Source organism: Takifugu flavidus, chromosome 9, assembly GCF_003711565.1.
Source record: "Takifugu flavidus isolate HTHZ2018 chromosome 9, ASM371156v2, whole genome shotgun sequence".
Classification (NCBI taxonomy): domain Eukaryota; kingdom Metazoa; phylum Chordata; class Actinopteri; order Tetraodontiformes; family Tetraodontidae; genus Takifugu; species Takifugu flavidus.
The window spans coordinates 5,113,349-5,398,460 of record NC_079528.1 but is presented as its reverse complement, the minus strand read 5'-3'; the positions used below and the strand labels follow the sequence as shown (position 1 = coordinate 5,398,460).

The following is a 285,112-nucleotide window of genomic DNA, read 5'->3' as shown; positions in this document are numbered from 1 at the left end:
AGACCTCGTAAATTAAAAACTGATGTTACAGAGGTCTCTCTAGTCCCATCTCTATGTAGATTAATGCCAGACATCATGTATAGTTTAGATTGATGTTATCACTTATACATATGCAAATTAGCTTAAATGTCGTGCCAATACACAAAGGTTTAAATACCATTAAACAACACAGGTATATGAACCATGTTTGTGTCTCTGTTAAATTCACAGTCTGACAAGAATGAAGAAAACATTAACAGCTCAGTGATTAATACTGTAGCCAGTGTTTCACTGTCAGCCCAAGAGACGTGAAATAATAGCGTCCTCCCATCCAGTTGTCTTCTCCTGGGTGAGTGACGAACAGCCACTTCCTATAAAACGCTCCAATTTGGGCAAATTATTCACTCAACCTACCGCTGCTGGAATACGCGTAAACGATTTGCAGCCGGGCATGTTAAATGAGAGGGTTTGCTGCTTGATGGGACAGGAGCCGCCGTGGGGGTGAGGGTGTGGAGAGAAGGGAGAAAGCGAGGTGATGGATCGTCCAACTTGCTGCAGAAGAAAGGTTTGATTAATGGCGGTCCACTCGGCAAAACACACCAGCTGTGAGGGGAGATAAGTACCAATACAAAGAGAAAATGACTGTCTCTACTGTAATAATTAACCTTAGAGACACAGGAAGTGCCCTTTGCTTTGTCACAGCCTCACTTCCTGCTCATCACAACAACAAAACAACGCCCCCGCTTTCATGCGGAATCCATGTTTTACCGCCTGGATCTTGTCTAAGTCACGGTGAGCCGTTTCCAAATAGCAAATTACTGTGTGGAGTTGTTAAAAAAGAGAGACTCGACGGCGGAAGTGCTGCCGACACGCTTCTGCCAGGCTCGTCCTCTCAGAGGGATGCAGAGCGGAATAATTGCCTGTCGCTCAGTGGGCAGCGAGCGGTACAATTAAAGTAAGTTTTCAGGGTTTGGAGCCGATGACGGCGTTAGGCGTCGGTAAGGGTTTTGAGGGAGACGTGTCGGGGAGCGGCCATGCTCAAATCAAACTCTTCATCAGCTTGCAGAGAACACAGGCAGGAAAGCAGAAGGCATTCCATTTGCCGGAGCCACTCACTAGAATGTGCATAATTACTCTTCTAGTCTGGAGCTCCCAGCGGTTTTAAACCCATAAGCCCCCCGAGGCCCGCCACTATAAATAAGGGTGCACTTTGATAACAGCTAATGACTCGGAATTCTTCAACCGTAATATTGTTTCTATCCGGGATGATGAGGAACATGTGCCTGAGTGTTTGAACATCAGAACACTTCAGTGGTCTCTGAATGACCCCGGCCTGCACGTGCGCCTGCGCCTCCTGACAGCGCGCTGGTGGACTCCCTGCTGAGAGCCGTCCTGCTTCCTACAATGAGCCACGATACATAAAATAACTTCATTCTTACTCCACAAAGACTGCGTGATCACGGATTAGCAAATAATGCTAAAGCCGCTGCTCTCCACCAGCAATATTTTAGTAAACTACACAAATTCAGCCCTGCGAAACACATCGGAGGGAATTCACGCTCACTGTGTCGACTGGGAACGCAACAGCTGCAGAACAATGATAAAACGCCGCGGAGCCAAACACACTCTGTTCCTTCCACTGCTGGACCTTTATGTAAAACAACAACCTGAATTTGCATGTTTCGCTTCTGTTTGAGATCAACTGTCAGTAAAAACTTGCTTTTTATCTTCAGTTCAACTTCTGGATCGACCCAGAACCCCTTCCCAGGTCCTAGAAGATCGCGTTCCACCTTGACACATCAGCCATTTGTAATATTTCAATCACATTCAGAGATAACCGGATGGGAAGGGCTGATAACCCAAATTTGGTTTAATACGATAAAGAAGTCTTCAAGTGGGAACAGCGATGGTTGAATCTATTTTTCAGGCGAAATAAATGACTGAAGCGGCACCGACGTGACAGTAGCACATGCATGCTCGCTGCACAAGCTGAAATAATAATTGCTGCCTTTGTATCCGAGGCTATCTGGCACTAACAGATGCCAGATGGGCATAAAAGAGGCCCCCGCGTGTGGCAGATGTTTGAAGTGTTGAAGACCTCTAACACTTATGCTTAAAGGCTGACCTTTCAATCGGCACACCGACCACCCCGCGCACGCTCGGCGTTCCGGAGATAATCACAGCACACGCGCGTCTGGCTGGATCACACATTTGACAAATAATCAGCCTCATTTCACTTTATTAGACCACCGAAGCCTGGAGGATATGGGGAATATTTTCCCATATTCTCTTGTTTACTGTTGCTTCCTTCACCTCGGACCAGGGTGGGAGGGAGGGAGGAGGGATCCGTGCTCCCCATGTTGCTTCTCCCACAGTCTGCCATTATTAATGAGAGCCTCCGAACTTTTGCCTTAGCAGGAGGCGAATCGAGTTCAGCAATGCCCCAGCAACTCTCCACAGCGCTCTATTAAAGAGGAGACACGGGGCAAATGGAGACAGACGAAAGGCATTAATGCTAAAAATAGGCCTTCGCTCCCGCACGGAGCGAGGTGACGATGCAAAAATAATGACAAATACAGGAAAAGATCAGAGCCGAGCAATTAAGCTGCAGGCCCGCGCTGACGTGAGGAGTTATTTTGGAGAGGCTGGCAGAAGTCAGAGTCTGTAACGGCAGCGTGCAGAGATGTCCCTTTGTTTGTTTAAAGGGCAGCAGAATCGATAGCCCCGTTTTTTGAGGCATGGCTCTGACCTCTCGCGGTGGCACCCGTATCAATCACAGGCCGGCTTCCTTCTCCGCTCCAGCGCTCGCCACATTTGTCTCTTCTGCTCGCCGAGCATGGATGGAGGCTGTCTATCCATACTCTCCAATGTCAGTCTGCAGCTCATGCCAGCTGTCAGCCCGCTCTGACTAATACATAAACAGCTGTAAAACGGGATGAAAAGAACTCTCTGGGAGAAATTTATCGAAGGGCAGAATTGATTTTAGGGAAAGATTTAAGTGTTTTGCTTTTTTCAGGGGGCTCACAGGTCATTTGTGGAAAAATGACAAGAAAACTGAGGTTGTTTAACAAACAGCTGACAGGCGAACGGCTCTTTCTGCTGCACTTTAAAGCACCTTTGAAGGTAAAACGACCTCCAACCAACACACAGCCGTTTCAGTGGTTTCTCTTGGACAACCAGTTTTGCCTTAATTGCAGGATTGATTTTGTCCACCTCCTTCTTTCCTGAAAACAAGGTCCAAATGCTGCATTATAATCCTGAGTCCCCACAAAATGAAACCTACATCGTGTTCCTAATGGGCTTCTGTACCTGAAGATATGACTAATAACTTGAAGAAAGTTCAAGAGCTCAAAACAATTAATAATCACACGTTGCTAATGTGGTGTAATCAAACTAATGAATGTATCCCATATTTAGATTTATACTTCATTATGAGAGAACTTTGGCAGCTGATGCTGGGGAAAAAGGTGCTAAAGGAAAAGACTTTTAAATGTATAACAAGAAAAAGTCAAGGTTACACGTGGACGTAGAACAAGGCGTTCTTTGATGATTTGGGCCACAGTTAATCTGTATGTATGGTCAGTCCTTACGGGGCCACGTTGTAATCACCCAGGCAGTTCTCAGTGATCCAGGACTGCTGTCCTGAGCTGAGAGAGAGGAATGATTCCCATTATGGAGTAATTAGTCTTGTTGTCACCACCAGACCTTGACAGCAAATCCACTTTCTGCAGCTCTGCAGGGATTTGGGTGTTAGCTACTGCTGAATCATAATCAGCGCCGCCGCGGACCCTCTCAGATTTTACTTAACACGAACACATGTCGAGACTGTAATTTATGCGCATTCATTTGTGCCGTTGGAATTTGGATTTTTTTTACTTTTTTAAACTTTTGCTTCTTTTCTCGATAGCAATGTCAGCGGAGAATCTAAATGAAATAATATTAGCCATATTATTTAATACAGAATATTCAACAGCCTACATCAATTGGGACCTCCTCCTTAAGGCAAGGTAAAACTGTACCAGACATGAACCTGGTACAGTAAAGTGGGCGTTTGTGCTGGAGCTGCTTGTTCTGTGGAAGGAACATGGCTTTGAGGTGACAAAAGGGGCCAAAGGACTTTTCCAGGTTTTGATCATTTGCTTGATGCCCAGCAGAAAGAGAGCTGCACTGGAAAAGCACAGATGCTTCATGACTCTATATATCTACTGTAAACATCCATGCTTGAAAGGAAACCATACAAAAGATGTGCTGGATCCCATCAATCTATACGGTTTGTTAGAGAGTTGAAAACAGTGAGTGTTCATTGATTTCCCCCGTAGATGCAGCAGTTTCAGTACCGACCAGCCCACGATTTGCTGTAATTATATCTACAGATGCGACTTAAAAAAAAAAAACCATCCGTCCTCAGACTGGTTCAAAAATGTCCACATAAAAACACAAAGGTGCCCTTCCCAGGGCCAGCCCCATTAAAACATCAAGCGGCCTGTTAGTCCGCCAGCAGAGTGTGACATCTCCTTCCACGCTGACCAGATTAGCATGACGGGGCTGACAGAGACCGACGGCGGGGCCACTCGTCAAATGTATCCATGCTGCCTGTCAGCTCCGGCAGACTGAGCCAGGTCTGCTGAGGAGGCGTCACAGAGAGCTGCTGAGTCTTTTCTCCAACTTTTAGACGGAGATCAAAGGGACGTTTCCCCCCTGTGGGAACAAGACTTTTGATCGGGAATGGGTATCGTTGCTGCCTCTTCTGGACCTTTAAAAGCACTCTACCGTGGGTTTGTAAAATGATTCTGTAAATAAACTGTACATGAATCCCATCTGGGAATATTTAGGGCGATCCCATCATCACATAAATCCAATTATAGAAATCCAGGAAATACCGTCATGTGTTTAGGAAAAGGAAACCAGTGACGCTGACTGGCCTGCTGAGATACACGTTAATGCACATTTATTTTTAACCATCTATGTGATGCATTTGTGTTGCTCTGCAGGAGGAGGACTCTTCTGCTTAGTTGAACTTAGTCTCGTCAGGTGTGTGATCCTTGTGTGTGTTTTTCCTCAGTGTTCTCAGTTCATGCACCTCAAAGCCAAACCGACTGGTTGAGATGATCTATTAAACAGTGATTACAGCAGAACACAAATGATTAAATACATCACAGCATGTCTCTTATGGGTTGTGAAGCAGGGGTGGAGACAGAATATCGACTGGTTTGGTAAACAGGCTTGACAGTGGGGGCAGCGGCGGGACTCTGAGCCGAGAGGAGAGAGATCGCAGCTCTCTGACGGGGCGTTAAATGAAAATGGATGGGCTGTGTGAAGGGCCTCGCTAAAGCCGAAAAACGATCGGTTAAAAATGTCTCCATCGGCCGCGATTCAAATCCCCTCAAAGGTTCCCTCCCAGTAAGAGTTAAATGTAATGTTAGGAAAAAAACATCTGCGCAGAAAGAGCAGAACCCAGGTCCGAACGTGGCTCCAGACTTGACCTTTTACGTTGTTCATGCAGGCTTGTGATTAGCAGTCTGCAGCCTCACAGCCGCCATTTTGCTTAGTCATTAGTAGACAAGAACACAAACACACCAATAGAGAAAGACTTGTTGCTGAACACGTTCTCTATATGAATTAATTGATTACATTAAATATGAATTGATCAGTTGTCTTCTCAGCTGCTGTTTTTGGCATCTAAATAAGCACAAACAATGCTTATTTGAATTACTGATGGCTCCTCTGCATTGGAATCTGTGTCCATTAGACCTCAGTTTAGGGCAGTTGAATACACACAAGTATTATTTATTCGATATGAAAATGAAAGCAGGGAGCAGACGGCGGCGGTGCCGCGCGGGGACACAAAAGCAGGATCTCTATATCCTATATAAAGATGAATGTGTATTCAGTTCTTTTAGCTGCTCCAGATGACATTCAGCACTTCCAACAGGTAAACTAAGAAGACGGGGATGATATTAAACTATTTTAAAGCCAATCTGAAGGATTTTGACTGTTCTCTTTGTTGCCTGTGAAATCAAAGATGATTCAACCTTCAGCTGTGGAAACTTTTGCTCCACATCTGGAAACGACGGGTTTGTTTGTTTTTCTGAAACTAAAGTTGTTGGATGAACACGTCTTTGGCAGAACACTACAGGAAAGGGAATAATGGAGGGAAATGCAAAAAAATAAGTGGAAAAATCCAGTACCCACTGGCCAGAGCAGAAGTGAACGTTCGTCTCAGCACCACTAACCAGACTGGTTCATCATGCAAAGGTGAGCAGTTTAATGGCCTTCAGGTGGGGATAAACAAAACAAAACAAGTGGAATTGGATTGTTGTGCACTGAATTTGACAATAGCAGACTTTAATTAGACTCATGTCAGACTTCATTTGCAATTTTGAAGATATTCCAGACAAAATTGATTAAAAACAACCAAGGACCAATGTTTTTATTTTTTTATTTTTTATCATCACACAGTTCCCACCTGTGTCGGGGACTGTTTACGCCCCCGAAGATCTCATTAATTAGGAAACTGGCCGTCAGCTACAACAATCAGAATGAGAGAAAATGTTATTCAAGAATTATAACTTTGTCCCTGTGAGGACCTGTACAGGGCCCTTCGCGGAGGGGGTCCTCTGGTGCTCCACTGGGTCTTCTGAGGTGGATGTTGCAACCAGTGTTCTGTCGATTGTTCCGTCACATCCCCTGAATGGTTGATTGTACTGGGATCTGGGGAGTTTGGAGGCCAGGTCAATGCCTCGGGGGCCCTTGTCAACTTCCTCCAACCATTTCTGAATTCTATCATTGGGCCACATTATCCTGCAGGTGGGGGGTGTCCGTTGGGAGTGGTTTCCACTAAAAGTGTAGGTGAGTGGTGCAAATGAAATGAGAGACCAAAACATGACCCGTTTAAAAAATTAAGGTTATTCATCCCTATTATTGGATGCATGAATTATAATATGACCCTTTTCAAGAGTACAATAGGAATATTGTGCTCAACGTACCACTCTGTTGCACCACTGCAGCATAAATAACATCGTACTGAAATGATATCAGCCATCACACCCACCCTCATTATTAACTGCCTAAAGTGCACAAAAGACAAGGCCGCCGCACTTTCAGATGGATGTGTGAGGTTAGACGCCTCGCTGAGGTCAAGGTGGATGCTTTGTGCACCATGCGCTCCTCCATTTGGCTTCCTCCCTGGAGACCTGCAGAAAACACATTTACCCAACATCTCAGACGGAAAGCTCTTGTGTAGGCTTTTATTCAGGTATTTACTCTTTGATGCAATTTCTGAAAGGTCTGAAGAAAGCCTTCCAAGGGTGGGTTTTCCCTCCTCGCGGTGATCGAGCCACACGGGCGGCAACAGCAGAGGTCAGAACAGAGGTGAACGTTTCAGCTAAAGTGTCCTGGTGCGCATTTTTGTGCTTAACTTTGTGTTTGCCTCAGTTCAAGTTACCGTACACGCAGTTATATCAGATAAAGTGGTCCATCTGATAGTGTCTCACTGGCCATAGATGGGACGCAGAGGTCACCAGGAAAGACTTTAAATATTTAATAAACCTGGCGTTCATTCTCTTCGGGGGATTTGCACTGTTTTGAAAAGCTCGGACTTTAAATCCTCCCAGAGTTTCCCTTTTCATCTCATCTCTTTGGCCCGTGAAAATTGTGAATGGATTGTTTCTCTGATGTTCTGGTTCCAGCGCGCGGCTCTGCAGAGTGATATGAATGGCTCGGATCGTGCATGATTTATTGCCGCTGTCTGTTCAGCGACCACAAACTGGAACATGAGGCTACGGAGTACAACAAGGTTCCCAGTGTGTTTCCTTCAGCTAGAAACCCTTACAGGCTGATAAACCAGTTTTAGCTCATAAATTTATATGAACATGAATATGATTGGATGTTTTGGCTTAATTTGGTGGTTAGCTGTGTGTTCTACTGCTGGCTTATCTGTTATCTATCTCAAGGTTGCCTTTACTGTCAGTGCAGATAACTTTTCAGATCCTTCTTAGTTGAACCAGCCGCCAAGCAAACAGCCTCCTCCGACAGCATCAGTGAACACTGAAATTACAGACAGACAGACCATCTGTACAGGCGCAGCTCACGTTCAACTTTCCACACGAGAGGTGGAAGATTTTCAGAAAAATACAGGTTTAGACCCTCAAAGAAATGTTTTCTTTCCAAGCCTAATCAGGTCACCTTTTCCAGACCTGTTCTGTTAGAAGAAAACATATTTTACTGTACAGTACATTTCACCTATTTTTTTATCTTCCATATTGTTACCATGGTGACACTGTGGTCAAGTGGGGCACAAGAAGTCACTCAGTTGTTCAAGAGAAAGTGTCATTTACAGATTGAGAAGAGAAAGAGCAGAGAGTTACTGAGGTTAAAGCATAATATCTATCTATCTATCTATCTATCTATCTATCTATCTATCTATCTATCTATCTATCTGTCTATCTATCTATCTATCTATCTATCTATATGAATGAGGTATTACATTATATATATATGATATAAAATGGGAGCTGTTATATAACAGAATCAGAGTCATCCATGCTGGAATCATTTTACCCAGACATCTTTTATGCTTTCTCTTTTCTACACAATACCTGGCTCCTGCAGGTGGGGGTGGGGGTGCCGGTATTATTTAAGCCACTGCCAACACAGTGCGTGGAAGCAACAATAAAGCTGTAACTCACCATCTTTTCTCCTGCTCACCTCCTCCACTCTCCAAATTGACGGACAGTCATTGTCCACGTCTGGCTCTAATAACAAAACGAGGCATTTCATTATCTCACGTTAAACGATCGCAGTATCTAAAGAGCGTTTTCTAATTGTACTGCTGACTTTTTAATTTTCCTAAATGTCATTTACCAAAGATCCAAATGCTATTTTCCTGTAGGTTATTTTAGCTCTTCATTGTCCTGCAGCATATTGAATGTCTCCCTAAAAAAGGGAGATTCATCCATTTTGGGGGTGTAGACGCGACGCTCCGAGGCTATGGTGTGTATTTATCTGCACGACACAAAAGTTCACCTTCACACACAAGAGAATGAAAAAAAGAAAACGTCTTCTAAAGTGCCGTTGACACCCCCCCCCCCCCCCCCACCCCCCTCACCCCCCATCCCGCACGCTTCTTTTAAAGGTTAGATTTGGGTTGACATGACAAGATGAGATGGAAATCAAGCTAAGATTTTAAGCAAATTGAGGATTTTTAATTGTTTTTGTGTTAACAATTAATAAATTAGCCAAAAACTATGACACCTATGATTAAAGTATCAACCTTTAAGGGTCCAGCAGGTAAAATATTTAGTCATAATTTACAGACTTGACATTAATAGGGTGTGATAAGGGGTTTTTATGAATTAGGAGTATATATTTATGGATAAGTAACAACAACTGATCCCTTTTTAGTCTCAGTTTTGCAAACAAGTTCTGGTAATAATTTCAGAACAGCGCCGAGAATGAAGCACTAAATGCATTTGTGAAAAAACCCCTCTTACCTCCTCTCACTGTTGAAAAGGTTGAGGTCAGGGATTTAAATGGACGTCTCTTGGATGATTTACCTGAGCCAGACACGTAGCAGCTTCAAAATAACCCGACATAAGTGCTCTTTCTTTTTAAAGGCCATTGTGTTTGGGGGGGGTGGGGGGGTGGTGGTGGTGGGGTGAGCTGCAGAGCTGAGAGTGGAAAAGAAGGTTGTTGTGGCTGCACAATGCTGTAACCAATCTCTGTATACTTCTAATAGTATAAAGTTAATTGGATAACTTAAGGAGGAAGATCAGTAAAGTTAGCCATAACTATTATCCATGAAGGTGAGCGATAGAGGCACTTTGTTCCCATAAAACTGGAGAAAAAGAGGGAGACGACCATCCTGTCAGCCAAATATCAGAACAGAAAGAGGAAAGGGACTGTTACAGGGAACTTCTTACACTACATTAAATGACATTCCTCTCATCACATCTTTGTGCTGTAGAGGTACAAATGGTTACGTCTGACCTTGTCTTATACTGTGTGACAAGTCTGAAAAGCTTGAATAAAAAGGTTGGTGTGTGAATAGAGCAAAAGAGATGGAAAGATGACCATTGGACCCCTGATAAACAGGAAAAAAACATTTTTATGTTGTGTCTTCTGGTGCACACACGCGCACCAACAATAAAAAGGAAACATTAATTGAGAATGCTAAAGTAAAACTAAAGTGCCATCATTAAGATTGTGCTGCGTTGTTGGTCCATTTAACTCCAACAGTAAAGGCAAAAACCATTTAAGAAACACACTCAACACACTAAATTTCCAACTAAAGTTCATTTTGAAACTTTTTACAGCTTTTAAAGACAGACTGGTACTTTGAGCACTACAAGCTAAGTGCCATTTAATTCCATTAGTCTGGAGCTGCTCATAGGCAAACAATTGAAATGAGCGAGCTGCCTTATAGGAAACAGAGTAATTGATTGATTTTTGGATGAACTAAGCTATAAAATGTCATGTATATCAGTGTTAGAGTATATGGAGAGAGGGAGGGAGAAGGACAAGAAGGCCTTTTGTAAACTAATTAGTACCTTTATGTATTTATAGCCAAACACTCCAATTAGAAATGAAGACATGGTAATAATGATAATATCAAAAGATGATGTGTGTCACAAAGAACGTGCTAGGCCCGACACATTTAATGAGATTTATCATTTATTTATAATGAGGAATGACAGCTGCAAAGTGACGGCGTCCACTGCTGTTAAATGACTTCAGCCTCAACAACTCACGCACGCCTCCTCCATTCCGCCGCTCTCATCTCAGATGGGAGGAGCTTAAACTTACAAGGACAAAGACTCAATTTACAGCTGTTGTTCAACTTATCCTTGTCAGCTTCATAGGACTTAAACAGATGATTAAACAAGACGTCCCTTCCAAAGTGCCAAAAGGAGTGGGGCTTTATTGGAGGGTCACCAGGAGACTGGAGGTCACATTTACTTTGTGTCATCAGACATGTTTCAGGACCCAGAGCAACTACCAATAAAGACAGAAGAGTCTCCATTCACAACCAGGGGTCCATCAAAGTGAACCAGCTACAAAGGTTCTGTTATGTCCTCTAGGTGATGCTTGTAGAACATTTGAAGGGAAGAGCTTAAGGAGGAAAGGTCCATATAACCCGTGACTCTATTAACCACAGTGACCTTGACCTTTAGGTCATCCTTGAGTCAGAGTGGACAGAAGGATGACCTTGAAGTAAAATGTGTTCATTTTGACACATTTTTGTGACTCATAATTTTGATGTCGAACATGTTTGCATCAAACCGCATTAATTTATCCACTTTATTCCTAATTAATATGGGTGTCTCACGTTGCCACTTTTGATTATTCAAGTTGTGAATGTAACCTAACAATATAAACCCCATATGTATCAATGAACTGTGTATACTCTCTTTACCTTCAGGGAAGAAGTAAATAAATGAAGAACAACAAAAAGAAAATGAATATGCAAACAGGGAGCAGATGTCGGGAATCATCAATTTCAACAGCAGCTCAACAACAGTGCCGTTTGAGAATGCAGGACATGTCTGGAGGTTTAAAGCAGTAAATGGCACAATTTTTGGCTTCTGCACTTGATTCCCATAAGAACCATCCACAAACAGTCCCTAACAGTGGAAGCACTGCTGCAGTATCAATCCTGATTTGCACAAAATGCGTCCTCTGCCTTGGAAATTGTGGTGCAAAAGCACCAATTTGATCAGCTGCATATTGTGTTAGCAGGAGTGAGGCAGCTTCTCCTCTTTAGACGCTGTGAAGCGCAAATGTTTCAGCAATTCAGCGTGTCGCAACAGCAATAAAGGGTTTTTTGCTGATTAAAAAATGTTGATCAGATTATTTACATTGAAAAATGTATCAATTTATGTTGAATACAGAAGAATAAAGTGTAGCAGCTTCGTTTTAAGAAGCCATGCGTCCACTGATCCTGGATCTGAGGAGACATTATAACATACAGATCAGGAGAGTCTGAGAATGAAAGGCAGCCTCTGAAAATTGCTTTGTGATGATTAACAGTCCTCCTGATTCAAGGCGATGCCTTCACTGCTGTGCTAAACTCCAGGTTGCCACGTCCTATTATCCCTGCCTCGCTAATGGAAGGAGGAGACAAATAATTCATCTGCCCTGATGGAGACATGGGACATGAGAGGTCTCTGCAGGGGAGGCTGGACCGCTTGTCAGTCAGGGCTAAAGAAATAAAGACTCAAAGTGACAGCTTAAGGTCAAACTTGTCCCTGATTAAAATTGGCATATTTCAGTTTCCAAGCACCAAAAACTCGCTATTATCTCAGTCCCCTGTGATTTAAAAATACAGCATTGCAGATATGTTTGACCCTTAAATCTGATCTCCATCCAGATATTAAGAATTACATTGACATGAAGTCACAGTGACCTGTGCTTTCAACCTCCAGAATCTAATCAGTTCAGGTTCAAGGCCATGTTGATTTAAGATTATAATAATTCCTCAAGAAAAATAAAATGTAAAGGCGACTCAAATCACTTTGGCCTTCAAACAGGTGTTTCTTTAAAATGATTCTAAATGCATTCCTTAAATCTGGCAATAAGCTACAGCAACCATGACCTTTTACTCTTGTAAGTCTTTTGGTTTCATCCTTTCCTCAAGGTAGGTGATGACAAAAAATCAACTCAAGATGTTCCTGATTTCCAACAATCCAGAATTATATTAACACTAAGCCGCAGGATCAGGACCGTTGGTCTCCACACTCTAATTAGCTCATCCTTCAGAAACACATTCTCAGACATGTTTCAGATGGAGCTTTCAGGAGAGTAGAAAGGAACAAAAAGGCCACAGAGTCCTTGATCCGTGTACCTAATTTGCTTATGATTCAAGACATTTCTGAGATGCAGTTCTCAGCATTGTTTCAGCAAGAGTCTTACACTGACTTTGACCTTTGTTTTGATACATCGTATCAGTTCATCCTTTAGTCAGAGTGGATGATTTAAATATGCATTTAGGTCCACCAAAGCTAAAGATCAAGCAGAGGCTTTTCTCTCCTGCTGGTATCTTTTTAAAGAAAAGGTACCTGTTTCTAAATGAGCAGTACCTCTAACTAGGACACAGCAGGAGGCCTTTTAAATCTTACAAGTGAATGATCAGGGGAGTCTGGCAGACATAGCTGCTCTACATTAAAAAATGAAATTGTGGAGCATTAACCTACTTATTTGGATTTGGGACAGATGTTTGGAGGGAAAAAAACGAGGTGTTTAAAACCTAAGAGACAAAGAGACAAGGTTTCTTTCCTGCCCTTCCCGTGGTGAACCAGCATGCTAATTAAATTATGTGTTATTCTCATGCTAATAACAGGTAAATTTACACCTGGTTTATCTCCCCCTGGGTGCAAAAAAGATCCTGAGCTGATATTATTGACTGATGAAGTCTCTCCTCATGATGACGCAGGAGGAGATAAGAATAGATGTAAAGTGTGACAGAGTTTTGGTTCATTTTACTCACATTTATGCAAACCGGTTAAAAAAGGAGTAGTAAATGAGATGGAGTGATAACAAAGACATCTGTGACCTGCTCTGCACTGCAAAACTCATTTCAAAGAGGTAATTTATGGATTCACTTGGAATTAATTAATTGAATTGCAACTCAAAGCAGCAATAGCGACAATAAACCTCAGATATGTTGAAAGGTTGTCGCGATTACTGTTTTCTGTCCCTAAAAAAGTTCTTTCTAGCCGTGACTTTCAAAAACAAATCAGTGCAAATTAAGCCCCACATGCTGCCTCTGTGCGGTGAATGCGTGTGTTTTGAACTGTACAATTATCACTCTGCACATCTGTGAGTTAAACTCCGGAAAAAAGAAAACACACACTGGGGAATGTGATTTGTTACACATGGCAGGGCTGGTTTAGCCTGTATGATCTGTATCAGAGATTTGTGCTCACACTCTTGGGGGGGTTTGTGTGGAAACGGTGACCACAGCTTTGTGTTTGTAGTGGTTCTGGTGGGGGCTGAAACATTTCCTGGAAGTGTGGGTTTTTATGAATAAGGAACCCGATTTGGGTCAAAGTTCCTGTGTGATTTCGACTTTATGATTGTTTAGCACTTGTAAATATAAACCAACAGAGGGATATTTTAGTGTTTCACACTGAAATTGTGGGACTTCAATGGAAGATGCACGAGGAAATGCTTCAAAGGACATCAGCGCATTGTATGAAAGATGCAGCAATGATTGTGGTGTGCTAGTTATTCATTTTTAGGTTAGTTATTTAAATAGTGTATAAAGTGGGCATCAAGGGGGCGTTAAGGGGAATATGATTCATATAGAGTAGATTTATATTTCCATTCGTGCTCTAAATAACATGTTGACATCATGATGAGGTCCATTTACTTAAGATAAAGAAACTATTTTAGATTCACATTTGTAAGATTTGGTAAAATGCATATGTAAGAACTACCTGTCACATCTGGGTGTCAAAGGTGTTAGAGAGCCTACGGTGGCTTTAAAATAGAAAACAAGAATTTACCTTTTTGCTTCCTGCTGAAGTGAAGGAATACTGCTGATGAATGGTAATACAGAAAATGAGTCAACACAGAAAGGAGATCGATTGGAAGGGGGGCTGAAAATAAAGCTAAAAAAAATATTGATTTATATTGAAATCTAACATTAAAATTGACTCATATTTCACTTTTACCAGCAGCTTGGCTCCCACCTCCTTCTTAATCCTAATGTATGAAGAGCCAGGACTGTAAAATTGCTGGAAATACCAGTCAGTTACTGATTGTCCGAGGAATACTGCATGCCTGAGGTGGGTAATTGGATGATGGGCTTCCATGTCTGCAGGGACAGGCGGAATCCAGAGGAGAAATGGTTCCATTGTAGCCGTAATGAGTAACAGCAGGATACTTCACAAGTCCGATAACACGGAGCTCTGCACTGGGCAGACCTGTCGGCACTGATGGGGGATTTAAAGAGTCTGGGTGGAGGAAATAAAGTAAGACATGGCTTTATTTCTCTATATGCAGTCAGACTTCAAATATGGGTCAGTCCCTCCTGGCAGAGAGATCAGATCTGATTTGTGATCAGTTGAGTATTTTTGTAGCTCGAGGCTGGCAGCCGACTCCAGACCTAACTACATTTGACATCTTCTCAAAGGCTGTCAAACAGCTGTCACATAAATACGCAGCGAGTGTTTCAGAGTTAACTCACGGCAGCTTTGTTAGTTTATTGATGTCCAGCTCAAAATCAGAGATGGCAGAGTGTCTGCAGCGGAGACGTTCCTGCACACCTAATAGAGAGGGCAGGTATTTTAACAGCACACCAGCACGGCTCCAGTTGACTTACTTGGTTTCACGATTGTCTGGAACTAAAGTCCAAACTTCAGTGTGACAGAATCAGAAGTCACGTGTCTCGAATACAGTGACTCATGGACATGCGTCTGATTTGCTGTCGACATTATCGCCGTTGAACAAACTGCAACACATCAAATTCAGAAACATGATTTTCACTTAATATATATGCACAACCTGGCAACACAGCAGCCAGTGTAAGATGGTGTAATGGGCTGTTCGCAAGAAGACAGGGCGACTGGATGACGTATCTTTGCAGTGTTAGTGGACGACCTGTCTCTCGGGAGTGGCCGCAGTAGGCAAAATTTGTGCATAGATCAACATTCCCACCATAACTTTCTTTTCTTTCAAGCATTCTACTTAGAAGGATAAAAGGCACCAGAGCAAAGTGCCACCTCGGCATCGTCTCTGTAGATACGAGATGTCCTGTGGCCCCAGTCGCGTGAAAGTGCTGAGGCGGGTTAATGAGGTATCCTCCTGGAGGCCGAGAGTGGCTTGTCCATTTCCAAGGACTTGCCTCATTGCTTCAAAGGTTGGTGTTTATTAGGACCTTGAGCTTTTACTTTGGCAACAGCATCATTACTCACTGAGATAACTCAATTTGAATCAGATTAAAGCTATTTGCAATTTAAACTCACATCTAATCACACATCACACATTAAAGCTACATCCCATCCTCCATACCCTTTTTCATCCTTTAGCCTCCCTGGAGAAGCTTGTTTTGATGCTTTTCCAACATTTATTGACCCAGATACCCTCCTGTGACTTACAAAATTCAGAATTTATTATCCAAGCCCTGCAGCACGACCAGGCTCTGGCATGAGCACAATTGGGACACCAATTTTTCGTACTTTTTCACCTCAGTGATGGCCCAATGTTACGGCTTTCCAATGATAGATTTTCCCGCTAAAACCCCAAATCTCGAGTTACAAAAGCCATCTCAAACTGTTGTTTGTGCTCCAGAGTATCGGTGTTCCATTGACCTCAGCGGTACACGTGCTGCGATGTCTCCGAGTGAGACAGATGGACTCTGTGATTCGGGGGTTGCTGGAGTAAACCAACCTGTGATCTGGGATTTGATGGTTGAAAGGATTGCTGGCTTGAATCAGTCAGGAGAGAAGTTAACAGAGGCATGAAGTGCAGGAGTAATAGAGTGGAAAGACGCGAGCAGCTGAGTATGCCGTGCCCAACAGAAAGGGCCAGAATTACACCCCGACAGTTTTTAGCTTCCAAAGCTGAAAAGTGAAAATGCTGCTGGCTCTTTACAACAAAATAAGTAAAAAAAAAAAATAATAGTGCTCTTGTTTGTTACTTTAATCTGTATACAGTTTGTGACAGATTATGTATTCCCCGGCTTTAAAAGGAATTTCATACTAATCTGATTTAAAAGCATTTCTCCATAAATTTGGCGTTTTTTTTCTGCGCACGTCTCAGAGGAATTATAAGACAGCAGGACTTTATCGGTGTGCATTACCTATCAATCCAGACATTCAACCTCTTTTCATTTCCTGCAAATGTAATGTAAAAAAGAAATGGAGCCAAGGATGGGGCCTTCGCTTTACCTCTCAGGTTTAAGACTTTATAACGAGTTCTTTTATTTTTTTTAACCATTATTATCTTTCTTGTCTTTCCTTCTTTGGCCTTGTGGGATTAAAGGATTTTTCAGTACTATATTAGCTGATTTTTTTTTTCTTTTTTACATCCGATACGGACACTATTATTGAAACTAAATAATGTAAAATATGTGCCAACAGGTTATCGGGACAAAAGTGCGCCGTGTTCTGCGGTAATCTGATGTAACAACAGATAATCTGCTGCAGAATGCAGCCAAGACCAAACAGGGCATGAGGAAATGTAGCAACGAGATGGCAGCAAGAGATGGAGGGTGACTGGCGAGGTCTCTCCACACTGGAGAGCACTGAAAGAGCTGCACATTAGGATGGTGCACACTCACTTTGATTTCTTTCTGTGGAATGACATGTGGCCAAATGGCATCATCTAAAGTCTGGGTGTAATGGCATGACACTCATGGTAACATCCAGGGACTGCTCCTATATAGCAAACATGTAACCATTAACCTGAGGTGAAATTCAAACAAATGGAAGAAGTAAATGTGTCCTGCGCAATATGCAATATCTGAAAATGTTAGTGTGTTGATATCCCAGGTAAAAGCAAATGAAATAGAGTAACAGCCACATCAAGATGGGCTCGATGGCAGTTCCAGACAGGAATGCGGGCAACATAACGTAATGCAAATAGGTATAGACTTACAAATTAGGCCCTGGGATCATACACAATGCTTATGAAACATACATACTTGGAGATGAACAGCGTGGGCTTTTACCTTCCGGCAGATTCTCACAGGGCCCAAGCTGTTTTCACCTGGAGTGATTTGAGGTATTAAATGATGACTGGAGTCAGCAGAGGAAAGTCTCTGATGAAGGAGCGCCAAATAAACACCCTCATCAGGCAGGTATCTGCTCTCCCGATGTCCTTCATCCCCAACAGCTGATTGGTGGATATTTTCTGATGAGTCCAAAGAACTGTAATGTCATTCACCAAACAGTATCTTAATTTTTTACAAGGACACCTTTTTATGTTATATCATTTTATGGATAAAGGCACCGCTGTTTAAGATTCCAAAATCTTCAGTTCCAACTAAAGGAGAAGGTAATCAGAACAAAATTCATTTTATGCTCTATTTTGAAAACAGAATAGACGCTGTGTAGCTTAGGCTGCTTACTTTATAGCCCCAAAACAGCCCAAAGTTACATTTGTTACCGACAGCTGCGGCTTTAGGAAGTGATCCATTGACAATCTTCGTGGGAAGGAAATGAGAAAGAAAACTCAGGAAGATGCAGATCGACGTGCATACAGTCGCAGTAACCATCCAATTTCACTAATATTATCAATAAAGACACAAGATCTCCTAAAGGACCCAAACACAGCTCTGACATCTGTGCTAACAGTCTTATCACCTCCTGCAGATTGAACCGTCTGTCCTGACAGCGGTTAGAAACCCTGGGGGCAGAAATGCTCTTGTGACTGACTTAAAGCACCTCCTTCACTAGACATTATTCCTCCGGTTTATGCTCTGCCAGAACATCCTCAGTCCTTCCAACCATTCATTCTCGCCATCGTGACCAAACCCTGCTCTGTGTGAAGGAGATGAGGGATGAACTCCTCCCCACAGGACGCTCTTTGCATGAGTTCATGCTTCCTCATTTTTCTGAACTGCCATCTGCTCAATTGTTCCACCACAGCTTTGGCCAGAGCACAGATCACGACCTTCATTGCAGAATCCCACCTGAATCCGGAGTGCACCTGTAAACTATCCATACAGCACAGCTGAGCACTACGGCCGGCTGTGGATGGAGGGAATGAAAAGTGGTGAACGTTTCACCTCATTACTGACCCGCTGTATAAATAGTGTATTTTTGTATGAGTTTCTGTGCTCTGTGCCCCTCTCCTCTCCTCTCCTCTCCTCTCCTCTCCTCTCCTCTCCTCTCTCTCCTCTCCTCTCCTCTCCTCTCCTCTCCCTGTCCTCCCCCTTCTCCTCTCTCTACCCAGCCGGCCATCAGCAGGAGGGTCCCCCTACATGAGCCTGGTCCTGCTCAAGGTTTCTTCCTGTTAAAGGGGAGTTTTTCCTTGCCACTGTTGCTTGTCTGGGGTTAGGCCCTGGGATTCTGGAAAGCGCCTTGAAACAATTTTGATTGTAAAAGATGCTACATAAATAAAGATTGATTTGATTTGATTACATGCATCTCTTTAACAATCCAACTGGCTGAGCGTTTAATTTGACATGTTCTTGTCAATGAAAATTTGTAACAGATCTAAAAGGATTTACTGTGCATGTGTCAGCAGCAAACATGTCTCTTTTTTTTTTTTTTAATTTAATTTGGACCTGGGGGTTTTAAATACTTGTTTGTGAGAAAAATTGCACCTTTAAAATGACCCAGGTTCAGCTATGTGAGGTAAACAGCGTCTCATTGGCGATAATCAGAATGTTTTTTCATTAGCAGCATTTGCATGTTTCAGACTTTTAGACATTCAAATTAAAATGAACAACAACCCACTGGTTTTTTTCCCCAAAGTAGCTTATAATGAAGCAGCACACATCTTAAGTGGATAAAAAGCTCTCCTTCATCTAATCAATGCTGTGTATTATACCTGCATACCATATGACAGCAGCAGCTTTGAGGAGATTATAGCCATTTTGAAAACTGACAATAGTGAATAGATGACTTTCAAGTGGGAAGGGAATGATATGAAGTAACAATTAATTAGACCTTTTCACTGCAGGCTTTGTACCTGGATGCTCATTACAGCGCACATCTTGAACATTAATTAGACTTCATGTTTGGGCTTTTGTTTGAGCCTTGTTTACGCTCAACTTCGTCCTGTTAAACAGTTTTCCTCAAGTTTGTTTTGATGGTGTGGTCCAACTTTCATGTCACAATGCCACACAAGTAATTTCATATCTTGCACACTCGGGCCTTTATGATTGATGGGCACAGTTTAATGGAAAATGTGTTTTGTCCAATAACGTTGATGCTTTGACATTTTGTTTTTGCTGGTTATGTAGAGATATAAACAGTAATTGTGCAGCCTTCTGGTGTAATTCAGTTATTGTGGGAATTTCCTGTATAGGCTGTTCGATAGTTAGAGGGATATTCCATATTATTGATCTTCGTTCCTACCCTCACCTGTGGTCATGAGCTTTGGGTAATGACTGAAAGAACAAGATCATGGGTACAAGCGGCCGAAATGAGCTTCCTCCGTAGGGTGGCTGGGCTCTGCCTTAGAGATAGGGTGAGAAGCTCTGCCATCCGGGAGGAGCTAGGAGTAGAGCCGCTGCTCCTCCGCGTTGAGAGGAGCCAGATGAGGTGGCTTGGGCATCTAGTCAGGATGCCCCCTGGGTGCCTCCCTGGTGAGGTGTTCAGGGCATGTCCCTCCGGTAGGAGACCCCCGGGAAGACCCAGGACACGTTGGAGAGATTATGTCTCTCAACTGGCCTGGGAACGCCTGGGGATCCCTCCGGATGAGGTGGAAGAAGTAGCTGGGGAGAGGGAAGTCTGGGCTTCTCTTCTTAGGCTGCTGCCCCCGCGACCCGACCCCGGATGAGCGGTAGAGGATGGATATTCCAATGCTGACTACTTTTTTCTGCTAATTCTTTAATTCTATCCCTGATGGCAGGGACAGAGGAAAGTGTTGCTGCTCTCAGTGCACTGAAGAGAATGAGTTGGATTTGAGTGGTCTTGGTGACAAGTGATTTAAGGAAAATGTGAGAGATGTGAATAAGTTAAAATTGCTTGATAAATGTCTGCTGAGTGCTAAAAATTATGAACTTGATCTGTCAGTTGCACAATTCTTAGTTCCGACAGGGCACTTAACATTTGAGCAGCAAAAATAATTACTTTTTTTACAGCTCTCTTATGAAAGAGAGACGAATGGAAAGTCAAAGGACTGAAATGGAGAAACATAATAGAATAGGAGAAACACAAATTGGAAATGGATAGGCTGGTAGAAATTGAATGGTTGAGATGTGAGGCTGAGAAACTGTTGCAGAGGACTGGGTTTGGTAAGGGACAGCAATTTGCCTGGTTATGATAAGACTGAAAATGCCAGGATATTAAATAGACCTGATGATATCAGTCATTTGTATCTCCTGCCTAAATCCAATGAAAAAAGCCCAGATGTGTTTATCAATGCTAACCAGAATTGCATAAACTAGAAATTGATCTGATGGTTAACAAAGCTCAATGTGTAATGTGTATTTTCAGGTAGAGAACAGGAGGCCTTTGTATCTTTAGGTGATGGATATAGGACATAAGATATTAGGTAAAATCCACTATTATAAAGGAATATGAATTAGTTCCTAAAGCATCTTCTCATCTCGCTGGTGTAAAGCTTCTGCTGTTGAGGATTTTGATTTATGTATCTTGCGGTCTCAATACAGTTTAAAAATTCTTTGCCCAAGTGCGTAGCAACTTATCTTGCTAATCGTAGAAATAAAACGGTCTCTGAAGCCACAGAAGTTGCCCATGGATTTGAACCAAAACCCCTTTGGTGACTGCAAGAGCCCAGTCTAAGAATGGGGGTAGCTTCAGAGTTTGACTAGTAATCTAGTGATCAAAGTAATTCTTGGCACAGAGCTTTAAAGCACCATTTGACTAGTTCGCCCAGACTCACAGCGAATCTAGCAAAGTGTGAGTTTGCACATGCAACTGTGACTTACTTTGGTCATGTGGTTAGACCCCAGTGTGTGGTTCCTGTGTATGGCAGAGTGATGGCAGTTAGGCAGCCTCCACAGGCTACTGCCAAGAAAGAAATTATGAGGTTTCTTAGAATGCTGGGGTATTGTCGTTGTTTCTGCCAAAACTTTTCCACTCTTGTAGCACCAATTTAACCAAGTTAAGTTTGTGTGATCTAGTAAGCATCAAGAAACTGCTGAAAATGTCAGGTCTTTGTTGTGTTCAGCACCCGTTTTGACTGTAGCCCATTTTAATTGTCCTGCCATTTGAAAGGTAGATGCAAGCCACGTTGGAGTGTGTGCAGTTCTGATGCAGACAGATGGGAATTGATTTGAGAGGGCTGTGAGGTTTTTCCATTTTTTCCTCTTCCTCCTTTGCTTTTTTGTTTGCCTGTGGGTGGTGGGAGGAGCCAGGAGTGGGCTGTGGAGTTAGTCATGAATACCTAGGCCGATTGCTGGTCTGGTGCACCTGAGCCCTGTGTGCCAGGGTAGTTTTCAAAACCCTCACGGTACCTCACTAATTCACTTGTCTCGTGCGATCTGCCTCATGCCTGAAGCCGTTTCTCAGTTTGGTTTGATTTGAGCTTTTGTTAATGCACTTAATACGACACACATATGCACTCATGCAGCCAACCACACCACTGAAGACTGATTACACATGCTATTATTAATTTAATGAGCTTCTTCTTTAATAAAACATGTTCAATTCCATTCCCATTGTTGTGTTTCCTTGGTTGTTGCATCCTTGTGGCCCAGTTGTGATACCGTACATATTTTGTTTGAAGTAAAACCCAATATTTTTCCAACATTTTTATGATGGAGTATGGAGTAATTTGTCTTTTGTGTTATTACAGATATACGTACAAAATCAGAATTAAAAATTGCATCATTTGTCCAGCCATAGAAAACTAAAGTAATATTCTTTCAACCATTTTATTCCATCTTGATTTATAAGAAGAAATGTACAATTTCTGCACTTTTATATAAATTGTGTTTTCAAGATGACAGGTATTTATTCTCTTTATCCAGAGCAGAATAGTGTGGGTGTAAAATTCAGGTGTCTGAAGCTGTCCACATCATATCTGTGGCTGTGCACTCAGAGATTAGTATGCTGCAACACAAACCAACAAACCTGCCGGATTAAAGTCATCGTCTGGCTTTATGACTAATCTGTGCTGCATTTTGTTTTAATTTCTAACCATTATTTCGCTTCCTTAGCTAATGCTAAAGTACCATATTCTCCTGGAATCCTCTCACGCAGGTTCTTTCAATTCAGTTGCCATGCATCTTGATGCAATACAGGAGCAAAATGTAGCTGAAAAACACAAAGAACAATGGGGATTTTAGAAAGTAATATAATGTATAAATGGGGTTTGACATCCCCTACTTTAATCAACACCTAACTGTAACACCTGAGTGTCTAGAAATAATGCAGCTATTTTTGACCTTTGTTTCTGATGGGGCATAATGTCTCCACACATGACAGAATTTATGGTGTTAGATGTGGGGGCAATCTTGCTAACCTGGGGTGAGAAATGCCCCCAAGAGTCCCGTTGAGTTGCATTTGGGCGAGACCGACAGGCTGCAACGTGAGGTGGGGATCGTTTTTTATGTGCATGAGCTCCCCAATAGTGGTCTGATCCTCTGTGTCGAAGCTTTGTTGTTGGCTTGTATCGCTCACACTGTTCCTAAATGATTAAAAACTCTTAGTGTGCTAAAGTCATCAGGGAGTGCACAGATTTGACCTGGCTGGGAAGACAATTGAGACTGGGAATTATCCCAATATCTTTGTTAGACGACGACCACGTCTCCGCCTGCAAATTAAAAACAAAAGCTTGGTTTGTTTTTTCTTTGCTACTTTGGTGAGAGGAATCCATTCGTATCTATGACAATGCCCTCCAATTCAGACCCAGCCTTAAGATCTGTTAGTAATACTTTGCTTTGGCCAAGATGATTATTCCTCTTAATCTACCCAAAGAGGCCAAAGAGTCAGCCAGAGCATAGAAACTGTGGAAATACGTCAGGGGATGCTTACATTCTTGGAGGCGAAATTACACTGGCACTGCTGCCGCACTTTTATTGTTTGATGATGGGATGCATCTTTTATGGAGTTATGTCTCCTGTTACTGGCACAAATGGAAATTAAAAGCTTTCCAAGTGAAAAGAGAGGTTAAAACTAAATTAATCAGCACATATGGCTGTATTTTCTTGTCTCACACTGTGCAGTTCATTGTTTTGAGTGACATTTTTTTTTGAATGCATCTTTTATATATGGGTGCATAAGTAAAGAACAAAATGTGCTTGATACACAATGAAGTATACAGTGGAACATTTTCAAAGTAAAGTGCATGTGTGTGGATGCACGGAAGCCATGTGGAAAAACTTGCACAGAGTGGAGGTGGAATACGTTCATAAGTTTAAGCTCTTGGGTCAACGATAGAGAACTGGAGGAAATATGATACAGAAATGGAAAAGGAGATCAACAGAAGGGTGAAGTGTAGAAATGTGTAAAGAGGGATGTGAGGCCAAAGAACATCAGCCAAAGTCAAAAAGAACATTCATGGATGTGGTACAAAAGAACGTTTGATGCGGAAAAATTACTGTGTGGAAGTTGGAGAAATCAACAGGGGCAACAACATCAATCAGCAATCAAAAAATTGCGTCTTGACCGTCTTTCCTTCCAGTCCTGCGTATACACTCACTGGAAAAGTGCCCACAACAGATCAATACTTTCAGTGATAATTGACAGTCAGCACTACAACTCAACAGAAAGCTGGTTTTGAGCACCAACTAAACAGAAAGGATAGAATCAGTTGGCCAACCAACAAAGTGGAGCTTCACATCCGACACCTCAACTGCTACAACTGGGGTTACTGGAAAGCCCCCAACATGCGCAAATTGAGCAACCATAGGTAAAATTGGCAATATGGGTGTCTGTAGTAGTAGTTCTGCGTTCCCTCACAAAGCGTGTCCTATTACTCAGCTGCTCTGTCTTCATGATGAGGGGTCATCTGCTGGCCTCTCTCGCCTAGTTAAATGCTCACTCAGCAGATTACAGTGCGCAATCCGACCCACCCCACCTGCTCTCATGCTGCTGCTGCTGTATTGATCTATGGGGCTTTTTGTGGAGAGATTCTCTGCAGTTGACACATCAAACAAGATAAGAGCTTCTCTCCAAATATTGCTGGGGATCGAGCCGAGGATGGGCACCATACATTTGGAGTGGTTCCTGCCTGTTGATGACTTGCTGCAGGAAATGCTAATCAGCACACTTTTCTGTGGCGTGCTTTGATCACAGTTTGAATCCTCCGGTAAACACTTCATAAATATAGGATCTGAGGAAACGAGGGAAATTGTAAAATGTCTGCCATGATGCACAACATGATCCTGTGTGTGGGTTTGATGTGTTGGGAAGAATTCAGACTTATTAATAAATTAAGTCAAACAGCTGTGAAAGGAATCAGCACCCGAGGATTAGCGACATGCTGTTGGGGCCGAAAGATCAAACGTATAATGTTGTGACAACGCTTACAGCTGCAGGTGTAAAGATATGAAACATACAGCACCATCATCCTCAGGAAGGGATTTATTTAGTCATTAGCATGCATGCCGTTTTTCCTTTACATGTTTCTACAAAAACATCTTTCTAAACATTTTCAACTTAAATAACTGTCGAAAGTCTAATGTTTGTCAGGCTCTGGCAATCTGTAACCCATCCAGAGACAATCCAGACAGTAGTAAACACTATATAAACTAGGAAAGCACTCAGAAAGTGCGGACCTCCAACAAGCAGGTCATTTCCCCACATATTCTGACTTATACCAGTAAATATATACAGTGTATAAGCAGTAGTTACACAAGGTTACATAACATAGTAGGTTGCATGTTAAAATTCCCCCTAGAATCCAGAAGCTCACCATATTTTGTTTCTTGGCTAATTATCAACATATTTCCTGAAAATTTCATTATAATCCAATCATAACTTTGAGTTCTTTTGCAAATGTCGGCTGTCAGCCAAAGATACTTTCAAATGAACGTCTCATGCAGCTCCAGATAAACAGCAACCATAAAATCTTGTTGGAGAAAACTGGGGCAGATCTTTCAGGTCAGCCAAGAATTGAAGACTGTAAAAGGTCATTTTTATTTATTGGGATTGTTCAGTATTAACCAGGAGCTCTGTACTTCAGGTGGATTAGAACTCTATTAGATCTAGTCTTTGGGTTTCATTAAAGCCTTTATAACTTTGCCTTTTCAGGTAAAAGGCCACAGCAGAGGTGGTTTCATTTCAGGATTTGTTTTGGTCTGATTTACGTCCCCATACAGTTATGAACAGACAAACCCAACTAAGAAGATATATTGCACACTCCTGAGGCCCAGCATCTGAGATGAACTGATCATAACAGACTCCACAAACATGCCATTGACCCACAGAAACAAAGTTCAACTCATCAGCGCTACAAATAATGCATCTTTATACCGAATATATCACCCTTATGTAAAGAACCTTATATGAACGATGAAACCATTTTGAGTGTAAATTGTTTACTTAACATTCCTTATTAAGCTACAGTTGTGTTTTTTTCTTAATAGAAATAATCAGTCAGAGTTAGTCGGACATAAAACATCTTGACCAGCAGAAAACAAAAACCAGGATGTGGAATGTTGGTGTGACAGAGTGAATTAAGGGACATTTAGAATCTGCAGGAAGTTGCTTTTGTTAAGCAAGTGAGCTCAGATTGGACGATGTGTTAAAAACACTGATCAGTACATCGTGTGTATGTGGTGGTTGAACCCGACACCTGCAGAGGAGATCTGGAACATAAAAATGTTGGGCTGTCAATTGTTCTGGGACCAACGCAACTAGCTCACCGTGTTCTGGAAGAAATGTTTTAAAAACTATAAGATTAGGACACAAAGTGTCAACAATAGTAACAGTATATCATCAAAATCACTCAACATGTTCCAACAAAGCTCAGGGTAGAGAGATTGTTGAAGGGTGTTGACTCTGTCAAAAAACAAATTAAAAATACCCAACAGATTGTACAATATTCAGTAACACTTATCTAAACATGAAAAACGGATTACATGTTTCCAGGATGCCATAATCAAAGCATCTAATAGAGATGAAGGCCTGGATCAGCCTTGAGGGCGTGCTGTGTGCTCAGGTTCCCTATAGATAATCAGCTCAGCGGTGTGTTTAAGAACAGCTAAAGAAAAAATGTTCAGACAGATTAAATTCTGGGAGAAGCTCAAAGTGAGATATGGACCTTATCGCCAATCGGCCATGTGTGCACACGTGTCCTCTGGGGTCTTATTTCTAATTCTTTACATTTATGCATTTGATTCACCAACATATAAAAAACTTTGATAAGATCTGAACTGTGATCTACAGAGATTTTACTTTCCTCTGAAAGAACACCAGATTTCCAAGTTCGAAAACTAGTTAATTAAATTCATCCATCTGCTGTGAAATCTTGAGATGTACAGTGAACTTTTAAAAAACCGTCTTCCGTTCAACATGAAGATACATTTCATAGGATGAGGACAGATTCTCTCCTGTCTCCACAGACATGTTTGAACCCTCAAATACCAGTTCAATGAGGTCGTGCATTCACTAGCACAGTAGACCACGTGCCAAGCTAGCTAACAATATCCAGAACCCCTCAGCGTGTGAGGGTGAAGTTTTGATCACCCGCGCTGTTCGTTCACCAGACTCAGAGTAACCACACAAACAACAACAGTGCCTTGCAAGGGAGAGCTGACAGCAGTTCAAGCTTCCTCCGACAACTCTGCTCGTCTGCTGCTCGCTCACCTTTTATTGGTGCAAACAGAATGGGTGTCTAAAGAGGATCTCATAACTCATTGCCTTCTGACATCTTCTCCCATCTTAACAAACTTCTCTTATCTTGACAAACAGGATACATCTGGGTGCCAAGCTTGGTTGTAAGCAGCTTCAGCACTTTTGCAACACGTTCACACATTCTTCTTTCCTGTCAGTATTCCTCAAACACTCAAAATCTGCATATCATAGCATTTAAAGATAATGCTAATAACAACAATTACAATAATTCTTCTCACAAGCGTCACATTAAACTTCCATTAAATGCAAACTGTGCACACTTCGCTTCTTCTGAGTTCATGGTGGAACTGAACAGTCTTCAAGAGACTTGGTTGTAAGTTGAATTCAGAACATTACAAAAGAGTTAAGCAGCACCAACAGCTGATGGATGTGTGAGTAGATATAATTATACGCGCATTATATGCCATTAACATATTCTTTGTGCTGAATTTTCATCCCAAACTTCTCTGGGTACTTCATGCCTGTCAGAAAGATCAGATAATTGCATTCTGCACCAGTTTTAATTTAGGAACGTGTTATGTTCTGCCGACATGGACACACCACAACTGTTTCACTGTTAATTGGCTACAGCTGCGCTTTAATGGCTCACTGCTGGGACTCACACCACAACCGACTGACATGTCTCCTTTTAGCTCCCTTTAAAAAAGTCATTTCACACGTAGTAAATGTGACATGTTAATCAGATGCAACCAACAAGTTTACTTCAGCAACCTGAGTAACAATCACCGAGATAAAACTGCAGATGCTAAAACAAGACAACAAACAGAAATTAATCCTTTTTCTTCTTCAGACATGGGGGATGGATACAATGTGTAACATGCCCTCTGCAGCCTGTGATGACCTTTTTTGGAGACTTGCTAGGATGGCTGGTGTTCCGAGTGTGGAATGGTTCAATTCCCATTCTTTTGGAGGTCTTTTTCGATCTCATTCCAGATTTAGAAGCTGCTACAAATGTTTCTGATGGCCTCAGAAGGCTCTTTGGATGTCACGGTGGTGACCACTCTCATGTCAACAGTCAGAAGGAAAAAGTGATGCGATACACCAGTGTTTGATTTAAGTGGGAATAAATAAGTACCGGTATTCCTCACCAGAAATGACTTTAAAATGACTTTTAAACAGCTTTGTTGTCATTTGACATGAATCTCTTAGGTTTGTTGAAACTAATCCTATTTATGCAAACACAATGTTAAAATGGATTAGAAAACACTATTTCAGCATCTGCCTCATCAATAAATTGTGATGCAGGTTAGAATAGACAAGAAGTGCTGAAAAAACATTATAGGAAGCCGATTTTCCAGGAGGAAAAACACCAGCGCTCCAGATCGAAACTTAAGTCATTACTCCCGTTTCCTTCTGTGGCATTAATTTGCCCCATCAAGTCTGTGAGGAATGGCGGGCATAAGTGAAGCATGCTGTACTGCTAAAGGGAACACAAAAAACAACTTTAAGGCTTTTATATGCCAAGTGACCTCTTATTTGACCTCCACAAAAAAAAAAAATCAATTTGCTTTCTCATCTCCCCACAGCAGGTTTTATCTGTGGGCAGATTCATTCATTTCACAGTTAAAAAATAAATAATTAAAGCTGCCACCTCCGCTAATTGAAGCATTCTCATCGAGCGCACAAAAGCTGAGGCCATTTATGGGACCTTGAAAAGCTCCACATCTTCTTTTGTTCCTCTGTCCAGGGTATAATAATTTAATGGTTTAGAGTCTGACGCCACGGTGACACAAGATACAGCAGAGGTGGTTCCATTAGCGAAGATGCGTCCGCGCTGAAAACATTGATACAGCCAGAGCACTTTAGCTGCAAAAAAGTGGCTTCTTTTGCTTTGACTCTGTGTAAAAGGATGCTGTGAGAAATCTCAGAGAAATCTGTAATGATGCATTTAAAAGGGAAGCAGAACTGAAGTTCCTGATAATGAGGTTGGACTTGCGTGAGGAGAAAGGAAGCAAGAATTCAGGTTTTTTTCTGGGCACAGGATAGGTGTTCACTTGTATAACATCCTGAAGTGGAGTCGAGCCAGAGAGGTAAAACAACATGTTTTTAGTCCAATCAGGGATCTCGTCAGCTCATCAGAAAATAGACAGCAAGAACCGAGGAGAATCAGAGCAGGGAAAGTATTAAAGAAGTTTTCAGGAATTTAACACTAGTTTAAACTTAAAACAGACACAGAGTCTGACTAAAGTTGCTGCCACAAGCTGCTCCATTCGCACCGAGAATCGTTAAATACTGAAAACTGGAGGCTGGTTTTATGAACTCCGGTGAGCTTTAACACCAGGTCCTTAAATTGAAAACAGTGCAAAACAGAGGGGACGATCAGGAGACGGTTGGTGTGACAGCTGAACCAACTGAGGCTGACTACTTTTAGGCAAATCTTTTCTTGTTCTGCTCCACAGTTGCTGCACAGAGACAAAAGAAAAGAATAGGAAAAATACCCGGGGAAGAGTAAATTACATAAGAAATGTAGATTGAGCGCTGCCATTGCATTTGGGGAATTTACACAGTCAGCTTTACCTGCTTTTGATATCAGGGAGTTCCTTTTTTATGGTAAAATCTAAAACTTTAATGTAGATTTTCTTTACCACAGGGAAAGTCAGAGTGAGGGAGATGGTTCTGATTGTTGGAGACCAGCTGACTGAACCAGCAGGAAATCAGGAAATTCTGACCACTGGGACTCTATGTACCATTCTGTACCATAAAAGAGACTTTATGAATATGTATTTATGGAATAATCTGGAACAAAAATGGGAGTCTCAAAGCTGTCCTGCGGGGTCCTGTCCCACCAAGGAGACTCAAAGCCAGGTTTTTCTGTCCTACCAAGGAAACTCAAAGCCAGATTTTTCTGTCCTACCAAGGAAACTCAAAGCCAGATTTTTCTGTCCCACCAAGGAAACTCAAAGCCAGGTTTTTCTGTCCCAACAAGGAGACTTCCAGTCAAGTTTTTCAGTCCTAACAAGGAAACTCAAAGCCAGGTTTTTCTGTCCTAACAAGGAGACTTCCAGTCAAGTTTTTCTGTCCTAACAAGGAAACTCAAAGCCAGGTTTTTCTGTCCTACCAAGGAAACTCAAAGCCAGATTTTTCTGTCCCACCAAGGAAACTCAAAGCCAGTTTTTCTGTCCCAACAAGGAGACTTCCAGTCAAGTTTTTCTGTCCTAACAAGGAAACTCAAAGCCAGGTTTTTCTGTCCTAACAAGGAGACTTCCAGTCAAGTTTTTCTGTCCTAACAAGGAAACTCAAAGCCAGGTTTTTCTGTCCTAACAAGGATTCTCAAAGCCAGGTTTTGCAAAACATCCATGTGAAAAATAAGTTTGAAAAATAACCTTGCTATGAAATACCATTAAAAGCTATGAAATACCATTAAAAATGATTCATTTTAAAATCATTACCAGCTAGATGGTGTGTGTGTGTGTTTTATTGGTTTTAAAATATTTTTCTTCTGAGTTGGTTCAGCGTGCTGTTGACAATGAGCAGGAACAGTCATGTACAGTAACAGCCACAGTCTCATCTTTTTATAGTAAACAGGTCAATAACAGCAGGTTCTGTGCAGTTCCTTCAGAGTGTAAATGCATAAAAACATTCAATCTGACAACAGCCAGACTAAAACAGCAGGCTCATCATCAGCGTGCACCACATTGTCTATAATGTGATATAAGTGTTAGCAGAGACAGTGGCAGAGTTTGTTTTCCATTATCATATACTGGAAAAACAACTAAACCAACCAATTGGAGAGCTCTCCATTAGCATGCTAATCAATATAGTGTCAAGACTAAATTAAGCATTTGAGTTAGTGTTTGTAACATTAAAATGCTAATATGTGTTGCATTAATTATGCATTAATCTACTGTATGAAAATAAATCAATATATATATAATTATGGGTGCTAAATTTCGATTTGTTAAACTACTGCTGCCATCAAGCAGCCACAGCAACACTTTCCCCGGAGCTTTGCAGCTAAATGAAACAATTTATTGTTGTAAAATATTTGTTTAGTCTTTTAATTAAGATAACTTTTTATTCAGTGTTCTCTTTGAGGGGAAACTGGTTCTGTACAAAATATAATTATACTGACGTTGATAGGGTTTTTTGTTTGTTTAAAAAAAAAAAAGAAAAGCAGACCAAGGTTGCAACAATAAATGTATAATATGTCACAGAAGAAGACAACCCATGTCATACACTGAGGTCTCTTTTATTCTACCAGTATTTTCCCCAATTCTTCTCAGGAAAACAGAATTGCTGAAGAATGTAACACTATAGATAAAGATTTTATTTAATGGTGTTTTCTTGTTTGTGCTTAGCTGCATGCGGATAATAACTATAATATAAGGAGCGTCGTCACCAGTTTGTCTTCCAGGGCTGAGACACAGGCTCTCACAAACAGATAGCAGCATCCCAAGTGACACACTGCAGATGGACAACTACAACAATCTGTTTCCTGGCATCTCCATAGGGAAGCAAATAAGTACAAAAGTGTTTGTGTGGAGCAGCGGTGATCGTTTCCCGGCTGTTGCAGCTGCTATATTCCTTTTTTAATGTTGTTAATACCAAAAAAACTTGTTATACAAGTACATACTTCAAAATTTGGGTGTTAATATAAATATTTTTAAGTGATTTCTTGTCTCGTCTTCTTGCCAGTTCATTGCTGGTCCCTCGTAAGCATTTGTGGGTTCTGTACCTTGTTCACGGGTACCACGGCAGAACTGAAGGTGTTCTGACACCTTCCCCTACTACCAGAACACCTTCGATGTTTTGTCTGCATTGGGGCTTGAACTGAGAACCCGCCGCTTCCCAGCCCAGTCCCCAACAGACCAAGTTCCCACCGCCATAGTTTTTAAGTGATTTAGTCATTTCATCTGAAAAGAATGCAAAAATCCAAACATTTGAAAGTTTGCAGTCAGTTGAGGAAATAGAACTGTTGATACTTGCAACATTTTTCCCCTCATTGATGAATGTTTGGGATCTGTGTCAACGTAATACTATTGTAAAGTCCTGTTATTACATTTGAGAGGAAATTAAAAGTCAAATGTGATAGAAAAAAAACAAATATTTAGTTTTAAAACTACTATTGCATTTGTTTTAATGCCTGTCGGAATCCTATATTTGTTGGTTGTGCCTAAAGATGTCAATACAGTCCCCATAATAATTGGTGTTTTTTTTCTAGTATTGAAGGGAGAGTTTGTTAAACAGCTTATGTTAATGCATAAATGCAGATGTGAGAGTCACATTAAGAGTGAAAAATGCATTTAAAAAACAAAACAAAAAACCCAACGTTATCCTCATAAACCAGCCAGAAACAACTCCCGTAAAGAAAAAACACGGTTTGTGCCGACTCCAGACAAATCCTTAATCACAAGGACAAATGGGGGAAGCTCGTAAAAGTCCAGCAGACACCGTGTGTGTACAAGGAGCCGTTTATTACGAAGACACACAACAAACAGACGTGTTATTTCACTGCTGCAATATTTATAAAACAGCTTGAAATAAAGTCCCCACCATTCATCCAACACATGCTCCAACAGAAACACCCGTCTGGCCAAGACGTGCAACAGTTTATGGAGACAGAATACTCACATTGTTTTAGTGTTTGGATTTTTATTTCACTGCAACAACTTCTAAGAATTGACAAAAGGAGCTCAGAGGAACATAAGTTCTGCAAGCTACTTTTTAGTTTGTACACTGGGATTAAACCTTAGAGTTCTGCTGAAAAGATTTAAAAAAAGAGAGAATAATAATGATATGTGTTGGTTCCAGGTTTGTGTTACTGGCCTAAATGTGTTTTGGTTCATTGATTTTCAAAACCACAGCATCCAGTGAACTAGCCTCTTTCACCCCAAACCAAACACTCCATCTTATACATGAAAAGGAAGAAAATATGTCATTGTTGAAGAACAACACATCTGTCTGTATCCCGGCAGCCAAAACTCCGGATTATCCATCAGGTCAAGGTAGCAGAGTGCCAAAATGTGGAACCTCCACAGCTCTGACTGAAGAATCGCTCCTTCTGCACAGAGTTAGTCATCTAAGAAATCACCTTTAGACCAAACAGTGTCTTAAAGAAGCCAATGATGCCCTGGAGTCCGCAGGAAAATACCCAAACATCATCAAATGGCTCATTTGTCCCCCAGTAAGACAAATATCTTCTCTTCTTGTGTCCACGTGTGAAACCTGTGTAGTCCACAGACGCAGCACGCATGGGGAAGCTAATCTCATCCGGTGTACCCCACACAGATATGGGGAAGGCATGCATGAGAAGAAAACTCAAAAGAAACTCAGCTCTACTGGAGGTCAAGCTCAGAGACCTACTGCATAACTGGCAACACCTGCACAGTATTCACAAATTATTGCAACTAAATAGCACCATTAAGGCATTTAGTCACCACTACGGAAAACACTGCGTGGCCGGAATCACCCCCCCCCCCATCTGATTCTGATCCACAAGCATCACATGATTAAGGTGTGTCACCCCCCTCTGCTTCCCCTGGAGACAACTGTTCCCAAATCCCTGGTTCTGAGGTGTTCCTTCCACACCCACTCTTTCTTCTGCCTGGGCTTTGATTATTTGGCTGGGGCTCGGCCGGATCAAACGATGGCCAGCTAAAGATTCCCCAGAGGTGAGAGCAGAGAGGAGGCAATTTCTGCAGCACCACCCACCCGTGTGGGGCAAAGATAGCGCTGAACCAAATGGCACCCCACAGGAAGCTGCCATCTGTTTGTGGACCCCCTTCAAAAAATAAAACACATCACAAGATTCGTTATCCTTTGATTCAATTCCAAACCAAGTAAAGTGTAATTTTTTTTACCCACCACACACACACACACACACACCACACACACACACACACACACACACACACACACACACACACACACACACACACCACACACACACACACACACCAAACTGACATCTGCAGTCTCCTATAATCCCTCAGATGAGGTGAGCGGCCTCGCCTTGGAGGGGACGTCCCCACTGTTTGAGGTGGAGGAAGCTCTGTGTGGTAGGCCTGATTGGGGGAGGGCAGGTCTGAGGGGGAGTTTGGAGGATTGCTAGATCAGGAGTTTTCAGAGAATCGGCTTAGGGTTGTTGTTGTTTTTTTTCCCTCCAAGTTTACCTCATACTGCCACAGCTCTCTGAAGTGACCATGAGGATCATGAGGAAAGGTAGCATTCAAGTTGATGATCAAAGATCAATAAACACCCTAATATCATAATAATATTATAATATTCAGGCTAAGAATCAAATGCACCACCTGAGGGTCGAAGTGATGCTGTTGCGGGTGAAAGACAACAAACTAAACTGCTAAATTCAGTGCAGAAACCCAGCAGCTAACGCCTGAACAAGCAACCGTGGCAGGAAAAATAAGTGTGCGAATAGGTGTGTGCTGTACCCGATGCAAGATTGGCTGGCGTTTCTCAAGTTTCGCCCGGGTTAGTCAATAGCTCAGACGGGGGCCTATTAAAACCACCGAGAAGCTCCTCATCCTTTTCACCTTCCAACTGGCACCAACGTTGCTGTTTGAATGTTCTTTGGTTTGATTTATGGTTTATGAGCAGTAGGAGTCACCTGCCATTTTTGACCCCCTTTTCTACTGTTTCTTGACATGTTTGGGTGTAGTCTTGCTTTCCCATGTCAGATTAGATTTTAATTGTATTTCTGGGAACAATGCCAGAAAGAGGAATGGAACCGACACGTCCGCCTTAAATACAAACACTTGTTGCTGACCAGAATTATGAAGCATCTGCTGGATCACCGAGGTAGATTAAACCTCCATCCGACTGCACAAAATACTACAGAGAAGTCTCTAAAGTTCCTTTTCTCCTGAACATTTATTGACCAGTTACCGTGTGTTGTCAAGGACTCGTGGAAAAGCTAAAGCTGGAGTCCAGAAAATTTTCATTAAAGGCTGCCGTGTTCAAACGGTACAACCAGGTGTCGATACAGTCGGACCTATTAGACACCGAGATGATGCTCGGCTCTGAACTCGATGGCCGATAAGTCTTAATCGAGTCATTGGAGTGTGTTTCGCAATTTGTTCCAAATCTTGTCGTCTATTGACTAACTGCCTGCCACAACCCCAGACAGCGAAAGCGACTTGTTGGATTTTTTAGTGTTAACGATGTTTTCCAAATCAAATTTTTCATTTGCATCATTCAATAGTAAAAAGACTCATATACATAAAAATTGGATTTTTACCAGTATACCTCGTCGAGTGGTCGTAATGAGCTGAAAAAAAGCAGAAAGCTGAAGCTGTAATTACTGTGTCAAATCATAACTGGAATATTTAAACACAAGAGGGTGAAAGGAAACAACCACGTAACAAACACACCCATGTTGGCAGAACTGCGTATCGATTGAATGAAGCAGTTATCTCCCACATGTCATCTGTGTTTTTCAGCACAATTCAGACCATGTTTACTCTCAGCGCTGATCGAACGCATCTCATTTAGAGCTCTGGAAGTGGCCTCCTGCTGCCGCGGGAGATCGATACCCGGGGCATTACATCTAATCAAGCACTGATTGCTTTCTCAATGTTGATTGCAGTTAGCCAGGATGTCATTTTGACTTGTAATGTACGTTTGTTTGGATTTGAACGATCCCTCAACAAAAAACTGACCTTTATCTTCCCAACGCTCTATTAATTCCACAGAGACAAATCAGGAGCAGCGCAACAGCGGCACACTTTGTTTTAATTAACATGATTACTGTCGCGCCGCTCGGTTTAAACCTTGTTATGTCTTAATGTCGATTTTCTTGCATGTTACAGCGTCGTACTGCTTTCTACAAGAGTTAACATGGGGGATTCGCCAGTGTCTGCGCTGAGATGCCATCGACTGAGCTTTAGGCCCTTAATCAATCCAAAAAGAAAATGAAAGTGTATGAATAATACCACCAGTATTGGAACACAGCTTTGTTTTCTTCTTAATTTATTCTGTGTTGGTGACGGCTGACGGCTCACGTTAACGCAAGGTTATTGACGACTGTGTGACGCTGCCATCTCTTTCAAATTGAATAAGTGCGGCTCTCATTTGTTTTGTGAGTTAACACGCCACCAACTACTCAGGGTAACAATTTATTTATATGAAATATTTAACTCAGTTGAAAGGGTAAGTACCTGTGTAGTGAGAGTGTTTGTGACTAGATGTAAAGCATCCAGTTTTCAGGCACTTTGAGCACACAAAAAACAAACTGCAGCCCAGTTCTATCCCAGGGTTGATCTAAATTTCCTTCTCCCTCTGGTAGGATCAGAGCCACCAGTACTCCCTCTTTGAGAGCCAACCGGTCTCTTAGTGACCTGGTGCTGGCAACCCTGAGGTGGTTCACTGTTGTGTTTAACAGATTTGACATGTCAGTGCTCAATCCGGTAGGTTTGTTCAGAGCCGTTTATATGTGCTTCATACCTACGAGCACATTTCTCCAAATTCATAAAGTGGAACAAAATGCGTTTCAGAAAAATAAACAAGGTTGTTTTTAAATTGACCTTGAGAGAACGCTTCCTCAGATTAACCTTGGATTCTTTTCTAACTCGCAATGTAGCTTTCATTTTCCTGCAACCGCATTCCTTTCAACAAACTGTTGAAGAGATAGACTCCTGATGCCATGTTCTGAAAGTGTCTGTTGGCAGGAGAAACCGTTTATTCTTTAAGGATCAAACTGATAAAGGTTTTAAGGAAACGACTGTTTCCTGACATGCTGGGACCCCAAATGGAAGGTTGTTTTGAGTTTTGCCCAGCGCCCAGTTTAAAGGCACGCACAGCCCAGGCCAATACGCCCCCACCCCACCCCTCCTCAAAGACGTAAATCTCACAACACGCTCGTAACTGCAAAATACCTAAACAGTGAATATTTAATTCTGATAAGAGAGTTTTAAATGTCAATGCAATAAAACCGTTGAAGTGTTCATTTTTTAAAACCTAAAGGTTAGCAGGAAAGGGATACTTGTGCGTTTGGGTCAGGTTTGGGTGCTATGGTAGAAGAATGATCACTGGGCTAACATTCCTTAATTGAAGCCACCAGCTTCCTAAGCTATCCTATTACACCAGGCAGGTCAGGGTTGTCAGGTCAGGGTATAAGAAAGCTCTGATGTGTAATTTATTGTGCTTTTACCTCTAATAATCCATCCATATGAACTGTGAGGTTATGAAGCCTCCGATTCCCCAACCCATATGCTGCCTATTTGGCCTTGCCACAATGATCTTTAAATCACACATTGCTCCTGGACCTTCATGACTGGACTACAGACCAGGCGCAGGAGTCAGCTTTCATTTGAATTCCCCCCAGTGGAGCCCACCGCTGAGATTTAAGAACGCAGGCATTAAATAGCCGAGCTGGGGATCCTCAGAAAAAGCCGGCATCCTTTGCTTTTCCCCACGACCGTAAATTGCAAAGGAATGCAACTCCCAACATGAGATCAATAAAACTGGTTTGCAATTTAACAGACGTTAGTAATCCTTCAAGGAACAGTCTGCAGTGTTCGAAAGGTGATAACAATGTGCAGTTTGATAAATTATACAAATGGCTTTTTCACCGACCCAATATCTCACACCATCAGCTTAATCGCTCCGAAGATTAACCTTATCAGAAATCACATTTCTTCACACTGTTTCAATTATGAAGACAAACACAGTGTTAGGGTGGGGGGTTGATCATGAAAGGCAGCAGCAGACTTAGCATGTTGATGTTCCACAGCACATACATGGATACGGCCCTGCCTATTGGCTGTTTTCTACCTTCATGTAAGGAATGCCTTGTTTTTATTCTTTTTTTTTTTAAGTTGAAGTAGAAAAAGCAGTAACATTTCTCACTTTGTTGATTCAAATGGGAAAAAATAACTTTTTAATTATGAAACCATCACAGTGTGAGTGTGTGACTCAGTGTCCCCCCTCAGTATATTAACCAGGACCTGGTTAATCACCCTTTTCATTGCTTTACTATCTATCTATCTATCTATCTATATGAAAGCAGGCTGAACCTCCTTGTACATACCTGAATACATACATGCCTGAAACTTTGGAATTCTTTGAATATGAGCACCAAGATACACTGTGAAATGTATTGGAAACATATGTTGGGGAGTTTCTTTGGGGGGGGGCTCTGAGAACGCCAACATTGGGTGATTGTGGTGATGATTGCTAACTGTGACGTTCACATTCCCGGGTTTAGCAGATACGGGACTATAACCTTGGTTCGATGGTATATGTTGTGCTCTCCGGCACTCTTGTGTGAACAGCACAGGTAGGGACACACTCCTTGTTCTCCTTTTTTGCTCTTCCACCATAATATCCAATAGAAATGTAAACTGATATAAGACGACGTTTGCATCGACGAGCATCATGAATGGAAGTTTGTACCCCACATCCCACTTCTATGTAAACTTACCTGCAGGTAAGACCACAAAAAAAGGCATCTGTTTTTTGGGAACAGCTGCAGATCCTTCATCCAGGGGTAGTCACAGGAATGCTGGAATCCTTCCTACATTCACCACAGAACACACACTGGACAGGTTCTCAGTCTGTCACATGACATCATCCTTGTTCAGAACAATGGCGATGAATTATAATGAATTATGAGATTATGATAATTATGATAAGGGTGGTTTTGTTGGCTTGACTAACATGAACATCATCATCCTGGTCTGAAGGGTACTGAATCAGGACTTTTCCCACAATTGATTCTCATCATTACATTAGATCAGACTGGTATATCCCCTTTCAGCCTTTCATCCTCAGACCAACATTGCCTCAACATTGTCTCTACACTATCAATGTTTATTTACACAGAGGAAAGTGACGGAATCGTAATGTTCTTTCTCTCAGTGATGATTTGATAGCAGACTAAAATAAACCAAGAGGTCAGCTGGGAGAGGTCCACTGAGAAAAACCAGCTGTCATGGAGACATGGAGATCAGTAAATGGGAAAAGATGATAAATTAGCCCTTAACCTCACTTAAATGATGGTGGATGGCAGGCCGAGATTCTAATTAAACAGCGCGCCGTAATCATGTGGAAACAGTTTCTACAGAGTAAAAATGTTCATGCATCTACCTTGTTATTTTAAGACGGTAAGTTTTTTAAGGCAGAAAGTGAACCTGAGGCCTATGCATTGGCTCATCCTCCCCACCAATCCCAGGTTTTGTTTAAAAAAAAAAAAAACGGCTGCGTTTTAAGTTTGACCACCTCAGATTGGAGAAAACCTCCTACAAGGGCTGCATATTAATGGAATAATCATAAAACCATGCTCAGCATTTAGAGAGGTTCCACTGGGTAGATCAGTAATTCAATTAGACATAGTGAAAAGCACACAGCATCCCTCGCAGGGGCTCTTGGATGTCTTCCATCAATTCTTCGCCACTTTATTAGATCCAGTTGTTGTAAATTAGCGGATTTAGGATCTCTACTCTGGGAACGGGAATAATGTTGCGCCGGGTCAGCCGCCATCCCTCCGCCATCCCTCCGCCATCTCGGCAAAGGCAGGTTTATTGTAACCCCATCACGCCTGGCGTACGGGACTGCAGAGCACATTTGGAATGTAGTGCGTAAACACCATCTATTGAGGTGATACAGAGGAATGGGCCCACTAAGCCTTGTCTGACAGCATTATTATGGCCATTGGTAACAGTGTAGGACACTATGTAAACAGCTTTGTTCTCTCAGATGCCCATAAAACCAGAGCCATTACAGGCAGGAGCAAGGCGATGCTGTGCATCCTAACACAGATATTCTGGCGACACTCCTGCATACATAAGCCCTTGTGGATGCACGCAGACACGCACGCACAGACTACGAGCATGCACACACATGCAGGCGCCGTATATATAAATACATGCACACGCATTCAGTAGGAGAACAAACAAAGTAAGAATGTCTGCTTCTGTTGCTAGGATACCGGTTCTTCTGGCGCCTAAGTAAATGAGGGTGACTGGTGGCACAGACGGCTGTGAAAAATTAACACAAGCTGTGGCAACAAAGTAAAAGTAACTCCCATATTAATATGAAATGAAGGCATATTCTTTTTGCTGGGCTCAGTGTTTCACGCTGGTGCTGAGTTTGATTTCAAATCCAGATTACAGCAGAGGGATATTAGCACCGAAAATACTTAGATTTAGCTCAAAGATATATATTTTTAACAACGTGAAATCGATTAAATGGCCCAAGGAAGATTGTGCGACAGATAATTGGACAATTTGCCACTTCATAAGGGCAAACCCATAGATTAGACAGAGGAACTATGGGTGCAAACAATCAGGGCAGGGATGGAAATAAAGCCATGGAAAGACACATGAAGGAAGAGGTCAAACAAACAGAAAATAGAGCAAAATAGAACAGGAAATGACAAACCTTATACTGCTGCTCCCCACTGACCTGAAACATTGAACCGAAGTATGTTTTAATATTCTGGGCTTTTATTTTGGTTACAGACCGAGGTGAGGTTCAGAGAAAGCAAGTTGTCTCCCAAAGCACCCATTTGGGCCTGTATGAACTTTAACTGCAGGCAATCTGCATTTCTAATGAGTGCTGACAGACTTAAGAAGATAGTAGACTATGTTTATGTTACACTTCTGTGATATTATATTGCACACTTAAAGACCCACTTAAGGTTGCATTCATTATTCAGACGCTGGTGGTGGAATCTACCCTGAAATGGTGCCACATGCTTGTTAACACGATGGTGAAGCAATGTGGAGTTCAGTATGTGGCTCAAGGACCCTTCAGCACAGACTGTAATACTTAAAACTCAGCCTTTTGTTAATGGCCTTGGTGGACTCCAAACTGCTGACAATGGCGTCCATGCCGTTGGGTCGATAATGGGGCCAATTTAACTCGACTCCTGCCCCCGTTGTCTCAGTAGTATGATTGCTCATCATATTTGAGATTCTAACCATCATCAGTACCAGAGCTCTGCTAGAACCCAGCTGTAATTATTTTATTTTTTTGTTCTGACATGGGTTCAAACCTCCAATATTTCAGCCCAACTGCAATATCAAATGACACATGCTGGTCCTAAATTATTCACAGGAGCTTCTTCTGTCTGCAATGCTGCCACCACTCAAGTGGTTTCTTTGAAACTAAAAGCCAGAGAAGAGGATTTCAAGTAAAAGCGTACCACAAAACCGCATTTTGTGCTCACAAATGCAGCGTTGCCTCAGTCAGATGCAATGTTAACTCTGTGACGTTAACTTACGCAGTACCATTATGTCTTAAAAACTGAGGGGGATGGAGCCACATTTAAAATACAAGTAAAACTTCACCACAAAATTCAATGTTCTCATCGAACCAGCAACACTTATAGTAAAGTGGCATTTGAAGTATTTGTAACTTTATGAAAGCAATGTGTGTGTGTGTTGAGATTGAAAAGATTTAACTTGTGACACCTAATAAAGGCGAAGATGTTTTTTTGGTAGCGTACATTTAACTTAGCTCAGATGAAGGAACAGAAGAACTGAGCTTCAGGTAAACTTACTGTGTGTGTGTGTGGGTGTGTGTTTTGAATGCAAACTTGACTTTATAATCAATATCGAGATTAAACACAGAAAAAAACCTCCTGATAGGCAGCAGCAGGCAGAGACAGCACGAAGAAGAAATTAGTGTAATCATGGAAAATATGCCAAACAACATTTTTCTGCAAAACCTTTGGATGCAGGGAGCGCACTGCAGTGGAACCACGAGCTTCACAGCGAGCAGAAATGTGAAGAGTGAAGCCAGTTGTTAAACAAACACGCTACCTTGAGCAGAATTGATTCCACAAAACTCTGAACGTTACGACTGGATCGACATTAGTGACTTTCAACTATATAATTACTGCCGAGCAGAACAAACTGCCCCAGTTGCATTTTCAACCAGCAGAAATATGCTTGTGCAAAAATAATAAGTCAAAAACCAGCAGCAACCATCATAAACTCCAAGCAAACATTTAGCACATATTAGCTTGATGCTAAGGTACTCACTGAGGTGAAGTCAGGCCCTGGTGGTCTCGTCCTCTGGCTGAAGAAGGCAGACCAGTTAAGTCCCAGCTCTCCAGTTAAAACGCTCCTGTTTCGCTGATTTCTCTTTGTTTAGATCAGCCCAGGTTCTCACTCCAACACACACTTTCAGACTTGAGTCCTGCTGTGTTTCCTTCACAGCAGCCATTGTGTCTACCCAGGTCTTTGCAGATCCACTAATGAAGGTTCTGTTCCAGCTCTGCGGCAGGAAATAGAACATGGCCCCTTTGACAGTCCCTGTAGAACCTACTACTGTGAGCATAAAACATTTACCAATTTAAATCATTTTTTAATACTCGCTCAACCTCATAATTGACACTGTTTCGGGATTTCCAATGTTTTAAAATTTACACTTTTAAAGCTGATTTAATATTTTATAACTACATTTCATTTTTATGCCAAAATGCCTTTTTGACAGGCAGTAAGGATTTTTTTCTTTTCCTATATGAAAACCAGACATTTGTTAAATGTTTACCATGAAGTTGAATGAATAAACCAGATCAGTCAGTTTAATTTTCCCTGTCTGTGTGATGCTGTTGCCTTCATTGTTGCTGTAACTAACCGCTCATGACTGAGCCCATTTGTTACTGTTGTTGGAACTAATTTATGTAAATAAAGCTGAAGAAAGAAGAAGAACACATTCATCATATGCTGTTTTCATGTCTCAAAGAAATGCAAGCAGAACCGTGAAGCCTGAGTCCAACATCTGCTCCAGGTTCGACCTGACAGGCCGGCGCACGCTGTCAGGTATTTCCAGACGCCAACACCTGAAAAGGCTGTAACAGCACACGAACATCTGCTTTGCTGGAAAGATAATAGGTGTTTATTTAAATTCATTGCAAACAATTTTGATTTGAACCAGTATAATCTTATAAACCTCTAACTTAGCACTCAGCAGAGCACATTAATCAGTGCAATAGGGATTTGTTCCCTTTAATTTTAGGATCAATACATGTCCAAGTGCAACACCTCACATTTAAATTTTCTTTCTTTTGAGAGAAGAATTCAAAATGTGTTCAAGTCTCACACCAACTAAGCACTAATCCACCCTAATCCATCCTTTTCTTATGTCTGAATGTTATTTTTGAATACTAAAAACTAAAAATGTATCATAAACCTCAGCTGGAGTTTAAGAAAGGGAAGCAAATCTTTTTTTTTCAGCATTAAAAAACTGAAGAAAAGAAACAACGCGACATGAACACACAAAGGCGTCAGAGCAGGTCTGTGTGAGAGGGAGACAGAGGTAATGGAAGGTTGCAGTGCAGTAAAAATATTCCAGACGCAGCAGCGTGATGAAGGCTTTCTCCTGCTAACCTTCTGGGTTTGAGACCTATCACTCACTGCTACCTCAAACTGTGGTCAAAACACACCTACGGCGAAGCTCCGGAATGGTCGGAGGGAAGAGCTTCGACGTGGGGATGTGGAGAGATGAAGAGGAGTAAAGAGTCAGAAGCACGGTTCGTCCCACTCTCTCATTATCCTCACTTCTTAGCCACAGCCGGCCAGCTTCCCTGTAATGAAGGCCAATTCCAGGGATTTTCTACCTGGAACACACACACAAAATTGTGCAGTAAATACCCGTATACAAAGATTCCCCTTAGCCTTAACCTTGGGCTTTACATAATAACCGCATCACCAGCTTTGTGCATAACTGTAATGAAAAAAACCAGCATCTGCAGCCCCTGACTGATAATGATGTTTACTGTTACAGAACAACCGCTTCTTCCACTCTCGCACACACAAACATCCACAAACAGGCTTATTTGCTTCGGCTGGTTTTGTGTCCTGCTTGTTTAATCGGTGATGTTTTTGCCCGAGGAGCTAAAATAATCAGATAAAGTGAGCGCCCGATGAGACGACCCTCCGAGATCCTCACATGAGCGCTCCTGGAAACTGAGGGGGAACCTGTGAAACGACAGGGGAACGCTGCTCTGAATCCGGAATGGATGAGCGCACGTTAGGTGGTGTCTGTATCAGACTGTAGCTGCGTCTGAAATCGCACACGTGTTCCCTTGGTTAATATTAAACACTCACTGGCTGTTTGTATGTTGGTGTACCGTACCTAATAATTAATCATCATTTAATAATTAGCATAGCTTTTTATACACATCTGCAAAGGATGATGGGATATATTCCTTGGTAAGGGAGCATCCGTTGTACAGTGCATTGTGAGATACGTTGAGTGCACTAAATAGATTACAGTGGTCCTCACTTAACATTCAGACACCCCTTAAATAATGGTGTACACCCTAATTAGTGCACTATATAGGAGGGGACTTTAAACACAACCGATTTTCCTTGTAGCACCTTGTAGCAGTTTCTTTCCCATGACTTCATGTTACCGTACGTGTTCAGACACCACAGGATTACCAGAACTGTCAACTGTGAGATGGCATCGGTGATACGGAGCCATGAGTTTCACCTGTGAAGCTTTTTCACTTGAACTCAACCTGCTCACAAAAACCTGGTTTTGGAGAGCCGCCTGGCTCCAGACAACCTTCACGGATAAATTTTAAAAGAGCTATATTTTCACAAAGGCACTGTTTTTATTCTAAATGTTGCCAAGACTCATTATAGGAGTGTTCAGGTTGAGTCTTTAAACACTGATAAAGGTCTGAGCTTCTGAAGACTTTATTTTGCTGACTTTTGTTTGCTCTCACATTGCAAATGGCTCATTTAATCATCAGGTTACTTATAAGAAAAACATTTAAGTCAAGTCAAGTAAGAGAGAACTGTAACTCATCTGAGCTGGTTTTCTCAGGCAGGTCAGACTATAGCAGCTGTTGCCAGAGCACCTCTGAGAGTCAGGAATCAAAAGATGGACTTTCAGGGACTAAATAATGACATACCAATAATATTGAAAATATATCATGTGACTAACTACATCTACATCAAGTCTTATACTTAAATAAAACTGGATATTGCCACATTCAGAGCAGCTGAATTGAAAGGCAGTCTAAGAAAACAATCCAAAGTTCATCCGAAATTGAAACCTGAACTTTGATTTTAGTTTCACCAAAGGCAGCAGCTGGAATCTGTTTATCCATTTCAGCTAAATAATAAGAATTATTCTTTTTATTATTACTTCTTTCATTCCCTACAAGACCTGAACCCCCCCGTGCATCAATCTCACAGAAACAGGCTGCCAAGTTTGATGAATACATTTAATTCCAGAGCTGTTCTTGGACATTTCAGTATGTTGTTGCTATGTGACCCTGGTGTGCCAAGTCAGCCTCATTGAGCAGAATTATTAACATTTGTGTCATTTCCAACCCCCTTTGACGTTGAAAAAACAGAAATTCTAAAAAGAGGCTGCTGACATGCAGCCTGTCTGAAGCGGGTGTTCAGCGTTCCCAGTTCTTATGATTGATTTATGGAATTAGGCAACAATAGCCACAAGAGGGGAGACTGTTGTTCTTCCTCCAGGGTTTCCACAAAGACCTATGATGTATTAAATGCTGGCTTTTCAAGACGTATACCATAAAAAACACTAGCTTTAAAAGGAATTCAAGCTCCAAACTTTAAACTATTCACTGGGAGAATAAAAGGGCACCAGCCTGAGCATGAATGTGTCCACGGTGTGTTGGAACCTAATGAGGAAATGGGTTCAGGCAGATACAAACAATATAAGTAGAATGTTACAGCAGCAGCACATTTTGAATCCACATAGGTTGATATCGCACAGACGCCACACGCATTTCAACCCAAAAACATCTATGTTGCAATTTTTGAAGCGTTTATTTCTTCCCAAGAGCTTCCAGGATGGGCGGAAGAGAGTGGAACTTGTGTGGAAACACCACTGCAGGACTTGTCTGTCACATCAGGAACATCCAGCCTGTCTGTGTGGGTGTCGCTGGCCTTGATAATGACAACGGTGTGTTTTTAAAGGCGCCAGTGATGCACCGAAAGTCTCGGTTCTTCACGTACTTTGGGCTGGGAGTGCAGACAAGTCACGGAGGTGACACTGAGGGTATTTATGGCTGATGAATGCGCACTATTGTCATGTTAATGCGGTCGGACGCCTCTGATGATCCTCAAAGCGGGATTATATATGAGCTGGCTCCACGCTGAATTCACACTTCGTCTTCAGGAGACACAAAGAAGTCTGAGGATTACTAAACGGCATATGAGAAATCAGCGCTGAAAAAGCGGTCCTATCAGCGCCGCTTCTCCGCAGGATAAATATGTAAAGCACCGCCATTTGCAAGACGTGCGTTTCAGGGACTGCATGCGTCTTCATAGCTGTGCTTTAAAAATGTGTCATGATCTTTGCTTCAGTAAGCAAAACTGAAGACATCCTCACAAACAGCTGCAGTCAGACTGGCACTTTTCTCTCTACATATCTAAAAGTGTGCGTTGTGGTGATTTTCAGTGTCAGTGTGAGTTCTCCTATCTGACATTAGTGATGTGCCACTTACTCATTGACTCTGTGAAGACATCAGCTTTCTCACACTGACTGTCCTCTGTTCACAGGTGACTCACAGGACACATTCTTTTGAGTTACGAAGCACAGTTTGGCCCGGATCTTAAATGTCAAACTTCATGAGTGGTTTCCAAAGTATTAAGTATTAAAAAGAAGAAGAAGAAGGCGAAGGCTCAGAACGTGACGAGGCTGCAGGTGAACCTACAGATAAACTTCTGGGAGAGCAGAATGTTTAGGGAGGACTGACTGCTTTTCTACCCTATCCTGCCGTCTAAACCTAGTGAACGCGCGGGCTCTCTGCGGGCCAAAGACCGCTTTTTGTGAATGATTTGAAAGCGCAGTAAATACCCTTTTAAAAACGCCGCAGGATCTGTGCAGTCCATCTGGAGACGCACACCTGAACCGCTCTTCTTATCTCCGGCGCCCGCACCGTCAGCGCGCTGTGCGCCAAATGCCGTAGCAGTGAAACAACGTGAGTCACGGGTGGAGCGGGGGTGGTTCTGCAGGCTGGCGTAACGTCGACGTAGGTTCTCGGTACAACCGCACGGCAGCCTTAAACGGGGAGGATCGGATGTCTGCGAAGCACAACGCGGAGGAAGCACTCCGGGGAAGTTGGAGTCCGCTCTGGAACCAGAGTTTGGTGCGCGCCTGAATTGTGCAGCTGCGTGTTTGGAAGTGTCGCGAACGGAACCTGAACGTTGCACGAAATGCGAGCTTTATCCAGTGGACTTTTGTAGTCAAAAAGGTAAGAGAGCGGCAAGACTTTACTGTAGATATGGCTGGATTATTGCAAGGAGCCAAACGCGCCTTTTCAGTCTTTAACGATTTAATATTTTGATTAATCTGTAAAGACCAAATCTATTCGCTGTTCTTTGAAAACATGGTTTTCTCCACAAAACTTTAGAATTAAAGCAAAGAAACTCTGCGCCTGCTTCTTCCTCGGCGAGTTATGTTTTGTGCCATGAATGCATCACATGCACTTTGTTGTGATGTATAGACGACGTTTTGTTTTGTGGTTTAAAGGCTGCTAAAAAACTGATCTTCGAACAGATAATGCTGGGAAAAGGGGGGGGGGGGGGGGCGATTTCATGTGTGGAGGTTTTCCAAAATCGTATCAAATTTGAAATATGGGAGGTCTAAAATCGTGTTGCTGTTGATGTGGGCTGGATCTCACTTTCTCCCAGAGGTGTTTAAGTTCTCATCAGATATCCTCTAATCACTGTTTTTCTCTCCGTCTCTCTCTCTCTCTCTCTCTCTCTCTCTTCTCTCTCTCTCTCTCTCTCTCTCTCCGTCTCCCTCTCTCTCCCAGCTGCTGGAAGAGAAGAGCTACTTTTCAGTCAGAACTTATCTTCACGCAGCTGCTCTTTCAATGTTGGATACAGTTTCAGTGATTTCGCCAGGCTGAAATCTTCCAGGGTCAGGACCTCCCTCATGGCAGCCTTGCTCTTCGGGCTGCTGCTCTTTGCAATCCAGTCTCCCCCGGTCCCCTCCAGGCCCGTGGCTGACGACGGAGCAACACCCCCCCCTACCTTGCCGTCACCCCCGTCCACCGGCCACCCAAATGGGACCCTCCAGCAGCTTCCTCAGATTATTATCATCGGCGTGAGAAAGGGGGGGACGCGGGCGCTGATAGAGATGCTCAGTTTGCACAGCGCGGTAGCGGCAGCTCAGAACGAGGTGCACTTCTTCGACTGGGAGAGTCATTTTCAGAAGGGCTTGTCTTGGTACCTCAGCCAGATGCCTTACTCCTTCCCGGACCAGCTGACGGTCGAAAAGACGCCGGCCTACTTCACCTCCAGCAAGGTCCCCAAACGCATCCATCAGATGAACCCTGACATCAAGCTGTTGCTCATCCTCAGAGACCCCACAGAGCGGGTGCTGTCTGACTACACCCAGGTCTTTTACAACCGCCTCCAGAAGCACAAGCACTACCAGCCCATCGAGTCCGTTCTGGTGAAGGACGGCAAGATCAACCTGGAATACAAGGCGCTTAACCGAAGCATGTACTACGTCCACATGCAGAACTGGCTCAAGTACTTCCCCCAGGACAGCATCCACATCGTGGACGGGGACGAGCTGATCAGAGACCCGTTTCCAGAGATGAAAAAGGTGGAACGGTTCTTGAAGCTTGAGCCCCAGATTAACGCTTCAAATTTTTACTTCAACAAAACAAAAGGATTCTACTGTCTGAGAGACCACGGGCAAGAGCGGTGTTTACATGACTCCAAGGGTAGAGCCCACCCACACGTGGCCCCCGCCATCCTTCAGAAACTCTACCAGTTCTTTCACGAGCCCAACAAGAAGTTCTTTGAGCTGGTGGGTCGAACCTTCAATTGGAAATGAACCTTTAAGTACTTTGGCGTGCGTGTGTGTGTGCGTGAAGGGGTAGTTCTGTTTTCTTGACTAACAGGTGTAGACAAAGAGACAAAGCTAATGTAAAGCAGAATTTATTTTTCTACTCGTACATTTGTTACATTTGTAGAATGGAGCCAGATATCAGAGCAGACCACGAGGTGCTCGGCTTAAACGATGAAGCATTTTACTGTCGTCTGTTACAGCAGAAGACTTTTACAGTCAGTTCATGTGTTGTAAAAAGATCAAACCAGCCTGTTAAATATTGTCACACACCCTTTCCTATAAAATGGCGTTGTTACTAACCTTACTGCATTCTTAAGCTCTGAAGATCCTTTTTCCTGCTGCTATGATTTGTCACCTTCAGAAGCACTCTATGCTGAAAATTTGCCCACCTCTTTGTGTTAGTTGTTTTGTGTAAGAAATTCTCTGGCCATCATGCATCAGTGCCGTACGCTGTACTTTTGTTTTTAAGTAAAGAGTTAATACCATAATAAAGATTTTATTTTTAACACATTTATTATTACTGCCCCCCTGCTGTCTTGTCTTCTCAAGTGTGGATGATTCCAGTCAGGCTGTTCACACATTGTAGTTAACAGGGGTGTTTCTTTCTCCCCCAACATGTTTACATTCATAGATCATTTCTTTCAATCTTTGCTGACTGTTGGACTCATGAAATGGTGCACCTATCTTGAATTTCCTGTTTGGTTTCCTGTCCTGCATATGCACAAACAACAGCTGATCACAGAGGTTGCTTTGTGCTGTTAGTGCTCTTACCTTTATACGGTTCTTAGCATCTCCCCACCACTGCAAGCAGTCAACTGAGCCTGCATGTCCTGCTTTAACCAGCTTATTTACCCTCAGGGCCATCCTTTAGCCAGCCCATTTAACCTCTCTGCCCCTCTTTAATTACCTTATTTATCCTCTGTGACATACTGCACCAGTCCATCCAGCTTCTCTGCCCCACTATAACCAGCCCTTTAAGCTCTACTATAGCATGCTGTATAGTTTAGTCTCTGTTGTCAGCAGTCCATTTAACCGTTTTCAGTATAGGTCATCACTAGTGATGGGACGATGATACCTCAAGGAGTGTATTGACACACTACACAAACTGTGTCGGCACTGTATTGATCCTGTGTTGGTCACCCAACTACCCCAGTAGTTATAAAATGATTGCAGGTAAAGGAATTCCTTGTTTGCTAAACTGAGTTGGTATGTAAAATATAGCAAATTTGAGTTACAATTCAGAGTTACAATTTTTTACTTATGTACACACATTTTTTGTTAACTTAACTGTTAAATCATATGAAATAATACAAAAAAGTGATTAGTTTATGATTTTTTATTGAGAAACAAAGGTTTTTGGAGTGTCTTTGCTCCAAGGCGATTTCTCCTCTTAGACACCAGCTCCCCAGCCTTAGAAAATACTCTTTCACACGGTGCAGATGACGATGGTGAGCAGAGAGTTTTAAGTGCAAGTTGAACAGAGTAAAAACTAAGGTGGCGCATTGCATTCATTTGTTAAAAAAATAGACACCCTATCTCATGATTTCGAGATCAGGATCTCGTTATTATGAGATAAAATGAATAAAGCAACTGTAAGGCTTTTTAACTGACTATCATATGTATCACAGGTCATTCACTTGATAAAGTGAGCGCAATGCGCCACCGTTAAAAATTGTATATAACAGTAAACAATGCTCAAAGGAGAAAAAGATTTCCTTTGTTTGGAGTCACAAGATCAAAATTATTCCACACTGGGGAAAACTTCTTAGAACGATCCATAATTGCGCAACTGCAAAACTCCATCCAACAAACCCACGACATGTCGATACAGTTTGTTTCCTTATAAACACACTTTGACGCGGCTCATCCAAACGATACGATTCCTGTATCGGTCACGTGATTTTTTCTTAAAGCGATACACGCACCGATACGGGGTGTCACTCTTGAGCTCTCGGCACAGTGCTGACGCACCAGTGTCGCTCGTCCCATCACTAGTCATCACACATCCTTCTTATTAGGTCGGCATTTAGAGTCCACCCTAAACATTTCCACAACAGTACAACCTTTTAAACATCACCGTGTGTTTGTGTGTAAGTAAATGACAATGATACACGGCCCTGTAGTGAAAATTGTTCAAGTGAAATTACCAAATTCAAACTATCTGAACGTACGCAAAAACAGCTAAGAGCCGGTCATCTTGGCTTATTTCCATTCTCTGCTTACTAAGTAAATGTGATTGTCAAGATGGGAAGGAATTTAGAATGACCACATGGGGAAATCTGGAACTTACTAAATTTGTTAGAAAGAGATCAGAAGAGGACATTGTTTATACCCAAGGGAGCAAACTTGTGCAGTTTTCCAGTGCTGTCTCAACAACATTAAGCCCAACAAAACCCCACTGTAAGTGGTTCTACCTGAACGTGTGTTAGATTTACTGAGGTTCCCCCTTTTTGTCAGGTCAAAGCAACATTTCAAACTCATCTTCACTCTTCTGGCTGCGTTTTTAACTTTTTTTCCCTCCACCCCATGAAGAGTACGTGTTGAGTATGACTATCAACAGCTGTCACAAGAACAGGTTTGCTGCAGATCTGCAGGAGGAGATGAATGAGTGGTAAAAGGAGATTGTGGAGGTGTGGCGCTCGTGGAATTCTTATTGCTGCTACAAGATTAACAGGCAGCCGCTTGCGTCACTTGGCACATACAGCAATAACAGAGCTGACACGTTCCGCCTGTTGGTGTGTGATTTGAACGCTCTGCTATCCAGATGGTCCTCGAGTGCAGCCACATCTGGAGGTGCTCACATTTGGAAAGCACTTCTCCTTACTTGTTTTGAAGAAAGAAACAGGTGGTGTCAGAGTGACCTTCTGTTGAATCGCTCAGAAATTCACGCCCCGTCCAGATATCCCTGCTTTCAAAATGTTTTCAACTCAACAAAATAGCAGGAGCAAAAACAAAACCTGATGCTGATATACGTAATTCCCGTGATGGAAAATGGAAAATGGCTTTTTTCCATTCACAATCAAAGTTTTTGTCTGGCTGGGGTTCCACCTCAAAACAGTGATGTCACGGGTTTTCAAGTTTTTTAAGATTTTAAGTTTACATATAAGCCTTAACATTATCAGTCAATGCTTGAACCCTCGGAAAGATTTCCTCCCATCGAGGTAAGATAAAGATAGTTGTTGCAAAAGCACTTCCTCCTACCTTAAAAATGAAAATATCTGGGATTTGGACGCCACTGTATCACGATCCCAGTCAGAGGATGTGATATAGTGACAGGGCAGCGAATTGTGACCCAGAATTATTTTTACATAAGCGACAGAAGTCAAATCGAACCAAGCCGAAACAGAAAGCAGGTGGAGCTTATTTCATGACTACAGCATATAATAGGAGGGATCTCAGGAGTAGCTATGTTCCCCAGCAGTACCTTCATGTGATGTCACACTTATAATAATAATTGTCCATTAGACTTTATAGTTCTTTATTTCTTTCAAATTAAGTCAAACAATCGTTTAAGCTGATCTTAACTCCCATTTTCGTTCCTCCTGTTGTGTTCCTCTCCATCGTGGCAGAGATTCTATTAAGACTTCATAAACGCACCATTAGTCGAGTCAGCTGTGCAGCCCTGTAAAGTTTTACATTACAGATTTCCCTCAGCATCACCTAATTAATCTCAGCCACATAATTAATTTGCTTCCTCATTCCGTGCGCAGCCATCCTCCTCCCCTCCATTCCCCCCAGGCCGCCTCCACCCTCAGCCGTTGTCCTTCCTAACTCTTTGGGCTCAGCCGGAGCAGCCTGCGAACACCCCCACTTCCTCGCTCTTTCCCGAAAGACCTCACGTTCCCTTCCAGCCACAATCAGCCAATCTTGGTTGTTTTCAAAGGGTGATTTGATCCAGTGGAGCACGGCCCCCTCTGCAGTCACCAGGGCTACAGCTCGCCTTAATTGGAATAGATTGTCTGCTCAATATGTGAAGCCCAGCAGAAATAACACATGCACCCATTCATTCTCTTTTTGATTGGGACGTATGCGTGCACACAACACATCAGCCTCCACACAGCCACTGTGGCTCCGATTTCACTGTTCTAAACAAATCACTGACATTCAAATTGTTTCTACCCAGCTGGGTTCATAAATAAAGCTTCAAAACAGTAATTCCCCAACAGATCCGGGAGAGTTTTGCTGGAACTGATTAGAGATCACACCATTGTACCACATGCAAGGGGATTCTGTTTCGTGTTGACATTCACTCCACGATAAGCCGTATCTTTATGACACGGGGAAGCTTGAAACAAAGTAAATGAAAATATTCCCGCAGGAAACTGGCCGTATCTGCTGACCTGTTTTGATTAGACAAAAGCAGGACCGACGGAAGAATGACGGAAGATTTATTTACAGCAGCCGCTGGTAGTTTCTCTCAATTTAATGCAGCATAAAATGTCAACTCGTCTGCGTTTAATGGGGTTTCAGCAGATCTTGTTGTTACATTTGACATCTAAAAAGCTTTAAAAGTGGGTTTTATAATGAGCATTTGTATCTTTATTGCCATTCCAACAGAAATCTGGCTGCAGGCTGGATATTTAAAGGTTGCTGCAGCTGCATATCTCTTAAATTCAGTGTATTTCAGCCTCCCACTGTTTGTCCTCAGTAGTTTTGTAATTTCAGTGGTTATTTTCTGGCACTATTTTAATCAATCAGAAACCATTTCAATGCCTAATTGCTTATCTCGTCCATGTATTAATTTACCTAGTTGACTTTAGAGAAATTTATTTTAACCTCACATTTAGATGTTTCAAGCCGACACTGTTTAAATGCTGTTTTTGTCTTTTACTCCATTTACTGACAACACTCTTCCCATCTGAATGCAACCGGATGCTCAGAGTTGTCCTCCACTAATAAAACTATTAAGCCTATAATTTAACATGTTAGCACATCCACTTGTAAGACTGTTCATAAGTTAAAAACAATAATTTAACATTCTTTTTTTAAATGTGTACCTCTGTAAGCACAGAAAATCAGTAAATAGTTGCTCAGTGGGATTCTGTGGTTACTTTAATACCGGCAGTTACATGTTGTGCATCAAACTTTCCCTTGATTAAACGGGTCATTATCTAAGAGTTACCATTTATGGAAACTCTCTGTTTGTCCATGTTTTATGTGGTTGCTCTAAATTTCTTCCCTTAACCCGTTTCTTCCATTTCAGTCTTGACTACAGTCAGCTCCTCTGAAGGATCTCAGCTCATTTTCATGGCGCCTAAGAGGAGAGTATGGTTGATATCACGGGGCACAAACAGAATCATCCAAATACCACATTGTATGACTCAATGTTATGAGTCTCTCTTTAGCAACTATGCAATTGCTCCCATTCCCTCCATGGTTACTACATCCATGAGTTTTTTTTTTTTTTAATTACCATTATCTAAGTTGATACTGAACCAAACAAGACATGAGCAGGCAATATGTTGGCAACAGAGCATTTTTGTCTGTTCTGTTTACACCCTCAGAGGATGTCAAAGGACGCCTGATTATTGAGAAGGCTGAAGGAGGGGAGGAGATGACGGATGTCCATGCATGCCCATTTCGCTGTACCTCGAGCTGGTTGAGCACATCACGGACGTGCTCAACCAGCTCTGTTATCAGTCATGTTCCTGGCATGGCCTGCTCTGGCAGAGGAACAAGCTTCCAGTGATAACTCACGTCCCTACATGGGTGAGGCACGACTGGGCCAACAGATAGCTCTTGATCACTCCGTGTGTGTGTGTGTGTGTGTGTGTGTGTGTGTGTTTGGATGCTGGGATCACGACTGCACACTTTGTGAGTTTTGACGTACATGTGGAAACATTAATAAATACAAGTCTGTGGGATCATACATTGTGTCTGAGTGTGTGTGTATATATGTGTGTGTGTGTGTGTGTGTGTGTGTGTGTGGGTGGGGTGGGGGGGTGGCGGCTTTGCATAGGGAGCAGTGAACCGCATGGAATTTAATGCTAAGGTGGTTTTGCTATCATGTGGAGGCTGGAAAAGAGGTCTGCTAGAGGGGCAATCTGTCCCGTTTGGGCTTCCCATCAACCCGCAGCTAGTTTGGACACCCTGAAGCTCAGGCTCTGTTGCGATCGGATTATGATTACATTGTCATTGTGTTAAGAGACACAATAACACTGAAGACACGCAACTTTTCTCTGTAAACGAGCTCCACATGGTTTAAATTAAAGCTATACAGAATTCAAAATGGATCCAGGATCACATTACAACAGCCTCTTTTGAGTAGAGCTGCTACATATTGGAAACATATGTTGGCTGGTCCTTCGCTGATACTTTCTAAATACATATTGATGATATTCTGTTTAGGAGCTGTTGATATAGCTGAGACTGCAGGGGTGGTCAGGGATAGCATAGCCCCCCTGTAATCCAAACACATAACCGCAAATTCAGGCTTTGAAGTCTCATTTTGGGGTGGGGACTGGGGCCGTTCTTTGTCCTGTGTAGCAACTTCATGAGTTTAAAATATGTTCAAGACCCTCAGTGCTGTGGAAATGCAGATTAGCAACACAGATACACACATAAACACTTATATGTGTATATATGTAAGTGTAGTGTATGTATGTGTAGTTAACAGCTCTAATAACTAACCTTGCTAGCCCATTCAGTCTGTTGCTTTCCACTACAAATACCAGCTATAGTGTGGGAAACATCTCTGCGTGACAACTAGCTGCATATAAGGTCAAACTCACACTATATGAGGAGGAATTGCATTCCTGATGCTTTGTTTGTAGCTGTTTGTCACTGTGAGGCGACAAATGTTGGCTGAAAAGAGACAAATCACTGTTGGAACAGAAGACTGTGGGAAACTTTTCAGATGTACAACTCTTTATAACACGCAGTAATGCCTTTACAAGCAGGTTTGGGCCACCACTGAAGTGTTTAATTGTTTTACAGTTTTATGTCCAGTAATCAAAGAGGTGTGCCTTTTCCTAACTCAAAGGTTCTCAAAAAATAAATAAATAAAAAAACGCATTTAAATACACCAAAAAGAAGTTTCTCTCCAAATAAGGCCTAATGTGATTTGCCACATTTCAAACGACTCAGCGTTATCTCTGCAGAACAGTCCTCTTGCATTAATCACAGGAACCACGCTGGGTTCCTATACAAGTTGTTCTTTTTTCCTTCCAGGTCTCTACAAACGTATCTCATATTCCCAAATGTCAGCCAAGTGAAACAGAAAACAGGTGCTGTGTGTGCCCACTAGCCCGAAACAAAATTACACTCAATCAGTGTGAACAAGGAGGGAAGTTTCCATCTGCCTGGTTCCAACGTCTGCAAATAAGGAGAACGAAATCAATTGGCAGTTTCATGACTGACCAAATCTCTTCACCCGAGAGCCTGGAAATCCAATGATCTGGTTGGCTAATATGTTGCTACCAATGGAATAACAATGGGCAAGAATAACAACAAAATGAATGGACAACCTTTAGTTTGTAGCTTGTCCCACTTTTGTTATTATAACAGCGAAAACTTGAAGCTTGTAATCTACAAGATTATCTTTTAACTGTAAATGTGGCTATTCAGAGGATGGAATGACCTTCGATTCAACTTTCACATTTGATTTATATCAAGAATACCAAATAACTATGCTTTTAAAAACGTACAATTGTTTTCTACTCATTGTAGCGTCAATGAAATCTGAACATTTACATTAATATAAACTGTTTTATTGTATGATGAATATACATATATTATAAATGCATCTGTTTTAGTGAAATAGTTTAAAATTGATCTATAATCTACACATATTTAACTTTATCATATCCCATTATCACTCCCTTTATACACAAAACTCTGACTGTGTTCTGACTTTGATGGTGTTTGAAGAAACGTCATCGATAATAATATAGTTCAATAATGTCTTCAAAGTGCTCTAAAAATATATTTTTATTCTATATTTCATAACCCAGATGACAGGTTACTTTCAACACTGGAAGATTTGAGCAACTCTTCAATCATCTGAAGTGTGCGCTATATATAGCTGATTTCTACAGCTTCGCTCTGCCACACTCTTCCATTTTATATTACAGCTTTCAAACAGCAAAGCTGCTCAATTGACAAAGGGTGGGTAACCGATGAAAGTGGTGCTACATCAGAAACTCCAGGTAAAAGAAAAAGGAGCCTCAAAGTGGCCGTCAAATGGGCGGTTCAGTTAGATAGTCACTACTATCTGGTAAGAAAAGACAGAACCTATTTATAACTTTTGTTAATGCTAATTATTACTCATCAGGGTTATCCAATGGTCAGGTAGACAAGTCACACACAAACACACACTCTGTGTACTCACACACTCAACTCTCAGATCCATATGCTTGTCTTTGAGGAAACCAGAACCGTCAGGATGATCAGAGGAACGTGCCTTAAAAATGAAAAACCCTCACCACCAGTCTTCTGTATGAGTTGGTTTAATCAGAATCACGTTACAAAATCATGGAACTCTGAGTCCATTCACATTATTTAGCATCTTCACAATCATCCACTATAGAGAGATACAGTACTATAACAGGACAAAGGTCTCTTAACTGTTGCTTAAAGGTTAGACTCAAATGTTAAGAAAAAAAATAGAAAATGTCCGAGAATGGACTACAACTCCCAGCTGATCAGTGGGAAAATTTTAGGGTTTGGGTATTTACACTAGTGCCATGCCATTACTATTAACAGCTGTATCAGTAGCAGCAGCATTGAACCTCTCTCTCTCTCGCACACACACACACACACACACACACACACACACACACACACACACACACACACACCACACACACACACACACACACACAGTGTCCTCAGAAAACAGATCTGCTCTTGAATTTGGAACCAAACATCAGAGCGCAGCAAACATGAAACACTGACATCATCTTTGTCATGAACGAGAGGCTGCTCCAGCAGACTCGCCCACCAACCAGGTGCTTTTCATCAGGCGCCCAGCTGATGGCCGCGGTCTCGGAACGTCAGTCGCACAAAGACCAGATGTCTCCATGAGCGACAAGGGGCATACAGAGCATGTGCTGTAGATCTTCTACATCACAGAATTTCTCTATTTCTTCTATTCCCTCTGAAGTCGCTGAAGGAGCAGCAGCGGCAGCAGCAGGTGACTCGGCTCGCCATCCGTCAGTCTTCAAGATCAAACACGCTCGGCTACAATCCTGTTGAGCCTGGTGATTTTCTCCCCACATCTGTCAGCCTTTTCCGGGGATTCCCACCTTTCAGTTCCCAAACGCCAGAACAGGTCTGAGCTTTTAAAGTTCCCTGGAGAGGAGCACGGAAAATGGAGGCAGAGGAGACATTGATCTGGATGTGAAAGACGGTACAGTTTGCAATAGGTCAATAGAATTCCATCAGACCCCCCTGGGGTCAATACCCGCCTCAACCTTCCCTCTCTTGTGCAGTTAAAACGACGGTTTCAGAGAAACCAGATAAATCTGGAAAAAACCTCACAGAGGAACATGCAAACTCCACAGCCAAAGGCCGAGCCGGAGCTGACCGAGACCCTTCGTGCCGTGAGGCAACTGTTGCTGCACTGCCGCTGTGAAGGTAACCACAAAAACCTTCCCTTCCAGTGTGGCGAGGTCCGCGGGGGGCAGTTTCTGTAATCACTGTTGTAAAAGTAGCTGTTTGGGATTTTCCATTAATTTTTATGGCATCAAATAGCTAATTAAAACTGGTAAGACTTGTCCAGTTTGAACAACACAGCGCGACCTGGCCATGACACCTTGGAGTCTATCCCAGCATGCACTGGGCGAGAGGCAGAGATACAGCTCCCCAGTCCGTCACAGGACACGCACCAAATATCCACACGATCAGTATATATAAATTCCAGGCATGATTGTGCGTTAATTATTGAAGTAGCGTAAGCTACAGAGACTCTGCGCATCATCTTTATGCAGTCGGCGTCAGCAGGATCCTGTTCAACCCTCCGATCTCCGTTTCTTTAAGGCAATTCTCAGAGTTCAACTTCGGAGTCAATGAGCCTGCTTTGCATATCACCTTGGCAACTGGCTTTTTTTTTTTTTAACTCATTAGGCCACTGTTCAGAATTTCCTTGATAGAAGTTTCATTCTAACCCAAACATTTGGTATGGAAATGTGGCTCCTCCCTGCTTTGAGAGAATGAGGCTCCGCGCAGAAAGGATTTTGTTTCTGACCCAAAAACAAGGCCCAAATTAACATATCAAGGCGATGGTGAGATATTCTAAACATCTTCCCAGCAGACCCAGGATGTCTGGCTTATAGAGTAAATTTGCAACCATGAGACTTTGCCTTAGAATATTTATTCGACGTAATATGAGGCAACAGTATCGCTCGACTTTTCTGGCACTTTTGACAAATATTTCTTGCGTGTCGCAATATTCAGCCGCCTGCCTCAGCAGGTTGAAATAGCCTTTGGATACATTCAGAAAATTCCGTGCCGTATCACAAAGGAGGTCAAATGTGGCTTTTCGGAGGTTTTATTTATTTATTTATTTGACTAGCGGATGACAAGAAGCGGAGCTGCTGCTGCTGCTGTGTGATAGTGGTCTGTAGGGGCTCCTGGGGGTGCATTAGCAGCTGTCTGCAGTCTGAGAGGGTGAAGGGAAGTGGGGGAGCAGCTTAATGACTGTCTGCTTCTATTTCCCTCTTAATTTCACACACTGTTGAGTCAGCCTATTGACTGACTGCTTATGGTGATACTGGCAGTCCACCAGCACCGCAGAGGAGGTAACGCAAACAACTCCTCCTCTGTGCTCCATTTAACCATGTAGGCCCTCCACTTATTTAATAAGCCAACGCAGGTCCCTTTCTCAGCCATTCACGTATGTGTGTGATGCACTTAGCAGGTTGTAGCTGCAGGCGGTCCCGCATGGCTGTTTGCACAGCAGCGCCAGATGAGGCGAGAGAGGATCCGCAGGCGATCGGGAGGCTCTTAGCACCTTTGCGTCTGATGTATCCTCAGACATCAGCTCAACTCTCGTCTTGTTTCCTCAGACCGTGAATCCCTTCTGAAGTCGAGAACAAAACGTCACTCTGATCGATTTTGTATTCAAAATCAATGTTATGTGTTGTGTTGCTCATTTGGCAAATGGTTGCAGCCCGCCATTTGCACCCACCATATTTACAGTACGTTTGACACTAACTTGAAATCGGAGCGCTTTCTGTGCGAATCTGACCACAAATCAACCAACCGGCAGATGGATGAAACCATTAGCATCTTGCAGCTGTTTACATTAGGCTTATTTCATTACAGAGAAGCCAGTGAACATAGAATTTATCGACTTGATGTGCAAGAGCGGAACCGTTCCAGTTTTCTTGTACAGTGTTGGTCAGCCTCATTAATCCTGCAGCATTTGTTGGTTGGAGAGTCTTGTTTCATTTATGCGCAAAACTGTGAACAGCTAAATGTCACTTGGCTGAAAACATAACCTTTCCTATTTTTAGAAGCGGTCACTTTCATCATGTCATCCGCAGGCGTACGTTCCCACAAGTGGGCAAGAACCCTCACTGGGAAACAGGGATGAGCCGAGGTTCATCCACCTTCTATCATTCCCAGGATTGATGTTGCAAAGATATTCCGACTTGGAAGATTTTCCTTAACGTTCCAATGATGTTTAGTTCAAATGGCAAATCAAAACAAACAAACAAAAAATCCCCGTAATTCATTTTTTAAAACCAATCAAAGGGAATCTTGATGCTGAAATCCCTTCAAGCTTTTTGGAGATGTCAACAATCAGAAATGAGACGCAGGTCATCGCAGAGTCAAAAGCTTACAAAATTGTTTTCATTCGATGCCGTGAATCTCATTTCGATCCATCTGCAAACTGAGCTCCCTTGAAATCACAGGAAAGTTAAACCACGCTCAGCCTAACGGATGCAGCAGACAGTAAATCAGGTCTGTCGCGCCGCTTGAGCAATGTACACTGAAATTGGTCTGCTTTTCTGGGTCACATAAGTGACGAAGGTAAATCACCAGCTTGTAATCTGGCTGCTGTCACCTTGCTCCGCCACTAAGAGTCCTTATCGGCGGCGACAGCAACGGAGCCATTTTGTTTGCAGGGTGTAAATAACATTACATTGGTCACGAAGCGCGATAAGGTGTTTGATGAAATGTGAGCCACCTTAACAGACTCTGACGGCTGATATTCACGAGAGTGGATTCGGTTCGAGGGGGGAGGACGTCAGAAATGGAATGTGCGCAGCCGCTGGGATATTGGTCTCAGGGCTTTTAGCCCAACGCTGCGGAGAGTTGTGCGTAGCGTCGGATAATGGGTAGAGAAATGGGATGAAACAAGAAGCACGTATTTCCTCTCAAGACAACCTTCATTACATTTAAGCACAAGTGTGATTATACAAGGATGTTATCGGGAATGAATTCAAAAAGGAGAGAAGACTTTGGAGCTCCACATCCCCTCTCTTCGTAATAAACCCCTGCTGTTGTGAATCCTCCTTTGCCACGAGAGAGGGGCTCGTCTGCCCCGTGATTTGCTATTCAGTGAACCGCATCTCTGGAGAAATGGATTTACTGGCGTGCCCTCTGCAGAGGAATGAAGGGCAGCCCCTGCCTCCAAGATGCCATTTGCAACACCACGCAATTGTTAATGCGAAGCATCAAGAAACTCGAGCAGGTTGAAACAAAAACATTTGTATCCAGAGACGAAAAGAAGGGGTGGGAGGATTGGGGGGGGCAATCTGCTGGTTTCTCTTGCAGCTTTGCTCTGTTGTTTCTTAGTCTCGCTTGAATAAAATGCTGCTGTAGCGGCTGCGAATGCGCACACTTTCCTGCAGGGAGGCATAGCTCGGAGGGAAAATTTTTGTCTTTGACCCTGAAAATAACAGGGGCCCCACAGTGAGAAAGAACTTATGACATGTTTGGTTTTACACCTGGCACCGCTCCGCCGAGATTTTCAGCAAAACAGCTGCGATAAAGTTTAATAGTCTGGAAAATGCATATTTCTTCTGGAGACATGTTCGACTGACGTTCCTGGAGTGCTAATCAGGAGTGTCGGGACGTCAAACTAAGTTTATTCTGGCTCAGTGCAGGAATTTTTAAAAACTACAGCAACGACATACGCAGGAAATGAGCCTTTATGAAAAAAGAGAGAAGCAATATATTGTCTATATATTACTCCATGAGACAAACAACAATAATAAAAATAGAAATATTTTTAAGTGTCTAGTTACAGTTCAGTAGCTATTCCTATGTTGTTTAGGGCAGCTTTTTGAAGACTAATAAAGCTCTTATAGGCTTCAACATATCAGGTAAAAAACAACAACAGAACAACAAATGTATTGATATTTTACTTTTGTGACTCTCTATGTGATCTGAAAACGTGCTTCATCCACAACTGAACATTATGTCCGAATGAGCACATGAGCTTTCTCAGCATCTAACCTCCAGCCCGTACAAAAGCTAATCCCTTCAAATCAAAGTAAATCTGGCTTTGAGCCCACTTTAATGGGTGGAATTTGGATGGATATTAAGTTTTTCATTTTAAAATACGGCTAAAGTGAATGAGCTTTGACTAATCCACTGTTGTTGTTGTTGTCGTCGTTGTTGGTTTTAATACTGTTGACCTCAGCTAGCTTCCTTGCTGCCTTGTTCCCGCCTGTTCTTCGTGGGATCCTCATTGGTGCCTTCGTCGGTGTCTTTTGACCTGACACTGATCTAACTGTCTTCTTGGTGTAATTCTCAATCTGAGTTCCTCTCTAAGTAGCCTAATTTTGCTCGGCATGAATAAGAGAGCAGGCCGGTGTCTCAGTTTGATGTAATAATTTCACCGCCTTGCTCATGGAAGATTTGAATATGTAGGGCAGAGTTCGGCACGGAAGACTTGACTGAGAACAGGACTTTAAAAACATCTGCACTTTAGGCAGAGCCTCTGTGAACCTGCCAGATCCAGATGTTCATTGATAACAGTGACATATTGGTGTTTGTGTCAGAAAAGACAACCTAAATTCAATTCCTGTTGAATATTCAATTTCTAATTTCTAGGTTAAAATCATAATCGAAACATTGTTTCATAAGTCACAAATTCACAGATTTGAATGTGCCCCAGGGAAACAGCTTTCATTTCAGTTTCTGCTCAGCGAGTCGGGCAGCATAGGAATGTGTCACTCTTTTAAGAGTTCAAGACTCCATCTGAGCTCTGTTCAAGCGGCTGATAAGGAGGTCTTGAGTGAACACATTAAATGTTAGAGAAGAATAGAGTGAAACATGTTCTTGCTCTCCGAGTGATCTTGGAAGTTCTTTTTTGGAATCTAGGAATGAAATAATCAAAATAATGACCTGGGTTCTCCACCAATGGTGCTGGAACGTTCCTGCTAACAGTGGATAAATGTTATTTCCTGGCTGCGACTACAGCCATCAGTCTGCAAATGATCTCATGATGTCTTTCACCCTCCGGCCATGATCAAGCCGTAATTGTCATCACACAGTCAATTAACTCCTGTTCTGGTGTCCTTTAGAGCACTCGAACCTCATGATCGGGGCATAAAACATGGAGCCGAGCGGAGTGTATGAATGGAGTGTTTGCCAGATGCAGACACTGTAGGTAATGAGGATGAAATAGGCTCCACCTGCTTCAACTTAATGTGGATGGATTGTGTCCGTGGTAAGGGGCAAGGAGATGAGCCGCAGCGGTGCACAGAGGCTGATGCCTGCCCTCCCAAGGGCTGTTACACCAGTGACCAGACCAGAGGTGGATGGGGAGGGACCAGGGTTCAATGGTCTGCAGTAATTAGACTGGTCCGTGCTCATCCATTATTCCTGCTATAACGGTGGGTTTCTGCCTGATTCTATGACTGAATTAAAACTTTAACACTATTGGTGGTGCAGAGGTCAGCGAGTGTGTTTGACCAGTTTGACCCTTCTGGGCACTCTGAGTGCCATCTAATTACAGTTATTATGATTAATATAGTAAATAGAGAAGAGTGTCGTCTATCTCCAAAGTGGCAGGTGACAGCAGGCCCAACACCGACGCAACAATCCAACCATCTCATGGAAGCGCTGCCAAATGAGGGACATCTGTCTTCATTCCACGCCTCCAGTGAATATCTAGTGTTCAGGTGGTTGTGATATCAATGTTCTACACAACAGAAACACGGAGCACACATGAGCGGCATGCAGCTGTTTTCCAGGTGCACCACGTTAATTACACAAGAGCGCGTCACTCTGTGAAGGATAAGCAGTTTATTCTACTGTACGCTTTATAAGAAGCATTGAGTTTAGCTATGGCTCTAAATAACATAGACATAGACCTCCTGGCTCCACAAAGTGGGCAATAAAGTCCTGCAACATGCAACAACCATAATACTTTTAAGCTCAAATTTTAGCCACAGCCATGTTTTTAATATATACCGTACTAGCAGAGATATTAAATAATCCTTCTGTGTGGCTGCAGCATGGCTACATTTGCTTTGCAATGGTTTGTTTTGCAAAACTGTTTTGCATTTCCCAACACTGTTGTCAGGCCTGCATCACCAATAGGAATGCACAGTTTACAGAAGGCGCACGTTGAATGTCTGCTCTTTTCTTTTGCAGTCATTGCAGATTCAAAAGAGATAAACTTTGAGTTGGAGTTTCTATTAGCTGGTTCAAAACTGAGTGATGGGGAGACATTTATTTTTGTACAGCTTGCAGCACAACTGTGACTGTGACAGATAGAATTTTGGCATTAAGATGTAAATCACATTTACAGTAAATATCCACATTTCGAATGTGCTCGTGTTCGCTATTTACATCACCCCCACGCAGCAGGAAACACATTCCCATTAGGAATAATAGCCCACATTACTGACTCAAAATCAGCCGGAAAGAGCTGCTGATGGCGTGGATGCTCCTCCTGAATAAGGTGAAGCACGACTCAAAGCCTGGTAATGGCCAAACATGCTGGCACTCAGCTCAATAACCCCGGCTCGTGTCACTCAGGCACACATTTTTCCGAGGATCCACGCCCCAGCGGGGGGTTAACGATTGGGATAAATAAGAAATAATCAACAAATGGCTCCAGCTGCGAGGTGACCTGAATGCGGAGATGCTTGCAGTCGTCGCGGCTCTGCGATCGCACTTTCACAACTGTTGAATGGAGCAATGTATGGATAGAAACCACCAGCACAGCCGCACTAATGCCGGGGGAGGAAGAGAGTGTGGGTTCAAAAGGATGTTTGGTTAAGGCACATTTCTTTTTTGCATCAACCCACAGTCTATCTTTGGAGAAGTGAGGAGGCAGTTGTGGTTCATTACTGAGGACTTAAAAATAACACACCCACCTCCAAATATTCACCCCAGCTGCTGTTTTTAATGTCGCCTCTCCTTGGCATGGATTTAATTCCATCCCGATGGTTCTCATAGAGAGAGACCACAACGGCGTGATGCAGTGCTGCAGCACCAGATCAGGCATCTTCTTCCCGAACAAGGATAATAATTCATGTACAGGACATTGTTTTATAGCCGGCTTCAGCTCAGAGCCACCTCCGGTCTTTGTCCATCCATCATCTCTTGACCTTCAGTGCGTCGCCCTGACAGCTGCCCGGGGGCGCAGTCGCTCCCATCCTCTCAACAAAGGCCCCTGATATCCATCCAATATTATCTGACCCTGCGTCTACAGATTCCTATCAGCCAGCCCAGCTTTAATTATTCACACTGCTGAATCACACTCACCAGAGAGATAGCCGGACTGGCCAGACAGCGTGTCCTCCCCCACCCTCTGATCTTATCTATCTCACTCCATGACACTATATCAGTCCCTCATATATAAATATTCTGTATGTCCAGAAGACAGCCACCACACAATCTGTGAACAATCACTCATAATAACACATCATTCTATTATATTAAAATAGGTTAATGTAAACATATTTCCTGCAGAAGACACTGGGGAGGTGTCATTTCATTATACTCATATATCTACGTCCCACTAAAACGATGATCAGGTTAAAATTGTCAGGTGTGACTTTGTGATAAAACTCAGGAGCACTGTGCGCTGCACAACATGGTGCAACACCCAACATCGTAACATGCGTCCAGCGCCATCTATCCGTGGTGTTCGCAATAATATTAAAAGTTGCGTGAGTTCTTGGTCTTTGCAGTTCCCCCCATAATCCTCTGCTGCTTCTCCCCCTCCTGCGGCTGGAACCAAAGATCTCATTTCTGGATGATAAGGCCACTTGGAAGGAGGGAAGAATAGCTCAAATGTATTTTTTTTGGGTTGCTTTTGCGGTTGTGCTGCAGGGTGGGGACGGTGGGTGACAGGATGAGCCGCCAGACTGATGAACCCAAGGGTATGCTGCTGGGTGGGGGGGCAAGGCGTAGAGATGTGCTGGGAGTTTGCAGCTCAGAGATAACCATCGGTGTGAATATGAGAGGCGAGATGGTAATCTGTCAGGAAGTCATGCTATACAATCGCAGAGAAGAAACCACAGGAGGGAGAGCGAGAGAGAGATATTTTGTGCTCATGTGTTCCGTTTTGGCAAAGGCAACCTTCAAGACAGAAAGACAGGAAGTTGCTCTCATTTTATTAGCCTGGCACTATTTGACCTGCTTAGACTTGAAGTGGTCCAATCTCCATCAAATTTGTTTGAAAATTGCAAACAACATTTTTTTTTTAAAGATGACCAACCTGTATTTTTTTTTCTGTATGATTTCAAAGGCGCGCTGTTATCCGCTGGCCGACCGCGCATGCAGCAAAGAAGTGAATTCACTGTGACTGCTTTGATTCTGTGTTTCCCATGTTTGAAAGGCAGGTGCAATCTGCTGGTGCACAGGTGGACGCTGTTATTCAGGCGAGGAGGAGCCGTCGAGGAGAAATGAAAGAATTCCACCAGACTGCACATTTATGTTTATCATAAATGACTGAAGAACAGACAAATGTTTGCATTTGTCCAGTTTGGCAGGTTTGCAGGCGGCCGTGCTTTAAGCTGCCGTGCTAAAACCTTTTGCATCCCTCTATTTTCCTGCATCTGGGTCATTCCAGCATAACTCTGCTGCTGCCGAAGTGTTTTCATGTGTGTTTTAATGTGTGTTTTCATGTGTGTTTTCCCAAATTTTGGAAATCCTTATGACCGAGAGTGGGCTGTTGCATAAAGTTTCTTTGCAATGCAGGCGGGATGAAGCCAGATGCTGCTTTCAAGAGTTTTCTGTGTTCTCGCATGACTGAAATTATTGGTCGTTTGAATAACCCAACTATTGGGTTAAGTTCTACAGTAGCCTGTCGGGTGAGAAGGAAACCTGCAGGTTTCTCAAGCTCTCGCACCAAACGAAGGGTATCTTTCCCAAAATGTGATGCAAGATGTCTGTGTAGATTCTCAATCATCCAGGTCATTGTATCCAAGGTAGTTTTCTCTGTCAACTGGACTGGGTTTCTTCTCTTGAAAACATTTCGAACTGAAGAAGCCTTCTGGATAGAAGGCGAAACAATTTCAAGAGAAGAAACCCAGTCCAGTTGACAGAGAAAACTACCTTGGAAACCTGCAGGTGTTGTTTAACGTCAACCAAAAGTTAAAAAAGGTAATTATAAACTGGACAAATTGTTTTCATCCCTAGGAAAAAAGATGTCTTTTGCATGTTTTTGGCAGTCGAAGTGTTAATGTTAGCAGAGAAATTGGACGTTTTTCTTTGAAATGTTGTGCTTGATGAAAGTCTTGTTTCGCTGTGAGCTTCAGTATAAACACAAAGTTTGGAGATTTAATAAGGAAGGTAAATGTCACCCTGTTTCCTGTTAAATGTGGTGGAAGAGCTGTTGAAATGTCACCATGCCCCTTCTCAAATAAAAAAATACCTGCCAGAATCATTTAACCCCTTTCACTGGGCACCCAAAATGGTTTTTGGGTGAGCAAAGTGCAAGAAGAATAAAGGTTTGCTCCAGCAGCCCCTCCGAGCAGTTAAAGCCACAAAAGAGCCCTCCGGATGTGAGACGGTTTCTCTATAACACAGGAAGTCATTTTAAATACTTAACAGCGAGACAGATTCAGCCCCAACCAGGTGGGCTGAGAGTCACAAGACGTGTGTTTACTGACATAATCAGCTAAGAGAAAAGGCTTCTGAAACAGTAAGTAGTCTTCAAAACTGTTCTCAGCTTTTAATTGTAGAGGGAGAAGTTGTAAAAATAGATGAAGCTGAAGACAGCCGGGCTCTTTTTCCCCTTTGATTCTAAGACCCATCTACATTTTCTCTTATGGTACACTCGTTTCTTCCTCTGCAGAATCCTCTGTTATTAGTTCATTGTGAACTGTGATTGTTAAATGCAGCATGAAATGCTAAACTTAGCTTTCTAGTTTGTTACAATACTCCAGGAGCAGTTTTTGTTCCTTTTCCTGTTTGCTTTGATGAAAAATATTTACGACTATAAATAAAACGTGATTAATTTGAGCCTCCCGATACAAAAATAGAAGCATTTTGACCTAAGGTTTAGACAGAAATCTGTTTTACCCAAAGATGTAGCACAAGGCTAATCTATAAAGACAGACTGTGAGGATTGAATCCACATGTTAAGATCATACATTCCTTTCCCTCGGTTTTCAGCGATGTAAAAATAAATAATCTCGGGTAATTGACAGAAAATGACAGTTTCTTTAAAATGAATCACAAAATCTGCTGTGTAATATCAATAACACAAATCATCTTTTAGGAGTCCAAGAGCCTCGGGGTCATGTTTTAAATCTGGATTACGTAACCCTTTTAAATAATTTGCAGAGTTGCCCTTCAGATTTTAATCTGCTTTGAAAAACCAGTGACTTTTCCGACTTGTTCAGATCAATAGTGCAGTTTTTCTGATCAATACTCGGCCTCCAGTATTTTCCTGGTGCAGCGTTCGCCCCGGCGTCTAACAGGTGTATTAAATGACCTCTCTTTAGCCGCATCCACCAACGTCAGCGGCTGTTCTCCATCAAAGTTCTTGGGTCATGTTGCAGCCACGTTCCTGCTCCATACGGATGTTTTCAGCTCTGTGAATTTGTATATTTTTGTATATTTCCTGTTACATCATGGAAAAATAATGAGATTAGCTCATTTTTTGAAAGCTGTATGACTGCGAAAAGAAATTCTTGCATTAAAAAGTCCTGAAATCATATTTAGTGATAAAATATAGAAGCAGTAAGTGCGAGAAAGATTGCAAAGATACAGAACAGCCACATCAATTATACAGATTTTCGGACATAAAGTTTGATTCCGTCCACTATAAATAGGACCGGTGCTCATGTTGTTGTTTCCCCCCTTCCAAAGTACCAATAACAGTGTAACTATGGCCACACTGAAGTTGCACTAACCATAGCAGGGTTTCATTTATGAAACTTTCAGAGCTGCTCTCATCTGGTTGTGTTACTGTTCCTGTTGTTGCACCGGTCCTGTTAGTCGAGTGGCCATGATATCGTGCACTAGAGGAAAGCGTGCGCACACTTCACGTGGGTCGTCCATCGTCTCGGCATCCGCGGGTGGCGTTGCCTCATGCAGCCTGTTTGTTTGAGGTCACCTCAAATCCCCTGCACTCAATTTCTCTAGGTCACAAGTTTATTTTCCAGACTAACTGCTCAGCTTCAGTCGGCAGCACCGTGTTTCTAATCTGCCTCCTTTTCACACTTCTCATCCGGCACCACTTGTCATGGCCCAGTAAGCTCTGAAAAGCAGACAGACGGCCCCGCCGCGTGTTGGACCGCGGCGCCAAATCCCATTCTGACTTTGATTCTCCCTTTTGGGACTGTCAGTCAGTAGCCTGTAATGTGCCCTGACATTTTCACAATCTCCAGCGCTTCCTAAATGCTCTCTCCTCTATTTAGATACGATTTCCACAAGGTAGAGCAGGGGTGGGGAACCTCCGGCCTCCGGGCCGTATACGGCCTACGAGACCATTTCTACCGGCCCGCAACGCAATAAGATTTTTATATTTTATATGTGCACTTATACAGCGGGACCATTCGCTAAACTCCGCGAGCTGCGAGTAGCAGCGGTAGCGTATTTTTGCCTTTCGTATCCTGAAATTTCTTTCGTAACAAGATGAAATATTTTCCCGTTTTCTGAGATAAAACAGACGGTTATGTTATGTCCGAGTCAAGGTCAGGGTCAGTGAACACAGCATGTGATGTACGTAGTGGGCTGGACTGATTGACACGGACGAAAAATGCTTAGCGAAAAACGCTAAACTCGACGAGTTGAAAGGACAGATGAGTTTGGATAAAATTAATGCTCTTCGCCGGAGTTTGGAGGCTCAACAAGCAGCTTTCACACGACCATGTACCGACAGAGAATATTACGCGTGCAAGTTTTGTGGTGAGTGAATTAATAGCCACGAAGCTGAAACCTCACGACGAAGGAGAGTTCGTGAACGCGCCTCGTATCCGCCGCTGAGGCGCTCGCGCCGGACAAAGTAAAATTGTTTCAAAGCGTGAATTTTTTTCGTGAATAACTACTGAACTAAGACATATATTGTTATGATTCCAGTGGCTAACGGTATGTTTTTATGGTCAAGGAATCTAAATATGTAGTCAAAGTATATGTGGGACTAATATTTATGGTGGAAATCACAATATGCCAGGAATTGTTGCGCTTGGCGGAGGTCTGCGCTCTCCGAGTGCTTTCTAGTTGTTGTTGTTGTTATTGTCTTTATCTTTCTTTCTTTTTCATTTATTTTCTTGATTATCTTGTTGTATTGCAGTTTTTGTGAGTAGAGGCCTCGAACAGGCCCTTACGGGTCTCTTGCCTCAACTCTGCACCTCTTTTTATTGTTTTGTATGATCATGAAAACATATTTTACTTGTCATTTTATTCTATTTATTTGGTGATTTTATATGCATGTGTGCTAAATAAATAATTCAAACTCAAATGCAGCAATCATGAGACTTAGTAACACAGTGGTTTTTGTCTTTTTTTTTGCATCCCTAGGTATGTGTTCATAATAGTATGGCCCTCGGAAGACTTTATAAAAATTGAAATGGCCCTCGATATGAAAAGGGTTCCCCACCCCTGAGGTAGAGCTTCCTTTTTCCTCCAATTCAGGAAACGCGTCAAACAGTAATTGATCAGACCAGAGTTCACCTCTGCTCATCTTTCTGTCTCTCTTCTTTTTTTCTTTTTTTTTTGCAGAAATCTGATTTAAAATTTATATTTAATCTTGTGAAATACACACAGAGTTGCAAATGTGACCTAAAAAATCCATTAGTGTCAAACTCTGATATCCGTGACGCTGACGGACTGCGCTCTCGCTCCTTATTTGCATCATTCACGACGAACAGGAAAGTTTTATTAAACCCATGAAGGGTAAACATTCTTGCACTTTGACACCAGTGGAAGTTGTTTTGCAGCGTTTTCTCTTTTTTTAAAAACAGATTTTTTTTTTTTTATCAGCTTCGGGTGTGTCAAGCGTACACCCCCCAAACTATCAACAGACATCAGGCCAAACTGCCATCATCTCCGGCCGAAGGTTCACGTGAAACAAAGCCTCCTCGGTTTCTGTTTTTCAATCTAAACTCAAGTAAACATGATGGAAACTCAACATCCTTTAGACTCTTTTATAGTTGATCAATACTGTGCTCATTCTTCCTTCCTGTGGTAAACTCGCTAAGCTAATGCTAACTGTAAAGACTAAAATGATCTGGAACAAAACACACGTTGACGCCTGTTCAGCCTTACTGAACTGTGATTCAGGCTTCGGTGGTTAGTACTGTCTGTCACCAGGAAGGCTCCAATGAGGGCCCGGTTTGGGGTGGGGATTCTGGGTAATTCAGCTCGTTTGCAGCTTGTTTATCATTTCTTTCATTGTTTTCATTGTTTTGGTCCCTCTTCTTTACCATCAGACCAACACTAATGTCTCTCACCTGTGTCCAACATGCTTTGCCCCGTCTCCTCCTCCTTCCCGTTTTAGATTGTCTTCTTTAGATTTATCTTCCAATAGTAACGTTCCCTCTGGTCTACTCATTTAGATCTGTTTTGGATCAACTCCCATGTAGCACCTTGTTGCTTACAAGAACTCCTTAGACCTCCTGGAATGATTGTACATGCTTTGGGGTTTTTGCAAGGGTGTGTGTGTGTGTGTGTGTGTGTGTGGTGTGTGTGTGTGTGGTCATATCAGTAAACTGAGCACAGTTTAACAGCCTCTCTCTACCCTGACCAAGACATTTCATGAAGATCTGGAGAGCTTGTGTTTTCCTCACCGTATGCTTCTGTAGGTCTGCCACTTTGTTTTAAGGTCCTTTTAAGCTACTTAGTGCCTGAATTGACATTAATCTGCCTGGAAACTGCAGATCGAGTGAAGGGAAAATTTGCTGTGGATTAAAAAAAAATCTTCTCTGCTTTAGTTGTGAGGCTTCTGCACACAGCAGGATATTTGTTGAAATAATCTGCAAAGTCTGAATGAGGTCTTTTTGTCTTTGGTTGGGAATGTTGCATTAAGAGGCCTGCCAAGGTTTCAGGTGGTTATAATGGAAGCGGCGTTGCGTTGTGGGCACTGAGTATCATCTGCTTTTCTCTTTTTACAAGATAATTACACACAGGAAAAAAGATGTAGATATTTTTAATTATAGAAGTTAATTCAATTCTCACTTGTTAGTTTTAATGAGTTTGTGTCTGATTAATAATGAGAGCGGCTGGACTCTGGCTCCCGTGAAGCTGCTTCCTTCAGCGTGTTTAGATGTCAGGACGGAAAAGTCCAAGGACGAAATTGTGTTGGAAGGCCACATTCATCGGCAGAACACCAAACTAATGATGTTTTTCATTTGTATTTCACTCCCTCGTTAGCGGCGCAGCGCGTGACCGGCCATGAGTCTGCTGTGATAATGGTGAGTTATTGCATTTGTACCCTGATTCTTTTTTCTTTTTTTCTTTTTTCTCGCATGAATGTTCCCACAGGAGAGACCACAGTTTTAGGCTGCAGTCTCTGGTGTAATTGCCTTACAGCGGTGCAGCAGCGAGCAAATTCAGCTCTATCACTGTTACAACGCAGCAGGAACAACAGAATTACTCCATCCATCCATCCATCCATCCATCCATCCATCCATCCATCCATCCATCCATCCATCCATCCATCCTCTACCGCTTATCCGGGAGAGGGAATTACTCTCCCTCTTTAAAATAAGTAAATAAGAAAACTGCTTTTACACTAATAAAGTTCAAGTAAAACATTTCAACTCCAATTCTCATAGATTTTATTAAATCAATAGGTTCTTACATGGTTATTACATAGTACAGCTTGGACTCAGCCTGCTTCTGAGTAGACAGACTAATTTTGACTTATTAGGTGAAAGTTGTTCTGGAATTTTATAAATGAAACTGAAAGTGCTGACCAGCTCACACGCCCTGTGCTTGGCTGCATGGCCAAATGAACCTCACTATTGTCACAAATGGCTGACGCAGCTTTAATTTAGAGAATATTCTGATCTGGATAAATTGGGCTCTTCCAACTCTGTTGAGGCGAGGTCATCTTTTGTCGACGTGGGTGTCGGTTAAAGTTGCCGTCGGGCTGGAGTTTCTTTTGTGGTTTATTAAAAAAAATAAAATAAAGAAAAACAAACTTTGGCTGTCCCAGTTTCAGCTGAAGAAAAGCTGCTCCGGAGCAAAAGCTCTCCCTCGCCTGCTTCACTGAGGAGGAACTGCTCTTTTAGTGTGTGTGTGTGTGTGTGTGCGTGTGTGTGTGTGTGTGTGTGTGTGTGTGTGTGCGTGTGTTCAGCTTTGTTCAGCTCAGAGGAGCATATCTGAATATTCCTGCTGGTTCTGTGGAGATTTGATGTGTTATTAGCTGCACAGAGTACACTCGCTTTAGTTTTATGTGTGATGAAAATGGGTTTTCATCATTTAGGGTGACACTGTTACCTTCGCTGTGCTTTTTGTGACACGCCTGTTTCTCGTGAATCATAGTTTCTTTACTTTAATGGACATAACGGAGCCGTGTAGGCTTTGTTTTTTTAATCCAGTGTAGCACATCTGACAGGATCCCAGATGGATGGACAGGTACGGTCATCAGGGCAACGACGATTCGGAACCCGAGTACGATGTGGCGGATAACCTGGAGGTGCATAAGCCGCACGTGCTTGCAAGGCCGCTTACTCATGGCACCAGATACGCAGGTAGATTTTTTATTGCCAGTTTAGCCTTTTTTCTTTGTATCACCATCACCTCATCGAATCATCGTGTCAGTGCAGGTTCTCAGTGTAATCTTACATTGACTGAAGCCTATTTGACCTCTTCCATCTCACCTAAAAAAGAAAACATCCAGGCACAAACTCTCAATCCTCAACTCCAGACGCTAAACTCTACAAAGATAAGACTTAGCAAAGTGTTTCGCAAGTTTAGAGTCAGATCATTTTTACTAGTGAAATGCAAAAAAGGGGGGAAAATGCACAGTTCCACTGCAAGCTGTGGTGGGAATGAAAGCAACAGCCTGGATGTGTGAGAGGAGAGAAGTCACGCTGAGCGAGCATGATCTGCTGGTGGGTCTCCAGGGCCATCTGTCGGCTGCCTTCCACTGTGGGAGAACACAATTATCAAGGAGTCCAAACGGGGGAGATGGTGGAGCCTGTAGTGTGAACAGACCCCCTTTATCTCCTGCGTGGATGTGGCCGCCAGCCAGCGGCTCTCTGCTGCACGGCTAAAGCTTGATTCTTAGAGTGGCTTTTAAATTTGTCCACATTTGTAGCATCCGCCCTCTGCATTCTTTACAAAAGTGAGCTGTGAGCTAAGAGCCAGTGACAGGTGTGACGTAAGTTGCTCTGATAAGACGATTTCTTTTGCTTCCAAGATAGGGATCTTCCCAGATCGCAGCTGGCTCCCGGTCTTTCTGCTGTCCCCACTGTAAGCCTTGGGTTTCCTTTAACTGAACATATTTGGACTTCTGCTTTGAGTTCATGCGTCTTGTCCTTCACTCCATTAGAGCACTGTCAACATCCCACCCAGGAAATACCCAGTGACTTCAGGTAAAGCCACAATTACAGTGTGTGAAGGTGACGACATTCCAAAGGGAGGCCTAAATTGTAAAAGGACGTGTTGATGTAGCAGCTTTACCCAATCACTCAAATTCCTGCACTAAAAGCTTCAACTTTGTGAGCAATTGCTTTTTTAAACACCCATCTACAGACTGGGTTTCCTCCACAGTCTTATGTTGGTATGTGAAGATGAGTTCTCACTCTTTGATGCTGCTGTGCTGACACACAAGTGTTTTTTTATACTCTCCTGCATGATGCATGAAAACAGGGCCTACCGTCAACAGAGACCTGAAGCCAGGAAGAAGTCAGGTAGGAATACATGTTGTTGGTTTGTTTGTTTCAGTGTGAGTTAAAGAAATGTGATTATGTTTCTCTTTTTCTTACCAAACAGAATTCACACAGGTAATATTCTCATTTCACAGCTGATTTCGTGATTCATTGTTGGGTTTTAATAAAGTCAGGGGTTTCATCTTGGTCTCTCTGTATTTCCAGACTCTCTCCTTCACCAGTGAGAGATCTGCCCGGACGGAGTCCGCATAGACCCTGCAGGAACGAGTGAGTACTTGGTGGAGGCGTGGCGCCATCTGTTGGTCAAAACGTGTCACAACTCTCTGAGATTTGTTATTGAATTCTTTTTCTTTTTCTTTCCCAGCCCACGCGCTTCTAAAACAGTGAGTGCGTGTTTTATTAAGCACATTTTATTTTAATTCATCTACTATATATTTACATTTTTGTTCTTCAAAGAAAAATATTTTTTACAGTTTCTACACATTACACCTTTTGTTAGATACAGTGTAAAATATAAATCTTATAATTAATAGTATGTACAAGAGTTAAGCAATACATGACAATCTGTAGTGTAAAAGGAAACAGTATTTACAGTTCACAGAAAGTATATGGGACCTAAAAGGTTCCGTTTGTTTCTAGTTCTCTTCTGTAACTTCCTGATGACACTTTTGCTTGTTACTTGTTCTTCTTCATCCTCTTTATTCCATCATTCTTTTATCCAATGAAGGGCTCATAATATACAAACTCAGGTGTCACTAAACTCACATCACTGAAATCAGTCTAATTAATTTTACATTTGCAATAGGAGGAATTCAGCCCACCCACCGAAGGTAAGACAAAGCCCCAGCTCTGCATCACCAGTGTGTGTACACCTTTTTTTTTATTGTCTGTGAAAAATGGATGTGTGTTAGATCCCTGGAGGGCGGACGAAACTTTGAACCCAAGTCAGACTCAGAGTCATTCTTTGAATTTGGAGACTTGCTACAGACAAAAAAGGTGCGAGTTTGATTCCTCAGCTTTAAAAAAAAAAAGAAAAATAAACTATGGGCATTTTAATTTATATATGCTCTTATTTTCCTCACTAAGACCCACAGAAAGAGCAAGAAGAGGTAAGTTGTGCTTTGCATCACTGCAATCAATATAGTATGCCTCACCATAGGGCATTATAATATCAATGTTGCCAGTGGGGCACCTTCAGCAGGAGAGGCCTCAAAGCAAAGAACATCATGACTTTGTTCCCATGGAGGAACCTCAACAGGTACATGCAAGTAATCATTAAAGCAGCCTGTGAGCTGCAGACCACATCTTAACAAAGCTGTGTGGTATTTCTAGCCATGCTATAAAGAAGAGTGGTACGTCGGCGTTTGCAGCCGGGTGGACGCTGAGCATGCTTTACACCTGGTGAACATGGTGGTTGACAGGCTTCTAATTCCAGAAGTATCAAATGGAATCACCAGAATGTGTCTAAACTGCTCTGTCTGTGCCAGGATGGGGCCTTTTTGGTTCGTAACTCCTCCATGAACACCAACAGTGAGCCTCTGGTGCTGGCCGTGTACTACGAGAAGAAGGTTTACAACATAAAAATACGGTTTATTGAAGAATCCAACAAGTACGCCTTGGGGACAGGACTGCGATCCAATGATGTGAGTCTCCAGTGAAGTGCTCTGCAAAGTTTCACCTCATTTTTAGGATAGTAAATAAGTAAAAACAAATCATTTTTTTCGATTAATATTGTAAGGTTATGTAACCGCCAGTGCCCCAAAGACTTTGAGCAGCTCTATTTTAATAATAGATGTTGTCCCGTAGCTCACATGCTGTCTGTCCTCAGATGTTCGACACAGTGACAGACATGATCCGATTCCATTCCATTTTCCCCATAATACTGGTCAGTGGGAGGAACGTTACTGGGAGCAGGCAGCCTGAGAGCTGCGTGCTCACGTGCCCGGTGGCCAGGCGAGACCTGGATTTGCTGCTGCAGTGACACCAACCAGATAACCTGCAGAAACGTAAAGTCTTCATTCACCTGTTAATTACTGACTTCAACCTTTTCAACATCAGTGAATATGTGTGTGGCTTTTTCTAACTTATTTTAATTCAGCCCATATTAAATGTAATGTATTCTTACTTTAAACGTCTTTATAAAGCCGTTAAATAAATGATATTGCTTCAGTTAGCAAGATAAATACTACTTTTTTAATTTGTCATCTGGATATATCAGAACTTGTTTTTATATACTTTTTATTTAATGATGTTCTGTAAAAAAAACAACCAAAACATACTGGAACACAATAACACGTTTACAGTAAACAGATCTAGAAATAGACCAAACATGACGTAAACGGGGATAACTTTCTGTTTTAATAAAAAATAAGGAGTTACACAACCAGTTTTAAAAAAAAAGCATGAAACACATTAAGAGTATGGAAGCAAAAAAAAAAACACACACGACTTCTCACACAAACCAATGAATAAAGATCAATGCAAAATAAAGCAGAAAGCTTAAGCACAACATTAAAGTTGTCCCCATGTATATACATTATGTATGTACACCTGTCGTAACCATGTTTTTTATAGGTATTTCCACAATAAATCTGTTGACTGAACATATATACAGAATATAAAGGGTGAGCTACCAAAACCTTTACATTTTAATGTAGGTCTAGCACCTCACATGACAATGTTATATAAAAAAGTGTTTCAATGTTGTAGGAACACGCTTCCATTCTTTAAAAAAAACTTTCCCCAAGAGTCCTAGCAGTCTGTATGTACATCGCTGAAGACAGAATACAATAATTTAACATGTAGTCGTTCGCCTCCATCCTCTACAGTACTGAACCGTTTACAGCTGCTCCTGGCGGAACATTTGACTCCACAGCGCCAGGAGCTTCAGGTTTGTGGCGCTGACGAATAAAACAGTCCAGTTGTAACAAGTTCAAGGGTGGTTTTTCAGCATCGACGTGGGGGAACCATGAAGAACACTTTGGTTCATTAATGAACCAAAACCAAACCAGCACATAAAGATCAGAATTGTAAACTTGCAAATCCCTCACTGAGAATATACAATGAAATAGGAAATACTGTACTGACGGGACACTGGGTCTAGTCTGAGTCTACCGATTTCCACTCATGGCAGAGGTTGACCAGACCAGCGGGGTTTCTTGGATATATCTAAGCAACATTTATTCTTTTGACACTTTGCTTGTTTTACAATAAATTACAGTAGAAGCGCAACACAAGCGTTAAAGTGGCTTCTTCCTTTACACTATTCTTAGTCATTACAACCGTTCCAAACACTGCCCTCTGCAGGTATGGAGAGTTATAGGTGTTACCCAGATTGAGAAGGGATGAGCATCACTGGCTGTACGTGGACTCCTACTGTAGTCTTAGTGTTGTGGTCAGTGTAGTTTCAGTCAGATGCAAACAGGGACGGGGGAGCACTTTGCTGATTTTCTCTAAAGCGCTGTTCTAAGGATGCCAAGGGATTTTAAGGAAGCTCAATTCGAAGCTCCGTGGCTAAAATTTAAAAGGGCAATACATCTTTAAGGCATTTGACCTACACACAGGCAACTTACATAAACATTAAGACAAAGTGAGTATGAGGAGGGCGCCGTGTTGCAGTGTTTTTAAACTTGATGCATTTGCCGATTCACATTCGAAATGTCAATGCTGTTGAGAGTGGGCAACATGCAGGGAGCATAAATCAAAATGTATTCTGCAAAACTCTCAGGAGCATAAAGTCTATATTTAAAATGACAACGCTGTCTGGCACTGTGATGAAAATGTTCCTTACCAGTGAGGACATTTTGTTGGTCTGACCATGTGAAACAGCCTCATCAACCTCTTTGCTGTTTTGTTGGTTTACTTCCTGCTTATACTGGCAATGGGGCTAGATGAACGTACGTTAATAAAAATAAAAACAGTACATCATCATTTATTAACAGCAGCATGCATTTGATGCCCAACTTCTGACATATCTTCTGGCTTTTTGATCCTTTGGCAGGTGTGTAGTCTAAGTTTCAAAGGCCAATGTTCCATATTTCAGGACTTCCAGTGCACTTGAATGTCAAATAGCCTGTTTCTTCTTAGTGATGCTGATAAATCAAGATGAAATGGTCCTGATCTTTCAGTCAGAAGGGTTCCACTCCAATACTAGTTGTAGCCTCATCAATGAAATGTGCTATTTTATGTATCAATACATTGAGAAAATCATGAAATGTCTCCCACAGTGCAGCCCATCACCTCATACTTCTGTCCCATCACTTTGCTCAGCCTCATTTTTAAGATTTGGCACTTTGGAACCATCTCAATGGCTCCTTTCTCAGCCAGCCTGGCTGTTCTTGCAGCCCGGTGGGAGGGACGAGGCTTGGGGTGATTGAGCACCACTACAGGCTGGTTTGGGCCCGGTCGCTTCACCAATTGGTCCAGCTTGAGCGGCATTGGGTAGAGAACTGTGCAATCCCTGACAGCGCTCATAGAAACCCGAGTCTTATATTTAGATAGTCTTAGTTTCAGCCCCCTTTTGTTCCTTTTCCACACGCCCAACTGCACCCTTCTCAGAGACACTGTTAGGAATTTTGAGGGTACTTTCGTCTCACTCTTTGCTACTTGCAGGCAAACGTCTGTAGTTGTACACGCGTCTACTTTGGAAACTGACTCCTCAGGTTTTGGCAAGTTGGAATCTGAAGAGTGGTCACATTTACTATTGTCCATTGTTTTTACAGTTTCTTTTTCCTCCTTCACGCTGATTGCGTGACTCAGTCCAGGAGGATCACCAAGGCCCTTATTAGGCTCATCTACTTTTACGCACACCTTGATCGGCTCTGACGACAGCACCCTATTAGGACTTCCTGGTGTTGACCTTCCCTTCACCTGCTCTGTGCCATTTGCTCTTGGAGAAGTAACACAGCCGTCACTCTTATCCATTACCATCCCACGCAGAGCCATTACCAGTGGCTGAATGGAGCCCTTCACATCTTCAGGCTGTTGGCTTAATGAAAAGACTGAAGAGATTACAGGAAAATTCTCGGGCTCTTGTCTACAACTGTCAGCAGCTTTTTTCTCCGTCAGCTCATTTAGTGTTTTGGGAACTGGAAAAGACAAATTTGTAATGGGATCCCCGTGAACAATATTTGGAGGCTTTGAAGTGATAGTTAAGGGCACACTTGCAGGAGCCAGTTTGTTCTCCCCATTGATCTCAGCAGGTTCCTGTTTGACGGCCAAGGACACATCTCGGGCAATGCTTTTGCTACCTCCTGCCATAGTTGGGATAGCTTTGGAGTTTTCTGGCGTGGAGCTTTTCCTCTCCTCCCCTGGTCGCTGGGAAACACACGTAGTCATGTGTTGTGGAGACAGGGCGCTGGGCAACCTGACGACGGCCCTAGTTAGGGAAATACTGGGTGGACAGGCAGCAACTTTGTGGTTCATCGGTTCCCTCTGTGTAACTTTGTTCCCACTGTTCTCTTCTCTAAATGGATTGAGGCTTTTGGGAACCTTGTTTGGTGTTACAGTCTTACATTCCAAGTTGATGACTTCTGGGTTATTTCGTTTAAACACGATTTTGTTGTTGCCCATTTGACTGGGAGGACTTTTCTTAACTGGGAAAACACCTGGATGCTCCACATTTGCAGTCATGGTTTCATACGATTTCCTACCAACTGCGCTTGTGCCCAAACTTGTCGACTTCAAAATGTTGGGATGGTTTAATGTAGGGGGTAGCTGCTTTTCTGGCACAACATTTTGAGATACTGTAGTCCTTGTGCCCTTTATGACGGACTCATTTTCTTGTTGAGAGATGAGCCTCAGCTTGAGTTCCTTTGTCCCGTTGACAGTTTTCACTTCGACAAGTTCAACCGAACAGCCAGCAGGGATCGACACTTCCTCTGGGAGAGACACCGTCAAAGCCCTGTTCTGCTTCCGGAGTCCATTCAAAGGGGATAAAAGTTCTTCATTACCGCTATTGGCATGTAACTCGTTTGTGTCCAGTGTTGTCACCCTCTGTTTATCTTTACCAAGTATGAAAGCAGGTGTACTTGCAGCAGGTACTCTCACACGCACAACCGGCCGAAGTAATGACAAATCAGCAGTTGGCACACTGGATGAGGCACTGGAGACGGGAACTTGTGGAACTTTGGCTGTTCCCGGCTTTGCGTGTCCATAATTAATGCCATTACTATGCAAACGGTCAATATGCTTCAAAAGGCACAGCCACCTCATGTAGCCCTGCCCACAGTGAGGACATTTGAACGGATACTTTTCAGTGTGCTGTTTCAAGTGGGCATTTAACTCCGCCTCGCTGAAAGAAACATTGTTGCAGTAGAAACAATAAAACCTTGTCCCTGCATGATCATACATGTGTTTTTTGAATGCTGCACCATCCGTAGAAGCAAATCCACATTTCTCACAGTGCATCACATTTGGGAGACTCAACACGTGGTCCAAAGGTGGATACACACCATTCAGAGGTGGAGACATTCCTTGATACCCGACAGGTTTCATGGTCCAGATGCAGATCTCCCAAATTCAATTCCTCAGTTATTCAGTGGGGTAAATGTCCATCTCCTGCTGTCGTCCAGCGCTCATTCTTGACGGGAAGGAGCAATCTGACGAATAAAACGAGACGTCTTCCCTCTGCAAGAGGATTTAATAGGCACGTTTTAATAATGAACAGTTATATAATAATTAATAATAGCAATATTTAATTAATTAAACCATAATTAATAGTGCTGACATGCATAGGGGTCCCGGAAGCCCCTCCCCCGAAAAACTGGGCTCAGCTGTAATATTTTCTGAAACCGTTGGCTTTCATCGAACAAAATGCACGAAAATCTGAACACACGCGGGGGGGAAAACTTGATTCACTACCTTCTATTTACAATTTAAGAGTGCTGTGCGAAGACTCTTCATTCACGCCCAAGAAAAAGGCCTCAACGAACCACAACAAGGGGTTCGCGAAGAAGACGGCCTGTGTTTCGGTTGCTGTTTATCCCAACCCCGCCGGCATGCATACGTACCCAGTTGGAGGGGAACCGTGCTGATTTACAATGCGTTAGATGATATAGAGTGAATAAATTTCTTCATTTAACGTTATACTGTCTCTAGTCGAGGCGAAGAACAAGCTCACTGTTTTCTTTAGCATACCGTTAGCCATTTGTACCGAGCTCGAACAATTCCGGAAATGGTTTGATCGTATTTTCAGAATAAAAGTAGATGGTTGTAAAGAACGGAGTTGTGAAGACTAAGATGGGGCGGAGTACAATCGTCTCTCCCAGGGAGAAGGACCCTTACCTGTAGCTCTCCTTCAGGTTTCTTCTTTTCTCTTAAATGTTAAGAAACGGTTTTTTTTAAACGGTTTTCCTGACAGGGTCCAACGGCAGATGATCCTGACTTGATTGTTTTGCAAAGAGTTAACTAGCAAGGGGTAGGACCATAAAAGTATTTGCTTTATGGTAATACATGTAAAATCAATACAAATCGGATGTGCAACTATTTGCGTGTTCTTATTTATCAGATTTATGTATTTCTCTGTATTTGCACTTGGATGCTCAAACAAAGGTTATTAAATCAAATTTGTCCCGATGATAAAAGCCCTAATTATACCAAGTTTAAAAACCTAAAGTACTAAACTAAGTACTCCTGTTCAATTTGATTTTCGGCAAAGTGGCACTGTTACTTGGAAAACGGAGTGACTGTTACAACCGGTAATTGTGAACATAAAAAAACGTCCTAGAGTAAACATTAATCTTCTACTTCGGGAAAAAGTTAAATACTAGTTTAAATATGCACGACTGAAGCTTGTCTGTCCTGGGTTTAAATGTTGTGACCGGATGTCCGACATTTTTGCTTTGATAAACTTGACAAACACAAATGTATCCATTCCTAAAAAATACAACCCAACCGCCGCATTTACTGTAGTATAGTCATGTTAATCCAAAAAATACTCAACTGTTTTGATGTCTGCGTTATTTACATTTTCAAGTTGCACGACCTAACATTATATTATTTGAAACGCAGTCAGGGCTAGTTTATTAATATTATTATTGGTCATTATTCCTAGAAACGTCATTGGCCTACAACGAGTTTCCTCTGAAGCTGAACCAACTTCTGGGAGTTATCAAAAACAAATAAGCAACAATATCCAGTAGATGCCGTAAATAAAACATATGGTGTCTGGAAATATTCACAGACCTTTTCTTACACTGCAAAGGTGACCATCCTTCAGTGACAAGTAACTTGATACACCGTCTTACATTTGATTGTAATTTACAAGACAACAATGCCTTCAGTTGGGTTTGTTAATAAATCGAATTGTTGCGGCAGACACAGCTCTGGTTTGCAACATTTAGATGTTGTTGTAGCTCCACGGCGTTGCCTATTCGAGGATGCCTATGACTATTGTGAAAACAGTTTCCAGGATACACACCATTGTTGCAATTCATAATGACACAGCAGTGGCTGAAGTTTGGCCCTCCCACCCGGGCTTCGGAGCTGCGCGCACGGCCTGCGTCTGCGAGCTTCCTGGTTATGGCAGTTGTAATCCTGCGCACCCGGGTGCAACTTCTCTTTAGCAGCAAACAGCGACTTTTCTCGGCGTTTTGTAGACAGGACGTCGTTCGCAGAAGCATGGCCTCAGATCCGTCGTCTACAGACATAACCCGTTTCGATTTTCTGGTGATCGGCGGGGGCTCCGGGGGGCTGGCCGGAGCTCGGAGGGCGTCGGAGCTCGGCGCGTCCGCCGCCGTCATCGAGAGTCACAAACTCGGAGGTACCTGCGTGAGTAAAATTCGCAAAATATCGTTATATTTCCCTTACTGTACCTCCTCTTACGATTGTTTAGCTGACAAGCCTCGGGATAAAAATGGTCAATGTTGAAACCACTGAAATTGTAAAGTGTATGTCAGCGTAAATAAAGCATGCTCTCAAGTGGAATGAGACAGTAAATTTAAAGAACAAACAAACAAACAACCAAAGACTCCATTAGAATGGTTAGATGCTTTTATCACGTGGAAGGAAAATATTCTAGCTGCAGGCTTCTGTGGGGTAGGTTTGTAGAAAGAAAAGAGTTCTGTTGAGAGACATTCTGCAATAATATGGCCCAAGTTTTCGCCCGTTTGTAGTGGATGTTAAGATTAGTAAAGTTGCAAAAATTGCCAGAATTGTTTTCTTTCACTTTCTAGTTTTGTACTAAATAATGAAACACCCAAATATGTCAAGAATTAGTCATTTTTAAAACTAGTAATTGTGATTTTGCTCTCCAGGTCAATGTTGGCTGTGTTCCTAAAAAGGTATGAGATTCTCTCCTTAATCAATTTAATAAGTGTAGGTATATGCATATGCTTATAAACGTATATACAGGTATGCACATCAACAGTGTCTTTATTGCAGGTGATGTGGAATGCTGCAGTTCATGCCGAGTATCTCCACGATCATAGCGATTACGGGTTTGAAGTGGGAAATGTTCGTTTCAGTTGGGAGTAAGTTGCAGCAATCGTTTTTCAGTTTTTTTTGTGCAACTCCAATGGGAACTTGTGTAATCCATCATCCATCTCATACACCCTCTCATCTGTCATCTCTCTTTGTTCGGCTGTTGGCTCGTTGTTCTGTCTCTGATGCCAGAATGCTGCACTTAAGTCAAGGTTAGATAAACCCCTGGAAGGAGCGGCAGGCTGCGCCCTCATTGTTCAGCTTCGGCAGCCATGTTTTAGTGTTGCAGTGGGCCTCTTGACCTGACCATAAAACATTAAAAAAAAAAACTGGGATTAATTGGATAATAGAATAGTAAAGTTCATCAAATATGTGATAAACAAAAACCCTTTTCCATTGACTGAAAGTCTTTCAGGGTATGTGTGTACATGGGGTATAAGACATCCGGTCTTGTTTCTTTATGTATCTGTCCTCTCCTCTTCACTCCAGAAATGCCTGATTATTGACTTTCTGCTGATTCACGGTGTTCTTTGTCTTTTTTCTTTTGCTCACATTATGGCTACATCACTCCTGGTTCCTTTGTTTTTGTTTCCACACATTCAGAGATGTAAAAGAACAACATAAACCAGATTATCTGGTATAAATGCAGAAAGTCAACTCTTTATTGAGGAGAAATCAAGTTGTGTAGTTCAGCTTTCTCATAAACAGGTGACATAATCTGTAAAAGCATGTTTTTTACACCAATACATACTTAAATAATCTGTGACTTAAAAAATCAGATAGTCCAAATTTTAGGGATATATAAATGGGCCTATTTTCAGCACAGCATTTCTTTCTTAACATTATGTATTTTACTGTGCAACCTGAGGTCATTTGTGGTATTGGCCAAAATTATTTTATGTTTGTGACTGCAGAATATACAGAAATATTAAAATATGCATTCATTTTCATACGATTGCATGCTGCGTACCATTTGAATAAAGTACGGCAATTTAACATGAGTTGCCTCCATCTTTTGCAGGCAGTTGTGTGGTTAGTTATGTTAGTAAGTGTGTGTTAGTAAGTGACCTTTTTATGTTTATTTGTTTTAAATTACAGGGCACTGAAGACCAAAAGGGATGCGTATATCAGTCATCTAAATCGCATTTATCGCAACAATCTTGACAAAGTAAATCCCCTTTTTGTTCCTAAATTGTAATATTTCACACATGTTTCTTGGCTCTTTAAAATAATGTTTTGCTGGTCTACTGCCTGTTTTATCTGCACATTCCACAGGCCAAAATCCAGACCATTCAAGGTCATGCCAGGTTTACAAATGACCCAGAACCCACCGTTGAGGTTAACGGTAAAAAGTACACGGCACCTCACATCCTCATCGCCACTGGAGGGCAGCCGTCTGTCTTGAGTGACACTGAAGTACCAGGTAAGACAAAATCATCGCCACCTGTGTAGTATTTTCATTACGTGGTTCTCGGGTATTCAAAAAGATTTGTTGGCTGGTGACTTCAGGGGCAAGTTTGGGTATTACCAGTGATGGTTTTTTCGAACTGGAATCTCTTCCAAAGTAAGATTGGAATCTCTCATTACACACTCATGTTTAATGTTTGATTTTATTATGAAATTTTTTTTTTCCTCTCATCAGACGCAGCGTTGTGGTTGGTGCGGGTTATATTGCAGTGGAGATGGCGGGCATCCTTTCCACTCTCGGATCTAAAACTTCCCTCATTATTCGTCAGACAGGCGTGAGAATTGAATTAAACTGCAATTTAGTATTCAGATATCATTTTCAAATCCATGTAACTGTGAACCCTCAGTGATATGTCACTGTTTTCTGTGCAGGTTCTGAGGAACTTTGACAGCCTCATAAGCACAAACTGCACCAAAGAGCTTCAAAACTCTGGCATTGATCTCTGGAAGAATTCTCAGGTGAGATCTGTGTGTAAAACAGACAAAGGACTGGAAGTGACGATTGCCACCAGAGATCCAGAGAGAAAGAATGAGGAAGAGAAACTCAGAACTATCCAGGAAGTGGATTGCCTTCTGTGGGCTATTGGCAGACAGCCCAACATCACAGGACTGAATATTGGACACTTGGTAAGAGTCTCTCTATCATTTATCTTAAAAGCAATGATATGCAATGACAGCTTCAAGAGGATTTCTATAGAACTATAACTATCCTTCCATAAGGTGACCCAGATGGCGATTCTGCGAGTAAAACGGAAACATAGAGTTCTTTGTTTGAATAAGGGCCTTATTTCTGATACCTGACATTACACAGGGAGCAACTGATATTTTGTTGGCTGTTACATTATGTTGATGGATATTTGTACTTGTCTTTTTAACCCCTGACAAGGTGAGAACCCTGATTATTTGACATGTCATGGTGGTTTTCATCCCTGACTTAAGAGGGTTTACAGAGACTAGTGTTGGTTCTCATTGTTTGATGTGACAAAACAATTAGACCTGCGAGTGTTTTACAGTCGTAGTGATTTTCATCCTTTTGGAGGGTTTATCGATATCTTTAACATGAACATCTGAATGAGTCTGATTTACATTCTTGTGTAAAATATGACATGTTTTGGATGATGGAATTTACCAGTCACGTGTCAGCAGCTTCCTTTTTACAGAGGTTTCTGTGTATTTTCAGAATGTAGATACAGATGAAAAAGGCCACATTGTTGTGGATGAGTTCCAGAACACCAGCCGAGCAGGAATCTATGCTGTCGGAGATGTATGTGGCAGAGCTCTTCTCACACCTGGTATGAAGTTACCCCTGCATAATGACAAGTGGCTGGTGTTGACGCTTGTAATAAAATCATTTAAAATAGTAAATGCTTATCCTCTCTTGTGGTATGTGCAGTTGCCATCGCTGCAGGCAGGAAACTGGCACACAGATTATTTGAGGGCAAAAAGGATTCCAAACTTGACTATTCCACCATCCCCACGGTGGTATTTAGCCATCCCCCCATTGGCACAGTGGGACTAACAGAAGGTGTGTGTATGGTACCTGTAGAATTTCTTGTGAATGAATATATGAACTGGTATAAATCTTTTATTAATCACAGCTTAAATCAGCAGGACTGTGTTTCTTGTGTGTTTACAGAGGAGGCGGTTAGATCTAATGGAAAGGAGAATGTGAAGATCTACAAGACCTCATTCACTCCGATGTATCACGCCATCACCAACAGGAAGAGTCAGTGCGTCATGAAACTGGTGTGTGTCGGCAAGGAAGAGAAGGTAGGAATCGGAATGCAGCTGTTAAAATTGAAATGATGTTAAACTTTTATTAAGCACTATTAAAGATGTGGTTCACTTACAGTTTGAATGTTTCAAAGTATAGTAAGCGGTATTAATATTATTGTTATTGTTGATGGTGATAAGAATACTACTACTAATAATAATGGTAATAATAATAATAATAATAATAATATGCAGCACATACAGTACTTCTTCTCATTAATGGTCATCAGAACATGACTAGAAATGCATCTGCACCTATTTTTCAGATATTTCTTGTTTTCTTTTCTGAAGGTTGTAGGTCTGCACATGCAGGGCCTGGGCTGTGATGAGATGCTTCAAGGCTTTTCTGTGGCCATCAAAATGGGTGCTACCAAAGCGGACTTTGACAAGACAGTTGCCATTCACCCCACTTCTTCAGAGGAATTTGTAACAATGCGTTAATGCTTGCATTTCATTACCAACCAAACACTATGAAATTTACTCTGAGACCCTTTTTAAACAACATGCAGAATTTCTAATTATTTGTTTAATGGGAGCTGCATGTGGAACATTCAAATCCAAAGTTTCTATGACAACATTGTAGGGATTACTGTGCACTGTGTTGAGAAACCTGCACCGAAGCCCGTGTTTAAACACAAAACCGATCAAACTCTAGGCTTCAACCGGACTGACTTGTCTAACTGCACCGTTAATCAAGTTAATATTCTAATATATTGCAGATATATTTCAGAAACTCTGCAAGAACAAAAAAGAAGAAGTATGGTCTAGTCCAAACAAAATTGTTTATCTGTTCACTGAAAGTCATTTCAATGAGAAAGGAGAGACGAGAAGGAATTTACCATAAAACACCATACTCCCTACTGGTATTTTAAGATGAAATAGTTATATAATGTTACTTTTAAGTGACTGTACTTGTGAACAGTGTTTCTACTTTTTCATCTGAATGGACCAAGACTGAGTTATGGCATATTTCGTCTGTACTGTTGCTATTGGTTTTTGATTGAATATCCCAGATTCAGTTTTATTGCTCAGAAGTGATGCAGGTGCTGGCAATTGAGACAAAGGGCTTTTCTCATATAATATATGTTTGATTTTGTCACCTTTTATTTAGATGAATGCTAGAAACACTGAAAATTTGATGATATTGCATATTTGCTGTACTGTTAAAATAATCAATAAACCTCTTTTTGTGTTTTTGTTTTTTCTTAAATGTAAATTGTTCACTTCTGTTTCTATAATGTTTGGCGGGTTGGCCGATGAAGCTCTTGTCACAATCTGAATAAAGGACTTGTTCTGTATTCCTATGGTACCAAAAAAGAGATAGTGTGTCAAGTATAAATGTTTGACAATAAAGTTGCATTTGAAACACTTCATGGCTATTATTTGAATGCACCTTTCCTGTTTATTACCATGAACTGAGCATATGAATAATTCAGAGTTCATGTTTCTTAGCTTTTTCCAAGAAGATTAAAGTGTTGATTTGATGTAACGTGAAATTGCTGAGTCACAATGACATGCTTGGTACAATCCGCTGAGATTATTAACATATTTACATATTTTTAAAGATTTATCTGGCTGTTTTACTGCTTCTTCATTTGGATAACATATCCAATAAAAAATGACCTTGTTACCTCGATGCAGCAAATAGCGCGATGTTTATTGTACTATACCTCGATATACTGTGTTCTCGCGAGAAGTATAGTGGCGTCATTGACGCTTCACCAGAAATCACGTGTGTGCACGTATATTTTACACTAGGATGGCGAGGGTTGGCTATGAACGCTAAGCCTCTGATTCGCTTACGGTAATCAGCTCGAGTGCAACTCCAACCAATCGCATCACCCTATTCTGTCTCAGCCAATGAAAAGACCGGAACAGTGCTAAACTCGCCATCCTGTGAATAAAAAGTTAAAAAAAAAAAAAAAAAAGCTCCTTGTAGCGGTTGTTCAGTTGACCATAGTTTCTTTTCTTTTTAAAAAAAAAGAATGGATCCAGATTATGCATAGCGAAGAGTATCTTAAAACGGTATTATTGTGATTAATACATGATCGATTCCAGTTGTTTGGATGTAGTTAAAGCTCGCACGGCAGTTGTTGATGGTAGATATCCTTCCCAAGTGCTAGCCTATTAGCCTGTTAGCTAGTATTCCGATTCATAGCCGCCGGACTCAAAGGAAGTGTCGCACTATTATGAGCTCTCTCTCCAAGTCATTCATTTTCGAAATCCATACTCTTTCCTTGTGTTATATATATGTATATCTAGTGTTTTTGTGACGATGATATTAAATGGTTGAAAGGGGACGTGTAAAGAGGCGGTGTTTTGAAAGAGGCGTTAATCTGACTGAATTGAGTTAGAGTGACAAGCTAAGACGTAGTGACCTGGCGATTTGTTCCTCCACATAGAAAGTTCCTGCACTCCGGTACCGAGCCCCGCTAAAACGAGGATGTTCCCCTGTCTGGCCATCAGACCGCGGCATGTCTTCTGCAGGGTATCTTTGTGTCCAAAGGCGCCCTTGTCACAGCGGTCGCCACGGTTCCCCCAGCTGTGTTGCGGTAAGGAACGCAGTTATCTGGCATCTGTTTACGCACCCTACTATTCTGCAATCTCTGGCCGTAGTTTTGTTTAATTGAAGGATGTAATTGAAGGAAATGTCATCCATGTCGTGTCGCGTAGGGTGGACGAATGCTGGCATCCACAGCTGGGGGATCAGCTTTCCAGAACTCCGTGTTTCCTCTCACAGGCTGGGCAGAGTACAGTATTACTCCACCTTTGGAAACGACAAAGATGACCTTTCAAAGTCTTCATCTAATGATGCTCCATCAGCTGAAAAGATCTTGTCATCTGCTGGGAAAGCTGCCTTTTCACCAGGTGACATACTTGTGACTGACATCCTTTAGTAAACTATTTTAATAAGCCGAGATATTTTGGATTAATTTGAGTTTGTCACAGGGTCAACAAAACAGGGACTGACTAAAGCTGAGACAATTCAAGTGAAAGGTAACAATTATTCACGCGCATCACAACTTAAATTTGCACAATGAATGAATGAGGAACATGATTAAAAACAGGAAGGACTTCTATACATCTTATATTTGAATACAAATGTCTGTGATGTTCTGTGCAGTTCGGGCGGTGCTGAAAAAAAGGGATTATGGAGCCAAGTATACACAGAACAATTTTATTACTGCAGTCAGAGCCATGAATGAGTTCTGCCTCAAACCAAGGTAACATTGTTTTGTTCTCTCCACTCCACATAAGTCAACAACTTGCCAGAAAAGAGAACTGAGTAAAATATTTGGAATGTGTGTCTTAGTGTGGCAGAGCGAAAAGACTTAAAATGCCTTGGGTTAATATGTAACATGCCTGTGTGATTACTTGATGTCAGACTCTCACTTCGGGTCTTATTAAATAATTTCCTTCTCCCCATATGTTCGCAGTGACTTGGAACAGCTTCGAAGGATCAGGAGACGTAGCCCCCATGATGACACGGAGGCTTTTACTGTCTTTTTGCGATCAGATGTGGAGGCCAAGTTAGTTCTTTGGTTTAAGAGGATTTAATACTGTGGTGTTGAATTTTGGTGCAGTTTTAATCATGCATTGTATTTCTCCCCCTTTCTCAGAGCTATAGATGTCTGGGGAAGTCAGGAAGCTCTAACCCGAGAGAGAAATCTCCGGAAAGAGATGGAGAAAGAATACCAAGAGAGTAGGTTTATTATTTCCCCTTTTTAAATATCTTTGTTAAGACTGTAATTTATTCGTTCAAATAAAATTTCAGCATTTTGGAAGATGTCAGCATTGTCTCACACTTGAAATATTATCTTTTTCCTGAGTCCGTTAATACCAGTTACAACTGCACTTACCACAAGCCTGAACGCTCTCCTAAAAAAATGGTTCTTTGCACAAATTAAGTAAACTGATCATCAGTGGAAACTCACACGCGAACTAAACATAATCACCTTGGTCTGTTGAATGAAATTTTTATGTTTCTAATTGTATTTCCTTTGATGACCTGCAGATATTTTCAGGAATCAACAGCTGTTGAAGGAATACAAACACTTTTGGGGCAACACAAAGGTGGGCACTTATTTTCTAGGTTTGGTTCAAAGCAGGATTTGAGGCAGTAAAGAGGAACTGATGTAACCCATTACAAAACTGATTTGAACACAAAAATAAATGCATTAACGTGTAGTGAAGTGTTTTTGTGTCCCTGTAACAGAGGGGCACCTTATCTCTGCCACCGTGTCATTATCTATTGTCGCTTATTTTACTGTTTGCTGCGGGGGTATTACAATGACTGTGCTGTGGTGCTCTTCTCTGGTGTGTCGTGGTATATTCTACATTCTGCTCTACATCGGCATGTGAAATGCACAAAAAGAATATACCATTCCTACATGGTTTTGTTTTTCCAAGTCATGAACTCAGTTATAGTAGGTTTATAAATGTGGAAAGGGGGCGTTGCAGACCTTTTAACTGTTTCTATATGGTTTGTTTTTCAAAGCCTCGGTCAGGAAAGAGGACGACATTTCTGCAAGGGCCAGGGAAGGTGGTCATGGTTGCTATTTGCATGTAAGTATTCAAACTCGCACCATCTATTCTGTATTTTAGTCATTACATAAGTGAAACCCTACTGGATAATGTGGAATCTCGATGCGAGAGGCTTTAATGAAGCTGGGGCAGGGGTTATTGAGTTAGCATGATTGTGTTAGAGAGCATGTGCACTCACATGAACAGCAAAACAGTTCCTTCACCACATGTGCAGACTCATGAGACTCAATTAATGGCGGGGAGAGAAGTAGTCCCGTCTGGATTTAAAGCTGATGGTTCACGAATGTCAAACACTAAAATAATGAAATACATCCTGGTGTGTGCATGTGTAATTGTGACATGCGTAACTTTAACCAGCAGCTAAATCTGTTTGGCTCCTAACAAAATGTATTATGTTCTCCTGATAGATAATGTATAGTATAATTCTGCTCAGCAACAGTTGTTGCTTCCATAGTTTTACCAACAAAGTTAGCTTGTGTGAGGATGAAGTTTTGATCACCCGCGCTGTTCGTTCACTAGACTCAGAGCAACCACGCAAACAACTGGAGTCCTTTGCAAAGGGGGAGCCGAGCAGCAGTTCAAGCTTCCTCTGTCAACTCCGTCCGTCTGCTGCTCGCTCACCTCTTTTATTGGTGCAAACAGAATGGGTGTCTAAACAGGATCTCATAATTCATTGTCTTCTGACATCTTTACAAACTTCTCTAATCCTGACCAACAGGATACATCTGAGTGCTGAGCTTGATAGTAAGCAGCTTCAGCACTTTTACGACACTCTCATGTTCTTCCTTTCCTATCAACATTCCTCAAACACTCAAAGTCTACATACATTAGCATTTAAAGATAATACTAATAACAACAATAACAATAATCCTTCTCACATTTCCCTCCTGTTTATCGTTAAATGCGTCTAGATTTTCATCATCAGTATTACATCTTTACATTTTCATGAAATTTCAATGCATTACGTCATTTTCCTAGAAACACATTTCTTACACTCAGAATTCAACATGTGTACAGCTTAAGACATCTTGAACATTTCTTTTACATCTTGTATTACATTGATCCATTCTTCTTCCGATTCCTCTTCATCGTCGTCCAGTAGAGATTGTTCTTCCACCTGCAGCAAAGTACTAGTAACAACTGATCCCACGAGCCGGCCAATGCAACCCCGGACAAGAGGTACTAGCCTCTTTCTGTCCCTGATTACCTCCCTCCTGTCGGAAGTTCCAAAGGCCAAAACTCACGAGTCCTGCCGTCACAGCACTCACCACAATTAGGAAGAACAACTTCATTTCCTTTTAGAGCTTCTTCACAGGTTCCGACGGGGTTCAGCCGTTGCTGGACCTATACAGGCCGTCAGCCGTTTACGGAGAGTCCGCCACTGCTCCCTCGCCTTCACCTGGAAGAATTTTCTGTTTCTTACAATGGGAAAGGTGTATCCACGACAGTTTCCCATCCACTCGAACTGCAGTCTTTGTGGTCAGCTGTACTTGATAAGGACCTTCCCATCTAGGCGTGTTCCACCTCTTTCGCACAAACTTCTTCACCCACACGTAGTCGCCCGGTTGAATGGGTTCCTGGGGGGTGGAATCTGTGGAAGACACAGGACTAGGCAGAACATTTACAGTATTCACACATCGGTTGAGTAACACTTTTTTCAGATAATCTGCTATTGTTTCCTCAACATGTGCTAACTCATTTGTTGTTGCAAAGTATGGTAGGCAATAAGGCCGCCCATATAATGCTTCAAAGGGTGTGATGCCTGTTTTCTTGTGTGGTGTTATGTGCATCCATAATTTCACCAGGTCGAGACAAAACATCCAGTTCTTTCCTGTCTCGTCCATACATTTCTTCAGTCTGTTCTTAATAGTACCATTGACTCTTTCAACCAACCCTGCACTCTGAGGGTGGTATGCGCAGTGATTCTTCAAATCAATGTCCAAAGTTACTCCTACAGTTTTCACTATCTCATTTACAAAATGGCTTCCATTGTCGCTCCAGATGACCTTCGGGATGCCAAACCTGGGAATGATTTCTCTACATAGGACTTTTGCCACTGTCAGTGCATCTGCTTTTGCTGTGGGGAAAATTTCCACCCACCTAGTAAATCCATCTAACACTACTAGACAATATTGTTTACCTTCACATGGTGTTAGCTGAATAAAATCTAGAAAAACTGTGTGAAATGGATGATTTGGTAATGGTGTAGTGCCTGCAGGGGCCTTAAGGGCTCCCTGTGGGCTGTGTTTTACACAAATAGCACATTGTGAACAAAAATTTTTTAAGTAGGTATGAAATCCTATAGTGTAATAATGTTCATTAACCATCTGTACCATCCCTCCTGTTGAGACATGGCATGGCCCATGGCTCACTAATGCTGCCCATTTATGCATATTCCGGGGAAGGATTGGCTTGTTTCCTATGGTTAATAGTCCTTTATCATCCAGTTTGGCTCCTCGCTTCTTCCACGTGGCCTTTTCCTTTTCTGGAGCACTTTGTTGCATTTCTTTCAGAATATCATTATCTGCAGGTTCTAAGGTAAATGATTCCTCACCATTATCAAGAAGTGTGTTGTTATTTGCTGCAGCCTTTGCGGCTCTGTCAGCAAAGGCATTGCCTTGTGAGACTGCGTCTGTGTTGTTAGTGTGTGCAGTGCATTTACATACAGCTATTTTACGTGGCTGCTGTACTGCAGCTAATAACTTTTTTAACAGTTCTGCATGCATGACCGGTTTGCCCGTCGAAGTTTTCATCCCTCTTAAATTCCATTGTTGAGCAAACACAAACAACGTGGAAAATGCATATTGACTATCTGTGTAAATGGTAACATCTTGTCCTTTGCTTAATTCACAAGCACGTGTGAGTGCGACAAGTTCTGCAGCTTGAGCAGAATAGGAGGAGGGAAGTGATTTCGCCTCCACCACCTCAGTTGCTGTGACTACTGCATAGGCAGTTCTAGTGTGTCCACAGTCATCCTTTCTCGATGATCCATCCACAAAGAGTATCCGTCCTGTAGTCAACGCGACATCACTAAGATCTGGTCGCGGCAGGACCTTGGTGGAGACCTCATCCAGGCAGTTGTGCTGGTGTCCCTCTTCTGCGGTGGGTAGCAGCGTCGCTGGGTTTAAGGTTGTGCAGCGACGAATCGTCAGATTCGGCTGAGACAGCAACACTGCCATGCAGGAAAGATGACGTGCGGGCGACAGGAATGCTATCTTACTTTGTAGCAGCAGTATTGACACTGCATGTGGAACTAGCAAAGTTAGCTCATGATATAGCACCACTCCTGCGGAGGCTTTTACTGCCTCAGATGCTGCCACCACTGCTTTAACGCATGGCGGGAGTGCACAAGCTACGGGATCTAGCTTGTGGGAGTAGTAGGCCACTGGCTGCCTCTTATCTCCGTGCTTCTGCAATAAAACTGAAGTCATAAAGTCACCCTTGCAATCCACGACCTGCTCAAAAGGCTTCTGATAGTCTGGCAGCTTTAACACTCCAGCACTTACAAGGGCCTGTTTTATGTACACAAATGCTTCTTCAGCTTCAGGGGTCCATGTTAACACATCAGTCATTGCTAAGGGATTATCATACATCAATGCTTGTAAAGGGGCAGTTATTTTCGCATAATCTAAGATCCATGATCTGCAAAAATTCACTAGTCCTAAGAATGACATCATCTGCTTCTTTGTTTTTGGTTTTGAGCATCAAGTACTGCTGTTTTCCTCGACTCAAGAATAGCTCTTCCATTATGTGTCAAAACATGGCCCAGATAAACCACTTCCTGCTTCACCAGTTGCAGTTTGCTTTTGCTTAATTTATGGCCCTGAGAGGCTAGCCAGTGTAGCAATGCTAGCGTGTCTGACCAACAATCTCCCTCTGTTTTTGACGCCATGAGGATGTCATCCACGTAGACGAGGATTTGACTTCCACACGGAGGTTTAAACTTAGCTAATGATGACATCATTACTTGAGAGAAGATTGTGGGACTCTCACAGTAGCCCTGAGGTAACCTTGTCCAGGTGTACCTCCGTCCTTGAAACGTAAATGCAAACCAAAACTGGCTGTCTGGATGTACTGGTACAGAGAAAAATGCATTGGATACATCTATCACCGTGTACCACTGATGTTCAGGGTTTAAGTCATTCAGCAGAGTGTATGGATCTGCGACTAAGGGAGACCTAGGGACCACTGCAGCGTTTACAGCTTGCAGGTCCTGCACCATCCGCCAGCCGGTAGATGGTGGTGACTTCCTTACTGGAAATAGGGGTGTATTTACAGGTGATTCAGGACACTCTCTGATGACTCCTGCTTTAAGCAGCGAGTTAAATATCGGAACAATACCCTCCTGTGCATCAGTCTTAAGGGGATATTGTCTCTGAAATGGTCTATAATCTGATTTAGGGATTATTTTTACAGGTTCTGATCCTTTTATAAGACCTACATCTGCAGGTCCTTCCGACCATAATTCAGGGGGAAGCTCTTTCAGCTTCTCCTCTTCCTCCTGCGTGAGGAAGATGTTTTCTTCTCATGAACTCTGGTCTGTGAGGTGCGTTGCTGGATGTGTCAGCAACCATGTTTTAAGGGGAATACGCCACACCTGGAACTGATCATTAAAATCAACCTCACCCTTAGGCCTATAGGGCAGGCTGCTCCAGTGTTTTACGTCACTTCCCAAGTCTTGCCATCTTTTCTTAAGCGGTTTAGCAATAGAAACATGTGGTACAGAACCTGACACTTTGAATAGCGCTGCTGCTTCGGCGGAAAGGCTTCCTGCCGTGCAGACAGCTGTCTGACCACACACATATAGATGCATAATTACAATCATTTGTGGATCTTTGAGTTTAGCAAACTTCTCTGCATAGCTTGATGTGCCGTGTGAGTCTGATTTACAGATCTCACCAATGCGCTCCACGTGCATGGTTACATGCAGGTCAGTTTGATTGTGGAGCTGGGCTTCAGGCTGTAAGTATGACAGAGCTTTACCATATAACATAGTGATTGGGTCAGAGAATGGAGGGGGCTGTTTTTCAGGAATGTTGAGTGACCAGTATTTACTGCACGTCCCTCCTTCCCTTACCCACAAATCAACCATTCTATCTACAGACCACATCCCTTCGGCTGTGGTACGAATCATCAACTGAAGCTGAGAGATAAGATCTCTTCCTAATAGATTTACGGGACATGTGGTGGAGATCACAAAAGGAGCTTTAAGTGTGATTCCACTCACAGGGTCACAAACATCTACAGGAACTGACATTCTTTCTTTAGTTACGAGACCATTTGCTGATCTCACAAAAATCTGTGTAGAAGTTGGCTTTAGCTATTGGATCTCTAATTACTGATTTACCTGCACCCGTGTCTACTAAAAATGTTAAAGAATTGCCTAACACGGTCAGTTGTATTTCTGGTTTGCCTTCAGCAAACAGGAAGATGGTTTCTAAATCTAAAACATCTTCTAGGTCATCTTTTTCAAATTGGTCAAATTTTGTGCCTTGATTTGTTTTAATTTTTGTGACATCTTTTTCCAGTTCTAGTCATTGTTGAGGTGGATTAGAACCTTGCTGCTGTCCTCTATTGTATCTCTGGTCACGTTGTTTCTTTCTGCAATCACGTTCCCAGTGTCCATAATTTTTACAATAATGACACTGATCATTTTCACGGGAGTTGCCTCCTCCTCCCCTTCCGCCTCGGCCTCGCCCACGCCCTCGGCCTCGGCTTGGGAAAGGATTGGCATTGAAAAACATGCCTGTTAACTGATTCTTACTTTTTTGGCATTGTCTTTCAGCATGCATAGCATGTTGTTCATAGCGGCCTAGGTTACAAATTCCGAAATCAACTAATTGTCTCTCTACCCAGGTTTTTATCTCTGATTTTGATCCCCCATGTATAGCTTGCTTTAACTGCTGTTGGTAGGGACCTTCTGGATCTTCCGCATACGGAATTCCACTATTTTTCCGGAACACATCTTTCATTCTCATGCTATAGTCTTCAAAACTTTCGTCAGTCTTTTGTCTTGTGGCCGTAATGGCGCTGTAGTCAGCTCGTCTGGTAAAAGTAGTTCGCATGCGCTCGTACAGTCTGTCAAGTCTGTCATTTAGTTCTTGGCTGTCAGGCTGCCATGGTTGTTGAGTGGCTGGATCCACTGGGACCCAATCTCCTCTAACAGTGCCCCATTTCTTGCCATTAACGCACATGAGGACTTGCTGGGTTTCTCTTTTTCTTGATTTTGTTTTTCTCTTCTATATTTTGATTCAGTGAGCCAGAGGTGACATTGTGTCAACCCCACATTTACTTTTGGATGCTTCTTTCCATATTCTATTAAATCTTCTTTTAATTTTATAATATTGCCTGGCCTGTCTAAGTTACCATCCCAATTGAACTTAGTCATCCACAGCTGAACATATGAGCATGAACCTGGATATTTGTCTTCCATGTGTTTACATGATGCTGGGATTTCGAATTCAGCACCTTTTGTGGAATGTTGGTTGCCCATGTTTGCACTTTATTTATCAGTTTTTATGTATTTGAATGGAGACGCCTGATCTCCCGACTGAACAACCCTCAATCCCTACAGGATATCTAGTTCAGTCCCTCCGCCGTGGCCTTATAACCCCTCTTTTTTAATCAGGAGAGTATACACCAAGCTTCTACCTCCGAGGAGGCGGGTGTATCTTGCCTCTGCCTCTCTCCTGATGACCAGGCAGGTAATACCGCGGTATATTCCGTGTAGCGCTTTTTGTGTTTTATACTCACTCCGTTGCTTCTATGGTTTCTCTCTGAGTTGTTTTGGTGCCTTTTTCCCGTCACTGGAGATGGTCGCCCTGGGAGGGACGAAGACCGGCCTTCCGTCAACTCGTGATGAAAGGTCTTTCGATTCGGACGTCTTTTGACTCCGGCTGTGCACAGACTTCGGCGTTCGGTCGTCCCACGGCGCTCCTCTCCAGGTCTTGGGATCCGGCTCGAAGGACCAAATTTTGTGAGGATGAAGTTTTGATCACCCGCGCTGTTCGTTCACTAGACTCAGAGCAACCACGCAAACAACTGGAGTCCTTTGCAAAGGGGGAGCCGAGCAGCAGTTCAAGCTTCCTCTGTCAACTCCGTCCGTCTGCTGCTCGCTCACCTCTTTTATTGGTGCAAACAGAATGGGTGTCTAAACAGGATCTCATAATTCATTGTCTTCTGACATCTTTACAAACTTCTCTAATCCTGACCAACAGGATACATCTGAGTGCTGAGCTTGATAGTAAGCAGCTTCAGCACTTTTACGACACTCTCATGTTCTTCCTTTCCTATCAACATTCCTCAAACACTCAAAGTCTACATACATTAGCATTTAAAGATAATACTAATAACAACAATAACAATAATCCTTCTCACACTTGTAAACTATCTCAACTAACTGCTGTTAAACATTATGTATAATAAAACAGTGGATTTCCCTGTGACTCCTCTCATTTCTTGTTCAGAAATGGCCTGAATTTCTTCTTCAAACTCCTGGCGTGGGTCTACACCGGCTCAGCAAGCATGTTCTCTGAGGCCATCCACTCCTTGGCCGACACCTGTAACCAGGGTCTTCTTGCTCTGGGAATCAGCCAGTCTGTGCGCAACCCTGACCCTGGGCACCCGTGAGTACCCACAATGCATTGCACTATTAACAAATTAATGGAGTGAGAAATGTGAGGGGGGGTTGATGGGTTAAAAATGGGCAGTTAGAATTAGCGGTGATGTTTCGGCTGTTAATGGATGTCTATATTTAGCAGGATTCCTTCCTAAAAAGGATGATGTGTGGTAATTTGTTCCAAAGCAGCTGTTACCCTTTATTTCTTATATTCATGGCGCTGTATGTTATGTTTTAGGTACGGCTTTTCCAACATGCGCTACATTGCCTCCCTCATCAGCGGAGTTGGCATTTTTATGATGGGAGCAGGTCTCTCCTGGTACCATGGGATCATGGGGTTGCTGCACCCCCAGCCCATGGAATCTTTACTATGGGTGAGTGTTGGTGTGAAACCTGGCTGGGGTAAAGTGCTCAGCAAGGGTATCCATGGTTTGTTTCTGTCTTACAGGCCTACTGTATTCTGGCAGGTTCCCTGGTGTCAGAAGGCGGTAGGTTATACAAATAAAGATCATTTACCATTTAAATGTTCTTTCTTTTTGGAGTGAAACAATTGCTCCTGTTTTTCAGCCATATTACTAGTAGCCGTCAATGAGATAAAGAAGAGCGCTCGCCAGCATGGAATTTCCTTTTATGAATACGGTCTGTACTGATTTTATGTTGGTCTCATATTGTTGTAGGTTGAGGCAGTGGCGTGCATCCTATTTAAGCACCAGTGGACTTCAGTTGTTGTTGAAACAACAGGAGTCTTTCTTCTAGAGCTGTTTTAACAGTTCATTGTTTCCTCAGGCTGTTCCTCACAGCACTGGCTGTTTTTTTAGGAATAAGATGACCATCTGTCATAAACAGTTAGGAGATGAGATTTTGTAAAGTAACATAAACCAAATGTGCTGGGACCATATCTAGGAAATCAACCTGGAACAGGACTGATTTCAATCTTATTTTTTAATGTAAATGATACAGACCCAGTGTAGGTAGTGACTGTGCAAATGTATTTTAGAGTTATTGAAGGATTTTGTTCTGTTTTGTGGGGCAGTAATGCAGAGTCGAGACCCCAGCACCAACGTGGTTCTCTTGGAGGACGCTGCTGCTGTTTTAGGGGTCATCATGGCTGCTGGCTGCATGGGACTCACCTCCCTCACAGGTAAAAGCTCCGGCAGCTACCCTCATCCTCACGTCCTCCCTCCACATCATTTTAAACTTTATTTTCACATAGATTAAGATGTATCCTGATGCCCTTTAGCTATTCATAACCACATTCAGCTGTAGACGATTCAACAGGTAAAATAAAATCAACTTTATGATCTGAATGCATGTAAACCAGTTGAGCTTTGCTCTGGCACTGGTAACGACTGTTGATCCTCCTGAAGTCTGTATACAATAATAACAAAAAGCACAATTAAGGTGAGGCAACTTTATGGAATGCAGTCAGAACAGTGGGGCTGAAAGTTAGATTCTAAGATGACTAATAGAACTTGGGAATAGAAAAGAAACAGGTGTGACACCGGGCGTGTGATATTTGCTCTTAGCTCTTTCAGCTGTGGTCATGTCAGTCTCTCAGGTGTCATATTAGAGGCCAGACTGTCGGCTCGCAACACTTAATCTTTCATGTTTTCTATTGTTGCCTCTGGGCGGTCTCCTAGGTAACCCGTACTATGACAGTTTGGGTTCCCTTGGCGTTGGAACGTTGCTGGGCACCGTGTCAGCCTTCCTCATCTACACCAACACAGAGGCCCTGTTAGGCCGCTCCATACAGGCGGAACGTGTGCAGAAGCTGACAGAGTTCCTGGAGAATGACCCAGCTGTGAGGTCAGCAGAGGAGCAACACACACACACACACACACACACACCTCCACACACACAGTTAGCTTTCTCAAAGTCTTGACTGTATGATGTTGCTTTATCCAGAGCCATCCATGATGTGAAGGCCACTGACTTGGGGCTGAGTAAAGTGCGCTTCAAAGCCGAGGTCGACTTTGACGGTCGAGTGGTGACGCGGTCGTATCTGGAAAAACAAGACATTGACCAAATCCTCACTGTAAGTTCTTTCAACCCTGACCCGCTCTCTCTCTCTCCAGAGAACAAGCATGCCGGCACTCACAGATGAAGACACAACAGCATCAGTGTTGGGAATCACACTGTTCTTTCATCTCTGCAGGAGATTCAGCAGGTAAAGACTCCTGAGGAGCTGGAGAACTTTATGCTGAAACACGGTGAGAACATTATTGACACTCTGGGAGCCGAGGTGGACCGTTTAGAGAAAGGACTGAAGGTACGTCTCTGAATCATTACCCGCCGCCGCTCTTACTGAACAGCTGTTAACAGCTGTGTTCTGCTTCTCCTCAGCAACGTAACCCAGAGCTTCGCCACGTTGACCTGGAAATACTATAATATCCAACCTGGCTCTGCTGAGGCAAGATTAATCCACCAGAGGGAAACCTGACATGACCACACCTACCTCTGCGATCTCCCCCCATCCTGACCACGATGAAGCACACGCCCATCTCAGCAGGAGTCTTACTGTAGAATAGACGACAGCCGGATACAAAGACGGTGTTTGGGTAGCGGTCATTAGCAGTCGTGTTGCTTTAGCTTCACTTAAAATGAGAGTTTCTGAATTTCAGCTCTCATTCTCAGGTGAGTGTGTTTCTGGCTCCAGAGAACTTGAATCACACTTGCTGCATGTGGCGGTTTATCTCTGACTCGCTTCCAAAAACACACTTTCACCTTTGGAATGATGCTGGAAGGACAGCGGACAGTGGTTCTCTCACTGATTTTAAAAGGAACCCCAAAAGTTCTCAGACTGCTCAGACGGTGGTTTTTTGTGGCACCTCAGTGCTTCAGCTTGAGTTGGATTTTATTGGTTTTACAGATTACCAAATGCAAATGAGATGTTATCGATTTATAGAGCTGAAAATCAGATAAAGTGCAGTAGTGTGGGTTGGTGCTAAACATTAAACGACAGCGGCATTGCTTTTATTCATCGGACTTGTCAAACTCCAGATTTGTGGTTTAGGAAATGAGCGGTTGTACTATTCCAAAAATGAAGCTCCAGAAGGGTTTTCCCTGCTTGGAGAATACAAGAGAAAATGCACTAGAACAAGCCCCCCCCATCAGAGGGGCATCTGTCAGGACATCACCCTGTACAGTGTGTGTATAATAACCCCCCCTCCCCTTCATTACTTGGCTCTACTTAGCTGTTAAACATAATTGCCATGTGAACAATATTCATATTCCAAATGGACCACAGACATTTCATCATCCTGGGAACGTGGGGATGGATGGGTGGCGGGGGGAGGGTGTATATTTCTGAAGGTGTTAATAGTGTAATATTTTCATTTTGCATATGCATATGATGTCACTGCTGAAGGAGTTGAAATAAATGAGATAATTTATTAAATTATTTTGCTTTCCCTTCTGTCAGGCGGGTGGATTATTTTCAGTGGCGTCGAGTGAAATTGAAGCTTTACGTATTTAAAATTGGTGAAAATAAAAAACCTTAAAAGGTGGTAATGTAATGATATTCAGTCCTTTCATAGTAAAGAAGTTGTTATAAAATGCTGAGTGCATGTTGCTGCTCAGTATTGTACTTTTTTCAACATTTTTTTTGAGAAACAATGTGACTATATAACTATATATTCATATTTTGAAAAAAAATAAATGTTCATAGTTCTGTCGTCAGGATTGGGACTTAAATCATTATGCCTGACGTTCTTGTTCTAATTTTCCTTTTTCTTTTTAGTATATTATTCTTATCTGGCCACTTATATAGAATTATCGACTAATATGTACAAGCATAACATCTGATATTGAAAATACAAAGTAAACAAGTACATCATTAAAATGTTTTACAATAATTCCCAGGAAATAGACTGAGGCGACCCATGAAAGCTTGGAATGAGAGTCTGAGTCCATTAGATGGTGCAGTTGTAGAAAAAGGGGGGGGGGGGGGGGGGGGCACTAGCCTGTGCGCTGACGTCAATAAAAATAGTCATTTCAAACCAGTCTGCGCATTGACCGACCATTCAAAACATTACGCACGGCACCGCGGCTGGACCACGCTGGGTTACTCGACTGAAATCATTCTTCACCGAGCCCACGGAGGGAAGCAGACAAAGCGGCCGGAGCTCCACTGCAGGTTTTATTCCCGTTCCGTCTTCTCACATTTGTGGCTGTTACGCGCATATCGGTGTCATGTCTCGTCAGTGGTGCCATCGCGCCACTACCCTTCCTTTCATATGTCCCCGTCTCGGGGAAAGAAAAGAAAAGAGGTTGGGGGGGCGCGGATGAAGAAAACAAGCAAGTCCAGATTTGGTTCTTGGTGGAGGTTGAACGTGCGTCGAGGCGCGTCTGTCACCAAACACCTCTTCACTCATCCCGCTTTCCTCTCCATCCTCCCCGTCGCCGCGTCCATCCATCTATTCATCAGCGAGAGGGTCTTTTCACATTCGGCGCCGCCGTTTCCCCCCTCTCAGTCTTTTCTCCTTACAGATGGGGGGCGCAGTACACCATCACAGTTGGGGGACTCAGATTTTCATGCAACCTCCCCTCCGTCGCCACAAGCCCGTGGTTACAAAAAGCCCAAACCCCCCATTACACCTCGCTGCGGAATTGGATTAAAGGAACCACATTTCGCAACCCTGTCGGAACCCGCAACCTTTAAAGTGATTTATATCTCCGCGCGCCCTTTTTCATTCTGTTTTGTTCTAGTTAATCGATGTCGGTTGCCGTTTCAGGTGCGGGAGCATCTCCAAGTGTGAAGACTTGCGTTGGAGGGGGGAGTCGTCATGGCGGATCATCACCATCGCCACCTTGCTCTCCGCTTTTAGCCTCTTTACAGTGCTGCCTTGTCTAATCATGTTCAAGCAGCATTGTACAGGGCTATGACAGCGTAGAGAACCGAGCTGCGCTTCTCTGACCCGCTTGGATGGCAGCCAAACGCATGACATCATCCCTTCAGACGCGAACCAGCCAGCCTCGAATGTGGTTCTGGTTGCAATAAAAGGCTGATTTTCATTTTCACTCCGCTGTTTGGACCCAAGGACTCAAAGCTCTTTTGTGCGAGGTACAAGAACCCCGGAATGCACCGAGTCCTCGTCACGCTGAATTATTGAATGCAAAGGTCCCTCTGCAGCCTGGAGATTATTTCACCGATCAGAATCATCGCATTGTGCTGCTTCTCCATCAGGTGATGATGGGGGCTGGACGGAGGGCCAGCTCCCCGAAACAAAATATCCTCTTAAAAGGTCCTCTGTACTTTTATTGCTATTCCCAAAACCTAAAATCAAAATAAAACTGTCATAAATAAATCCTGTTGTACAAGTTTGATTGGTTACCCCCCCCCCCCCCCCCCCCCCCCTTCATTTCCAGCCGTCTAAAGATGCAATAAAAATGAATAATAAAAATAAACAACAAAGAAAATAAACCCCACACACAAGTGTCATCCTGGTCACACAATCAATGCACTTAAAACAAAGGTTAACATATTCTCATGGCTCAGCAGTGAAAATTCAAATTTAGTGGATTAATTCACATTAGAATAATCAGTAAAGTCATATACCTGTTATTAAACAGGCTGTAATAATGAACTAAATCTATACTATTCAATTGTCTCTGGGCGCTTAGAAACCCAGAGTTGACCACCAGGAACAGGAAGAAACCTTGGACAGGTCCAGGTTCCTATGGGGGGATTGGGCAGGAGCTAATTGACCCTGGTGTAATTTGTGACTGGAATAATGACTGGAGCTACAGAATTACTGACAATAAACTCTAAATTAAAATCTAATCAATGATAAACTGTTGTTATCTTAATTTTATCACTTTAAATTCAGTTTTAGACTTTTAAAACTTCCCAGGGGTTTGGGGCTTGTCTTCCAGCTCTGGAGCCCAGTTTGTCCTCTGTGTCCAACTGTCCTGTGTCTGTGTCCTTCCTGACCAAGTCTGAGCCGGGATTAGTAGCTGGAACATTGTCAATGGAGGATCTTCTACACCGATTAAATAACCAGCTCGCATTTGTTCGATTCACCTGTGGCAACCACTTTAACTCACGTCCAACGAACCCAACATGGAAGTTTAGCAAGAACGAAACAACAGCAGAGCCACATAATAAAGGATTTTATTAAAAATGTTGTCTTCACTAACAATGGCTGTGGAAGGGGAGTGCTGCTGCGTTCAGGTTCACTGCCCGTGCTGCAGTTCCTGTCGAGACTCTTGGAGCCAGACTGTTGGCTCAGGCACTGAACATCCTCACTTGCTGCAGCTCCCACACGGCTGCAGGCCGTTCTCGTTGCAGGAAGTGCACTTGAGGGCTTTGAAGGAATCCGTGAAGCAGTTGCGGAACACGGACATCTTGCTGCCATGGCACATCGGGCACGGAATGAAGGCAAAGTCCCCACAGGTCTGGCACATGTGGGGATGCTGAACCCTCTAAAAAAGGAACAATTGTATAGTCTCTCCCAGTAAAACACCCCTAAACATTTATAGATAAATTTGACTGGCAAGAAAAATAATCATTTTTGAGGAGAAAAATATGCCATGTGCTTCTGTGTTAGCTTAGCATAAATGTCTATAGAGCAGTCTTATATGTTCAGTTGTACATAAATATTACTTTCATGTTATGTCAGCTATTTCAGTGCATCTAATAGAGCTCCTAAATGTAAATCTCTATTTTACAAAAATGAATATACCACATGGGATTTTCGCATATAGTTAAATTGCAAAAGTGAGCAATATTGATCACAACATGCATGTTCTCAAGCATTCTATAGGTTGTTCTATGGTGCTAGACCTCGTCTGCCTGTCTCAGCAAATGTTGTTTTTACATTGTTTTCCCATCAAACTTCATGTTTGGCTGAATAACTGCAAACTCCATGTTGACATTGATTGGACGGGAGCTTGAAATTCCAACCAGACGTTGCCGCAGCTATCATGAAGAGATATTTGCTCAGAAAACTAACCTCGATTTTTATCAGAAGGTCTTGAAGCTCTCCGGACTCATTCATGCTCAATATTTTCTCAGCACCCTGTAAAACAAATCCAGACCAAAATTCTAAAGATGCTAAAGATTTGATTCTCATTGGATGGTGTGTAAAGGTCACAAAGCCAAGCTGACCCCGAGGTAGTGTCCATCAATGAACACCACCGGTAAAGAAGGAGGCTCTCCCACACGTTTGCAGCGCTCCTCCAGCTCCTTCCCGTATTCACAGTCCAGAGCGATGTTCCTCTCCACAAACTTCACTCTGTGGTTCTGGAAGATCTTCCGCACCAGCTCACAGCGCTCAAAGGTCGTCCTCACCACGCGGAAACTGGTGGTGTAGATCACGATCCGCCCGCACTCGAGAGACAACTCCATCTGAGAGCGAGGGGAAAATCCATGAAAAGGCAACTCTCCTGTGCTCCCATCAAGACGTACAATCAATCAGCAACCTTGAGGAGAGTCCCACAGGACGTAAACTGCTGTTAGCAATCATACTTGTGTTTAATAACCCCTTCTGGCAACATTCCATCTTTAAATTTGATGTTTTGTAATGAAGAAAAATTAATTCTGCTGTGCCCATGAATGAAATATAATGCAAAAGAAACTGCATAAAATGTGATAAATATTGGCTCAGGCTGAAGAGAATATCCATCATATAACTGGTGTGACACTAGAGTCTTGAAATAGGGCCGGTCCAGAGCTTTAAAAGTCTTATACGTCCACCCAAAATGACCCTAATCTCATTAATCAGGAGAAGGTTCATCTGTGGCACTCGTTGTCCACCTCTTCTTCACTTCAGCCCTGTGCATCATTTCTGCACCAGCAAACATGTTTTCTTACCTCAGAATAACAGATCTTGGTGGAGGGATACTAGAAAGTGCTGAGAATTCATTAACCTGATTAGTTTCCCCTGAAACACTTAAGGAAATGCATCATTAAACTTTAATTGCCCAGTGACCTTGTCTTCTATTGTCAGCTTTCATGCCAGCGTGCACTTACGTGAAGCTGTAACTAGACTTGAGGAGGACGACACTCCTTCACTCATCATGAAGATGGTGTAGAAAGCTGATAAAACAAGAACATCTGGCGTACTTACACTGTTAGAACTGGGAAGGTTCTCAAACAGGGTCTGACCCGCGCTCACTTTGTGTTTGACCCCTCTCACTGTCCCATTTTTGCTGAGGATGTTCACTCTTTTTGTGGTGAAGGTCCAGTCCTTGGTAGCCCCTGCGTACATGAGCAGGTCATCGGGCTCACACCCGCCCTCATCAAGCTCAGAGCCCGGGTAGCCGTACAGGTGTCCCTGCAGGTCTCCGCTGGTGGAGGGCGTGCTGGCCCGGTCAGCATCGGAGCTGCTGGTGCAGTCTGAATCCAGGGAGTCTGAAGGCCCCTCATCCTTGAACATCTCCTTGAGGATGCGACCGCTGTTCCCTGAAGCCACGCGGAACCTGACCCGCTTCTGTGGCTTCTCCTGGCCGTCCGTCAGCATGGTCTCCTCCATCGCAGACCCGCTGCCACCTTACGTGGTCCACAACATGGCAGCAGAACTCCGGGAGGTTCATTCGGAGTCAGACTGTTTGTCCCCGTGGATTACAACCACGTTTAATCCTCGCTGTGTGAACAGAGCTAAAAACGACCGAGAGCCTGTAAGCTGCATTACAGTCACACTCACACTGCAGTAAATAATGCATGTATTTCTGCCATGGCAACCAAGCAAGCTCATCTAGAGTAAAATGATACTTATGTTTGAATTATTCATCACACTTTACGCAGTTTTCACAAAGCTTTTACAGAAGACTTTTAATAGTTTCACTTCAGGTACTTTATGGAACGAAGACACAAAACACACAAGCACAGTGATGTCATCACATAATATTCAAGATGTGTCAGTCAGCTGGACATTTGGGCTTTTCTAAGCAAACATGGGAAAGACATTCATGTAACAAAAAAAATTATACCGTTGCCATTGAAACGCCAAACTGATTAGAGTTTAGACATACTGGTCTTAGTTGACATCCACTTTGTTGTTGTTTTATTCATCATATTAAAATCTATTCATTATCTGACATTTTAAAAGTTTTTAATTTGCAGAATAATCCCACCCTGATCTTTATCTGAAATGAATATGGGTCTATTATTCTGGCAGATGATGCTAAAACATCTGAGCAAACATGTATTTGATGTAGAAAATGTCTTGATCTTTATCATTTTGCATAGTTTCAAAGTAATATATATAAGTTGCAGTATTTTACATAAATGTGCTTACAAGCAACTGTCAACCTGTAGGTTATTTTTGTAGTTTTTATTGTAGTTTTCCTTTAATTTTTACTCTTTCAGGCTACCTTGAATTGAACCATATTTTGTTGTATTTCATTTTGATTTTTCACTTCCCCATATTGTGAACTATATTATAGACAGTAACTTAATATAATATAATATAATATAATATAATATAATATAATATAATATAATATAATATAATATAATATATATAATATAATATAATATAATATAATATAATAATTTTCTGAACGGGCTGGATTACATATCCTATATTTAGCAGTAAGTATAAAGCTGCTTATGTTACTCAGCCTGCCTGCTCTTATAATTGGAATAAATCTGTCATGGGTTTTACATATCATTTTCATTTTAAATAGGTTCTTATCACAGAGGAGCAGTTTCTTCATCGATTTTCTTCCATGTCACAATTTACAGTTTTATATTTTATTTAATCCCAGGTGAAAGTGTCACAAAAATGCGCTGACAGCAGAGGAGTTGTGCCTGAAACCACCTCTGTTAAGACGTGACAGGGACACACTTATCTACAGCTTTCACCCAAACACACCCTATCCGTGTTGAGACAAGCAGCCATTTTATCTCACTTCAGCACATTTAGACTTGCTGATCGAGGCCTCCTCATCAGTGTTGTGTTGTCATGTGAGACCCAATGACCTCAAATAGTATTCTAAATATGATTATTGATTTTACTCTGTCTAATTTATCAATTGTAGCCCATGAGGTGGTGATGGCAGATGATTTACCACTGCCAGCTCAAATTTTCTGTTGCCATAATAAGACACATTTCAGCTTTGAAACAGGTTCAAACTAGCCCATCACATCTTTCATGTTGTCATTTGGGCTGCATGAGAATTAAAATCACCACAGACCATACACTGACTGATCATATGTGATTAATCAATTAATGACCTCACCGTAACGACCTATTAGTTACCACTAGGGGGCAGAAGACAGTTGAAGCACAGTAGGCCAAAACCTGAGTCCTGCTGCCCACAGTTTGCTCAATATTGAGCATTTAATGACCAGCCGAGGTCACTAGACGAGGTTTAACTCACCCAAGTGAAAGAAGAACGCATTTTAAGGCATCAGTCACGTGTAAAACCCTCTGTCTGTGACCCTCTTTCTGTATTTTTGTGCTGTCTTGCTACACATTGTCCTCTAGTTAAACTATTTGGGGTAATATTTATTCAGCATGCAGGACATTGACATTTTAGATGTCTGAAATTAGATTATTTTTAGGATGGTGAAGTCACTTGTTCTTGAACCTGAGGGGTTTTTCCAAGACTGTCATATTCGTCTGCCTATTAAAAATACTGGTTTGGTGTATTTATCCTGATAATCCTCTAGACTGTTGATATTTGCATATTAATATTAATAGTTTAATAAAGATAAATAGGGTTAGGGTTAGTCTGGAAAGTACTTTTTTGTGAAGTTTGTGGCATTTGCAAAAGAGATTGAGCTAAGTAAACTTTAGGCACCAGACAAATAAATTTATAAGCAAATTATAAATAAATCTTTATGTGAATATTTAAGGGATGTAAAGCAGTTGCTGCCAAAATGACAAATGACAAAAAATACATTTGGAGGTAGATGAAAATAAACAGTGTTCTACAAATAATCCATAAATAATTATTTATAATTATAAATACTCACAGTGCTTGTAAGAAACCCAGATGTTTTTAATAATAGAAATCAGTACAGCTGTTAGAAGTCAAGGCTTACAGCATAAAACATAAACCTGAGACACATGCACATAATTGAGGGAGAAGGCTTCGAGTCACTGTTGCCTAGCAACCACGAGAGCCAGTTCTAAATCCCCATGGTGGTGAGCTGACGCTAAATTAAGGAATGGAGAAAAGCGGGCAAATGTTTGGGAGAAATGTGGAGTGAGAGGAGGTGCAGATGCTCACGTGTGTGTTTGAGTTCTTGTGTTCAGCACAGGGGTCCAGTGAGACTGGCTGAAAGGAGTGGGCATCTGTGCTAGACTGACACACTTATGTGATGCTGGCAGGGGAATAATCTCATCTGCCCCCAGTTCCCATGACAGTAAAAACATCCTTATTACAAAAAGCATATCAATCACTGGTGCAGCAGCGTTTCTTTGAGCTCCCTTGACATAAAATTGTAATCTCACACAGGAATATACCTGATATCTGCAAAGAAACACGTGCTGTTCGGCAGGATGCAGCCTTACAAACACATCTGGGAGACTGCAGTTCTGTCAGGCAACTGCAGTGGTGCTGCTGCTGTACAGATTCTGCCTCCTGCATGTCTGATTTTTTTTTTAAATTCAGCTGCAGTGACAATGAGAACGTGCTGTAATTTGGTGTACAGAGGCATTTTCTATGTTACGTTCTTGTTGTTTAGCTGTTATGGCCATCTTTGTTTCATTAACCGAGAACTCGTGTTCATGCAGATTCATTACAGACAAAACTGTAATCAGGAGTGACTCACAACCACCAGCTTCTCTGTCAGTAATCAGTAACGCTGTGACTGATCATGGTCTCTATTTCCAAAAAAATCCATGCTTAAATCCTCAGTTGCTGCATTTTTGCACGCCCTTTTTTTCTATTATAAATAAATCAAATATTATCTTGTCAGGGTCAAGTTAATTTTGTATTGTTTCACTTTTAAAAGGGTTAAGCATCTTCTGATTATGAGTTCAGCTGTTTGCAAGAACTGATGAGATAAGATAACATAGAAAGTTTTCTCTCATGGCTGAGGTGCCCTACAGCTCCAGCTCTTCCCCTCTCCTCTTATAATAGTGTTATCATGGTTAATATTAAAGGGAATTTATAATGGTTTGATAAAGTATCCAATGTGACATCACCCTCTTTTCATTCAGACATTAGCTTGTAGCAAATGCTGAATTATAGTGTTTATAATCAAAATTATTACGCTAATTTATACACACGGGGACTTTTAATTCACACATTTTTCTGTTTGAAGTGCTCAATAATTTTAATTCCATTTTATCTGCATTTCAACAGCTGCATAGTAACACAGTTTTATTAAATAGTACGTTAGTTACAGGTATAGAGATAAATTAAATCCTATTTTCGTTTTCTGAAAATTAAGTTTATATGAATTTGATGGGTACAAATATTTTCCTTGTAAACTAGGTTGTTGCTGAGAACAGAATTCTATTAATATATGAATATCTTAATACTTAATAAAGAAAAGGAGCTCGATGCCATTAACCAACTCCCTCCCACTACACTATTGTTGGTGAATACCCGCAGAAGGGGGAATCTTCAATTTCCAAAGATGTTCAAGAAGATTTGTAAAAAAAAAAAATCTCTATCGTGGCTGCTTGTGTTTGCTCGAATTCTTAAAATATTTACAGATAATACACGTCACTTGACTTGGGTTTTTCGGAGAATAAAATAATTAGGCGTAATTGTCAGTAAGCACCCCTCAGACTAAATTACAAATGGTACGGTCCTTATTGTGAAGCGGTACAGTTCCCCTCTCGCCAGTTTATGGTGAGTGCCGCTCGCGCCTGACGGAGGGTGTCCGCCGCTTTGATAATCCGCCGCGTGAACCAGGATGCTGGGCTTTTTATGAAGCCGTGGGCTCGTGACCGCGGTTCCATGACGACCGGCAGATGAAAGCTGTTTCCTCGCCCATCGCTCTCATTTGCACCAAACACGCCGCGGTTTTGTCCGCATGAGAGAGGATCCCTCCGATACATTTCTGCCCCTTTTGAGGTTCTTTGACGCTTGAGAAGAAGCAACCGCAGCCTCCGGAAACGCCACTAACGAGCCGCGGCCGTTTGACAGGTGCCGTCGCCCGGCTCTGTGGGGAAAGATGCCTCCCGTCCAGAGAACCATGTCCGATCTGCGTACCCGGTCGGAGGGTATGTAAAGATCACTTTACTTGCATTTCTTTGAGAATTGCTTGCATTGCGTCCCCGAAGGCCAGAGGGTAGCTCCATGAGAGTAAGGTTACTGCACAATAACTTGCTAGCTTAAGCTTTGATGAATCGTCCCCCAGCATGGTCCAGACACATCAGGGAGGAACTGAGAGTTAAAGAGACTCTTCTGCAAAAAAGAAACTTTGGAATTTAGGATTATTTTGACGCAAGAAATTCTGCAAGCTAAGTACCGGTAATTGCACTGTGAATTTCAAGACCTGTACACGGACCTTTTGAGAATTCTAAACTGTGTGATCCCCCCCCCCTCCCAAAAAAACCCTTGGGGTATCATCAGCAAGGAGAGGGGCAGCTCAGAATAAGTCCAGCGTCTCTATCTGTAAAAGTTGAGTCCTGCTATAGATGCAGTCTGCAGGGTTCTTTATGAAGTCTCGTCTATGAGTCACAGATCTTTGGTCTTGGACATCATTTATCTTCAGGAGTCAATAAAATGGCACAGTCTCTGTGATGTGTTTTGATGTGATTGGGTTTTAAACTATTGCAACACATTGACATCACTGATTCCGTAACTCTACGAGATTGTTTCACACAAGAATTTGTCCCCCTGAAATGGACCCTTCCTCCAAATAGCTACGACATTAGGTGATACATTTTTAAAGAGACATGCAACTTGTTTTAAAAATTCAGTATTTTTGAGCATGAAAGAGTGTCAGCTGCCTACAGAGAAGCTTAAAAAAATACAAGATTTTAGAGTTATTTGTCTATTCAAACATATCTTCTTCAGGGTGTTGGGCGGTGTTGTGTATTTTCTATATTAATATGTAATATTGTGTCAGTTATTGGTTTTGTGAGTCTCTCAGCATTGCTCTGCTAAGAGATGTGGTCTCATTACTGTCATTTTGCTGCCACTTTCAGAAAATACTTAAATGCACTCATATCACTTTTAAGAAGCTTCAGAATTCTTGTTCCCCTTTTTTGGACAGTTTGATGGGCAAAGCCATCATATGATATTCAGCGGGTATAAATGGCATCCGTGATTATTCATTCATTTCAGACAGTTAATACTGGACGCAGGATAGAAAACAGACTAGTGCGATGTATCCTCCATCCATCCTTCACTCATCGTCAGGATTTCAGCCAGTTGTCTTCTATTACATTAAAACTGTAAATAATTCAAGCACTCTCCATAGATTCCAGAAAACTGATTAATAATGTGGTGGTGGCTGTCACACGAGCAAACACATGAATTATACAGCAGCTATTGCTAGATATAGCCATCCCCCACCTACCACACGGTACCATTTAGGTTACAAAGAGCTCTGTTTCACTCGCCTCTGTTGCACAGAGCCAACACCCTCATCTCCCTGCTTCAGCAATAAAAGCAAGGCATCATGTTTTCTCTTAGAAATAACAAGTTGAATGCAAGATTTGATCGTTTCTGTCACTGTTATAACTGATCACCGACTTCTGCTTTTAAGCTGGCTAACTATATGTTCTCCAGCTATCTCCTGTATGTCTGTTCTGCAGCATTTCCTTTGGCTGCTTTCACCAGAGCTGGAGCACTTTCCCCACCCTTTATTTTTTTTAATCACCACACTGCATCAAGCAGGCCTGCATCTAGAAAGGGCAGCCCTTTGCCAGGCTTACTACCTAATCCGTCAGCGGCCTGTCTGTCAGCGTTCCGTGCTGCACACTCCCCAGTCTTGCCCACTACGTGCCACTCCACTTCTTGTCACTCTTCTCTGTTGAGCTGGGGAAACATCCGACATCACTCTGTCAGTGCTGGTGTCTCCAGAATAACCTTATCTAGGGCACTAGATGACGTCAGGAGCTGTCAGCATGCTTAATGTGGGATTCCATGATGACAGACAGGCACCTTTTTAGACATTGATCTCCTCTAGAACGTGTTATGATAGACGGTAGATTTGGTAGTACACTTTAAAACCCGCTTCTGCTAACTAAATAGGAAAGCTGATTGATGTAATCCAAACTAGTTAAGCACAGATGGAAAGAAACATCTGTTGACCTTCGTGTTAATGTGTATATATAGAACAAATCCCTTCCCAATGTTGACACCAGAGGTGGAGATTGGCAGGTAAGTCAGTAAAGAAGTTGTGCTGCATTATATGTAAGCTTATTTACATGGTATAATGTTCTCTTTAGCATCCTATTGATCAATATGTAAAATAAATATCTCTCCCTTATCGGCATTGTGCCTGTTTGGAAAAATTAGCCGGTCTAATTCATGATTTGGTCTTATTAATTTTGAAACTCCAATAGCACGCCTCTTCCTTTGCCCAGTCAAACGTATTCATAATTGTGTCGTGTCACTTTGTGACCCTGTCTCCTGTCACAGGTCAGCAGTTGCACCTCAGAATGAACCGTGTTTAAGGTGCGAGGAGGACGGATGGGTCCTTCTGATATCCATTCGTCTGGTACAACCCAGAAGTTCCATTGCTTTAATATCAAGTCTGGGCCTTTGTTCATCTAAATTATGAACGTCTCCTGGCCTTACATCTGCCTCCATAGCTGACCTGCAGCGACTTTGTGTTTCTGGTGTCCTCCGTGAAAGTGGTTTTGGAAAATTGTCATGCCGAAGAGGGGATATTAAGGCGCTCCTTCACAAAGGCCGATATAATGACAGGCACTCAATTCTGATGTTCTCTCATGTGTGACCTCATGAGATCCGTAGCTGTACCCCAGACAAATTGAAAAGCTGAGGTGATTGAGGAAACTTTGGGGAGTTTCTTATCAATTCCAATTTTTTCTGGTCCAAAGTCAGCATTAATGATGTTATGGCTGGATGTTTTTGGCTGTCACATGCACAAACTCAAGGTATCAAATGTGGTTTCAACTTTTAGTAGTTAGAGATAATCATCATATTAAGAAATTTGATGAATCATTTACTCTTTCTCAACATACAGCAGAGGTGGCAGTGTGGCTTTAAGACGCCTATTTTAACTGCTTGGTCAACAGGTTAGCTGGAGAGTCTTTCAGTGAAGCTAATATGCATCTTCAGATTTTTTTTCTATAGAGGCAAATAAAAAGCCCAACACTTTTATCTTGTTGCTAACAGCAGCATTATACAATGAGAAAGAAATACCTAAATGATGGTCATAATCTTAATTTCTTGGTGAGTTGGTATCTTTTTTTGGACCCGGCTGTGCTGTTAAATGCGATGCAGATACTAGCATGCGCGAGCAGCATGAAAATACCGCACACCTGCTCGTGCCAGGTGACGACAAGGTCAAAAGGAAAAGTGTCAGCAGGTACTCAACATGGAAGCAACGCTATCGGTGGCTGGGAGGATTAAACCCGCGCCGCCCTTGACCCTGGAGATGTTGGGCATTTTATGTCCCGTCTCATCTCCATGTGCACAGCGGTGCTTTCACTTCCACAGATTTTCTTCTGAAAACAGGCATTCAGGATCTCAGCAGCATTACCGTGTTTGCAGGGCACCTCTGTTGGATCACTGTCTTATGTAAATGCCTTCTGTTTGTGGGTTGGTACAGCTTGGTGATCTGGGACTAATCTAGACATGCAGACAGATAAAAGCTCTCCTGATAAACAACCCGGGAGGTTCAATGCAGATGCAGGCTATAAGCGCACGCAAAGGTGTTTTATGGTCAATAGGGTTGCAGTGTCACACGCTGTATTACCTATTCAGTTATTCTGTAATATTTGACATGCATTGCCTGAGTGCTCTGCGTAAACAGTTTTTTATCATGCTACGAATGCTCTTGGGCTGATTGAACCTGCTAACAGATGCGTCAAAGCTGCTGAAGACTACATAAATAATGCTTGCATTGTCATAATCTGTTGGGTTGATGTTTTACGTGCACAGTGTGGACACGTGGCTTGCTTTAGTTTAAAGAAAGCTGCCTGTTTTGGATGTCACATGAGGTGAGCGAGCATCACTGACACACGACTTGGATTAGTTGTCGCTATTCGGCCATTTGGATATTGCAGCTATTTTTGGCATTGAGTACAGTTTTCCTGATCGGGGTATCGCTCCCATTCACATTTGTCACACAGATTTTCCTTTGTTTTCCTTTGTTGTTCTGCTAGATTAGCTCTAGTTGTCTTGCTTGATGAATAACCTCGATGAATAATTGATCAGCACCTCATTTGCTTTAAAGATGATTAACATATAGGGATGTCATTTAACTTTTCCCCCAGCCATGAAAAGAATCCTGCTTTGTTTTTGCTGAACGATGACGTGGTTTTCAGGAAAAAGTCATTTCCGTGTCAACATCCCTCCCCTCTACCATTCATAAGGTTGCGCTCAGTGGAGAGGCTTCTGTAGATCTTACGCTGAGATAAGCTTGGCTGCTGTGATGTCACAACATGCCCCAGCTGCCCATGTTGTTCCAGGATTGTCTGTCCCACTGAAGCCGGCCTGAGCCCAGGGAGCCAGACGGAGCCAAATGGGGTTATGGATTAATTTTGCCCTGTAGTGAATGGTGGATGGTGCATTGATCTGATAAGTGTCTCACTGTGTGGATGTTGCCCTTGCTTAAGTTGAGGTGGTATCTATATTACGTTCTCACCTTCACACCCAAATCCGTGGACATGTCGGTACTGATGAGGGGTCTTCAACCTCTGCGTTTGATTTGATGAATAGACTCTCTGTCTACTGAAATATTCATCTGGCGTAAATCACTCATGTGCTGCCCTTTATTGCTGGTGGCGAGCCGAGGTTATAAATGCCACATCAGGCTCACTGTAAAGGGACACTGAGAAATCGTGAAACCCAGTGGGTTTGGGACAAATGGAATCCTAATCAATACCCTTAAAAGCCCCAGGCGGAGCTGAGCTGTGTGCTGAGCTCCACATTTCACCTCACCTTTCTGTCTTTTCTGATACTTACGTTATAAACTGTGTTAAAATCCTCTAATGGGCACAAGTGATGTGTCACTTCTCTTGACACCTCGTATGTGTGTGTGTGTGTGTGTGTGTGTGTGCCAGAACAGTGTTAATAGCCTGAAGACGTGTTCCACCACCCACTCTGCCATCGTTTAATGGCTTGTGATGGAGCCTTGTGTCCAGGTCACGTGTCTCTGCATCAGTTTATTGATCAAACTATAACTCTGTCAGGTTAATTAACGACCTGTTCTGAATCCCAACTGATTGGATGTTTTACAAGTGATGCATCCAAATGTTTATTGGGTTTAAGTATCTAATACTGAATAGCAATGAGATGTTTAGTGATACACATGGTGATAGTTTAGGGATACTATCATCCACATTATCTCTTACATCCAGTCAACGACATACAAGCATTTTTCTGTCATTGTGGGATGAATAATTTGTGAGTCAATCCTGGTTCTGACATGGAGCCAAATTTGTCATCACTCAGTCTTAATGCTGCCAATATTCAGCTTGATAACTTTTATGATATGCTGTAAAAGCTTTTATTTTGAAGCGGATCTGAAATACCTAGAAAAAAATACTGTGGCAAAAAATATCCCCATAACAACAGTTGATCCTCTTATTTCCAAAACGAGGATTAGCGCTACTGTTACTGACTATCTGGAGACAATAAGATAGACACAATTTTGGAGAGAATTCCCAAAATGAAATGGGTCAGCTGTGTGTAGTTTAGCCCTTTATTTCGCTCTTTAATGCTCGACCCCTGGCGTCATGGTGCGTGGGTCATATTTTTAGGCATGGCGTGGTGATTGTTCCCCTCATTGCTGCTGTCAGAGTTTTTAATCTTGCTTGTGTTGACAGTCATGGCAGCAATAATTTCCCACCCCCACCACTTCTGCCTGACCTGAGCTAATGCATAACCCGACAAGACAGCATAAATCTGCAGACGGTGCCATGGTCTTCAACATGCTGGGCCCATTTTTCCCCATGCGGACCGTCTTTTAGAAAATATGCGCCCCCCCTGTAACCGCTGTCCGTCTGTTGGCTGACACGGGCAATAACCCTGATATCTGGCCTGCATCCCAACTCATTACGACACTTGATGGCATCGATCCTTCCTCTGGAGGCTCCCCTCCAGACACGTGCGCTGCATGTCGCGTCTCCCGCTGAGCTCTATTAGTGACTTTATATTCTCCCGGTTTTCCTAGATGCATCTCCTTTATTTTCCACCAGCTGCTCCTGTTGGGAAAATGCGATTCCAGTAAACATCAGCAGAGTGGTTGTTATGACATTAAGACATTAATTAAAAATGACATGAACCGGTGAACGTCCACATGACTTACCCTTCTTACCCCCTTTATTAACGACTGCTAGTTGAGCCGTAACGTGCCTGTATTTATTGTAATTAGTCCTTGGAAAATGCACACTGTCCACCAGAGAATACTGAGAGCATTTACCACCGAGACAACACTTTATCCACACAGTGTGATTAAAAACAAGGAAATGAGACTGATATGGGTGGATGTTTTTAGTGTAAAGAGAGTGGAGTTGGAGCCTCTTCCACTTCAGAGATTTGGACTGCAGCAGGTTGGTCAGCCAAGTTGACCATTATCTCAGACCAGCTCTACTTTTGCACATCTAATCCACTTACAGCGTTCAGCATGTTGTTGTTAATTGGATCTGGTGTGTGAGAATAGTATTAAAACAGTGATGGGGAAGCTCCTCACCAGCTGTTGATGATGTAAAGACACTTATACTGTTTTGCTAAGGACTAGCTACAGTTTAAACAGCACTAAAGTGCACAAAAAGCAAATAAAGGCATCATATTGTTTGTATAGTATTTATTTTCTCCAGTTCTTTTGTCCTCTCTGTAGTTTATGGAAAAATGTGCTCTGGTTGCACCATGTGCACATCTTCAATCTTCAGCTGAGTTGGAAGTGAAGATGCAGTGAAGACGTTCTTGGATTCTCTGCAGAATTAAATATTCTTCCATTAATACAGAAAGATGACATGAATTTGACATGTCAGCATCCGGCTTCTCAATCGTTCCTCTTATACAAGTGTTTGCTGTGAGCAAACCAAAGGTTGAACCTTTCACAGTTGTGTTTGTATTGGATACATCTGCATTTAAAGCCACTGGGAAATATTCTTCCCAATACAGTGGAAGAATACTTTTAATATGTGACTAACTTGGCCTGATGAATGTAGTCATTGCTGTACAGATGCAGTGCGACAATACAATTTGTCTTATTTTATAGATCATCTGTTATTTCCCCCAAACTTCCCATACACCCCTTTGTGTCTCCCCTCATAAATAGAATATAAGGAGTGTATTGAACAGGAGCAGCGCGGCGTCAACTGGTGCATTGCAGCACCTGCTCGAGGGCCGGCATCCAGGCCTCTGCTGCGGTAGCTCATTCACAACAATGAGACCCAACAACTGCCACATCCTGTAGCCTGCTATTGCACAGGGGCTGTGGGCTGCAGCTGCTGTGCCAGCCCCACTTTCATTTGTCACTGCGGACACTTATTCTTTGATCAGTCATGCCTTTGAAAGAGTTCCTGTCTTGTTTAAATTTATTTATTGCCTGTTTCTTGACATATGGAAGCGTACTCATGTTAATATTGTATACTTGTTGACCTGTCGGGCCCCTCCAAAGAATGCTGGTCTGCTATGATTTTACAGTAGCCCAGAGCAGACAGATACTCATGAAATGTTTATGCATTTGTAAATATTGTTAATGCTATACTTTAGCTTTTTACTCACACTTGACAACGGCCCCTAGCGTATTCTGAACCTGTCGCACTGTAATTCATCAGGAGCATTGACTTAACTTGCAAAGTAGTGTTTGGCCTTACTGACTGTGATCAGTTAATTACGCAACGTTACACCATCCCAACTGCCTCTTGAGCCTCTTGATTGAAGGCTTATACGTAATGACACGCAAGGGTCTTTCCAAGAATCACATCAGCTTCTTAATTCAAGTTAAAAGAATCATTGATTGATTAGTGCACACCAAGTGTATTTATCGCTTTACCATAATGGTGAATAATAAAATAACACTCGCATTTTGTGGGGACATTTGTCATTCTTTCCTGTAGTGAAGTGAGGTTCTCCTAACCATGTGATCTTTGGCTAAAAATAACTGTCACCTTTGAGTAATCCTTTGTGCTAAACCTGGGAGATCATTACAGGAGGTTGTAATTTAAGATCCAGACTTTGTGAAACGTAAGTGAGAACGTGCTAACAGTAAGGTGAGAAGAAGAGGTGAAAAAGCAGAGAAAGTAGACCGTGAATAGAGTGTCACTTTTCTTTTTCCCCTTTAAAATGGCTTCAGACAAATGATTTAAATACAGGAAGGAGGGCGCAGGTTGTAACCGGTGCATATCAAGTGAAAGGGCTCTGGTTATGGTATCATGTTGCCGGGTTTTTGTTGTCGTTGAGGTTTTAAGAGGACTGCTTCCCCGTGTTGGTCCCCTTCCTCTGGCCTGAGTCGGGGACTCTTTCTTTTTTTAACCTAGTGTGTTCATTTGTTGTTGCGCAGGCTATGCTACACTCTTACCTCATGATTACGCTACTACTGCATGCTAAAAAGAGCTCTCCAACTACCCGCTTGGTCACATGCGCGCAACTTGAGTCTGGAAATACCGTTGACCTGTGAGTTTTACAGTGGTGCTCTCCCAATAGTGCTTAGGGCATGGGGCTGTATCTGTGAGGATAGGGTAATGTGAGCCTCTGAAACCTTTTAAATTAAGGAGAAATTTAAAGGTCAGCTGCTTGAGTGGCAAATTTGACAAAATTGCTGACATAATATTGATCCTGTCAATATTCTATCCTTACAATTTTAAGCTTTTTAAAGTTATTTTAAGGACTGTGGATAGTACAGTTTTTGTACTTATAACTAGTCTTATTGCCTCAAGGTTGGTGATGCCACAGGTTATTTCAACTGATGAGCTTTGCTTTTATATTGGTGTGCAATGCATTTGTAGCACATATTTATCTCTTTCTTAGCGAAAGGCCCTGCTGTATTCTTTATTTTCCATTTTACAGTTGCTTCAGATACACTGCAGCATCCTCAGATGTCAGTTTTTTCCTCGACGCAGCATCTTTTTCGTAGGATGCAGAGAACCAGACCTTAGTTTTAAAAAGCAACAAACATCAGACAAAAGTATGTATGTAACATTCCAAAAGACGTGTGTATGGATTTGCTAAAAGAATTTAAAAAAAAAAAAAGAAAAAAGTCCGGTACCCACATGGAACACTAGGTTGCTCAAACCCACTTGGTTGAACTCGGTGGGAGCAGAGCAGAGCCTTGTTTGCAGAGATGTTTTCTATCTACAATCAACTTCTTTCATGTAAAATGTGCTTTCCCCACAGCTAGAGCAGAGCGGAGCACCAATAGCTTGCGTGAAATCTTCTTTTATTCAAAATGTTATAAAATATTTGGGTCAAGCTCAGACATTGCTTTACTTCAACATTATGTAATCCAGCCTTCACACCTGGAAATGAACCTATTACTTGTCTATATCTCTTATAGAAAAACTGTAGACTTTTTTAATCACACAAATTGTACCTGTACACATTGTCACTGTGGAGGTGGTGTTATGTAACATCCACCATTAGATCTCTTAATAACTACAAACATCCACCCTAGCTTAGAGGTGTCTCACTCTCTGTTTCCAATGGGATTTGGTTCAAAAGTGTTTCCTTCTCACGTGTGATGCAGGTTATGCAAAGACAGAAGACACATCCGAAAAGACCTCGCTAGCTGACCAGGAAGATTCCCGACTAATACACCTCAACCAGCCTCAATTTACCAAGTTTTGCAACAATCGAGTCAGGTAAGGAGGTGTCGTCATCTGAAATAAATATAAAAATGTGTGCTATATACCCAGGTTGCAAGAGCTCATTCAGAAAATGAATTTAACCAGAGCATGATTGAATATTTTGGTGCTGGGATGGCAACAACGTACATGTATACACGCATCTGATCATGAAACCCATCTGTCACAGGTAGGTGAGGCTGTTTGTGGTAACTTGGGGCATAACTTAACACTTTAACCTGGCTTTTAACCTCATATTAACCTTTTGAGAAAAACAAAACAGTCACACTAAAGTATGCCTGGACTGTGAAGCCACGACTGAAAGGTCAGATTTACTGACAACGGTAGTTCTGGTGTCATTGATAGCAAACTTTTCTAAACTTGTCCTTACAGTTTTAAAGTATTGTGTCCACCCTTGGACTGTTAACTCACTGTTAAGCCCAGTCTAACCCATTGAACGCGTCCTCACATTCTGGAATCTTCCACACTGTTCCGTTTTAGCCGTTCTGCTCACGAGACTGCAGTATGTGTTGCAGTAAAGGTCAGTCTTGGTGGGTCAGGCCATCCTCTGTCAAGGAATATCAATGTTTGCATTCCTGCTGCATGAGCAACTTGAGATAAGCACGTGCTTGCTTGCAGAGGCAGCAGAACTATGTCCAAGAGGAACTTACTAAATCCCTCTGTTGGTTTTACGTCGGTTCCTGCAAAATAACAAACTTGCATCTAAGAAACATCTATATCATATAGTCTAACGTGCCAAGTGTATTAATTAAGTCAGACATTAGCAGAGCTACTTGTGTGTAAGTGCCTTTTGAAACCATATTTATTTGATACTTTCACTAGGATCCCACTGAAACATCGTCTTTCTTTTTCTGCTTCATCATGTAAACCCATCGCACTTGAATTACATTCATGCTTGGACTTTTATAGGAGAAAATGTTCCCAAATATTAGCCATGCGTTGTAGTTTCCCTAAATATTTACGCTTCAAAAGCACTGGTCAAGTTCCCAATTACACCATAAAACCCCCTTGTTCTTAGCATGATTTATGACGAATGTCGAGGATTGTTAGCTCAGCTGAGCTGTATGCAGGAAGGTCCTTGGAAAAGTAATTAATCACAGAGATGACAAAGTCTCCTGAGGCAAACAGGAGTTGGCCTGACAGACAGGAACACAAACCTTGATGGACTACTTTTACTATGGCAGGTCATGTGATCGGATTATTATTATTTTTTTTAAAAAGGAACTTTGTATTTTCACCACGTAGACTTTACCGAATTTGAGTTTTAATGATGTGGACACAAGCAAACTGCATATCAGCACTGGTGTCACTGCTGTCTTCAAATTGTTTGTAATGTTACATCAAATACTAGAACCATTATTCTGTTTCCTGGTCCGACCAGTCAGTCAAGTTTTTATAGGTTCTGTTTTTTTGTTTGCATGCAAGGTAATATGATCTTTCCGGCGTTATCAAACCATCTGTCCAACCATAGAATGTGTATATTGTACATCTTAGAGACCAACAGATGAGTAATACTGCTGTAGCTTGAGTAATATTGCTGTACTCTTTTGGATATATTTAAAAAAAACACATCCATTATTATCAGTGTATGTATATGTAGCTAAAATCAACGTCTATATGATGTCTGCAAGCTTCCAATTCTGTCTCTACTCTTTTTTGTGTGTGTTTGTAATATTGATCCATAGATATTGTCTTTCTTTCCTCCTTGACAGTCCTCCTTTATGGTAGTTTAAAGACTGGAGCATTTTAAACAGTGTGATAAAGGGTTTGGGTTTTTTTTCCTTGCCATTTTGCTGATGAGGCTCTTCGTTAGGCTCCTCCTTGAGCCTGGTATTCACTTGTACTGCAGTCAGAACAATGCCTTACTCTTCTTCACCCAGCTTGTCCAGCCGCCTCCTTCACCATGCTCAGCTTCCCTTTGCACCACCAGGACAATAGTAACTAAAACAAGCGAAAAATGCTCAAAAAAAGGCTTTCAAATAAGAGTCCATCAGAACAAAAACAAGCAATGACATTACCAGTGTCACCGTCCTTATCACCCCCTTCTCGGAATGAGTAAAAGATTGTGCACGTGATGGTTTTTGTGTGTTTCAGTAAGCAAAGTGCTGCAGCTCTGCAGAATATATGTTCTTGCAGGATAGGTGCTGGTGCCGTAGCTGTAAATCAAACTGTCAGAGTTCCCACTTTCAAGATTTTGCAGGATTTTCCATTTGTAAAACAGCATCACCGTCAACTTGGCCCCCCCGCTGCAGCACAAGCAGCTCAGCTCAGGTCTCTCATGGGCTTTTACATCCTCTGCCAGCTCAGTTATTCTTTGTTATTATTCCTAATCACCATTGACTCTCTCTGTTGTTTATTCATTTTACCCATAAGTGCAGATGTGACTCATGACTCAAGACTGCCTGGAATCCATTCAGGCAACAGGCTTATGTCTAATTTACTTGAAAGCTGTCTGTTATTGTGTATTAACTCATATTAAATTCATTTCCATTGAAATTGATATGAAAATCTAACCCTTTTTCCTTCTCTTCTCTCTCTGCCTTTGGTTGCTGCCTGTTGTGGTCGCAGCACAGCCAAATATAACGTCCTCACCTTCCTCCCACGCTTCCTCTACTCACAGTTCAGGAGGGCAGCCAATGCGTTCTTTCTCTTTATTGCACTGCTGCAGGTAAGTAATTGGCAGAAAAAGGTCACTACTATTCTGACCTGGTTTTGGGTTTGGTTTTCTTCTTTTAGAATGTAGTTGTTGTGTCTAGTCCAAAGTTTACACATGCTATATCATCCTCCATTAATAAACGCAGCACGTTATCTCTGTCTTGTTTAGAGACGAGGCTCAGTGTATCATACTGCATATTACCCTCCTTTACCATAGGAAGAAATGTGTCTTAAACTGCCACAGCTAGTGACACCTCATTGTTGAATCAGGCTCACTGAAGCGCCGGAATCCAATTCTTTTTAAAACCTTAACTTCATGAATAGTACAGCATGATTAAAGGTCCAGATCTATATTTTTAGGTTCTGCCAAGTCTTTGAAAGAAAAGACATTAAATAATGAGAGAATAGGCGGCTAGATGACTACAACGCTGCCCTCTTTACCTGAATGTGTGCTGGCTGACTAGTCTTTGTTATCGAGCGCTTTGAGGATGGGAAAAGCCTCTATCCAGTAACCTTGAAGTAGGTACTTTAGAAAGCAGCCAGTGTGAATCTTCATTACCTGCCCGTCGATTGTGTGACCTTGAATCTATGCAGATGACGGCGCTGATTTTTCTTTTCTTCAAGTAGTCAGAGTGAGTGTCCTCTGTGGCTGTGCTGGACTTTACAGTCATCTTAAGAGGCTGTTAATTTTAAAAGATTTAAAATACCCAAAATAATTGAATTTGAGAAAGAAAGAGCATTATGAATGATTTGCTTGTCTGGTGGGATCAAAGTCCCTCAACATCCTAAAATTATTCTTAAAATGAAGAATAGTTGCTCTATTGTGTAAATCTCAACAGTGATTTTGGCTTGTGTGTAGTAGGTTTCATGATAAAAACCTTTTTCATACATCGGCAACAATAAAGATAACAATGTCTTCTCATCTAAGCAGACATGTGAACACCACTGGTTATATTAACATTGCCACATCAATATGTTGTACAGTTATTCAATAATGTAATTATCGAGACAGGTCATGTGACGGAAACTGATCACTCACTGTCGCTCTTCACCCAGCACCCAACAGACTTTGTTTTTTGTGTGACCTAGCAAATCCCGGATGTGTCTCCCACTGGGCGCTGGACCACACTGGTTCCACTGCTCTTCATCCTGGTGGTTGCTGCTGTCAAGGAATTCATCGAGGATCTGGTATGAGAAACACTTCCATCGCTTTTGATTCTTTTACATTGTGCAAAGGTCCCCCCCCCATTCTGGTCAACTGCTGAGCATTTTTCTCAGAATATTGCTCTGTCCTTTAATCATTCGTTTAACCAAATATTCATTCACACGTGCAGTCAAATACAGCAGAACAAACATCAATGTGATCACCTTATTAAAATGATCCTATAATAAGTCATTTGAGTTGTTTTACTTTTGCTGATGCATCTTCACATGAAGACAGTGTCGCCCTGATGAGACCATTTGTTTTGGCTTTTGCTTCTCTCTGTTTGTCCTCTGAGGGCTGAGCTGTTCCCTGCAGAGCACAGAGGAGGCATTGATGTTAATGTGAGAACAGCAGGCCACTCTCAGACATATAGACACATCATCCAGCACACCGTAGACACGCACGCAGCCGTTTGCGAGGTCACAGCTGCGCCCTCTGCACCACAGTACTCATTCAGTCAATTAACCTAGATACTGTATGCTCTCGCATGAAAGAGGTTTGATCTAACCAAACAAAACAACTGTCTGCCCTCCAGCAGGAGAACTGTTGAGCAGATGCTTTGTAAAGGTTATGCAAGTTATATGGTATGAAAGCTTGACTCCAGTTTTATTGTTTCACTGTGTGGGTTCTTGTTTGCTCTTCAAGTCAAAGGTTCCATTATATTTCCAAATAGTTCACCAGAGTCCATCAGATCCAAACAATAGAATGTTAGATTTTAGTATCGTGCTGTGACCCTGCAATGAGATCCTCCTTGCAGGTCCCACTGGGCAGATACTCTGAGCCTCTCGCTCATGCCAAACGGACCACCTCAGCATTCCCCCCCCCCCCCTCAGCCTGTTGTGAATAACATGGGAACAGAGTGGTGATAACTTGATGACTTCATCCTTATTGCTGAAGGTCACCTGCACACACGTCTGTTCCCTGCACTGCCCTGTCCCTCACAAGTCGACCTAACGGGTCAACATCGACCCTGAACTTCATGAATCATGCACGACGGGCAAGCGCCGCCCAGCACGTATTGTGCCATGTTGCAGGCTCTTTGCTGCGGCAGAATCGGGCTCCTTGTTTTGAGTAGATTGACTTTCCTGCAATTTAATACTGAATCGCCAACAGTACAGTCTTTCTCCACCATGCTGTGCAGATTATTCTCTGAGCTTTGATACGCTTTCTTGCAATTGTGTAAAAAAGCCATGAGAAAATAATAATATTATCTTAGAATTTGACCTTTCCTTCACTGCAACATTAGTAGGTTAATCAAGACCTGCAACATCGTGGAGGATTTACACCTTTATCTTTTTTCCCCTCCATTTCGGTTTGAAGTCTACAGAGACCTGATCCTTCAGTATTTATGCGTAACCTCTGCAACATGCTTGTCCTCCACTGTTCTGTGGTTGCAGACATCATCTAAATAAAGCTGTTATTAATGACCATCTGTACAGAGGAGCGACAGAGGAGGACACATGGAAAATTAAAGGTTTGGTAAAAAAAAGTTCCTCGCCCACTTCAAGTCCTTGGATGATGCAGTCTTCACAACCAGGAAGAAGATTCAGATGAATTAAATTATCTGACAGTTGTTGTGCAGAGGATGATGAATGAGATTAGCAAAGATCTTTCAGAGGAAAGTTTTTGCAAACATACTCTAGATTGCACAGATTCATATTTTAGAGGGCATGCAGAAGGGATATTAAAATAGATTCATTGTATATGAAGAAGACAGGGGAGGGGGAAACAAAGTAAAAATTATCAAAAAAAAGGAGTGACCTTTAATGTGCGGGTGTATCCTATGTGCAGGATATAACAAAGCATTAAGAATTGTGTTTATTTTTTGTGGGGATGTGTAATACACAATTGAATGCCAATATCTAGTCAAAATGACTGTAGCTGTTTAACTGCATAAGAGATTCAGTCTTATTTCAGTACCTTATTTCAGTACCTGTCTGTTTGCACCTGCTCAAAAACTCTCACACTCATAGTTGGTCTTATTAGAACTGGGAAGTTGAAAATAAAAGCACTCAAGTCATAAGCTAAATTTGTAGATTGAAAGTGCTACTTTATTTTTCATGATTTCTGTCTTTTGCATCCGGGACAAATTGCATCCCTCATTTCTCATAACAAAACAAACAAGAAAAACACATCAGACCGCATCAAAGTGGCTGCAGTGCGTCCGTGTCCCTGCACTAACAGTACATTCCTATTTACTTCAAACAGGGGAAAATCACAGGCACTTTTTGAAAATGAAAAACCTAGTGCACTTACAGTTAACCTGCAGAGCCGTTCCAAATCTTTGTCCCACCACCACAGACCTGCTCCCTGAACGATGGTCTGATAATCAGGCTCTTCTCGCTCTCTGCACAGTTATGTTCTTCGTTGTTAATAGAAAATCTGACAGAAAGTTTATCTGCTGGTTTAGACTCTTGCTGCCAGAGAGGGATCTGCTGTAGACGGACGCTCCACTGTTGCATGAGTCATCACGTGCAGTCTAGACGTTTCTACTTGCATGAGGTTGCAGATTATTGGAGAAGTCTGGAAACGGGGTGAATGTCTCTCCTGTAGCTGCCGTGTCCAGAGGCAGTCCACTTCATCGTCGGTTGCACGACACTATCTATGAGCAACCGCAGCTTCTGTTTTATTCCTGAAAAGTTTAGCACATTGAGCCAAATTCCTTTGAATTTAACTTTAAATTGAATTAGACTAAATTAAAATGCCCCAATCTAAGCTCATTGAAATTGAATAAGTGTGCATTGTAATGACCCGCTGGATTGTCAAGCAGTGGTTATAAGAAAGACTCTGCAACACAGTGTGATGCCAGTTGACAACCTGTCCCTTAGAATCATCCGTGTAATTCACAGCCGACTAATCAGACCAGACAATTAGACCATGTTGAGAAGCAATACTGTTAATTTCTGTTGTGATGTATCAGATACAGGGCATATCGGGCCCCTTTAGTAAATGTATATAGATTAGTTTCAGCCTTTAATAGGCTGCAGTAGCAGCCTGCTGTAGATGACTGCTTTAATTCCCCCCTAATTTAGTTTCATCAAGGAGACCTGTGAAGGATCCACAGCTGGACCGAGGCGTTTGATCTTAGCTCGAGCTTTTCATCAGCAGATGGAGTCGGGGTTTGTGCTAATGCACTTACAGATGTTCCATTTTCTTCTTTATTTTAAGCACTGAGAAACCTTCCTGCCTATATTAGATCAGTCAGGTGTAATGTAAAGCTGATGTTTACAAAGATGGCAGTTGAACAACACGCCTGCCAGTTTATTACGTGAATGTCAAATTTGGCACCGAACTGAGTTTCTAGCAGATTTTTCCCAGTTACCAGGGTCATCCCAGCCTGCCGTCCTTTCAGCTGCTGTAAAAGGACATTTTAATTAGATTTCTGGTTTTATAAGACCTCAGGAAGACTTAAGCGATGCCCAAAGCTGACCTAATAAATGTATGTTGGACTAAACACAGCAGTATTATTTCATAATGAAATTATTTTCTTTTTTCATGCAGAAACGTCACAAGGCAGACAGCGTTGTCAACAAGAAAGAATGTCAAGGTGTTGAAATCTCTCGTTTTTTAGTAATTCTAAAGGTTTTTATCAGAGAACACACTATCCAGCCCCCAGCCAGCATTGAAAAATGAATTTCAAAAGCTGTTTTGATGAATTTCTTCTCATTGACTTCCTCTTCTGCTCTCTCTCATCACTCACCACAGTATTGAGGAACGGTGCCTGGGAGATTGTGCACTGGGAGAAGGTACGTACTACCTATGTACCACCTTAGGCTTCCAGTTCTACCGGTGAAGGCACCTTATTCTACCTTTCTGTCCAAATCATTTGTCTCTGCTGTTGTGTTTCAGGGAAACCTGACACATATTCAGTGCACACGTACTGGCTCTGACCTCTGTAGTATCCGCTCACTAATTAATCCAGTGTTTCCATGTGAACGCTCATTAGAAGGCAATGCTGGAGGACAAAGAGTAGCTTCCATTCTTCCTTTATAATGAAACAATTTGTGGTTGCAACCAACCTCAAAGAGGAGGATGTTGAGGAATAAAACTCCAGGTAGTGCAAAGATTAATGTTTCCCCCTTTAGGGAAACATTCAGAATGATGTAAGTTCATTTATAAACGTGTTATACTGTTTTAATTTAGTCCTTGAGAACAGTGTTTCTTTACTATTTACTATTTCACTGCTTATTGTTTTTCTTAGCAGATGTGCAACTCGCCCTCCTTCAAGCTCCTTTTTGTCGGCCGTGCACAGCAGTAATCGCTTTATTTTCACAGGTTGAGGTTGGCGATGTAATTAGAGTAAATGGCAGTGATTTTGTTCCTGCGGATGCTGTCATTTTATCATCCAGGTACAGGAGTCCAACCTGCTGCCCGGCTGTGGGAACTTCTCCCTAGCTCCTTTCTTTTTGCTCTCTTGTCATTCTCAACCCTCCCTAAAGAAGTGATGGTTGTGCAGTGTTGTATCAAAAGTCTGAAAATACAAGTAGATCAAGACACTAATAATAATAATAATATAGATATTTGGTGCTGTTTGGTTACTGTAACAACCATCATTTCTGTAGGTGGGTTGGTAGTGATTTGATTTTTAGATTAGAATTAATGAGCCATGTCAACATAAACCCGCCTACCTTCTTCACCTGTTCAAAAAGCTGTTTGGACATGTTATGGTTGCTATCAGAGATGATATTTATCATTCAAAGAGTATATACATATATATATAAAATATATCTATACTATATAGATTTTTATCGACTGGCGTAGAAACGGTTTTGTGAACAGGAGAACAGATGACCAATCATTCCCTCTGATCATACAGGACTGATCATTGTGCTCTTCTCATCACCCTTAAACTGAAACAATTGTCTCTCTCCCCTTATGTCTTCACCGTTTGTCTGTGTTTATCTTTGTTTTTTCGTCCTCTCCATCCCCCCTCCCCTTCTTTTTTCATTCCTCACCTCTCCTCTGCCGCCCCCGCCTTGCGACCTACTGCCGCGCGCTCTCTCTCCCCCCCTGCCGGTGTGTGGTTGGTAAAATCAGGTGGCTGTTGGGGAAGTAGTCAGAGCTGCAAATGGGGATCACCTCCCGGCTGACCTCGTCATTCTGTCGTCCAGGTTAGGAAACCAGCAACATTACCAACAGAACAGCGGTGGGAGAGATGGTGTTAGAATAATTGTACTCCCACACTGGAGGGAAGAAGAAGTGTGTGATTATTTTGACATCAGCCACAGTCGATGAACATCCTTTTCCTTTCAATTCTCCTCTTAAAATATACCAGCCAGTTATTATATTATGCTGCATATGAACATTTTAATGTTTAGCTGAAAACCAATAATTTACACTGCAACTCAGAAGCTGCTGATTCTTTTCTTTACATTTTTGGGAGGTGTGAATATATTTTCCATATTGTTGCCTTTGCATGGCTCGTCTCCCTGGATGTTACCGTTTCATTTAATGTAGCAGTTTGCATGCATCAGCATTCCAAGATGTAAAACTGCAACTTGGAATCTTGGTTTTACTGGCTTTCCACAACACACTGCTGACATTTGAAGTGCAGATTTGAAGCCGTTTCAAGAACTGGAAGTTAACTTTCTGGCCCTCACGGCAGACTTCTGCTCATTTGCAATGAAAGGGAGCTTTCATTTGATGGCTAATAGCAGCACATTCCAGATCTCTCTCTTCAGTGCCCAAAACTCTCTTTGATTTTCTCCACTTCCTCGTGTGTTTGGACCACACTTTGGTATGAATAAATCATCCATTAGAGTATCTAACCGCACTCCCTGCTCATCTTAAGCACCAGCATGCACTAACTCTCTGTCCCTGTGCCCAGAGTCTGTCAGAAGTCACTTTGTCTGCTGTATGTTGTGCTCAGCATGCCTAGTTGTGGTGCTTGTATTCTGGTGTTTTCTCTTTCTACTCTCTGTCCTTTATTTTAGCTTTAGACAGTCCAACTGTGGGGTAGCAGCAACTAAGGATTTATTTGGGCTTTAATGGATAATTTAAATAAAGTAATTATTGTGTTATAGTTAACACTTATAAAATATTTTGACCATAAAAAAAATTATAATGAAACATTTGAACTCAGAGTTAAGGTATCAGTATAATATCAAAATAACATGAGATTAATCTAAATCATAAATGGGAAAAGTTAGACCCTTTTATACGACAGCGTAGCAGTTCCACTGTCTAAATGCTCTCCCTCCATGGCAGTGAACCACAGGGTATGTGCTACATCGAGACTTCTAACCTGGACGGAGAGACAAACCTTAAAATCCGACAGGTGACTACATGTTTTCCACTCTTTCATGTGAATCAAGCAAGATATCAGCAAGACAAAGCCTAATAAGACTTGGACTTGATGCTGAATATAAATATACAGGGTCTCCAAGTGACCGCAGACATAAAGGACATCGACAGCCTGATGCGACTGTCTGGGCGGATGGAGTGTGAGAGTCCAAACCGCCATCTGTACGAGTTCGTCGGGAACATCCGTCTGGACAGTCACAGGTGAGTGCAAGGAGAAATTCAATTAATTATTGGGATTTTAAGCTTTCTCCAGACTAAATAGAGCAACCTGTTTTTGTTCTATTCAATCAAGGGCTGTCTGGAGCCTTTGTCATTGTAAGAGAATACAATTTAGGGTTGTTTTATGACTTGATGGCAGTTATAGTCACGAGATTTGGGAGGATGAAGCTGCAACCTCATAGGAATACTTCATGGTCTGAAGGACATGTTCAGGGAGTATAAGGTCTTGTTGGAAACCCTATGGGTTTGGTTATTAAAATCAGTTGTTTCATTTCTCCCAGCAGCACAGTACCACTTGGTCCAGACCAGATCTTGCTGAGAGGAGCCCAGCTCAGGAACACTCAGTGGGTGCACGGGGTGGTGGTCTACACTGGGCATGACACAAAACTCATGCAGGTACTGCATGTTGGATAGGGTTATGGTCTTTTGAATAAATGGTTTCTTTTAAGGTGTTGCACACAGAGCCACGTCTTAACTTTCATGGCTTAAGCTTGCGTTGTCTCTTACCCAGAATTCTACTCGGCCTCCCCTGAAGCTGTCCAACGTTGAGCGAATCACCAACTTTCAGATCCTCGTGCTGTTTGGCTGCTTGCTAGCCATCTCGCTAGTCTGCTCCATTGGCCAGACCATCTGGAAGTACCAGCATGGCGACGATGCCTGGTACATGGACCTCAACTGTAAGAGCCCAGACAGCCCTTGCTGAACCTCTTATTCCACATATTTTCTCTCACTTGTTCATATCAGCTTATTTCTTTTGTCATTTTAAGTTCCTAAAAGCTGGTATGTGTCGTTGTTGTTTTGTGTCGCCTCAGTTAAACAACGTTTGTCGTTACAAGTGAAATATGTGGCAATGCGGGAACAGCTGAGTTCCCTGTTAACTGAGAGAAGTCATGCCTAAATGTGCTGTGAATGAGTTTGAGTGAAACAGAAATGGTTGAATATCACTGCGCTGCTGTACTTTTTTTGTTCCTTTCTAATGTTCTGTTTGATTTTGTTGTTTTTCTTTGTTGTCATTTTTTTTAACAGCTCCAGGTAACAACCATTTAAAAGCCTTGGCCATCCGTGAATGACCCTCCCTTACACTAACCCCTTACTGAAGCTCTGCCTTTGCTAAGCAAATGAAGTCCCCTATCCTCGCCCCTATTTGGTTTGCCCTACTTTGTACGGGCCCATGCCATGGACAAGCACATACCAGGGATCCAACAATAGGTTTTTCCCCTCCAGCTCTTCGTCTTTATTTTCAGTGCCTGATGCAAACGGTGTCTTACATTTCCTCCATTTTTTTGGTGCCAGGTTAAACACTTTGCAATTTCTGAGCTTCACATCTATTTTCCTTATAAGAAATAAATTGCAGCATTTAATTTGACTGGCAGGCAGATGATTCTCTACTCTGCCTGGGAGGCATATAGTGTATGTGTTTATTGCTCAGGCACAACATGTGGTGCAACCCAGGGGGCAAGAGCTGACATTTTCTAAATGCCTCTGCCGCCTCCTTTTTTATGCTGATTTCTCAAAGAGACAGGGAAGAGAAGAAGGGGGGCGGGAGGACCAGTTTAGTCTTTACATATAGCACTGTTTGAGTAAATGGCTTTATATCAGACTCCCATCACCAACCACATAATTATTTTAGCTCCTCTGTTGGTGTAGCAGTTGTTTTGTTGTGATGGAGCTCTGACTCTGGACTGCAAAGTGATTAATGTGACACTCCAACCATTATTCTATTCACAGATAGCCCTGTAGGACAGGTTTTACCCTGGTCAATCCATGCCTGCTTTATGACTTACACTGCTCCTTTCTCCGAGATGCAGCACCTGATTCTGTTAGACACACAAGGGTGTTAACACCCCCGTATAAAAGGCTGCATAACACGCTGATGAGGGGAGTGTAAGCCATAACGCTGGCATCCATTTTGAGACTGGCTGTACTTCATTAAGGAGTTGTTGAGACTCTTTCCAGTGCATATTTTTCAAACGGTGACAAAAGAGGGAGGTGGAGATTACAGGATGCAGGCGGGCGCAGAGTCTGCGTTAGGAGGGGTTCAGGTGCTTTCACAGAAGGATATTTTGGAAAATTGAGCAAATATTTGGTCTTCAAAGTGCTGCCCCAAATTGAAGATGCTAAACACCAGTGAAAAAAATTCACGAGCAGTATTAATAAATGTTTTAAGTTCCTTCTTCACCACTGAATCAGACTTTTTGCTGACTATCATAATTAGTTAATAGCTGATGTCACTTCTACTTTCAGTATGATGCAGATGAGGTGTTTCGATGTCTGTGCTAAGTGATGGAAAATTGAAATTCCCTTGAAACTTGCAATTTACACATCATGAAACATGGTTAGCGTCTTCCATGATATTCACTTTGCTGTTAATGTGCAGCAACAAATATCGAAGAAGATGGAAATGATGTACTGCTGGTAGCATTTGCACACCTTGATTTGCTGAAGGTTGTTTTTTATATTTATATGAATATGTCATAATGTATCAGCACTATGAGAAATATAATGAAAAGATATAATGTAATGACCACTAAGATCCACCTCCTCTTTTTCCACTTCTTTAGTGGAGAATGTGCCATGGATAGAGTTCTCCCTCCTGTCTTGTCTTGAGAGCATCTGATAACATTTGCCTTCCTCCCCACTTCTGAAAAACAACTCCCTCCCAAGTGTTTTGTGGCATCAGTAGCTGTAGCTCCCATTTTGTAACTTTTGTTGTGCCATCCAGTCGTTTCATTTTTTTGCAATCATTTCTTCTTGGAGAAGGGCTTTCCCTCTCAACCTTTTTGCTAAGAGCAAGGCTTGGGTTAAGGAAGGTAACTTTTGCACCTCCTGCAAGCTGAGTAAAGGTAAATCTCATCCTGTTTTCATCTTGGGGGGCTAACACATTTCCTATTGTCTGGGGCTTTTGGGGGTTAGCATCATTTTGCTTATTGCTTTGTGGAATCCATTGCCTGGATCATGCTGGATGCCAAGGCTGCTGCTGTGACTCTAATGTTACTAGAGACACCTCAGTCCCCATTTGCTACTTTGACTTTTTGGGAAAGTAAATTGGGAAGCTACATGATTTCAGTTTGAAGAGGATGAGGTTGGGTAGAAGAAATAGTTAATTCCAGATAATGGGCGACATTAACCCACACCAGCCCCTGCATTGGGGTAATGTCGGTCATCGACTGGGAATATCTTTTAGCCTTTAACCTGGGTTGAGTAACATGAACCAGCACTCATGAGTCTCCTCCTGTATTGCTTCCCTTTGTCTGAAATTCCTCTCCTGACAGACGGAGGAGCCGCTAACTTTGGCCTCAACTTCCTCACCTTCATAATTCTGTTCAACAATCTGATCCCCATCAGTCTCTTGGTCACCCTGGAGGTTATCAAATTCATCCAAGCCTTTTTCATCAACTGGGTGAGCACAAGCTGGACTGTTTATGTTTTTTTTACATTTCTTATAGCTGCAGTGTTAAACACAAAAATGTTTAACTGTGTCCATGTGGGTTTTCTCTCTGCACCTACAGTCCAAAAATATGCTTGTTAGATTGACAGGAGACCAGAGTTACCATTGGATATAAGCATGAATGGTCTGTGTGTCCTGTGATGGACTGGTGACACGTCCAGTGTTTCTTACTGTCCAGCCCCTGTCCCAGTCCCTGGGACAGCGTCCAGACTCTAACTTGATTAGGATTAAATGGTGGTTAGCAGAGAATGAATGGGTGATGCTTTGCATAACAATGGTGTTACATAAAGTGCTGCAGACTGAAGAAGCCACTATTGATTTCCAACCTGATTTTACAGTTTTCAGTCTTCTTTTACTTTCATCTCAGCAAACTCATTTTCAAATGCCGTTGGCAGCTGTCCTAAAATCTTAAACTCCAGCATCTGTCGTTTGCTTAATGCCTTCCAGTAGATGAAGTGGGTCTGCACTCTTATGTGTGAAATATTTAGTAAAGAGCTGGCTGATTCCATCAGGAACTTCTGAGTACACAGGGCTAAATGCTGTCCTTTTAGAGGTTTTTGCATCCCCGGTTGATAGTTCTGAATTTACAAACGGACTCTAAGCTTAAACCTTTTCTGGTATCATGCATGTCTGTGTGCATAAATTTGTAAAGGTCATTGTAAATGTTCAAGACATAAAAAACTGGCTTGCATAAAACATGGGTGTAGGTAGACTCTTACATCAGGGAAACTAGGTCAACCTCACTAAATATCGCAGCTGAAGAAGCATTCCTGTCCTTTGCCTGTAGTTACACTCAGCCCAATTTTCATTAAATTTTAAATAATCCAGCAAGATTTTTATGAATATCATTGAGGTCTTGGAACTCTCATTATTCAGCTCCACATGGTTCAAAAGTTTGCTTACCAGTATTTAAACCTAACTCATAATGAAAACTTGCGTTAACAGTCCAACTTTTACTTGTTATTCATTTTAGGACACAGATATGCTGTACGAGCCCACAAACACACCTGCAATGGCCAGGACCTCCAATCTTAATGAAGAACTAGGCCAGGTAAATGAACAAAATAATGCTTCGTCTACCTCATCCTCAGAATAAATTATAAAACTATAAAAACTAACAAGTATTTTTTTTCCAACTGCCTTTACAGGTGAAATACATTTTCTCCGACAAGACTGGAACGCTGACCTGTAATGTGATGCAGTTTAAGAAGTGCACCGTTGCTGGTGTGGCATATGGGTACGATCCTTATTCTCTCGTCTTCTACACCGCCTCCCTCACATCTTCCACCGTTGCCCCCCAACAGCATCATCACGGTTAAGTGGTGAAAGTGCATCGCAGTACATCTGGCGTTTCTCTTTCCTCCCTCGCTGTCTTATTAGCAGCTGCATCATTGCTCCTCTTAACATAAACTATAAATAAAAATGCCAACAGAGGTTTGGAAGCAGAGACACGCTCTCTTCACTGATTTTTACCACATAATCAGTCCAACACTGTGATTCCTGAGTTACTAAACTGGAAGTTTCAAGTTTGGCTGCACCCTCATCATCCCCAGTACATCATTTAAGTTTAAAAGGCTAAGGATACCCCCTCAGACAGCTAACAATTATAGCTGAGTTTCTTTTAAAGAAAGAATAAAGTGTCCTTTCATATGTTCTTATTTTTGGTTCCCAGTACAACCTGTTTATAGTCGTAGAAGTGTCCTTTACCTTTACCAAGATATACTGTAGGTTGATATAGGAACCTTCTGTCTGGTTTCAGTATGAATATACCAATGACCTCTTTGGGTCTCACAGGTCGGAGCTGAACACACAAATCAAATGAATCTTTCAAAATTTGATCAATGACACCAACCCAAGATTCCTCTCACAGCCACAGTGCATTTAGAATGTTCCTTGATATGAAGAAATCTATTAAAAAGTCTATGTTTTCCATTTAGTACAGGCAAGAAGGGAGTTGATGCTACTTCAACATCAAATTTTAGACATACAGTGTAGTCATGTGATACAGTACAAGCAAAGGGTGAATCTATTCAGATTGCTCTTCAGGAAGTTGTATTTTTAGAATATTAAAAACATCTTATCAAAATGAAAGCAAATATCTCCTATTTTAATATGGAATATTGGGTGTGCACGTGCATGTGCAGTGTGAAATGACTCGGCGCTGTCGCATCGAACGATTTCCCCTGACACAGCGTCCTGCAAGTATTCACCGCAGATGAAATGTCGCTGTAATTAATAAAGGCAGGCCCCAGGGTGTAGATATTAATTACTTCCACTGGGTTGAAGCGGAATTCTCATGGAGACATGCTATTTTCATTGGATCATCCTACAGGTTATTACTATTTTGCAGCAACACTGGTGCATGCTATTTTCATTTCAGTGCAGCAGCATGTGCTCGCCGATTGCACGTAAACTCATAGATTGTTCTTATTGTGGCTTAATTAGAAGCCAAGCAACATGATGAAAAGGATGTGAATCAAAATGATTTAGTTTGATGCCAATTTTCAGCGCAGATACGGTTCTGACCAGCTTAGCATAGCAGTGTCATGTTCAAAATAGAAGGTTTGTTAGTGGTCTGTAAAGGTTTCATCCTTTGTGATATCGTCAGCCTGAGCAGCTGCTCTTTACATTTAATGGACAGTTACTGCAACCTCTCAGCTACTGTCCTTCTAAAAACATTCACAATCTGCACAGAAAAACTAACACTTCCCAAAACTCAGTAACAACTGGGTGCTGCATTAAGCTGATTTCTTTCCCAACAGTCACGTCCCTGAGGCTGAAGAGGGTAGTTTTGGAGAGGACGACTGGTAAGACGACTGGCGTGAAATAGCTTTTTCTTTTTCCTGCACTCGTGGCTTCTGTTACGTATTGGTGCTGTCTTGCCTTGTGGAAACTGTGACATATTACCTGAGTGTAGATGTTCTTTTTATCGTGATTTGTTCAGTCCACTCGGGACGTGTTGTGACTGTGGCTCTAGATGGACCGTGTGTGTGTATGTTGATGTAAAGAAAAGGCACAAAGGGAATGCTGCTGTGTTTGTATCGTATGAGGATGATAACTGAATACGCTTCATTCTGATGGAAATCATCAATAAGGTTGCTGGATTCCACATTTGCCCATCACAAATCAACTCTGGAGGCCTTGGCTATACATTATGAGTCTTGTTCTGTCTCACATGTACACACACTCGCTCATACAGCCTCCACTGCAGATGGGTCTGAGAGCAGTCTGCAGCACCAGCATGGGTGTGCCTCTTTTGCATGAGTCCATTTGATCAGATGAAAATCATGCAAATGTGCTGCTACCTCTTGCTTTAAGGGAGTCTGAAAGTGTATTTTGTGTCCTCGTGAGTTGTGAAGTCGATGTTCTGTTTTGAAAAATGTCCCGATCACTCGATCTTTCAGTTCTTTTGGTCAAGGTTAAATGATTTCCAGGGTCGGACTCTTTAAAGGTTTACTGCTTTCTTGATAGTGGTCAGTTATAAACGCATTACGGCCCCCTCCCACGGGTCTGGAGCAGGACACAATGGTACGTCACAGATTTGCCAGGCTCTGGGTATTGACTGTGAACAGCTAGCACCCTTGTTCCCATAGTGACAGGGCCTCTGTGTGCGCTGGCAGATAATCAATAAGTGAACGTCGCCACCGACCACCCCGTCCCTCAGACATTTCATCAAGAGGGACAATATAACTGCACAGCAGAGGAAATGGATCCTGCCAGCAACTCTGTTATTATTCTCTCTGATTCTGCTGAACGCTTCATGTCAATAAAAATTGACGACAAATGTGATGGAAGAAAATGAGGAGCTGAGCATTCCATTATGGACAATATTAATTTAGAATTATCTGCTTTTTCCCCTCTGTATGTGCATTATATACATCAATTACTTTAGAGATACACTCAGTTTACAGGTCGAGAGATAAGTGTGAGACATTTATTTAATTATTGCACAAAACCCACCTGCCATTTCATTGAATTTGGCTCTTTTAAACTCTAAATCGAAACTTTTCAGTGCCTTTGAGACATCCTGTGGCTCTGGCAGCATCAGACAGAATTATGGGTGCTAGTGGCAGTCTCTAGTAACATTTCTATCAAGGCTGGGCAGCACAGACGAGGCTGCTCTCCTCTTGATCTATAGTGCTCTATCACAAATTGGGGAATCGATTCCCATTCGGACAGCCAGCGAGGGACTGCACCTGCATTCAGAATCACTGCCCCGATCTGCTGCAGCTGGTGGCAAAGGAATAAAAATATCTTTCCTCTATGAGGCTTTCTAATTTTTTTTCTTCTTACAGCTAAAGTACTCTCACAATGATTGAATTATTTTGCTTATCTTGCCAACAACAAAGGCATTAGTGGAGTGGGCATGGGACTAATTGTATTTCTAGTCATTTATTATTGTTTGTCTACAATCAGTGGCTGAGTAATGTGGTTGCTGTGAGCTTTTAGAAAACCACCCGGCCTTCTATATATTTGTGAGCCTTTCTTGTGCTGCGTAATTGTGGAAGCTGACGAATATCCCCTAGGAACTGACTCATGGAAACGCGATATGTGCAGGAGACTGAACATCTGTCACATACGTGAACAGGAAGCTGGGCATTATTTTTCTAAAGAACTGTCCATATAGTTGGAGTTTCCTGCTGAACATTTGTTTTCTACAGAGGTTATTTTCCAAGCTGTATGCAGTATATTCAAATTGTGCAGATATAGTAGGTAATGTATGAACCACTGCCAGCAGGCTGCACAATGTTAACTTCAGATTGTAGTTTGTAGTAAACCTTTTGTTGTATCCACTGTTCATAAATGTAATTTACTGTTTGCTCTTTTAAATCGACATGTTCCCATTGCTCATCCTCCTTTTAAGGTTTTGTTTTTTTTGTCATTTTGATAGTTCTGTTTCTCCTTTCCAGGCACAGCACGCACTCCTCAGACGAGGCCGGCTTTAATGACCCGAGCTTACTGGAAAACCTCCAAAGTAATCACGTAAGTAGTGCCAGTGCTTCTTTCCTCCCATCTGCGGGGTTGCTTGGAAGAAGAAAGATTTTAAAATCTGATTTTGTGAGATTATGTAATGGCAGCTTGTCATTTCAAGTGGACTTAAGTGATGCGATGTACTGCTGCGCAGCCTCTGAGTACGTTGGCAAAAAAGGTCTTCTAGAAAATCTCTAAATGTCTCGAAAGGAGACGAAAACCACCTGCAATAACGAAACGGTGATTGATTGGTGGGTTGTGTGAGTCTCCCGGCAGCAGGACTGCGTGGGAGAGGCAGGGTGTCACATCTAATTACTTGCAGTGGCACCGAGGGAAGGCAGTATTCCCACTGTGATGTTTGCTTTGTTATGACAGCAGAATCTCTCCAAATAGTGTGTTTGTTTAGGATCTGCCTTAGTTCCGTATTTATAGCCTCGCGACCACATTAATTATACTGCAGGAACAACTTCTGTTGCGAGACCCCGCCCTCATAAAAGGTCTCAGAATGATCCAGCTCATAATTCATTTATGGAGTTGGACTTGTAAAGCTTTGTTGATGGCTATTGTTTGTCTACTATTCCCCCCTCCTCGTTCTTTGCAATGATGGTGCATGTTTCATGAAATGGCCTTGTCACCTGTCCAGCTTTTATGCCTAAATGGGTCCCAGGACCTCCCCGTCACCAAGACATAAGTAGCCGTTAATATTAAAGGATCTACTGGTTTAAGTCCCAGCAAGACGGCGGTTTAAGGCTACTTGCTTCTGTGCTTATCATACTGCACAACCCTGGTCACATGTCTTGCGTGCACATCGCTTTCTGTGTGTATATTAGACAGGCTCATTCACCCTCTTATGTTGAGAAGAGTCTTAACAACAAACCCACACAGCTACCCAGTAGGCCAATTATCACTCCAAACCAGCAGGAAAAATAAACTTCCCTGTTCACCCGATGGCTAATTTACGCCTGGATGTGGTGAAAATGGTGTCTCTGTGGGTGCGAGATTGCGCCGCTACCTGCGCCACGAGCTCATCGCTCTGCCCTGGGTGTAATATAGAGACCCTGTATGTTCTAGGAGTTCGGACGCTTGCAGCCATTGGCACGCTGCTTAATTTAACATTACTAATCCTTATCATCAACAGCAGTCCTTCATCCTCTCAGGATTTAAGCAGGAGGTGCACTGATGAAGTGTTAACGGGGGTGGTGGTGGTGGTGGTGGTGTTCTCTTGAGTGTTTCCCCACCTGCAGGTTTTCAGCAGCCGTCGTGCGGGCCTCGTTTCCCCTCTGGTTGGTGCGGAGGCTTGTTTTCCCCTGGCCATTTAACTTTTCCACATTGGCCACGTCCAGAGTGATGAGTGTTCATCACTGCTGCTGTGACACAGATTACTTTTTCAGGACTCGGTGTGGGAGATAGCCAGTAGCCCGCTATTAGCTGTCACATCTAATTGTGCCATGCAGACTCTGTCTTGTTTACTACCACACACACACACACACACACACACACACACACACACACACACACACACACACAGAGCGATGGTACCTGTCAATGCTTCGTATGCTGTAGGGAGGCAGAAAGGGCTGTCACGGCTACCTGGACTGTGATAGACTCTGTTTTTTCACAGCCCTTTCATACACCCTCCAGATTTTTATTTGCTTTGTTCGCTGCCAGCCATCTTTCATAACGGTTGCCATGGTGAAAAAAAGGGCAGGTTTCATTTTGTGTGCCTAAGTCTTGGTTTGGACAGGATACAGAAGGTGTTCCCCCCAGTGCTGCCATCCATGACAGTGCAATTTAAAATTGGTGATTTGTATTGATGCTTTGCCCTCTGATAAAACTAATGTGATTCAGGCATGACAGAAGCTGATATCTCTGCCTCACTCACTCCAAAAACTGGTGGCCCTGCCTTAGTTTGACAAGTGCTCTACCAGATGCCTGCCCATGTATCCCCTTTGGCTACTTAGTCATACATGTGTCCTCATTAATGGTGAATGCCTGGAGTACCGGTATATATATGCTTTATTTCAGTGGAGAAATTGAGTTTGTATTGCATATTGGACGTATATTACATGCATTAGTGCATGTCAGCCTTTGTCTGACTGACTCACCAGTTGTCGTCAGTCTAAATTAACATTGTTGTGCTTCAGACTCTGTAAGACTTACGTGTAATATTGAACAGAGCAGAAGATGTTGAGTTATAGCTGTTTGGACAGACTTGTTCTTGTCCAGACCTCTTTTAAGGACTGGAATAATTGTGTTATCCCAGCAGATGTATTTCCACCGCGACTTTAAGTGCTCTTTGTCTTTCAACAAGCCTCCATCTGTCATTGCTTTTTAAAAAAAACACTCCCAAGGACGTTCTTCATGCTTTGCTTCCACTTTGTTGTTCTGTGTTTTATTAAGGAAGTCAAACTTCCCTTTTTACTTCCTGTAGCCTACAGCTGGCGTCATCCAGGAGTTCATGACCATGATGGCCATCTGTCACACTGCAGTTCCTGAGCGCACAGATGGAAAGATCACCTACCAGGCTGCATCTCCAGGTAGATCAAACGTTCGTATGCAAACCTCTTCCTAAGGATGCTGATCCTGATGCTTACCCATATGTTATCGAGGTCTGCACTGTTCATAACCTCCATGTCGTGGTGGTGGAGGTGGTGGGGAAAGGTTATACTTGTTTTTCACTGTAAGAAATTTCACTATTAAACTTTAGAGTGTTCCACCTGCAGGTGAATTCAGGCTCCATCAACTTTCCTCTTGTGTCCAATTAGATTCCTTATGAGAAACGTAATTATCTCTCTTCTGACCTCAGTTCTTTAGCAAATGGAAGACGGCACCACAGCCTCCAGGTAGCAGTGTTTCACGATGACATTTATACAGTCATGGTTGCAGGGGAGAGATGGGAAGAAGGCTGAATGCAGCCTCTGGCCCACCACTTTGATATTTCTGTTTTTCTCTCCCCCGAGAATATTTATCACCATAACCATAAATACCTACCTACAGTCTTAGGAAAGTATTTTTTTTCCAGGAATGTTATTTATTCCTTGACTTGATTACATTTTTAACAGTTTGTTATGCTTCAAATACAGCAAGAATACAAAGACTTCATTCAAACTGTAAAATTCACTGAAACATACTCCCAAATATAGAACGCTTCACTAATACGTACATCATCCAGTGTGGTTTAGTATATAAATTTAATGTACAGAATTTTGGTATGTGGCTAAAATGAAGCTTTAGTTATTGAATGCGTACTGCCCATTTTGTTTCCTAAAATGAATACCACATGTCAGTTTCACACAAGATGATGACGAAATATAACTTGACTGGTGATTTATGCCTCGTCGAAGCATTAAATCACATATACCTTTACAAGTTATGCAATCTATCAAAGTTCCAGCAAATAATGATTTTGTCCGCTAACATTTTCCAGACATGCTTGATATTTTGGAACACATTATACATCTTAATGGTGACGGTCTGAAAACCACATACGTACGTAGGGTGGACGCAGAAACGAGCATTTATTCCTCACAAAGAGGAATGACCTAAAACAATCTGGGTCTTATGGATCTTCGGGCGTAGATGGAGAGGGTTCTTTCAGAAAAGACAGAGTAGATGAGTGAACTGTAAAAAAACAAGCGGGTAGCTTTTTCCCACCCTGCAGCATCCACATTCAGCTTTAGCATCAGATTTTCTGTCACTGGTGCCACTTCAACATGTACAAAGATGAATAATAAGGACTAATTAAACTATATTACAGTAAAGCAGAGTGTGAATTTCCTGGTTTCTGCTTGTTTTCTAGATGAAGGAGCTCTGGTGAGAGCAGCACAGAACCTTGGATTCGTGTTTTCTGGTAGAACCCCAGACAGCGTCATTGTGGAACTGGTAAGAGGGACTGGCCAGACTGGAACTGAAACACTCTTAGATGTAAAGGATAGTCATGATCTGTACTTTTACTTTTGAGCCCATTTTACAGTAAGAGATTTGAATGTTTGAAGTCATAAAGATTCAGTTTATGACCATTTTATTAGCTGTGGAATATCTCACAGCATCCTTTATTAACGTTGTCTTTTATTTGAGGAAAACTGAAATGGCAGAGTAGGTTATTAACCAAACAGGATGTTTAGAATTCTCTTTAATCTTTTTGAAGACATTTCACTTGTATTCTGACAGAATTTCAGTTGTTTGGTCATTGTCCAGTCGAGATATGTAGGCCAGAACTTGTCTGCAATGAGTACCTTTTAATGTATATGTATAATAAATAAGTCATCACTTCAGACTTGATCTGCCAACCTAGAGTATAAATACATCTTAGAAAGCTCATTTAAATCTTTAATTCCTGTTTTTATGCTTTTGCTCGGATGTTCCAACAGACCTTGATATCTAAAATACCATCCGTAACAAAGATGTATGCCTTTGTGTTCATATGGGTGTCAGTAATGGAAGAACCATGATAAATATCACATCGGCCGTGATTATATTCTGGGCTGGCTCCTCTCTCAGGCTGGGGTCACACCTCCTGTTGTTCCCTTAATTGGCTAACCCGATTATACCTTCAGAAAGGCCAGAACCGTTTAAAGTAGGCTTTTTTCTTCCTCTGCCGAGAACATGTTGTCTCCAAGACATTTGTGCAAATACTTCATTACCTTTATAACCTTTGTTTGGCCTTCTGAAGCTTTCAGCATCTCTTTAATCACTCGGGCTTGTACGCAGCTGTCTCTGCCATTAAGGAATAATTGAATTTTGCCTGTGCAACAGAGGACAAAAACACATTTAAAATGCAATTAAGACTGATGTAGATGTGGTTGCAGGGTTTATTGGAGCTTCTTAAGATTTTAGAAGATGTGTTCTTCTCTAACTTGTATTTATTTGTTCAGCCCAACGCAGAGGAAAAGTATGAGCTTCTTCATGTCCTGGAATTTACAAGGTAAACTGCAATAGTATCATATGTGCAACTTTTGAATGCAATGATCAGCTTAATGCTCAGACCTTTAGGCATTTTCTTCTAATATATTTGCTGCTTAAATCTCAAAATGGATCATCTCCTGTCAGATTTGTACTCGTCAATAGGAGCGTGACGTGTTCTTCCACGCGTCTTTCGTTCCTAATTTTAGAATTTGTCACATGAAGCCAGCCAGCTGCTGTTTTTTTTTTTTAATACCACCTCCTCCCTCTCACTCTCGCTCACACCTTCCTCTCTTGCAGCTCGAGGAAGAGGATGTCTGTCATCATGCGCACCCCATCAGGAAAGATCCGCCTGTACTGCAAAGGAGCTGTAAGTGTCTGTCCCTCTCCATGGCAACACGTGACAGCTCATCGCTGTCACAGCCACAGAACAAGAGTACTGAAAGGTCCTTGTGTTAAGCCTTGATTTTTGTCAGGGTGTGTGTACAGTGAGTGGAGATTTAAAGCCTCATCTTCATAATCTGAAGCGTTCACTCAAGTCCAGCCTGTTTCCTCCTTTATTTTGTGGGTTTGAGTGACCGTAGTGCTTCTCTCCGTTCAGGACACGGTGATCTATGACCGGTTGGCAGACAGCTCTCGATACAAAGAAATAACTCTGAAGCACCTGGAACAGTTCGCCACAGAGGGTGAGTGGGCAAACATCGCCCCCTGGCGACGAAGTGTGGAATATATAATTTGATTTATTGAGAATTCTCACCATGAGATTCGTCCTAGTGCAAGCATTATTATATTTTATTTTCAGTTTTCATCTACTGAATCAATGTTTGGACAGTAGGTCCCGATACTGGAATACAATTTATCTCAGTCTGTGAGTTTAAAAGAAGCTCTGATTTCTGTATTTATACTGACCTCTTGTGAGAATCAGCAAATCAATTTGTTTTGAAATTACACACAACACACTGAAGGTCCTCCACAATCTCACTATAATTACACAAGGTTTGAAGAAGATATACCTTCATTATCTAGATACTAGTATTACTCCTGATTTACCGTAATTTCATTGCCACTGAACAGTAACTTAGAAGACAATGACATTGGGTCAACAGAGAAAATTACACTGTTTTTCACGCACAAGATGCACGTCCATAAGAATCCAAGAAAAGACTGTTTAAGATATATTGATGTATGTCTGTAGATCAAATTGGAAGAAAAAGGAACGTTTGACACGAGTTGAAGAAATAAATCTACTGAATCAATGGAGGCTTTGACAAAAATAATGAGTGATGGTGTTTAATTCCTCTCCAGGACTGCGTACTCTGTGCTTTGCTGTGGCCGACGTCAGTGAGTCGTCATATCAGCAGTGGCTGGAGATCCACCACAGAGCCTCCACCTCCCTGCAGAACCGAGCCCTGAAGCTGGAGGAGAGCTATGAACTGATAGAGAAGGTGGGTCTGTGTGGTCACTTCCTGATGCCATGAGTACCTGCAGTATGTTCCACAAGCTTTAGCTGAGTAGTTCTGACTATTTATTATGAATTGTTGCACACTTGGCAAAGGAGCGCTCATTCTTCTTTGTCTGGTGCATTTACACAGTGTGAAAGGTTTTAGTTTTTAACTTAATTTGCCATCTGCATATGTAAGACTGTGTCCCCTGTGTTACCAAACAAGGGGGGGGGGGATGTAATTAGACCAGCAAAGGGAAATTTTATACTTTATTTTTTTAATGGGATGTATTCAGAATTGTACCAGCTGGTCTAATTTCTCAGAGGTGGGTCTATGTGGAAGTGCTCGTCAAACACAGGAAACCACAGTCATAAATCAAACACTTGGCACGTTCCAAACAAATGGAGGCAATCAATCATGAAATAAACATAAAAGCTCCTGGACAGGAAAGCGTAATGTACATTGCTCAATGGCCACAGGCTGATTCTGATGGTGCAGGGTTTTGGGCTCATTACTCTCTTGGGGTAACCTGTAATTAGACATTGGCACCACACGGCCACGTGGGGGCAGAGTGGAGCCACAGTCAAATCTATCATTTTGAATGTTTTAACATTAAAGTAAGCTTCTTTTTTTTTTTTTTTTTAAAGAAATATATATATTTATAACTTATAGTGATAATATTGACACCTGCATGATCAATATCAAGTCAACTGCTTCACTTTCTATGGATAATATCTCATTATTTAAAAGATAAATCATTTCAAGACCAGCTATACTTTTGGCACAGTCTACTTGTTGTAACTCGATTGTCAATTCAGTTAATAGAGATGCAGGTAATTCACCACATACTACAGAAACATGAAAAATAAAATATTTTTTGAAATACTTAACGCCAACTTTGAATTGGTAATCTATGAGTATGCAGTTAGCGGCTGGAGCCTTCCTGGCTTCGGGGTTGAAACCCTGATCCAAGCGGTTCCTCTGTCAGAATCTGCAAAGGGTCCTTTTAAGAACAACCACGCGAACAATTGAACAATCCACATCAAAAAGACAAATGGGGCTCATCAGATGGAGTCACGTTGTTCCCCGCAGGCGCAGCTTTGCGTGCTGTGTGGCTTCGGAGGACGGACCCGCAGATGGACGTACGGGGCCGCTCGGCTAAAGTCACAGTTTCAAGAGCTTCCCCTGCCTTTTCATGAGCTGCTGGCTCATGTCTCCCCTCTACCCCTGGGTCTTGTCAAATACTTGACCCTGTTTTGGCCCGATATAAGCCTGCAGCTAGCACCAAAGAACCACCAGGGTTCCTGGAGAGAAAAAAAACACAGAGAGTATTGTATGGCCTTGGCTGCATGGAAAGGTGGCGTCTGCAGATGCACACGCACGCACGCACACGCACACACACACACATACTCCTGAAAGCCTGTTGTGGTTTTGTGCGTGATAAACAGCAGCTGATGAAGGGAAACATGACTGAATGAGTGACACAGTCCTGGCTCGCATGTTTCTCTGACACATGACGCTGTAAAGACATTTCTTCGGCTGTGATCGCCTCTCACTGCCTTTTTCTAATTTCTGCCGTAGAACCTGCAGCTGCTCGGGGCCACAGCGATCGAGGACAAGCTTCAGGATAAAGTGCCCGAGACCATCGAGACTCTGATGAAGGCTGATATAAAGATATGGATCCTGACGGGTGACAAACAGGAAACAGCTATTAATATTGGTGAGACAATGACATGGCTATAACTGAACGGGATTTAGAAACCAAATGTTCAATCAAATTGAATCCCTTTAATTAAATGTAAATTAGTCATTAAGTATGTCCTCAAAAATACTAAGTCTAAACCAAAACACGTTTTCTAAAGCCTCAAGTTTAAGCATCATTTTGAAAATACGAATTTTTTTCTGGTATTAAATATGCACATTTGTTGGGTTGTTTTGGTGTTTTAGTGAAATTGGCGATAACTGCTCACAGTTCAAGTCCCTGCTTTCCTGTTTGACGTGTTTATTTGCTGACTTATCTGCCAGGATCATTTAATTTTCACCTTGGAGATAAATTTTCATTTTAAAACAAGCTCTTTCTTAATCTTGCGTGCGTGTTCCCTTTTTTTTATGGATGAAGATAAAGCAAGATAAATGAAAGCATTTGTCAGCTGCTGGCCTGGAACTGATATTGTGAAAAATGAGCAGCGAAATTTGGTATTTAGATATTCGGTCTTCCTTAATATATTTTGCGCAGTTCCCTCGGTCTTTTACACAATGTTTGCATTCACATCCTGTTATTAATATTTATCCGCGGTGACTTGGCCCTGTTTGTGCACCTCACCGCTGGAACGTTTCCCCCGCGTGTCTTCGGATCCACGCTATGGCAGCCTCTTACAGGTAGTGCAGTCAGAGCTGCGGTCGTTCCTCACCCGGCAGGGCAGCCTCCTGACAGGCTTAATGCTCCTCTGTCACATACATGGAGTCGCAGCTACTGTCGCAGATCGCCACGTGATCTGTGATCCCGCTGCTCTTACATGAAAAGAAAACCAAAACACGCACAAGGAGGCAGCCACATGTATATGCTCTCACAGAGGGTTTAGCTTAGCAGATGTTATCAGAAAGAAAGAACTACTAAGCCAAATGTGGTTAAAGACTATAAAGAGATCAGATTTTAATACAGGATTAAAGCTCTGGGGCTAAAAGATGTGATAGAGAGAAGGCGTGTTTTTTTTTTAGTGTTTTTAAGTCGGACGGGTCAGACTTATTTCCTTATTAGATGTTTTGAGGCAGGCGGTCTGCATTAATGGTTGCTCCTGTCGATCCAATCAGGTTTCCATGAGTGAGTCTTTAGTCGGAAAATAAAGGTGCAGAAGAAATCTCCAGCGTGGCATCGTGACTTTTCCCAGGAAGCGGTGATGCCGGTGTACGCTCTGAGCTGCGCTCGCAGCTGCCTCTGAGGCACGTTCACGTCCGAGGTGATGCAGCGGGAACGTCTGGTCCGTGGAACCTTTGACAAACGATGGCTTGTTCATTTTAGAACATGAAAAAACCTGCATGTGGCACCTTCTTTTGCTGTGACTGTTACTGATTTTGATGTCACACTGAGAGCGGTGCGATTAAAAAAAACCAGAGTTTAACAGCCTATCTAACCTGGTTCTGAAAACCAGAAACACATTTAGACGCATTTAAAACCATTTACGACTGTGGCTGACTCATTGTTTTTTCCTCTTTTTTAGATCTTAGATTTTTTTTTAGCTTTCTTTCCCTGACATGATGAAAGATGTCAACATTTTGAAAGAGTCGCACTAAAAGAATTTTTTTGTTCACCAGTTTGTTTGTGAACTCATGCAATGCGCATAAAGAGTGCTGTGTCCACCATGAGGACAACGTCCTCTCCTTAGGCCGAGCAAGACACAGTGGCTTTAAATATGACCTTTAACCTCCACGGTTTCATCTCATCATCTGCACATTTCAGGTCCAGGTTGAAAACCTTATGCGTTTTATATATCGTCATGGTTTGCAGTATTGGAGTTGACTGTGAATGAAGTGTCCCCGTTGGACGTTTTTTAGGTCTTGAGGGAGTGATGCTTTGTTCCGCCTGAGATGGAAACCAGCCAAGAATTCAGACTTCTCAGATGAAATAGAAAAGGGCAGTTTGGCTGCAGTCAAATGGGCTGAAGGTAAACACATTAGGCAGAAGGTCTGAGGCAGGAATTGACAAGGGGGAAGGGAGTTAAAACGCTGTGTAGAGACAGGGAGACATTCACCTCACAATGGAGATTTCTTTTTAAGGGTTGCACCTTTTACACCTACGAAAACACTGTCCCAGACCTGGACCGTAACCCGTTTGGTTTCGACTCTGGAGGTGAAATTCTCTCATTTCCTCATAGGTCCTCTGTGTGTGTGTGGGTGTGTGTGTGCATATGCATGTGGCTTTTTGTGTTTTGCGTATAATCTTGTTACATGCCACCCATGTGTTTCCAAAAAAAAATCACAAGCTTCGTGGCTGCCACTTTGAAGAAAGTAAAATCTCTTTCCAGACGGGAGCAAAGTGTCGAAGCCCACAAATATTCCTGTGGTCATTCCACAGATGGCAGCGGCGGTTTGAAACTTGTCTCGATTCCTGAAGCATTTCTTTCCCCCCCAAGGGGAGGCTCCCTCTACCACCTCGCCGGTGACCCTGAGCATCTGTACGGGCCGAGAGCTGAGGGGATCTCTCCCCAGAGAGCCATGTTGGCTAACTCGGAGTTGTAACTGCCCATTAAAACAGGAAACTGACAAACTCTTGTAAACTAAACTCATTAGTCATGTCCTGAGACACTGGCTCTCAGCGGTAACATTTTAATTGGTGTACCTTGAAGAAGCGCACGTCCTTCAAGCTTCAGTGACCCATTTTTTTCTTTGAATCTTTTCTTTGATTTTGTTTCGCTTAATTATTAGAATTATTGGAAATCGCTGTTATATGCAACAGTAGTTAAGCCAAGCCAACATGGGTTATTAAGCTACAATCTGAGAGTAATTGAGAAGTCATTTAAATTCGTGATGGAGATTTCCTGCCATGGTTTCGTGCATTTTTCTGCGTGCGTCATGTAATTTTTGAGACCATATGCTGATGTCTATGATCTTTTCTTCCCTGTTTTTCTGTTCTTCATGTAGGACATTCCTGCAAACTATTGACCAAGAACATGGGCATGCTAGTGATCAATGAGGACACTCTTGATGTGAGTATAACATGTATAATAATACCCTGGCCTCTTCACTTAGGCCCTCTGGGAAAAAAAACACTTTGGAAAGGGAGAGGATGAGGCCACAGGCCATCTTACACACACACGCAGACACACACAGCTCCCACTCATATTATGATTGTGTTTAACGTGCCTGAGGCACCCAGCAGAGAGGCGTGTTGACCCCCCCGGCAGGAGAGGCTTGTCTGTTGTTTTTTGAGACTGCAAAGGGCTAGTCTTTTCTGGCAGCAGACAGCTAAGCTACAATTGGAGTAAAAACTAGACTTGGTTTAATTTGTTGGGCAAAACAAACCCTTCGAGGTCTCATGAGAAGAAGGGGAAAACAGCGGGGGGTTGGAAGGGCAGTATTCTGGGGCGATGACGGATGGCCTTCAACCTGTCAACCGGTCGTTGAGCGTGATAGATGAAGTCGGGGTAGAAACTTGGGGTTGGTGTGTTCATAAAGCACACGGAGCGGCTCTTTGAAATGTCAGCTCCGATTCTCCTGTGGTTGAGCAGATGCTTACATAAGGCAGTTTGTTAAAACACGGCTGGAGAAACTTCTCCACCAAGACTGCCTGGCAGTGGGGCTGCTGATTCTGAGTGCCCTTCTGCTGAGAGACGGGGTAATTGGAGCATGTCTTCACTCGGTACCGTGTTTAGAAATGTTATCAAATGGGTTTTTCTGCGCCAACTCTTAATTAAACTCAAATTTACAAGGTCTCTTCTGTGGTATTAGATCATTTTAAACAGCTTGGTCTTCCACTCTGCTTTTTTCTTAACTGTGTGGAACATAACTAGGTTTTGAGAGATAAGCCATTAATCTTATAACCCCCAAATTGATTTATATCATGAACTGAGATCACCTAAATCCAGGAAACCAATATATTTCTTTTTGTTATATAATAGGGGATGTGTGTTTTACTAGCTTTTTATGTTGGATGTTCGACCCTTCTTCCTAATGTGCAGACCTCCTTTTGAGTGTGTCTCATACAAGACAAATGAAAAACTTGCTTCCTCCCTGTTGGCTCTAACACTGAAGGTGCTATGTCAACAATGGGCCTCAGCCTTTATTAGAAGCTCCTGTGGATTTGTGAATGGATGCCATGTCCTTATTCCAAAACCAAACACAACCTAGTCACATAAGCTAAACTGGTCATTACAGCCATAACAGAGAGGCTTAAGAAGGAGCCATATAGCATTAGTGCTAAAATTCCTCAGTGGAAATTGGGAAGGAAATGGCCGCCCTACTTGAGGAAATGGTAAACTGTGCTTATCACATGACGTGATGAATAGATTGTGCCCCAAACAGAGTGGATTCTTTCTCGCGCAGATGGTATTTTCTGCTTACACAGGACACTAACACATCTGCTCCTGCTGAGATGTCATCTAAAATCACCCTGTTAAAGGAGATGGAGAGGCTTTCTTTACAGGCACCGTGGACATCACAACGGCCTATTCTTTACTCCTCTCTCCCACTCGTACACAGGCACACACTAGCGCACTGTTCACCATCTTGTGCTGTTTTACGGAGCCCATCAGGGCTGGTTAAGTCCAGGCAGCTGCTCCTCTTGCTCGGTTTCTCTCCTCTGTTAATCCATCATCTCTCTCTGTGCGTGTCTCTCGCTCTCCTCCTCTCTGTGTGAAACATAAAGCCCCTCTTTCCAAATATTTCCTTTAAGCTGAGGTTTCAGAGTTTTGTTATGCCAAGCGAACATTGCCGGACCCCCCCCCCCCCCCCCCCCCCCAGTACAGTGTGACGGCCTTGACATATCTGACCCTGACACCATCTCCGCTGCCAGTGGCCACCAGGATTTTAATGATTGCAGCTGTTTGAGCATCTGCTTGGCACATTAGCCACCACCGTTTGTGTCTGTTCATTTGCACCACCGGACTCCTGGAAACCTGCCATTAAAGAAATGATTTTACTGTGAGAAACGACGCCGTAACAATCCCGTCGTTTGAGACAAGCCCACAAGAAGTATCCGGTATTCTGGAAAACTGAAACCTTGACTGCGGCAAAAGATGTTTTTAGATGTATTACCAGAGATATATGGCCTCCTAATGTACACACATTTGGTTTACATACATTTCTTTAGCTCAAGTGGCCCCAGATCTATACGTTAAATCTTCTTTTTGTGTGAGCTTTGCTGCACCTTGGCTTGTGAACAAGTGCGTGTGTAAATTATGTCCCTTCTACACGCTGTCATACTGTATTTGTTTTACGATATATAGGCGGGGAGGGGGACTCTTTTTCTCTGGTTTTAATAAGTTGCATTACATGTCATGCTGTCTCTCAGAAAAGAGTTACAGTTGAGTTCTTAATTATTTTAACATCTGTTAGAAAGATGATTGAATGATGAACGCCATGATGATCTCACCTCTCCATTCTTCCAGTCCACATGTCTCTATAGCTGGACAGTTAATCCTCGCGTCAGGTTCATATTTATCACTCATCATCGGAGCTGTATATATTGTATAAGCAAACAAGCTCTACTCAGAATTCAAGTATGCATCACCTCATTCCTTGTGTTTGAATATAAGCAGCATGGGAAACAGTAAATATGTAAAATATAAAGGGCAGCTGCAGTGCAGGACTTTGGGATTGGCAAGACGTCTGCACAGATCTGTGTCATGTATTTAACATTCATGTTTACGCTGTTGTGTTGTGTTGTGTTAAGGTTATCCAGTTTCGTGGTTACCTTTGATTTTTTCCATTGTTTTGTTTTTGATCCCCTGCTGGTTTTATCTGAAGTATTAATGTAATGTATCAAAGCTGTCATTGAAACTTTGGCAAATACTTTACCATTAAATGATAAATTCAAACTAAATAGTCCACTTGGAATGAGTTTAACTTCAATATAATGATTGATTAATCCATCATAATCAGCTTGTGGTCTAGCTTTTGAAATGTGAGCCATAAGAGCTAACATCAACTACTGTAATAACCCTCCAGACTGTATCTCCTCCAGCAGCAATACAACTGTAAACCCCAACTTTTTGACTAATTGCTGCAATTAAACTAATTAAACTTGCACGCCATGTTTTCCATCACACAGAGAACGAGGGACACGCTCAGCCACCACTGTGGAATGCTGGGGGATGCCCTCTACAAGGAGAACGACTTTGCTCTCATAATTGATGGGAAGACCCTGAAATACGCCCTCACATTCGGAGTGCGGCAGTACTTCCTGGACCTTGCCCTGTCCTGTAAAGCTGTCATATGCTGCAGGTAGGATTTACCCCTAAAGCAATAAAACCAAGCTGTGAAACAATAAATCCACTGATAAAACTATAAAACATATGATTAAATACTTGGTCTAATAGGAAACTGATTAAAATAAGGATAAGGTAACTACCACTAAACACTTATCACAATTGGTAGCAATTTACTATAAAGAATATTTTTAATGTTCATTGGAAAGTGTTGAAATACTCATTTGTATAAATTTTTATGTCTTTAGGTTTTGATTTTACACAGACTTTCAATTCATCAGCACTACTTTGAAGCCGATTATTCATATTTGTCATGTTTACTGAAAAAGAGGAACACAAAAACAAGAAATTGGAAGCTGTATGGTTGAACTGCGAAGAATTATGTCATCACTACAAAGATCACTGAGTGTTTTATAGCCGTAGTGAAACGATATAAATATTCTCGCAGGTTAACATTACGCAGGTACACTGTTGACCTGCCCAGACCACATAAATAATAGGAAGTACTTAAGTACTCAAGCAAGTATGTTGGGGTTTGGGCCCAGGAGTCGACTTCGTGTTTTTAGAACAACAGCGATCCTTCTAACTCAGTGCATTACATCAAATATGTATTTATTTTCCCTCTTACCACAACTTACATTTGCCTTACTCTGGGCACTGAGAGACACGGGATGAATGAAGCCTCTCAAACCAGGAAGAACGTAAACATTAACAGTTTCACAGCTGAAAACAGACACACGGTCTATGACATCATCTCTGGAGGCCCTCTGAGTGGCACGCTACCCGTATGGCTGCACGCTTTGCTCTGATTTTGCACTTAGAGAGGTTTGGAGTCCAATAAGACGGATTTCAAAGATGTTCCTTAACCATCACCCCTGATTGGCTAGCATGGGTGGAGCTTTAGCTCTACTTGTAGTGACCATAACTTAAGGTAGAGCTACAGGACATGTAGGTACCAGGCAGAAGAGGGTGGATCTCGCTGACCTTGCCAAGAGAAGCAGAATTTAGTGCCAAGAATATGATTCATGTCATTCTTAACTGGCTACTCTCAGACTAAGGCTGCTATGCTAAGTTTTTCCAGTCATAGTTGTGACGTGGATTCAAAAACCTCTGCATTCCTTTCCAGAGTGTCGCCTCTTCAGAAGTCAGAAGTGGTGGAGATGGTGAAGAAACAGGTGAAAGTCATCACGCTGGCTATCGGTGATGGTGCCAATGATGTCGGAATGATCCAGACTGCTCATGTGGGTGTGGGAATCTCAGGCAACGAGGGCCTGCAGGCAGCCAACTCCTCTGACTACTCTATTGCCCAGGTAAGCACAATGGCAGGAAGTCTAACAGACTAACTGAGACCAGAAATGAATCCTCATAAACATGAAATCAACACCTGCATTTTTTTTTTTTGAAACTCATAAACATTAAATTCCTCAACGTATCATTCCTGTCTGTTCCGATGTGCCACCTGTCATCGATAGCTTCCATATTGTTCCGAATGACAAAAGGTCATATGTTTGCTGGGGTGTTAGCTTATACAGTGAAGTAGGGACACCTGTAAAAGAGGCATCTGTTGACACCTGACCCCATCAAACCTATACAGAGACAAATCCCGAGAAAATGCTCCCAGAAACCAATTTGAAAGTCTGCACGGATATGCGACACCCAGCCAGTAACCGTAGAGGTCTTTTCTCATGTCTGTGTTCCTCCACAACATGCTGCTCACATTTCCAGTACAGCCAAAGGGCCTGTTAGCACGGGAAAGTAAAACACAGTAAGGTCTCTGTTTCGTTTTGCATTAATCCTTTAAGAGACTTGGACTGGCTTAAGTGGCCCTTTAATTGGCACCGCTTGTAAAAGTATATGTCTTTCAAATATAGGTGGCCTCTTAGAATCTATTAAGCTTGTGTGTTTGCCTTCAAATTCAATTGCAAATGCTACCTTAACTGTAGAAACTGTACACTCAGAACTTGCAGGGCCTGTGTTTTGTTTTTTCCCCCTTATTCGTGATTTCTGAAAGTATTTCGACATATCGGGTGAGTTTCTTTCCACTCTCTGATATTAAGTAAGACTCAAGACTAGCTGGGAGTTATCTGTGTGCAGACCGAAGAGGTTTTGGACGAAAGCACCTCTGCACTCCATCAGTCAACAGCTCAACTCTGCGTTAACTGATGTTTTATCCGGCCATTCAATGGGGTCAGACAAACTGGAGGCCGCCGGTGGTGTCATTTCACCATAGAGAACTGTGGTAAAGCCGAAAGACAAGAAGGCTTTCAAATAAAACCAACAAAATGTGCCCAGAAACGTGCATTTGATTTCACAGCTGGTTTTACTAGACATGTTTGATAGTTTACATTTATATAGTTTACATTGATAGTTTACATTCATTTCACTCCAAACTAAGATCCAATTGTTTCCTTGAAGATTTGAGCTGCCTTCAGACTTATTAAACTTTAACTTTCCTCTCACGCAGTTCAAATACTTGAAGAATCTTCTGCTTGTCCATGGAGCCTGGAACTACAACCGTGTAGCCAAGTGTATCCTGTACTGCTTCTACAAGAATATTGTTCTTTACATCATTGAAGTAAGTGTCCACATCACATGACAGGGTGCAGATTTTAGCCCAGATTTTAATGCAAAGCATTGAGATTATTCTGCACAACCTTCTTAACGTTAGAGTAATATAGACTTAGAACATATTTATATTACACCGACTGGCCCTTCACATTTGTGCACTATTGAGTGAAGTCAGAACATATTTCTGAAATACCATCAAACATTTCATTTAAGTCCAAGTCCAGTAAATTAATTCCATTTCGCAGACCTCAACTCGACATGTAAAATCAAAATACTTCATATTTACTGTCACAGACCTGCACCTTTTGTTATGTATAAAAACACGGGGGTTTTGTGGCTGCCATCGTCACCCTGCTCCACCGCACGTCTGTCAGTGCTAGTTAGGAAAGCGCTCACTTGTTTGCACGTGTGGCCGTCGGTGAGATGGCGTTTGACAGATACCAGGCCCGGTCGGGTCTGCGGGTTCAGAGCTACAACCAGAAATGACCAGATAGGTTAAGTGTTTCCTATCAGCTCAGCTTTATCATCAGGGGTGTTCTGATGTTTTGATCTACTTCACGTTTGGCTGACGTTAGGACAAATCACTAACTTAACAGATCCTAAAAGGTTTAAATGATAAAGAACTGATCACAATGCTTTGAGCTACATATCCAATCTTCATATTCAACATACACCACTAAATGAATGTCTTATTTTGCAAAATTCACAGTGACATTTTCAAACTTCTTCAATAAATATCATGACAGTGAAATGTGAGCACTTAAATCGCCCTTTCTTGTCCACACTTGACCTCTAAACCCACCATTTCATCCCCATTCTACTTTATCCACCATGGAGAATCGGTAGACTAGCTTTTACATTCCAGCATGTCTGCTTTGGACTCAATGTGACAGGACTGAAAGACGATACTCATTTTCCTTGGTTTTTTACCTTTTCTGACAAAGTTCCTTCCCTTGTCCAAATTTGGTAAAAGACCCAGGAATTGGCACCAACTGGCAGCTTCATTGCATATGATAGTTCTTCTACACCTCATTTTAATCACTAATGAATATTTCAATCACTCAAAATCAGCTCTTTAAGTCCAAGTAAGGCGGCAAGAATTCAGATGAACCTATTGCTAAAATATGCACACTGCTCCTTTATCCCATTTTCCCTCTTTCTTTACAATCACATCCAACAGTGGTGGAAATTCTGTGCGACATTATTTCTCCAGTTTTTGTGTGTGTGGCTACGTTTCATCCTTGAAACACACCAGGCCTCTTTTCAAAGCGGGTTTTCTTTTCCTACTGCTGGGGAGTAACCGCTCCAGCTCTATCTGCAGGCCAAGCAGCTTTCTAGCTCACCTTTTGTTGCTTTCTGAAAACATAACTACCCTCCTCCTCGTGCTACACTCCTTTGAGGGATTTAGGTAGATAATGGAACATTTTCTTTGGCAGCGTCAGTATTTCAAATGTCCTGCTTTCTAAGGCCTTGATATCTAACGCGCAGTCGACCCCGGTGTTTGGCTAAAGCTGTGTTTGTTGAGCTAATAGGTTTACTTTTGAGCTTGCGTGTTTTTCTCATCATCTCCCAGGCTTCTTTGCAGAAAAAGAACCAGGCAAGTTGATGGGAATTTGAACTTTTTTCTTTGTTTGTGGCAGTATTATGTGATTCAGTGTGCACTAAGGAGGTATCGTAGGGCTCTGTTTAAGCCTCTTTTTCGTTTCTTTGGTGGCTTCTGGGGCCATTGTGGAAGATAGGAATGTGACTACAGCTTGGTCTGAGGCTCTTGGAACAGTTGCGTGGTCATTCAGATTGTCCTGAGGGTTAATTGTTAGTCAGAAAGTGAGGCTCCACGACGGCTGGCACTGCTTCTGTGTTTCTTTTGGGTATTGTTACATCTTCTCATTTTCCCAAACAGTTAAAACTCTTAACTTCAGTCGCTACGACACGATTCAGGCAGAATTCACAAGTCTTACTATTACTGGCAGATTATAGTGAACTTTTTTTTAAAAAAAAGTGAAAAGCACTGAATTCAGCCGTCTTTTCAGTGGACACCAACTTAATTCGAATGGCCGAACCAGCTGGCCACTCATGTTTGAGTGACACATTGCCAGGAAGCAACAGTGGGGGCTGATGGACAAGTGGCATTTATGAGGCAATTACACGAACGCTCATTCAGTGTGGCTCAGTCTAGTGGCTCAGAGTTGCTGAGAACAGCTTTTCTCACTGAATGAAAGCACAGGGGTTGTGCTGGGCATTATGAGACAGCTTGTGCTACTAGTTCCACATATTACTGGCATATTTATCAGCTTTGCTTCATATCCCACATCACTGGCCTTGTGTAGAAATTCCTGTAGTGATTCGAATAATTTTAAGAAGACTCATTGTTGAGGACAAATGTCATGCTCCCCCCACTCACCCCCACCCCCCCACCCCCACCCCCCCACCCCCCCACCCACAGTCACATTTGGACAAGGCCAACATTGGCATCTATGAATTTTTTTTTTTGGTTTGCTGATGAATATGCAAGATGCCTCTTATCTTTCTAGCTCCTTGCTCAGTCCTCCTTTTCTCAAATCTCGCTGGCCTCCTTTACTGTTTTTCATGATGTGCAGTCAGGGAGAGAGGCCAGCCACACCCCTCAGCTGAGTGGCACTCAATGAGGGGAAGAAAAGGGGTAGAAAAATCCTGCCTGGTCCTTTCCCTAATGAGCAAATCAATGCATCTGTCCTTCAAGAGATGCGAGAGGGAGAAAAAGACAGAGAAGCTATTGGGACTCCAAGGCTCAGGCCAAAACACTCACACAGAAGCAGTTACCACATGCTATGAATAGGACCCTTTTTAACTTAGCACAACAATATATAGGCTCAGAGCTGCTCATTGGACAGAGCGGTAATTAATTCAGCAGTTTGACCTACCCGCTAGCCTCTCGTTACCATTGCTTGAGACAAGCTAATAGTTGAACCCGCTGTGTCTTAAACCTGGTTTAGGCTCCCTAACCATAAGTCATAGCAACGCCATTGTATTTATTTCCCCTGTTGCACCAAGACTCCAAATGCAGAAAATACCCACATACGTTAGACACTTTACATCTTTAATTCTTGTGGTTATAGACTGGATACTTAAAACATCCAGCCCCATGTTATAAAAGAAGCATCATGGTAGACTGCACCTGATGGTGTGCAGGGTGGGATCTGTGATGGGTGGGTGTGGAGAATAGGCTGAGGGGCAGGTTCTAGGGGCACACACATAAACACAGGCTTAGTCTACAGGGACCACCCCACCCCACCAATCCTAAAGAATGAAGAGTAGGTGAATGTCGGCGCGACGGACATTTGTTATCATGTGTAGTCGTGCACAATCAAAATGGAAAGAACTAGTGGCAGATTGGAATTGGACGTGTAGAGAGAGTGGCAGCTCTCAAACAGGCTTTGTCCCAATCTGAGAATTTGTAGCAGTTCATGCCTTCATAATGAAGTTCAATGAAGCGAAGAAATGCTCGCTTGGCCATGGCGAAAACACAGCACCCCCGATGTTCCCCTGACAGATTTGGCATGAGCGAGAGCCAAATCTCAACCATCAAGTGTCAAGTATTAAGCATTGTTCCTGCAAGGAACAGTTACGCTGTCGGGTTACAAGCAGTCTTTTCCTGGCATGTGGCTAAAGTGTCGACTTTGCAACAAGATCAATGACTGTGTTTTTTTTTTTTTTTCCTGACAAGGTGCAAGTGCAAGCCAGCATATTTCATGTAGCTGGTTTCTGTCCTGATATTAGAGGCGTCTATGGGTCCACATGATTTTGTCTAATCAAGATGCGGTGATAACCTTTATCTACACCCAACATGTGGTTTCCATTATCCCATCTCTTTTTCGGCCTCTCCATCATCCAGTCCTGACCCAACTCTACCTTTGTCAGACTAGCTTTTCTCTTCTGTCACAAATTTGTCTTCAGGTGGATCACAGAGGGGAAATTGTGGGCTTTGTGTATGTTGAAGGTCATCCTCTTTTCAATCCAGTCAGCAATTAGCATAAAGGAGACAGTATGGGCTCAACCTAAACCCCTATTTCCCAATTTGAAGGTAGTTTAGAACAGTTATGTACCTGCTGAAACAGTTGAAGAATTTATGTTTATTTACGCAAAACATTGGTTTATCTCTTAATTACAGCTGTTATTGTAGGTCTCTTGTCTTAAAAGGGAGAATAACGCAGCGTTACCCTGCAGACATGGCGCGTCAGCCTTAAATCTGATAAGCATTGACCTTTACTATCCCTAATTGAAAGCATATCCACACTTAAAAGGCAATTAGAGAAACTACAGAGATTTAGTGCTTTCATCATCCAGTCTGAGTAAAGCCTGTAGTATCAGATTCCTGATAAATATCATGCTGGCTTAAGTGATAGTAAAGGGAAATGTGTGTATTTTGGACACTAATTCATCTTTTTTTTTGCTTTAATTGCATTTTGTTGTCATTTATTCTGTGCTGACTCTGTTTTTATGTCTGTGTCGTCCTCAGATATGGTTTGCATTTGTCAATGGCTTCTCAGGCCAGATCCTGTTTGAACGCTGGTGCATTGGCCTGTACAATGTGGTAAGTGTCAGTAAAATCAATTCTCTGAAGAGCTCACTTAGCCTGTTGCTCTTTGACGCTTGGCTGAGTTGCGGCGGTGCCCCAGAACTGATCCCCCTTTCGCCGACTATCACCGACATCTTGAAAACCTTTTCCTTTATTTATGACCTGTTGTCAACTCTATATTCCCTCTGTGTCCCAAACTATGTACTGAATTCAAAAGAACAACAGTGTTTCTTGCCCCGCAGTGTGTATCTACAGCGGGAACAGCTACTTCTTAAAAACAATATGAAGAGACGTAGGGAGTCCCACAGGGCTGTAATTGAACCCCTTCTAATGAACTTGTATTTCATATGTGTCATGGAGTAAATAGACTTCATCTGTAAGTCAAATCTGCCGTTAAACCCACCAGGAGTCAAATCTGTAAATTTAAACTGTTTTACTTAATCAACAGTCGGTAAACCAAAAGAATGACACAAGTGTGAAATGAAAATTTTCGGATCCCTCTCGAATGTATAATGTCATTCATTAGAGTCGAGTGACAAGGATATTTCTGCAACCCTTCAGCCTTCCCCTGATACAGTAACACCCCCAACTTTAGAGTCGGTACAATTCGGGGGTGATGGTAAGAGGATTCTGTCTTTCACATTTCCCCAAAAATTGGGGGAATTCCTCCAGCTCAGTGGGAGCCCGTCTGAAGCAGTGGGCTAAATCCACCCCTAAATGGAGGTCTTCCTGCTCCTGGCTCTGAATAAGAAAGGAGCCCAGTGGAGCATGTCCTGCGGCCCGCTGGTCTCACAAACTGAGGCCTACAAACTCCCATTCCAGATGGGCCTCTGCGGAACTCACACCAGCTGAGCTGCTGAGCCCCCCCAGCCACACAGTACCATCGGCGCTCCCTCACCAGCTGCTATACAGAACAATATTATAGCACCCCGAAGAAATTACACTTGAGCTGGGCTGTAATACCTGCTTCTCAGTCAAGAACATCACAGATGTTCAAAGAGATGACTTTAGCAGACATTACAAACTCAAAATGAGAAACATATAGGGTCCTGAGGTCAACGTCCTTGGATGTAAAGTAAAAAGCAGTGCATGTGGAGAACAAATGAATATTTAATAAGGACATAGATGTTAAAGTTTTGATAGTCAAGTGTCCCTTATTTGTTTTATTACTTTGTATATCTTTGTAATACTATGCCACTATTTGAAGTTTAGAAAAAAATTGTAGGTGTAAAATAATAAATTTGGATTTATAATAACTGTCCTCTGCAAACACTGTTTGCAGTTTTTTATAAAATTCTGTTTACAAAAAGAAATCTCAAAATACAAGATAGGTTGTTGTTTTTTGACTGACATGTTGTATTCTGAAATTATAGACATCTATTAATGAAAATGTGGGGCTCATTTGCTGGTAATTAGAGTTGTATTATTCTTATTTCTTGCATAGATCTTCACTGCACTGCCGCCTCTCACTCTGGGAATATTTGAGCGCTCCTGCAGGAAAGAAAACATGCTGAAGTACCCAGAACTCTACAAAACATCCCAGAACGCTATGGGCTTTAATACCAAGGTAAAGTTCAACACTTTTAAAAAAATGTTACTATGTTTTCATTATCCAGCCGTACATGGCTGTTGCACAGGTTATAAAATGGGTCATCCAAGAACCAAAACCTTGACATTTTTTTAATGACATCTTTTTAATTGTGCTCCTTTGCACAAATGCAAAGCTCCACTCTTCCAGCCTTTACAACCAATTAACATCACATTAACGACACAAGTTGTTGCTGCTGTCATGTTGTTGTCGTTGGGCTGATGTGTCCCCCCCCTCTTACTGTGACCTAGCAGCTGCAGTCAGTCGGTCTCCAGTCTTTTCCCTGATTTGGCCTGGCTTGACCTAGTCTGTCTGTTTACAGGGGCTTCCCGTTAGCTTTATCCTGTGTGTAATGAAGATGTCTCCTCCTTTCTCCTTGCTGAGCCAGAGTTCTGGACCCTCCTCACAGGCGTGGTGACCTGGTTAGCATTGCATGGGTCTGGATTAAAGACTGATTGGCCATGGCGGTCAGGGGCAGGGAAGGTCACATGGGTAGCAGAATGCAGTTCAGAGATTGTGTTGTCATTGTGTGACAGAATTTGCAGCGGAAAATTGCGCAATTTGTTTAAGGAAGTTGGTTTCAGGGTTGTCTTAGCGGATTTCAGGAGGTGCACTCATTATATTAAATAGTTGTCATTATATGTCCCATAATGAATGAAATCATATTTAATCTAAATACGAAAGGTTTGTGCTTTCTGATATCTTTTTGATTTTAGTTTATATATATTTGGAATGACTCTTCAATAATGTAGGTCGCAGAAGCACGTGTGTATGATAGTTAAGAGTTCAAATCTCGACATTTTCCAAGACCCGTAAGTGATGACTCGCCCAGGTCAGCAGCTTGTTTTTGCTGGCTTTGTCCACTCTTTTCCTGAGATATTTTCCTTGCAGCTGGCCCGAGGCAAGGCGAGAAAATCCAGCAGGAATTTGGCCCCTGGAAGCCTGTCTATTTGCGCGCTTGGTTCTTTTGTACACAACAGATACTGTCTTTGTGAATGAAAGCTGTTTGTGTTGAGGTAAGAGCAGAGAGGAGCCGCGGTGTTAAAAACACACGCCGCAGTTTTGCATGTGTCATCTGTTTCCTGACACTTGTGTCACTGTAATAAACTGTCACAGTCATAGAAACTTCGGTGGTTTGCCAAACACTCTTGCCCATTAGAGGTTTGTGCACTACAGTACACACTTCGTCCCCCCCCCCCTTTTACCTTGAAAAACATAGGAAGCTGGTGGGAAGCTCTGGAAAGATGGTGCTCAATATTAATGACTTGCATTCATGCTTGTGGTGCAATTAGGAGTTCAGTAATGGGCAGAATCCTTACAGAGCTCGCTTTCTTTATGAGGAGACCTCTTAACAAGTGGCCAGGATACGTGGGGAAAAAGAGAGCTGAATGCCTCAAAAGGTTAAAGAGAGGACCCCACTGTGACAAATGATTATGAACTTTTATTGATTTCATTAGCATTCATTAGTTGTGAGGGGGTAAATGGAGCTTGTTTGCACCCCCACTGTGCAGGGGGAGCGGGGATAGACGAGGAAGAGCTGAGCCTGACAGCAGGAAGCTAATTGGCATTAATGTGATTGTAACATTAATGTTGATTTAGTCTGCGTTTGCGCCGCAAAAATAGAGGAGTGGGGGGTTGGTTTTTCAGCCACCCGTCGCTTAGTGTATTGGGTTTTGTGTACACAGCGGGGTGGTGATGTAATTCAGAGTGGGGGAGGCTGCAACAGGACTTTGTTTTGTCCATAGGAAAGGTGAGTAGGTCACGGCACCGAGGTGAGCTGTGGTTGTGCCTGGAGACGCTTCCATTCATCCTGTTTTGCTCCTGACTTTTCAGAATACTGCCACAGTGCACATGGGTGTATTTATACCCTCGCAGAAGTGTTTAAAGTGAGCAGTTTGTCCCAAATAATCAGTTTTAAACTCCACTGACGGGTTTGCTGAAGTTGTTGAAGTCAGTCTTTGTCCTTTTGCCAAGAACAGCTGATTCTTAATATGCCAAAAGTTAAAAATTAGCTCTTTTTTTCTCTCTGTCAGCCATTTACAAAATCTTCAGCATTAGCACTGATGCCTGGGTCATTACCATAATGGAAAATGGGGTACAACCGTGGAGGGGATTTTTGGCAGAATAGGTTTCACGGCTGTTTCATGCTGCGTTGCCCGTGAGTGTTTTGTTTGGCACTGAAGTTCTGTAATGTAAATTTGAACGGCGGAGGTTTTGGAGTGGGAGTATTGATTTAAAAGACTCATCCGAGCTCCGCGTGCTTGCATGTGCAGACACGCAGGCCGCAGTCCACAGCACAACTTTCCAGGGTTTTAATAATCACCATGAAAACAGTTTAATCTCTGTCAGACCTGTCAATCTCTCTCTCTGTGTGTTTCAAGACTGATTTCTGCTTTTTTAAACCCTCCTGTCATTTATTTCTCCACCAGTTAAAACTCTCACACGAAAGAGGCCAAAACATAATGAAATACAGTTTAAGAGGAAACCCTCACAAACCGCACTTTACTTTCATCAGCGGTAGGCTTTTTTTTTTTTCTTTCATACCGATTGCAGAAAGTAAAAGGGAAGAAGAAAAAAAGTATAAAAGCTGCACACCCGCCTTTCACTGCTCGTACACACACTCGGCAGCCTCTCTCTTGCCCATAACACACAGAGAATATACAACGTGTCTGTCAGCGGGGTGGCAATTCAACGGGGAGGCCCTGACAAAACCGCCACTTAGCCTAGCGCTGGGCTGGCACAAAAGGTCCAGGTCAGGGGTCACTTGGAAGACTGGAGCTCCCAGCACCCCTCTTTTTTTCAATGCTCTTTCCTTTTTTTCTTACCGTCTCCCTGCTTTGCTCTCCCTTCTTGGAATCTCCCGCCTCCCAACCCACACCCTCCCCCTTTCTTCCTCCTCCATCCTCCTGCCCTCTATTTTGCAGGTCTTCTGGGCCCATTGTTTGAACGGCCTCTTCCACTCCGTCATCCTCTTCTGGTTCCCCCTTAAAGCCTTCCAGCACGGTAAGCAGCTCCCAGAGTCTCCACCACAGCTCTCGGGGGATAAAGAGGGAGGATAGTCAAATTCACATACTTTGTCTTAATTAGTTCTCTCTTCAACCGTCCGGCCTTGAATTGCAAACATGTGTGTGCACAGGGAAGGCCGCACACTAAGCGGGGCACATTCATGTTTGCTGGATGTCATTTGCACACTTTGACCTGCTGAAATGACTTTTGCACATTTATTCCACAGTGACTTTATACTTTTTTTTACAAACACACCACATGAATGTATGCTTCGCAGGTGTTTGCAGGCAATGACGCATTTAATCTAAAAAACAATCCTTTTTGAGTCAGCGGTTGCATTAATTCATAATAACTTTATTTGTCCTTGAATCAGTTCCACATGTTTGTGCACATTAAGATGCAGTGCAGGTGTGCGTGGGTGTGTTGGGGGTGCAGAAAGAGCCAGAGAGAATAGGGATCTTTGAGCTGGTAAGACTTGGCCGGCCAGAGAGGAGGACCACACAAGCTTGGGCTTGCTCTCCTAACAAAGGCGCCAAGCCCCTTCATTCTGACTGACAGGCTGTCAGAAAAGCCTCAGCGCTCACAAAACATGTGACCAGTCGGAAGTGAAGTGAAGATTCGCTCTATTTCTTCACTGGCGGTCACACGCCACTGATGTTTTTGCCTCGGCTGGCCTCCAAATCCCAGTCAGTATTTTGATTTCATCTCATTCTTACCTCCAGGTTGGAGCCTCGGCAAATGATAGAACCCCTATCAACCTCTGTGAAACCCAATCTTGTTGTATTGCAGCTGTAAGAACATTTACATTTAAGCCACAAACGTACAGCGATTCAGTCCTTCCAGAACAATGATATGCCTCCCTAAAGCTGACTTTGGCCTCTGTGTACTCGTGCTGCCGGCTTGTTTACTCCTTGGACCAAGTGATGGAATTCTTTATGAAACCTTAGAGCAGAAAAGACACAGCTTTGGCCCTGAAAGCTTCTGTTGTTAATTCTCTTCACAGATACAGTTTTTGGCAATGGACGGACTCCAGACTATCTCCTCTTAGGCAACATGGTTTACACAGTGAGTGCACCAACAGTCAACATTTCTGCTGTTAAACAGATCATGTCTTTCTGCCAAGTGTTATCCGGTTACTTCTTTGTGCCTTTGACTGCTTATCTCTTCCAATTTTATACTCCTCATCGTACAGTACACTTGACATAAGTGAAGATTATGATACATGTCATGCACATATGAGTTTGACACTGAAGAGACAGTTTAGATCTAACCTCTGTGTAATTCCTCCCTTAATAGTTTGTGGTGATCACAGTTTGTCTTAAAGCCGGCCTTGAGACATCATCCTGGACCATGGTAATTTAATTTTTCTCTCTTCTCGTGCCAGTACCCTGTAATTTCCTTCCAGATCCCCAGTTTTATACGACCACTGATGCCTTTGACGTATATTACGTCCTCCTTATATCTGTGGATCTCTTTATGGTTTGCTCCCACCGAGCTTGTAATTGTAAACCAACTGACATGACATGTTTGAGTTGCTCCCACGAGCTCTCGGCGTTTGCCTGAACCTGACCCGAAAATACACTTGCGAAGCTCAAGCAGAAATTTAAATGTTTCAGCTTTTTCTGATTTCTGCACTTCCAGTTCAGCCACATCGCCATCTGGGGGAGCATCGGCCTCTGGGTGGTGTTTTTCATTATCTACTCCTCGCTCTGGCCCCTCATCCCGCTGGCTCCCGACATGTCAGGAGAGGTAAACACATGCATGTGCTCGTACACATTCTTACCTATTTATTCTACAAGCACTTCCTAAAAAACTGCTTTTATAATCAGCCATCGCTGACAGACCCGGGGGGGCTCATAATTTATTTTCTGTTTCAAACTGAAGCTGTGGGGAATTTACAGATTTGAACTTGAGACGGGCCTTTGTAAGGAGAGCCAGAGGCATGTAAACTGTCAGACCTCTGGCTTGTGTTGCCTAATGACTTAATTGGGCCAATTAGTCCAGTGTTTGTGTTACGTCACCTTCCCTGGATCTGAGTATCTACAGGTGACACCCAAACAGTGAAATACTAGTGCAGCCTTGATATGCATCCAGAGAACGGATATAGAAAAATCTATGTGATGTTGAGCAGGATTTGAGGCTGAATCAGAAAGCTTCTTCAATAAGAGTTCCTCTGTATGAGTGACTGCTGTGAGTCTGCATGAGGACAGGTGGTCAGTGGAAACCCATTAACGTCTCCCAGGGACAGAGACATCTTTTCATTAGAGCAGGAGGACACTGTATGCTGTTATTCAACCAAAAAAAAATGGAGCCACACACGAAGATGTTGGGGGGAAAAAACTTTTTATGAGTGTCATACATGTAGGTGCTGTCTGAGAGAACATTTGTGCAGTTCTGACAAACCGATGAGCTTGTTTCTTCGGTTTAGTGCTTGGAAAATTGTTTGGTAGAAACTAGAAATACTTTTAAGACGTGTTTGACTACAAATGGTCTGGCGACGTTTGATGCCTGCTTGAATTGAGAATTTATCATTTCATTGTGCGCATATACATGGTTCAAAGCCAAATGGGATAAAAGATGTTTTTATTCAATCTGTAGAAGCAAAAAGTTGAGCATGTTCTCCCTGCAGGGAAAAGCTTTTGTTTGTAAAAGAGAATAAAGACGAGGTCTGTTTTAACTTTCACATTCTGGCAAGTTTTACAGGAGCTAATTAGGCTGCACAACACAACTGTCAAAATGGCAAAAATATAAATGTACGTAAATACAGCCATCCCTTTAACAATACTCATGAAAAGCTCCTTTATTAGTTTGTTGGAATCTGGGCCAACCAGCACCTCTTAAAAGCAACATAGTAGTACTAATTGTGTTGTTCGTTGTATTTGCTCCAAAAAAAAAAAAGATTTTTTAAAAACATACAGAGAAGTTTATTGAAGTTAATAGGAAACAAAGTCTTTTCTATTTCATGTTTACCTCAAAATATTCAACTCTAACTTAGAGAACAGGCAGACAGAATTGTTTTGCTCCGAGTCACTGGGTTGGATACACACACACACACACACACACACACACACACACACACGTGTTAACCCACACACGTACACACAGTCAGTGGGTAGCTTCACTGAGCTCATCAAGGCTGCAGCTTTCATCTATGGCCTGCAGCACTTGACTGAAGATGGTAATGGTGTCCTGTGGGTACTTGGTAACCCTATGCCCCTGCTCCAGATCAGGGATGCCAGTACATCTTCAAACAGGGAAACATCTCCCCGAAACCTGAGAAAGCATCACAGACAATCTCCCCTTCTAAGACCTGGTAGTATCTAAAGGGCAGGTTTATCCTCAACCCAGACGCAGCCACACATAATTCACCATGGCCGCCTCCTCCGTGTGTACTTGAATCTTCAAATATTTTCATTCTTTCTGATGTTCATCTCTTTCCCTTTTGCTCCTGCTTTCCCCCCGTTGCCTCGTTTTTTTCCCCTCTTTTTTTCTTCATCCATCAACAAATGCACCCAAGGGTTAAAACCATAACAGGCACCAGAAGCTCCTTCTCCTCCTGTTTCTGCTCTCACTCACTCCAACTCATTTGCCTTTAACAGCGGTCCGTAGGCAGTGAGCTGCATGGAAGCACATCCATCATTGTCAGCCAAAGGGTTCCTGGGGCGATTGACAGGACAGGTGCAGGATCCCTCCCCAAAACAGACTAATCTTGTTCACACCTCATAAGGCTGACACGGATTTCAAAATAATATATATATATATTTTTTAATTTTGTGCAAACAAACGTAATCTGCCGTCCTAATGGACTTAAACTCACCTCGGCAAATGTCTGTGTAGGAGCTGAAACTCAGACCCTGTCAGCCACAGCTGTCTCCAGTACATCTTATCTCCTCTCTTTCTCAGTTTTCACACACACACACACACTCTTGCACTTCCACACACCTTTGCTATTTTTCATTTTCTGCTTCACACCATGCAGCACTTTGCACCCCGAAGCAACTGGAATTATTAATTCATTAGACGCGTCGGCAGTCGAGCAACATAACTCATTCCAGTTCTCACTCGGGGTTAATAAACTGTATTCTGAGAATTTTTACTGATGCATATCAAGTCAGGATTACTCCAGCTCTCCGTACCCGTCTGTGAAATACGGCTCAAGGGATTAAGAGCTGGAATGAAAGCAATTTCAACAGAGAGCGTTAATTTCATTGGATTATTTAAGAATTCCAGGTAACCTCTAGCACGCTCGTGCAGCTCATTTTATTCTTCCATTGGAATCAGAAATAAAAGCAATGAATTAGTATTGAGGTTTTTTTGTACTATTTCAAGATTTATAGGATTTGTGCGACATAACGGTGAATCAATGCATAAATGTTATTGTTGTATTGGTTCTGCAGTCTCGGTCTGACGCCCACATGTGTGTATTTTTGTGTTTGTCTGCCCGTGTGTGTCTTTTGATCGGTTGTTTTCCCTGGTGTCCCATCCAAAGGATAAAAATGTTTTGAGAGAACCAGTCAAAGACTTATTTAAGCTGTTCTTCACTGTTGACTTGGCCCCCCAACGGAACTTTGGAAATCATTTCGTTCCAGTCATTTGGGAGGTTTTGTTAAACTCTTGTAGCCAGAAGCCTCCCTTGGCTAATGATTGATAAGCACTGTAATAACTGACTACGGTGCCCAGTATTTTTAGAGGAATCTGTTTTAATTTGCTCTACACACACTGTTAATCACACATGTGCAGCCAAGACTGCTGAGCTAAGAGTGTGTGTGCGTGTGAATCTGGCATATATGATGTTTTCTTCTCTGTGTTTGGTTATTTTGTCAGCCAACACAGAGATCGTAGAGAAAATGGAGGACCAATCCTAGAAGGGTTCAGCACTGACCTTTCTCCTACCGTCTGATTTTTCTTTCCTCGTCATTATGTTTAGGGATTTAGTGCAGTTTTCTTCTTCTAGTTTCCTTGAGCTGTTTTACCATCAGTGTATTAGAAAAACATATTTATTAGTAGCATAAAGCTCGGTTTCATCTTCATATCACCTTCCTATTAGAAAACAGCAGAGTGTTGTTTGGTTAATGTGGCTGACTTCAGCCTGCGGATAGATTCACTGCAAAATAAATTTGAACTTTTCTCTGGCCGCCTAATAAAAGTGGCTGCACAAAGTTCCTTTATAAATGCAGGAAGTATGTGTTTTGAATATTAGCATCTCTGGGATGCTGTACAGCTGGCAAAGCCTTATGAAGGTGTTTTTTTTTCTTGTTTGCTGAATTTAATACATGCTGTGGACCTGTGGGGTAAATGGTGAAGTAGTGAATTACCTCAATTTACATGCAGCGTTCCAAAGTTTTTATATTATTCACACTGTTGAGACTATGGGCCCTCTCATGCATGACCAGCTAGATGCCAACTTCTCCTGACGTATAAAACTTCTGATCTTTTTTTAATGTGTGAAGTATAAAGATTTACTGTGCGTCTTTGACTCCACTTCTGTGTTTGATGTTAATGGGTTTCATCCAGAATTTGACATGACTAATGAAGCCCTGTCTCAAACTCAAACAGATTCTAAAATTTAAGACTGTTATTTTGGAAAAAGATGGCTGCCTTTTTTTTGGGGGGGGGGGGGGGTTAAAACTAAAAATACAAACACGCGTCTTCTCCCATATACTTAACACATAAAAAAAAAAAATCATGTCTGTGCACGGTTCTGTCTGGCTGTGCGTCTCCTGTTTGTGTGTGTGTGTGTGTATGTGTGTGTGTGTGCAATCATGATGGGGGTCGTTGGCTTGTCAAAACACACCCCTCCATGCCAGCGGACACTACTGTCTGTCCGGCCAGACAAGTTTATTAGTTTGTCCTGAAAATACAACCCCGGCCCTGGACCTCTCTCACCCCGCGCAGCTCCCATGGGTCCCCTGGTATGAGACGTCGCGAGTATCCACCGGCGCTGCTGGCCTCCCTCTTGTCGTCATGGAGCCTTTCCAGATGCCTGAAGACAAACATTTGTTGATTGTAACCAGACAAGCTTGTTTAGATTGCAAAACTATACATGAGATTAAGGGATTAATTCAGATCATTTATCATGGTCTCATTTTACGTTGTGTCTGTAGTTTTTATAGCTGAGCCTCATGTTAACATGAGCTATTGTAGCGTTGACTGAGACCATAAAGTGCACGCATTATCTGTCAATCAGAATATCAAATATTATCCACAGAATGAGCAGATGAAGAGCTAATTTGGTTTATTTTCCCAAGTCCCGATACTTTGATTTAACATGGTGCTTATACAGACCAGGTTTATTTTCCAAAGCCTCTGGACACCGTTTAAGCTGCCCCGTTAAAATGCGCGAAACACTGGATGAGAAACGCAAATAATTTAACGGCCCTGCAACAACAACAAAAAAAATAAACGTTTCCACCAGGCCTGCATAATTTCCAAAAATTGATGTGAAAATATCCTCCGCTTCGCAGCAATTTTCCCTCATCTCGTACGTTTTCAGCCTCCGGGCAGCAGAAAAGCTCCATTCATCCAGGTCCCATCAAAAACTGTAGGGAAAAAAGTCGTTTCTGATTTTCCGCTATTTGGGATTTCCTCTTCCCCCAGTGTTTTGTCAGACATCAAAGTCAATTTGCAGGTAATGGTGCACAGATCAGCTAATTTGAGCCAACCTGGCTGCTTTTGATAGTCTTGACACTGGTGTGTGTGCGCATGTGCATCCTCGGTACCTTTTCTGTGTCACATTACAGGAAGGACGCTGTCAAAGGGCACCAGTAGTTTAAACAAGTGCACATTACAATGCACAACGTGCCGGTTTTGGACCGGGACAAATAATGACAGATCGTTTCAATGCACTGGGCCAAAGCAAACACCAGCCTGGCTTAAAAGACGCAGAAAGATTTTGCCACCCAGATGATCCGTGCATGTTGTCACTTCCCTCCTCAGACTCGGCCTGTGCTTGTGAGTTTAATTCAGAGCTACAATAGTCCTGGTAAATTCGGTCTCCCAGTTTATTGCTAAGTGAATGGAAGATTTCTCAAAACAACTGGCTCGTTTTGTGTCAGATATCCTGATGGGATTCTACCAGTGACAAAATATTAACATGTCTTCAATCTTTGGGTGATTTTTCATACGTGTAAAGACCAAGATTACGCTAATGTACTTGGGAAATATAGATTAAGAGCTGATTTGAAAGAAGGGGGATGAAGTAAACAGCAGATTACATGGGAGCTAATGGGATTGTGAATGTTATTATAATTCATCAGAAACGTTGAATTCCATCCGATCCTGTTGAGACACCTCCGTGAAGTCCGGCCGACGGCTCCGTTTTCTCATCTCTTCATCCCCGCTGCTGTCATTTGTGAAAATGGTCATAATTTCCCAAAGCCCACAGTGAATTGCCTGTTATTTTCTTAGCCAAACTTGTAAATGTAATGTATATACAATGGACTCGGTGTTGACATTTCAGTTTGGAAAAGAAGCAACACCGGGAGGAAAAAAAACAGAGAATGTGACATTTTTTCTGAAAAATGACCCAAATAGTTAATCATTTTAATCACTTGTGAATTATTGTTCTGTTGATTGACACGTAACTTAATGACCCCTTTCCTTAATGTCCTTTTACGACCACTGGTAGGAAAATCTCTTGAAAACCAACAATCAGAAGAGTTCCTCACCAGAGACCCGCTGACAAGGACTTGGCTGGGCGATTTGGGCGTTACAAGTTTGTAGCTTTCCCATCGCCTGTTGTCTAGAAATAATTTATCTAAGAAAAGGGAGCTGGGATGCCTCTCCGACATCGATCTGTCATTGTGTGTTGCTTCATTAAATGCACCTTAGATCATGTTCTCTTGTCCCTGGTGACATATTGACAGGAGCTCTCAGCACAGCAGACGATCAAGCTGTTTTCTTGTGAAAGAGACACCGCTGTCTAAATGCCCCGCAGGTATTTCCTCTGCCCCCAAGGCCGGGGAGCATAACAAAAACACAGCGTCATTTAGTCACGGAGGATTAACCCATTTTGGGGTCATTTCAACCCATCTACTTTTTATTTCTCCCAATTTAGCTGTTTGTTTTTGGTCTGCCTTTGTTATGCATGTTTTTCATTAGGACGCACTTCAGGGCATGATAACAGTTGTTCTTTATCAGCTGCTTCTTCTTCAGAAGGTCTCTCCTTTTGATCACTTGAACTGTGCATTGTGACCACACGGTAAATAGGTGTGTGTATGTGTGTCGCAGGCAGACATGATGTTCCGTTCGGGGGTCTTCTGGATGGGCCTGGTCTTCATCCCGGTCACCTCGTTGGTCTTTGATGTGGCCTACAAAGTGTGAGTCTCTCCTCTCTCTTCAGGACAACAAAGGGAAAAATCTACAGGACGTCTCATATCTCCCCGAAGAAATTCCTGAGTTCACGTGTGACCTCTGAAGATGTTTAGTTTTCTGTCCCGCAAACACACCAGCAGAAATATTCATAATATAGCTGCCCTGAGACAGGTTGACCCCAGCCTGCAGCAGTTCCTGCACGTCAGGAGCAATTTGAAGAGCTCAGTTTTATTTTCTGGTCTTAGTGAAAGACATTTGTGTCAGCAAATGAAGTATTTGAACTGCCAGACTTTGAAGGTTCCGTCCTGTTGAAGCCTCTGTCTCTTGGCAGGGTGAAGAGGGTGTGTTTCAAGACCCTGGTGGATGAAGTGCAGGAGCTGGAAGCTTTATCCAAAGACCCAGGAGCAGTGGTGCAAGGAAAGAGGTACTGTCAGGAGCCACTTCACAAGCCGTAACTTTAGATTTAGATTTTACAGCCTTAAGTGAGCCACAGTGGTTGAGGCATGTTAAAAGTTGCAATGAAGTGTCTTTTACAGCTACAGCACATCGTCCACATATGTGCAGTATTCTATATAGCAAAGTTATAACTCACCGTAACCAAAATTTATTAGTCGGTGCTTTGTTATTCTTGTCATTTGGCAACAATGATGAGCTTACAATTCATTTTTGACCACCGAATCATCTCCAAAGCTCGCAGATCGCTCAGTTTCACCGATGCTGGCAGCTCTATTTCTGGGTGAATGCAGAAAATCTTTAAATTGCACCTAAATTTGTTGAAATCCCACTGCCCGGCCAGTGAGCGCCCACGTCAGAGCGTGTATTATTTTTCCCTCCCAAATCGCGCATCTCTCATTTTGGACAGTCCTCCTGTATTGGAGCCATCTATTGTAAAAATGTATTAGTTTAACCTGGTCCGCTGAGCTCTCCGGGGCCCGAGGCCTGCAGCAGTCATCAGCACGGAGCGGATCAGTGCGAGATCTCCTGCGGGCTGAAAGCGATCCTTCTTCCTGGACACTGTCCCAGACCCAGCAGGCTACACGCACACACTCACACACCTGTAATAGACATGTAGAGACTGTTGAGATGAAACACAGCTTAAATGGACAGGGAAGGACACGTTGTGTTCATGATGTTTATCTCTTCGTAAACGTTTTCAGGCTTCTCCCTCGTTACATGTCAGCGGGTAGCGACACTTTAGCAGATCCGTTCACTCCGGTGGGCTCGGCTAGATGACCCTAAGGGTCGTTTTAGATCTGGGCGCGCTGATGATGTCTCTCTCTGTGTCTTCAGTCTGACGGAGAGGGCCCAGCTCCTGAAGAACGTCTTCAAGAAGAGTACCGTCAGCTTGTACCGCTCTGACTCCATGCAACACAACTTGATGCGTAAGCTGCACAACCTTTCCTTTTTGGTTGTCCTACACGTGATTTATCTGCTCTCAGATCAGTTCCCCTCTCGGGGGGATCTGATGGCGCAGGTTTGTTTTTCTTGCTCCAGTCCAGTAACACTCAGTTCATCCCACATCTCCCTATAAATAATCGGCAGTGGAAACACACATCAGCAAGTGTCTGCGAACAGCCCCTCAGTGTGCCACTGTCTTCAACAAACAAGACGTCTCCCCAAGAAGCTGCGCATACGAGCTGCTAGCTGAGTGATTTTCTTGGCAGTGGGAGGGGGCAGACAGTTGTTTGGAAGTACAAACCAATTTCTGAAGAGCACAACAGCATGAAACACAACAGCCTCGTTCACAGCTTTAACATCTTCCTTCCTACCTCCACAAATCAGCAGCTTCTTTCTAGAATTAGCAACATCTCACTGAACTATTCCTTGGGCTGAGCTCTTCACATTTTGCTCAAGTGTACTTGTGGAGAACTCGAACTCTGGAGGGTTCCTCTCAAGCTGCGTTCCCACATGGCGGTTTTACTGCTTTGATTCACACCACCAGTAGGAAACTGCAAATTCACTAAAGCTGACATCTTTTTTTAGATGGTAAAATAGCTGCTGGTCTTAATTACAACATCCAGTGTTGCACCTATCCTTCATCCATGGGTACAAGTGGCAAACTGGGGATCCTCGCACTGCAGACATTTTATTTCCACCAAATTCCCCAATTCAGCTGGTGTTTTAATCGTTTTCTTCCGCCTTTTACATGACCGTGACCGAGTGTAACTGTGATCTTCAGCACTTCTAAAAATGCTCGGTGTGAGTGTTTTGCATGGGTTTGCTCAGATAACATGTTGGAAGCCCGACCGGTTTCCCAAAAAGGTTCAGTTGAACTAAAACCATTCCCACTTCCGCTGATGCTAACGCACAAAAAACACTTAAATAGTTCGATCTTGTTTATACAAGGAGCTGAGTGATAATTACCAGGATAAATGTAGTGGTCGTAAAACTCTACAACCCTCCAGTCCCGGTTTAAAAAGCATCCCAGCTTTCTTTTTCTGGTGTTTTTTGAGGGTTTTTTTGGTTTGGTTGTTTGTTTGTTTCTGTTGTATCTTCTGTCTGATCAGTTTGTTTTTTTGTCTGTCTCATAGGTGAGGATGAGCCCATTATTGTGTCATACCATTTTTAAGAGAAAATCATTTAATTAGTCATCCCTCTATAGCTCCAGCTCCCCCCCAGCTCCGCCACGGTTAGATATCCCTCCTCCCTCCTCCCCTTTCATGCTTGTTGGCTTCCTGTCCTTCCTCTCGTGTGTCCCGTTGAGCTAAACTTGAGCAAGAAATGATGAAATGTTGCGCTGTTATTCCCCCACAATGCACTCATCTCAGCGGGGTCCTTTGAACTTCCCCGTTGGCCTCCAGGTACCGATCGGGTCATTTGACACCTGAAGGTGAGTCAGGGGTCAGAGGTCAGACAAGAAACCCTGTAGCAGAGTTTAGGTCGTAGATCACAGAGCTGCTTTTACTGACAACATATTTGCGGGAGCTGTGATTTATTTTAAACTCATTTCAGTGTGTTATTCTCACCCTGTTATTCATTTGAAAGGAATAGAATGACATTTGGGAAATGTTGTCTTCATGCAGAGACCAGCTTTGTTTCTATTTTCATATCTGTGTCGAATATGAAGCTCCCACCAGTCTACCATCGTCCAGCAAATCTAATTTCTTCATCCAGATAGTCACGACAGAGGTGTCGCGCTCTCACAAAGACCCTCAACTAAAACACACATGTGACCTAATGAACATTCTTGGAATATATTTTTGCTTTTTTTAAGGGGGGGGGGTTCATCGGCATCGCTGTACCTGTTTGCGGCAGGCTAATACAGAAGAGTCCGTGGCACATGCTGCTGCCCTCCACCAGGGGGCTTTGACATCACCACTGTGATCGCTCATACTGCTGATACATAGTTATTCTCAGGACTGGTTCTGATTCTGTTTCCTCTCTGCATGAATGCAAACAAAGCACATTTCCCAAAATGTTAAACTATTGCTTTAGAGCTGTATTTTTATTTTTATATCATTCAGTTTATTCTTTTATCACATATGTCTTTTTTTTAAACCACGACCCAGATATCCTGACTTCTAAATGCTCGTTTCAGACGGCTACGCCTTCTCTCAAGACGAGAACGGAGTGGTGTCGCAGTCGGAGGTCATCCGAGCCTACGACACCACCAAGCAGAGGACCAGCGAGTGGTGAGCCTGCCGGCCAACCTCCCGCCGCACGGCAAGATTTTGAGGGGAAGGAGCTGACGTGCACGTGTGCGCCTGCAGCAGAGGCTGGATTTCTGCACGTGGATGTGAAAGGCATAGAGGAGAGTGACATAAAGTTGTCTTTAAAAAAAAAAACAAAAGGGGAAAAAAAACAGAGGAAGAAGTGGCGTTCACTGTCGGATGTAGTTGAGCACTGTGCTTTCTGTGATCTGAAGTTCTCCAATGTTCTCACTCATCCTGCTGGAGGGAACGTCTGCAATCATTTCACTCAACTGCAATCAAACTGCTCAATTTGGAAACTATTGTTATAAAGGTGAAGAGAAGTTGTAGTTGTCAAAGATTGCCAAAGCAGTCGTCTGTACAATCTACCAAGAACTAGTGAAAATTGGGAAACTTTAAACCAAATGTAATCCAAACGGACCACTTTTACTTGTTACTATTAGTTTTGTTTGCACTTAAGGATTCATCAATTGTGTAAAGCCTTACACGTACTCATGCCTTCATCCTTCCAATATCGGTCTGTAGAGGCGACGCCTGGGTTTATTTCGTTTTCGTCTGAACACAGTTGCCTCCCACAACCGACCGTCCTGACAGACGTATTCCACCCATCACGCTTGTCTCAACAATCACAATGGTGCCTGCCTACAAAACCTTTCCCCATAAGAGAAAAAATTCCAGCCAGCTTAGACCCACAAACACACACCTGCTGAAGACAAAATCACTGTCTCCTCACCACAATGTTGCACTCATTGGAACTGCGGTGCCTTGTGGCACGCGTGTAAAGTCACAATTGTTCTCGTAGACGTGTGCGAGAAGCTCCCTGACGGTCCCGTTGAAGGTTTGATGGAGCTTCCCCTTAACCTGGAGATTTTATCTATCTAACATAAGTGCCATTAGCTTAAAAGGGAGAAAGAAATGTTAGCCAGGAAAACTCCATGACGTGATTAAAACGACTTTGTCTCTATAGTTATTTTGTGGATTTGTATTTTTATATTGGAGATGAATTTTGCATTGACCGGCTTTGTACTGAATCGTCTGTAACCTTTTTCTTTTTGATTTCTTCCTCTGAGAAAGTGGCAGGATGGAAGAGATGGAATGAGGAAAGTGAGCTTTCTTAAGTGTCTTGTTATTGTTAATATTGTAACAGCTTGATTTATTTATATTCGACTACTTGATGCTTCGGTTGCGTTCTTCTCCCTATGGGAGATTTCTGAGGGAGTGTGTGTTATTTTATTGCCTGCACGTGCATGTGTGAGTGTGTATGTGCGTATAAAAGAATGTGCGTCACCTCTACTGTGGATAACGTCCCTGTATGCACTGCATGTCTTTGTCCTCTGTGTCAGACTGGGCGTCTTGATAACTAATGTCTATTTTACCTGTGTGTGTGTGTGTGTGTGTGTGTGTGTGTGCGCGCGCAGGCGTGTATGTAGCGCTTGCTCAGTTGTCTGTCCCAGAGTGTAGGTGTGGTGTACTCGTGCGCGCTGATGCATGGCCTGTACAGGAGCGGGAGGCAGTGATGCTCGGCTCGCTTCCACACGAGATGTTGCGCTGACATGTACTTTTCCAGTGGTGGATCTGTGATTCTTCTAATTTCAGGATTTAATTCTTCTCGCGCGTTTGTCGGCCGTTCCTCTGCTCTACAGGAAAGCCGTTGTGTGTTTGTTGAGGGTTCGGGCTCGCTCTTCAGTATTAAACACAAACGCTCGTCATCCTGTCGGAAACGTGTGCGAGTGTGGAATTCTTTTATCCCGATGAACCCCGTCGTCGTCGACCAGCTGCATGAGTGAAACACAAACCGTTCTGTGAAATGTTATCCGTGCTACCTTTGATCACTTTACGAAAAAGAGGAGAATGCGCACCTTTAACTTTGCTTTTAAAGATCCGTTTCTTTCCTGTCATTTTTGGTCAATGATTGTTCTGCATGTATGGACTGCAAAATGTATACATGTTGTCTTACTGCCATGAAGGACTGCTGAAATAAACTTTACAGTCATGGAGGAACAACACCAGCGTTGGTGCCGTTATTGGGGGGGTTCTGTACTTTATCAGCCTTGAGATCACTGCATCTTCTTGTGTCCGTGTGTGAGGGACAAACAGGACGTCCAGTACAGTATGAACCTAAACAGGAAAAGGAGGGAGACAAACAAACTAGACCAACAACCTCCTTCACTGGTACGACAGTGGACCAGCGACACTCTGCCATCCTTTAATGGGGTTAAAGTTCACATGTAGAAACCAGTGAGTTCGGCAGTAGATCCCATGAGTGCGTTAATGGTGAATAAATGTGTCAAAATGTGACGCTATTGTAGCATATTTGAGCCTTTTCATGCTGACTGGCAGATTTAATGCATCTTAATGTTGCTGTTGTGGCTTTCCTCCTCACTGTTACATGCAAATGGGTGATGGTGATGTATTTATTTCTTCTGTTTCCATTTTTAAGGATTATCGGGAGAAATAGCTCATCTTTAAAGTTTCTTAAAAGGTGGAAAACGTGGAGGAACCATGCGTGCCAGTTAATGGTTCCCCCAAGGTGCCTTATTCAGTTACCAGCAACTGTAATTCAGATTCCACAAAGTTCTCACTCCCAATATTTCCTCAGTCTTGTTCCAGTAAAATTGTAAGTAGCATTGGCTTCTTTTACAGCGTTGGTAAAATATGACTGTTTGAATGTGTATTTGATCGTAAAATAACACCTGATGAGGCGTCATTTATGATGGTCATTTGAGAGGATATTTAGATTTGTCCAGCAGTTAGAGGCATTTATAAAGTGTAGCTGGAATTCTTTTAAAAAGATATATAATCCAGGCAATTTAAGGTCTTTATTATCCTGCATGAAGTGTGCCGTGCACATGGGAGACATCTCATTCCCCTTTGATTCATGTGTGAAAGGAATCTAAATGCTGATGATTACTGTGATCTGGAATCAAGTCAAGGCCTTCAGTGAGCAGCAATAATCAGGGTTCCTTCATGAATACTTGGAAAAGAAACCAGAGAGCTGGCAGACACATTAAAGTATTAAACTCTTTTTTTTTTTTTTTGGATGTGTCTTAAAAAGCGTGTTCACAGCTTGTGTTTTTCTTTTTCGAGCCAAGCGCGGAACGTGAAAGCTCGAAGGTGAAGCTGGCAGCCGTCAGCATAAACAACACCTGAAACAGTCGGCCCTGGAATCGCTGAGATAATTGAATTTGGAAGTTGCATTTTATGATCTAACGGTGATAACGCGCTTCCTGTGACGGGACAGTTGGGACTGGCAGCCAGCTCGGTTTCACGGTCAGATAAGCGGGGGAAGAGGAGCCTCTTTGTGGGTACCTGTTGCTGCAGCCTGGCCCTCTGTTTCTGGGGCCAGTTGTTTTAACACTGTGACCGCGCCATGCTCGTTGAACACTGACAATGACGGATCTGAGCGCTGCATTCCTGCTGGGAAGTCTGGCGCAAGAATGAGCGGCAGGTAGGGAGACGGGCCGCTCCGGTTTCCTTTATGTTTGAGTGATGATGAAGACGGGGCCTTTTTCTCCTCAAATGTCAGATACTCCTTTACAGTATTTATTTCTGATAAGTTTTGAGACATTTTATTTGCTGCAAATACAACATCTGTACAAAGCCCGTATAAAAGTTCACATTTCCTCTACATTAAAATGCCTTTTGCATGTTAGATCCTTTATCAGAGGTCCTTGGGATTGTCAGATACAAGAGTCAAATTCCCTGGTTTCCAAAAAACTACCTTTAACAATGATTAGGTGACAGATTCAGTGCCATCTGCGACAGTTCTGCTTCCTCTGACGTCTGCCAGCGTGTATGGAGTATAAAATGGAGGCCAGTCAGGTGAAAGTGCACGATATTCCCGACTTGAACTGTCCCCCGAGAGGTCATGGAGCTTCACTGCCGCGGCAGCAGTGTTGTCTGCTCTCTGCGTCTGGAGTTTCCACCCGCAGGGCTGTGATGGGTTCCTCTCCTCGCTGGCTCGCATCTCTAGAATGGCGTAATCCCTCTATTTACCCTCGCCAGGAGCCCTGTCAGCTCTGTCCGAAGTCAGCGAAGCCCTTGGCTGCCGTGAAGGCGTCAGGCTGCAGGGGGAAGAAGTACTGCTGCGGCAGGAGGAAGCCGGCGCTCTGAGAGGGGTGAGAGGGTTGATGGAGCTGCAGGGAGTGGGAAGACGGGTGTTGGATGCTTCCAGACATTGAGGTCGCTGGTGGGGATGAGTATGGAGGAGGGGGAGGGGGAGGCAGAGTCTGAGAGGTCTGAGTGGGAGTGGAGGCCGGCGAGGAGATGGTGGCGGACACCAGGCAGCCGTGCTGCTGCTGCTGCTGCTGGCCTCCGATGGAGAACCTCCGCATGGAGCTGCCGCCCCCGGCCGAGCTGGAGCTGGTCGTGGCCGTGCTGGACTGTCGCGACGGCGCGCGCAGGCTCGGGGGGGCTGAGGTGAGGATCATGGGGATGGTTTCGCCCTGGCAGCTGCGCAGGGAGAAGCGGATGGGCTGCTGGGTCGGCTGCTTCGGCCGCAGGCAAGTGCAGCAGTAGACGGCCACCAGGGAGCCGACGATGACGAAGGCCACGAAGATGCTTCCCACCATGAGGAAGGGGACGTAGACGGGCTCTAAAGGGAGGAAACGGGCAGATAAGGAAGGAACAGAGGTGAAGCTCCTAATTTAGGATGCAAAATAACACAAGCTAAGATGATTTCTCAGCATATTCGGCAAGTTCATTTTTCCTCCACAAAACATTATTAATTATTATTATTATGCTTCAAACAAAAAGAAACACTTTTACTCTATTTGGTGAATCTGCCTTGGTTCAGAATCACCAAAGTTCAACCATAGTTTTGGAGGAATTGTGACACAAACCACAACATTCCCAAAGACAATAATGGTGCAAATTTGATATTGACAAAACTCATTTTTGCCATGATTAAACTGCTGGTTTCGCCCAGTTTCATTACACTCGAGGAGTTTCGGTGACAGACGCTGAACTGTGTTCTCTTTTTATAACACATGTTTATGTGGTGCTCATAAATCCTAAATAAGAGTCGCTCTGCTCCGCGATACCAAACGTGACTCGAGCAGGCCGTTGCTTTTGAACCCCATTATTAAAAAAAGTTAATAGACGCATTCCTGCTGGAAAAACACAAACAGCTCATGTTACACATGTCGCCCATATGCACTTTGGGAGGAAATCGGCCCAAGTTTATTTATTTTTAAACAGGAGATCGGAAATTGCGAGCACGCAGGCCATTCAATCAAAGCTGCAGCTGTGCTGAGGGGAAATTTAAAGAAAACCCAGGGTTAAAGTGGCCTATTATGGAGGGTTTCCCAGCAAACGCGGGGTTAATGTGGCACTCTCCCTGTTAAATGTTAATAGAATCCATAGAAAATGAGCCTCTGTCTCATCGTGCCGAGGCTGCTTTGGCATAAATAAGAGCCGCTGTGAGGTTTATTTTTGGCAGCGCAGTAAGTGCGTTTGTGCATGGCAGCGTTTGAAGGCTGGAGACATGAATGACGGTGGGCATTTTGAAGCTATTGATCTTATAATTGCATTTTTTTTTTTTTAAAGAAAAAAAACCTTCATGCTTGATGCTGATGAGCTAAGATGCAATCACAGCAGACAGCAGGTGCCTCAACTGCTTTAAAAGAGTTGTAAAATGGACCAAATTAAAGCTCTTCTTCTCAAATGAATATCATTTTCATTTAGCAGTTATATTAATTTTAAAAAAAACAACCTCACAGATGTTGAAGAAAAACTTTGTTATTTTAGTGGGTTTTATTTTTAAGTGCATTACACCGGTTCCATTATTTTCACCTGTCAGCAGCCTGAACTGGCCTTCGGGCAAGGCACTGAAACCTGCTGTCTTAACTGATGTAATAGTTCCTCCAAATACGGAGGTCAAAGGTCGTCCTCAATAGGCAAGAATCAGTCTAAACATGTAATTTAGGGGGGTTTAACATAACAATAACTCGTTGTGCTGGGGTCATTTCATAATCAGATTTACTGGGCATTTAGGGAGAGCATGGAATTCAACTTACGAGCAGCAAACTCGGTGTTGTCCACCTCTCTGTCGTTGGTGCAGCTGCCCTGGTCCACCCGCGCGTCCACGGCCGCGCAGCAGTAGCGCAGCGAGCAGGAGCCGCAGCACACGTTGGCGTCCGTGGTGTCAAAGTCCTCCGGACACTGGAAGCCCTCATGATAGTTCCCGCTCGAGTCCAGCCAGCCGTGGCAGTACTCCCCCTGTGCGTCCGATATCCGCAGGTTCCAGGTCAGGTATCCGAGCAGCAGGCAGTTCAGCAGGCGCCCCATCCCGGACAGCGTCAGTCGGAGTTATCTGCTCCACATGGAGGTCAATTTGCAATCAGAGAAACTTCAGCCTACGTCACTGTCATCGTCCCTTTCCACACAGTTTGAAGACGAAACCTCTCCAGCCTGCAGACTGAGAGAACCCGGCTGGTTCTTCTCTTTGTGCCACTTTAGTTTCCGCTTTAACTTCAGAGCCTAAACACGCAGGACTGACGCCTCGATGTCCTCCTGATGTGCTGCTGCCGCCGCTGTTGTCTGCGCGTCTGTGCGCGCAGCTCCGCGGAGAGGCTGCTTTTGTGACTCCAGCGCGGTGCGCGCCACCGCCGCCCGAGAAACGGGCGTGCGCGTTCGCGGCGCAGAGGCGCGCCGATGCTCTTTAGGTTGTTTTGTCATTTATAGATAGATGAATTTCTCATAATAAGGAAAACGCAAAAAAAAAATATATATATATTACAACACAAATTTTAGAGCGTATTATAACAAATAACAAATCAACAAAAGATAGAAAAGAAACTCAATCTCTCAAAATATTGTATTTGTATTTTTATTTATTTATTTGTATTTGTAATGTATTTGTCGGTAACTTCAGCCTGTGTTTCTTGTATTGATGATTATTCATCTATAATCTTCAAGAAAGAAAATTCGTCTGATCATAGTGCAATTATTTTAGATTCGATTTTACAGCACCACAAAAACATCTCTAATCTCATTTTAGAAGAGCAAGCATGACCTTAGCGCCGTGTCTCGTCGTTCTGCAGCAGTCTTTAATTCTATCAATTCTTAAATATTTTAAATTACTTATTACACACGGCTTAGGCAGAGAAACACAATCGCTGCTCTTGTAATCATAAACATTGACGCTTATCAGCAGCACCGCTTTTGGCTCTTTTCCGTTGATGTAGCGCCCCCGTGTGGTCATTCAAACTTTTGGCCGTCTGCGGCGACGGTCTTCAAACTGGTCCACGTTTGTCTTTTGGCGACTGCCGATCTCATAAAAGTCTGCATAAAATGAGGATTTCCGATCCTTTAATGTATCTCGTTTCACAATGTAGATATTTTTCAGGCTTTGTTCCAAATATTTCATCAATTACTCCAGGTTTTCGGTTTTAATCTCCCACTTTTGTGTATTTGCCTGTAATTTTAAACCTGCTCAGGGAAACGACTTCTGTGTTTCTCCTCCCCGCCGAAGAATTCGATTTTTAGGTATTTTTAATGACACACATTTGGAGTCCTGTTGTTCTCGGAGTGGATGACGGCTACAAAGAAGACAGCCGTGCACAAGTCCCGCCTCAATTTCCCCCTGGAAAGGTCTTGATATCGGAGCTCCCGACTGGGGATTGGAGTGCAAGGTTGTCAGTAAATTAGCCCATCCCGCAGACCGTGCATGGGAAACTGAGCCAGACATCACCGCCTGACGGCTCTTATCTCTGCCAGCACGCCACAACTGACCTATCCCTCCCACCTGGGATGAACGGAAAGATGCAGCCCGCAGATGAAGGCCCCTGCGCCCCAAAGATGTGCCGACAACAGCGGGGTCCGTACGGCAGCGCGAAACCTTTCCAGAGCAAGCGGCTGGGGGGCAAGCCGCGCTCTGACAGGTCCGCTGTGCTCGAGGTTCCGCTCTTTGGCGACGGGCATCATTTCACTTTTCATCCCGAGGAGCCCCATCATTTCCAGCCGCCGCATCATCACCATCAGCAGCCGCCGCCGCGGCAGCGCCTGCACCAGCTCCAGGAGCCCAGCGTCGCCATCAGCAGCAGCAGCCAGCAGCATCGCCTCCCCTGTGAGACCAGGCCCAACAGCAGGATCCCGACGTCCACCTCTGCGCCCGCGGCCACCGCGGCGACGGCGCCTGTGCAGCAGCGCCGCGCCGGCCGCGGCAGCGGCGGAGCGGAGCCCAGATTCTCTCCAGACTGCACCTACAGCATCAGCTCAGGTGGGCTTCCGAACTCGGACAGTGTTCGATGACTGTGGTTGGTAGAGTTGCATCTTTGCTGCGTTTTTGGTGCGTCGCCTAGTTTAGATTTAGATATTTTTGGTTGTCTTTTTTGTTGTTGTTAACAGAAAGCAAATCCAGCTCAAAGGAGAAATAAGGTCAAAAACATGTTGGTCGGTTTCTTTTTAAAGTCGATGTCTTTTGTTTGCTCTGTCATCTGTTCTCACATTTCTTTTTTCTTCCAGTTAATGACTGATTTGCTGCTATGAGAGAAGACTGCATCTCCAGTGTGCATGTGCCAAAATGAGATTGTGTATTGGCCTCTGTGTGTTTACTTATTTTTAACTCTGTGTGTGTGTGTGTGTGTGTGTGTGTGTGTGTGTGGTGTGTGTGTGTGTGTGTGTGTGTGTGTGTGTAAATACATTATTTCACGCTCATTTTTCTCCTCAGCTGCTGTTCATTAGTGGGCTGTGCGGTCCCAGAAACAAATATGTTGCACGTTGGGGGACTAAAGCAATGAAGCCAATCGTGGCAGTTACAAAATTAAAGATCATTCGTCTCTTCCTCTAACCAGATATTAATCTCTTTATCAAGGCTGGCAGCAGAGATCCAATTTGCCGCTGGTTATTGTTGCCTTTCCAGAGAGCTCTCCTTATCTCTATGATCTCCATCTCTAAAATCTCTACCCGTACCTTTTTAATTGAGAATTCCTGAGTTTTATTACTTTAAAACCTAAAACAAGCCCACCTCCTGTCACCGATGTGCATAAGTACCTACTTCCTTTCTGGGATTAACCTCATGTCCTTCTGTCAAAAAAGGGATCAGCTCACAGCTCGATTCAGCTCACAACAGCACAAACTGCGTCAGTTTTCCCAGAGTTGTGATTAAAACAAACAGAAGCTCATAAATTAGCATGTGCAGAGTGTGATGATTCTAATGAAATTTTATGAGGTTGGTGGGGAAGGTGGGGGTGGGGGGTGGGGGGTGGGGGGACTATCAGACACATCTCCACGGGTAAACACAGACAGCATGCATATTAATAAATGCGACACATCTGCAGCAGACTGATAGACAGATCTGAGTGCCGGTGCAGCAGCGGCGTCCGCCCTCATCTCCTTCTCATCTGTATGACGTGCACGTGTGAAGGAATGTGTGATCATGAGATGGAGATGTGGCCGGAATGATACAGTATTCTGAGGCTCAGCTGAGGTGGACATTTTAAGTTTATTATGAGGAAGCAGCATTATTGGATACGTCTGTCTTCAGAGGAACGGTGCGATGGAGGAGGCCGGTCATTAAAGAGGGGGGAAAGTAGCAAAAACAGCAAAAACATTTGGTTTTTAACATGTTCATTTGCTGTCCAATATGCTAAAGCGTCTATTTTTCAAAGATAGGTAGTAGTAGAAATGAGTGTTGCTGCAGGAAATAAGGAGAAAAGGTTTGAATTCCACAACATGGATGCAAATTGTTGCCATACTATATGGAATATTTTTCATCCCAAAGGAAATTATCATTAAGACTTGCTCGTCAAATGAAACAAAAAAACTGGGAAATTTGGCAAAATAAGCAGCTAACATGACAAAATGTGAGGTTAGAAAGGAGGAATGTGCAGTTTAAGTGGAAAAATGTATAGTTAAAGTGGGAGAATGTGCAATGGAGAATGTGCAATTTCTCAAGCAGCTGATGGTTACAGCTGATAAAGATCCAGAGTGTGGAATATGATTCTGCTGCCATTGATTACTAGGATTGATTTTTAAAATCTGTTTCCCTCAGAGAACCGTCTTATCCTCGATGCCTTTGCTCAGCAGTGTAGCCGTGTCCTTAGCCTCCTCAACAACGGCCGTCTCCTGGAGCCCTCCTCCTCCTCCTCCTCTTCCTCTTTCACCTCTAACATCAAGCTCGAGGATGGTGCTGCGGAGGTGCAGGGGCCTCCCTGCTCCTCGCTGGGGAAGTCGGCCCCTGAAGAGAGTTCCTCCACCACAGATGTAGACGAGGAGGCCCAGCAAAGCCATTCCAGCCAAACCCAGACTTCCGCCATCCTCCGCATCTTCACAGACTCGCTGCAGAACTATCTCCTCTCAGGTTCTGAGCAGCAGCAGCTGGCTGCACATCTGGAGAAGGACCAGTGTCCTCCAGCGGAGCCCGGCTCTGGGGTTTCTCCTATGAGACGCAGCCTGGGAGGCTGGGGCTCGCCGACTCCCTCGGACTCTTATGGCCACCCTTCGTCCACGCTGCCCGAGGAAGAGGAGGAGGAGAGCTGCTGTCCGCGCTGCCTGGAGCTGGAGCAGGAGGTGCTCTCTCTGCAGCAGGAGAACGAGGACCTGCGCACTCGACTGGAGAACATTCCAGGTGCATAATGAGGTTTTTGTTCATACTGAGGACAAAGAAAACACATTCTAACTGCAGAATGTGATCCTGGTAGATGACTAATTAGGTCTGATTATGTCTGCTGGTCACCTCCCTCTATAGCTCTTGTTTTTCTTTAAGAACTTCCCTTCATACAAGGGGTCAGTTTCCCTCCTTTGCTACCTGTTTTGGTGCAGGTGAGGTTCTTCCTCTTTCCTCTTCAGGAGGTATCCATAGAAACAATCCGGAGATTACTACAGGACTCATTAAAGGTTAGAGTAAATCAGGGATTGAAGCCATTATATTTTCTCTTTAGTTAATCTCAATGATGTTTTTTAGGGCCGTTTTTTTTTCTGGGATTCATTCTGCAGATTTGTCCAAATATTTTCTTCTGTTCTTCCAGCTGCCTTTCATTTCCAGGGTTATTTGAGCCAAAGTAACCAGAGCAAAGCCAATCCCCTCGCTTCTTCTGTGTATTTGTTCGGTAGATTGTCGCAGTGCAATTTTTTCATCCCCTCTTCTTCAAAAGGATGCTGTGTTTGTAAAATCGCTGGCTTCTTTTCACGCAGTTCCCTGTCAGAACGTTCTCGACTACTTCAGAAGTGTTCTTGAGTTCAACAACCAGCTGATGCAGACGCTGCCGGAGGAGCAGCTGACTGAGGTCAGGCCCCCAAACAGTCACATCACAGCCGCTTGAAACGTTCTGACTGTTTGTTCTGACTGTTCTGGTTTTAACTTCTTCTGTCTCCACAGGAAGAAGAACGACAAACAGTTTTTGAGGTCTGTATCGTTCTAAAAATTACTACGGATTGAAGCAGTCATTGAAAGCTGCGTGAAAGGTTATATTAATGAGGTGCAGTAGCTAAATCCCCGACCCTGATTCCCCCTCACAGGGCAGTAAACAGCTCCTGGAGAACTACCCTCTCTTCATCACTAATAAACAGTGGGACGAGGCCGTCAACTCCTCCAAGAAAGACGGCAGGCGGCTGCTGCGCTACCTGATACGCTACGTTTTCACCACTGACGAGCTCAAGTTCTCCTGTGGTTTGGGCAAAAGGAAGCGTTCGGTGCACTCGGGAGATTCCGGCCTGGAGAGACGACCGCTCAACCCGGTCAAAGTCAGCTGCCTCAGAGGTACCTACAGACTCGACGCTCTGGCCATGATAGGATGGATTGGCAACAACAGTGCATATTCTCTGTAATATCAAATGAAGTCATTATCAAATTAATCTTAAATAGGACATCACATTTAGCGAGTGAATAGAACTGGTGCAAACAGAAAACATTGTGGTCCAGCCACAGAACCTTGTGGGACTGCGTGAGAGTAGAAAACAGGAAGTGGAGGCATGCTGTTGACCCCTGGCTTCACATGCTACATCATGATTTTGATCACTTTAAACTAGTCATTAGTTGTTTTTTTTAATAATAAAGCTACATTTGAAATACCATTTTCTACTCATCCACTAACAACAACTTTCGACTGTAAATGAAGGTCTCAGACACCCTTGAAAACGGTGTTAAGATTCCGAGTCCTGCAATCCCCATCCTCACCAGTAGATGTCAGCAGATCCTACGCAGTTTAGTAGGTAGTAACTCAGATTTTCACCTGCTGGCAGAGTTCATCAGGATGCACTGCGCCTCAAACCCAGACTGGTGGATGCCCTCGGAGGAGCAGATCAACAAGGTGTTCAGCGATGCGGTGGGTCACGCCCGCCAGGGCCGAGCGGTCGGCACCTTCCTGTGCAGCAGCGGCAGCAGCACCAGCAGCCTGTACATGGACGGCTTTGACGGACACCTGTCCCAGGACGAGCTGTATTTAAAGGGCTTCCAGAACGGCCAATCGGACTGATGCTGAAAGAGGACGCGAGAGACTAGAACCTGTAACACGACAGCACAGCTGAACGCGTTGATCCTCACTCACGCAAAAGGAGGAAAACATTCCAGGATGGGATGAAGCAGAAAGGATTGGCCCTCTGAAGCACTATCTATTTTTAGTTTTATAGCCTTTTGTTATTTTTATACTTGAAATTTCAAACGCTGAATTTGAGTCTTCCATTTGTGACTTTTTCTATGGTTTGAGCAGCCGGGCCAGTCTGGAGTGAGAAGTTCCAGGGTGTTTCAGGTTGTTTTTACATGTTCCATGAAGTGGTGCGGCTCAGAAAAGGATCGTTCCGGCTCAGCACCGTTACTTTCTGAAGGATTTCTTTCCTGATGCATCCATCTTGTCTCATTTAAATCACTTCTGATGTGTCCATTCTATTCGCAGGGGAAAAAACGGCAAACATATTGAAGATATGTGAAGTTTTTCCAACTTGCTCATGTTCAACTTCAATTTTGGTTGAAACAAATGTAGCTTGAGCTTCTTTCAGCAGTTTTTAGGCTCAATTCAAATTGGTTCTTTATAGTTTAAAAGGACAATAAAATTAGTTGGTTTGTGTTGTCAGCTTTTGGACTTTGTAAGAATAAATATGGTGAATTTTTATTTATCCTATATATTTATATAGGATAACGTAGGATACCGCCTTAAATCTTGTTCAAGACTTTCGCAGAAGTAAAATATTGATTGTGTATAATCAGAAATATATTTAAATAGACCTTTTAAATAATTAGTTCGTGATCCAAGAGTGGGAAAAAAACAACTGCTTCTTCCTGAAGTTCTGCACTTGTGCACTTTTGTGAATCTTATTGTGACTAAAGCTGCCCCACAATGAGAATTCTGCCCAGAATTTGACCACTTCTGTTTGTAGATGCGTGTTATTTATTATTTCTGTCTCCATAACGTCCCTTTCTTATGTACTGGATTGTTAAGTGCTGCGTAAACGTGTAATTTAAGGCGCAATGTTGTGAGGTGTCCTTGAAATCTTTCGCCAAGTAGAAATGCGCCGCAGAAGCCTGAAACGCTGGGATTCTGTTGTTGTGTTCCTGTTCTGAATGTGAGCATTTATTGATATTTACTCCTCTAGATGGCTGTTACCAACACTGTGAAACACCAGTCGGATTTTATAAATCAAAGTTAATAGATTCTGTTGTTTTTATTTATAATAATAAAAGATGCATTATTGTCTCCTAGTTTACTGCTCTATCTATCATCTATCTATCTATCTATCTATCTATCTATCTATCTATCATCTACTATCTATCTATCTATCTATCTATCTATCTATCTATCATCTATCTATCTATATCTATCTATCTATCTATCTATCTATCTATCTTCTATCTATCTATCTATCTATCATCTATCTATCTATCTATCTATCTATCTATCTATCTATCTATCTATCTATCTATCTATCTATCTATTTATCTATCTTTTCCTTAAGAATTACAATCTGGAACAAAAAATCTTTACTGTAAGTGGAAGAAAAAGCTTCATTTTTGAGAGCTAAATTACATTTTCTGATCCATTACTTTTCTGGTTTTGTGGAAATTGGAAGCAGATTTCCAAAAATAATCACCGATCTATTATGGGTGTCCACTAGATGGCGGTGCAACACAAAATTAATTTAACTTCTAAATTATTTCAACGACCGGGCTACCGGTTATTAATAATACCCCAGCTGGCCGGAGTTAAAAGGAGGGCGTGTTGAAGTTCCGTAAACTGGCTTTTCACGAAGAGTTCCGATGATGCGTTGATGTCACGCTTGCTGACTGGACATCTGCAGCCTGCAGGGGTGTGTGCGGTTCTGACTGTTTGGGTTGCGTATTCCTCTTTAATTCTGCTGCAGCGAGGGGTAGCTGAGCCCTCTCGTATGCGGGCCTGCTGTTCTGGCTCGGGAGGAGGGCGGGCCTGAGCACGATGAACAGATTTGGGACACCGTGCAGACTGATGCGGCGGAGGACTAAAACGCGCACTTCGCCTAACTTGGTTTGTATTGATTGAATTTTGGAAAAGCTTCCAGCTGATCACGGGTCTAGTCGGGCTGCTTTCCGGGGAGCTTTAAACTCGCTGAGACGCACCAGGCGACTTTGGAGACAGTGCAGAGGTGCGTTTTTCAGCAGCGCACAAACTAAAGGCGGGCGGGGACATTATGTCTTCTGTCGGGCGCTGAGGTGGGGGAAAAAGGACCGTTAATCCGCCTGCGTCATCGTGAAGCCGTCCAAGATGATGTCCCTGATTGATCTGGACGATGACCAGAGGTGGGTGCCCACCCACGTCAATGTCACCGTCCTCCGCGCTAGAGGACTCCGAACCAAGGGCAAGCATGGCAGCCGATACCTCTACACCATCATCCAGGTGGGAAAGGAAAAGTACACGACCGGGCTGGTGGAGAAGGTGGAGGTGCCCGAGTGGAACGAGGAGTGTTCTTTCGAGCTGCTTCCGGGCATCCTGGAGGACGGTGGCCGGGACGCCTACCCAGCGGGCAGCGCGGACCTGGTGCTGACAGTCATGCACCGGGTTCTGATCGGACTGGACGTGTTTCTGGGACAAGCCATCATCCCTCTTGATAGGATATTTCAGGAGGGGATGTGTCCTCGAGATGAGTACGTTACTTATAACACGTGTAAAGCTGTGCAGCAGGTTTTTGGAGAGGTGCTTGATACATATTATACAATGAATAAATAAACATTCTACCAAGAATATTATCACTGATGATACAAGGCGGCAGTTTCAGATTAAAAAAAAGAAAAGAAAACTGTCTTCCAGGCACTCAGTATTCATTATTTAACAGCTGGGAGAATAAATAGCAGAAGTGTAGAGCTGCACTAAACCTTAAACCTACATTAATTCCTGCCTGTAAAAGATTCCAAAAGCAGCAGCGACCTGGAAAAGAAGCTGCTAAAATGCATAATTGGGATTTCCTGAGACATTTTCCTGAAACTATAACGTATTTAGTGACTTATTCTTATCAGTGCAATATTTAATCTTGCTGACTGTATTTCGTTATATTCCAAATCATGTTACTCACTAAAAAGTCACATTTTCCATCCCCTCTTTTAAATAAGTGAGAAGAGCAGAGGAGGCCAGATAACTCTTGATAGCGACTGCAGACGTGTTCTTGTTGAATATTCTTACAATTTCTGCAGCTCTGAATGTGATGCACCTGGTTGTGCTTAGAGCTGTGCCACAGGTGATTCACAAGTGAAACGTGAAACTCTTCCATGAGCAACACAACCCGTCTGTCTTTCATTCCTCAGCGAACTCCCGCTGTTAGTTTTGGCTCTAAAGAACGTTCGTTTCTCCACTTAAAGGATTTAGGAGGCAGGAAGAGATGGAGGGTAGCATAATCCTCATGTCATGAATTATGTTAATGGGTGTGATTTCCTGCTGTGAAGCGTGGAAATCGATTTGTTTCGGGTATCAGTCCCTTATACGGTATTATTGTTACTGAGGGATATGAGGAAATTGTTGATCAGAGGAAATCAGGGTGGGTTGTGAGCTCATTTTGTCATTTTTCTGGCTTTAGATGGTTCAAGCTTAACTCAAAGTCTGGAAGAAAGGAGAAGGAACGTGGAGGTCTGCAGGTGACGGTGCAGTTCACTCGCAACAACATGACGGCCAGCATGTTTGACCTCACCATAAAGGACAAGCCCCGCTCCGTTTTTGGCAAGCTCAAGGACCGGGTCACGGGCAGGAAGAGGGGGGACGTGGAGTCTTCTTCGGCTATCCTGCCAGGACGATACGCCGCCCTCTCGGGATCCCTGGGGCAACCGTTGGGAGAAGTGGGTGGAGGCGCCCTGGAGCCACCAGATGCGGAGATAACAGAGGAGAAGAAGAGCAAGATGAAAGAGTTTCTGAAAGGCAAACTGCGCAAGTCATCTGACACCAGATCATGTGCATCGCTGGCTTCAGAGGGGAGCGGATTTTCAGTGGCCAGTGATCAGCCTCCTCCCAGTCTGGATCTGCTGTCGGACCCACCCAGCTCGCCCATCTACTCCACCAAAGTGAGAGTGGATGCTCTTTATGGAGAGACAGATTTGGCTAAAAAAGGTGAGTTTAGGCCAGAACGCCATCTGTCATGTGTGCTGGCAGATAACGAGGCTAATTTTCTTCTTCCAACAGTTCTGACCAGCCAGCACACCACAAATGTTCTTACACACAAACGGGCCTTCAGTGACGAGGCAAGCAAAATCAAAACATCCTTTTCTCGAGCAAATCCTGCAATGGAGTCTCTGAAAGGCGCGAGCATGACCCAGTCCAAGTCTTCCGTCTGCATAAATGGGAGCCACGTGTACGACTCGGAGCCCTCCACTCCAAGGGGCTCTGCAGCCCATCCATGCAAACTGGTCCTGCTGGAGAAGTGCACCCCGCTCTCACGATCTCTTCAGAACCTCACCAAGAGGAGTGAGGACAGAGGGTCGTTTGCTGAGGGCAGACGCTGGTCCTTTGACAAGGTGAAGAAGGAAGAAAAGGAGGAAGAGAAAGACCCTCTTTCCTTATCTCCTCCGGCTCGGACGGGGTCTCAGCCTGTGCAGGGAGCGACCCCAGCTGTGTCCTCTACTGCAGGTTCTCCAGACAAAGGAAAGAAACCCAGAAAGATGCTGTTCTCCACAGGAAGGTGTGAGTCCCTCCCAGCTAAATCAGACCTGAACCAGGCTCCTTCCTTGTCTGACAGGAGGCTCAGAGGCTGGTTTGGTTCTGGTGACTCCCAAAACAAGCCAAGGTGAGTTTGGAGCATCCCTGTTCACCCCTGGGATCTACGCTGTTGAATGTAAAACATTAGACGCTCCGAAGGCCCGTCTTCATTCGGTAATCTTGAAGTGACCCTTATGCCTGCTACTTTGAAATTACTTTGATTTCTCCATTTTGGATTCATGCTGTATCGTTAGTTCATGCTACACACTCATGCTTTACTTCACCATTTCAGTTTTCCAAGAGTTCCATTAAAGATGAAAACTCGTCATCATTTATTAAAACGATCTTGCATCATGCGCAGAAACTCATTCTGCGCATGACTCATAGAGAAGCATTTGCTTGATTATTTTTGCAAATTTGCTTTATGGTTTCTGCTTCAATTTCTGTTACTCTTCACGTCATTTGAACAGTTTTACATCAGCTGCTGTTACTCTGCTCTTCTAGCAAACAAAATTCCACAATATCACTCATATTCTGGTTACTGTCTGTCTGTATACATTCCCCTTTTGGTAACCTAGCACATTATGAACTAAGCTAAGTTATTATGCGCTATTTTCCTCTACAGGCTGGAGTTTTCTCCTAAGGTAGAAAGCAGCTCAGATGTACCCCCTCCCATCCCTCCTCGCTCCCCCGTGCCACCTCTGTGCTCCCCTCCCTCTACCTCCCCCTCTAGTATTTTCTCATCAGATGACAATCATCTTTCTCCCTCAATAAACCCAGTCCCACCTTTGAACAGTTTCCCTCCAAACTTGCACCATAACCCCTTTTTTGAGGAGCTTCTAGCTGAAGAATCCCAGAGGTCTCCTCCTTTTTTACCCTCTAACTCCCCCTTTAATCACACAGCTCTGCCCTGCACAGCTAGCCCTGCTCACGATGCTAATGCAAACATAAAGAGGGAGCGCCCCAGACCTATAGCTGGACAGATATCGCTCCCCGCCCAGCTGCTCACGCCAGGTCCATTGGACCCCTCCAAGGGCTTACAGTCCTTGTCAGATTGCACAGGAGTATATGAAGACTCGTTCGAAGCCTTTGCATCCAGCCGTCTCAATTCTCCAAAAGCAAGTCTTCCTCCGAAACAGTCAAGCACTAGTCCAGTTTCATCTCACGGCTGTGGTTCCTTCATATTTAACGATGCACAAGAGCTGCAAACGTTTGATGAGGAGCCTCCACCTTTGCCTCCAAGGAAACCTGTGAGAGCTCCGGTGAATGAAATGTGCTCAGATGGCTGGTTGCACAGAGGTCAAGAATTAGCAGTCCACAAAGAAGCCTTCCTCCTCTCGCAGACCGGCGTGGCCTCACGGCATCGTGGGAAAGAAGGTGACCACCACACTTTCCCAGACTCTCACACGAGCAGCGAAGCGTCGGACATCAGCTGTACCTCCCAGCCTTCCACCGATATCACCTCACCTGTGCCCATGTCTGAAGAAAAGCTTCAAAAGTTCAGGTACGAACCTTTGGAAGATAACAGAGATTGTTTGGGCGGGATGTTGTTTGAACAAGATCTCTATGGACGTGCTTGTTTAGGGAACTACCGACAAGCTAAAGTCAGCACCCATCATTTATCCATCAATGCTGAAGAAACAAAAAGTAAGATCACATCCGTCAGTTCAGCCTCCAGAAAGCTTCTTGACAGTGTGTTGCCTGTTAAAGATCTCCTCAACTTGTCATCTCTTCCCTCAAAACCAAGTTTAAAGGTGCTAGATGTTCCAGCTCCACAAATGGAGGAAGCAGAAGCTTCTCCTCTTGGAGCCACGCCCACAAACAATGGTTCCTTCTCCATGAACCTGGGAGATTTGAACATGAATGTGAGGAATTGTGATTCCAGCCTTGCTGATTCAGAGAGTTCCTCTCAGACAGAGGCGGCTGACATCCTCAAAAGCGTGAGAAATTGTGGAGAGACTCCTCCAAAACTGACACTGAAAGGTTCTGGTAAAGCAGAAGCACTTCCCGAGGTGTTTACTTTGAAGGACACCTACATAACAGGGATGAACTCTTCTTTTGAAATAACCACACTGATGAACAAACGGTGCAAAGGCTCACTGGGTTGCCAATCTTGTCAGTGTGAAGTTGGTAGTGTGAAACCACCAAATCAAGGATCCTGTTCCCCAGCTCTTGATTTAGGAGCTGATACAGGAGGATTATTTGCTGATTTTAAGAAGACGCCTGTCGACTTTGACGACAATGGAAACCTACAAGAAAAACCCAGCCCGCCTAACCCAGCTGGATTATTCCCTGGAGTGATCAGTGCACGTATTAGACCAAAACGAGTGTCCCGGCAGAGCAGCAGCAGCAGCCCCAGCAGCCAAAACAACAGGGACGATGGCGGATTTGAACAATTGCTGTCCCTTGTTCAAAGTATTTCAGGGGCCAATGAGGGGCCGTTGTCCTACCAGCCTGTGAAGTCAGCGCTGTCCTCGATACTGGCGTGTAAAAATCAGTCAGATCTGCATGGAGATCATGTTGACGAAGCGCAGGCCCATCCAGACACGGAGTCCCGTTCAAAATCGCCTCCACCGTCGATCGAAAACTCCTCCAAATTCTCTCAAGTCAGTTTCGAGGACCTCCACGCTAAAGTAGCACCACCTAGGAAAACCCCTTCAAAGACAGAACCAGAAAATATATCTCCCACCATCTCCTCCGAGCCCCACCCCGCCCATCCCTTTGGCCCAACCTTGCATCCCTCAGGGCCCAGTGCTGAAGCTCGCACTGCTCTGACAGTAGCTCCCACCTCCTCCTCCTCTTCCTCCTCCTCCTCCTCCTCCTTCACCACCTCCACCTCCAACACTGACCAGTCCCTGGTTGATGCACTGCCCTCACTTTTGCCTGAGGAGACACAGCCAGCTAGCAACCTGCCTCATCTGGAGAGCAGGTGAGACCCCTCAACACTGGGACATGCAGGTTGTTTCAAGACGAACTAGAACAGAGCATAGCTGAGAGTTCCACATCGGTTTTTTTTCTTTATTTGCTGGCTGGCTTGTTTGCATTTATGATTTCAGGTTGTTTGTTTCCCATTTTGCACACTGGCTGGATGATACCTGCTGCGTCGCTCTTGGTGTTGCTTCACATTTATGCCGCACATCTCATGAGTCAGCTTTTCAGTGACATGTACGGTTTTATTCTTGTTCCGCCACACAGTTGTGTCTGAATTAGATCCTGATTTTTTTTAAAACTGCAATTTCTCTCCTCAGAGAATAGTATGTTACCTAAAGGCCACTTTGGAAATATGGATGCTTCAGTCACGCATCAAATTGCTCTGCAGTTGCAATTCAAAAACTTTTTGTTGCAGTTCCTATAGCTTTTAGCTATAGTTAGCAGTTAGCAACACCATCAATAGAAACAAACCAAAGCTTTTGCTTATTTCTTGCTTTAAAATAAGCTGGACATAGATCACTGATATATTGTGGAAAATAATTGAATACAGGGTTTTCATGGTTTATTGATGTTTATTGTTTTATTTAAATAAATAATCATTTTTAACCAAATTTCTCGCTGAAACCTCTGATCCATCGCCGCTCGAGTCAAGAAGTTCGGCTGAGTGAGTGGAAATTCTGCCATGTTTTACCACACAGTCCCTGTACTGACCTTTTCACAGAACTCATCCAGTGAAGCCGTTAACCTCCGGCCAGTCAGAGAAGAAGGAGAGTCGCTCAGTTCTGGAGAAGCTAAAGTCTACCATCGCTCCAGGATGGAGCGCACAGCAGGTTACAGCAGAGCCTCAGAAGATTCAGGTATGCCCAACACAACTGCAGATGCTTTATTCTGGTTGGCAGCTCCCTGTTGGGCTTTTATTCAACATCGGAAGGAGATATGCTGACTTGCTGACTCCACTTAATGACCCAGTTCTTTGGCCCAGATTAGAGTTATCTGCTTTTAGAAAGATGGAATTGTTCTTCTGATGCAACAGACTGAAATGTTCTACAGTTTTTCATGGATCAAGAAGGTGATTTGGTTGGATTTTGTTGAAGAAACCATAAAATATCATCATTGAACCGCCTCAGTCAAGATCAACCCATTCAGATTTCTAACATTTAGCAACACCTGCGCTTTTTCAGGAGGTGACCGAGGACCGGTCGGCCCAGTACCAGCACCTGACCAACATGGAGCTGATCTCCCTGCTCCTGCAGCAGGAGATGGACATGCAGAAGCAGCAGGCGCCTCCGAGCAGCAGGAGGCGCAGCTGCAAAAGTGCGAGGCAGAGCTGAGAAAGGTCAAGTCCCAGGTTCGGGACCTGGAGGACTACATTGATAATCTTTTACTGCGGATCATGGAGCAGACGCCGACCCTGCTTCAAGTGCGCAGCAGACACAAATGATTGCACTGACGCAGTGTTTCCACGGTGATGGACTCCGACTCTCGGCTGAAACTGCCTTGTTATTGAATGCATGCAGGTTAATTCATTACTTGGCAGAAAACACATAGTAGAGCACTTTATGAGCTTCTATCACAGAAGATGCCAGAGATTACTTTACTCACGCTTGCTAGAGTCATTTAAGATAGTCAGCTGCTTCAAACTGCTTTCATTGTAGAAATTAAACACAAGCTAGATGAAAAATTAAATAGATCCAGAGTGAATTTGAGGTTTTTATGTGAATAATTCTTGGCAAAATATGTCAATTCAAGTCACTCCAAGATTACAGCCCACAGTGTTGTCGGGAAATCCCACATTTGCAAAGGTTAAACTGACCTAATTTGTATGTTTTAAACTTTTAGGAAAACTCCACATGTCAAATAATAATGCAATTTGAATGTGGGTTAAGAGGGAAAGCTGGTGACCCATAGTTGGATTCTTCTCTATTTTCTATCTTAGTACCTAGAAAATATTGTTTTCATCAAAATATAATTTCTATTTTATTGAATCTAATTTTTATTATAACTTCTATCCATGCAATAAAATAGTTGCAGTAAAAGTAACAATCATTTATTTAAATTAAATGTCTTTGTGATTATGATATATGCCCACAGAAGATGCTTTATGTGACCACAGAACTGTAACATGATACAAATAAAGTGCCCATTGTGAAAGAAAGGACCTTTCATCGTTGGATTGTCTGATCTGACCTCAATGGCTGCAGAGAATGAATCCTGTCATGTTGCATGATGCATGGGATATTTTATACACATAGACGACTAACTATCTTTATATGATCTATGGATTTCTTCAGTTGTAGCCACCTCTCTCCGCTAGGTGACGCTGTTTACTGCACATGGAAACTTGCTGGTTCAGCACCGATCTGCGTTTCTGCCCAGCTCACATGCTGCATGTTGCAGCCTGCTGCATTTTCTCCCACATGCTCACTGGCCCTCAAATCAGATGGACTTTATTCCACCAAATAAAAAACACCATTGCCTCAATGGTAAACATTTATTTCTTCTAATTTTGGTCCCTAAAATACCTAAAAATGTCAGCTTTACACCGCCTCCGACAATTGATGATAACATTTTAGGAACAGAAACCTGTTTCATATGTGCAGTAAACATATAATAAATAACTTTCTGTGTAAATATGATGCTAACAGTTAAAGTTTATGGCACTAATTAAATTAATAGATGTGATCAGTTTTCACCTCTTTCACTAAGACAGTTATATGTAATCCTGCAACAGACACAGACAGAAGGTTCATGTTTCTAATACAGAACAAAGAACATTTATTAGTCTCTCATCCGTATCAAATGTGGCCAGAACGTAATAAAAAATAGTGCAGCGATGATGGAGATCTCGTCTATTTGCTGCAGGTTGTTCATTGTCCCGTTGTTATGGAAGGAGCCCCATAGCAGCAGCATCATGACGCCTTTCTTTGGGCCCCACCTCCTCACATGTTGATGAATCGGGCAACTCGGACACCTTTAGAGGCATCAGCTGTTATCTCCCTCCAAGATCAATGGGTACAGTTACGCAATAGCTTTCGCCTTATCGATTATTTGGGATGTGTAGTCATGCGCTTCAACTTTGCCAGTGTTAATGGAACAGAGAAGACTACATGTCCCGGCAGCCCCCGCGGCTGGTTGCTCCGCGAGTTGGCTTGAGTGTAGTTGGAAATTCGTTCATGATTCAGTTCATTAATAAATAAATACTTGGGTGTCATGGCGGAATCTGCAGCGTGTCCTGGTTTCCAGCTCGGAAGACCACGTTACGACCAGGTGAGTCTTGTCCGTCCTCCGCTGCATTGTTGGCATTTTAAAGGCGTTCGGGGCTGAAAACAGCTCCATCCTCCGCCCTTCGCTCCACCGCGGATGCTGTTACTTCCCTGCAAAGTTGCTTTGATACGAGCTCTCTTTGTTTTGTTGCAAATCTGGACCAACTTTCGCTTATTTCCCAGTGGGTCCGCGTTAGTTTGGACTTTCTGGTGTTACGCGTCGTGACATGTTGTTTATTATCAGAGATGAGGAACCAAGATAGTGACAGTGATGTTACACTGCAAACTCCATTTTAATCACAAACTTTTGAACATGCTCTTTACTTTGCACTTTATTGCACTGACGATTACTTTGAACGTGTTTTGCTTTTTTGTTTAAAACAATAAAATCAAGTGAAGAGCTCTCGTCTCGGAATGAAATCAGGCAAATCTGGGACTTTTGTTTTTTCTCGGCCAAAATGAAACCAAAGCAAGTTTCCCTTTTTCCAGAAGCAAAGTGAAACTTGTCTTGCACAAGACGCTTCCTGCGGACGCGAGTGTGACTGAGATGAATGCGCCGCTCCAGATTGACTGAAACCAATCACTCAATTTCACGTCCCTGGAAATGAATTTACAGCCCAGCCTTGACAGGTGACCTTCACACCTGCTGGGATGGTGCATTAACTTTGAGTTACTGCCACTGAAACCCAGGCGGAATCGGTTAATATTAACCGGGTGTTCCTGCACGGTGCAGAGTCCATATGCAGATTAGGATATAAGTAAACTATCTCAGCTATATTTTGGTTTTATAACTGGCTTTTACGTGGGGTCAGGCCGGGTCCGAGATGACCCTGTCAAACAAGATAGAAACGATACAGTTAGAACTGCAGCCTCAAATTCAGTGCAAGACAAAGAAAAAGGCAACACATATTTTGGAAATAATCAGTCACGTACAAACCAAAACACTAAATCTCTGGGATCCACTCTTCATAATATGGAGTCTGACTCTGACAACGTCTTTTGTTTTGTTTTTTTTACTCGTCTGCAACCTGAAATTCCCGCCGGGTTGCCCAAGGTGCTGCAATCCTTTCAGCTCTTTTCATCAAAATTAGGCCAGTCCTGGAATCAGCATGAATCTGGCTGTTCGTGCTTCCTGCCGTGCTTCTTTCCCCCCTCTCTCCTGCCCTTGTTGTGTTCTCTCCTGGGAGATGAGGCTCATGCATAATTAAAGCGGGCTCCTCACACAGATCCCGTGTCTACCCTGGTCTTATAAAACAGCACTGCAGCACATACGGACCTGTCAGAGGAGTAGAACAGCCGAGACGGGGCAGAATCTCTCAATTCCCTTCCTTTCTGCTATCGCCAAGCGGATAAATAAAACCGTAAGGCCGTTTTTATTGCTTATTTTCAGCCCTTCGTTAGTGGTAAACGTCCAAAACCATCTGATAGAAGTGGCCATGTTTCCATCCATCTGGGCTGTCAGAGAGACTTTTGGCATCAAACCGCTCCGGAGTGTTTTCAGTGTTGGCACACATGCCGTTGGCATACTGATGAAGACTGCGAAGGGGGCAGAAGAGAGGGGTTCCGCACTTCCACTCAGAGGAATGTGCTTGTTAGAGGATTTTTGAATCTTTGTCAACAGAGAACAGAAGCATTTAGTGCATTTTTACAGCCAAATCCAGACTGATCACCTTTAACCCCCCCCCCCCCCCATAGATGCTTTGAGGGAATTGGCAGGACCCAATATTAACAAAGATAATAAAATTATGCATAGAACACATATTAGACCTTTAACTGGGACCTAAACCGAACTTAACATAGTTAATTATTTAATGTAGTAGTTAAAGTAGTTGTGAATTGTTGAGACTCACTTATCAACATCAATTGTTTCATTCCTAATAAAATAAGATTAAAAGAAACACCCGTCTGAGTCCCAGTCATTAGCCTCCATCCTCGACTCCAATCGTCCGCTGTGAGTAAAGGAGCGTTGTGTTCTGCTCGCCTCTCAAGTCACCATTCACACACTCCATCGTGAGTGTGTTGTGGGTTGCCATGGTGAATAGTTACTAAAGCATTACTGTCCAATGATGCTAAAACCTTTCAGTGGGTTCCACAATATCTGCATCCTCAGCATGTTTGCAAATATAGGAGTGTTATTTTTTTTAAATGTATCTGTATATTTAGCGGCTCTAAATTCACAAACTATTGTTGAGCATCGGTTTAAAGGGGAACTGATGATGTCTCCTCTGCTCTTTCTGCAGCATCTCAGTGTTATGTTGTCTCTTACAGGGTTCGTTCCTCGGTCGCCTGAGACACTTCGTAGATATCATCGATCCCAGGACCCTGTTTGTGTCTGAGGTAAACACGTATGGTGCAGTAAATATTCTGTAATAAATATAAGAATGAGTAAAACTTCAATTTGTTTAGGTACTGGTCAGAATGCTTCCATTATGTAGGCTTTCATCACATCAGTCGTCAGGTTTTATTAAAGCAAAGAGTGAAACCTCTCTTGCTCTTTCTGTGGTGAGCTGGGCTCATTAAAAATACCTCGCGGGGTTCACGGACATCTGTAGGTCGCAGGGAAGGAACAAACCAGCTGCTGCAGCTCCGTGCACGCCGTCCCAGTCTGGCGTGATAACACAATTGCAGTACCAGTTTACCACCTATAGAGGGCAGCATACGTGATGATGCAAAATATGTAATTGGGGTACTTTCCTCAAAAACCTTTAAATAACAATCCTTAAATAACACATTAAAATGTTGTGCACTGTCAGATATGGTATATTTTCCTTGTACACAGAAACAACTGAAAGACTGCATCCAGCTACTCGATGACTACAAACACGGTACGCTTCCTCCTGGTGTCTCCAGTCATCAGGTCAGTACTGATGCTGATATCACAGAGTGTGACATGACATGCACCAGTGGGTTACAGTTAAGATTACCTGTACATCTTCTACTTCTGGTGCCCACCTGTGCAGTTGTGGGAGGCCCAGAAGATCAAGCAGGTAAGTGAAGGCTCGCTAAGGTCAGCCGCACCCCCACACTCTGAAGCCTCCGGGCTCCGGAACGCATGAGGACGATGTCACGCTCTCTGCACACAGGCCATCATTCATCCCGACACCGGAGAGAAGATCTTCATGCCATTTCGAATGTCAGGTACGACCTCTGATGAAGATCTTCGAGACAAAAACCCAATCATCTGTCAGCATTTCAGCACTGAAAGTCATTTCTCACGCAGGTTACGTACCGTTCGGAACCCCGATTGTAAGTCGCACACAGACATCGTACATGTAACCGATGCATTGTTCTCAGATCTCCATCTGCACAGTCTCGTTTGGAGATGAATGAAATGAGACTTTGGACTTATTTTGTCCCAAAATAAGCTCTTATTCCCGGTCTCATTCAGGTCATCGGGCTTCTCCTCCCAAACCAGACAGTGCTCTCCACCATTATATGGCAGGTAGAGTAAACCCATGCCTGGATTGTGTCCATGCTCTCCCTGATCCCACCATCCGGGCTGGCATCTTCCTCTGAGTCATTTCTTCAGTCTTTTGTGGTTTCTGTTGTTCCCTCAGTGGTTGAACCAGAGTCACAACGCCTGTGTGAACTACGCCAACCGCAATGCCACGAAGGTAAAGACCCTGCTTATCTCTCAATGTGAAGTTCTTTCACTGAGGGGTTCCGCAAGGATGACAGGTCCTTCTGAAAGTCTTTGACCTGATTTCTTCACTGCGGGAACGAGATCTGATGCAGGGTTTCTATCCCCCTTTAGCCGACACCTACATCTAAGTTTCTTCAGGGTTACGCAGGAGCCGTCACCAGCGCTGTTTCTATAGCTGTGAGTGAGCTCCGTCCAACATTATTGCTGCAGCACCGTAATCATGGCAGCTTTTCTTTCTGACTCGGGATTTTAAAGATACGTTTCCATAAGTCTACCTGTGTGTGTTTGATAGGTGGGGCTGAACGTTCTGATTAAGAATGCCAACAAGTTGAGCCCTGCCAGCAGAACCATCATACAGAGATTTGTCCCCTTCCCAGCTGTAGGTGGGTTCCAGAGGGTCGGCCGGTCAGCTTGTTGCACGACAAGATAGCGTCCTCTTGTCCTCATATTTACTCTGCACAAACTGCTGTTTTCTGAATCCGCAGCGACCGCCAACATCTGTAACGTGGCCTTGATGAGACACAGCGAGCTCTCCGAGGGGATTGACGTGATGGACAACAATGGCAACGTGGTGGGATCCTCAAAAGTTGCAGCGAGACATGTGAGCACTTTATCCTGGCTTTAAAAGTGTGATGGGGGGGCTGACGGGGCATCATTTTCGGCTCAGCTCATGTGTGTCAGCGCCCATCTGCTGTCATAAAAGAAGAATTAAATCTGATTTACCGAGGCGTGTGCACAATGTTCTTTCACTTCTCCCCCCAGGCCATCATGGAGACGGCCTTCACACGCGTGGTTCTGCCGATGCCCATCTTTGTGCTGCCCACCATCATTATGTCCTACCTAGAAAGGTTTGTAATTTTCTCCATAAACTTGTAAAAGCTGAAAAAACTCATCTGTTGGATGACATCGGCTAAGCTAATGTATTAGCATATCTTAAGTATGTAGCTGAATATGATGGACAGGTGCAGCTAAACTGACCTTGCTATTGACAGCCTCTAACTTTTAAACTTTCTCTGAAGCTTTAATATGACATAATTTAAATATATGAATGATGTCTTTTGCATCTAATTAAATCACGTAAAAGTGTCCTTTGCTCTCATTTTCTGTTTATCTATGCACATGATGTGGCTCAAGGTGCCAAAACAATGGAATAATAAGAAGACAGCATTTCTGTGAATCACTAAACCTCGAACTGAAACTTCCCCACACATTTGGACAGATTCTTCCACCCACTAATTGTAGGAAATAGCTCCCCTGAAATACAAATACGATGCTTTTCTCAGCATCCCAAAATAACCCGCAGTCGTCCTGATTCACACAGAAGGTTCACGCTTTCCTTTTTTAACGCCATCTTTGTTGGTGCAGGCTGAGCTTCCTGCAGAGGAACCGCAGGTTGATGCTGCCCATCCACAGCTTTGTGTGCCTGCTGACCTTCAGCCTCTCACTGCCTGTCGCCATCAGCCTCTTCCCCCAGATGTCTGAGGTACAGTGAGGCATCGATCTGAAGATTCTGCCGCAGCTTCACGCCCAGACAGCCCAGCGAGCAGCTGCGGAAAACACTAATTAAATTAATTACACACCACTTAAAATGCACAATTTACCTACTGAGCACAAGTTTAAACCCAGCTCTGCCTCATCTGATGCCTGAGTAAAAATTTAAGGTCTTTGAAGCTCAAAGGGATGCTGACATTTTTACCTTTGATTTTTTTCAGATTGAGGTTTCTCGCCTAGAGCCTGAGATCGCCGTGGCAACCGAATGCAAGTCAGTGACCTACAACAAGGGTTTGTGATTAATGTTTGTGGTGAGGACGAGGAGCAGAGGGGACAGGAGGACGAGGCTACAGTGGGAAGCAATGATCCATAACCATATATCAGTACCAACAAGGTATTTTATAGTATGAATCCCAGTGAAAATGTTATCAAATATGGAAGTTGTTTCTGTGTAAGGATGAAGCCTTGTACATAGAAATAACAACAAATCCCTTTTAAATCAGTTTTTATCATTATACCTTTATGATCCTATCTAATTTATGATGCAATGCTTAATAATATATTTGAACTTTAACAATCAACCATGACAGTGTTTGCCAACCCTAGAGTCAGGTGACTGAATTGGAACCTACTTAAACTTGACATATGAATGTGCAGTTGCATCACATCCCGAGTTTTTGTTTGAACCAACTGGAAAACAGCGGGCACATTTATTTTTCAGGAAATATATTTTTCTGTTTGTGCCATAAATCTTCTGCAGAAACGTACAACGTTGCGTGGTTTCTGCCCTCTTGTGGCCAAACTGGAGACCACACCCACCTAAAAATGGTATTTAGTTTTTTTTTTTTTTTTTTTTACAATTTACAGTTTCCGTAGTCAGGTATTTACTATGATCCATTGTCATGCTGATACTGATGTGATTGCAATAAATTAGCACTTATTTAGTCAGGGTTTTCTCTGGTTTTATTATGATTAAATAAGCTTTGAGGACGTCTCAAAGAGGAAAACATGCAATAACAATTCTCAGAGTTATTTTGTGCACTGAAACAACAAGATTGCCACCATTAGTGGCTGTACTGTACTGCAGAGACCGTACTATTGTAGATGTAAACTTATTTACATACTGTTTTAACTAGTATTTGGCAGCCATGAAATGACTTTCCACAAAAATGTGACAGTATTTTAAAATGCATCTTGGCATTTTAATCTAGTAACTTGTTTGTAAAAGTATTTTATTCCACACTGACTCTTCCTTAGACAATTATTGTATTCCTTGTTCCATTGCTCGTTTTGTATAAAATCACCATCTATTAATAGGTTGTTAGCATTTTTAAAGGCAATACTTATTTTCAAATGTTTGGAAGTCAAACTATGTAAAATAATATATAATGATTATATTGGTATATATTAAATAAAAGTGCACAAATCATAATTCTATGTTTGTTCATTTCTATCACACATATCTGTGAAGGATTATTTTCGGTATGAAACGGACTAATTTGGCTGTTGTGTCCACTAAGAAACGAGAATTTGTAGCCGAGTCCGTTTAGGCTGTAGTTCAACCGTCTGCCAACAGGGGTCGCTGTAGGTTCGAAACAGCATTAAAATGCTGGGTCAGGGGTGAAAGGTAAAAGGTCGGTGAAAACATGGCCGCCCACCTGGATGACATGTTTTCCTTCTGCGTGGACCCAGATAAAGTTGCCGGCTGCGTAGAAGTGAGATTTATAGACAACATAAAGGTGAGAACGGGACGATAGATTTGATCACGTTAATAAGTTGAGGTAGATGAAGCTGCTGTCAGAGTGAGACATCCTGGCTGTGGGTTGAAAGATTCAGGATCTGTGGGGACACTACTGGATAAACTGGGATTAGTAATCTCCAAAATCAGCACTTTTAGGATTTTAGCTTCACTTTTTTCTTTTAAACTTTACTTATTATATGGCCTCTTATTCATCTAGTAACCCGGGTCTAAATGAGTGAAGAAAGTCAGGGAGGGGAATTTAAAACTAGAGAACATATAAAACATTGACTCTAGAGAAATTTTATTCTTAAGAAAATAGGAAGAAATTAAAAATGTATCAGTCTCTGCCATCCCCAACTGCATTAAAACATTGATTCTAGAAGTTAGCTAATCTGGTTTGAATTTGTGAATAAAAGTTTCTATGAATAATCAGGGATTAAAGGTTTCCCAGAGCAGATATTCATGACTTGAGCTGCTGTGAGTTTAATTCCATTTTTAGTGCCAAGAGACAAATTGTATATTCTATACATATTCTAATCCATTATTTAGTACATGGTTATTGGTTAATTACTCTTATTTTGCCAACAGTCTGGAGATTGATGCACATTCTGTTGTTCATCTTTTAGGGTAAAGGTCTCTTTGCCAAAAGGAGCTTCAGGAAGGGAGACACAATTTTTATTGAGCGGCCCCTGGTCTCTGCACAGTTCCTGTGGAATTCTTTGTATAAATATAGAGGTACATGCTGCTAATGTCACTGCAGCGATATAAATACTGTTGCTTACATAACATTGATTGGACCTTTGTTCTGAAATGTTGCTGGATCCATTTCCAGAGATGTTACATATTCACCTTTGCTGTCTCCTGCCTCCAGCCTGTGAATACTGCCTGCGTGCTCTGGAGACGGCAGAAGAGAATGCGAGGAGACTCAGCGGCATCCCTGGACTCAGCCTTCCTCATCCTGAGCTTTGCTGCGTTCGTCCAGAGCTGCACCAATGCTGCCCTCAGTGTCAGGTCAGCCCAGACCTTTAGAGCCATCACTGGAATCAGCCTCTAGATGCTGTTAGTCTCCTCCAGTTAGGTCTGTAGTGAAGACACCCTTTTAGCATCTTGTCTCCATTCAACACATTAATGGACTGAAATCTGACTTTGACCACCATGTTCTCATTCATTTGCACCTCATCATCCAGAACTTTTCATCCTTTCTTATTGGGAATGTGTCAAAATACTGAGTTGAGATTCAAGTCTTTTTTTGGTGTTCTTCCAGACCTTTTCAACCTCGTGAAATCCTCCTTTTCCAGCCTTAAAATTTGGTCTCACATTGATAGACTCACCTCTCATCTGCCTCATTAGTGATAATAATCCTCTGGAAATGGAATTATTCTGCTTAAAAAAAATCCATCATTTTGCTGAAACATTGACTTTTGGAGTCTAGCTGTTGATCACTTCCTCCTTTTTAATGAAAAATAGACAGTTCGGTTAGTATTTGCAGCCTCGCCCACGTATCAACAGGCCTTTCCTGCTGTATCTTTTGGTTGTAAATATTAGCTTTAATCATTTCTACCTGTTGTGGCCTCTTTGCATGCATTAATGATGTCTGTATTTGATCCAAACCATCCTCCCCAGGTGATGTACTGCAGCAGTGAATGTCGACAAGCTGCGGCAGATCAATATCATCGAGTTCTGTGTTTGGGGGCCTCACAGGAAGATCCAGACCACCCTGTCAACAAGCTCAAGGATGCGTGGAGGTGAGACATCCTTTATGGATGAGGAGAGCTGCTTTTTATCATTAAGTTTTGATTCACTCCGGTGAAAACCACCCCTTCTCTTCAGGAGTATGCATTACCCCCCCGAGACCTCCAGCATCATGCTGATGGCCAGAATGGTCGCTGCCGTCAAACAGGTGAGGCGCTGAACTGACTCGAGTTCAGCTTTGATTCAGTTGGAAACTCTACAGGAGTTCTAACGAGCGTCCGAGACGAGCAGACTGTGGCGATGCTTCTGCTGAACCTTGTTTATGTCACCGAGGCCAAAGACAAAGAGCACTGGCAGAAGCTCTTTTCACGCTTCTGCAGCCGGGCAGCCAATGAGGAGGAGGAGATGGCTCATAAACTCCTCGGGGAACAGTTCAAAGTAAGTTTGTCATCAGGTCGTGTTTGTTTGAGTTGTGTCCGTGTGAATGTTTCTGCAGCTCCGTGAGCAAATCCTGGCATTGCCGCTCCCCCTGGTGGAGTCCTTATTCCCTCTATGCCGTTGTCATCATTTTCTTCTTCATCCAGGGGCAGCTGGCCTTGTTACACAACCTTTTCAAAGCAGCACTTTATGATGACGATCTCAGTCGGGTAAGAGAAAAGCTGTGACCTCTAAAATGATATCCAGTGTGTAATTTTATCTTCCCTGTCAGACATTTACAACGTGATGTCCCAAATAAAACACAAATAAATTCTATTTGTTTTAAAGTGGTTGATTTCTGAGTTGTTTCCTGTCATCATCATACGTATAAGGCCATTCTTTTCATGTGTCCTTTCAATAAATGGGTATTTTTGTTGCAGTGGTTTGTACCAGCTGGGTTCCTCTCACTGTTTGCTCTTGTGGGAACCAATGGACAAGGCATCGGCACAAGGTAAACTTTCTCCTGTCCTGAGCTCTCCATCTTATTTCTCTTCATTTCTGATGTCTCTGTCCTTCTTAATGCTCCCATTTGTTCTTTTTTTCAGTTCCCTCAGTCAGTGGGTCCACGCCTGCGATGCGCTGCAGCTTCCCGCCCAGCAGAGGGAGCAGTTGGACTCTTTTATCGACCAGTTATATAAGGACATTGAGAAAGGTCGAGTTTTATCTCTGCTTTGCAGTTATATTACAGTAAATAATTGTTGCCTCCACTGAATAGATTTGTTTTAGACTCATTATATATCACTCAGTGTTTCACATTGTCTGAATTCATGCGTTAAACTGTGCCCTGATCAAGGAGGTCGGTCATTTTTTTTGTCATCTCTGTGCAGAAACGGGAGACTTTCTAAACTGTGAGGGCTCTGGACTTTTTCTGCTTCAAAGCTCATGTGAGTGCCGTCGATGTTCAGCTGTGACCTCAACAGCTCCGAATCCATTTCCATTGATGCGTCTTTCGTCTCCGTAGGTAACCACAGCTGCATTCCCAACGCTGAGGTGTCCTTTCCCAACAACAATTTCCTGCTCCAGCTCAGTACCCTCAGTGACATCAGCCCAGGAGAGGTCAGCTGACATGCATGGGTTTGGGCTGATTAGTCCTGGTCTTGGATGGATGGGATGGAACATCCCAGTGTAGCTTTGTGTTCCCCCTTGTCAGAGAGCATTAGGAGGCTGAGGCTTTGAGGATTGAAGCGGGTTTGTCAGGCTGTCGGGAAGATTGAGAAGCCTCACATGTGCATGGTGTAGCAATGTCGCTGGAGCTACTTTCAGAGCACAGCTCCCTCAGATGGCAGCACTTTTCTGTACAGCAACATTTCAACAATAGAAAGAGGGAAGAACATAATGGTCTCCTAAAGGAGGGGAATAAACCAATGTTTTGTCCTTTTGGAAAATACATCAATGCTGCCTCTATTTTTAGTCTTTTTTTTAGGCTTGTCTGAATCCTATGGAACATAACATGGGAGCAAGCTTCAATTAATCAGATTTGGTTCAAAAGTTCACAAACGCAAGTATGATTTTGGTGGTCAAAGATGAATGTCACTGTTTTATCATGTTTTTACTTAATTGTCTTGTCTTAAATAATTTAGGCGATATTCTTTATAACCCAGGTCCAATCATAATCCATTAATTAAGCCTTTGTTCCAGTAAAACCAGTAAATTTATTGTTCTGCATTGTAAAAAAATACAGATTTACTGCTTTGGGTTTGCAATGAGCATTTAAAATCTGAGAATTATGTATTTAAATCATCTCTTAGCAGGCTAGCACCATTGCCATTAAAGTTAGTGATTGATTGTTGTAGATGTACAAGTATAAATAATTCTGTTCGATTTATAATGGCCTTAATATCATCGTTTTTAATTCAATAAGATTCATCTTGAAGTGTAGCTTGATAGAAAGAACATTACATGTTGGTAAAACCCAGTCCAAAATACATTTAAATTGACAGTTTTATTCTTCCGCCTTTAAGCATTTGATGATCACTGCAGCAGTAATTCAGTGGGGACTCGTTCCCTGTTGAGTAACGTCAGCCAGTCCAATGGTTTTCCTGAATTCCAGGAGATCTGCATCAGTTACTTGGACTGCTGTCAGCGGGAGCGAAGCCGTCACAGCAGGCACAAAATTCTGAGGTAAGCATCTCTGATCACTGGAATCAGATATGTGAAAGGGACGCAGGTTCTGATGTCCCCTCTGGATCAGTAAAAAGGACTGAGGAACAAACACTAGGTCTGACTGCATTATATAACTACTACCCACCTAAACAGAGGGAATTTTTAAATGTAATTTCAATTTATTTTTACTGTGTGATAATTGTCAGCTTGCACACCGACAGTGACACATGGGCTGTTAATTGCACTGTCAATCATCACACCTTGCTTGAGGACTGTTGAATTCAGCTGTTGAACCGTGACTGCTGACGTTCTCCTTCCAGAGAGAACTACCTGTTCGTGTGCTCCTGCATTAAGTGCGTCTCCCAGACGGATGAGCTGGATGTGACATCAGAGGAGGAAGAGGACGACGAGGGTGAAGCGGAAGGTGAAACGGAGGGAGATGAGGCAGAAGACGAGATGACGGATGTCTGATGAAAGACTTTCCCTCTCCTGTTATTCCCATTCCCAACACCGCACTGTAAACAACAACCGAAGCCTAGAAGAATAAATAACCGGGCCAGATGTGGAAAGACCTTATCAATCTGCTTCACTGGCCGGTGGTTCTGGTTTAGTGATCGGAGGACATCAGAGGAAGTGAAGGGTTGTAGTTTTTGTACAGGTCAACAAATAAATGGAAGAACTACGTCATCCGTTTTTCCTTGACGGTGAAACCAAGTTTTTGAGTTCCTTTTTCTTTCAAACCGCTCCACATTTACAGGCTTCTGCTTCATGTTTCACTCAAACTCTTGATGCCGCCCCTCCACGTTTCTGGTCCCATTTGTGTTAAATGTAATCCAAGGACAAAATGTTCCTGCACGCTGTTTTCCAGTGTGTCTGACATCGTGCTCTAGTCAAAGGCAAATTGGCTCCTCCTTTCACAACGAAAAATAAAATGTATCTCAAAATAAGTCAAAAGAATCCACAAGGTCTGTAACTTATATCCATATTTAATTAAACATCTAGGAATCCTCTGTAGGCAGAGTGGAGGGTTCTGTCCCCACCCCTAATGCCCACAGAGAGCTCACACTTGGAGGGAACGAGTGTGTGTTTGTTGGAATCATCTTGTGTCTTTCAGATGTTGAAAATCATCTGAAATGGTCAAAAGCCTCCGCTCTCTTGTGGTTCTAGGGAACGCTTCGGTTTAGAAAATCTTCTCTTGTGGAGCCGAGCATAAATTCAAATCCCTTTATCCAGATTTGGACCAGAACTGGTTCTTCCTTGGTCTGTTCTCCATCCTTGCCTCAAAGTCATCCAGCAGTTTGCTAACAAACCAGCCAATTAGGGGTTAAAAATACAATCTCTGGAATTAATTAGCTTGTTTAATGAAAGCTTGCTAATTAGCAATCTTAGGCCCAAGGTCTCACATTTCTGGCACATTCTGTCCTTCATATATGTAGACTGAGACCCTCGCGGAGATTTCATCCTCCCATCAATCAGTGGAATACAGATTTAAACACCATTATGAGCACGTGTTGGTCGACCTCAGGGGCCTCGTTTCTGCACATCGAATGGAAAATGGGTTTGTCAGTAACCTTTTACTGAGAAGCGTGTTTTCAAACTGTGTTTCCACTGGAAAGGCAAGCCGCCCACTGCCTGACTTGAATCAATATGACAATGACGGTAATCATAAATCCCAATATTGTCTTTACAAGACGGATTAGAAAAACCTGGGGAGCAATGTTTTCTCAACTAGCGATGGCATGTGATGGCAGACCAGTTCAGACACATCTGCAGCAGCTGTCATTTTTATGAATCCAGTAATAAACCACTGGCACTGGGTCTCTGACCAGTCCTTAATTAGTCTGCACACCTCCAGTTGGGATTGCAAAGGTGAAATCTTTGTTCCAGTGTCTTTCTCACTGGCTCGTAACCAATTGTTGCTTTCTGGGATGCTCTGTGATAACCTTTAGCTCCAGGCCCGCCTGACACGGTGTGTACAAAAGCAGACACCTCATTCATTTGTAAACGGATTTAGAGCAGAAAATGCCACCCACTCAATCATTTTTCCAACTCTGGAGTCTGAACTGAGACGCTGGAAGCCGGAAAACTCTGCAGCAACTGCGTTCTTTGAAATCCAGGCACAATCCTTCACTTTTTCAGACAGCTTTCTAATAACTGTCGCAGTTTGTTCCTGTCGTAAGATGGAAGTATGTGGGGGGGGGGGGGGGTCTCATATCAGGGTAGGGATGCATATGCATATTCACCTGGGACTCCATGTGGCAGGAAGCTCTACTGAAGAGCCCCCCCCAACCCACTTCCAAAGCTTTTTCTGTCATCCTCTGAAACGGTGTCTCTGCAGGAGCTTGCTAAATTTGGAGCACGGACTGTGGCGCTCGCCGCAGGGGTTGAGCTGTGGCAGACATATGCACGAGCCTCGGAGATGGGCGGCGAGGTCACGGCATCTGCCCTCAGAGATGTGTGCTGGTTTTGAGTCCAGACAGGATCGGAAATTAGCCTTTAATGGAGGAAGACAGGAAGCAGGGGAGATTTGTGAAGGATGGAGAATCAGGCTTTTATCTGGATAAAACCCCTAATGTACATTTCAAAGACGGTGATCTAAATGGCGTCTCACGGTCGGCAGATGACAAGAATTCGAGGCGTTGGCTGGTAAATCTGGGCTGTTTTATACGCGATTACATCTGATACACAGTCCCCATCACAAGTGGGTTGCATATAACACGCTCAGACCTTTGGCAGAGGGGATCCGACAGATGATTCCAGCTGCATAGGGGGTCACTAGGGGCAAAAAGCCCCATCCAACAACTTCAGCTAGAAATGACTTGGTTAATGCTTTAGGAACCAGGAACTGCGAGTCATTTTACTTTAGTAAGGAACCTCCTGTGGCTTTCCACTGGTACAAAATGTGGACATTCACCATTTAATAAGCGGCAAAGCTGGTCTCAATGGCAGGAGCACAGATGAAGCTGTGAGCTTAAATGCAGGCGCGTTGCTGTCTCTCCCCACGGCTGGAAAATCCACAACTGGGAATAACCACAGCTGATGAGCATTAGCGCTTCTTGTTTTATTAACTTTCCTCATAATGAGATGTTGCTGTTAGGCCAACTTGTGTCACTTCAAAGTTCCTACTGGTGGTGGAAAAGTAACCAGAAAAATAGCCACAAGGGATTGCAGTTCTCCGGGGAACCGCCCAGGTGCTTAATGGCCTTTTACTCTGTTCCCACCACAACTATTTCTTTAGCCTCTGAACAACAGAGTCACTCTGGAGTTCCCGGAAGGCCGTGGTTAGACTTGCTCGTGGTTCGTCTAAATATGGAATTTGCGGAACCTAAATCTCTTTCAATGAAACATCAAAAGATTGATGTGATCCTCAAACGTAGCTTTGGCCTTCCCACATCACTGCGTATCACACTTCATCTCTGCTGACGTCTCCCGCACAACTCGTGCTGATTTATCGGCCGAGGTGAAAGGTGTAATGTGTTGTTATGACTGCCATTTCACTTTGCTTGGTCAAAGTGGGTAAACTATGAAATGGAGGCTGGTTTTTGGACCGAGGCGAACTGACCAGTCCCGAAAACAGGCCCCATATGGGAACAATCTCCGAGCGACATTAGCGCTGTTCAGATTTGTTACGGCAACGAATACCATTGCTGCCTCGGAGGGCCGGCTTCAGAATTAAAGTGATGAATGACCGCTTCACGCCAAATCAGCCCACCTGACGTAAGGCTTTCGCAGTGCGCCTGAACCTCCGTTAAAATAAACATGAAAGAGAAATGCTGTTTAACAACACAAACATGGCTGCCGGCTGACCTGCTGGTTTTGATCACTGGTTGACATTTCTGGTCTGGTTTTCTCTGCAAAGGTGGAAGGAGTGGAAATCATTGGCGGTTGCTTTTTCCAGGTCGTCATCAGGGAAGCACACAAGTCACCGTGATCTCTCTACAGGGGGTAGAACTGAGCTATTGTGATCCTGTAAAATCTTACAGCATGACTGTGTGGTCACACCAACCCAGAAAATAGAATGAATATGAATAATGACCAACATAAGTACCGGTAATAAATTCAGTTTTGGGGGGGAAACAATCTGTAAAACTAGAGACAAAGACAAAGAATTGTTAATACTACACATCTTGATATTTAAAATGTTTTCTAATAATCTTTGTGCAGGATTTTTTAGGTAAGCAATCATCAGAAATGAAGTATAACCTCAACTTAAACAGAACTTGTGAACTAAACACTGGTGCAAATAAATCTGAATTAGCTAAAAATAGGACTAAACCCTCTGAATGGCTTCAGATCCCCTCACTGACGCACACTAATGAGCCTGGCCCAGTAAAACACAGTTGGTGAGAGAAATTTAAATTGGCACCACCTCCGCAAACTCGCCTGTGCAGCCTCAGAGCGGCTGAACTCGGACCGATGGACAAATGAGCAAACATCATCTGTGACCCGCGGAACATCATTATTTTGTGTCTAAATCCCAGCTGAGGAGTCCCGCTCGTTTCCCGTCCCTCTGTGTTTTGGGAGCATCGGGACACACGTACATGTCCCTTTCGTAAAAACCTGCGAGGCGCGGATAATTGAAACAAAGCCGTTTCTGCTGCACGTGAAAGGGGTCATCTGTGATCTGACGCGACCGCCGAGAGAAAATTCTTTCGCGAAGGTCTGGCCTGACATTCCCTCTGAGACCAAACATGGTCTGACTCATGTAGTGCAAATGAGGCCTTTGGAACACTTTGGCTATTCATCATTATCTCGCGCTTTATCTCGTTCTCAGCTCGCTCGCCGGACGTCCACCACGTCCCTGCTTGGTGAGGCTCCCGCTTTATTTTAGCCGTGGCATTTCAAAGGCCGCCATGTGAACGCAACCACAGTGTCCAATTATGTTCCACGTAGCCTCGCTGGTCAGTATTGTAACAGCGCCACAGTGTTCTGAGATAAGACGCTCTGCAATATGGAGGGCCGCTCTCACTCCCTGTGGGCAGCTGCTTTACGATGCCTTCATCACGTAAAAAGGTTGCATTCATCAGCTTAGTGCAACACAAATCTTACTGGATGAAGGAAACACAAAGGAGACAATGCCAGTCTTCAGCCGTAACCTTTTCAATTAGTCGTATGACATCTGATTGGAATAAACCCCGCACCACTCACAGCAGCCTACTGGCAATATTAATCCATGCATTCAGTTTAGCTCCTCAAAGTTCCCTTCTTATTATTCCCCAGCCCGAGGTGACATTAATTAGCAGGCGGCACAAAACAAATACTTAGTCTGACATTTTTGTCTTGGTAAGTTTGTTATTTTAACTAGCAGCCAAATATTTTTATGACTCCACTGGCTAATTAATTAATCATGTATTCATCTCGGCTCTAATTAGAAAATCGGCACCCCTGTGCATTTTCACACATTGATTCATTTGTTGTTGACCCCTAGAGAATGCGGGCCTCCCATCCATCTCTGATTGAAAAAATGAAAAAAAAGACTGCAGGTCTCCCGATGGTGGGAACCTTTTCAGCACGTCTGGGCTCCATATTTGCATTCAAAGGAAAATGATCCGTCATATGTGAAAAGTAATGTTCTGGCCTATATGACACAAGCAGTGTGTGAAACTGAGCCCCCCTCTTCCTCATCAGCATATGGCCTCAGGATGTATTTGACCAATGTTGGGGGTTAATGGGGCGAGGCCTGAGGAAGGGCTAATGCTATATGACGTTATTATGCAGTGTCTTAAAGGGGACCTGTAACTTTAAACTTACAGTTTAGTCAAAGGGAGCAGCTGCTATTTTACGGAAGTCTGATTTATGCGTTAAAGAGTCTGTGATGGTGGATTATTTCCCCTGGAATTAGTGGTGTTTGCCAGCCTTCGTTCGTTCTGGTAATTGATAGTTTGTTTATTTTCAAGCCACCTCTACCCTCTCCCCATATGTGTTGTCTTCCTTGTTCTCCTCCCTCTCGATAGTAGATCCCATCACACTACAGGAGATTATCATGGTTAGATAAAGGCCTGAAATGTCCACAGGTAGCTATTTTCTAGCCAGGAATAATAATCTAGCATCATGATCCAACCCTAACATACTGGAGAATTCAAGAGTTCTGCCAGAACAAACAATCAAACCATCATTTATGCTGTTATAGGAGTTTCATACCATTAATTAATGAAACAATACACACAATTTTTTCATTTCATTTTCTGGTATTAGATGCCTCAGGCTACCAGAGCTATTCAGAACTTCACTTTAGTTTCAGGCCAGATGTTCTCCAGCCTCTGTACTGCAGCTCTGTGGATATCAGGTTCTCTAGATGGAAGTGCCTCTCAAAGCTGTCACCGACAGAATGGACCTCTTCTAAAAAGTTTCATGAACAAAAAGGTGAGAAATCCACCCGGACAGAAAGTTGGATCTAAGCATGAGTTGGAAATGTGATTAAAGGCTGAACCTGGTCGGGGATCTACACAACAAATCCCTCACCCAACGCCATTAATTCTGCAGCGGTTCCTCGGGAGATATTTGGCATTTTGTTAACATAAACCTGTTTAGTGTGACATGGGATGAAGGCCCCTGAAGTGACAGATGTTTCTCTTTAATGTGACGCGAAGACTTTTCTATTTTGGGGGGGGTGGTTGGGTGGTGGTGCTTTGAGTTGCTCGGCTTCCTTGGGGCTGTTGTGTTTGAAATCGTGGGTTGATCCAGTTTTTCCTCTTCCCTTTTTTTTCTATGGAGAACACCTTCCCTGTTTCAGAGCGAATGCAGCAATCCGACTTCTCCTTCATGGGACAGAATCCACAAATTTGGCCAAAAATGATTTGGAGTTATTGCAAAAAATTTGATTGAAGGGTCAGCCACCCCCCCTCTGTCTGCAGAAAGGAAATTATTTAGCTTTTGTCTTTGCATAAAATATGAATACACCGTTTGAATGAAACTGGGGGTCTTATGAGTAACTTCTGCATAAATGTAATTGCTTCTGGGATTTGTGTGATGGAGTAAAGCCAATCGGCTGCCTCTAACTTCATCTCAAGCTTGAGTTGCACCTCGGCGTTTGTGACACTGTGGCGTTTGTTCAATTGTGAGGGGATGGCTCCAGGATTTGGGAGGAAGAGAGCAAAAACAAAGGACTCTTTCATGACGCTGGTTGAAGAGTCTTGAGACACCAGAGGGAAATCCACCGGACCTTCAAAGGGACGATGCAGCTCAGCGTTGGCAGCCTGCCGGTTTGGACAGCTTGCATACCTTAAAACATCGGCCCGGCCCACATAAACACCACATCACACTCCACTGCGCCACTTCCTCCACATGGTGATTTCATGTTTTCCTGTTTTCTACATAGATTGAGATGCATTTCTGTAGCTGCGGAAACAAGCTAGCTGACATAATAATGTGTTCTGAATGTGAGTTTGTAACCCAACTCACGTCCTCGCTGTTAAATGTGAATCCTTGGTCCTTGAGGTCCAATTCTAGTGAAGATGTTGGTCTGAGCGAGCTAAACAATAAATGTTGTACACGTCATTCTCCTCTTCTGCAAATATTATTGGAAGGCAGATGTGAATTAATAAATGCGTATCCATCCATTTCTGCTTCTAATACACACTCCTTGGCATGCAAACATACACACAGGAAGCCACTGAATTATAGATGCAGAAACAGGAAATTCCTCCCTTTACCCCCTGTCACTCTGGCTCTGACCTTGCACTAAATCAATTAGTACTGCTGCAGGCAATCAGCAGACCTCCCTGGAGACACCATGAATGTAGCCTTAATTCTAAAGGGCCTCTTGGACCTCTGTCCATAGGCCCTACCTGATGGGTGGCCCCTGTTCCTGCTCGCACGAACAGGACCCTCGTCTCACGCCGTGCAAATCAAAGAGCAGCGGAGGCGCGAGCGTTGTCTTACCACCGCTGTGAAGTATCCGGTTGTGTCCATAAATGGCTGCTCCTGTCTGGACAGGAAGGTCTTGTTCCATTTCATGACCACTGTAGAGAACTCACGCTGTGTCGTCTATGGTCTGTTCTTTCCTGGTGTCAAATTGAATTTAAAACCCTTCTTTCGTGTTTGTTTGCTCGCCTGTTGGAAAATTGTGACGGGAGTGAAGGAAACAAAGCTTAAAAACACGTTATGCCCACATGAGCATTATCCTGAATCAAAAGAAGTCATTAACTTAATTTAACTTTCTTTCAAAGAGAAATATGTACATTGGGGGTCAGATTTAACTTAAATCTGATCATTTCCCCAGACATTTTCTGTGTTCCTCTCAAAACTTCAACATACGACGGTTTCCGTTTGGGCAACCTGACACCAGTTTCCAGCCGTTCAGTGTTTAATTGCAGGATCAATGCGGCATCTGTGTCTCCCCCCCACCCGGGAGACTCCGGGGAGGATGTAATGCTTTTCCATCCGAGACCATCGTGGATCTGAATCTTCCCATTCACATGGATTCCCCGGAGGCCCACCGCGCTGAAGCTCCCTAAATGATCCGAAATACCTCTGCAGTCGACTTGCACAACGCGTGGTAGCACCATGTACCACAGTGCCATAATCCAGATGGTTCATATTACCTCCCTTAACGGTGGACGATACAGTGATGCCGTGACCCTGAGTGAAAAGCAGATGAGACAAAAGAGGGAAAGAGTTCTCTTCCTGCAGCTCCTTCAGCACTGCTTTAGAACACAAGGACAGAGCCAGTGTTGATCATGTGACAGTTTTGATTGCAACATGATGGCAAATGTCACACAAAGCTTGGCCACACTGAATGCAAATAAATGACACTTTAGGGTAAATTGTGAAGGAAGACGGAGTATAAAATGTTTTAATTAAAATTTCTGATTAAGCTTGCAGGCTAGATCATGTGTGGGGGGAAAAAAATAACGATTTTTGTAACATTTAAATGACATGCTTTTGGAAAACTTGTTCCTCCGGGACAATAAGACCTTTAATCACCTGCATGACTGTTAATTAATTTCAGGCAGCTCTGATTGGATCTGCAATCCATTCGCATTTGGCTCAAGCATCTGAAATGAAGGAAAAGAGGGGGAAAAAAAGTTTTTTCAGAAAACATTTTTATTTTTCAGCAGAGCACTTTTTTTTAATAATCACACCAGTTATCACATGACAAATGGAATTTGGTATTTATGCTTATTTGAAATGGTTTGGATTAAAATTACATTGGTTTTTCAACAGCATTATGGCTTCAGTGATGATTAATTTGGCAGCACCTGGTGCCCAGATCATCAGGAGCAATGGGATCCACTTGGATCCCCCCTCAGCTGATCACGATAATCCGGAAGTTTTTATAAGGAGGTTTGTGTTCCTGCGTCATTCTGGTTGTTTGTGTCCAGCGTCTTCTGGGGTTTTGTGTCGTGGGTTTGCGTTTATTTTGTGTACTGATAGAAAGAACGAAAAAGCCTTTTATTTCCTTTTGTTATGTGCAGTTTAGTGCACACTGAGAGTTTTTGGATGTTTTTTTAGTGGGGGGAATATGAGCCACCTGCCATATATTCACACATACCTGAAGGAGCAGAAATATTGTTACCCTGAATGTAAATGAATATGATCCAATAAAACTCCACAGCCTGTTTGCTTCCAAAGCTCAAGACCTGTTGGTGCAGCCAGCAATGTGTGCGTGGCTGCTGTGCTGGTCGAGTAATTAAAAATAAATGTCAAAGCACAATGAAGATGTGGGTTTTCTCCAATAGTTAAAGCAAGGTTAGGTCTGTTCATTTAAGAAACATGACTGTAACCCTCTTTTTTTTCTTTTTTTAAGCTTGTCCTTCCATTTCTGTCCCGAAATCAAGCCCATGAGGCCCGGTGGCATATCTTGAGGGAAGTCAAGCATCCTGCTTATCAGCCCTCAGGGGTCTTTAATGACCTGGAGCGCCATCCCATTGCCGACTGACAATAGCGCATGATTGCGTTATTGCTGACACCTCAAATGTTAGCCAGCAGGATCCGCTCCCATCAAGTTGATGTGACAAAGCCCTAATTAAACGAGATATAGCAGTGAGCTGATTCCCCATATCGATGAGTCGCCTAATCTCAAAACATGAAGCTGTAATTATATTTACCAATCTGTATTAATCTAATCTTTCGAGCACTAAAACACTTTTAAGCATTTTGTGACATGCCCAGCGAGCGCCGGCATCTTGGCAGTAGCTGAGTTTAGTCTGTCTGCCGTGTTGCAGAGGTGAACGAGTTGACATGTCAATGAAATTGTGATGCACAAAAAAAAAAAGAAAAGGCAGCATGACGCAGTGAAAGAGCTCGATTAATGTCCTTGGCCTGCTTGAGAATTGGTATTGAATAGAGAAGAAAAGAACACCTTGTTTGTATTAGGAGTATTTAATAGGGACTTTGACTGGAAAATGGGTGTTGCCATTTATATAAACATATCCTGTAGATATTTTGTATGTACTTCGCTGGACCTCCTCCCTTTATTTTCACACATGTTGATCAATGATAATGACTTAACCCATCAGTAATTTGAATCTTGCGGATGGCGTGTTCCAGCATGTACAGGCTGATGTATGACTGGTCGTCTACTTTCAATCAAATTACGTGCAGTAAAAGATGACCGGCCTGCATTAATTCATCAAAACTCTGCTGTGGTGTAAACAGTAATAACGCCGAGTTGACATTAAGCAATATATTAGGAACGTACACCTATAGGCAGCATTTATTAGCCTGAGAATTTGTACTGATTTTAAAAAATATATATAATAAAACATTGTAGAACCATCTATTTGCAATCAAAGGTTATAATATGGGAAATATTCTCTCTAAAGGAAGGTTATGAGCAGACGCACTGATTCATTGAATGGTGAGATTTGAGTGCATTGCTCTCTCAAAGGCCTTTGGTTGCATAACATTGCACACGTTGCATTATTTAATTCGCCATACCCAATGTTTTGTTTTCAAGACAAAGAGTCAATTGTGGTGATCTTCAGCTTAATTAAAGCTCTCTGAAATCAGGCTGCACTAGATGGAGTAGGTATTTATTAAAGCAGGGAGAGGACAACTTAAATAACTTAAGATCTGTTTGTCCTGCTCTTAGGCTGAGATTTATTTGTTGGAAATATAAGGTTATACTTGAATAATGATTGTATCTAGTTCATTGGTTGTCACTCCTGCAAATCCATAAGAGATGAGACCCGCCACTCACTGGATGTGTGAGGAGCAACACTGGCCAAGAGAAACTTGTGAGGGATGGCAGGAGGTGTTGTCATCTTCAGCAACATCCAAAGGGCTTCAATTTCTTCAGGACCTCGGGACAGTAGAAGCAACGTGAAGCTGAATATTGCATGAGCTGGAGGATCGTGGCATTTTTCCCTCCAGGCCAAAAATGTGAATTACCTCTCTGAAGCCACCTGGCTTGAATCAAGGGAAATTAATTATCACATATGGAAGCACTCAAATCAAGAGCCAGGACTCCTGTTATCAGAACAAGTTGCTGATAAATCCTGTTTTACAGGAGCTAAAAGCTTTGGAAAAAGGGCGGAACGTGCTGCCACCTTGAAAATGATCACTGCTGTCAAACAGCTGGAATTTCTTGAATTTGTTCTGAATAAAGCAGGGTTCTTTGTGCCTTTCTAATTTACCTTCCTGGGGGAGACACTAAGTGATTGCACTCTTCATTGTATTTGATAAAGAGAAGCTCTGAATTGGTTCTATTCTGCAGCTTTTGTTGGGCAGACTTTTTGGGAGAATCAGATAATCTATTGAAAATATTTGCATCGTGTGTGTGTGTGTGTGTGTGTGTGTGTGTGTGTGCCTGCTCTTTGAATAATGGTGGCTGTTTCCCCTCTCTGACCTCTGGGTTTGCCAGATTTTACCTTCTAATTTGGTTAATTGCCTTTAATCCCAGAGGACACACACGCTAGTATGGACAACATCACTGAACTGGTGTTAAGGTCAGGTCACGGGTCAGTACAAAAACAACCCCAAATGCTGTTCCATCTTTCACTCGTAACACTAATTTCAACATTAAAACTACAATGGAGACTGTTTCAGTGACAGCACAGAGGCCTGTCCACTGCGGAGACCAGCTTTGGTTTTGTTTTTTGTTGCAAGTCTGTAACAGGCCTTGGCTTTTCTAACCATTCACCTATAAAGACAATCAAATAAGACAAATATATGTGGACCTGATATGCGTGGTGAAGCAGCACAACTAAGGGTTCCTTAGAGATGCTCAGGAAATTGGAAAAGTTGCTATTTTTATCAAAAGTACAGGAGAAGGAGAAAATGGTCCAGCTGGAGAGAGATGAAGAGAATCTATATGATATATCCGCTTGGTTTTTCTATCACAGCAGGGTAGGGAGGGGAGAGTAGGAAAATGAAAATAAATAATGTAACAATAAATTCCCCAGTAAATTTAATGCAGTCTAACTAAAAAATGTTGGACACAGATGAAAATCTGAACGACTGCATGGAAGAGCAAATTAACTCTTTGCATCACAGCGGTTTAAAGTATAAATTCTGACTTGTTGTCATTATACTGTACTCATTCCATGTAAATCTGCAGAGCAAATCTGCAGTATAATGGCCTGTAAACTGAAACTGGCTGTTTTACGGTTTGGTCCTCCCAGGCTATAGATGGGACCAGCTCCGGCCCTGTGGTGAGGCTGATTATTCTGCTGATCACCAGTCGAGTGTGAGCGTCAGGATGGTCTTTCCGGGCCATTAGCTTTTAAACCCTTGTTTTTGTGTTAACCAATTTGTAGCAATTACCCAAAACACAGAGTGACTTAATTAACTTTGAGGCAGATTGACTTCCATGGAGCCAGTTTTGTGTTGCTGCAGGGGTGCAACTGTGCAAACAATCCTATCTCATGCTATACTGCTGTACTTTATAGAAGTACAAAATAGTTTGACAGGACAGATTACTGTGGCGTACTGTTGAGTGATTTAAAATGACAAAAAGCCAGAGAAAATCTGACCATGTGCAGCTTCTCCCGCAGATGAAGCTGTAGAAAAACAGGTCAAACACTCTTGAAGGATTGAGGAGGTGAACCAGAAGAGGTTGAAGAAAGAGGTGATATTAGAACATCAAGAACCTTGAATATGTTCTGTCAAACTGAAGTAATTATTTTATTTTTTTTTAAATTGAGAGACAAATTAAGAGATTTGGCACTTCGAGCCTTCGAATAAGGATTGCAGTGACCCAGTCTTTAATCCCACAAGGCCACATCCTCACTCACACTGATAGAACAGAGCTGGAGTTTGTTTTTCTGCACCGAGTTTAAGGAAGCACTGTTACCTAAGTCCCCAGCATTGCCCTTGCATAAGAGGAAAAATACCTGACCGCATCATCCCTGCAAATAAGGTAGCAATCTACATTTGTAGGTTTGGATTTAAAGAAAATATTTGAGATAGAAGCAGTTGCACAGAATGTTGTTCAAGCATCTGCTCTGCGCTCCTATCTTAAAAAGATGGTTGTGGTAAATAGCAGATATTATCAATGAGTGAGCGGATACACTTACAGATGTTAACAAATCTTCTTATGCTCTTGGTCTCAGCCACCCGCGTTCCGCAGTTGGCAGTCACATCCACAAATCCCGGGAGATGAGTTGCTGATCTTGAAAAACCAGAGCTGTTGATCCAGGTGGCAGCTGATTATTTTTGGCCACCAAGGGTGTCAGGAAATCTGTGATAGATGTTCTTGGATAACCTCACCACCCTCTCAAACCTACCACAGAGATGGATCGCTTCTGTCGGGAAAAATAGACATTCCAGGAACGCAGCATCTGTCACAGTGGGTAACCCGATCTGCCCCTTTACTCCATGCTTTTTAACTTTTTATTAATGATGTGGGTGACAATTACTGATCTGACAAAAGATTAGACACTAATAATAAACCTAAAGAGAAGATTTAGACTCCACAAATGATGTGAACCACACTATAAATGTATAATGTTACGGGCCTTTTGGGTCGAAAGGTGCTGTCGGTTCCTGCAGTCTATTTTCCAGATATCTGCACCTCTGCTACCTTAGTTTTGGACTAAGATACAACAAGGAATCCACAGAGAAGGATCCTAACCTTCTGTGCAGTATGCCTGAGACACACCATCTGTTCCAGCAGAGGTAATGGAGTCGCCGTCTGTCTGGGCGAGGGCGCTCCATGCAGTCTGGCACCGCTCAATTTGGCATGGAGCTGACTGTGGAACACCGTTCTCGCATCACCATTACTGCACGCGCCCAAACTTCTCCTCATGTTTGACAAGTATTACAGACTTTTTCTCTAACACGTCTGGGGGATGATGGCGTATAGGAGAGCCTCAGCTGTCAGGTCAGACTGGCTGACATGGTTTCTCTAACCCAAAAAAAGGAGACAATGATGGACTTTGTGTGAAAGAGATGTTCTTTGAAGTTGTTTAAAGTCTGTCCCATATTGACCCACAGAACTGTCAGAAGCCAGAGAAAAGAAGTGTCCCAGAGGTCCAAACAGAACAACTGCTACTCTGTTTGCAATCAAGTGAGGACATGACGCAACTGTCCTGGGACTGGTATGCATGGCCTTCCTCTCAGTCAAACTGGGAAATTTTTAAAGGTATAGAAAGAAGTCCAGAAACGTGTCAAATTGCTCCTTATTGCTGACTGGAACACAAACTGCAGAGTAGGTTTAAATTAAATGACTGACTGGTTACATGCTACGCAAACATCCTACATAGTCTTTGACAGCAACAAAGGTGGCACAGGGGATGAAGAGTGTATGACAAATGCTCTGCAGTAGGTAAGGCCAGAAAGCTGAGCAGAACCAGCTTAAGGACAGGCAGGCGAACATTGACGTATGTTGGGAAGTTCCATCCAAAAAAAAAAACACAACAGGATATATGAATCCTTCCTCACTATCCCAATGCTTTGACACGTAAATAATCATGGGTACAATAACTAATCCCTCATTAATATGGCCATACTGCTCAGGCTCACAAAGATAGGAAATCAATACACCTTTGCTCGAAGGAAGAACTGAGAGCTTTCCACTCACTCTCCATATTGAAATAAGAGATCATTGCTCTATTGACAAGAACTTAATATTCTTCGGACAGAACAATCAAGCTTCAGCAAAATGACTTGAGTTTCAGAGTCTGACCTGTGACATGATTCTGCTGGAGACCCATGGATGAATTTCATGCAGTAGCATAAAAAGGTGATCAAGTTGAGTGTAAGCCAGCAGGACGAGTTGGACAAGTTGGTGCTTAAAAAACATCTCATTAAAACAGTCACAGCTAAGGCGATTCGGATGATGACCATCTCGTGTTTGGAAGCGGAGGTTAAGAAAACAAACGTCTCTGCACTTGTAATCCACTGGGAGGAATCCAATGATTGCTGAGAGGACGATAAACATTTTCTTCCTGTTCTCCATAAACTGTTAATGGGGCTTTCTTCATTCTGGTATAATGTAATGTTCATTTGAATAACAAATGTTGCACATTGGAATTATGCACCTTATCTCTGTGGCCAAGACCTAGTGTGGGAAGATGGGATCTGGAAACACTTCCAACAGAGAGGGGAATGTATTTTTCAAAATCTTCCCGCATTGGTTGTTGATTTGAAATTGCAGCCATTGAGGCATGCAGATATTTTACAGGTGCAATATTTTCAATTCAAAGCAGCCTACAATAATACATGTAAAATGACGACAGGCTGGAATAGAAATACAGTATATAAACTAATGTAAAGCTCGTCTTTACCGCCATGCACTGTTTCTGTCCTACATCACTACACCCAGCAGGCTGGAATGTCTTCATTCTGTCTCGGGTGCACTGATGGATCATCCTCTTGGACCTCTGATTTCCTCTCACAGACACTGACGACAAACTTGGAGTAAAGCGCACATGCTGTGCTCGGCTGATCCAACACGGCCGCCTTTTGTTATCTGCTCCACTTCAGCCTTGTTTGCGTGAATCATCTGGAATGTTTAGCTGCTGATGGCGTCTGATACAAAACTTCAATGAACATCCTGATGCCGTTTCAATAGGAGGGGCCCCATGAGCCAGAAAAATGAACAGATGATGTAAGAGAATTCTTACCAGTAAATAATCAATAACTGTCTGTTTCATATGACTGAACTGCATTCAAAGTGGAGTCAGCTGAGACCAGGAACTGGCTCCATCTCCAAGTCAAATATATATATTTTTTTTCAGTCTAGTGGAATAAGAGAAACATTTCAGACACACAGAATTTCACTCTCAGGCTGCAGAAAGATTTTTCTCTATTGTGTTTTCCTCCCATTGTATTAAAAAATTCAGCCGGTCTTTTCATTTAATAGCTGCTGCCATTAAATATGGTCAATTTCTGTGGCTCACTACCTAAAGATATCTACCTTTGGAATGAATCCTCGAGAGGGGGCTGCCTGTCTGTCTCTATTCTGTTGTATAACCAATTATAGGTGTGCTGTCAGATGAATTTAGGCTGTGAGCCCTCAAACTTTGCACTGAGGAAAACCTAAATGAAAAAGGTATTTGGCTGCCCCAAAACTGCTTTCAGAGTTTATTCAGATTTTTACTGATATAAATCGAATTATTTTTTTCTGAGTTACCCAACCTGTTTTACCCAATTGTCAAATATTAGGACGGATATTTCTTTTTAGCTGGATATTAAAGTGTAACAATGCCCAGACCTTCAGCAGAAGACAAAATTATGAAAAATTCCCAACACAAAACATTCATTCGAGAACTAAAGGTAAATAGCTGATATTTTGATATTATTTAAACTAAGGCATCAGTTAATATTTCTCCAAAAAAGACCCAACAAACTCATTGATATTAACCACCCCCACAATGAGCCTCTTTAGGATCATATCCACTATCATTTTTGCTGCAGCATCGACCCCGTGACTGCCATACATTATTAACGGCCTGGCAATAATGTAACCAGGCTGTTTAACGTCCTGCCCAGCGCAAACAGCGACCCCCCCCCCCCCCCCCACCACGCCGATCCACCCCCACCTCCCTCCTCCTTGACGGCGGTTCTTCCCGGCAAAGCTGAACATCTCTCCGGCAGCGGACTCAAGAAGCGTCTCACAGCGCAACGGAGCAGAACAGCGCAGGGGGCAACTTTCACTGCCATAATTACGCACAGGTCTTCCTGCGCGGCTGTAACGCCAACCTGGAATCACTTGATGGGATTATGAGAGAATAAAGAACTATTATTAAGAGGCGATGGCTTCTCCAGACATTTATTTCTTATAATGATCTTCACGCGTGACTGGACGTTCCCTTCTTGCTTGGTAATCACACAGCTGTAAGTCCGCTGCGACGCATCATCGGATCCTCATTTTGCAGTAAGATGGATCTGTGGGGAGTTTTTCTCTTTCACCTCATAAGTTTTGGTAAGTGAAGTCCCGTTCTTTCCTAATGAATTTAAATGATAATTGTTGAGATTTATAAAGAAAACTGTCTCACCTGCTCCATCAGAGGACTGAACAATCAAATTGAAACTAATTATACCGGCAGGGTCCCCAAGCTTGTGGGTGACTACTCTGGAATCATAACGTAAAATATTTTGTTCATTTATTTCCCTCAGACAATAATGTGATATTGTGCCATCTTGTGCGTCATCACATCCAGGCTGCGTAAAGAAGCGTTCACATGCACGGGCTTGTGGCCAAAGTGTCGCCGTGTATTCACAACAAATTTGCGTCCATACTCACTTGTGTGATCAAAAAATTACAAGAGATCGAAATAAATGATTATAAATTGAATTATATATCATTATCATGGCTAATTTAAAGTTTTCAGCCCCTTTAAAGAAAGATTGTGCAAGGTACCATGTTCAGGAGGGCATTAAGTAACAGACCTGCAATCAATGTCATTCATGCAAGGCCAGCTAGGATATTTATGCATGTGTTTAGTTTAACCAATCATCAGTTTTGAGAACTGCGTTTTATTAGATGTTTCTTCATTACTGCACGCAAATGATCAAAGATAATGAGTCTTTAAAAAGAATCTAAGTGACTGCAGCCTCCACATTTGCACATTTTAATTAATGTTATTGGCCTCTTTAAAGTGACAACAAAAGTGTTTGAACAATGATTCAGCAGCACTTTTTGAAATAATGGATCATTTTATTAGACTCAGGCACATAATATAGACTTATTTCCACATAAGGTAAAATTATATGGAAGTTATGGCATAAAAACATAGTCTTGATATTACTGCAATTAAGTTCATACCAATGATTCTAGACTGTTCAGCACTTTGACTCATCATTTTTCCAAAATCAAACTGCAGTAGTTCAGATATATTTGGTTTTTGGCATTGCTCACTCCATCACTGTGGTATTGTTGCAGGTTCTGAGATTGAAATGGTTTAATATGGACTGGCCAGACCTCAGATGATATTCCACTCCCTATAAATGCCCCAAAATCATCATGGAGGGAGTTCAGAAACCACAATTTTCAAGAACTGGCTTTTAAACCAACAATTTGTGTGGTGTCTCCACTAGGCTTTTCAGTTCTCTTCCCTTCCCCCAGAAATCAGGAATGTGTGGGTTTGATATTAAGTTTTTAATAATGAGACAGCTCAAACTCATGAAATGAGTGGAATGCTTAAAAAACCTACAAACACAGCAAAAAATATACAAAAATAAACTCAATGTGTATATAAAAGACGTTTAAGTGGTTCAGCCTACAAAACATGTTTGATAACTGACAATCAAGAAAATAACTGCTACGTTTAAACAGGAGGCGTTTTTAAAACTAACTTGACTTAATCAAAGCTATAGATTTTTCTTATCCATTTTGCTGAGTGATAAAGTTAACTATCTGTTTCTGCTCTTAGATATGAATCTGTGCAATTTCTGATCTTCTGGCCAAGGTTGCAGGTCTCAATGCTGACATTAATACAGCTGGGGAAGTGTTTTTATGAATTCAGTTGTACCGTTCAGACTCAATTAGAGTTCCTTGCACTGTTAGGAAAAATAAAGTAAATCTCAGCAGTAGGAGTGTCCAAGCATTGATATTATCTGCGTGATAAATGTGCACTGCCGCCCACGGTGACGCATCCATGGGGGCACACACTTTGAAATGAGCAAAAAAAAAACAGTGCACAGAAACCCATCCAGAGTTTGGGAAGTGTTTTCTAAATTATCGTATAAAATCCACCCTTGTGAGTATATCTTTATATCATCCTCCCTTCGCTGGTAATGGAAATATACATTTAAGGTTCTTGTTTTTATCTTCAGCCCGTCATGCTGTACTATTTTTAACTTGTTTTATAAATCACAGCTGCTTTTGCAACTGTCACAAGCGTTAGCTCGCCATCAGTCTATATTTTTTGATTTAACAGTTTTGACATTGTGGGATATGACCCGAGTCTTTAATGGAGACTGATACGTTTTGCCCAGCGCTGCCATTACCTATAGAATATTGGCTGGGTATTTCTAGGTAATTTGTTATGAATTAAAGCAGGTAGCACCCCAGGTGAACCATGCTCATGCTTGCGTTATACGGAAGAGATAATCAGTCGTTGGAATCGCTGTAACATATTGGCTGATGCCACTGGAGAACATGATGTTTGGGGCAAGATGCATGACATACGTTCCTTATCATTACCTCATGCAGCCACATTTCTCTCCTGATGATGATGATGATGATGATGATGATGATGATGATGATGATGATGATGATGGTGACACCTCATCAGCCATATCAGGCTTGTGTTGGTTTACGGTTGCCCCTCAGTGACTTTGGTCCCAGGGGAGAACGCTCTGAACCTGATGTGCAAGACAAGAGACCCTTTGGTAGTTTGATGGATTTCCCCTGGGGTGCATGGCTGCACATGGCCTCCCCACTTACCTGTCCACAGCATCAATGCTCTGATCCTTTAAACCCCATCATGGGTGGGTGGAAAACCACCGCTGAACTTGAATGTTCCAATCTTTCAGTTCCGATGGAGCTCAAATAAGCAAGTGACCCTTGAGGATGCTGCAGTGCCGCCATCGACTTGCTCCTAAAAGTGCAGTGGTTCGTGATAGGTTGATATACACAAACACACTGGATGTCTGAAAATAAATATTGCCAACATGAAGGATTGTTCTTCTGCTATGAGGATACAGGAGATGTATTTTACCTTAACCTGAGGAAGGTTATGGAAGCAAATGAAAAGTAGGTTTTGCACCACCCTGACAACAACTGGTCATTCATCCTAAATAGGGTTTGCTTGCATCTAATGTCACTTGTCTAACTCTCTTCTCCACTTCCCCTTGATCACTTTCCAAAAGACTGGTGTGTTTCAAGCTTTTCAGATGGAACAGCTCTTGCACAATGCCTGTGGGCCGTCTCTGTTCTTTTGCCATTGTTCAAGCCCTTGAAACTACCCTTGTGTTTAATTAGTGTAGCATTAAAATCAACTTTTGGGCTGGAATGTTGCCATTTATTTGATAGCAGTCAGTCTGATGAATGTGACCTTTTAATGTTTAAAGCTTCCAGTTTCTTACATAACTGGCAGCTTGTTCTACCTGAAGTTATTACAGCTTAATATCACAAAGTTTTGTTTAAAATCAAGATGCAAGACTCCACCAAGCTGAAAACAAGTGCACCTTTTGTTTGCTCTTTAAACGTACCATAACTCACTATTTCTTTCTCCGAATGTCATGGTAGGTAATGCAACACTGCCAGAGAAGTCGTCAGGTGATAAAGTATTATGAAACCTGAATTAAAACCTAATTCTAACTTCAAGGTTATATTGATCATTTTAGACATTTTGCTTGCATTGATCCAACAGTGGATTAAATAGAGCTATACAAATTGTATTTGTCAGGCATTTGATTGTCTCAATTATTAGGATCAGTGTTAATAGGCTTGATAATGTCTGTAATGTCAGCCTTTTCCTGGACTGTTGCAGGGTTTAGGGGGCTAAACTGGAAAGCAAAGCTTCAGATAAAGCTGTTGTTTTGCTTCTAACTCAATTTCTGTCACGATCTGTTGGAACTGACCGACTCAGTGGACGCAACCAGTTTTTGACATGGGCGATGCAGGCAAGCGCCCAGGGCGCAATCTGTGTCGAGGCCTCCTGGGGGAACCCTTCTGGAGGTTTTCCTATCTGAAAAGTCATCCCAGTGTGGACGTAGGATTCACTTGAGGGATTAGGTATCGCAGTCCCCACAAGAATCTGGAAATTGTTGCCAGTGAAAGCGGTCTGGAATATTTTAGCATGTTGGCATCAAAATCTGACCCCAGAGAAGTGGAAGTGAATGGATGGATGAAAGAATGTGGTGCAGCATTAGAAAAGGACTGAGATGATCAGTGCAGCATATACCTGCACACAGAATGAGTTAATTACAGCATCTACGTTAATAATTTACAAGCTTCAGCACTGCCTTAAATTGTTATAATTAGAATTATGACTTTTCTCCCACCCTGTATTAAATTTTAATCGGATACTGAAATTGGCTACCTGTTTTATATTTACTTGAGATCATGAGTTTTAACTTTGCTGCAGAGAGCTTTTTAAAGGTGTTATAAAGCATTTCAGATGCATTGGTCTGTATTTGTATTTCCTCTTCCTGAGAAACCAACACATTCTCATTCTGAGCTTGTTGCAATGATAAATATGCAGTGTCAGGTTAAACCGTAGACTGTATCGAGATGGATGACATGGAAGCTGCTCAAAAACCGAGGCCCATCGTTGGTAGACCGCACTAAAGGAATAAATCCAGCTTTCCCCATCACTTGATCCAAACTTACATTTCTCTTGAAAACTCACGTTGACATTTCATGGCGATATTGCCGCGGTGTCATTTTTCTGATCTGAGGTTTTAATGAGTTGTGGAAAATAGTCTGGCCTTCATCACAACAGGTATAAGACAAACAATAGCCGGTTCCTAAATGACTTCACTTCAGGCCTCCCAACTTTATTCCTAGCAGATCATATGCAGCTTGATTTATTCTCTTCCAGATGTGGGTGTGTTTAAGTGTAAGGTAGTCTATCAATGGTAGCTGCATCTGGGCTTGGTGCCAGGTGTAAGACAGGAATATGGGGAATATCCCACATGAAACACTTATAAGGCCCCCAATGAAATCAAGATTTTACTGCTAATATCATATACATACTACAACACATCAACGTGTTTATTAGTTTAAAATCTGTTTGGGCATGGGTTAACAAATCTTAACATTCAACATTGGCTCAAGTCATTATTTAAAAATGGTGAAATGTGTTGATTTTCCTAACCCTAACCCTAAAATGCACTATGTCAGGGAAACAACCAGCACTCTAAAGTTTTTGGCAGGAGAAAGCTCATGGCGGTTTATGTTGGAGGAAAAGTGGAACAGTCTGTCTCTGGGCCTCTTGATTCCTTAGTCAAGTGAAGAATGTGACTTTTGGTGGTTGAAAATCGATGCTCCTGACCGTAGTTATGTTCAAAGGTTGCTGAGAAAGCAGTTAGTGGTGGCGATATTAAAAAGAATGTTGAAATAAGTGTACTAAACTGTGTAGGATAAGAAACTTCTGTTCCACAGAGATGATTCATGTTTAAGTGGGCTGAACATGGAAGTGCTCTGGTGGCTTATGTCTATAACACACTGTATCTACTTTTTCCATTATTGCCCATTTCCTTTGCTTGTCACAACAATGACATCATCACCATTTTTCAGCCCATGTCTCAGCTCTGCTACATTGGAGAAGATGACTGTCACACAGGTGAGACACTGCATACAAACACTGATCTGGAAAAGCACCAGTGGTCATCATCCAAACTCGGGTAGCAGTTTTGGCATATTTTGGCTTTGGGTCAATCTGTGCAACAAGTTTGACTGAAAATGCTGCGATAAAATGTGATCTCAACAATCTAGGGTTAGTCAGGTTATAGACCCAGAGGTTATCAGGGTACTGTGAAGCTCAACATTTCTCCACGGGCTTTGTGACAGTTTCAAATGGAGGTCATAACCCTGCATGTTGGGCTTCCTCTGTGCAGTCCTGGGCGACATCTAAAACTCCAAGCGATTAGTCAGTTTATACGGCCACACAGGGGAAATCGGCATCAAAAATCCATCAGTTAGATCAGGAGGCTTATGTAGCCTTGCAGTTTTTTCGTTCAAGCTCCTGTGACCTCAAACTTTACTGAGCGGTATTACCGTCTCACTCTTTGTGAGCACAGACAGTCGAATTACATTGTAGTTCTTATCAGCCTGCCCAGACTACACCATGGTAACAGGCTGAGCTATACGCACCAGTTATTCAGTGAAATTTATTTGGTTTATTTATGGCTTGGAGGAGCTCTTCAGTTAATCAAATCACTGAAATCAGTTTGTGGCCACAATAAAAAGAATAACTGGAATGGCTCGTTTGGAAGACAAGGATTAAATTATTGACTACGCCAGGAAAAAAGAAATACAGGAAATAGCTGGGTAACGATAAAACAGTAAGCTCACTCTATCTCACCTCACCAGTAAATATCCCAGGAGTCCTGTTACCGATATAGCACCTTGAAATAAGAGGGACTGTAATGTCTCAATGGAATCATGACATCACCTACTGTAAATAAGGCTTAATTAACAATAACTCAAACTGTGGCCTAAAACAAACATGCAAACTTACAAATGGTGTGGTGGAACCAGCAGAATAATTATGTTTCTACAGCAAGACATGCTGCATGTTTCAAAGAGGACACATATGGTTGGCACACGCTTGAAGAGGAGAGTACAAACAGCTGAATTTTCAAATGTCTGCTCTCTTTAAACATCCACCAGTCGAATTGCTTTGTGGAAAACAGCTTTTTCCTTCGAAGGGCGCTCATTCCAACACATCTTCAGAGCATAAAAGACGACGCGCTGTCACATGTTCACGAAAAGCTTTTAAGTATGTGATTCATTTAAAAAGTTCTCAAAGACGAGATGGGTAACATGTAAAAAGTGTGAATCATTTTTGTCTGAGAAAACTGAATTTAAGCAAATTAATGTAAATTAATGAGTTACTTCACTTTTTCGCTTTGAATAGTTTTTCACAGGGAGTATAGAATACAGATCTGTTCATAACTGTGTCCTAGATGGGGGATGTTTATCGGCAGCTGCTGAATTCTTCTGGGTTTTAAGGTAATGGAACGACACCATTACCGGGGCAGCAGACAGGAACTGGCTGGAGGGCACCTGCATGTTTGAGCTGCACTGAAATTACAACATCTGCTCTTTCACCAAAACTTGAGTAATTACATCAGACATGGGGCAGGATGCAGGCAGCAAGTGATCTACATGTAACCCTGCGCTCCCAGGACAGTTTGTTTCCTTTGTCAGAACCTCTGATCCAAACATCTGGTTCCTTATTCTGACGGAGACTGGTAGTCTTAACTGTTTTCCACACACCAGCGTGTGTGACAAAGATTTGGTTCCATTAGCTGTTCTTGACTTTACGGCCAGTCAAATCAACTCCCTCACTCTCTTGTTACGCTTTAATTAACTTGATTAGGTTAAACCTATAAAGAGTCGGACAGCTTTCTGTGAGCGATAACTATGAAACAGGAGTCTGATTTCCATGGATCGGCCTCTAGAGACGACCAGCTCTATACGAGACAGCCGACTCTCTGCCACACACATCCGAAGGGATCAGATGTAGCTGCAGCCCAGACCAGAAAACCACAGTGAAGTGTATAGTTATTATTATACACACATTAGGGGATCCCCCCACACCCCCACCAGATGTTGAAACGTATAGAAACTGTATAGGTGGATGTTTCAGCTGTCTAGATTGTGGTATTTGGAGGTCATTTTCAAGATGAAATCTCTGTATTTCTGTTTGCAAATGTGATTAAATGTAACAAGGATGACTGGACCTTCTTCAGCAACAACTGAGTTATCCTTAAGATAAGTATTATTTAAAAAGAAACTCAGAGGATAAAGTGAAGCTGACCTTCTGGATATAAAATGTCAAATATCTGTGCTACAACACTTCTCTGGCCATCCGTCAAAACCATAACTCATATCCAACAGTGTGCCCATATCTCACATTTGGCCAGATACTGAAATGATGATGGTAATTTAACCGACCACCTTGAAACTGAAGAGACGATATATAGATCTGTATTGTGCTGCTGGGTTGAACATGTGCATGCAGCTTCAAAGACCTGAGGCTCTTTTCAGGATCCATCTTTGAATCATTGTCATCCACCTCAAGGTCCCTGTGTTGCTGCCACTGCGCTTCAGATAATGGATAAAACACCCACTACATCCCATCAGAGTACCGCAGCATTACAGTTTAATACGCACAACATTACAGTGGACGGCTGCTTGCTTCAACACCACCTTGCCTGAAAGAGTCCACATTGTTGTATACGCATTAAACAACAATACACTCAAGGCTGCTCCTTTGGACTGTTCTGTAAACCAGGACCACAACAGCAGCCAGGCTTCTGCTCTTCCCCATCCTCTTTATGTAAAAAATCTAAATCCTACATGAACTACTTTTGTGAAAGTCTGCAGAATAAGTCAAAGAGGTGATAAAATGTCCATAAAAAGTGGGGAAACTGAGAAATTTCCGACATCAGTGTTGCCTTTGGGATGTCTCTCCATTGTCTTCCAGCTTCTAGGCTCCCTGATGATGGGACTGAGAAATGGCTCCTCTAGCAGCTCATGTTCAGGACACAGAACTGCTACTTGTTATGTTTTTTTCTCCACTTCTCTCAAATCTAGACACTCTTTAAAGGGTTTCAAACACACAACATGGGGTCATTCTGTCTAAATGAAAAGGTCACATTAAAATTGGTGGTGCTTCCTTTAAGATCCTTGAGCCTGACAAGTGAGAGCAAATGGAATATAATGTGATTAGGTAATTATAGAGCTACTTTTTTAATATAGCTCATGACAACTTGGTAATGTGACATTTAAATGTGGAAATATAAAAATAGAAAAACTTTGGCTTTAATAGATTTCCTGCCAGTCTGTTCCTAGCGTTACCAGGTTCAGTCATATTCGACTTATTAGACTACGTGTGTGGTATTTTTAGCAAAGGTAATACACAATGGGTCCTTGAGCGGACCATTCTTTATTGCCACTGTATTAAATATAAGGTGCATTTGTAACCAGGGCCAAAAAAGAAAGAATAGCCAGATTAATTTGACTGATGTTGCTGAGTTTTTACCGGTATCAAACCAGCTGACCATGGCACAAGAACTAATCAGGCATTTTATTTATTTTTTACTGGAATAAGCTCATGTGCTTGCCCAGGAACAGAGAAGCAACCTGTCTGGGGATGTGTGCTGGTTGCTGGGATAGCCTCCAGTACCAACTCCTGCCTAACTGGGAGGCAGCGGTGTGGTCCTGCCAACTTTTTCACAGAGGATGCACCAGTTGCTGTCGGCCCCAATCCGATGAATTTATTGTCAAACTCAACAACAACTTCCCAGACAGCCAGCCCACTGTAGGTCAGCCCTGAAGAAACAAAAAAATAGCTGCATATTGTTTTTGCATTAATACTGACGAGAAATCGGCAGTTATTTGTTTGGTTTGAAAGTTTTTTTAAATATCACATCAAAACTTTTTCCTCCCATCTTTTGTAACTGTTGAGTAATCTCATAATAGTGCGATTCCCCCCGCCCCCCAATACTTTTGGTGAATGTTGAAGCTGTTTAAAGCCTCTCTGCTCGTAAGTAAACAGTCCCAACAAGGCGTAAAAGCAGCACAGCGAAGTGGGCGTGAAGTTTTGATTACAGTCGCTCATTATTATGACAAAAACAAGAAATTGTTGGCCTCAGATGAAAGATGGAATCGCAGCACCCATCAAGTGCTCTCTATTTCATGGTCGTGTCACATTCGATTTGTTACACCCCACTTGTTAGTCCATCACTGAACATTTAGATATATATATTTTTTTACATATCATCTCTATGTAAACGCAGCAAAATGTTTAAGCAAACCACTTCTTCAATTATTCTGTGGCTTCCTGCGAGCTATGATCCAGACAGTGTGTTTGACTCAAACTCTGAATTTCATAGGAACATTAATTAGGAAATTGTAATGGTTTATTGCCAGTAGAAGTAAAATTAAAATGACTGGCAAAGAAAATTTGAATCATGTCTTGCAACGGATTGCTTTTGTTCTACAAACTGTGACGGAAATGTCTAATGGCTGTTTTGTCTGAATAATGAATGGGTGCTGAGTGTTTGAAATGTATGAGAGGCTTGCAAACAAGCTTCAGGACAACATTTGCACGATGATTTAAAGAGAAACCAAAGCACACAACAACAATAACACTAATCTTGTGAATAAAGGCGCTTCAAGTCGACGGTTTTTTGAAAGTAGCATAAATTCAGCCTCAGTTTCAGAACTGAGGGTGGGTAAAACAAACTGGCTGCAGTCTCTTGACAACTGGCTTGGCTCTGTTCTAGCGTTCCAACTATAGCTACAAAAAGGTCCAGAGCAAAACCAGTGCTTTCAGATGGATTATCCTGGTTTCGACGCGTATCTGGGACATGTATTTTATTTATTTATTCAAGGTTGTTTTGGGGTTTTGTCAAAGGTCATGCTTGTGCAGGTTGCTGCCAGTCAATGTTGTTGTTTTGGGATAGAAACAAATGTCATTGAGCCTCTGCCCTTGTTTTGTAACCTTGATTGTTAATATGCAAAATCTAGCAGTGGCACCTCACGAGCCCAGTATTGTATTGTAATAGTGCTGGAGGTTTATTGATAAAGTTAGTATAAATATGACTTGCACCTTGTTTAGGATATGATTCAGAGGGTTAATTATGTTTTACTCTCACCTGTTCTATTCGGGTTTCCAATTAGCAACTTAGGATTCTACAGATCAGTGTTGAAACCTCAAATGCCATCTGGTCACGTCTCATGCTTAACGCTGGGGAATGACAATGAATAAATAATAATTTCTCTATCAGGAAAAAAAACCAAATGGAAAACAAACATTGGATTTATTGCCTTAAGGAAACAATCCACCACAATTGATGTTTTTGCGAATGGTTGAGGTAATCAAGTGAAAAGCCCAGTGTTGAGATTCCTGTGTGAGCTCCCCTCGGTGCGGCTGTCTCTGCTTTTTGACAACATAACAGATAGGTCTCAAACTAGGAGCGCGCTGGTCTCCATACACAGTTCTGCTGAGTCTCGTTAGTAAAACTGGCCATCAATCATCGTATTGGAATGCAGGGCTCCTCCACCGTCCTGCAATGGCTCCCGAGTGACAGTCACAGCTGGTCGGTATTCTGGCGTTGTGGCAACATTGGAACCAACAGAGTTAACGTTTTATCTTGTTGCTACTGTTTCGCAAATATTTTTGCTGCCTTGCGTCTGCTCTGGTCTTGCTGCTCATCATAGGAACAAACGTTTTTAAAGACACATTATCACAATGGGTCTGAAATAAAACCAGATGAGAGTCAACTTCATAAAGTAAATAAAGGGATTCTTAAACAATGGAAGCATATCGACCAGTCGGTAATTTAGCTACTCCATTTTTAGGAGCTGTTTTTTCAGACCATTTGTCACCCACCTACACTTCCTGCTTGATTGTGTCTTTCTGTCCTTTGAGTCTGAAAAGTTGGTAGACTCGATCAGGATCAGATGATTAGGATTATTCCATTTCTTTACTCTTTTTCTTTCCACCGTGCTCGGTGCCCATATCTGTATGTGTCATTGTGTCCTTTTTTTTGCAGCATTTGGATGACTGTGAATGTGAGAGTATAGATCTGTTGTTCAGAATTAATCTGATTCCTCTCGACATCGTCGGTAAACATTAGGGAGCCTGTTTCGTTGGTAGCCACACACCCTGTTAGGAGGCTGCCTCAACCCTTTTTAACATGATGTGGCTTGATTCTTTTTTTAAAGGCTTCTTTCCTCCTCAGTTTTCTTTGTGTTTTTTCATTGTTTCTTTATTAACTTATTTAAATGTCCCTCCTTTAGTCTTGTCTGTCTTTTCTATTATTCCAGAATATTCAGATTTTGTTATTTTTACCAATCCATATGTTTTCTTTGACATATGACATATTCTTTGACAAATGCTCAGTGTTTAATTAGGTTCTTTTGGCTTTATATTCTCTCTTTGGTGAGGCTGTATGGCCCCTACATAAATTACATCTTGGACAGTCAGGAGCCACTCATGAGGATGTGAAATGGTTCATATGAATACAAAGTCAGCTCCTGTATATTTATAAATTATTACACTCTATACATGAATATTATATGTGACCTGTAGTAAATCAGGATCAGCTTGCACTTTCCATCCTGTACTGGCTGGAACGTGAGCTCAGTCCTTCAGGCAGCCAGAGAAAAATCATGATGTGTGGAGTTCTTGGCCCTCTGTGAGCAGAGGACATTAGGATGATGAGTTAATTACAACAATTAATAGTTGATGAACACGGAATGTCAAAATTTCCATGTAAAGCAGATTGAGTTGAGTGACTTTAAGACTTAACTTGGAATCAGTGATCACTTTTTTTCCTAACATCATATCTTATTTATTGCTGCAGAAGAGCGTCACAATGCTGCTCTGCTCCACCACATCATAATTTGCAGAAAACTGGCCTCTTTACTAGCCGTAGGACGTCTCAGGCACCAAACTGGCTAAGTCTGCCAATGCATCTTTCCTCCTTTTAGGTCTGTCGTCCGCAGCGAACCGCCATTTTTCACGCTTGATGTGTGCGAGCCTTTTGAAATCCGGATAAATCACTGTTGGATAGAACTGACATCTAATTTAGCGTGAACAAGAAAAACAGAGCTATGGTGATATATACATATTTGAGTTGAACAAGCCCCGAGAGAGCCGTGTAATACAAATTTTAATATTAATACTCCCAGTAACACCGTAAAAGTGTCGTCATTAGTCAGGGATATTTCCCTGTTGAATGTCCGAGATCCCTCCTTACATTACATTAAGTTATTTTGGGTGCAGAGATGTTCTTTTATTTACAACACCAACTATAAAACAGCTAGTTTTGCAGCCATAGGCAGATTGTTTCAACATTTTATTTTATGAAATATGTGATTTTAGTACTGTGACACAGGTTAAGTGCTAACAAGATAATATGTTTGTGTGTGCAGGCATTGGGCTTTCAGGGTTGCATTTTGTCTACTTGTGATGCTTTGTATTGTAGACTCGGGTGGCTGTGAAAGCTTTTCCGAACCACCTGAGAGTGAGCCGTTTATGCCTTTTCCAACAAAGAGACCGCTGAGATTTTCAGGAAACCACTCATCCCAGTTCCACTACATTTAATGTCCCCATCAATAAATATATAATTAGATAAATCATTATTTGCCTTTAAATTTTCCCAGTACTAAATTCTCCCAGGATCCAGGCCAACTGTCCTGGACTAATTTGACAGTTGTCTGTCTTGGAGTTTACATTTAACCCTTCAGAGTCTTATTATAAAACGTTCAGTATTCAGTTTTGTTAGTTTATTGGCTCTATTTTGAGTGTTTGTGTTCCTTTTATGATTTTTGCCTTTCCTTCCTGCCATTCTCCTCACCTGTGTGATTGTCCTGATCTCTTTCACCTGTGTGTGCTTCTCTTGCACCTGGACCTCATTGGTTCATCTCCTCCCTCGTGTATTTAAGCTGTTTTCTGCTTTGTGTGATTGCATGTGCGAGTGACAATGCAATAAGTTGCTCATCATTAAAAAAAAAAGTGATCTGTAGCAGTGTGAGCAGTTAAAGGCTCTGATGACTGCGCAGTAGAAGAATATGACCTCTGACACTGCAGCGTGTTTACAGAAGTTGAAATGTTAGTTAGTTAAAATTGAGATCTAAAACCTGCTTATCTCGTCCGTTGTGAAGTGTCTCTAAAGCATCGCGCCTCATTTTGAATGTCGACTGGAGTGGCGTCGCATTGCAGTTAGGACTGAGGTTGCCTTCCAAAAATGTGATCTGCAGCCAATTTTGAAGCAAATATGAAAATGGTCCTAATCTCATTGGAACAGGCTTCTTTTGTTGTTGAAAAATCTGATCTGGGTCACATAGGGGGCGGGGGGGGGGTATGACCTGGCCTTAAATCTTTAAGTCTCTCTTGAACCAGATTACAGTACCTTTCTAATGTAACATATCACCACTCACACCAAATGTATGTCATTCATACACTGTAGCGGCTTATTTCCCCAATAAAATGCTAAGTCATGTTTGTTTGTGCATGAGCAAAATTCCCAACACTAAAACTGCCTAAATCTAAAGTTGCAGCTCATCCAGCTTGATTGGTTTCACCAATTCCCAAGCTAATTCAAATCCAGGCCGTGCATGCTATCATCACTGACAGTTTCTTCAAAAGCTCAAGTGTGGCTCTGCAGGCTCTCTGCAGACACAACAGCAGGAATTCTGTGTGCAGCCCAGATCAAAGTGACAGGGGTGTTCACTCAGAGCACCAACTCGTCGGCTGCATAACAACCATCGTCTTTCCAGAGGTGGGATATAATCTTTTGTTTACGATTCCATTCTTTCTCAAACCTGCCCTCGCATTATGGCATCATTTGCTGTGTGCTTAAATTCCTGAAGGTTCAAAAGCAAAAAAAAAAAATCCCAGAAGTATTACTGAAGGCTTATAGTGCTATAGAGAAATGTGTGTATTGTCCTTATGATGCTTGTACATTGAAATAAGTTAGATTTTGAGTGCCCACTTCCTAAAAGTGGAAGCTGTCCTTTCCTGATGAAGCTCTCCTGGGGGAATTGTTGATTCAGTGGAATGCTGGTGTCAGCAGGGGTGACAGTTGTCATGGGACACAAAGATTCTATTTTGGAGCTGGTGTTATCTCACCAACTTTAGATGTCAATTAGACGAACATAGGAACCTGGTGCTGCAACAAACCTCATTTGCACATTGTCACTCATGTCTGTGTTAATGAAACTCTGTAGAATGATTGGTTTTAACACTGAATTATACACATAAAATGTTTGTACTGTTTTTAAATACTCTCTCTGAACGTTTTAGTGTATTCGTGTGAAAAAAGAATTTGACACCTAATATTTAATATTATTTAATAAGCAGGTGATTAGACTGAATATACTTGAGTTTGGTTTTGAGCGTGTGTGTGGGGGGTTGTGAGTGAATAAAAGTATCCTGAGCAAATGTGCCTTTTCTTAGTCCTTACAAGTTGTATCTCTGTATGTGAAGCAAACCTGCACATTTTGCATTTGCGCAATCAAGGTATTCTAATTCTTGAACTGTTTGAACATAAAATCCGTTTTAAAAGAAGCTAAACTGCATTTCTTTTCTTCACACAGGTTATTTGCAGATAATTCACATTAGAATGCTCAGCTCCTGTGATTTTACAAAAAATGTTACAGATGAGACTATTAGTGACCTTTGACCTAAAATACATTCAGTCAAGAATCCAGTCCTCACTAATTGAGCAACAAAAAAATAAGACATACAAAAGTTACCCCTCAGTCTTTACTATAATAAATAAAAAGAGAAGAGTTCAGTCTTATAATCTAGAATGTAATTTCTGAAAATATTAAATGCAGCACGGAAAAGGCCCCAATGTCACAATTTAAAGTATATGGTGAGTTTGACAGTTTGAAGTTACTCTGAAGGTTCCTCTAGTGGCCATTAGCTGTAATGCACCCTGGACAAGTCATCAATCACCACATGCTAAATGCAACATTTACTCACAAATGTAATTTTTATCATAATTAATTCAAGTAATTTAGAGCCTTCAATCAGCCCAATCCATTGTGGAATGGTGGAATCCTCACAGAAAATAAACTTGAGCATCTGGATGGTTGTAATTAGCTCTGCAGAAGGTTCTCTTTCATTCCGGGCTTTGGAGCTTTCTTTCATTTATCAAAATATTCTACCCACCTTAAGAACACAACCACAACGGTGTAACTTGCTACGTTTACTAATACATAATCATTTCCCCTCAAAGCCTCATTGCTTTGGAGGTCAGGGGGACTGAGGCCAACATCCCAGCCAACTTCATTAAGTTTCATTTTCATTTTATCACTGCTGAAGTGGACCATTAAGCCAGTGTGCAGGGGTAACTGATCAGCCAATCTGCCTGTGATTTATGTGGCAGCGAAAGTGAGGACTTAACTGAGACTCACAACACATTGATTACCGACATGGTTAATTGGCTAAACCCACTGGTACACTGAGACGGGCTTATTGGAAATGTCAAATCAAGCGGCTCATTTGCATTCGTGATGTATGGTGTCTATTTCAGCTTCAGCCCAGCCAGCCGCCAACCGACACACACGCAAGGAAGGTCTGGGATCTCTGCAGCTGGCCATCTGGCCCTCCCTGATGTTGGTGTTATTCGGAACTTTTGCTGCTGGGTTGCAGCAATACGTGCTGAGATAAGAACTGATGTTAGATCAGTTCACCGGTGGGGCCACGGTGAAGAAATATCTTTTTGAAATAGCAAAAAATTGATGAATCATGGTTGAGAATATAGATGAATATTATTAAAACGGATTGTTTTACCTCTATATTTGATCTGATGATGGTAGAAATTTTTGAAAAAGGTACATTCTTAGATTACTCTTTAGAGATTTCAGATCCACACAAAAACAACGCTGTTGTTGCTTTTGTGTTACGTTGCATTATGGGCTTTTCACCGGCAGAGCAATGCTTTGTTCTCTAGATTCCTGAGCTTGCATCACTCAAAAAACAACAATCGAACCTACAAGTGGTGCTTCGTAACCCCGGATGGAACATTAACTTTCTGCTTCTTTCTCCATCAATCACGACTACTTTCCTCTCTGATTCTCTCTCACAGCTCTATTAGAGGTGATCCTGGCCAGCAGGGACGACTGCTTAGTAGCCGGAGACTCGTGCTCGAGTGACGAGACCTGCAGTCCACGCCTGCGCACGCTGCGTCAGTGTGTGGCGGGAAATGGCAGCATGAAGCTGGGTCCCGGTGCCAGGAGCCAGTGTGCCAACGCGATGTCCGCCCTGTTATCCAGTCCTTTGCATGGATGTCAGTGTAAACGGGGCATGAAGAAGGAAAAGAACTGCCTGAGCATCTACTGGAGCCTCCATCAGTCTATCATACATGGTGGAGTTTTAAGGATAAAAGCTTTCTAGACTTCCAAAGCACCATTATTTCATTTGAGATGGCTGTGATAAGATCTAAACGAATGTTTCTTCTTGTTATTCTTTTAGGACTTAAGCTAGTGGAGAGTTATCCCTATGAAACGGTGCAGAGGGATTATGACTACGTCCGCTTGGCCTCTATTACCGCTGGCAAGTTTGCCGACCCTCATTAACTTTCCTTTTTATTTCCCAGCCTTTCATCCTTTGAAGATGTGTTCTTCCCAATGAAAACTTCTATGAGTTTTTCCAGGAAACTGAACAACCTTCCATTCAGACAGTTACATAAACCTTCATATTTGACTTCAAGAATGACGTCTTTGACTTTAAATAACTGGATAGCAGCCATAGATCATTGCTTGAACCACAGCTGCCGGTGGAGAGCCAAGCCCTTGTTTGTCGTCCCTTTTTCTTATTTAACAGTACCGGTATATTCTTTTGGTCCCGATCATTATCTATGGACTTTTTAAAAAAAAATCTGGAGACAATTATATCTACTCTGCATGAAGCAGCCATAGCAGATTAAAAAAGAAAAATCTGTAAAAGTCAATTGTTGAAATTGCATTTTAAAAATGCTATTTAGTTATAGCGTCATAACTGGGAAAACCAATTTAGGTAAAAACAGCTCAATTCGCACCAACAACTTATGCTTTAGAAGTTATTAAATTTAAATTTACTCTGTAATGAGTTCACACTCCAGATTTCACCTCGTTTTGCCGCGGTTTTACTCTGAGCATCTCTTGGATGTCTGAGCTGCCTATCTTATCTCTAAAGCTGAGCCGAGCCACCCTCTAAAGGAAACTCATTGCAGCTGATATGCGTGAACTTATTCTTCCTACAGCTCATGATCTCAGGTGAGGGAAAGGTCACTGACCGTTAAAATTGAGAGCTTTCCTTTTTGGGTCAGCTCTTCAGCACAGCGGAGCGTGAAGACGTGCCAATCAAGTACAGATACTCCTCTGAAATCTCGATGAGCCTCTGCTGCACATTCAGGTGCAGAAATTGAGGTGATTCACACAAAGGATGGATGGAAACAAATTGAGTCGAGCCTTTGTAAAATGTGCTCTCATTAGTGTCTTGAATTAAAGCATGCAGTTAATTAACCTGCAGCAGCAGGGCCTCGACGCTCCTGTAGATGATATAGGCCCACTATCAAAATATAAAAAATTTGGTATATTTGATCAACGTATGACTACAAGGGTGCATCCACCCTGTTTTTCCGCACACACTTTTTAACCTATTCGCGGTTGTCTCGCTTGTCTCACTTGCAGACTCTGACATTGGCATGACAACTGTGAACCGCTGCCTGGCGGCAGCCAAGGCCTGCAATGTGGACGATCTGTGCCAGAAGCTCCGCACAGAATACGTCTCGGCTTGCATTAAACCGACGGCCAAGTCAGGCCTCTGCAACCGGGGGAAATGCAACAAGGCTCTGCGCAGATTCTTCGACCGCGTCCCTGCTGACTACACGCACGAGCTGCTCTTCTGTCCTTGCACGGACACGGCGTGCGCAGAGCGTCGGCGACAGACCATTGTACCCAGTTGCTCCTATGAAAGCGCAGAAAAACCCAGCTGCATCACACAGATGAGGATCTGCAACGCTGACTACGTGTGCAGGTTCGACCGCAGGAATGGAATTCGTTCCCATTTATTTTAATGTCAGCGTTATGTCTGGAGTTGATATTAAAGCTATTTATCATGCTGCAAAGGTCTGATGTATAATCTAAACCATAATTATAATCACCAGATTGGTTTTGCTTAACTCCCCTCTTTTCTCATTGTGCACCCAGTCCAGTGTCCTTCGCCAGTTATTCAAGGATTGCCTGGGTACTGGTTTTAGTTTTGCTAACCATACATAGTTTGGCTACAGCTGCTCAGCATTATGGCTTTTTTTGAAACCAAATAAACAGCCATTCAATCAACAAAACAGCCCATTGTTTCACCCTAAAGCTTTCTACCGCCAATGGTTAGAACACCCCAGAGAGCCTGTTGGAATAACCCATTAAATATTTAGCACAGATTAAGAGCCAGATGGATCAGAGTTATCGCTCATTGCTATCTCTGGTCATGACCATTATTTTTCACAGCCTCATTACACACAGAGGGCTTTACTAATGATCCCAGAACCGGGGGATAAAAAATATTACTCTTTCTATCACTTTCGCATCACAGGACCGTGTCTTCGCTGTGGCATGTTTCTTCACGTCAGAAGAGCAATTTTGTTTGTTCTGTTGCCATTTAATTAAGAACCAGCAAACTTTTTGAACATTAACCCACTGATCAATGACGCTCTCAAATAATATTTTTGTAGGTCTCGTCTGGCACAATTTCAGTATGCCTGCGAACCCTCTGATGGTTCTGCTAGTGGCTGCAAGCAAGGGCCTCACCGAGACTGTCTCCTCGCTTACACGGGTTTGATAGGTAGGTGCAAACACTCAAGCAGGGTGAAAAAGTATTTTCTTTCTTTTCTTGTATTGGAGAAAGCTACCTAACACAGAGGCTGCCCCGCAGCAGTCACACATTTTCAATTATGACTCTACTACAGAAATCTCAGGGCTTTCACATTTAATGCATAATAATTGGGTATTCTTAGGGTTTTTTTACTTTCAGTACCTCACTGTTAAACCTCACAAACACAATCTACCCAAGAACACTGAAATTCAATCAGCTCTGGCCGGTAGAGAGGAAATGCAGTGTCCATTACCGTCCATTCAAATAACAATGCATTAAGAATGCAGTGTAACAGCTCAAGAGGAGAATGAATATTTAATGGTGCCTGAGACCTGTATGCTCTCTGTCTCCAGGCAGTACAGTTACTCCCAACTACGTGGACAATTCAACATCCAGTGTGGCTCCATGGTGCTCCTGCTCAGTCAGCGGGAGTCAGCGAGAGGAATGTGACCACTTCCTGGGATACTTCACTAACAACAGCTGTCTCCGTGAGTGTCGAACCGTCCACACAGTCGGTGATCACCTCATAACTGCGGCGACATTCGTGTGATTTTATTCTGAAAATTGCCAATCGTGGCATGACACGTATGGCTAATAAGCGTTGCTTAAAAACCTCCATATTGGTCATATGTGCATCTGTAATACAGTTATGGTCTGGGCATGAGAGTGAGAACAAGGAAATTTCATCATTATGCATAAATATCAACATATTGAGTTCATTCATCAGGGGTTTTATACCCTGACTACAATAGCTGCTAGAGGTCCATTCATTTCCTTTCCCACTGATACACAGATGAACCAATCGATCGCCCCCTCATGATGTCCAATAATTGTAGGGATACGGCCAGGAAGTGCTTAGCTGAATAAAGAAGGCCGGAACCCTGCACATCTCGACACTATACTTTACCAGATGTATTTGACCTGTTGTCAAATGTATACCAAAGGAAAGCCTATGTAAGATTTTTTTCTTTTATGGATAAAAGCAGACCCAGATTTAGGACGAGTAGAGGATGATGTAGAGCGGATGGCGGAAGATAAAACAAATCAAGAGACTTTTTATATATATAACTACTAATTAGAAGGTATGCAGGACCTAAACGTAATAACATTACTTGACACATGCTTAAGTGGTAAAGTACTCGTGTGCCTCAGGTGCAGTGATGGATTAATTTCATTATAAAATGGAGCGGGCAACGTCTAATCAGGATAATTTCCACTGATAGCCTGCAATAACAGCCCCGACATAGAGGAGACGGCTGACTGTCAGCAGAAGTGCTTTATGTTGGGGTTTCTTTTGTGTGTGTGTTTCATTATAATAATGACATGCTTTTCATCATTCTTAGGATTTTTTTCGAACACAATTACTTTGATTTTACATCTTCATCACTCTCAAATCCACAATATCACAGCATCCCTAAATTATCAAATTGGTTATTAGATTGGAGCCTCTGCTAGCACCTGAAATCCTGTCTGAAACCTTTGAATTATGGGTAATAATGGACCCAGGCCTATAGGACCTCTGGACTAGGAAACCTCAATGATGCATAATAACAAAATATTCAACTTCGCAGTAATAAATGAATAATTCTGTAGCTGCTGGAGAGCAGAAGATGGAACAGCACATAAAGCATCACATTTAACTTGTACAATTGGTTCTTTCCCTGAATCATCAACCTAATTTTTATGACTTTAACTCCGGAGTTTAAATCATTAATGGCCCTGGTAGGGCCAGTATTTATCTGACAGTGAACCTGTGCACACAGTGGCTAGCTTTTCAGTGTGTGTGTGTGTGTGTGTGTGTGTGTGTGTGTGTGTGTGTGTGTGTGTGTGTGTGTGTGTGTGTGTGTGCAGTGAGGTGAATCTTTGGCCAGTCTGTCCTCGGGGCCCACAGCCTAGTCGAGATACAGAGACTGGTCTCAGAGTTGTTTGGCCAGTGTAAATGGTTGATGAGTTAAAGAGGTCGATGAGGCGAGGCAGGTGCAGTTTGAATTGAAACTTGACGGGAATATTGAGTCTCTCTCTCTCTGTCTGTCTCCGTCTGTCTCTGTCTCTGTCTCTCTGTCTGTCTCTCTGTCTCCATTCAAACTAAACTCTTGATCAGTCTCATAAAAAACACAAAACACAATTTACTATCAAAAGGTGTGAAATCATGAAGTTGCTTCTTGATACTTTTCTGTTAGTGTTTATATTGAATTTAAAAAAAGATATTTTACCTTGAAGACTTGTCTTAATTGGGTTATTACTGGGCTAAGGTCTGCGTGACTTCCTGTCCTCAGTTGTCGGATGCTTTACTAGTTGTCCTGCTTGTTTCAGAAAATGCCCTCAATACATTTGGAAGTGAATCGGAGCAGCCACGCACTCCCAGTCCACCCAGTTCTCTGACCCCCACCCTCGGCAGCAGAGAAAACACAAGTCCCACCTCGCTGCCAGAAACCGTAGAAACGATGAGCAACATCCTGGATACAATCATCCCAACGCAGGTGAGCTGCTGTAGTCTCCGTTCAGCAGTTTCCCACTAATGTCTGACAGCAACTCTAATGTGCTATCTTTATCTTGTGTTCTGTCTTCTACTGAAAATCTACTGCTCAGATCGGCATGATGGGGTTTATCTGTGCTTAAAAATTAGGCACCAACCTGTAGACTTATCAGGATGGGGGGGGGGGGGGCATGATGAATGGCCATGATAGACGGACCACATTGGTGAGGTCTATGTTGGGTCTTATCGGGACCAGCAATGTGTGGGGAGAGTGGTGCACATAGAACCTAGCAGAGGGCAGTGACTGTCAGACAAAGCCACAGTAAATGTGTCCATGAAGGTTCTCATTCATCGAGAGGCCAGTCATCCATCTGGGTCTAGCAGGGAGTCAACTGGTCCAGGAAATTTCATGGTCACGCCCAGTCTGGGTCATGAACTCCGGACAAAGCCTTGACTGACCTTTCTGTGACCTCTGCACAAAAACCTTCTCTTTAGCATCTGCTCGTTGTACAAAGACTCGTTTAAACAGACGCTTCGGTGTGATTTTGAACTGGGTGGTCTGTTTGGAATGGGGGAATCAGGCAAGATATTTTATTGCCTCGCAGGAAACAAGGAAACATTTCTGGCATGTAAACATGGTTGTGAACGAGCTGCCCATCACCATTGAGCTGGGAAAGGCAGCATGAGCTGATCTGTGTCTTCTCTTAGGCTCTGGCAAATGAACTGCCTGTGGGTGAAGCCACCCTGCCCTCCAACGGCCTCCCCATCTCTGCTTCACCTCCCAGTGTCACGCTTCAAACTGCCTGTGGCCTTCTGCTCTTGCTCCTTCATCTGCTCACCAATGGACACTAAAGCCCACAGGGTGTGTGTGTGTGTGTGTGTGTGAGGAGGACCCTACTTTTATCCCACAGACGGCAGGATCATTGCAGCACATAGGACCATGTGGCGTCACTCCTGCTCCTACATGTACAGAAATTCAGCTGTTTTTTTTTCATGTGTTTTTACATGTTATGTGTCCACCTGCCAGTGGCTCCTGCAGAACAAAGCAGTCTGTACACGTACGCATTGTTGTTGCAATCAAGAAAACAAAGTCTGCTTTTGTGAGGCAAGTGTCCAACTGTTTTCATTTCCACACGTTATTATGAACATATAATGCATATATGTATGATGTAAAGACATGCATACGATGTATCTTATCAATGGAAGCGCTTAGTTGTACAAGAAAGTTTGGAAGAAACCATGAACTTTGTGTCTGATCTCTACTCACAGTGCGACAGGTCAGGGGCTTAAATACCACTTTCCGTGACTGAGGGAGGACCGTGATTTCTGACCAGTACTGGAATATTGGAGATGCCAACAATAAAGCTTTATTTTGCTCAGACATCTGAGAAAACTCTCATTATTGTATGTCCATCGTTGAGATCTCCCCAGGCTGTGGGCCAGCGCGGCGACGTTGGAGATCATGTGACACAGCAGGGGCAGACGAGCTCGGCTTGGTTCTGCTGTAGATTCTCTCTCGTTGTGTATGTGAACAGCGTCACGGCAACGGTGGTGGAGCTGCCAGCACCAGCTGGCTCATAGCATATTTAGATGGGAAAACTGATGCTTTACCTCTTCTGTTGTAGGAATTCTGAGGAAGTGCTGCGGAAAAAGTTGTGGATTCATTTTGATTTATTGATCCTTTTCTTTTTCTTTGTGACTAAAGCAAGTGTGAGTCAGTTTCCAGTGATTTTTGTTAATTATGGCTTTAAGATCACTTGCTTAATTGTTGCTGCCGTACTCGCACGACCTCAGAAATGTTACCACAGGAAAAGCTATATTATAGTAATTAAATATGGGATGGAACGTTCCGATGGGAAGAATAATGTTCAATAATGAATAAGATGAACGATTTAGTGTTAATGGAAGGGGAAAATAATATGGGCCAGATGAAAGCTGAAAGCAAAGGTAGCCTCGCCGCTTAGTATAGTTCATCTTACAGAACTCTCGAAGGTCCAGAACCGGCGACATCGAAGTGAGAGAACATGGACTGCAAGAACAGAAAAAAGTTTCATCTTGTAAAATCTTCTCATGTTAATTATAAGCACAGCCATTAAAGAAAATGTACAAAGCTCTTAAAGGGACTTGGGGGGAAAATAAAAATAAAATATGTTTCTCAGACCGTCCACTGCATTTCGGTTTGGGTTTCTGTGTGAGACTGCAGGAGTTGGTTTGGGTATATTGGACCTGGGACTTTATATACATTATAAGGATTTCTCTGCATTACCGGTACTTACACATCAACACGGCTGTGTTGTGCCTGAGAGCTATTTTAGTTTACTCTGCTTCTGTGACTTCAGGGGACACTGCTGTCTGACTATAAACACAAACATCAAACTGGAAGTCTTCAATCGGTCCTTTGGACGAGTGTCCAATTTGGGAAAAAAGTCTTTTCAAATCTGCAGCACCTAAGCCGTACTTACTTGTTTTTCGACTGACAGGTACAATGTTCCACCACCACCTCTTGCACTGATTTGGGGATAAGTGCCGCTCTCAAAGTGAAGCCATCCCATTTCAGCCCGCTGGCTGACTGACTGCGTATTTATTTCCAACACTGTGTTCTGTGTCTCTGCAGGCAGCACTATTTCCGTTCTTTGCTTAACCTCTTGGCTGTTCTGCATGAGAGCAGACGTTCGTCTCAATTCCTCCTGAGTTTTCACTTGTCACAATTCTCTGATGACAACTGCAAGTTACTCTACACATCTGCTGAGAAAGGCAGAAAGGCAAATGTCAGAAACACCTGAAGCATTTTAGGCTAGCACGAGGCTACAATAACAAGGTCGATAAAGCTAGCAACATTATGCTATGTGTTGCTCTATTCATGTGACTAAAGTTAACATTTATTAATGGATATATTCTGCATTTTTAGGAAAGAGAGCAAGTTCTTGTCTACTGGCTTTGTCTCAGTTTAGCCTGCACTGCATAAGTAAATGCAAAAAAATGCAAATAGAGGCACTTTAAACATTTCAGAATCTCAGCTTGCTGGGGGGAAAAAAGATTCTGATTAAAATGAATAAAATGTTAGCCTGACATTTGATCATAACACAAGCTAAAACTTTCCAGACAAGAGACAGATTTTAAAATATTCCATTTCTACACCAACGCGTCCGTGCAACTCGAGCCTTTCACCATCTGAAAATGTAGCCTACATACTATTATTACTATTTCTGTGAGGACATTTCCCTTTGGCATTTCAAGTTAAAGTAACAGTTGCCTAGAGATTTGGATATATTCCATTCTTGACATTTATTGCTGAAATGACACAATAAAAATGTGTCAGATAATTTCAGGCCTCCAGAATACATCCAGAAAAGGTCTGACTGGAAGCATTTGCATCTTTACAGAAATCATCTAAAACCCTTTTGGACTAATAGGATTTTAATTGTAGACCGAAGCCTAATAACTTCATTTTTTTCCAGTGTTTAGGTGCATTAATATAGGTAAAATAATGAAACAAGAGGCAAATAACATATTCCTTTGATTAACACTGTTCTCTAACGTAAACAGGCACTAAATGGGGCCTGTGAATGCACCACAGCTCAACAGAATGTTGATGGAACCCAGTTGCTATTTTCCACTCCTTTATACCTGCCATACATCAACAGTCTCTCCTTTTGTAGTAGCAAGATGGAGCTGGGATTGATTCCTCGCTCTGATTGCACCGGGATTGTAACGTGCAGCCTGCCAACCTGAGCCGTGCCTCCACCGTAACGGCCCAGTGAATGTGACATGTTTATCCTCTCATGATGAAGCCTTATGAAAATCAGACATCCGCTCTTATAACGCTGCCTGAGCGACAGGATGACATCGTAGTTTAAACTAATCGCCCAAGCAGAACAAATAAATCCAACCCCGAGAGCTGATTAGAATGTCACGTGGAACATGATTGTATTTAATGTAACCATTGAGGGGCTGTTTTATCTACTTTGGGCAGAGATAAGATAATATGAATGCCATCAAAATACAGCAGATTCCAACACACCCTTATGTAATTAGGCAGAATTGTCTGGCTCTCACGCCTCTGTCTGGAAGCTGGATTTTAATCAAAGTAGCTCCTAATCTGTCTGAAGGGCATCACCGCGAGTGTCATTGTTACACTCCAATGGGACATTCCCATTCATATTAAAAGAAGCCCCCAACCCATCCACGATATGCCACACAATTTAGATAAAGATTTAATTTTGTCTTTTCGCCTCCAGCTGTGATTCTTCTGCTTTTCTGTTGTTCTGTTATTGAATTGGCGCTGAATTATATGACTGTAGGACAAAAGTGTGAGCGTATGAATCTCTGTGTCTCTGAGGAGATAATAGTGTTGCACATTTTGTGCATATTAAAGCCTCCAGATGTGCTAGTGTGTCCACGGTGCGTGTGAGTGTGAAGCAGACATATACAGTAGGGTGGAGAGCGTGTGCACATAACTGCTTCTATCTGAGAATCACCAAATGCTCAAACACACATGGATATGTGGACCTCTTCAAATTAATTTTAGATTCCTGCTGAGCTAAACTCTCACAGGGAGTCGATTTAATGATCCCACACTAAAACACATGCATGCATGACCCTCACATGTGAGGACTGCACTGTACAACGTGTCAGAACCTCCCTGGGGGCTACAGTCGGGCAGCTGGACTCTGACACGCGGGCCCATTTTCACAGCTCCTCCACTGGGGCCGACAGTGTGGCCCTCTGGGAGCATGCTTGACACTTGAAATCTCCCTGTGGGGGCCAGTTCAGGAGCACAGTCACCGCCAAGGTTTATTCATGGAAAACTCACATTTTTCAGGTTCAACCACTGGAGCAATGACACCTCCCCTCAAGCCAAAGGTCCTTTCACAATAAAGCTCTGCTTTACACAAATAGTGACCAAAAATAACAGAACAACTTTTAAGAACTCCTTCGTTTTTATGGTTTTTAATACCGTTTCATGGTATTTTGTGTCCGGCTGTATATTATAGTGATATATAAAGTCCATGGAAATGTTCAAATGTGCAAGAATACAAATACAATTGGTGGAAACATTTACAAAATACTCATATTTGTGGAAAATGAATATCCTACACTGGAATGCAGTTAGTGGCACCCATAAATGGATGTAATCTGACATATTTGTGTCAGCAAACATGAATCAGTCCATTAATATATCCTGCAACAACATTATTTTTTATTATAAGAGCCCTGAATCAATTATTCTCCAAACATATATTTTTTCGACCACATTTTCACATATGGGTCTGCATATCCAGCCTCAGTTGCCCGATAGGCGGGTTCCACCCTGCACAAGTCACCAGCTGATTGAAGATATCAGCTAATATGTAAATCATTTCTTTGAGCTGTTGTTCTGTTGACCTGCGTATCCCCATACCAGGAAAATCACCTGGATTCTCCTGACCCGACCTCAGTGCATCCCCATCATTTGCTCTCTCATAGCCTTCTATATTATGCACATCTCCCCAACTTCGTGAATGAAATAACAGATGCACTCCTGTAGCGTGAACCTAGCATCTCTGCACTTTTTAGTGACATCCTTTGTCTTAAAGCATCATGAAGTTTGTCTCCATAATCTCTCTGACAAGTGAATTTCCGACATGGAAACATATTAAATTATTAAAAAATGTTTCATTGTTCAGTCATTATTCTTTATATAAGGATGCTCGGTCAGATGTTGCCTCAGGCCTCACATAGCATATTTAATAAATCTTCAATTTTTAATGTATCGGCTGCTAATTAAGTGTCAACAGATCTCCTAGTATGCAAATCTATGTGAAGGAAGGACAATATATATGCTATGATCAGGGTTAAGAAATAAAGAATTCATCACCATCGGATAAAACTCGAATTCTTGAGATGCTCCTAATTTTATTTAAATCTCAATCTCACTGAAAAGAGACAAAATAAATATATTCTGGTCATCCACGTTTTGAGACTAGCGGCTCCTCTAACAGATTATAGGTTTATGCTGCCCCCTAAAGCTGTTAGAAAGAAGTAAAATAACTCAAAATGTAAAACCGATATGCTCATTTTGCACCGTCTCAGCAGGAGGTCACAGATCAGGCAGCTTGCTTGGATCACCTGCTGCCATGGCGACGCGATATTGAATTTTACAACCAGAATTGGGCAGTAAAAAGAGAATAATTATGCATTAATACCTGAAAAACACTCTAATAAATCACAAATAATGCAATGTGTTATAATACACAACACAGATGAGCCTCTGAAGGAGAACCACAGCCTTTTATGATTAAAGGATTAATCAGTTCATTAATTAATATAAAAAGACGGTAATTTGGGCAGACTGTTTGCACTACTATCTGATAAATACTAAATTTGCTTTAAAAGAATATTATTTTTGCAAATGTGTGTGTATAACATATCTTCCTGAATGCTGCTAGAGTCCACTTTGCTGTATTTTCCTACAGATTAATATGAATGGTTCCGTTATCAATGAACTGTATATTTTAGGCCATGACTACTGGTAAACCACTGGTAGCATCGGGAGCCAGTTGCACAGTTTTAATCAAGGTTTTCTGTCACCTTTTTAGTGCTGCCTGACTGCTTCATGGCCTCTCAAACCAGAAAATCTCATCATTCTGTGGCATTTAGGTATTTTATAACCCAGGTTCCTGTGGTCTGCTATCCAGTTAAAACTAGATTGATGAGAGCGGTAGCATCTCAGGACAGCTAAAAAAAAAAAAAAGCAGGGTCACTCATTACCTAATTGTTGCTCATTAACTCTGAAACTCTGGTGACCTCCTCATAAGTGTCCCTTATCAGCACAAATGCCAAACTTGCAAAGACAAACGCGTTTTTGGCTTAACCAAAATTATTTATAATGCTGATAAAAGTGAAGGAAGTGTCTGGAAGACTGCAGCGTTGCAGTGGCTGGCACTGGCACCTCCCGGGAAGAACTTCCCTGGCTGCTTCGTCTGCATGTCCTCCTGGCTGAGTGGGTTCAATCCAGGTACTCCAGCTTCCTTCCACAGTCTCCAGACATGCGCCTGAGAATGGAAGGCTCTAAACTCATACTTCTCTCAATAGACTGGCCTTGCGATGAGCTGGTGACCTGTAACCCCCCCCCCCCCCACCTCCCCCCAGGCCCCCGTGGCCCTCGCCAGGGTATAAAACTATCAATGATGGATGGATAGAAAGACAGATATAACAGATATAATAACCAGTGTATCCATCTCTTCTTCCTCTGTTTCTGCCCGACAATAAAGGAGGTTAAAAGGTAGATGAGGGCAGAGCGGGATGGTTAGAGAACCCAGCAAGCTACCGGTAAATGAGACAAAGTTTAGCCAGTTTTCAGATTTCCAGCACCTGTTTTATCACCATAAACCTTAAATATCACCGTTCTGGATCCAAGTACAGAAAGATGAACGTCCACATTCATTAACTCCACCATCAGATTTCACATTCAATAATAATTTACATTGGAGAGCTGCTGGTTACTTTATTATAGCATAAATGCCCAAAAGGTCCAAAGATCAGTTTATGCTAAACTTGTTAGTTTTAGCTGCACCCAACCACCCAACGATGGTGACGATATCTTCTTTACATGAAAATACACGAGAAGCTGCAAGTGTTGACTAAAAAATGAGGCTTTGGTGCAGTTTTAAGTGATATTAAGAGGGAACGAGGGGAGGCACAGTTAAACGTGAGGAAGTTCCCGTATTTATCACTACAAGGATGTAGAAGTGGATGTATTTTCATTTTCATTGCATGTGAGTTTTGCCTGAGGAAGAGGACACAATGAGTGATGGATTACACGTGGAGGTTGATGATTCCTGGAAAAGTTTGTTTCTCCAAAGTGTCGCAATTTAAGTTGCCATTCATGAGTGCGTCTTGTTTAAAACACTTTTTAAAAAATGTTCTTCGCACTCATAAGGACTTAATTTCTTGTTAACAATGAGTGCTGCAACATAAGGATGCTGCTGCCCATGACAGCTGCCCCCTCGCTAATGGAACTTTGCCTTCGAGATGGTGTCAGCAGACACACGCTGTCTCATTAGAGCGCATCATCATAGCAAACAGCAGCTATCTGACAGGTCTGAGCTTCATCTCTGGGTCATTTGGTTGATTGTGGTTAAATATTTGAAACTGATATTAAGCACTAAATGGAGCTAACTCCTACGCAGCATCCATGTGGCAGCCAGCGTGTTCAGTTGCACAGATTACGTACAATAAAAGTATCCCTGTAAATGTGTAGGGGGAAAGACACTATCCATGATCGGACATCTTCTTTATCTTTGTTTTAAAATGTCCAGAACAGACCCATCAGAGTTGTCACGTCTGGAAGCTGATTGGGGTCACTAAACCATAAATATTGGATTTCACTGGAAACCTCCTCTTTTCCTTCTCAATATTACCAGGGTGGCTCATTAATCTGCCCCCGTGTGTTTGACTGCCCCGAAAGCTGCGGGGCATCAAATACTGACAGTCATTTGTGTTGACTGAGTCCATTTGAGGCTGTTTGAGCCTCAACTTGTTAGATTTTATTAAGTTCCTAAACACGAGCAGCACAAATACCAAAGAGCAGTCCTGGAAAAGCCCTTTAAAAACCCATCAAGTGATTGAAGGGAGGCTTCATTTGCATTTATGGTTTTTTAAAAAGACCGTGGAAACAACCAAATGAGAGCTTGATATTAAACCAACCCCCCCGCCCCACCCCCCCCCCCCCCCCCATCCCACACACACACACACACACACACACACACACAGTACCTTCAACACATGAAGCAGCCTCCACTGTGATTGGCAGAAGGCTCATTAAGGTGTTATTCATTGGTGGTTTAGTTCTTCCCAGCTCCGTGCTGACCTGCCTGCAGTACCACTCATGCTCTTACACAGGAAGGTCGTCCGCTCTCAGCTCCGGACAGAGGTTCTGTGGTCAGAACAATACAGGGTCTCCATTCTTGCGCAAGGACGCCAGATCGATGAAAGCCAAAAAGGAAGGCAGGGAGTTGCCGGAAGTAACGGTCAATCAGTTCACTGAGGGTAAGGGTTGGAAAACTCATTTTGAATGCTCCTTAGGTCAGGATTTGCTTTGGGGAACCACTGATTGAACAATTTTTGTCCTGTTTTCATAGAAATTTATCCTAGTCATAGATGCTGCTAAATAATAAAGTGTGTTGAACTAACGTGGACAATAAAAATGTTCACCGTATTGTGAGTGATTTCAACCGAGGAAAGCTGAAACTTTCTCTTTCTTGCATAAATATGTGCTTTATAGCCAGTAAAATGTTCCTACGGTAGCTGTAATATATCACCAATAATGACTTGAACTCACATTTATTGAAGTACTACAGCACTTCATGTTCTAACAATGTTTCCTGTTGCTATGGAAATATTTCTTGTGTGTATTTTACCTTCGGGCACTTGTAAAGTTTGATTCCTTCTTTCCCACTTTATGAAGTTTTTCTACTTTTTCACCATTGATTTGATGCTGCAGCTTTTACTGTTGTTTTGACTGTGGTCACTGATTATATTGACATCAGTGACGTCAGTCACATGACACATTCCTGTTTTCATGCTAGTCCATAATGAGTGGATGCTGTCTACATGTTCCTGTTTTCAGATTTACACACATGATATGACTTGTTTTGCAACATTGGATTGTTATTTATATTATCCCCCATGTGCACAATGTTTTTCATGAGCAGGTTTTGCAAGTATAATATATATCTTCACTTAAAGTTATATTTGATCTTTAAACTTTTTTTCCCTGAAGTCACACGACTGCCACCTAGCGGTGTTTTCCTGTACTTGCCGTTTATGGCTGAAGAGTGATTTACTTAAATGACCGTAAAATTTGTTATCCGAGCCTTTTTCGGCAATAATGAGGATCAAAGTCTTCCTCATCCGTGTAGTGATTTACTGAGCACTTAAGGTGTCAGTTTAAAAGCGTCTGTGGGGTTATATCAGGCTCTCAGCTTTCCATGAGAGGATGACTAATTGTGAGTACTGAGGATAAAATCTTCTATTTACATAAAGATAATTTGTTTTGCATGCAAAATAATCCCCCAGCAGATTCTGAATGTATTTTGTATCACTTCTTGACAAATGAAATGTGTATCTCAGCAATGAAATAGCTAGTTAATTGACAGCCAAGAAGTTTCTGAGTAACTCGTGGCTGAGATTTATGACAGATAACGTTATGATGCCTAAAAACTGACTCATTATGGAGATTTGTGATAACTCTTTTCATATGTGCCTTCATTTATTTGCTTTTTCTGGATACACAGGCCACTTTCAACATATCATGCAATGGTACTCATGATGGGTACCATCATGAGTATCATTATTCACAATGTTGGAGAACAACATAAGGAATTAAACTGAACTTGGCGAACGCTGGGACATTTTCTCCATGCAGAGGAATGAAAACCCTTGTCGTCCTTTAGTTGTCCAGAAGAGGTCCCCAAACGCCATCTGCATCTATCTGCGCCATTAGCCTTCAGAACCATTCATGCTCTTCCTGACATTAGTTGCTGTTTGATGGTGTTTGGTGGTGCAGGACTGCATGGCACCATGAGCAGGTAGGAGAGACAGGAAATGATGACCTGCGTTTCCTGTGGGGTAACTCAAGGCTCCTCCTTGGATCCCTTCTCTTTCCTCTCCATATCTGCTTCCTGTCAGCTAAAGTATTTACGAAGCTAAGCCATTGTCCCCGGAAAGCTTCAGCAGCGAGCGTGAAAGGTCTGGCAGCTTACGAACCACATGCTCAAGTGTCCCCTCTTTGAACAATGGGTTTTGAAAGACAGTGGGGTGGTCACGACTCCAGCAACAGAGCAAAACAGAGCCTCTGGAATGTGGTGAGGCTGGGATGTTGCGTAACCCCCGATTCTGCTCTTTACAAGAGATGTGCCACGCGCCTTCATAAGGCCACCACTCTCAAGGACTGCTTCCTGGAGACCTCCATCACCCAGGCATGAAAAGAGGGAGCAGCAGGGGATGCACTTCCTGCAGCAGCTGAAGAAATTCAAAACACAGCCAAAACGCGCTCCACATCAAACGAGATACCAAACCGGCTCAGAAGCTGTTCTGTCTATATGGACTCATTATCTCTCACCTAAACTGTGGTTCTCATTGAAAAATCCCTGTTCTTCATAGAACCAGGCCACTAATTAATATACAGCTGAAAAAAAGGCCACAAAAACGAAGTTTGACTCACTCCTCCTGCTTCTTTACTCATAACGAAACAATGAGTAACAGTATCACCAGAAAACTCCTATTTACTCATTTAGCTTGATCTCATTTTCTAGCCTATAGGCACAAGGACCCTGAAGGAACAAATAGCCCTCTCACCCTGAAGCCTTTCTCGCAGCCTCCCATTTCCTTCCTTGAAGCCACCTTCTGCTGCTGGAGGGGGTGGAAGGAGGTGGTTTCACCTCAGTCTACAGTGCATGAACGAGGTGGAGACGAGCGCAGGGTGTTTGGGATCAGGATGATGATGGGTTGACCTTTGGATAGCGTCTCAGCCAAAAGACCTGCAGAATATGGAAGGCAAAAAGGTCCTTCATTTTGTGCCATCTGGTAAGTTTCACAGGGTCACAGCCGGGCGTGAGAAGATCTTACGCGGCGCAACCTGAGCCGAGTGTGTCAAACACGTGGAGAAACTCTCTACAGTGTGCGTGTGTGTGTCTGTGTGTGTGTGTATCCGGAGCATTTAAACAGCTTTAATACAGGATTTATTTGAACTGTACTTGTTGACCGACTACTTAAGATGCTATTTACATATTTTATGTCTCTGTATTAAAACTTTGGAATAAAGGCGAGAGAATTCATAGCCAGGAGCTCCAATAGCAAAGAATATGGGTCAATATTTACAATGAAGCCATAAATGTGCCCGGAAAGTTTTATAGCAGATGTGCAACGAAGGGAATTCAATATTATATTGATGTAAGGGCCGAAACATGAAATTTAGTGCTCTTCGAGGGTTAAAAAGTGAATTTCCACAAGTGGATTAAGAAGATTATCTCCTAGAAAAATGTTAAGTCTTTCAAATCAGGCGAAACTTTTTTGTTCTTTTATTTAACAAACTCTCCGTGAGGCTGAGGACGATATAATCAAACTGACACGATTCTTGTCAAGCTGACTGTAGTTTCATTTTTCCTATGCGTGAAATCTGTTTATCAAATGTCATGATGAGCGATGAGTCAATAATAGCCTGTGTGTTGTTTTTTTTTATCGTCGCTCTAGCGGTTAAATTCAACGTACTGGAAAAACAAACATGACGTTGGCGCTTCCTTCAGCTTTCGAGGTGTTGAAGTGGAATGAGCAGCAGTTCCTGTTACTTATACCACTGTACACGTATTTGTGTGAGTGCGGGGTGTGTGTGTGTGTGTGTGAGTGCGCGCACTATTAATGTCTCAGCTGCTAGCAACCAGCAAATTCAGCAGCGATAAGATTGATGAAGCTTTGACAGCAGCTGGAGCTCAGAAGTTTTTATATATATTTTTAGACCAACAGAGTTTTTCATTTAGCCCCATAACTAAGTATTTTCATGGTTTGGCCTTGTCTGCCGTGCATTTCCAGTAGCCAGTGTGCTCTTTTCCAGAGACTCAACAAGAATTCTTGTGTTTCCTACTGCTCAAGGACGCCCTCAGATAGCAGGATGACAGGGATTCGTGATAAAACAAGCAACCAAACAATGAGATAAAGCAGCGAGAACAAAATGGAGGCATCATTTGACTTCAGATAAGAAATGCAAGGAGATGGAATCATTTTTATGCGAATGTTAACTCCTGAATACTTGTGAATTGCTGATCGTTGATTTGGGTTGTGGGCTTGTGGCATCTTTAAGTAATGAGAAACTAATTCGGTGGAAATAACTCGTTGGAAGGTGCAGAGCTAAAGGTACTCACAATTATACATGTTCTCTTTATACAGTGACATGCCTTCTTTAAATAAAGTGTTTACCAGGAATCAAAGACAGATGTTTACATTGTGAAAGTGAGTTTTTGACATAAATATGATGCAGATTTGTCTTTGGTGGCGTGTTTGACGAGGTGGTAGAATATTTATTGGCGGTTCAGACACAGGGTCAGGACCTGGGCTATTTTTGGGAGCAGTGTCAATGTCAAAGCCGATGTGGCCCTTAAAAACTCAAACTCGTGTGTCGGCTCTCGGACGCACACGCACCGGCGAACAATATTACCAGTCACGTGTGTCCCCAGAAACCAAGTAAACATCGAGGTTGAAAACCATGTATGTCCTTGTTCCACCCAAGAAACTGATGGGAGTGTTATTTACTGCTACCATGTTGCTTTTAAGATCTATTCATGAGATTTGACTATAAATTTGACCTTTACCTCATTCGACTGAGCTGCAAAGGTCTCAGGCAGATTAAATTGTGATCAGCACGACAGCCTCCGAGACACCCGGTTCTTTGTATAAACTATGAGGCACCCTGTGGTCGGCGCTGACTCCTGTGGAGAGAAGCAAACCTGGGAATGTTCCATCTAATCTGCTTTGAGATGTTCCTGCTCTGGGAGCCCAGGAGCCTGTCTCTGCCTCGGGCGCGAAAACAGCGAATATACAGTCGCAGCCGCATTAAACAGAAACACGAATGTCTACAAAAACATCAGGAACAGCTGGCGTCTGATTTGCGCTGTAACCGAAAGCTTTATTTATGCAGCAGCAAGGTCAGGAGTGGGAGAACAGACCAAACAGATAGTTGGTTCTTAAAAACAGAACAGGTAGACGTGACAACTTGAATGAAGCCCGCCGTAAAGATAAGGAAAAATATCCCCATATTTACTGGCAAATGACTGAAATGTTTTTACAGCTTGTTTCACCGCTCATGTATGATTAACAGCTAAAACTGTATCCCTCTGTTGTTTTTATGATGTATACCACTCTTAAAGAATTGCAATCTAACACACACAGTAAAGAGACGATTAAGACCCCCCCCCCTCAAAAACAAAAGAAGTGAGAAATTGTCATTATAGTTTGTCTTTTCTCCTCCAGACGCTCCGCCTGCCGGGAGGTCTACGAATGGATATGCTTTCCAGGAGATGGGTGCGTGGATGCAGCAATATGTACTGTATTGACTGTAACTGTTTTCCTTTGCATGGATCATTTCATCTGTTTGATCTGTCGAATGAGCAGCTTGGCGGGCCCAGACATCATCGCTCTGCCTTATTTAGCAGGGTAGCATCTTTCTTTGCCGCAAGTTAGTGTTTGTGTGTCCAATTGTGCTGATGCCACACACTGCTCCAGCTCCCATCTAGCTGGGCACAGCAGCTGTCATCGAAAGCCTGGTCAGAAGTTAATTCATGTCAGGTTCCAGGGAAATTATTCTCCCCTTTTTTAAAAATCTCTTGCTGCATGCTTGTCGACAGCTGGCAGAGTGCGTGGTGGGAGGCGGAAATCAATTGTCCTCAGCTGAAGACAAAGTTAATGTAGCTACAAGAGCATCTTATCCTTGGTGTAGAGAGCAGATTTATCTCACAGATCTCTAAAATGTCCTTTATTGATGTGTTACACGTATACAAACATCACCAACTGTATCTCTGAGGGAAAATTTGATTGACCATCACTCTGATGGATTCGATCCACAGCTGATGTGCAGCAGATACAGGCTTGATTGAAGCTTTGTCATTCATTTGCAGAGCTTAAAGACGGGAAAAAGGAGGATTATGGGGAGGATTCAGATGCCATCCACATCTATGACACCGAGGCGTACATCAGTGTTTCCGGTAAACATGTTCGCTGCGAGTTTCTTTAGATAATAAAGCAGAAATCAGCAGTCGCTGCAACAGTGCGCTATCTAATTAACCTTTTTTGATTGTGCAAACCTTAAGATACTCATGTCAGGTGTGTCAGGATGCTGAATTATGATTAAGATAACAAAATTTAGGTCCGCAAATATATCTCAAAAACAGTATGTAAGTTACAGACCTAAACATGTTACAGGACGACAGCGGCAGCTGACGGGAAATGTGAGTCGGGGTCTTGAATGGCTCATGCTACATTTTTAACTGTGGAAACATGAATAAGCAGAATAGGAGCAATAATGCAGCAGAGTGTAATCTCAGCAGCTCTCAGCCATCTTTTGGCTCTCAGCTCATTAATTATAGTTGGCAGAGAAAGCACGAATGCTTCGAAAAGTTCTAAAATGTTAGGTTGTGTCTTTTATGTGCAGATCCTGACCGTCCTGGGTTTGGCCTTTTAAATACAACACGGAAAGTAAGAAAAATTCCACTTCCCTCTGTGTCTGGAGGGACTTATTATATTTCTATAAAGATATACAACTGAATAATACGGAAATTAGTGGAAATGAAGATAAGTCAGAGACTTTATTCTTCCCTAGTTTAACTTTATGATGTGTGTGTGTGTGTGTGTGTGTGTGTGTGTGCGTGTGTGTGTGTGTGTAGTATGTGAAACCGATGAATTTCCAGGAGGAGGTGCGCGCCCACAGAGACCTGGACAACTTCCTAGCACAGGCTAGCATACTGCTGGATGAGAGGGCCACCACACTGGACGAGGTCCTGAGAAGGATGCTGGCTCACCTGCTGGAGGAGGGCCGCGAGAGCTGCGATCCGGATGAGGTCATGAGCTCGGTGTTCACAGACGCAGGAGGAAAGGACTTTGACGGTGAACAGCGTGCATGAGCGGTTTTGTTTTGGACACACCTTGATATGGAGGCATCAGAGATTTTTCTCCCCCCAACAGTTCACCTGCTGTCAGAAACCATTCAGGGCGTGACGTCCACTTCCACTGGAATTCATTACCAGCAGTCTTGGCTTTGCATTCTGTGAGTCCCACTAAAACCACCTGCCGTTGGGACAGTTTTTTATAAAAACAAATATCCATGCCAACAACTGCGGCGCAACTGCTTTCTCTCTAATCCAGCACCAACCTGAGGAGTCTGCAGAGGCGCCACGTGTGCATCGCCCGCCTGGACCGGCCACAGAACTGGGGCGTCAACTGCTGCGAGGCCCGCTACGTCATCTTTATTCTTGCCCCCCCCCGAACGGTGAGGTCGCCTGCGTGCACCGGTGTCGAAGATAAATGGAGTAAAAATAATCCAGTACTCATTTGATCATGTGTTGAAAGGAAAAGGTTTAGCAATTCAGATATGAAAATGATGGTGTCCGTCACATCTAAACAGACTGATGACCTGATTCACATATTACTGCATCCATCTTGCTTCTTCAGAAAAGCACCAAGACGGCGATTGAACTTGGCAGGACGTTTGCTACGATGTTCTCCGACATCTCCTTCAGACAGAGGCTCCTGGAGACCAAGACGCAGGAGGAGTTCAAGCAAGAGCTGCTCTCCCACAGACAGAAGCTCTCCACAGTCCAAGAGAAGCCCGTTGAAGAGGAAGAGGAGGACTCAGATCCGCGCCGTGGGAAACCACTTCAGGTGCGCCGGCCGACATCAGTTCGGTTCTATAGAGGCAGCCCTTATGGCAATAATAAAAAACCTGGATGAGGCCACCCTGGAGTTTTCCCGCTGCGTCCAGGAATAAATATACTATGCAATAAAGCAGTTGAGGCCGGTTATTTGATTATCCTCTTTCCACGCTCCCTCAGCAAGGACTGAGGGATGAGAAGCAGCTGGTCACCAGACTGAAACAGCTGTTAAGTGAACCAGGGTTCTGGCAGCAGAATGTATGCAGATCCATGTGTTGATAAACTACTTCATTACGCCCAGACTTTATGAACAAATATGTGTGTGTTCTCCAGGAGGTCGCTCTTGATTGAACACCCCAGAGAGAGCGCATTTTATGCAGGCTGTAAATGGCAACTGTTAACAGCAGATAGTGTTTCCCAAACAGCATTCAAATGCTGGTTTATGGCTGCTAGATAAATTACCTTCGACCGCTGTCTTTTTGGAACAACCGCTGCTTCATCACAGCAGGAGACGTGTCTCTCCACTTGTCTCCCCACATGTCTTTCCACTTGTCTCTCCGAGACTTTAATGTTATTGAAATCTTACAAAGCTGAAAACTCTCAATAGCATCTCTACGAGATGGTATGAAGTAAGTCAGTAGAGAGTCAGAGCACATTCTTCAAGTTTTCAATGGTGTTTGCTCATATTCACTGTAAAGAAACATCCTGGCTCTTGTTATTAGACAAAAGGCTGATTCGGTAAGTTGGTCTTTATTGCTTTATCCCAGCACAGGCCTCTTCAGCCCTGATGCGTCACAGTTGGTTCCTCCCTTCTTTTGCTGGCTGGTTCATGATTGCTTACCCTGTTATAAACATGTAACTCTAGATTCTCAGTTGCTCTGCAGCTGGTCTTCATCGTGATCTTTGTGTTCACAGTGCAAAGACTTTCTCAAAGCTGGTAAAGGTGTGTACAGGGACCTTCGACGCCGACTCCCTCTCTACCCCTCAGACTTCACAGATGGTAATTATTGGAGATTCCCGCAATCCTCTCTTGTCTGATTTGTTCATTAAATAGATCAGATGTTGGGATACATATTCCTCAATAATCGTTTCAATGACACGTTTAGGCTTAACCGGGAAAGATCGTTGCCTGCTGAAGTACACCACCACAGCTATTTTCCTCTACATCGCTATTCTGCTGCCTGCCATTGCCTTTGGCTCGCTGAATGACGAAAGCACAAGAGGAGAGATAGGTGAGCCTGGGCCTGGGGCGTTTTCTTATACCGGAGCCCCCATTTTATCTTCAGCAGTTGATCTTCTGTCTTTTACTTTCTGCGGCAGATGTTCAGAAGACCATTGTTGGCCAGAGCATTGGAGGGGTGATCTATGCCTTATTTGCCGGGTCACCACTTGTCATTCCACTCACCACGGCACCGCTGGCCATCTTCATCAGCGGTGCGTACTGGGTTCTGTGGAAGATGAGGAACAGATCACTAAATAAAACCAGAACATGCACGCGGGAAATGCTTGAGCTGAAGTTCACAACAGTGTTGACTGAGCTGAATTTTGTGGGTGCTGAATATTTTAGGTTTAGGCTGAATATTTTAGGAATATTTTTTGTTTCCACCATCTCTGCTGCAACACCAGCAGAAACAGCAGCCTCCTTCAACTTTTCAGTTGACCCGAGCCCAAAGGCCACCGCGGGAGAGCTGATCTTTTTGATGATCAGTCTCAGCAGCATCATATGTGATGCTGATCTTTTTTAATGGATCACAGGATAAACCTGTGGAGATCCAGTGAAATCTCCTTAAAGCCCTTTTGCAACAACCAGGTGAACCAGGCAAAGAACTGTGGGAGGCTTCTAGTGAAAGGTTAATCTAAAATGTGTGAGAATGTGTCTGCGTGTGATTTTTATTTCTCTTTCTTTAGTCATCAGGGGCATCTGCGATGACTACGATCTTGATTTCGATTCTTTTTACGCCTGCATCGGTTTGTGGAACAGTCTGTTCCTCATCCTCGGAGGCTTGTTCAATGTCAGCCTGCTGATGAAACTCTTCAAAAGGTGAAACCGCAGCAGCAACCACGAGTGGCTTTTTCAAATTCACTCTGATGCATCAGACACACATCAGTTGACTCCTGCCAGAGAGGAGAGACCTTTGTTTGAATGTTAAAGCTGTACGACATAGAAAGCGATGATGTCACGGTTGTGCCCATGCGCTCAGCTGATTAGTCCTGCTCTTTTCCAGATCAACTGAGGAAGTCATCGCATTGTTCATCTCAATAGCGTTCGTGGGAGATGCCGTAAAGGGCACGGTGAAAAGTAAGCCGAAACCCATTCTCTGCCTCTCTGTGGCTGCGGGGAAACGACGCATCCATGCTTTTGTTTGTCAAATATTAAAGCTAATCGGGAAAAAAAAGTGTTGACCATCTTGTGCATTGTGGCCAAGCAGATCGTTCTGTAATCTAAAAAAAAACAACTTTGTACAAGTCAAGTGTGTGAACATATGGTGGCAAATGTAGGAGTGACATTTAAGCTCAAATGCTACAGCGCTTGTTTATTTGCCCGTGTCTCCAGATTCTTCCCATTTTTCCCTTCACAGTCTTTCAGCACTTCTACCGTGGACCCACGCTGACAACCACAAACAGCACGCTGGTGTTTCAGCAGCTAGAGGAGATCCTGAATCAGACCAACAACCAGACGGGAAACGGTTTGGGTGAACACGGCCAAGCTGATGGACACACGTTAGTCTTCCTGCCCCAGTCTCTGGTGGAATGCACAAGAGAAATGCCCATCCTCTGTCTGCTGCTCATGCTGGGGACCCTGTGGCTGGGTTACACCCTCTACCTCATCAGAAGGAGGTAAATAGTGCTCATTAGCTGCTTTATTAGGGCAAAATGTTCAACCCTAGTCTTTTTGAACTGTCCATTGTCAAGTGACCACTGGTACATCATTCACTATATCAAATACACGCTTCAATTTATGAGGATGATACAACTTTTATGACAGAACAAAACTATGGCACAAACATCATAAATAAGTCACCACAGATTTGCGTCACCCTGTGATCTCTTCTGAAGTGCGCTATTCCTTCCACAGCCCATATCTGAACGATAAGATCCGGGAGGTGGTTTCTGACTGCGCTCTGCCGATCTCAGTGGTGATCTGCTCCTTCATCGGCTCCTACTTGTTCCTCGATATAAAGCGTGAGAACAGCTCTCCCCTTTTTAGGTCTTTCTCACAGCTGACAGCAGAACACTTTCGGACTTAAACTCGCGACCTTGGTTTAGAAAACTGGTTTATAAATCCTCCGAGGGATGAGAAAATGAAAATACAGCTGCTTTTATTTGTTCTCATCCTTTTGCAGTTTTAATAAACCTCTTTCTGTTGTGTAGTGGGTTTATGGTGTGTAACATTCTCATCCTCTGCATAGTTCCTGTGTTTAGTGTCCACGATGGTCCAATCTTCAACTACCCTCCTTTTGATAAACTGTCTGGAATGAGCGCCCTGAGTGCCGTCGGACTGGGTTTCCTTCTTGCCCTTCTCATATTTATCGACCAGAACATCGTCATCTCTCTCACACATGTCCCGGAGCACAAGTAAGACTCTTTTGTTTCCATTTCCCGCTGTGAAGGAACACTAAAATGGGAATCTGTGTGTGCATCAGGTTACTGAAAGGCACGGCGTTTCACTGGGATCTGATGCTGACAGGCTTTATAAATATCCTCATGTCCTGTCTGGGGTTGCCATGGATGCACGCTGCCTTCCCGCATTCATCCCTACACGCCCGTCAGCTGGCCAAAGTGGAACAGCACGTAGAGAACGGACACCTTTACACCACGTGAGTCGCATGTTTGGGTCCAGTTAGAATAATTGGAGGCTTCATTTCAAACATGGTTAAAAAAAATGGGAGAAATCAAGTTCTTGAGCAAGGCCATTAACCACTAAATGATCCCAGGCTGCCACTGAGGGATGGGTTCAATTTCACTAACGTATGTGTCAAAAATATTTTATCAGCTCATGGAAGTTGTTCATTCGTGACGTCCAGTAAAGTTTTGACATTTTGTGCAAACATTGACTAAAACCAGAATAATTTGAGACTATGGAAGACATGTGACAAGTCAAAGACTAGCTTGGATCGGACCCAAACCTTCACCAGTTTTTCTTTGTTGGTTCTTCAAATCCTCTGCTATAAAATCAGGAGGACACTTGTATTGTCTGTGGGAAAATCCTGCAAGGTGATTTGGCAGATGGTGAACAAGATTGCTAATTTTGAAATGACCACTACCTTCTGAATACAAGACAAGATTCTTCACACTCATTTCCAGCCATTTAAGGCTGACGACACGTAAAATCACCTTTTCTTTGTATCACCATCTGTCATAAGATTATCATGCAGGAGTTAATCCCAGTAATAGATTACATTACAGAGGGTCACCACATAAAAATGTCTCTGCAGTGATTCAAACTAAATAAAGAATGCATTAATTACACTCTCATCTATAATAAAAGTTGTTCACATCTATAATTAATCCCCAAAGGACTCACAGACCCAGATAAGTCTTGTTATGCTGGCCTGTTTGCAGGACACAGTGGTTTTTATAGTTGCTGTATAGACCCCCCCAACTTACCCACCCACAAGGGTTAAAGTCTGTGTGTCCTTTGTGTCTGACAGCATCGTCAGCGTGAAGGAGACCCGTCTGACCGCACTGGCAGCCAATATCCTGATCGGCCTGTCAGCATTCATGCTGCCGATTCCTCTGCAGTGGATCCCTAAACCCGTTCTCTACGGCCTCTTCCTCTACATCGCAGCCACTTCGCTTGATGGGAACCAGATGGTTGATCGCATGTGCCTGCTGCTCAAAGAGCAGGTGAGCCATGCCTGACGGCTTTGCACCTGAACACATCTCCAGATAACAAAAAATGCAACAAATAATTATAATAATAATAATAACAAATAATTGAGCTTAATTTGCCTGAATATTTCATTATTTTAACACTATAAGTTAATTCTAGGACTTGTTAAGAAGCAATTTTGCACTTTTCCCCCTACTCTATGGTCAAATAATAATCTAATGTGATGTTAAATCAAAGACAGAACTCACAAGACTACAAAGGCATTCAGCGTATATGTCCAGTGGCTTTAAGTCTCCAGAGGCCTGTGTAGAGACAGCCTCTCAGTTGTGGTCATCAGTCGATCCACCTCATCCTTAGACCGTTGAATCCGTTTGTAACCTTTAGATGAGTCGAGACAGCTGAGTATCAGTCTGAGGTATTGAGGTCTGCACACTAACCCGATTTCAGTCAGCTAGCAGAAACTGTCCAACCACAAGTCAAAGGAGCCCGCTGGAGAGACAACAGCATGCACCCAGCGTTAATACCTACGACACACGCAGAGCCTCAAAATGTTCACTGCTCTCGCCACTGACAGCTGTGTAACAAATCGTCAAGGTATTTCAGATCAGTGCAGGCACAAATGCCTTCCAAAAAATGTGAGCTGTGTGTTGTTGGACATTTTGCCCCCACGCACCATATGGTTTGTTCTTGACGTTTGCCTGATTTTCTCACCGCTCATCACAGGTTCAGTGAACAAACTTCCAAAGTAAAAATAATAACCAAAGATAGGTTTTTATCAGACAGATGGGTGACACAGGATTTGGCCCCCAAGAAGGTCAGATGCCAACAGTCCCACATGGGAGTTTGATGTGACTTTATTTTTATGTAGGTAGGAGGAAAATAAAATAAAAAAATATATATCTAATTGAGAGGCATGGCTGCAGTTGGCACATGAGAAATAAACTGTCATTAGGTGTTTTTTTTACGATCACTATACGCTATGAATGACAAGCATTTACAAGTCTAATTGGTGGAAAAGGAAGCATTTTAATCATCTACCTCCTCTCCATCCAGACCTCCTATCCTCCCACCCACTACATCCGCCGCGTGCCTCAGAGGAAAGTGCACTTCTTCACAGGAGTGCAGATGATCCAGCTGATCATCCTCTGTGCGTTTGGGATGTACCCCCTGCCCTACATGAAGATGGTCTTCCCCCTCCTGATGATACTGCTGGTTCCTATTAGGTGAGTTGAGCTAAATCATTAAAGACCAGCTCAGCTTGGATGGGTTGACTAAACAATACCTGGTGTCACTGTGCTTTCACTCAGGACCAGCCTGCTTCCTAAAATGATCGACGCCAAATACCTGGACATCATGGATGCCCAACATATGTAACTACAGAGCAGGACACAGTTATTTTCACCAGCTGGAAGGGAAACAGACTCTGGACTGTAAGATTGTAATACTTCAGCAGATACTACATGCATGTGGGCTGCTCATTGGACATTGAAAACTCTCATTTGCTTCTTTTGTTTTTACTTTTTTAGCTTGTGCAGCTCTATTGTGCAGAATTTGCTTGTAGCTGACAGGCGCAGGCAACACCTAACGCCAGAGACATTTTATGGAGCATTTCACTTCATTTGATCATCATCATTTACACGGCCTAATATTGAGCCACGTGGGCCCTCACGCAGTGTTCTTGAGGGAGGTGGTGATTTCAGTTACATCACATTGAAATCAGGCTGGTAGATATACAAGAGGGACAGTTCTGTTTATAATAAAAAGTAAACGTCTTATTAAATTAAACCAAGCTGTGAAATAATAAAAAGAAATCTTCTTTTCTTTACACAGCACCTCCTCTACATTATTGCTCCCACTGCAAAATAGTTAATATGCAGCACTCATCCCCGATACTGTAGATAACTGCACCTGCTTAAATGTCATCACGCACAGCGTCAGCACAATTCCACCCTTTGTTCAGCTGAGCGGGAGGTCAGCTGTAAAGCAAGTGCTCCGACAGATGGCGGTAGAGTCTCAGCTTCAGGCTGGTTTCAGAGCAGCACGTTGATCCACCGGTAACAATTGAGCTGCGTTCAAGTCACCCACTGAAGAAAGAATCCATGCTGTATTATATTTAGCGGCGTGTTTCTATTACATTCCACAAAGTCACTTTTGTAAATGAACATGGATTTTACTGTTATCTCTGGCCTGATGCCTTTCGGTTTGGAAAAGCAAACCCTGGCAGACCCACTGACCCAAATGACAAACAAAATGAAGCTCAATCTCTTAACTAATGAGCCAGAATGAAGCAGTAAACCCAATTGTTGGCGGTGCCTATGTGAAGATGTCACAGCGACTGCAGCAGCAGGAGGAAATCTATGGCTTTGACACTGACAAACCAACCTCTATAGGAAAAACACTATGAAAATGAGAATAATAATACAGAAAAACTAGCAATGAAGGTTTTGTGTCTGGAGACATGCATCCACGCCATGATAGGCAATCAAACCTGTGGCACAGTGGGCTTTAGCCCATCTTATCTCAATGAGTACCTCACAACATAGCTCACAATAAGCCTTATGAGATCAGAGCACACCACAATGGTGAACCTTATCTTCAGGACATTTAGCTTCTCCCTCCAACACAGATGCATCCACTGTATTCTGTTAGCTGTAAAACAAACCTGCTGATCACAAACAAAGGTGTGCAGATCATTCATAATAACCAAAATGAAGGGCAGCCGGGGATATGTGTCATTTTCTTGATATATGATAAGAAGAATGCCGCGGTTATAATCATATTCAAATTAAGAGGTTACAAAACACCTCGCCTGCTGAATAAAACATGCCTATCCTCTTTTTTGGATTTGGAGCTTCCCATTGATTGCAAATTCTGCTGCTCATTGTCCTTTAACGAAGTGCCAATTGCATTGGAAATACATGCAACAAAGTAGTGGGGGAAAAAACATGCAGGATTAATTTTTTTTTTTTTTAAGCTTAACGAGCACACGAGAATTTATTTTACAAGCAAAATCACTTGCTTACAAGTGCTGCTGTGCTATTTTACTCCAGGTCTGCAGGTGTGTATAATATATTTAAAGCTGGCCTTCTTGGAAGGAAGAGTGCATGTGAATAATTTGTACGTGAGTCTGGGTGGGAGGAGCGCGGTGTCTTCATTAGCTGTCCCTGTCCTCCATGTCTCTAAAGCGTGCTCTGTGTGCCTGAAATTACCTCGTCACCTTGTCCTCTCACAAGACACCGTGCTGCCAGAGAACTTTCTCTTGTGGCCGCCTCCTGTCTGAAGGCGAGGTGGAGAACGACCCCCACAGCTGTAATCTGCACTCAGACCAGGGTGCAGGAAAGTGCGAGCTGTCATTCAAAACTAATTCTGCACCCGAGCTGCAATGCTCTCACACCTCCAGGATTCACACCCCTCCTCTTGGTTCGCATCAAACAGATTTTTAACACTTAATCTCAAATGAATAGGGCAAGCATCATGCCAACACGAGCTACGTGAGAGGATTTCTACCAGCTTGCACCAGTGTGGGAGGCTGCGGGAGAATCAGGAGCGCTAAGGTGACACTGGGACAGAAATCCACTGAAAGAGACGCTGTAGACAACCCAGCGAGTCTTCCATTAATAACCCGGTTGTTCAAGCGTGGTGCTGATGTCAGGATGCATTAAGGTCCGTCATCGAGATAGGATTGGTGTATCATTACAGGCGATAAAGCTATGTGAATGTGGAGCCAGGAGATAAGCAGAGAGGATTGGGCTTGTCTATGGGGAGTCCAGGCAGAAGCACTGACAAAACTCTGTGGGAGCACATACATTGATCCCACAACATATTCAGCGGATTTACACGTGCAGTCATCTAAATTTACTGTGTGCGTCAAGTATTGTGTTCAGTTTTGTTATGTATGGATTGTAAATATGGAGCTTGAAGGAAGAGAGGTTCAGCTTCCAATCTAACCAATTAAGTCGTTTTTCTTTTAATAAATTCCGTGTTTGTGCGTCTAACCAGCACATTTGATTGGAACATTTTACGTAAGTTTAAAATACTGATCAAAGGTCTTTAAAGAAATTAACAAACAGAGTCAAAATGAACGTCGGGAGATGTCACGTGTAGTGAGTCTGTATTACTGCGCCGGGTGTGAGAATTTATCCCCATGACAACGCAGCTGCCAGCATATATTCAAGGAAGAACAGCAGACATGTGCTGATGGCTGCAGATGCAATGACAAACAAGACACTGTGATCCAACTATTGGTCTGTATGATTAAACTTTTGGGCGTTTGCACTCTTGTGCAGAGAAAATATTTTATAAATGAATGATGTTAATGATAATTGTGATAATGATTGTTTCACATGTATAGGAAAGCCAACACAATCTGGGCCTGTATAGCTTCTGTGACATTTGGAAAGTGAAGACATAAATTAACTAATTTATGTGCCTGAAAGCACATAAATAAAAGAAAATGTCATTGACACCCTTAACCTACCATGGTAGAGGAATCAAAACATGAATATATTCATTATCACGTTTGTTCATTGTGGATGTGTGATAATTAGACGGCTCAGAAGAGAGGCAAAGCAAATGTTAAAGTTGTTGCTATTAACTAAGTTGAGAGGAGTTCAGTGAAGGTCAGTGGTTATTACTCCCACATCAGAAGACAAAATAGAAACTTGTTCAAATATAAGAAAAAAATCCCAAATGGTGGCAAAAGTGCTTGGCATAATAAAGTAAGACCATAGTGCAAAGGTCACAGGCACAGGAACCACGTGACAGAATGACTTTATGATCGATCCATTTGGAAGAAACAATTGGATTTTAAAGAGCATAAATCAGGCGGTAACCTTGTCCAGGTTCCCATGGAAGTGAGGGCAATGTGTTTAAAATGTGGCTTCAAAAAGTGGAACTGAACTTCAATACAGGCATCGAAGTTCAGTTCTGAAGAGAAAGACTTCAGAATTGAAGAGGAATACACGAGACTAAGCAGGAGAGATGGAGATGCACATGTTTATTGCTGTTATCTTACAAGCATTACATCGAGTGTTAAAACTAGCGGTGTTTATTATAACTGCTCAGCTAAACATTGAGGTTTCGTGAATATGACTTGTCTTCTGTTACCTTAGCAACAGGCAAAGTAAAGTCAGTTTAATTGGAAATACCAGTGTAATATTCAAATTTATATTTAGAAAAATGAAAGCATGAAAAGTGAGTGGAGTTTACGAAAGAGAGAGACCCAGAGAGAGAGAGAAACAATGGGTCATGTTGGTGGGAAATGTATGAAGACTGATCCAAGGTCAGACTCTAGACCTGAGGGTTGATCAGTTCACCTGTTGAACGCGTGCTAAAATCCTATAAACCTTTACTCAAACTCAGCAATACACCATCAAACACACAAACCTCTGAGGGCAGAATCATGACCACCGTTGCTGTTGCAGGTAATAGACAGAAAGGCTCCTGTTATTTGCCCATCTGCACAACGTTTACAGTGGTGAAGACCTTTAATTGCCCAGCCTGAGCTTCGTGAGCAGGAGCTTCACGGTTGTTGGCTGGCCAGGAGACTAAAATGGCACAGCAGGAGCCTGGCATACAGCAGGCACATATGTTGGCCCTGCAGGGAAATTTCATCTATGTCAACATGTCTTCTGCTTGTGCGTGCATGTGTGTGTGATTGTGAGTAAGAGAGAGAGAGAGAGCGTGAGAGAGAGCGAGAGAGAGACTTCCTGTTACCTTGGAGTCCAAACGCTGCAGGAAGGAACAGATGTACTGTGCGCCGGGTGGAGGCTAAGGAAGGTTGAAATCTTCCCAGCGGATAGCTGCATAGGTCACACAGACATGTTAATTAAACTGTCAAAATGCAAAACCATGATCTGTCACTTAGCTCCACCTCACCAGGACATTAAATAACAACGGAATATTGAGGAAATCCACTCCTATTATCCTCCCTCCCCTTCTCTGACTGCAAACCAAGCACACATTCATCGAGTGGCTGCTCTCAGGCCCCTAACGCTGTGAAGAGCTTCTTGTGTGTTGTTGCTTGAGATTATAGAGTGAGTGTTTGGTTCTACTTGGGCGCCGTTATCACTCATCAAAACCATGTAGTACTCTATTGACTAACTGATCCATTGCGGGCTTCCCAATTCATTCTCCCCCCCTCATGTTTAGAATGATGTCATGGTTCTGAAACAAGAGAAAGAGTTTGACCTTTTAGTGTATCAAATGGGCAGATTCATACTTCTCAGTAATCATTCACATAAAGTGATGTTCAGTCTCCAGTATTGTTGCTGGGATTACTGTTCCCCTACACATTCTCTCTGTCGGCTTTTGTTGTATTTTTAATTGTCTTGTCATTGCACATCCTCATTTGTCTCCATTGTGATTAATCTCATGTGTTTCACCTGTGCACCTCATTGTCTCCTCCTCCTCCCCTGGCTATTTAACTCCTCTGTCTGGCTTCCCTTGCTGTGCTCTTCTTTGTGCTCGGGATTGTGGCTTGATTTATCTTTTTGGTTTCTGTTTCTGCCCTTTTCAATTGTTGAACTAGCAGAAGCTCGTCTGCATTCGGACTCCGACTCCTGTGTTTGCAGCAGAAATGTCACACCCCAAATACCATTAAGCTTACGTTTGAATCTGAATTACTGGGTTTGCTGGTTGCCAGATTTAGCCTGGCAGTGGAATCTTCGACCACGGTTTATCTTCAAGTTTGAGCTAACTTGACATTCTTGAAAACAAAGCTGTCAACAACTGAGACACGCTTGGCTTCTTCCAACAGACGTGTTTTGGTCCTGACAAATCCACAATGTCCACATATTGAGGGCTAGCCTGTCTTTGGGTTAGGGGCTGTCAGAGAAGCTAATGTTCTAAAAAAAAACCTGTTTTCACATGTACTATCTTACCTTTCAATGAAATTCACGCTTTATTTATTAATCATGTCTATGATGGTATCGCTGCAGGAACGTTTTGCAGAATGCTTTTAGTTGGTGTTAAATTCAGCATTAACTGTCTGAAGGGTTTGCTATGTTCTGTCATTCTCACCTTCCTGATTGCCCTAAAGCTGCCACCTGTCTTCTCCCCACTCCCACCTCTGCCTCCTTTGTCTCCCCCTCCCTCCATATAAAAAATCCTGTTACCTCCTCCCTTCGACTGGTACTTTTCAGTTTTTTTCTCCCAATTTTGGACTTCAGTATTGTTATTATTCAGGTTCTCTTTGGGTTTTGTCTCGGTACTGGTTAAATTTTCCTCCTGACACCCCCCCCCCCCCCCCCCAACAGCAGTCCTATTGAAAAAGAGCCTGTCATAATAAAAACACATGAGGGAAAAATGAGTTGTTTATGAAGAAATAACTACTTGAAATAGTCCCCTCTAATTGCAATAAATGATTGTCACTTGAATGGTTTTTGTAAGAAGAGCAGTAGACTTTCCATTCTCACCCAAAGCCACACTCGAAAGGCGGCCGAATGTAAACAAGAAAAACGCTTCCCCTCCTGGATAATTTTCTCAATTTTCCGAGCCGTTCAGGAAAACACACAGCTGGGTTCTTCCATATTCACGACACGGAGAGACACAAGTCAAGGAGATTCGACTTTGTCTCCTGATGAAACATTTTCAGTCAAGAGCGGCGCGTCTGTTATTTCCCGCAGCATTCTTTTATATTTCGCTTTAAACAAAGATGTCAAGAAGAGTGATTCTGGTGCAATAAAATGCCTCTAAAAACAGTGGAGCGGGCAGGACCGCTGGACAAACCCCAGTAACTGGCTAACTGTGTGGGAACCGATAATGACACAGACGCTGGGCATACAGATGCAAATATTTCAGTAATTAAAAAGAGGAAAAAAACCCTCATGCACACGTTTTTGTATTTTTCTCTCCAAGATGCACGTGTGCTTTTGTCTTTTATAATTTGAGCCCTCACATGGCCTTCACATGTGAAATGTTGGGGGAGGGGCGCAGAAAATAGGACAAGGATGTGCTTTCTTCTATAAATGCGAGTTGTTGTTATACACAGGAAATAGCAAACATAGAAACATGGAAAAAGGTCGGTCGGTCTGGCTGTGTGATTTATGTCGTGAGCATTGGAGTATTGTTATATGGTAGATTTCCTTCATTCCTGACCATAGTTTATTCATTAAAAATGGGGTGCAGCGATAACCAGATGAGAAGCAGGACTGTATCCACCTATAGTCCATCGGCAGACACACACACATGCACTCCCAGATGGGAGATGGGCCTGCAGGATCAGGAAGAATCGCTGCTTTTTCCTGGTCAGGGTCACTGGGGTCTCTGCACCCTATCACAGTGGCCACTGAGGGGCTGGTCAGGATTACACCCAGGTCAGGGTGTCAGTCCACTACAGACATGCATCATTCACGCACGCACTCAGTCAGAGTATAATCTGTATGGAAGTGGATAGAAACTCACACAGGCACATGATAACGCCCCTCTCACCCCAGGCGGAGTCAAAGCCAGATCTTTTTTTACCCGAATTATACAGTTGCTTCAATAAATATCCACAATTTCTGACGCATCATCGGTATATTCAGACATGGGGCTAAGGTTTCAGCAGCAGTTACTTGGATGTCATTCTTATTTCCTCTTTTAACCACTGTTTGCCCAACTGTGATCAATAGCTGTCCATATTGGTTTGCAGTATTTTTTATTTATTTATTGGCAAACTGGGTGGAAAAGACAAACATCTCTTGACACTTAAGGAAAAATGGCACATGAGCCATCTCACTACCCTGGCAGCTCATAGCCTTTATTTCTACCCCTCCATATTTCTGATTCTCCCTTTATTTCTGTATTTATTTCCCCACCCCCTCTTTATTATTGGTTTGCACTTTCTAGCCTGGAAACTTGGTGAAATTGTCCCACACAACCATCTGTCATACTTATTGTCATATCAGTTCCTCATTACACACTTGTTTACATCTTATACATGGTGCCGTCCATGTTTGGTTTAAAGGCGGTGGTTTTTCACAACATGGGGACTAATTAGCTAAAATGGAACATTCTAGATAACGACACGCCACTCAGGATAAACAGGATGGAAATGTTTGTCTGGAAATGGTGCATCACATTCCTACACAAGATTAAAAAAAATAAAAACAGAACGCCGTTTGTAGGAAATGCTAAAGATCAGAAACCACATTTAGAAGAGCGCTCACACTGCAGACCTGCTTCTCTGGTGCTCGGGAGAGCGAGTGCTACACTGGAGGGTTCACACCAATGTGCATTGAAATGCAAATGTGGGGAAAATACAATAACAAGCCGGCAAGTGCTCGCTCGCACCATAAGCAGGGCAAAAACAGGAAACAAACACTAAGTCATTAACATAAAAAGGAGACAGTGAGGAAAAAGATGGAGTAACATAATTAATTCAGCAATAAAAAAAAAAACATCTCTGACAATGTTGCAAAACAAAATCGGGTCTGTAAAAACCAGACAAGCCAGGAATTTTGGACAAATTTGGGTAAAATATGCCAAAGGCACGATGCATGAGCGCAATAAGAATGTATCGAGGTCCTGCATTTACACACTGGGGAGATTTATCCAGTCACGTGTTCAGTCCCTGTGAAGGTGGAGCTGGAAGCATTTGTCATGTCAGAAGTAGACAAAAGGGAGGAGAGGAACGGTAGAGGAGCCAGTTAAAGATGAACAAGGAAGACAAATATTTACAGGGGAGACTGCAGACTTGGGTGTTTCTGCATTTAGTGCTGTCATGTTGTTTTAACGTCTCTGAAGGTAGAAAAAACCGAGAGGAAACGTCAGCGAGGGACAGCAAGTAATGCAATCGGACACACCAGAAGTCGCTCCCAGTCCCTCATCAGCAAGTTTCAGAGGGACGCCTGCATGAATACCGACAACCAAATCAAACGGGGACTTAAAATTCCAGAAACAACAGCCAGCATATGGTAACTGATCCTTTGTTCTGCACAGAGTGAACAATGCTGCATCCATGTCTAAGAACACACCAGGAATGGGGTCTAAATGAATCCATGACACTCTAATATGCAGTGTGGAAAAAGGCTGCTTCCTCTTATGACTTAAGGCAGTGAGAACATGACAGGGCTGACCTGTATGGAGGAGACGATGTGGAAGAACTGCACCATTTACCGGGTTACGCGATATTAGAAAATAATACAGCACTGGCAGCAACAATCCTGCATCAGAAAATGGTTTTATAGTTTGATATCCAATGTAAATGGTGCCCTCCTGTCACGCTGAGAGGAGCTGATACCCTCTCCGATGTGCTACTGTGTGCCTCGGTTATGTTATGTAAATACAATACACATACAGCATCAAGTGAAGGCTTGAATACAATCATCTTCCTCACACTGATGTAATATCACATGAACACAGCGTTCCAGCTGTGTGACTCGCTTCCTTTGTTCATGGAGCGTCCTCTCTTTACTACTTGTTTCCTCTCCTTGCATCTGAGTGCAGGAGAAGATCACTGAAAGCGCCGCACATACGTGTATGAAGCAGGAAAACGAGCCCCATCTGTGGGAGGCAAAGGTGTCATTTGATGTTGCACTTTTATTTTCATACTATAGTTTTTTTTGTGGTTCAAGCTGTGGGCCATTGCACAAGCACAGGTTGCAACATGCATGCAATCTTTTAAAACCAATAGCTGAGAAGGGCCTCTTCTGTACATGTACAGGTCATCCAAAAGTTTCATAAAGCCATGTGGAGTTCATGGTACAAGATGAAACACCTAGAACTGTTAACTGTGGCAGGGAGAAATGTTCAGGCAGGGCTGGAGAGAAGGATCAATCAGGCTTCAGCCTGCAGGGTAACTG

General features: G+C 42.7%; 15 protein-coding genes and 6 long non-coding RNA genes across 40 annotated transcripts; 12 read left to right on the top strand and 9 right to left on the bottom strand.

The window, feature by feature from the left end:
* Window positions 1–6,404: 6,404 nt before the first annotated feature.
* Window positions 6,405–9,050, bottom strand: LOC130531260 (uncharacterized). The gene is made up of 3 exons (XR_008952056.1): window positions 8,842–9,050; window positions 8,667–8,732; window positions 6,405–7,172 (listed from the first exon to the last, which is right to left on the bottom strand). It is a non-coding gene; the product is annotated as an uncharacterized LOC130531260 (long non-coding RNA).
* Window positions 9,051–9,794: 744 nt separating this feature from the next.
* Window positions 9,795–42,573, bottom strand: LOC130531753 (uncharacterized). Of its 2 annotated transcripts, none has more exons than XR_008952180.1 (3): window positions 42,362–42,573; window positions 40,755–40,778; window positions 9,795–10,971 (listed from the first exon to the last, which is right to left on the bottom strand). It is a non-coding gene; the product is annotated as an uncharacterized LOC130531753 (long non-coding RNA). The 2 variants fall into 2 exon arrangements; XR_008952181.1 differs by lacking the exon at window positions 9,795–10,971 and adding an exon at window positions 22,523–22,874.
* Window positions 42,574–42,665: 92 nt separating this feature from the next.
* Window positions 42,666–47,303, bottom strand: LOC130531752 (uncharacterized). Its single transcript, XR_008952179.1, has 2 exons — window positions 47,169–47,303; window positions 42,666–43,941 (listed from the first exon to the last, which is right to left on the bottom strand). It is a non-coding gene; the product is annotated as an uncharacterized LOC130531752 (long non-coding RNA).
* A 41-nt stretch (window positions 47,304–47,344) lies between these two features.
* hs3st1 (heparan sulfate (glucosamine) 3-O-sulfotransferase 1) lies at window positions 47,345–49,688 on the top strand. The gene is made up of 2 exons (XM_057043862.1): window positions 47,345–47,565; window positions 48,130–49,688. The coding sequence occupies exon 2, from the start codon at window positions 48,252–48,254 to the stop codon at window positions 49,161–49,163; it is 912 nt and encodes a 303-aa protein (XP_056899842.1). The 5' UTR covers window positions 47,345–47,565; window positions 48,130–48,251; the 3' UTR covers window positions 49,164–49,688.
* An 18,439-nt stretch (window positions 49,689–68,127) lies between these two features.
* On the top strand, window positions 68,128–77,565 carry LOC130531750 (cytokine-dependent hematopoietic cell linker). Of its 8 annotated transcripts, none has more exons than XM_057043864.1 (14): window positions 68,128–68,238; window positions 72,915–72,955; window positions 74,104–74,239; window positions 74,915–74,963; window positions 75,043–75,085; window positions 75,363–75,496; window positions 75,587–75,649; window positions 75,747–75,765; window positions 76,188–76,378; window positions 76,469–76,491; window positions 76,567–76,640; window positions 76,715–76,792; window positions 76,870–77,025; window positions 77,211–77,565. In XM_057043864.1, the coding sequence occupies exons 6-14, from the start codon at window positions 75,414–75,416 to the stop codon at window positions 77,361–77,363; spliced, it is 840 nt and encodes a 279-aa protein (XP_056899844.1). In that variant the 5' UTR covers window positions 68,128–68,238; window positions 72,915–72,955; window positions 74,104–74,239; window positions 74,915–74,963; window positions 75,043–75,085; window positions 75,363–75,413; the 3' UTR covers window positions 77,364–77,565. The 8 variants fall into 8 exon arrangements, with proteins under 8 accessions (XP_056899844.1, XP_056899848.1, XP_056899849.1 ...); XM_057043868.1 differs by having other exon boundaries at window positions 68,179–68,238; window positions 74,087–74,239; XM_057043869.1 differs by having other exon boundaries at window positions 68,187–68,238; window positions 74,092–74,239.
* Window positions 77,566–77,717: 152 nt separating this feature from the next.
* Window positions 77,718–84,025, bottom strand: LOC130531745 (uncharacterized). 2 transcript variants are annotated; one of them, XM_057043856.1, is made up of 2 exons: window positions 83,802–84,025; window positions 77,718–82,009 (listed from the first exon to the last, which is right to left on the bottom strand). In XM_057043856.1, exon 2 carries the CDS (start codon window positions 81,875–81,877, stop codon window positions 79,589–79,591), a length of 2,289 nt encoding a protein of 762 aa, XP_056899836.1. In that variant the 5' UTR covers window positions 81,878–82,009; window positions 83,802–84,025; the 3' UTR covers window positions 77,718–79,588. The 2 variants fall into 2 exon arrangements, with proteins under 2 accessions (XP_056899836.1, XP_056899835.1); XM_057043855.1 differs by lacking the exon at window positions 83,802–84,025 and adding an exon at window positions 82,393–82,571.
* On the top strand, window positions 83,896–89,410 carry gsr (glutathione reductase). Of its 2 annotated transcripts, none has more exons than XM_057043860.1 (12): window positions 83,896–84,151; window positions 84,637–84,663; window positions 84,764–84,852; window positions 85,901–85,970; window positions 86,078–86,225; window positions 86,312–86,366; window positions 86,445–86,544; window positions 86,642–86,896; window positions 87,450–87,561; window positions 87,663–87,794; window positions 87,906–88,039; window positions 88,334–89,410. In XM_057043860.1, exons 1-12 carry the CDS (start codon window positions 83,903–83,905, stop codon window positions 88,481–88,483), a joined length of 1,521 nt encoding a protein of 506 aa, XP_056899840.1. In that variant the 5' UTR covers window positions 83,896–83,902; the 3' UTR covers window positions 88,484–89,410. The 2 variants fall into 2 exon arrangements, with proteins under 2 accessions (XP_056899840.1, XP_056899841.1); XM_057043861.1 differs by having other exon boundaries at window positions 83,917–84,143.
* A 542-nt stretch (window positions 89,411–89,952) lies between these two features.
* slc30a9 (solute carrier family 30 member 9) lies at window positions 89,953–103,616 on the top strand. Of its 2 annotated transcripts, none has more exons than XM_057043859.1 (18): window positions 89,953–90,067; window positions 90,445–90,594; window positions 90,716–90,910; window positions 90,992–91,039; window positions 91,167–91,266; window positions 91,480–91,572; window positions 91,663–91,745; window positions 92,058–92,116; window positions 92,541–92,608; window positions 100,054–100,212; window positions 100,444–100,579; window positions 100,654–100,693; window positions 100,773–100,844; window positions 101,239–101,346; window positions 101,846–102,011; window positions 102,111–102,240; window positions 102,361–102,474; window positions 102,549–103,616. In XM_057043859.1, the coding sequence occupies exons 2-18, from the start codon at window positions 90,486–90,488 to the stop codon at window positions 102,591–102,593; spliced, it is 1,725 nt and encodes a 574-aa protein (XP_056899839.1). In that variant the 5' UTR covers window positions 89,953–90,067; window positions 90,445–90,485; the 3' UTR covers window positions 102,594–103,616. The 2 variants fall into 2 exon arrangements, with proteins under 2 accessions (XP_056899839.1, XP_056899838.1); XM_057043858.1 differs by lacking the exon at window positions 89,953–90,067 and adding an exon at window positions 90,072–90,141.
* LOC130531744 (protein NYNRIN-like) lies at window positions 93,136–97,792 on the bottom strand. The gene is made up of 3 exons (XM_057043854.1): window positions 96,366–97,792; window positions 93,856–96,298; window positions 93,136–93,704 (listed from the first exon to the last, which is right to left on the bottom strand). The coding sequence occupies exon 2, from the start codon at window positions 96,262–96,264 to the stop codon at window positions 93,952–93,954; it is 2,313 nt and encodes a 770-aa protein (XP_056899834.1). The 5' UTR covers window positions 96,265–96,298; window positions 96,366–97,792; the 3' UTR covers window positions 93,136–93,704; window positions 93,856–93,951.
* A 599-nt stretch (window positions 103,617–104,215) lies between the features above and the next one.
* On the top strand, window positions 104,216–105,511 carry LOC130531754 (uncharacterized). Its single transcript, XR_008952182.1, has 2 exons — window positions 104,216–104,340; window positions 104,939–105,511. It is a non-coding gene; the product is annotated as an uncharacterized LOC130531754 (long non-coding RNA).
* A 790-nt stretch (window positions 105,512–106,301) lies between these two features.
* On the bottom strand, window positions 106,302–108,765 carry grxcr1a (glutaredoxin and cysteine rich domain containing 1 a). The gene is made up of 4 exons (XM_057043863.1): window positions 108,275–108,765; window positions 107,314–107,553; window positions 107,159–107,224; window positions 106,302–106,628 (listed from the first exon to the last, which is right to left on the bottom strand). The coding sequence occupies exons 1-4, from the start codon at window positions 108,677–108,679 to the stop codon at window positions 106,449–106,451; spliced, it is 891 nt and encodes a 296-aa protein (XP_056899843.1). The 5' UTR covers window positions 108,680–108,765; the 3' UTR covers window positions 106,302–106,448.
* Window positions 108,766–112,946: 4,181 nt separating this feature from the next.
* Window positions 112,947–181,817, top strand: atp8a1 (ATPase phospholipid transporting 8A1). Of its 7 annotated transcripts, none has more exons than XM_057042554.1 (37): window positions 112,947–113,335; window positions 122,950–123,064; window positions 125,636–125,735; window positions 126,812–126,910; window positions 130,428–130,473; window positions 130,632–130,672; window positions 131,964–132,037; window positions 133,134–133,203; window positions 133,303–133,430; window positions 133,733–133,844; window positions 133,960–134,125; window positions 136,721–136,848; window positions 137,870–137,947; window positions 138,045–138,133; window positions 139,659–139,703; window positions 141,807–141,879; window positions 144,299–144,404; window positions 145,667–145,749; window positions 146,742–146,791; window positions 147,070–147,139; window positions 147,371–147,455; window positions 148,075–148,214; window positions 149,793–149,931; window positions 152,850–152,914; window positions 155,977–156,149; window positions 157,260–157,443; window positions 158,598–158,708; window positions 163,197–163,271; window positions 164,701–164,823; window positions 167,769–167,847; window positions 168,854–168,915; window positions 169,147–169,203; window positions 169,492–169,599; window positions 176,080–176,168; window positions 176,495–176,587; window positions 177,454–177,545; window positions 179,702–181,817. In XM_057042554.1, exons 1-37 carry the CDS (start codon window positions 113,287–113,289, stop codon window positions 179,797–179,799), a joined length of 3,495 nt encoding a protein of 1,164 aa, XP_056898534.1. In that variant the 5' UTR covers window positions 112,947–113,286; the 3' UTR covers window positions 179,800–181,817. The 7 variants fall into 7 exon arrangements, with proteins under 7 accessions (XP_056898534.1, XP_056898531.1, XP_056898535.1 ...); XM_057042551.1 differs by having other exon boundaries at window positions 133,730–133,844; XM_057042555.1 differs by lacking the exon at window positions 131,964–132,037 and adding an exon at window positions 131,202–131,275.
* A 1,538-nt stretch (window positions 181,818–183,355) lies between these two features.
* Window positions 183,356–186,378, bottom strand: shisa3 (shisa family member 3). The gene is made up of 2 exons (XM_057042559.1): window positions 185,831–186,378; window positions 183,356–184,407 (listed from the first exon to the last, which is right to left on the bottom strand). The coding sequence occupies exons 1-2, from the start codon at window positions 186,099–186,101 to the stop codon at window positions 183,827–183,829; spliced, it is 852 nt and encodes a 283-aa protein (XP_056898539.1). The 5' UTR covers window positions 186,102–186,378; the 3' UTR covers window positions 183,356–183,826.
* Window positions 186,379–186,828: 450 nt separating this feature from the next.
* Window positions 186,829–193,449, top strand: LOC130531613 (BEN domain-containing protein 4). Its single transcript, XM_057043690.1, has 6 exons — window positions 186,829–188,034; window positions 189,808–190,383; window positions 190,950–191,041; window positions 191,134–191,160; window positions 191,274–191,514; window positions 191,997–193,449. Exons 1-6 carry the CDS (start codon window positions 187,566–187,568, stop codon window positions 192,227–192,229), a joined length of 1,638 nt encoding a protein of 545 aa, XP_056899670.1. The 5' UTR covers window positions 186,829–187,565; the 3' UTR covers window positions 192,230–193,449.
* A 479-nt stretch (window positions 193,450–193,928) lies between these two features.
* On the top strand, window positions 193,929–201,983 carry LOC130531404 (rab11 family-interacting protein 1). Its single transcript, XM_057043410.1, is given in 7 exon segments — window positions 193,929–194,865; window positions 195,789–196,312; window positions 196,385–196,985; window positions 197,523–199,826; window positions 200,550–200,685; window positions 201,010–201,106; window positions 201,109–201,983. Coding segments are annotated over 7 exon segments (4,203 nt in total). The 5' UTR covers window positions 193,929–194,485; the 3' UTR covers window positions 201,270–201,983.
* A 590-nt stretch (window positions 201,984–202,573) lies between these two features.
* On the bottom strand, window positions 202,574–204,969 carry LOC130531309 (uncharacterized). Its single transcript, XR_008952066.1, has 2 exons — window positions 204,368–204,969; window positions 202,574–203,921 (listed from the first exon to the last, which is right to left on the bottom strand). It is a non-coding gene; the product is annotated as an uncharacterized LOC130531309 (long non-coding RNA).
* Window positions 202,747–209,657, top strand: sfxn5b (sideroflexin 5b). Of its 2 annotated transcripts, none has more exons than XM_057043256.1 (14): window positions 202,747–203,095; window positions 205,360–205,428; window positions 205,871–205,948; window positions 206,052–206,078; window positions 206,175–206,229; window positions 206,312–206,337; window positions 206,480–206,533; window positions 206,649–206,705; window positions 206,846–206,911; window positions 207,027–207,117; window positions 207,220–207,335; window positions 207,497–207,582; window positions 208,100–208,217; window positions 208,447–209,657. In XM_057043256.1, the coding sequence occupies exons 1-14, from the start codon at window positions 203,039–203,041 to the stop codon at window positions 208,522–208,524; spliced, it is 978 nt and encodes a 325-aa protein (XP_056899236.1). In that variant the 5' UTR covers window positions 202,747–203,038; the 3' UTR covers window positions 208,525–209,657. The 2 variants fall into 2 exon arrangements, with proteins under 2 accessions (XP_056899236.1, XP_056899237.1); XM_057043257.1 differs by lacking the exon at window positions 202,747–203,095 and adding an exon at window positions 204,348–204,452.
* Window positions 209,658–209,820: 163 nt separating this feature from the next.
* Window positions 209,821–214,952, top strand: smyd5 (SMYD family member 5). Its single transcript, XM_057043255.1, has 13 exons — window positions 209,821–209,964; window positions 210,593–210,701; window positions 210,838–210,977; window positions 211,590–211,711; window positions 211,797–211,866; window positions 211,992–212,096; window positions 212,243–212,305; window positions 212,516–212,586; window positions 212,681–212,787; window positions 212,963–213,019; window positions 213,097–213,191; window positions 214,186–214,256; window positions 214,559–214,952. Exons 1-13 carry the CDS (start codon window positions 209,872–209,874, stop codon window positions 214,707–214,709), a joined length of 1,254 nt encoding a protein of 417 aa, XP_056899235.1. The 5' UTR covers window positions 209,821–209,871; the 3' UTR covers window positions 214,710–214,952.
* A 16,233-nt stretch (window positions 214,953–231,185) lies between these two features.
* gfra4b (GDNF family receptor alpha 4b) lies at window positions 231,186–254,264 on the top strand. Its single transcript, XM_057043244.1, has 8 exons — window positions 231,186–231,549; window positions 247,857–248,135; window positions 248,243–248,323; window positions 249,442–249,787; window positions 250,482–250,591; window positions 250,975–251,109; window positions 252,935–253,101; window positions 253,806–254,264. Exons 1-8 carry the CDS (start codon window positions 231,507–231,509, stop codon window positions 253,947–253,949), a joined length of 1,305 nt encoding a protein of 434 aa, XP_056899224.1. The 5' UTR covers window positions 231,186–231,506; the 3' UTR covers window positions 253,950–254,264.
* A 740-nt stretch (window positions 254,265–255,004) lies between these two features.
* Window positions 255,005–264,541, bottom strand: LOC130531300 (uncharacterized). Its single transcript, XR_008952064.1, has 4 exons — window positions 264,438–264,541; window positions 261,855–264,101; window positions 255,560–255,839; window positions 255,005–255,126 (listed from the first exon to the last, which is right to left on the bottom strand). It is a non-coding gene; the product is annotated as an uncharacterized LOC130531300 (long non-coding RNA).
* On the top strand, window positions 261,991–276,157 carry LOC130531298 (solute carrier family 4 member 11-like). Of its 2 annotated transcripts, none has more exons than XM_057043242.1 (20): window positions 261,991–262,127; window positions 267,102–267,152; window positions 267,746–267,832; window positions 268,279–268,322; window positions 268,511–268,730; window positions 268,809–268,890; window positions 268,989–269,112; window positions 269,295–269,504; window positions 270,410–270,494; window positions 270,601–270,726; window positions 270,815–270,928; window positions 271,403–271,535; window positions 271,720–271,793; window positions 272,074–272,332; window positions 272,571–272,677; window positions 272,905–273,070; window positions 273,139–273,312; window positions 274,147–274,342; window positions 275,382–275,551; window positions 275,636–276,157. In XM_057043242.1, the coding sequence occupies exons 1-20, from the start codon at window positions 262,067–262,069 to the stop codon at window positions 275,700–275,702; spliced, it is 2,550 nt and encodes an 849-aa protein (XP_056899222.1). In that variant the 5' UTR covers window positions 261,991–262,066; the 3' UTR covers window positions 275,703–276,157. The 2 variants fall into 2 exon arrangements, with proteins under 2 accessions (XP_056899222.1, XP_056899223.1); XM_057043243.1 differs by lacking the exon at window positions 261,991–262,127 and adding an exon at window positions 264,524–264,665.
* Window positions 276,158–285,112: the final 8,955 nt, after the last annotated feature.

Coding starts and splice junctions, on each gene's coding strand:
- hs3st1 (XM_057043862.1), top strand. CDS start 48,252: ATGGCAGCCTTGCTCTTCGGGCTGCTGCTCTTTGCAATCCAGTCTCCC.
- LOC130531750 (XM_057043864.1), top strand. CDS start 75,414: ATGTTGTTGGTTTGTTTGTTTCAGTGTGAGTTAAAGAAATGTGATTAT. Junction 75,497..75,586: donor ACCAAACAGAATTCACACAG/GTAATATTCTCA, acceptor CTGTATTTCCAG/ACTCTCTCCTTCACCAGTGA. Junction 76,492..76,566: donor CACAGAAAGAGCAAGAAGAG/GTAAGTTGTGCT, acceptor CAATGTTGCCAG/TGGGGCACCTTCAGCAGGAG.
- LOC130531745 (XM_057043856.1), bottom strand. CDS start 81,877: ATGAAACCTGTCGGGTATCAAGGAATGTCTCCACCTCTGAATGGTGTG.
- gsr (XM_057043860.1), top strand. CDS start 83,903: ATGGCAGTTGTAATCCTGCGCACCCGGGTGCAACTTCTCTTTAGCAGC. Junction 85,971..86,077: donor ATCGCAACAATCTTGACAAA/GTAAATCCCCTT, acceptor CACATTCCACAG/GCCAAAATCCAGACCATTCA. Junction 87,795..87,905: donor CACAGTGGGACTAACAGAAG/GTGTGTGTATGG, acceptor GTGTGTTTACAG/AGGAGGCGGTTAGATCTAAT.
- slc30a9 (XM_057043858.1), top strand. CDS start 90,087: ATGATCGATTCCAGTTGTTTGGATGTAGTTAAAGCTCGCACGGCAGTT. Junction 91,267..91,479: donor GAGTTCTGCCTCAAACCAAG/GTAACATTGTTT, acceptor ATATGTTCGCAG/TGACTTGGAACAGCTTCGAA. Junction 100,694..100,772: donor TTCCCTGGTGTCAGAAGGCG/GTAGGTTATACA, acceptor CCTGTTTTTCAG/CCATATTACTAGTAGCCGTC.
- LOC130531744 (XM_057043854.1), bottom strand. CDS start 96,264: ATGATGTCATTCTTAGGACTAGTGAATTTTTGCAGATCATGGATCTTA.
- grxcr1a (XM_057043863.1), bottom strand. CDS start 108,679: ATGGAGGAGACCATGCTGACGGACGGCCAGGAGAAGCCACAGAAGCGG. Junction 107,554..108,274: donor ACCTTCCCAGTTCTAACAGT/GTAAGTACGCCA, acceptor CCTCGCTCTCAG/ATGGAGTTGTCTCTCGAGTG. Junction 107,225..107,313: donor TTGATGGACACTACCTCGGG/GTCAGCTTGGCT, acceptor TTTGTTTTACAG/GGTGCTGAGAAAATATTGAG.
- atp8a1 (XM_057042551.1), top strand. CDS start 113,287: ATGCCTCCCGTCCAGAGAACCATGTCCGATCTGCGTACCCGGTCGGAG. Junction 145,750..146,741: donor ACAGCGTCATTGTGGAACTG/GTAAGAGGGACT, acceptor TTATTTGTTCAG/CCCAACGCAGAGGAAAAGTA. Junction 157,444..158,597: donor CTGACTACTCTATTGCCCAG/GTAAGCACAATG, acceptor CCTCTCACGCAG/TTCAAATACTTGAAGAATCT.
- shisa3 (XM_057042559.1), bottom strand. CDS start 186,101: ATGGGGCGCCTGCTGAACTGCCTGCTGCTCGGATACCTGACCTGGAAC. Junction 184,408..185,830: donor CAACACCGAGTTTGCTGCTC/GTAAGTTGAATT, acceptor TCCTCCCTTTAG/AGCCCGTCTACGTCCCCTTC.
- LOC130531613 (XM_057043690.1), top strand. CDS start 187,566: ATGAACGGAAAGATGCAGCCCGCAGATGAAGGCCCCTGCGCCCCAAAG. Junction 188,035..189,807: donor CACCTACAGCATCAGCTCAG/GTGGGCTTCCGA, acceptor TGTTTCCCTCAG/AGAACCGTCTTATCCTCGAT. Junction 191,515..191,996: donor CAAAGTCAGCTGCCTCAGAG/GTACCTACAGAC, acceptor ACCTGCTGGCAG/AGTTCATCAGGATGCACTGC.
- sfxn5b (XM_057043256.1), top strand. CDS start 203,039: ATGGCGGAATCTGCAGCGTGTCCTGGTTTCCAGCTCGGAAGACCACGT. Junction 205,429..205,870: donor GGACCCTGTTTGTGTCTGAG/GTAAACACGTAT, acceptor CCTTGTACACAG/AAACAACTGAAAGACTGCAT. Junction 207,583..208,099: donor ATTATGTCCTACCTAGAAAG/GTTTGTAATTTT, acceptor TTGTTGGTGCAG/GCTGAGCTTCCTGCAGAGGA.
- smyd5 (XM_057043255.1), top strand. CDS start 209,872: ATGGCCGCCCACCTGGATGACATGTTTTCCTTCTGCGTGGACCCAGAT. Junction 211,712..211,796: donor AAGCTCAAGGATGCGTGGAG/GTGAGACATCCT, acceptor CCTTCTCTTCAG/GAGTATGCATTACCCCCCCG. Junction 212,306..212,515: donor ATGATGACGATCTCAGTCGG/GTAAGAGAAAAG, acceptor TTTTTGTTGCAG/TGGTTTGTACCAGCTGGGTT.
- gfra4b (XM_057043244.1), top strand. CDS start 231,507: ATGGATCTGTGGGGAGTTTTTCTCTTTCACCTCATAAGTTTTG. Junction 250,592..250,974: donor CGCTTACACGGGTTTGATAG/GTAGGTGCAAAC, acceptor CTCTGTCTCCAG/GCAGTACAGTTACTCCCAAC. Junction 253,102..253,805: donor ATACAATCATCCCAACGCAG/GTGAGCTGCTGT, acceptor GTCTTCTCTTAG/GCTCTGGCAAATGAACTGCC.
- LOC130531298 (XM_057043242.1), top strand. CDS start 262,067: ATGAAAGCCAAAAAGGAAGGCAGGGAGTTGCCGGAAGTAACGGTCAAT. Junction 269,505..270,409: donor GCCGTGGGAAACCACTTCAG/GTGCGCCGGCCG, acceptor TTGTGTTCACAG/TGCAAAGACTTTCTCAAAGC. Junction 272,333..272,570: donor CTCTACCTCATCAGAAGGAG/GTAAATAGTGCT, acceptor TTCCTTCCACAG/CCCATATCTGAACGATAAGA.